This window comes from Drosophila busckii, chromosome 3R, assembly GCF_011750605.1.
Source record: "Drosophila busckii strain San Diego stock center, stock number 13000-0081.31 chromosome 3R, ASM1175060v1, whole genome shotgun sequence".
In the NCBI taxonomy this organism is placed as follows: Eukaryota; Metazoa; Arthropoda; class Insecta; order Diptera; family Drosophilidae; genus Drosophila; species Drosophila busckii.
The window spans coordinates 14970236-15224150 of NC_046607.1; the positions used below are offsets into that span (position 1 = coordinate 14970236).

The 253915-nt window shown below is 41.5% G+C and overlaps 43 protein-coding genes and 1 non-coding gene across 56 annotated transcripts; 23 read left to right on the forward strand and 21 right to left on the reverse strand.

The window, feature by feature from the left end:
- Positions 1 to 9470: 9470 nt before the first annotated feature.
- LOC108601671 (RING finger protein unkempt) lies at positions 9471 to 13731 on the reverse strand. Of its 4 annotated transcripts, none has more exons than XM_017989574.1 (9): positions 13570 to 13731; positions 13291 to 13500; positions 11949 to 12368; positions 11681 to 11883; positions 11258 to 11403; positions 10964 to 11060; positions 10649 to 10771; positions 10017 to 10591; positions 9471 to 9959 (listed from the first exon to the last, which is right to left on the reverse strand). In XM_017989574.1, exons 1-9 carry the CDS (start codon positions 13629 to 13631, stop codon positions 9762 to 9764), a joined length of 2034 nt encoding a protein of 677 aa, XP_017845063.1. In that variant the 5' UTR covers positions 13632 to 13731; the 3' UTR covers positions 9471 to 9761. The 4 variants fall into 4 exon arrangements, with proteins under 4 accessions (XP_017845063.1, XP_017845062.1, XP_017845065.1 ...); XM_017989573.1 differs by having other exon boundaries at positions 10649 to 10774; XM_017989576.1 differs by lacking the exons at positions 10964 to 11060; positions 11258 to 11403 and having other exon boundaries at positions 13570 to 13730.
- Positions 13732 to 14187: 456 nt separating this feature from the next.
- On the forward strand, positions 14188 to 17768 carry LOC108604631. The gene is made up of 3 exons (XM_017994179.1): positions 14188 to 14316; positions 14395 to 16446; positions 16500 to 17768. The coding sequence occupies exons 1-3, from the start codon at positions 14245 to 14247 to the stop codon at positions 17745 to 17747; spliced, it is 3372 nt and encodes a 1123-aa protein (XP_017849668.1). The 5' UTR covers positions 14188 to 14244; the 3' UTR covers positions 17748 to 17768.
- Positions 17769 to 17841: 73 nt separating this feature from the next.
- LOC108604632 (max-like protein X) lies at positions 17842 to 18917 on the reverse strand. The gene is made up of 3 exons (XM_017994180.1): positions 18725 to 18917; positions 18208 to 18617; positions 17842 to 18147 (listed from the first exon to the last, which is right to left on the reverse strand). The coding sequence occupies exons 1-3, from the start codon at positions 18849 to 18851 to the stop codon at positions 17923 to 17925; spliced, it is 762 nt and encodes a 253-aa protein (XP_017849669.1). The 5' UTR covers positions 18852 to 18917; the 3' UTR covers positions 17842 to 17922.
- Positions 18918 to 19347: 430 nt separating this feature from the next.
- On the reverse strand, positions 19348 to 23768 carry LOC108604584 (ubiquitin thioesterase trabid). Of its 2 annotated transcripts, none has more exons than XM_017994116.1 (8): positions 23729 to 23768; positions 22756 to 22993; positions 22135 to 22693; positions 21835 to 22078; positions 20980 to 21706; positions 20675 to 20919; positions 20259 to 20619; positions 19348 to 20193 (listed from the first exon to the last, which is right to left on the reverse strand). In XM_017994116.1, the coding sequence occupies exons 2-8, from the start codon at positions 22881 to 22883 to the stop codon at positions 20115 to 20117; spliced, it is 2343 nt and encodes a 780-aa protein (XP_017849605.1). In that variant the 5' UTR covers positions 22884 to 22993; positions 23729 to 23768; the 3' UTR covers positions 19348 to 20114. The 2 variants fall into 2 exon arrangements, with proteins under 2 accessions (XP_017849605.1, XP_017849604.1); XM_017994115.1 differs by lacking the exon at positions 23729 to 23768 and adding an exon at positions 23236 to 23500.
- Positions 23769 to 24440: 672 nt separating this feature from the next.
- On the forward strand, positions 24441 to 27415 carry LOC108601808 (protein dalmatian). Its single transcript, XM_017989744.1, has 3 exons — positions 24441 to 24595; positions 24657 to 26887; positions 27145 to 27415. Exons 1-3 carry the CDS (start codon positions 24571 to 24573, stop codon positions 27388 to 27390), a joined length of 2502 nt encoding a protein of 833 aa, XP_017845233.1. The 5' UTR covers positions 24441 to 24570; the 3' UTR covers positions 27391 to 27415.
- On the forward strand, positions 26914 to 27071 carry LOC117134888. Its single transcript, XR_004458902.1, has one exon.
- A 236-nt stretch (positions 27416 to 27651) lies between the features above and the next one.
- On the forward strand, positions 27652 to 30327 carry LOC108604633 (protein VAC14 homolog). The gene is made up of 9 exons (XM_017994182.1): positions 27652 to 27807; positions 27887 to 28037; positions 28102 to 28332; positions 28393 to 28858; positions 28917 to 29243; positions 29298 to 29403; positions 29461 to 29757; positions 29817 to 30059; positions 30118 to 30327. The coding sequence occupies exons 1-9, from the start codon at positions 27710 to 27712 to the stop codon at positions 30266 to 30268; spliced, it is 2070 nt and encodes a 689-aa protein (XP_017849671.1). The 5' UTR covers positions 27652 to 27709; the 3' UTR covers positions 30269 to 30327.
- A 106-nt stretch (positions 30328 to 30433) lies between these two features.
- Positions 30434 to 31852, reverse strand: LOC108604634 (pre-mRNA-splicing factor RBM22). Its single transcript, XM_017994183.1, has one exon. The coding sequence runs from the start codon at positions 31775 to 31777 to the stop codon at positions 30506 to 30508; it is 1272 nt and encodes a 423-aa protein (XP_017849672.1). The 5' UTR covers positions 31778 to 31852; the 3' UTR covers positions 30434 to 30505.
- Positions 31853 to 31960: 108 nt separating this feature from the next.
- LOC108604015 (ATP-dependent RNA helicase abstrakt) lies at positions 31961 to 33969 on the forward strand. The gene has a single exon (XM_017993259.1). The coding sequence runs from the start codon at positions 32009 to 32011 to the stop codon at positions 33866 to 33868; it is 1860 nt and encodes a 619-aa protein (XP_017848748.1). The 5' UTR covers positions 31961 to 32008; the 3' UTR covers positions 33869 to 33969.
- Positions 33970 to 34161: 192 nt separating this feature from the next.
- On the forward strand, positions 34162 to 40388 carry LOC108604014 (gelsolin). 2 transcript variants are annotated; one of them, XM_017993256.1, is made up of 8 exons: positions 34162 to 34246; positions 35815 to 36068; positions 36456 to 36636; positions 37733 to 37807; positions 37874 to 38069; positions 38135 to 39846; positions 39906 to 40031; positions 40246 to 40388. In XM_017993256.1, the coding sequence occupies exons 2-8, from the start codon at positions 36028 to 36030 to the stop codon at positions 40303 to 40305; spliced, it is 2391 nt and encodes a 796-aa protein (XP_017848745.1). In that variant the 5' UTR covers positions 34162 to 34246; positions 35815 to 36027; the 3' UTR covers positions 40306 to 40388. The 2 variants fall into 2 exon arrangements, with proteins under 2 accessions (XP_017848745.1, XP_017848746.1); XM_017993257.1 differs by lacking the exons at positions 34162 to 34246; positions 35815 to 36068 and adding an exon at positions 36086 to 36193.
- Positions 40389 to 40663: 275 nt separating this feature from the next.
- Positions 40664 to 42425, reverse strand: LOC108602526 (serine protease snake). The gene is made up of 5 exons (XM_017990659.2): positions 42040 to 42425; positions 41869 to 41984; positions 41686 to 41795; positions 41261 to 41425; positions 40664 to 41200 (listed from the first exon to the last, which is right to left on the reverse strand). Exons 1-5 carry the CDS (start codon positions 42383 to 42385, stop codon positions 40765 to 40767), a joined length of 1173 nt encoding a protein of 390 aa, XP_017846148.1. The 5' UTR covers positions 42386 to 42425; the 3' UTR covers positions 40664 to 40764.
- Positions 42426 to 42561: 136 nt separating this feature from the next.
- On the reverse strand, positions 42562 to 42792 carry LOC108601327 (the record flags this gene model as incomplete). The annotated part of the gene is made up of 1 exon (XM_033293933.1): positions 42562 to 42792. A coding segment is annotated over one exon (231 nt), but the record flags the coding sequence as incomplete, so codon positions are not given.
- Positions 42793 to 44095: 1303 nt separating this feature from the next.
- Positions 44096 to 44805, forward strand: LOC108601328. The gene is made up of 2 exons (XM_017989227.1): positions 44096 to 44110; positions 44167 to 44805. Exons 1-2 carry the CDS (start codon positions 44096 to 44098, stop codon positions 44803 to 44805), a joined length of 654 nt encoding a protein of 217 aa, XP_017844716.1.
- A 1183-nt stretch (positions 44806 to 45988) lies between these two features.
- On the forward strand, positions 45989 to 47122 carry LOC108601329 (nuclear transcription factor Y subunit beta). The gene is made up of 2 exons (XM_033293934.1): positions 45989 to 46012; positions 46073 to 47122. Exons 1-2 carry the CDS (start codon positions 45989 to 45991, stop codon positions 47120 to 47122), a joined length of 1074 nt encoding a protein of 357 aa, XP_033149825.1.
- A 1045-nt stretch (positions 47123 to 48167) lies between these two features.
- LOC108602223 (probable global transcription activator SNF2L2) lies at positions 48168 to 49380 on the reverse strand. The gene is made up of 3 exons (XM_017990270.1): positions 49337 to 49380; positions 48606 to 49278; positions 48168 to 48459 (listed from the first exon to the last, which is right to left on the reverse strand). The coding sequence occupies exons 1-3, from the start codon at positions 49349 to 49351 to the stop codon at positions 48269 to 48271; spliced, it is 879 nt and encodes a 292-aa protein (XP_017845759.1). The 5' UTR covers positions 49352 to 49380; the 3' UTR covers positions 48168 to 48268.
- A 3143-nt stretch (positions 49381 to 52523) lies between these two features.
- On the forward strand, positions 52524 to 53528 carry LOC108602224. The gene is made up of 3 exons (XM_017990271.1): positions 52524 to 52593; positions 52658 to 52813; positions 52859 to 53528. The coding sequence occupies exons 1-3, from the start codon at positions 52579 to 52581 to the stop codon at positions 53492 to 53494; spliced, it is 807 nt and encodes a 268-aa protein (XP_017845760.1). The 5' UTR covers positions 52524 to 52578; the 3' UTR covers positions 53495 to 53528.
- Positions 53529 to 54181: 653 nt separating this feature from the next.
- LOC108602693 (odorant receptor 82a) lies at positions 54182 to 55633 on the forward strand. The gene is made up of 6 exons (XM_017990832.1): positions 54182 to 54476; positions 54537 to 54726; positions 54776 to 55103; positions 55174 to 55278; positions 55337 to 55489; positions 55544 to 55633. Exons 1-6 carry the CDS (start codon positions 54182 to 54184, stop codon positions 55625 to 55627), a joined length of 1155 nt encoding a protein of 384 aa, XP_017846321.1. The 3' UTR covers positions 55628 to 55633.
- A 78-nt stretch (positions 55634 to 55711) lies between these two features.
- Positions 55712 to 56858, forward strand: LOC108602454 (CG2662). Its single transcript, XM_017990577.1, has 3 exons — positions 55712 to 55912; positions 55975 to 56170; positions 56233 to 56858. The coding sequence occupies exons 1-3, from the start codon at positions 55787 to 55789 to the stop codon at positions 56787 to 56789; spliced, it is 879 nt and encodes a 292-aa protein (XP_017846066.1). The 5' UTR covers positions 55712 to 55786; the 3' UTR covers positions 56790 to 56858.
- A 3036-nt stretch (positions 56859 to 59894) lies between these two features.
- On the forward strand, positions 59895 to 68407 carry LOC108604163. 2 transcript variants are annotated; one of them, XM_017993494.1, is made up of 5 exons: positions 59895 to 60007; positions 60237 to 60309; positions 65349 to 65481; positions 65553 to 65651; positions 68189 to 68407. In XM_017993494.1, exons 2-5 carry the CDS (start codon positions 60301 to 60303, stop codon positions 68326 to 68328), a joined length of 381 nt encoding a protein of 126 aa, XP_017848983.1. In that variant the 5' UTR covers positions 59895 to 60007; positions 60237 to 60300; the 3' UTR covers positions 68329 to 68407. The 2 variants fall into 2 exon arrangements, with proteins under 2 accessions (XP_017848983.1, XP_017848985.1); XM_017993496.1 differs by lacking the exon at positions 68189 to 68407 and adding an exon at positions 65851 to 65880 and having other exon boundaries at positions 59897 to 60007.
- Positions 68408 to 69692: 1285 nt separating this feature from the next.
- LOC108601822 (cysteine and histidine-rich domain-containing protein) lies at positions 69693 to 71184 on the forward strand. The gene is made up of 5 exons (XM_017989759.1): positions 69693 to 69821; positions 69878 to 70229; positions 70297 to 70513; positions 70576 to 70770; positions 70827 to 71184. The coding sequence occupies exons 1-5, from the start codon at positions 69761 to 69763 to the stop codon at positions 71091 to 71093; spliced, it is 1092 nt and encodes a 363-aa protein (XP_017845248.1). The 5' UTR covers positions 69693 to 69760; the 3' UTR covers positions 71094 to 71184.
- LOC108601823 (RWD domain-containing protein 1) lies at positions 71090 to 72110 on the reverse strand. Its single transcript, XM_017989760.1, has 2 exons — positions 71989 to 72110; positions 71090 to 71860 (listed from the first exon to the last, which is right to left on the reverse strand). The coding sequence occupies exons 1-2, from the start codon at positions 72062 to 72064 to the stop codon at positions 71190 to 71192; spliced, it is 747 nt and encodes a 248-aa protein (XP_017845249.1). The 5' UTR covers positions 72065 to 72110; the 3' UTR covers positions 71090 to 71189.
- A 119-nt stretch (positions 72111 to 72229) lies between these two features.
- Positions 72230 to 76339, reverse strand: LOC108601721 (structural maintenance of chromosomes protein 6). Its single transcript, XM_017989638.1, has 12 exons — positions 76140 to 76339; positions 75862 to 76075; positions 75526 to 75799; positions 75344 to 75470; positions 75034 to 75284; positions 74577 to 74974; positions 74124 to 74520; positions 73602 to 74064; positions 72935 to 73546; positions 72657 to 72875; positions 72467 to 72597; positions 72230 to 72398 (listed from the first exon to the last, which is right to left on the reverse strand). Exons 1-12 carry the CDS (start codon positions 76311 to 76313, stop codon positions 72377 to 72379), a joined length of 3282 nt encoding a protein of 1093 aa, XP_017845127.1. The 5' UTR covers positions 76314 to 76339; the 3' UTR covers positions 72230 to 72376.
- A 459-nt stretch (positions 76340 to 76798) lies between these two features.
- LOC108601867 (NFX1-type zinc finger-containing protein 1) lies at positions 76799 to 79795 on the forward strand. Its single transcript, XM_017989825.1, has 5 exons — positions 76799 to 76929; positions 76985 to 77997; positions 78057 to 78224; positions 78280 to 79290; positions 79348 to 79795. Exons 1-5 carry the CDS (start codon positions 76806 to 76808, stop codon positions 79792 to 79794), a joined length of 2763 nt encoding a protein of 920 aa, XP_017845314.1. The 5' UTR covers positions 76799 to 76805; the 3' UTR covers position 79795.
- A 1314-nt stretch (positions 79796 to 81109) lies between these two features.
- On the reverse strand, positions 81110 to 93596 carry LOC108603665 (CCR4-NOT transcription complex subunit 6-like). 2 transcript variants are annotated; one of them, XM_017992658.1, is made up of 6 exons: positions 93581 to 93596; positions 93093 to 93221; positions 92664 to 93026; positions 82706 to 82774; positions 82334 to 82646; positions 81110 to 82273 (listed from the first exon to the last, which is right to left on the reverse strand). In XM_017992658.1, exons 1-6 carry the CDS (start codon positions 93585 to 93587, stop codon positions 81496 to 81498), a joined length of 1659 nt encoding a protein of 552 aa, XP_017848147.1. In that variant the 5' UTR covers positions 93588 to 93596; the 3' UTR covers positions 81110 to 81495. The 2 variants fall into 2 exon arrangements, with proteins under 2 accessions (XP_017848147.1, XP_017848146.1); XM_017992657.2 differs by lacking the exons at positions 92664 to 93026; positions 93093 to 93221; positions 93581 to 93596 and adding an exon at positions 83111 to 83959.
- On the reverse strand, positions 89590 to 92064 carry LOC108603664 (basic-leucine zipper transcription factor A). Its single transcript, XM_017992656.1, has one exon. The coding sequence runs from the start codon at positions 91670 to 91672 to the stop codon at positions 89852 to 89854; it is 1821 nt and encodes a 606-aa protein (XP_017848145.1). The 5' UTR covers positions 91673 to 92064; the 3' UTR covers positions 89590 to 89851.
- A 1471-nt stretch (positions 93597 to 95067) lies between the features above and the next one.
- Positions 95068 to 97301, forward strand: LOC108604666 (eukaryotic translation initiation factor 3 subunit D-1). Its single transcript, XM_017994218.2, has 4 exons — positions 95068 to 95399; positions 95538 to 96170; positions 96232 to 96524; positions 96587 to 97301. Exons 1-4 carry the CDS (start codon positions 95201 to 95203, stop codon positions 97145 to 97147), a joined length of 1686 nt encoding a protein of 561 aa, XP_017849707.1. The 5' UTR covers positions 95068 to 95200; the 3' UTR covers positions 97148 to 97301.
- A 99-nt stretch (positions 97302 to 97400) lies between these two features.
- Positions 97401 to 98118, reverse strand: LOC108604667. The gene is made up of 2 exons (XM_017994219.1): positions 97660 to 98118; positions 97401 to 97589 (listed from the first exon to the last, which is right to left on the reverse strand). The coding sequence occupies exons 1-2, from the start codon at positions 97937 to 97939 to the stop codon at positions 97507 to 97509; spliced, it is 363 nt and encodes a 120-aa protein (XP_017849708.1). The 5' UTR covers positions 97940 to 98118; the 3' UTR covers positions 97401 to 97506.
- Positions 98119 to 98380: 262 nt separating this feature from the next.
- Positions 98381 to 99806, forward strand: LOC117134637 (spaetzle-processing enzyme-like). Its single transcript, XM_033294049.1, has 3 exons — positions 98381 to 98461; positions 98536 to 98922; positions 98976 to 99806. The coding sequence occupies exons 1-3, from the start codon at positions 98410 to 98412 to the stop codon at positions 99710 to 99712; spliced, it is 1176 nt and encodes a 391-aa protein (XP_033149940.1). The 5' UTR covers positions 98381 to 98409; the 3' UTR covers positions 99713 to 99806.
- Positions 99807 to 99959: 153 nt separating this feature from the next.
- On the forward strand, positions 99960 to 101373 carry LOC108601330 (spaetzle-processing enzyme). Its single transcript, XM_033293911.1, has 3 exons — positions 99960 to 100057; positions 100127 to 100558; positions 100613 to 101373. The coding sequence occupies exons 1-3, from the start codon at positions 100012 to 100014 to the stop codon at positions 101347 to 101349; spliced, it is 1215 nt and encodes a 404-aa protein (XP_033149802.1). The 5' UTR covers positions 99960 to 100011; the 3' UTR covers positions 101350 to 101373.
- A 575-nt stretch (positions 101374 to 101948) lies between these two features.
- Positions 101949 to 107539, reverse strand: LOC108603458 ((E3-independent) E2 ubiquitin-conjugating enzyme UBE2O). Of its 2 annotated transcripts, XM_017992290.1 has the most exons (9): positions 107422 to 107539; positions 106368 to 106820; positions 105897 to 106159; positions 105640 to 105844; positions 105331 to 105583; positions 104522 to 105278; positions 103455 to 104460; positions 102228 to 103389; positions 101949 to 102164 (listed from the first exon to the last, which is right to left on the reverse strand). In XM_017992290.1, exons 2-9 carry the CDS (start codon positions 106803 to 106805, stop codon positions 101974 to 101976), a joined length of 4275 nt encoding a protein of 1424 aa, XP_017847779.1. In that variant the 5' UTR covers positions 106806 to 106820; positions 107422 to 107539; the 3' UTR covers positions 101949 to 101973. The 2 variants fall into 2 exon arrangements, with proteins under 2 accessions (XP_017847779.1, XP_017847778.1); XM_017992289.1 differs by lacking the exon at positions 107422 to 107539 and having other exon boundaries at positions 106368 to 106878.
- A 289-nt stretch (positions 107540 to 107828) lies between these two features.
- Positions 107829 to 108774, reverse strand: LOC108602452 (outer dense fiber protein 3). Its single transcript, XM_017990575.1, has 3 exons — positions 108671 to 108774; positions 108201 to 108606; positions 107829 to 108135 (listed from the first exon to the last, which is right to left on the reverse strand). Exons 1-3 carry the CDS (start codon positions 108690 to 108692, stop codon positions 107871 to 107873), a joined length of 693 nt encoding a protein of 230 aa, XP_017846064.1. The 5' UTR covers positions 108693 to 108774; the 3' UTR covers positions 107829 to 107870.
- Positions 108775 to 109024: 250 nt separating this feature from the next.
- LOC108602087 (outer dense fiber protein 3B) lies at positions 109025 to 110063 on the reverse strand. The gene is made up of 4 exons (XM_017990110.1): positions 109955 to 110063; positions 109680 to 109898; positions 109432 to 109618; positions 109025 to 109371 (listed from the first exon to the last, which is right to left on the reverse strand). Exons 1-4 carry the CDS (start codon positions 109971 to 109973, stop codon positions 109107 to 109109), a joined length of 690 nt encoding a protein of 229 aa, XP_017845599.1. The 5' UTR covers positions 109974 to 110063; the 3' UTR covers positions 109025 to 109106.
- A 42-nt stretch (positions 110064 to 110105) lies between these two features.
- On the reverse strand, positions 110106 to 112050 carry LOC108601331 (synaptic vesicular amine transporter). The gene is made up of 5 exons (XM_017989230.1): positions 111894 to 112050; positions 111382 to 111831; positions 110495 to 111319; positions 110313 to 110437; positions 110106 to 110261 (listed from the first exon to the last, which is right to left on the reverse strand). The coding sequence occupies exons 1-5, from the start codon at positions 112048 to 112050 to the stop codon at positions 110169 to 110171; spliced, it is 1650 nt and encodes a 549-aa protein (XP_017844719.1). The 3' UTR covers positions 110106 to 110168.
- Positions 112051 to 113577: 1527 nt separating this feature from the next.
- Positions 113578 to 115514, forward strand: LOC108602191 (lysosomal acid glucosylceramidase). The gene is made up of 4 exons (XM_017990239.1): positions 113578 to 113677; positions 113732 to 114741; positions 114804 to 115146; positions 115207 to 115514. The coding sequence occupies exons 1-4, from the start codon at positions 113617 to 113619 to the stop codon at positions 115470 to 115472; spliced, it is 1680 nt and encodes a 559-aa protein (XP_017845728.1). The 5' UTR covers positions 113578 to 113616; the 3' UTR covers positions 115473 to 115514.
- Positions 115515 to 115802: 288 nt separating this feature from the next.
- Positions 115803 to 118679, forward strand: LOC108601871 (lysosomal acid glucosylceramidase). Its single transcript, XM_017989831.1, has 9 exons — positions 115803 to 115904; positions 115952 to 116100; positions 116158 to 116317; positions 116377 to 116524; positions 116582 to 116902; positions 116961 to 117090; positions 117149 to 117262; positions 117347 to 117867; positions 118023 to 118679. Exons 1-9 carry the CDS (start codon positions 115859 to 115861, stop codon positions 118120 to 118122), a joined length of 1689 nt encoding a protein of 562 aa, XP_017845320.1. The 5' UTR covers positions 115803 to 115858; the 3' UTR covers positions 118123 to 118679.
- Positions 118680 to 120178: 1499 nt separating this feature from the next.
- Positions 120179 to 121301, forward strand: LOC108602748 (alpha-tocopherol transfer protein-like). The gene is made up of 3 exons (XM_017990906.1): positions 120179 to 120471; positions 120620 to 120992; positions 121047 to 121301. The coding sequence occupies exons 1-3, from the start codon at positions 120179 to 120181 to the stop codon at positions 121299 to 121301; spliced, it is 921 nt and encodes a 306-aa protein (XP_017846395.1).
- A 208-nt stretch (positions 121302 to 121509) lies between these two features.
- Positions 121510 to 122722, forward strand: LOC108601792 (alpha-tocopherol transfer protein-like). Its single transcript, XM_017989728.2, has 3 exons — positions 121510 to 121840; positions 121893 to 122265; positions 122321 to 122722. Exons 1-3 carry the CDS (start codon positions 121542 to 121544, stop codon positions 122579 to 122581), a joined length of 933 nt encoding a protein of 310 aa, XP_017845217.1. The 5' UTR covers positions 121510 to 121541; the 3' UTR covers positions 122582 to 122722.
- Positions 122723 to 122766: 44 nt separating this feature from the next.
- On the reverse strand, positions 122767 to 127628 carry LOC108601791 (myogenic-determination protein). Its single transcript, XM_017989727.1, has 5 exons — positions 127070 to 127628; positions 125786 to 125908; positions 125649 to 125723; positions 123091 to 123172; positions 122767 to 123000 (listed from the first exon to the last, which is right to left on the reverse strand). The coding sequence occupies exons 1-5, from the start codon at positions 127529 to 127531 to the stop codon at positions 122789 to 122791; spliced, it is 954 nt and encodes a 317-aa protein (XP_017845216.1). The 5' UTR covers positions 127532 to 127628; the 3' UTR covers positions 122767 to 122788.
- Positions 127629 to 142488: 14860 nt separating this feature from the next.
- On the forward strand, positions 142489 to 151257 carry LOC108604593 (octopamine receptor beta-1R). The gene is made up of 7 exons (XM_017994127.1): positions 142489 to 143021; positions 144856 to 145053; positions 145115 to 145286; positions 146830 to 146966; positions 147055 to 147237; positions 147311 to 147464; positions 148813 to 151257. Exons 1-7 carry the CDS (start codon positions 142618 to 142620, stop codon positions 149059 to 149061), a joined length of 1497 nt encoding a protein of 498 aa, XP_017849616.1. The 5' UTR covers positions 142489 to 142617; the 3' UTR covers positions 149062 to 151257.
- A 55-nt stretch (positions 151258 to 151312) lies between these two features.
- On the reverse strand, positions 151313 to 157748 carry LOC108604783 (1-aminocyclopropane-1-carboxylate oxidase). 2 transcript variants are annotated; one of them, XM_017994381.1, is made up of 6 exons: positions 157733 to 157748; positions 155940 to 156289; positions 152642 to 152757; positions 151816 to 152586; positions 151569 to 151753; positions 151313 to 151510 (listed from the first exon to the last, which is right to left on the reverse strand). In XM_017994381.1, the coding sequence occupies exons 2-6, from the start codon at positions 156022 to 156024 to the stop codon at positions 151438 to 151440; spliced, it is 1230 nt and encodes a 409-aa protein (XP_017849870.1). In that variant the 5' UTR covers positions 156025 to 156289; positions 157733 to 157748; the 3' UTR covers positions 151313 to 151437. The 2 variants fall into 2 exon arrangements, with proteins under 2 accessions (XP_017849870.1, XP_017849869.1); XM_017994380.2 differs by lacking the exon at positions 157733 to 157748 and having other exon boundaries at positions 155940 to 156449.
- Positions 157749 to 160968: 3220 nt separating this feature from the next.
- Positions 160969 to 162199, forward strand: LOC108601332 (odorant receptor 59b). The gene is made up of 3 exons (XM_033293935.1): positions 160969 to 161654; positions 161709 to 162066; positions 162131 to 162199. The coding sequence occupies exons 1-3, from the start codon at positions 160969 to 160971 to the stop codon at positions 162197 to 162199; spliced, it is 1113 nt and encodes a 370-aa protein (XP_033149826.1).
- A 12180-nt stretch (positions 162200 to 174379) lies between these two features.
- LOC108602178 lies at positions 174380 to 202058 on the reverse strand. 3 transcript variants are annotated; one of them, XM_017990216.1, is made up of 8 exons: positions 201953 to 202058; positions 197737 to 198313; positions 180488 to 180641; positions 178581 to 178789; positions 175052 to 175182; positions 174714 to 174990; positions 174467 to 174646; positions 174380 to 174405 (listed from the first exon to the last, which is right to left on the reverse strand). In XM_017990216.1, exons 2-7 carry the CDS (start codon positions 197840 to 197842, stop codon positions 174582 to 174584), a joined length of 942 nt encoding a protein of 313 aa, XP_017845705.1. In that variant the 5' UTR covers positions 197843 to 198313; positions 201953 to 202058; the 3' UTR covers positions 174380 to 174405; positions 174467 to 174581. The 3 variants fall into 3 exon arrangements, with proteins under 3 accessions (XP_017845705.1, XP_017845706.1, XP_017845707.1); XM_017990217.1 differs by lacking the exon at positions 201953 to 202058 and having other exon boundaries at positions 197737 to 198370; XM_017990218.1 differs by lacking the exons at positions 174380 to 174405; positions 174467 to 174646 and having other exon boundaries at positions 174949 to 175182.
- A 21737-nt stretch (positions 202059 to 223795) lies between these two features.
- On the reverse strand, positions 223796 to 228399 carry LOC108602272 (calcyphosin-like protein). The gene is made up of 5 exons (XM_017990328.1): positions 228061 to 228399; positions 225619 to 225773; positions 224438 to 224557; positions 224323 to 224380; positions 223796 to 224260 (listed from the first exon to the last, which is right to left on the reverse strand). The coding sequence occupies exons 2-5, from the start codon at positions 225771 to 225773 to the stop codon at positions 223946 to 223948; spliced, it is 648 nt and encodes a 215-aa protein (XP_017845817.1). The 5' UTR covers positions 228061 to 228399; the 3' UTR covers positions 223796 to 223945.
- Positions 228400 to 245018: 16619 nt separating this feature from the next.
- Positions 245019 to 250756, reverse strand: LOC108602118. Of its 2 annotated transcripts, none has more exons than XM_033293991.1 (7): positions 250505 to 250756; positions 249609 to 249811; positions 247566 to 247719; positions 247296 to 247504; positions 247056 to 247189; positions 246712 to 246964; positions 245019 to 246648 (listed from the first exon to the last, which is right to left on the reverse strand). In XM_033293991.1, the coding sequence occupies exons 2-7, from the start codon at positions 249652 to 249654 to the stop codon at positions 246542 to 246544; spliced, it is 903 nt and encodes a 300-aa protein (XP_033149882.1). In that variant the 5' UTR covers positions 249655 to 249811; positions 250505 to 250756; the 3' UTR covers positions 245019 to 246541. The 2 variants fall into 2 exon arrangements, with proteins under 2 accessions (XP_033149882.1, XP_017845632.2); XM_017990143.2 differs by having other exon boundaries at positions 249609 to 249816.
- Positions 250757 to 253915: the final 3159 nt, after the last annotated feature.

The following is a 253915-nucleotide window of genomic DNA, read 5'->3' on the forward strand; positions in this document are numbered from 1 at the left end:
GAGAGCCCAGCGGCTGTAGAGCTGTGGCAGCAGAGCCAGCGACTGCGGCCAGTGGAGCGAGCACTCTCTCGCTCTCTCCCTCGCTCTCTCAGCTTATAAGTAGTACATACAACAATATGTATGTGTGTGTGTGGCTGCCACATAAATTTGCGGCTTGTCTGTATGCGGCGTCTCATTATGTGCGCTGGTGTGTATCCGTGTGCGCGTTTGTGTGTGTGTGTGGGGCGGAGCTGCTTTAGGCGCTCATTTGTGAATGAACACAGCGTGAACGTATAGCCCAGGCCAACGCCAATGATCGCTTGAATCTTTTGGGATGCCAAAAACTTAATGAGCATGAATAAATGGCTAAAAAAAACTCAAGATCGGGCGCTGCAGATGAAGTTGAACGCAAAATGCCAGCGCAGTTAATAACGTTGAATCTCGCAGTTGTAGCAATATATACATATATATAATTTTTTTTGCTCGTTTTTTAATGCTGCTGTAGATTGCGAGTTTAAGACAAGCTTGTAATTAGATTTAGGCTTTGCGCATAGATTTATGTTTATATTAATGCACAAGCTTTTAATGTAAGCCATAAACTTTAAATTGTATTTTAATGATGTCTCTCGCTCTCGCCCCAACGCCTGGGCGGCAAACATCCAAGCGAGCCCACCAAATTCCAATAGAAAACCGGAAATGCTTAGGCCATACATCGTAGTGCATTGTTGCGATTGGAAAAAAAAAAACAGAAATAAAGGTTGAGCGCCAGACCAAGCGGCAAAAGACGCCAGCAACACCAAAAGCCATGAAACGCCATTTTCTGTTGGCGTTCGATGCTGGCTGCGCATCCAACGGCGTCGTCTGCTTTTAATTTCTTTTAATGGAAGTTGTTAACATGGCTGCTGCTCTGCTGCTGCTTGCCGGCTCTCTCTCTCTCTCTCTCTCGCTCTCTGCTTTGCTGTGCACTGTTTCCCATGCCCACCAACGCCAATGGTATTAGCTTACTCACCGTCTATGCAGACTGTGCCGCTGACTACTTTTTTGTGATTTGCTCTTTTTTCTTCTCATTCTTTTACTTTTTGGCCTTTCGATCATAAAACTTCGATATGAAACTTGTATTTTTTGTTCTCTTGCTCATTCAAGTGCCGGGCACAATGATTATGAGCCCAAGCTTGCCAGTTCAACCAAAAACAAAACAAAAAACAATATTGTGAAATTCATGTAGTCAGCGAAACTAAATGTTAACTTAATTCAATAATCATATATTAGTCACTTGCATTTAAAATTTATGTTTATTATTTTGCAGAGCATTTCAACTGCAACTTGCGCTTCATTTTTTTTTACTAGTCTAGTCTAGCGCTTCAGTTGGAGTTCATTGAATGTTTGGGTTTTATTTTTTTGTTGCCATTTTGTATTTATTATTGCTGCTAAATATTATGACTGCATAAATTGTTATATGATGTTAACGCTTGTCTGCCAAACAATAATTAACCATAACGCTTACCGGTTTTCAAATTCGCTGTGAAGGTCGCGACTAAAGCTATACTAAATAATATTTATAGTGCCAGCGATCATTTGATCACACGTGCGTTTAAGCAGTCGCACACCAAAAATAAAGAAAAAATAATTTTTAATTTGGCTCACAGGTTCATCAAAGCAACAGCAACAAAATGTTCGTGTATTGATTTTGTACCAGTTCTGAGAAGCGTCCACTCAATCACGCTGCGATTGTTGTTGTGACTGCTGCTGCTGCTGCTGTCGCTCTCACTGCTGCTGTTGTCTGCGGCTGGTGCGGCGTCATAGCGTGCGACAAATGCCACTAACGGTTTAGGGTCTCTAATGGATGTTGACATTTAAGGCTACCAGTTAGTGAGGAAGAGCGAGAGAGCGGAGTTGGAGTGGGCAGAGCTAGCGAACGGCGGGGAGTTTGTTGTAGGCTGTTTAATTCACATAAATCTGAGTAAACTGCCATTGGGGAATTGCCTTTTGGTATAGAAATTAGGCAAATGGCTGTGACCGCAGCATTCCAAGGAATTCGCTACCATAAGGCTGCTACACACACAATGTGAATGGGCCCAATGGCCTAAAGACGACGGCCTAAAGGGGCTGAGAATCAGCCGGCAGGGGCCATGTAACAGACGCGTACATAAACATTTACAAAAAGGGTCGCAGTCAGTCCGTTTCCTCACTTCATCTGTATGTGTGTGTGTGAGTATTTGTGTCTGTGTATGTGTGTTTACAAACATTTGTCAACTGTGCGCCTTTTGATCCTGGCCGGCACGTGAGAGTCAAAAAGTCGTAAGCGGCATAGTTATCATTGTACTCTAAGCCCATTGTGCTATCAGCTGGCAGCGATCGATGCGGTTAAACAGCAGCCCAGGGCAGACCAGGCCAGACCAGATCAGAGCAGCAGCCAATCATGGTGAGTAAGCAATGCGAGAGCCAAAACAGCAATGCGGCCTCATGTGGCGCATATTTGGCCAACAGTTGGGCTTGACAAACCACAAAAATGTAGCGACAGTTGTTCCCTGGCTTAAAACGCCCACACAGCGCCACCTAGTGTGCAGCAGAAGCAGAGCAAAATGCAAATTATGCAAATCACAACCAGGCACAATGACAAGGCAGACAAAACAGACAATTTTTACTTATAAAAGATAATAAACGTTCAGATGAAGCTTGACGAAAATTTAACTTCATTACTTTGTCAATATATTTTTTTTAACTAAATGCATATTTATATTTTATTAACTAATAGCTAATCGTATTTTATTTATCAGCACTGCATATGTAGCTACTTCTTAATTTCAGCCATACATAAAATTATATTTATTCTCAATTCAGTTTCACGTATATCAAAAGCTAAGCTAATTATTTCTAGCTGAGCTCATAGGCTCTAGTTTGATGAGCTATTTGCTGTGGGGTTTTGCACAATTTTATAGATTAGCACACGAGTTCTAAACGTAATTTTCCCATGCTGAACGTCAAAACTATCTAAACTTTATTGTTGCTAATTATATTTACAATCCCACTTGTGCCTAATGAATAGCGTTAATAAATCGAAGTTTATATAATTTTTGGAAATTTTCAACAACATTGCATAATGTAGCTACTATTAATTTTATTATTTAGCTGTCTGCTTTTTAGTTGTGAGTCAAGATCATAAATCGATTTTACTTGAACATTGTCAAGCTTGCCGCAAGCAACTTGAATATGCAGGGAAGGAGAGCGAAAAAGCAGGCAGCACTTACTTAAAATATTAAACAACATTGAGCCGCTGTTGGCTTCTCAAGCGGCACTCAAGCGGCTGCAACAGCAGCTACTCCACCTTGGGCCAGTTGCTGGATGCGCTCTCAAGTGGTGACGGCAATGGGCAAACAAGCGAGTATTTAAATGTGTATCGGCCAAGTGAAGCGCATGCGTTGATGGACTTGAATTATATGCGACTTAAGCTCAGCTCTGGGCATCGGGCATCGGGCATTGGGCATTGGGCATGGGCATTGGGCATCCTCGGCAGCCAGTGCCATAAAAATTAAAAGTCATTATGGCCTGGAACAGCATTTAAGCTGGTGTGGAGTTTGTATTCCCACAGTCGCAGCCAAAGGCAGGCAGGCAGGCAAGTCAACTCAACTCGACTTGAAGAGACTCGAGTGTCGCTGTGCTGTCAGAAAGTGCCATGAGACGGCAGCCACATGCGTCCACTTGGAGTGGGTTAATATTTGTTTGCATTATCATTTTGAATTGACAGCAAAGTGGCGCTTGTTGCTGTTGTTCTTATTGTTGTTGTTGTTGCTGTTGTTGATGCTGCTGCTGTTGTTGTTGTTATTGTTGCTGGCTGCCCAGCGGGAACTCTCAAGTTGTTTGTTGTCGGCGCGCCGATTATGGAAAGTTGATGACCGGCAAACGTCACAGCCGCTGCTCCAACACTTCCATCGCATTCCTGCATTGCTACGCCCTAGACTAAACAAAGAAAAGTTTTGCCATTTGTGTTGTAAAGTTTTCAATTTCAATATATTATTGCCGGCTGTCCTATAACCGTGTGTTTTGCTTACTCCTTCGCTCTGTTTTTTATGTGTATTTTGCCGCTCGTGTCAGACGGAGCCGCAAAAACCGCAAACGGAATGCTGCCGCTAGCTGTGGCAAGCATCGAAGGCGTTGCCGGGGGCAGCAACACTTCGTTAAGTTGCAGCCGCAGTCAAAGTCAAAGTCAACGGCTGTTAAATAGATTTTGTTGTTGTTGTTGTTGCTTAGTTTTATTTTTGTTTTTAGTTCGCAGCAACGTGAAGCAAATTGCAAATTGATTTTATTTTTACCTAGAGTCAAGTCAAGGCAAAGTTCGTTGCCTAAGTCTTTCGTTAGCGATGACTCAAAATGCGCGCGCGCATGAAATTCCCACATAAATTGCGCACATTGTCAAATTAAAAATGCCTAATGAGCTGCTTGCCGCTCCTACGTGGAGGAGCAGCACTCAATGCAAAAGAGCACAAAAATGCATTAGAACCATTGTACGCATCCTATAAAACACACATACAAAAATGAATATATATGTATATATATCAGAGCAGGCAGGCGAGTTGAAGTCAACGGCGGCGGCAAAATGTATCGTGTTACAAATCACGGCGGGCTGTGCGGGCGGACGTCCAACATATACAAAAAACAAGTTTCGAGTGGAAATGCGTGTAGCGTGCAGCGTGCGAAACACAGCAGAACATGAACATGAAATGAAAGCCTGATCCTTCTGATGTGGCGGCAGCAACTGCTGATGATGCTGCTGCTGCGACTACGTGGAGTGGCTAAAAATAGTTGGTAAGCCGTATACACTCGTAAAAATTATTTATTAGCTAAGGAGTGCATTAAATAAATTGTAGCAAAATGTTGGCTGGCCTACTCGATGCCTCAAAGCCAAGTAAGCAAACCAAGTCTCAGTTATAAATTCTATTTATGTTTCTTCTAGTGTAGTTGGAGTAGCCGGACATGAAAAATGGCAACACTTTTGCGCTCATAAAAACTATTTATACTAACTGTGGCCCAAATGTAGCTGGCCAACCAATATGCCCGATTGCAAGGGCAGCAGCAGCAGCAGCTTTGGCTAAGACTGAGGCGCATGCGCGTGAGATCTCCACAAAAGATGACCAAAAGGCATAAAGGAGACCAAACAGCTACTCTCAAGTCTCACAGCCCTCACAGTCTCGAGCGCTGTGCTCAGGTCCAGTTTGAAGCCAGGGACCACACAAATACAGGCACGCGTTCGCTGACAGAATAAAAATTGTTGCGCTTGTGTTTAACGCGCGAACGCGGCGATATCGCAGCAGCAGCCACCACAACAACAACAACAACAGCAACAGCAGCCGTCGCAGCCTACCTTGTTTCCAAACTGGCTCCCTGCTTCGCGTCTGAGAGACTGTGGACTGTGGCACCGTTGCAGGCAGGCAGGCAGTCAGTTAGGTTTGGGGGCTGCATGGTGTGTTGGTGTAGCAGCAAGGGGTAGGGTGGGGGACAACAGCAGCAGCAGCATTGTCGGCTTGCTTAGCTATCACTGAACGATTATCGTGCATTTTAAAATTCTTACGAGTTTCTGGCCTCTTGTTGTTCAGTCTTTTGCCTTTTATATTGCCCTTTTAACTTGACTGTTGTGCATGTGTGTGTGTGAGTGTGTGTGCATTTGTTGTTGTTGCTATTGGTGTTGCTGTTGTTGAGAAGATTGGAATCACGCATGGGAACCACAAGCGCCTGGGCTTTTGTCTGCTCGTCGTCGAGCTTGTTTCAACTCTGCAAAACTTGCAACACTCACACATACACACACACATACAAAGAAATAAAACACACTCATAGCCTTTAAACACATTTTTATTAATAGTTTCATATATCTATAGATGAGTTTATCAATTTATTAATTTGTTAATTGCATAGTAGACTACATACATAAATAGTACTGATGTCAGTTTCGCTTTGTTTTCAATTTCATGTCCTATCAACAAATTCAATTTTCAATATGTATATATATAAATTTTATTTGCATTCCGCGCATAGTTAACTAAATTGCTACACAAATATCTGCTGATAATACAATGTCAATTGAGTTTTGTTTACACTTTTTGCCTTTTGCAACCAAATGCATTGAGTCGAGTCTGTTTTGTTATTGCTGCTCTTACAATTACAATTATTTATGCGCTCTATCGTACATACATATAGTTAATAACTTTTGGCTAACAACAATTTACGCCAGAGGAACACGTCTATATATGCTTTTGGGCTTAGGGGCAGCAACTACATACGGCAATTTAGTAAGCGTTGATTCGTTTTGCTTGGACTTTGCTTATACACAAACTAAGTGTTTCTGCGGAAATATGCATTTATTGTTAGATAACGTTTGTTTGTTTGTGGCGAGCAAACGCTTAAATTGTAAAATTTATAACACAATTCATCGCGACGCAATTCATGACGTTTTGTTCAAGTGTTTTTGGTAATTGCAAATTGCAATCCAATGTTTTATGGCTGCCAAAGTCAATTCTAGTCGAGACACAAACCTACCTCAAAAGAAATAGCAGGCCATATAGTATATATGATAGTTCTTTGTTTTTTTTTTTCAGTGTATTGAGATATTCTATAGAATTGCTTATATAAATTGATAGTCTATGGTAAACGTTTCAATAGTTTCTCAGCGTTTTGTGTAAAAATTGCTAGTAAATGTTACAATTGTATTTATTTTGTTATTCATTATTCATAGTTTATTCTTTAGATATTAGTTGACACTTTATAAAAATCATTTAATTGCTTCCACTGGTTGTATTTGTCTTTCCTCTTCTTGTATTTTGTTTATAGTGTGTAGTTGTATGCATTTGCTGCGATTACAATCAAATTCCTTTTCGGTGTTCAACGTTTTGGTTTGGTGCATGGTTCTAGTTCTTTAACTTCAACCCATTTAGTTACAGTTTCAATATGCAAATAGGTAATATAATTTGTAAATGTATTAACTACGAAACAACTAATTGCAAACATTTCAATATATATATATGTATATATAATATCTAAGTATATTTGTATTTCTGTAGCTTGACATTTATTATTTTGTTGTTGTTGTTCAAACTCTAAAGCTAACTACGAATTTATTTGATATTTTAGACACTTAGTTTTTGTAATTTTTAATTTAAATATATGTATATTTTCGTAGCATACATTAATCGTTTTTAGTGTACTTCATTCAGTAGACTAACATCAATTTGTTCTTGTTTCTAAATGGAGCTGGAGCTTTACACATGGTCAATTTATTGTTGTACATTCAGTTTGTTTAAAATGTAAATTTTTGTTTTGTTTCTCATGTTTTGTATTCAACGTGATTCATTGTTTTGTTTTTTTTTATTATCATGCTTGCTTTTATTTATATTTGTTTTGTTTTGTTATATACTTCTGGATCACATATTCAAGTAGTTTCAAAATCACATAAAGATCACTCTTACAGTAGCGTATACAAAATACATACATACATTATCCTCCTCTCTATTACAGTGTGTACATATTTTATTGTTATTTTCTTCAGTTTTCAGTTAACGATTATTTAGTTTAGATTGAGTGTGTGCCTTAAAATGGTTGCTCTCGTAGTTGAGATGATTTTTTTTTTTCGCAAATTGCTTTCACTTTGATAAGAATAAGAAATTTGTGCTTGGGTGAAAAGATTGTGTGTGTTTATTTCTATATGTCTTGCATTGTGCCCATACAGTGTGAGTTCTTTTTTTTTTAAGAGTATCTATGAAGAGAATTAGAGAGCTATTCGTATTCATAAGCAATAGAATTCATATCACTCAACAGCTCCATTTTAAAACCATTTTTGTTTAACTTTTACATTTTGTTTTGTGTTCACAATATTTAATAAATCGTTAATTGCTTTTAAGATGACCTTATTTGATTTTCAGATTGCAATTCCATTTGGTTAACGCAATTATTTGTAACACACTTTAACATGCACATTGTTAAATTGATTAATTTATTTTTGGCTACTACATACACATAAAAGCCTTTGCGCTGCTTAGCTAGTTAGCTATAAAATATATTTTTTATGCATTAATATTATTATCTATATAATATTTTGTTTGTTTGTATATAAGTATAACTTTGTTTTTTTTTTTTATCATTTGTTTTTCTTTTCTTGTAATTTAGTTTCAATAAATGCCTAGATTTCTGCAGCTGAAATTCAATATTCAATTGTTTAGTTTGTTTGCCCTAAGTGATCAACTGGTATATATAACTACTATTAATTCGTTAGAGTTTATTACAGTATTTAAAACTCAACGTTGTCATAAGCTACAAGGTTCAATATCTTTTCTGCATTTTGTATTTGCTTGAAGACGGTTTTACATTAGCATTGGTTAACATTCAACATAGTAGACTGTTCAATTTTTATTCGCTGTCTTGTGTTACATTTATTGTTTAAACTTTTACATCACACGCTTCAATTTTTGTAAATATATATTATATGTTGTATATGTAATTACTACTCTTGTACAATAATTAATTGGCCATAAATATATGCATATATGTATGTATATATTCTTTGACTTTGACTTTAAATTAATTCCTTTGTGGAAGCTTTTGTTTTTTTTTTTTGAATAGCCAGAAAATGGATTCGTATGTGTGTGTGTAGCGAAAAAAGTACTTAAAGCACTAACAAAATCACATAATAAACTATTAAATGTCGAGTATAAACGCGGTATACAGTAAATTTAAACACTTTAAATTGTCATACAAAGAGTAGTTTATATTATAATGCTTATATCGTAATAATAATAATAATAGTAGAAACTGTATTCGAAATGAGTTTGCATATAGAGAAAAGAAAAACGAAACACAAAAAGTTTAGCGCTCCAAATCAAATATGACAAATACTATTCACGTGTCTGTGTTTGTGCGAAAGATTTAATAAAATAATAATAATATTAGATCTTTTGTCAAAGTCACTAAAATTCGTACTTTGCTTGGAGATCCCCTCAGTGGCGAGATGCTGTATCAGTTTGTTACAAATTTGTAAAGTTATAGTTCTTCATCATTCAATTTAAACGTACCTATGAAAAATACATACGAAATACGTATGCGTATGTAGTTTGAAAATCGACTTATAAAAATCACTGGTGGTTTTTGCTTTTGCTTGTTAGTCAGTTTGGTTGTTTTAAAAAAATGTCTCATAGTCATTCATCTTCATATACTAAAAGTGGCTAAAAAATGCTTCATTCATATGCAGCTATATATTAAATATATATATACCTTCTTTTGCTTAATTAATACTAGTAAATAGTGACTGTAAGTTTAGCAATTTAAAAAAAAATAAATAAACGAAAAAATCATAAAAATTTGTTATTGCAAATTCGCTTTGCACAAACTAAAATGTCATGGACATGAAAACGTTATACAAAGAAATTTATTATATAAAACAAAAGTCAAGACAAAATAAAAAATATTAGATTTGCAATATAAAAAAAAAATTCCAATAATGCTAACTGTTTCTGTAGAGTTGATTAGAAAAAATATTGTAAGTTTCAAATGCATAGCAATTTGTTAAATCAATTACATATTTTGTGCCTAGTAATTGCTAATATCCATGATAATTTGCTTATGTAGATTAATGTAACTTATGGTTGCTCCAAAATACACAAATTTAAAGTACTAACTGGCTTAAGTGCCAAACGTTACACATTTTGCTTATAATTAAATATAGTTCCTAACACACATTGTCAATATTTCGGGTGTTTTCAGCTCCAAAGTCTGAGCCATGCATGCTGGGCATTAAACAAATTCTATGTATGCGTTGTTATTACCGGCACCTGGCAGTAGGGGCACTCGGTAACGGAGCCGGCACAGGTATTGCAGATGGACAGATGATTGCATGGCTCGAGTGTTACAGTGCGATTGTTTTCCTCGCATTTCATGCACTTCTTGGCATTCTCCAAGTATAATACTTTATCAACCTCCTCCAAATCAGAGCGCAGCTTGGACTAGAACCAGTTTAAGCAATTAACATGAGTCATAACTACTTTAGGCCATCGGCTTACCTGCAATTGCTTTAGCTTCTGTATAGATAGATCACGCAACTCTCCTGGCAAATTGAGCTGTATCTGAACTAGATCATGGCGCTCTTTCCAATCCAACGCATCCTGCTTAGCCTTGTCGCGATGATGTTCGGTCATCTTTAGTTTGCACATAAGATCTTCCAGACGCACGGATAGCTTTTGTAACTGCGCATTCTTAGTATGCAATTCGTTAGTGATACGGCCTAGATCGCTATTATTTTGGGATTGCAGCGATTGTAAGCTAAAAGCATTCTTGGCCGTATTCAGCGTATTCTCATACAAATTGTTGCCCAACGAGCTGCTATTAATATCATCACGTATTGTGTTTAATTCCGATATACGCACTGATGGACTAATGGACAAGCCTTCACCAAATCCCGGTGACCTGATGTGCGATGGAAAGAAGATGCTGCTGCTGTCATTTTGTGTGGCAGCAGAGAGTGAATTGCTTAGTTTGTTGGAATTGCCATAGACATTGAAGATATTGGCATGATTTGTTGGACTATAGGTGAGCGAGCTGCTGGGAATGTTGACGGCGAAGCCACCAGAGTTAAAGTCTAAAACAAAGTTGATAATTGCAATTAGCAGTTCAAGTTGGAGCGCACTTTACTCACCGTTAATAGAGTTACTTAGTGTTGTATTAGGAATGTTAATTGGCGCCGAGGAACGTGTTAATAAACTCGTGTTTACCAGACTCGCTGAAAGCGAATTTTCGCGCGGATCCTCCAAAGGGCAAGCTACTAAACAAATCAATGTATAATATATGTAAATAAATGGTCTGAAATATTTATTATTTTTATATATGTATAAGCTTTTGAGCGCTGTCAATTTGTCCACAACCAACAATAATATGAGGCACACACGACTACACACACATATGTACATATACGTAGTTTATACATACATAAATATGTAAGGCAAGTACTCACAATGGTTGTCCAGTGGTAGTGAGATGTTTAAGAGCTTGCTGGAATTTGATGTGTTTTCCAAAGCATCTACCAACATTTTGTTTGTACCATTAAACGACTATGAGAAAAAGAGATCGAAACGTAGAAACACAATGAGAGTTGGCAAATGGTTGCGAATGTCTTGTTGTTGTTGATTTCATTGTTGTTAGCTCTGTGTATTAGCTTGGGTGAACTTGTTTTCAACGTGGTTAGGAGTTGTTAGCAATATTTTGGACATAGACACAAACATATAGAACACTTGGGCGTAATACGTACATTTACGCTGCTCAGCTGCAGCAGTCCAGGATGCAGATGGCCATTTGTGACCTCTTCTTGAGCCTTCAACTCATTCAAGCCATTGGTAATGAGTTCGTTAAATGACAACTTTTGTTCACGCATCTTTAGCTCGTTGACTGGATAAGCTTTTGGGGATGGAAGATTGGACATGCAGCAAAAGTGCATTTTTGATTGTTGCAATAGCTTTCATGGTAAACTTAATACATATAGACTGATTGTTCTTTGTTTTTAATGGACAGTAATGGCACCGAGTGAGTGGAGTTTTCCTACTTTAGTCTAAGCTAATGTTAAATATTTACATTTAAACCTTTGCTATGGTTGTGGAAAACAGCGCTTGAAGCTCAAAGAAATAAACAGAAAAAATAAGAAGCCAAATTCTAATTGGAAGCCAAGTCAACTTACGCTCCACATGTGCAAAGGCACAGAAGACGCTGCGTGGACAGTAGCCCGCTTGTTGTACATCATTGCATTTAGTGGATTTATAGATTTCCGGGTGAAACTGCTGCTCAGTGCGTGTGTGACAATACTGGCAGTTGTCACCAGCCTCACAATTGCCGGGCTCGCCCCACTCCTCACCATGCTTAACATTCGGACATGGAGTTGATCTAATTGGGCAAGCAAGCAAACAATTAATAATAATTGGAGTAAAGAAATTGAAATTCAAACTTGCCTGTATTTGTACTTCCTGGGTGAGCGACGCTTATCCTTGCTGTTGTGATACTGTGGACAGGCATAGCCTTGGCGACATAGGCGCGGTGGACGCTTGCATGGCTCAGTTTTATAGTTGGCAAGCACATAGTTGGTATCCTGCCATTTGGGATCCTCATTCATTAGATTGCGTTCCTTGTCAAGTGCGTTCTGTGCATTGCTAGTATCCAAAGTTATCTCAGCATTTTGTAGCGTCTCCAGCTCCTTGATGTCATAAACAGGCGGACGTTGATCCTGCATGCCATGTGCAAAGGCACAGTGCAGTCCATTCTTTACACAATAGCCGCGACTGTCTGTATCATGTACGCACATGCATGTCTTATAGTAGCGCAAGTGATAGCGACGCTCGGTGTCTCCGGCTGTGCGGTGCAGAAAGGCGCATCTATATAACAGTAAAAGAGAGTGTGAGTGAGCTGCTGTAAGCGCAGAGGGTGAGTGGGAAGTTTAAATGACGCAGCACAGTAGTCGCGTGCTATAAATAGCCCAGCCTCAAGCAACAGTCAAGAGACAAGGGCAAAGGGGACCCACTTCCATACATACACAGACACACACACACACACACATACAGACGCGCAAGCACACGCACATGTTTAACAGCTCAACTCTGGGTCAGAAAAATAGCTGTAGCTGCTCTTGTTGTTGTTTGTGTGAAAATAAGTAATTGCGTTTTACTTTGTTGTCGCCCTCTGTTGCGCCCATTCGTTTTGTTTATTTGCGCAGAGCTTTGGGTGGAAAGCTTTGCCCAATAACTGTACATTTTGAAGCTGCTCTTACTGCCCTGACAAATGCCGGGGGAAAAACCAAAATAAACTCAAGGAAAATGCGCAAAAGCGAAACGCAATAAAAACAATGACGCACACACTTGTAGCAATTTTTACTCTGACGCACTTGTATGCGTGCACGTCTGTGTATATATGTGTAACAACAACCACGCACACACGCAAACGAACGCACACGAACGCGCATTGGCATAAGGCGTACGCCGAAGCTGATTAGAATGCCAAAGCCAGTGCGCTGATTTGCAAAAATCACTTTCACTTTTCACATATTGTGGGGTAGGGTATGTCTAGCCTTGCACACCCACACACTTTTTCATACACATATGTATGTACACACTTACACACATTTACTATGTAAATGAATTTCACTTTTAACTAGACGCCCCCCGAACCAAAGTTTTTGTTTGTAAACACGAAGCCAAGAGATACACACACATTGCAAAGAAAACGAGGCACAAAGAGGAAATGAAAAATACTACGTCGTTGACGTTTGGTGCTTGGCCCTGGCCCTGGAGCTCAACTTACTCATCTCCTTCGGGACAAATGCCAGTTGTCTCATCATATTTGGTGCAATAATTGTCAGCGCTATAGTTGAAGGTACCGTCGCGCTTTCTTACGGGCCGCCGACGACGCTGATTTTGAAAATGCCAATTGAAGCAGACGAAGGGGCGATGCTGATTGCATTTGTGCTGCAAAAACGACTGACACTGCTCCACGCGGAACTCCTTTAGGTATCTGCACAAGACATAAGAATTTGTTTAGCCAATTGGAAACACCTTATCCACTTTAACTGTGTTTATTTACGTATAATGACTGGTTTTCTCCTGCTGCGACGACAACTGCAGCTTACTCGCATCGTTCGCCATCTTGAACTGTAGCAATAATAAACGCTTTTCTTTGTTGCCTGCGTAGCAAATTCACTTTTTTAATATATTCAACTTAACAAAGCAGTCACAATTTAGTTAGATATTGCATATAATTAATTTTTAAAGCTTGTGCATTTCAGTTTTTAAATTATTAAAAAAAACAACATCCAATTCACTTTTTCACATTTTTATGTTAAGCCAAAACAGCTCTGTTAAAATTTTATACAGTGTTACCATTCAGCTTTCTTTCTGACGAATCTGGCTTTTTTTCAGAATCAGCTAGAAAATTTGAAAAGCAGCGGGCAGAAGGCAGCGGACTTTTTAAAAATATTTTTTACCTTAAAAACACAATGATTTAAATTTTACATAGATTAGAATATTAAGTATTCATAGAATGAATTAAAAGAGTTTAGAATTTTTTTAACTTTGCTTTGATGCGAAATAATAAACAGATATTTAGCTTGCGTTACAGATACTGTGAATGTTAACAATAATCGAGTAGTGTGGCGGTAAGGCGATCAAAAACTGAGTGCTCATGTAGCTGTATTGGGTAAACGTCCAAGTCTTGTAATTAATATTTTATATTAAAATACCTACAAATTAACGGACTTACATGATGGCTGCAGCTACAAGTGCTGCGCAAATAACGACGCAAAAGCACAGCGACTGCTTATCCTATCTGCAGGTAATTTTTTAAACATGCATTTCATGTACTCTTTTACATTAAGTATACAACATGTGATTTTGTTTTGCCGGTACTTAGTCCCTAGGCGATGCCACGCCCACTGAAGTAATAACAAAGCTAGCCGGCCAAATAAACGAGGAGGCTTGTAAGGCGGAGATTGATCAAGCTGCTTTGAACGTTAACTTTCGCGTTTATTATCATATTGTGCAAAAATATGAAGTTATCGATGCACACTTTGCAGAACTATCAAAGCAACTATCCTGGCAGAAGCCAGAGGGCTATCAAATGCTTCAGTCTGTGCTACTAACTAACCATTGGAAGCAATTGAATGCTGAATTAATTGAAAGAAACTGCATAGCTGGTATAATTGCAGCGTTGGAGCATAATAGCTTAAGTTTGCTGCATCAATTGAAGGCGCTCAATTTGTTGGTGAAAAAGTTTCCCAAACTACAGCTGCTTGAGCTGCAACTGGAGCATTTCTATCATTGCCTACAGCGTCAAAGTCAGGTGGGCACGCGTGAGGAAACGCTGACACTCTTCAATCACACCTGCAAGCAGCGGGAACGTGCCTTGCGCTACTCTTGCCACATTGTGAAATTTTGGCCATGGACTAATCGCAATAAGTACTATCTATTAAGCGGCATACTCAACTCCCATTCACTGGCGGATCTGCTAGAGGCTAGCTCATATAGCGAACAGGAGTTTATGTCGGGTCTGCGTTTAAGCCTAAGCTATAAGGGATTGCGTGCAGCCAGCCAGTATCCCATCAAGAGTCTAAGCAATCAGCAGTCTACATCACTATTGGAGCTGGCGGTGGAGCTATTGCTCAATGGCACCATTGCAGAGATACAAAACTTCTACTCGCAGTGGTTTCTGCGCATACAACAACGCGATAAGTTGTTTCAGCTTTTGCAAACCAAGCCGGAGATTATGGAGTTTCTAGCGAGTACAGAGAGTACATTATCAACCAGCGCGCAGTTGCGGCTTATACTTATATTCAGCATGTTTGCTAAAGAAATTTATGTGGTTTCCAAATTGCATTTCTTTAAAATCAGCACTGAGCTGCTTACCAATTGCAGCAGCTTTGCAACGGACTCTCAGCTGCTTGTCTTCAAATTTCTAGTGGACAATTTGTCATACTTTGCTGTTGAGGACTGCCTGGATTTTTTCTACAATTTTATTGAGCGTCATCGTGGAGTTGAGAGCTCAGAATTTCGGAATACAATGCTGGGCAAGCTGCCGAATATTATAAACCACACTGCGAAGCATTTTGACAAAGCGTTAAAAGCGAATAGCTCTGCCCTAGGTGCAGATATAAAACGCTTTTTTGGCCAGCTGCAGCAGCTCATCGAACAGGACCTACAAAGCGTGGTCTATCAGCCAAGAATCTTTGCACTAAAGCTGCTCGATATCCTGCACAATTCCTTGTATAGTGCGCGCATTTCCAAGAATGCTAAAATGTGCAGTATGCAACAAAATCAACAACTCGGTGGCTTTTTGCTACAGCAAGGTGTCTATCAGCAGCAGGAGTTGGCGCAGAAACTTTTCAACTCTCTTAATGAGCCTCAAGGCTTTGATGATGCACTGGAGCTTACGGTAGTGCTGCTGCTCCAATTAAACCAAGTGGATAACAAGCAATGCATAGAACGCTGTCAAGCGCTTTGCGCCAGCTCGGATGTTGATGAGTGTGCTCTGGTTACGCTATATGCGCAGTTAACAGTAAGCAGTTTCGCCAAACCGGAAACAGCTCAGGAGGTCTATGAAGTGAGCCTGGCACACTTAAATACCAAAGTGTCTTCTTTTGAGCAGGATGCACTGAGAACAGTCAAAGGCGGTCAACTCTTTGGACACTTGTGCATGATCGATGCGCTCATCAGCAGCAACCAACGCGAGTTTAAGTTTTGCCATAAGCAGCTGCTTATGTTGCTCGAGCGCATTCTCAAAATTATACTACATTTACTTAATTTGGCTAATGTAAGACGCAATATGCCCACGGCAGCTGCAAGTTTCCAAGATATGGACGAGAGTCTGCACTTGCTTATAGCAGAGAGTGCATATGAGGCTACCGAGGCGGAAAGCCCAGAGACGCTACGTAAATACTTGCTCATGAGTTTTTGGCTCAGCTTAAAGGTAGGATTAATGCTCTTTATTTAAATACACCCATAAAACTTTCATTATTTCAGGCCTGTTGCGACTTGGCCACCAGCGTTGGCTGCGCTTTGCTTGCGCAACAAGACGACTATGATGCACTGCAGCGTTGTTTGGACATTCAAGTGGCCGTGCTAACACGCTGTCGTCACAAAGGCGCCATTGAAGCAGCTGGGCTGAGCATAGGCAAACTGACACGCGCTATTAGCAGCCAGGACAGCTTTAAGTGTGGTTTTGAATTGCTATACAATTGCTTGGAGCGCGAGCTGCTCAGCGACAAGTGTCAAGTGAGCACAACGCGACGTGGCGCAGGATTCTCCATTATGTTTTTGCATGTGCTGAAGAATGATAACCCGCGTCAGAGATTATTGTTGCACAAATGCGTGAAAAATATATTGGAACGCCTGCAACAAAGTTACAACAACGTGGAAAGCACAGACAGCAGCAATGTAGATCGCTGGGAAGCCTTGGCGCTGCACTATCTTTGCGTGCTGGTGCGCGATACGGAACTGCGGCCTGCCATGTGTGTCTATTACAATGATATCATGTTGAGGGCTATGGAGCATATTGAGCACAAGGAGTGGACTATAGCTAATGCAGCCTTGCAACTATTTGGTGCCTGTCTAGGCAAGCTTGTAGGTCAGCGCCAAGCCACCGAGTTTGATACTAAGCTCGCTTGGGAACCCAGTGAGCTTGACTATGAGCAGCTAACGGCTCTACTGCCCAAAACCTGCGAACATATGCTAAACTGCTGTGAGACTCAGCAACAAAACTCCTCACTAATACTCTTCCTGGCTTTTCTCTCAAAGGTGGAGTACTTATGTACCACCCGCCAGGCGCAACGCTCTACGCCACTACTGCATCGCTTTCGTCGGCTTAGTTGGCATCTGCTGCGGCACAATGGTGAGCAAGTGCGTCTACTCGCTGCCAGCTGTTTCGTGCGCGCGCATGAATTTCGATGTGAACTGCCAGCGGTGCTGATATCCAGCGCCAAACTAAGCACGCAACTTGAAGAGGATAACTTTTATGAGGGACTACTATACACTTTGCATGCGGGCGTGCTCAAGTTACAGCATGAGGCGCGTCATGTGTGGACAGTCGCGCAACTGAAGCACTATCAACAAAGGCTGCTGGCGGCCTTACAAATAACCAAACAATTGACAAGGTTTCATAGCTACACATTAAATGTACTGCTGCAATTGCTTGAGCTCTTGGATGGGGATGAGCAGGCGCAGTTGGTGCGCCAGATACTAGACAAACGTAGACAACAAGCAATTAGCTAAGCACATAAGATATCTTATCTAGCGTAGATATCTATATAGCCTAAGCCAAAAAGTCAGCTAATGCTTATTATACATAGATTATTGTAACAATTGCTTTAACAACAACTAAACGACGCATTTACTATTTGTACTTAATGAAAAAATGAAGGCATTTTACAACAATTATTGCAGTGTATCAACTGAAACTCTCTCCTGGCTCCTGCTCCATAGCCTGCTGCAGCTGCTGCTTCTCCTGTGCCTCTTGTGCCATTTGCTGAAGTGTGCGGCTCAGTATATTACGCAGAATATGTGGCTTGCAGTGCTCTTCTAGCCACGGTATAATGCCACTGGTCAGCTGCTTGAAATTGTCCATTGGTATATGCTGAAAGGTCTCAAACATTTCCTCCATTATAGCCTGAAACTGTAATTTAAACATGAAATTAATACCATAACCAGTTCTATCACGTTTTCATTTGCTGACCACTTGAAATTTGGCCTCGTCTGTGAGGCGTGCTTCCTTGGGTCCCGGGTTGGCTTGCTGGTGCTGCAACATTGTCTCATACCCACTTTGTATTATTCGCAACGCAGTTACCTCTTTCTGCAGCGCCGCGCCCTCATCCTCCTGTTTCAGTTTTTGCTGATTCAAATAGCCAATGTATTCGATGGATTTTTGCAATATCAGCGCTTTGCTGAGCTTGTAACCGGATGAGTCGTTTGGCTGGCAACGTGGCACTAATTCTTGTAGACTATCATAGCCCTTCTTAATCGCATCCCGTCTCTTCTGTTCTGCTTGTGTGTGTGCTGAACGCCTGCGCTCCTTGTAGCTCAAGTTGAGTGTGGAATTTGAGTTGGCAGCCGAGTGTCGCGCATCGCCGCTATCGTCGTCATCATCTAGACAATAGACAAACAGGTCGAGGCATGTAATTAAAGCCTGCTGCTCACTGATAATACTATCAGCTGCTTAGCCACGCAGCCTACATAAAAAAACAAACACTTACCAGAGTTATGAGCTGAAGAGTTTGGTGTGTGGGTGCTGCCTGCGCTACTGCAGCGTGAATAGTTTTTGCCGCCAACCTCTTGATCTTGCTCCATGCTGTAACCTTCCTCTTTTAAGTTTTCACCCATTTTACTGCGTCGTTATAAAGTCCACAAAATGCAACTGCGTTCGCTTTTGTTTTTATAAATAAATAACAGTGTGCCCATACCAAACTAGCGACACTCATATTTTGTTCACTTGGCAGCATTGTTGACAATCACGCGTTCTTCTATGTATGTTCACAATGAGTTCGATTGAACTACTTCACAAAGTGAGCGAACGAAAAGAACGACTTCGTTCACTGATTAATAAAGTAAGGCGAAAGTTTGCAAGCAGTGCATTTAAATTAGTGCATGCGATATTTTGATGCTCGTGCACTGCTTTAAAAGAGCGTTACATTTGAAAATATGTTAAGTTCTTTAAACGGCTTGACAGGCGATTTCTCTTACCTTTTTTCAAATTTTATTTTATTTTCAATGCGCTTTGCGTGTACATTTGCACAATAAGCATTCTTAAATATTATAATAATAATAATCATAAAATTACAATAATGATATAACATTACTAACAAAAATAATACAATTAGAATAAAATTCATAATTCATATTCACCCGCAGTGGTGCAAATTTCACAAGTTAAAATTTAATAGTACATCGAGATTTTGCATAGTTAAAAGTACATACATACTTAGGTATTTTGTAAGGATTCATATACATACAATATGCTATATTATAGTATAGATATATTTATCAATTACTGGTTTTACTCTGTTCTATTTTCAATTTCCATTCACGTTTCGGCAAGGCATTGACATAAAAAGTTTGTGGGTATGTAATTCCAGCTACTACGGTTTATATATACTATATTATGAATTTCTAAGAAGTGACAATGCCTTGGTTAATCGAACAACGACGAATAAATTTGACTAAAATCAACTAACGTTGATGCAAAAATGGATATGAAATATTATGATTGTATGTATTTCAAGTTTTTACTTTGCTGCTTAAATTTTAGTTTGCCTGCAACTATAACTTAACTGCTTCCGATGCTTCAAATACACAAACATATATATACATATATATATAAAGTTTAAATATATGTATATAGTGCATGCATATGCTGTATATAAATATAGTTTATGGATACCATTAGCTAACTGCATGTGCATAGGAGCTGCTGCTATCTCATTCAAAACAACTGTTTTTAACTGTTGCCTGCTACCAACTTAAAATTATGTGAATTTATGTACGAATGGGCTACATATCCTCCGAACCAATCCAATTCCAATTTATTAGCCGAGCGAAATCGAATTACGAAGACCATTTAACTGCTAAGAGTGACGCTCAGTTATTCTACTCCTCATCCGAGTCGCCGTCGCTTGAGTAGTGACTAATCTGTGGTCGACGCACAAATGGCGCTGTTATAACTTGTCTGCAAATTACAAAATCGATTATTCATCGTTTGATAAAAAAAAATAAATAAATTACAACACTCACGCAATGCGTCTATAATGATTTAACCACTCCTCTAGCATTTGGGCTACCAGCAGGGGACGCTTTGACAGCTTTTGTTGCGCCACCAATAAACCGCCGTCTGTGACGCAAACATCGAGCCATTGACGCATAATGGTCTCCTCATTGCCCATCTCGGACTGCGACAGAAAATGAATGGGCAAGAGCTTTAGCTCGCAGTCCATAAGCGGCAGATAGGTGACATCTTCGACGTCATCACGACGACCATCGATGCGAGAGAATGGTTCCATGGGCACTAGGGCGCTAAAGTGCCCCCTAGTATAGCCCAAAGCGATGGGCGACTTTGTACAAAAGTTTTGTTCCCAGAATAACGGTAGATAGACTCCTAAAAATTAAAATAAATTAGTAAACATACTCTGTTACAGGCTACACACACTCACCTTCAAATCTAGCATAGCCTATGTCCTCGCCACGAAAGCTTTTTACATACTTGACGCCATAGACAATGATGGGACGTCGCAGAATGTGCGCCAGAGCAAAAATATGTAGCTGTTCTAGCGATGAGCCCGGTTGGCTAGCTAGCGATAAGAGTGTACTCCAATCTTCCTCCCACTGCGAGTCCTCGAGCGTAAAGTGCAGCATGGAGGCCTGCAGCATTTCATACTCCTTCCAGCGCTTAAAAAAGCTAAAGAAATAAATGTTATAATCTTGCACACACATAAGCTTACTAGTAAATCAAACTTACACATGCCCGCACTGGTGCAGAGTGTCCGCCAAAGCGCGCCTCAGCACATTGTCGCGATCAAAGACACCCCAAGTGGCCTGCATGGCCGAGTCAAGAAGGCAGTCACCAGCGCTACGATTCCACAGCACAAGCAAACGCGAACTGAGACGTGCAGTGATTTCTAGTGACCAGTTTAGCGCCGGAGGTGGCATTTCCAACTGTTTTTGTGCATCACGATCCAAGAGCTCATCGTATAGCTGTTCCTGTATTGGTATGGGTAGCTCCTCAATTTCCGTCGGTAGCGCAAATGTGGCATGCTTTTGCACGTAGTGGCAGGGCAGGCCAGATTTGCGAATACGCAGCGTGTTGGAAAAATGACGACGTATGTCTGCCGCCAAGTCGGGTGCCACATATGAAGGTACACGTTTTATGCCCGGCCCGGAGCCAGAGATCTGTGCTAAAAGCATTGGCAGCATTTCCTCGCGATGAAAACGTATGGCCAAATGGATGAGTGTATGTCCCACATCAAAGGCCGAGTTACGATTAAGCGCTGCTATCTCGTTGCTGGTCAATGAGCGAGCCGGGTTGCCGCCGCACGACAAATAAGCTTCAACAGCACTGTAGTTATTCTCGACTACACCCAGGCAAGCGTTTAACCACTGCCAGTCCACTTGCCGTCTGATTTGACGCTGGCGACGCTCCTGCCGTTCTTGCAGCGTATCACAGTTGTTAATGGTTTCCGAAGAACCTGCGAGACAAAAGCAAAAGTGAGTAACTATATTCATATACTTTGACACACAACGTCCAATCAACTATGTTCTATATGGCTTCGGATTTTTGCGCATTATAAAATAAATATAGAACTCTTTGTCTTACCTAATTGGTAAATGTGCTTCTTGTTGAACGAATTGTTAACACTGACAGTGTCATTGTTTTGTTGTTGTTGTGGCTGCGGCTGTTGTTGCTGCTCATCCTGCTGTAGATTCAACTGTTTGTTGCTTCCCGATATGCTAGCACACGCATGCAGATCATTCTGCGAGCCCGAGCCACTGCAGATTTCTCGCGTTTTGCCGCACATGGAACACTTGAGACTCTTGGGCCAGTTTTCATAAGTGCAAGACTGTTGGAAGATAGTTGAATAAGTATAAGCTATATAAGGATTAACGGTGAACTCACATTGCAGGCCCATTTGGCCACATAGCTGTGCTTTTGCTGTAGCGCTGCGGAGGAGGAATTTGTATTTTGCTGCTGCTGCAGCTGCAACTGCTGGCTTTGTGATGTGTTGGCAAGATTATTGAGTTGCGTTGGGTCCAAGCTTGGACTGAGATTTCGCCGTTGCGCTGCAGTGGCACCAATTAGTTGTCTACTGCTGCTGCTACCAACCGTTGCTTCAATGTTGAGCTCCGTGTCGGAGCCACTTATGCGCAACGCCTGGAGCGCTTCGCCTGCACGATCTACACAGTCAGGCGACTCCTTGCTTGCAGCAGCTGTATATTCCATGGCAGCGCCACCACGTTTTGTGCAACATTGTACGCAGCGAAGACTGCGTGGCCAATTGAGATAGGTGCACACTTTGCAAGCCCACTTTTCGCTCTCGGTCACATTGCTCTGACGTGGCTGTTGCTGCTGTTGTCGTGCGAAGCAAGTGGAAGTGGGCTCAACGGGCAGCACAACCGCCGCCGCCTCCTCCGCGCTGTAACTGTCATGTGTGGGCGTATTCTGTGCTGGACTTAGACTGCAAACAAATAGTTTGTTAACAAGGTGCAGAGTTTGATGCTTGTTGTTTGCTTTACTTACCGGAATATATCCTCGTTTAGCAGTGGCTTAGATGCCTGGCACATAGTGCATTTCATCGAGCATGGATAGTTTTCATAGGTGCAAATTTCACATTTCCATTTCTGCGCCTTGTCACTGGTATCGCACATCTTTTGCGCGATAACAAAGTAGCTCCTCTAGTCCTCGTTACGTACTTTGACTTGCTCACTTTGTCTCCGTGCTTAAACCCCACACGAAAATGCTCGACTTGGACGGCCAACTGTTTTTGACAAAATAAAATGAATAAATGTATGTATATGAATATCACAGCTGAGAATTATCTAAAACATATAAAGCGCCCTTGACCCTGGCCAATTTCTGCACAATATCTATCTGCAGCTGCATGTGCAGCATACACATGTATACATACATGTATATAAATATGTATATATGTATGTATGTATACGTCGCATGTGCATTAACAATTCGCGCAATGGCAATAGTAGCTTGATTTGCCTTTACCCAGTGTCGTCACAGGCAGCCTTCAGTTCGATTGTTTCTTTCTTACTGTTGGATGGGTGGTGCTGTTGGGGGGTCTTCGTTGGTTTCGTTGTAAATAGTTTTCTTATTGGTGTTTGTGTTGGTACCTGGCGCAGTGCAATATGCAAGGCCAATTCACAAACGACAAAACGACTCGATATTTTTATATATGTACAAATAACCAGGCACAATAAAAAGTGAGCGAAAATTGTTGTTAGCCACGAACAGTACTCGCTTCGCAACTGTAAATTGCCAAAAACAATTACAAAACAAAGGCGAGAAAAACTTTCACTCGTTGTTTGTTGAGTACTTAGTTTTTGTTTATTGCAAAATAATACACTTGCCACTGACGCAACAGCTGGTTTAGCAAGCCACCACAATCCGCACAATTTCAAGAATTTTGAATTTTAATTGAACGTCGTAATAACTTATTATGTTACATATTAATTAATTGTGGAATTTTTTTATTTTTCACCTATCAGTATCAGCTGCTGCTTGCGAAACATACCAATAGTTATCGATAAATATGAGAACTGTGTCACTTCGTTCAGTTCAGTTCATAGTTCAAAAATACTACTGAAAATATTTTTTTATGCGTAAAAGCTGTGTATTTAGTTCGCCATGTTGTTTTTCGCTACCATAAAGCTGTCTATTAACTCTATGCTATTAATTATTGTTTGCACGACTGTTTGACTCTTAGCTCAAATGAACGTTACAGCTGACTATATTATTGTTAAGCATATCGATAATTAATCGTCATTAGACCAGTGTACTGTACTCTTGTAAGCAAAATGTCGGAAGGCGGGAAATTAAGTGAATATTTACATTTTCATATCAAATGATTAAATTAAGTGCAACATGGTTAAAGTTAACGCGCATCGACTACGCACAAAATCTAAATTAGGTTTACCTAAAAGATTTGACATCAGTTCAACTCAAAATGCCAATGATACGTTGGCAACAAACAAACAGAAAACGACGCCTGTTTCCATTATAAAGGGAAAATCTCGAAACGCGGTGCGTAATTGCGTAGTTCGAATAAAACGCGTCAAAGTGCAATTGAATAATCAAAGTAAATCACGAAATCAAAGTAATACAACATTGTACAGTTTACGCAACTGTGCGGTGCGACTCCATGATATAAGTAAAACGTTCAAAAATGTTAAGTCGTCTACAAGCGAGACTTCCGCGAACCAGGATGTAAATAAAACATTGACATTAGCCTCTAAGTTAATCACAGATGCAACGCAGGCTCCCACAGACAATAATCATATTGCCTATGATGAGAGCTCATTTCATCCTGTGCGTAATTCTACAATGTGTGAGTCAAGGCAGCTCGCAGGTAAATTTATATCCTAATTATTTTGATATCAAATAACATATACATATATTGCCTTTCTTAGCTGCACCATTATCGCCATTTCGGGTGCCAGAAAAGCTTCAGGAACACATAGCGGCGGAAGCGAATGTTGCAATAACATCGCCATTACGGGTTCGGCTTAAGCGAATAAGAACACATCGGCTTAAAGAGGAAGCTATTCCGGAAAAGCCGTCCACATTAGAAGAACATTTCTTAGCTGCACCATTATCGCCATTACGGGTGTCAGCAAAGCTTCAGGAAAACATAGCGGCGGAAGCGAATGTTGGAATACCATCGCCATTACGGGTTCGGCTGAAGCGAATGAGAACATATCCGCTTAAAGAGGTAGCAGTGCAGGAAAAGCCGTCCACATCAGAAGAACCATATCGCTTCTTTCATCGAGATCAACCCCCAACACGAACACGTTCGTCAGTCACGCGGGATGTCTATAATTTTCTTACACAGTTTGGTGAGGAAAATAGTATTTCGGACCACCAGCCAGATGTAGCTGCTGACATAATAAAAAAAATGGTTGACGATGGCCGGGCAAATTTGGTCTCTCTCAAAAATGGCAAATGGAGAACGCACGCGGTGAAGAAAAAAAAACGACGACCGATTGGCAAGAGAAAACAATGTTCACTGCAGAGCATCGCTGAAAAGGAAAAATCAATGCCAGAGGTAGCTGCAAAAAAGCGAATGCCTACTGACCAGCGTCCATTATCACCCATTTATGAACCGGAAGTGGGTACCGACGATGATCATGCTGCTGAACAGCAATTTGTAGCTCCAGCAACACCACAACCTCTCACACGTGACAGTGTCTCAAATAATGCCCACAGAACGCTACCAGAAGGCGCATATAGTCCTTTCGCGCGATCCTTGCTTATTAATCGTGCACACGATTCTTTAGAAAAACGACGACACTTGGTAACCATGGCTCAACAAATCATAAGCACGCCATTACCTCGCAAAAGTGTTAATCTAACAGCTAATAATAAAACAGCAATTTCACCCATTATTAGTGCAGATAGTAACGATATTAGAAAGAAGAGTAACCGTATTTCGCCATGGCGTGTGTCTGACGAGACAAAACTACCTAATACATTTGTATTTGGCTTAAATACATCACACTCTCCCTCATATTCCAGTGACCACATACCCAAACGTCATGTATATCTGCCGGAGGAGTCTGCACCAGCTCCAGCCGCAGCAGAGCTGACGCTAATTGCCAACAATTCAGTGCAGAGGGATCAAGAACATAGCCTTCCATCTAATGATTCAAATGGTGAAAAGCTGCCACCGCTGCCAGAAATTTCATCTTTCAATAATGAGAATGATCCAGCTCCAGCCGCAGCAGAGCTGACGCTAATTGCCAACAATTGTGTGCAGAGGAATCAAGAACATAGCCTTCCGTCTAATGATTCAAATAGCGAAAACTTGCCACCGCTGCCAGAAATTGTATCTTTCAATAATGAGAATGAACCACCTCTAGCCGCAGCCGAGCTGACGCTAATTGGCCAGAATGATTCAAATGGCGAAAACTTGCCACCTCTGCCAGAAATTTCATCTTTCAATAATGAGAATGAAAACTCTGAGAATCTTTTGCAAAAGCCAAATGTAAGACGAACACTACAGCCCCGAGTGCCCTTTAAGGATATAACAATATTAGAAGTACAGGAATTGTCGCCATGGAAGAACAAAGCGGCGGAAAAATCCCATTCAAGATTTGATGAAACCACTAATGACAATGGAGCTGCTCACAGTCCAACTAAGCCACATTTGAATCCAAGCCGACTATCACGAAATCTATTTGGATTTGAAGAGTTTCTTAGCTTGCAAGAGAATAAGTCCCACATGGACGAAGCCACTAATGGCAATGGAGCTGCTTACAGTCCAACTAATCTACATCAAAACAGTGCTATTCATTTGAATCAAAAGAAGCAATCCCGAAATCTATTTGGATTTGAAGAGTTTCTTAGCTCGCAAGAGGATGAGTCTTACATGGCGCCACATGACGCCAGCCAGAATGTCACGCTACACGAGAAACTGCATCGGCTAAAAGAGTTACGGCCCACAGAGCAGGAACTGCCACAAGTGTCAAAGGCAGCTATGCCAAATGCTTTTAATGATGCATTGAATACCAGGCAGCGCAATATTAAAGATATGCTCTGCTCCACTATGTTGCCAGTGAGACCTAACATAGCTCCGGCAGCAAACGAGTCCGCTGGCTTGTTTACGGATTTTGAGAATTCAAATGCCACATTTGATAGAACGGTAAGTTTTCTTAATTCCAATAAGCTTGAGCGCAAGTCAACAGCAAGGACTTTTCTTATTGAAGTCTTCGCTTTGATTAGGCGCTAGATTAAATTTAAATCGAATTGTTAGATCATTTGATTGAGCCAACAGGGCCGTAAAGATTCAAGTTTATCTTTGTACGGTAGTAAGCAGCTCGCACAAAACAAACCAGCCAGAAATACACTATTTGAATGTATTGTTTAATTTAAATTATTTTTTTTATATTAATTTTCTAGCTGGTCAGACGCACCTACGTTCGGGAGCAGCCGAAGAGGAAACGCAAGCAGCGGGTTAAGTTGCTTTTTATTGACACGGATTCTTCGGATAACGAGCAGGACTCGAATGAGGACTCTCCGGTAAAGCGCGCACCGCCACACAAGCGACTTAAGGATATCCAGCACGAGCAGGAGCTGCAACAGTTTATTACCAGTTTTAATCAGGAGTGTGCAGAAGTGGAAAAATTTCCAGTGATCATCGAATAAAAGTTTAATTTGGTAGCTTTTTTTTTTTTTTGTTAATTTAATACGATATTAAACTTAAACTTGAAGTTGAGTTTCACTGTTGTACAGCAATAGATAAATATAAATTGTGTATATATTATTATGTCAATATCACCAAAAATATAAAAATTTGCCGATTAGCGCTCAATATTATCGAAGCCCATTAGTTCAAATATATTTGTAATAACTAAGTGGCAGCACTGACCAAGCAGCTGTGAAAAAATTTGGAGGGCTGGCAACGCAGCGGCACAAGCAAAGACAAACAAACGAAGGAATTAATTTAGCTTAAATTATTATTAATATGGAGCCTCCGTATGCGCCTTTAAGTGAGTCTTGTGCCAAGGCGCTAGGCGACAAAATGTACGATAAGCGGAAAGTCGCCTCCCAGGAGATAGAGAAGTGAGTATCCAAATGGGTAAACTCCCCCTTCATATGTAGGTGTGTTCATACTTATAAATCTTTCTGTTTTAACATTTAGAATGGTCATTGAGTTCAACAATAAGAACAACTCAGTACAAATTCGAAAACTTATAGAAGTTTTATCAAATGATTATGCCACATCAAGAGATGCGAATCGTCGTAAGGGAGCTCTCATAGGTCTAGCTGCAACGGGCTTAGGGCTGGGAAAAGTAAGCAAAAACTGGTATTAGTCATAGACAATATGTGTTCACGGTATGCTTTTGATTTGCGCAGGACTCGGATAAGTATGTTAATGAGCTAGTGACACCCATTATGAACTGTCTCTCTGATCAGGATACTCGTGTTCGTTATTTTGCCTGTGAATCGCTTTATAATGTGGTCAAGGTAGCGCGCTCCGCTATTATACCATTCTTTCCAGAGCTATTTGCAGCGCTGTCGCGTTTGGTTACAGACTCTGATCAAATGGTAAAGGATGGCAGCGAGTTGCTAGATCGTCTCTTAAAAGTATGTAAAATACAAAATTTGTTCAACTGCTTCAAATTAAGTTAACTTGTACATTTTTAGGACATTGTCACAGAATCTTATGAAACGTTTAATTTAGAGACATTTATACCTTTAATACGAGAGCGCATGTATGTAAAGAATGCCTTTGTGCGTCAGTATGTCATTTCCTGGATCTCAATTCTAAATGCTGTGCCGGATATAAATATGGTATCGTATTTAACGGAAATTCTTGACGGTCTCTTTGTCATGCTAGAGGACAATACGCCAGAAATACAACGCATGTGCGAGACCACAATCAGTCAGTTTTTGCGCTCCATACGTAATGATTCGTCCTCGGTGCGTATGGAGGATACCATTAATACGCTTATTACACACGCCCAATCGCTGAATGAATTAATCAAGTCCATTGCCATTAGCTGGATAAGAGAGTTTGTGCAAATCTTTGGTCCAAATGTGCTGCCCTATGCCAGTGGCATTTTCACAGCTATATTGCCCTGCCTGGAGAATAATGTGGAGTCCAAACGCAGTGAGTCACCAAATGTTTAACAATATAATACAATATTTTTATCTAAAATTTTTTTTAGGCATTAAGGATTGCGCTGTGTCCGTTAATAATTCCATGATGCAGCTTGTCTCTTCACAAGAGCACAAAACACAAAACTTGGAAAAAATAGATTTGCGTTCGATTATGGATGTACTCTCGCAATATCTTACACATAATTCGATGCATACAAAGATAGCAGTTCTTAAATGGATTCATCATTTGTTCATCCATTTCCCCAACGAAATGGCCACGCATGCTACCAATCTCAACACCAACTTGTTGTCCACACTAAGTGATTCATCAGATGAGGTGGTGCTGCAAAGCTTGTGCGTCCTAGCGCAGATTATTAATGCGCAGGATGCCAACAGTAAGTTTATCTGATCATAAAATATATGCAAATTTAATTATGCCTTCCTTGCAGACTTGGATTTCAACAAGACGCACTATCGCAAGTTTTTGCTAAGCCTACTAAACCTATTTAGCGAAGAGAAATTAATGTTGGACAATAGAGCTAGCCTTATTATCAGGTATACCCAAAACATCTTGTTCTAAATCCATGCTTATTAACCGAAAAACTCCTTTAGACAGCTTTGTGTGCTGCTAAATGCAGAGTACATCTATCGCACATTTGCCGAAATCATAGCCGAGGAGGTGTCCAAGCTAAAGCTAGCATCGACCATTGTACGTCTGCTCAACATGATTTTACTGACCTCCACAGAACTGTTTGAGCTGCGTACCAGTCTACGCGATATTTCCAATGAAAAGTCCGCAGATCTATTTCAATGCCTTTACAAGAGTTGGGTGCACTGCCCAGTGTCTACCTTATCACTTTGCTTACTAGCGCAATCCTATCAGCATGTTTCTGAATTGGTTGTACTATTGTAAGTCTTAAATCTAGTCTGTCTTGAGTCTGTTTATTAATATTTGCTTTAACTTACAGCGCTGATGTTGAAATAACTCTAGAACTGCTTGCAGAGCTGGACAAGTTGGTGCAGCTAATAGAATCACCAGTGTTTGCTGCATTGCGTCTTACTTTAGTATCGAAATCAAATAATTGCGCTGATGCCCAGTACCTAGCACATGCTCTGTTTGGGATTTTAATGCTGCTACCGCAAACTGAAGCCTTTGATACTCTACGCAATCGTCTACAATGTGTACCGAACTATTGGGGACAGCCAGACATGTAAGTTTGCTTTGTATTGTGCATGTGTTACACATATAAAATTATATTTAATTCACAGTGATGAGCGCGAATCCTTGGAGTACAAAAGTGGCATTGATTTTGTAGCACTGCGTACGCATTTTATTGAGCGACAAAAGGCACTGCGGGAGCAGCGTTTGTTACAACGCAAGCGTAGTGTTATAATGCCAGATAGTAATCAAACTTTATGAGTAATTAAATATTAATATTATTTCTGAAGCTAATTATAATTATCAGCTTCAGGTTTATGTCTATTGTAAAATGTCAAATATTGTATATTATATCTGTGATTAAGTAAACTAGACATAAAGTGTAATTCAAAGTTTACATCGCTTGCATTGGCAGTTTTTATTAATTCTTCCTGATTCATTTTAATTGATTGGTTTTAATTATACTTGATTTATTTTTAATTTTATTTTACTCTTATGCTATTTCTTCAGTGCACCCATGCGGCTGGCATCCTGACTTGGATAAGCCATTTGACCAGGTGGTGGTGGAATGACATCGATATTTCCACCTGAGGTACTTGTCGATGCTGCGCCTTCACCATCTGCAGCACCATCCAGTCCGCTGTAGGGCGCTGCATAGCTTGGCTGAGAGTACATTTGGTACGCCGAAGCTGGCACCAAGTTAGCGGGCAGCTGATGCAGCTTCATTCCTGCTGGCATTACATTGATTTGCTCCTGACGCAGATTAAAGTAATCATTTGGCTTAGCGCTAGGTGGCGGTATACCAGCCACATCAAAGCGACGATCCGTTTTGACGGCTGCACCTTGTTTGGCCTGCGAATGCGCCCATTTAATGCTGCTCTTGCGTCCGTGCAGTACCAGCTTGTTGAAGGTGCGCTCGGCGGCAAGTTCAGCAGCACTGCGTTTTGTGTATTGCACAAAGGCACACGTTTGGCGCGGCACAAGTGCAATGGAACGTATTTCGCCATATTGATAGAATTGATCACGCAGCTCTGGTTCGGTAATCTCCTCGGGTAAATTACCCACGTAGAGCGTAGTAATGTTGCGATCCTCGGGCGGCTCCAGTACAGGTAATGAGGCAGCACGCTTCATTATTTTCTCAGCCACTGGATCATTTCGGCCATAGTAACGATCCTTAATGTTTTGCTCGCACAGTGGATCATCGGGCTCGTTGGGCTTGTCATGCCGATAGGGACACTCCTCGCCACGTTTGCACTCACCCTTCACCCAGAACGAACAGATGTGCGGTCTGTTGCGCTTGTAGTACGGAGCTGTACGCGCCAGTTTAGTCAGCATATCGTTGGCCGCCAGTGAGCGTCCAACAGCACCAGCAGCTTCAGTGCCATCGCCATCCTGCAGCTGTGCATCTATATTTTGTATGTAGTACTCCTTGTTCACGTCACTCTGCGGCAGATTGTCAGCCACTTTCAGCGCTGCGTCACGTACTTGTATAGGAAGTCCGTACTCCAGATCCAGCAGGCATGTTTGACACACGTTTTTGATACGCGCACACGTCTGACAAACCTCAGTCTTTTTGAAGCGCATTCTTGCGCCGGGACACCAACGAAATATAGTGAATGGACGCGTGCAGATTTTGCATTCCTTGCCAAAGCGCTCCTTTATCATACGCACGTATGGATTGTCACCCAGGCAGGTCTGGCAGAGAATGGGGAACTCGGCATCTTCCCAATTTTGTCTGTTGTACGTATTGGTCGTCTTTGACATAGACATGGCGAAGCCAAAGTTTTGTTAACTATTAACAATTACTATAAAAACACGCACGCACTAGTTTTTCCTATAAAAAAATACGATTCTGCTTCCTCTTACTCATTGTCTGGATGACAGTGGCCGAATTGCAGCTATCGATATTAAGTTATATTTATCGACATTTTGGACAAGGTGGCATCACGCGAATCCAGTGTAAACGTTTGTTTTGTTTATGTTGATAAAAGATAGTTAATAATGTCGCCAACGCCTGTTAAACGTTATAGGCGCAGTTCCAAGTCCTCCGATGACGAGAAGGAAGACAACTATGTGCCCTATGTGCCGGTGAAGGAGCGCAAGAAGCAACAAATGATAAAAATGGGCCGTATTGTACAGCTTACCACAGAATCAGCACAACCCAAATCCTCCAGTGAGAATGAGAACGACGATGACGCTACAGGTGCTCAGGATGCGGAGACATGGGGACGCAAATACAACATAAGCTTGCTAGATCAACATACAGAGCTGAAAAAAATAGCCGAGGCGAAAAAGTTAAGCGCGGTGGAAAAGCAGCTGCGCGAAGAAGAGAAAATCATGGAGAGTATTGCACAGCAAAAGGCTTTGATGGGTGTGTCTGAATTGGCAAAAGGCATACAGTATGAAGAGCCCATAAAAACGTCCTGGCGTCCACCACGTTACATACTAGCCATGCCTGAGGAGGAACGCCAGGCCATACGCAAAGAGCTAAGAATTCTGGTCGAGGGCGAAAATACAAGTCCGCCTATACAGACTTTTCGAGAAATGAAGTTTCACAAAGGCATACTCAACGGCTTGGCTGCCAAAGGTATTAAGACACCAACGCCCATACAGATACAGGGTCTGCCTACAGTGCTGTCAGGACGCGATCTCATTGGCATTGCCTTTACGGGCTCCGGCAAAACATTGGTATTTGTGCTGCCCATTGTTATGTTCGCGCTGGAGCAAGAGTACAAGCTACCATTTGAGCGCAACGAGGGTCCTTACGGCTTGATCATATGCCCTTCACGTGAGCTGGCCAAGCAAACACATGAAATTGTACAGCATTATAGTAAACACTTGCAGCAATGTGGCATGCCCGAGGTGCGTTCCTGTCTAGCAATGGGCGGACTGCCCGTGAGCGAGGCTCTCGATGTAATTTCTAAAGGCGTTCACATAGTGGTGGCCACACCTGGACGCCTCATGGATATGCTCGACAAAAAAATACTAACTTTAGACATGTGCCGTTATCTGTGTATGGATGAGGCGGATCGTATGATAGACATGGGCTTCGAGGAAGATGTGCGCACCATATTCTCCTTCTTCAAAGGCCAACGACAAACACTGCTCTTCTCTGCCACTATGCCCAAGAAAATACAGAACTTTGCACACTCAGCGCTGGTCAAGCCAGTGACTATTAATGTGGGACGTGCTGGAGCAGCATCCATGAATGTCACTCAAGAGGTGGAATATGTAAAGCAGGAGGCCAAAGTTGTATATCTGCTAGATGTTCTACAAAAGACTGCGCCGCCTGTGCTTATATTTGCGGAAAAGAAACAGGATGTGGACTGTATTCATGAGTATCTGCTGCTCAAGGGCGTCGAAGCGGTGGCCATACACGGTGGCAAGGATCAGGAGGAGCGTTCTCGAGCAGTGGATGCGTATCGCATGGGTAAAAAGGATGTGCTAGTAGCAACAGATGTGGCGTCCAAGGGTCTGGATTTCCCCAATGTGCAGCATGTGATCAACTATGATATGCCTGATGATATAGAGAACTATGTGCATCGCATCGGTCGTACGGGCCGCTCAAATACCAAGGGATTGGCTACTACACTTATAAACAAAATCACAGAGCAATCAGTGCTGCTGGACTTGAAGCATTTGCTCATTGAGGCCAAGCAGCAGGTGCCCGATTTTCTGGACGAACTGGCGCCTGAGGCGGATCACACACACTTGGATCTGGGTGACTCGCATGGTTGCAGCTACTGCGGCGGTTTGGGCCATCGCATCACCGAGTGTCCCAAGCTGGAGGCGGTGCAGAGCAAGCAGGCATCGAATATTGGCAGACGCGATTATCTGTCCAATACGGCGGCGGACTACTAATTTTTTTTACTGTATGCGCGGCTAACCCTTGCCGTTTAAGCCGAAATAAAATGCGGGAATTGAAAGCGCTATGCAAATGCCTGACTCTTAACCCAAAGTTCTCAGAACATACAATGTTTTGTTTTGAATTGAAAATGTTGTTTACAGCTTTTGTGCAAAGGTACTTTTGTTCACTCCAATTGCTTATCGGTTGAGTCTTTCGTGTTATCAGTCATCTTCGATGACAGCAGCTCAAGAGCGACAGAGTAAGAGAGAGGGAGAGCGAAAGTTTTGAGCGCGTCTTATAAAGGCGTCAACAAGCTTGCAGTTCAGTTCAGTGTCTAAAGCTGTCTCGACTCGATCACAACTGATTTAAATATTCTCGGTGTTTATTCAAGTGTACGTACCATAAGTGTTTATGTATTTACATATTTAGTAGTTTGTTTTGTGTTTTGTTTGTGCTTTAAGCTTCCTAATTAGCGGCTAGAGCAAGTGTGTTTAGTTTGATCAGTTTGCCCTTATACTAATTAGAACTGCTATCAATTAAAACGTTGTTAAAGTTTGATAGTGTATTTACACATACTTAAGTACTTTGCAATTGTGTAAGTCGAAACAGTTTGATTGCCTCACAGCGTTTGGTTTGGGTGTGTGTGTGTGTCTAACTGTAAGTTGAGTTAGGCTACGGCGAGTAAATTTAATTGAAAGACTGCTGATTAGGCTTATCAGCGTGCATATTACTTTGAGCTTAGCTTATCTTGGGTTAAAACCTTCAGTTTTGCAATGATACATACACACATATGTCTAATATTCAATTCTATACAACACTTGGGTAATTCCTAAGGGCATATTTAATAATACAAAATATTTTGAAATCTTGTAAATTTGTTTTACACATAATTATAAAGCTCAGCTTATATTTGAGCTGATTCTTAGAATGCTTGCCCTTTTAATTTTAAAGGAAGTGAATACCAGTTATCTACCTAAGCATAATTATTTGGCAATTAACATTTCTAAAATGCGTAGCTCATTAAAAAGAACTTATAAGCATAGCTATTTATTTATATATTAACAAGTTTTAGGAACAACTGACATGTTTGAATTATACTCAGCTTAGTGCCCAACTGTAGGCATTGTCTTTTAACTAAGCTATGATAATTTATCTTATAGTACATCTGAGTACTTCAACGTAAGCCTCTACCGTATAATATATGTATGTATGACTCTGAATATTTAAAATTGTAATCACGTCGTACGTCAGGCTTCAAGCAAATCAACAAGTCGAACTTGAAAATGGCACAAAAAAAGTGAAACACAAACAAAAACAGAAAAAACATGAAAAATATGGCAAATTGAGCGCTGTTTGCTGATTTTGATATGCATAAATGTAGTTTGTGGTTTTTATGTATAATGTCTCTGACCTAGTTGCAAGGAAAGGGCTTGCCCAAGTGTCAGTACAACTATCTCTGCAGTTAATAATGATATCACATAGCTATATACAATGTCGTCATTTGGCAAAATTAATTACTTAAAATATATATACGTGGTGTCGACAAGATGCGTGCTGTCTATTTTATACACTTGCTAAAAGGTTATGGCGCTTGGTCACGAAACTCAAATGATGTAAAAAGATGACATTAATATTGCAGATTATAAGAAATACATAGACAAAATTAATAATTACAGCATAGAGCATAATAAAGTCGTTGTGCTCTTGTGTACAACTTGGCTACTTAATTAGCACAACAATTCAAGCTATTAGTATGACCTGTTGAAGCTGTTTATACTAGTGGGCCACTCACTGTTTGCTTTAAAAACGCACTCACCTAATATATATGTATGTTTGCTTGTTTTTATGATTTTTGAGGCATACACAAAGCAAATTAATACTACGTACTCTACGCTTTGTCTACTCACAATTCACACGCCACTTGTTCAATTCTCTATTTTTTCCGATTTTTCCTTTGCAGCTGACGCGCTCTGAGCGAGCATCAACAAGTCTTCTCTGTTTGGAGCGATAAAAACAAAAGCAAATACAACAGCAGCGATACAGACGATAATAGCTGTTATATATAGATATCACAACAATAAACAAAAAGACGCGCGCCGCTCTGATCCAGCACACTTTCTCCCCGCCCCACAACAACCCCCAGCGCTCGCACCAGAGCAAAACGAGAGGCGAAATGGCAAATCGCCGCTACGCCAGCATGGCAGTCATCTGCAGGTAATGCAAGTGAACAGTTCGTAAAAGCGTTCAAGCTACAAAAAAGTTCATAACAAAGTTAGAAATATAGTTAAAATTTATTACGCATACGCCGCGCTGTCATAAGTACAAACTAATTAGTCAGCGTAAGTTCAATTGTTTCTAAATGTTATATATACATTATAAATGTTGTTAGCTCGTCTCATGTGACACAAATGTCAGTCAGTCTATTGTATTTATTTTCTTTACGACCTTTTATGGACATGACTCACACGCGAAGGCTGCGTAACCTATACATGGCGTTGAAAAATTATTTTTGTTGTTGTTAGCAATCACAACATTCGAACATGCGAACCAATGTTTGCTTTGAATTGTAGTTGGTTTTCATGTATTTTGTTTACTTTGCAGCTTGATTGCTCTTATCGCAGTCTGCTCAGCCGGCACACTCAACGCTCGACCCGCGTTTCCTGCCCAAGCCGGCCAAACTCAGCCCTCTCTTGGCAATACCAAGCAGCCCGCTCGCCGCATCATGCATCCAGCCTTTGCCAATGCTGGCCGTACACCTGGCCTAGAGATCTGGCGCATTGAGGTAAGTGCACTGATCCACATACATACATATACATGTATGTATATGTAGCTATATTTATTTATTTATTTTCTTGGTAAAGTACTCATGTTTGAAGATTTCACTTATAAAATTTGTGGCACATGTGTTTATAAATAGTTGCCGCTTGTTCACACTGCCACTTGGGGGAAAGTTCGCGCAAAACGCCCACGCACGAATGCGTTGCTCATGCAGCAACCGTACCCGAACCCCACTTGCCTCTTCTCTACTCCCGTTCGCAGCTCCTTTGCATGCAAAATCGTATTCCAGCCAGCAATCACAGTTGCTTGTTGCCGTCAAATTTTTCTTTCTATTCGCTGAACTCACGCAATTCGAGCCCCATCTGTTAGTCCATCGAGACCATAGTACAGACAGCAACAAATATACTATGTACTTGTGTCTGTGTTTATATGTACTGGATGCCACGTTCCCATCTGTTAATTGGCTAGGAAACATTAATAGAATTTATTAGCTCCTGCTGCTGCCCATGCGGCGTTTTTTCTTTTCTTTGTTTACATCAAATGCTTTCAATGTTTTGACTGGCCATTTGGCTAAAATTAGAGATGTTAGCGTGCCGCCTAAAATATTAAAAAACTAATTTTTGATTTATAGTAGTTGATTTTCAGTAAAATTGGGCTTAGGGGAATAATGAATTTTGTGATTGTGATCGCAAAAAATTCTCTTTTATATTTCAACTTTGATATTTGCTCATTAAATAATAATATTTTTATTGGCTATACAGTAATTAAAAGCAGTCTTATGATAACTGCTATGATATATATATTTTTATATATATTTTATATTATTAGAGCTTACAGCATATTTGACTTTTAGTCATCAGTTCACAATCTTTGCTTTTAGGCATATGAATAATTTAAGTAAACATAAATATGTTATATGTATATAATTACTTTTTCTTGGAACAAAGAACGGGCTTTCTTTGCTGGTCAATGTCAAAAATAGATTAAAAATTAAGCATACGCATGGGTATTTTTTCTTGTATTTATACATATATAGTTACTGTTTGTTTATACATATAAAAAGCAATTAATTTAACTATGACTCGAATTACCTCCCACAGAACTTCGAGCCTGTGCCATATCCTAAGAATACCTATGGCAAATTCTATACTGGCGACTCGTTCATCATACTTAATGTGAGTAATGCAATGCAAATAGTTGAAATAGTTTAAAGTACTTATATTTATAATTATTATTTACAGACCATGCAGAATCCCAAGGACAAGACACTCTCCTGGGATGTGCACTTCTGGCTGGGCTCAGAGACCTCCACGGACGAGGCAGGTGCAGCGGCCATTTTGACTGTGCAACTGGATGATATTCTCAATGGCGCGCCAGTGCAGCATCGCGAGGTGCAGGATCACGAATCCCAGCTTTTCCTGGGCTACTTTAAGAATGGTAAGCTGGCAGCTGACTAACTGTAGTTGAACTTATTTTAATGTTATTGCTTTGCTTTTATCTAGGCGTGCGCTATGAGCAGGGCGGCGTTGGCACTGGATTCAAGCATGTGGAGGTCAATGCTCCAGGTCAGAAGCGTCTGTTCCAGGTCAAGGGCAAGCGCAATGTGCGTGTACGCCAGGTGAATCTCTCCGTTTCCTCCATGAACAAGGGCGATTGCTTTATTCTGGACGCTGGCAATGATATCTATGTGTATGTTGGCGCCAAGTCCAAGCGCGTGGAGAAACTCAAAGCCATTAGCGCCGCTAATCAGATTAGAGATCAGGATCACAATGGACGCGCACGTGTGCAGATCATCGATGAGTTCGGCACCGATATGGATAAGGAACACTTCTTCGAAGTGCTTGGCTCTGGCGCAGCTGACCAAGTGCCCGAGGAATCTACCTCTGAGGACGACGAGGCATTCGAGCGTGCCGATGCTGCCTCTGTTACACTCTACAAGGTTTCCGATGCCAGCGGCAAGCTGCAGGTGGACACAGTGGCGCAGAAGCCATTGCGCCAAGCCATGTTGGATACACGCGACTGCTTTATACTCGACACTGGCTCCGGTATCTATGTGTGGGTGGGACGGGGCGCCACGCCCAAGGAGAAGTCCGACGCTATGGCCAAGGCACAGGAGTTCTTGCGCACCAAGAAATATCCCGCTTGGACGCAAGTGCATCGCATTGTCGAGGGCGCTGAGTCGGCTCCGTTCAAGCAGTACTTCGATACCTGGCGCGACACTGGCATGGCCCACACTCGTCTCATTCGCTCCGCTCTGAGCATTAACTCCGATGACTCGTTTGATATGGATGAGATCGATGCACAGGTGGAGAAACTGAAGAAGAGCGGCGGTCGTGCAATTGGCTTTATGCCTGATCATGGCCAGAATGCCATTGCCGAGATCACACAGTATGTCAGCAAACCAGGCAGCAATGAAGTCCTGCGCAACACTGTGGCCTTCGAGGAGCAGCTGCCACTGCTGGGCTTTGGCTCCTATGTGCTTACCTACAACTATGAGGCCAACAATGGTGACAAGGGTGCCATTGTCTATGTCTGGCAAGGCGCTAAGGCCAATGCAGCGGTTAAGGAGCGCGCTTTCGAGGATGCCATGGCCTTGGCTGTGGAGCTGAATGCCATGCTGGTGCGCACGTCGCAGGGTCATGAGCCCAGACACTTCTATAAGATTTTCAAGGGCAAACTGCTGGCCTCCTATACGGCGCTGCCCATTTCGGCGCAACTGTTCCGCATACGCGGCACTGTGGAGAGTGATATTCATGCCAGCGAAGTGCCCGCCGATAGCTCCTCTTTGGCCTCTGGCGATGCTTTTGCTCTCGCCTGCACCAACACACACAAGGTGTACGTTTGGAATGGTCTGGGCGCCTCAGAGTTCGAGAAGCAAGCTGCTAAGGAGCGCTTCGCTCACTACTGGCCCGATGCACAGATGGAGATAGTCGAGGAGGGCGCTGAGCCACAGGAATTCTGGGATGAAATCAATGGTGAAGGCCAGTACGATCGCAGTCTGGAGGAGGGCCATGCACCACTTTTGGAAGCACGTCTGTTCCATTGCCGCTTGACCAGCATTGGCCGCGCCAAGGTTGAGGAGGTGGCGCAATTCGAACAGGAAGATCTGGATACTGACGACGTTATGCTGCTCGATGCCGGCGATGAGATCTACATGTGGGTCGGCTCAGGCGCCACAGCCGAGGAGAACGGCAAAATACTGGACATGGCTAAGGTATGCCAAAGCTCTAACACGCAGTCAAATCTTTTTTAACTCTCTGTTTTCTTGCTTAGCGCTATATCCACTCGGAGCCCACCTCACGCACCATGGACACCGTTAGCATTGTGCGTGTTACCCAAGGCCAGGAGCCGCGTGTCTTCAAGCGCATGTTCCCCAACTGGCAGGACGATTACTGGCAGGTTAGTAGCTATTAACAATCGCCTTTCGTTTGCCTCATCTCTCTGCTTGTTTTTGTAATCCATTGCCATTTGTCATTTGTTGCTAATCTTGACTGTCTACTAAACAAACTACTTACATTTATAATTTGTGTTAACCCTATGTGAGTACTCAAGCTTTATGTGTTTGCCAACAAATTTTTTGAAACATTTGCTAATCATTTATTTTCACTTTTAGTCGCTGCCTTCCTATGAGGACATCAAACGCCAGGTGCTGGATGCCAACAATGAGGTCTAAGCCCTGCACCTAACCGTAGAATACTCAGCAAAATTGACCAAAAATTTTAATTGCTCTTTTGCCTTTATAAAACAAGCAAACAAATAATGTAAAAAAAAAAACTTTTTTAATAAATGCAAAATTTTGTAAACATATTTATTGAGCGTTTTGAGCTATAAAAACTTAATTTGTAAAAGATTCGCTTATCAACAATCTGAAATTAAATATGCAAGTTGTGATTTGATATTTATAGAGATTGGTTTTGGTTTGCAATGCAAATTCTATGAAAAAGTCGGATTTAAATTTAAATTTAAACGGAAGAAACTATAATTTGAAAGTTTGAACTCACTTTCGACTTAAATTTTTATTTTTGGTTTGTTTTATATATATTTAGTAATATTTAATGTTGTGCCCAGTATATAAGACAATTGTTAACTAAAATCTATTTAATGTTTTAATGTTTAGTTACTAAATTCATATTCATGCACGTCCCCAGGTCTCCTGCTCAATCCAGTCCAAATAGTTATAAACACGCGTGTAGACACTTGGATAGCTGCTGCGGCAGAAGACGCCGTAGGAGGTAATGCCAATCAGATGATAATGCATAACTTGACGACGTCGACGTCCAGGTAAATTCATCTGCAGCGGACCGCCTGAATCACCCTGGCAGGTGTCGCGACTGAGCACAAAATCCTGCGCACAGATTTGGCTGTCCACAATCCCATTGGGTGTTTCGTCGAACGCGGGCAGCTCAGCATTGCAGTCAGCATTGGGCACTAAGGAAACATTTAAGTGCGTTAAACGATTAGTCATGCCTCTGCCAAAGCTAGTGGCGCCATATCCCATGGCAAAGGCAATGGATGTGGGCAAGTCTGCATGTGACCACAGACGTATAGGACGCACAAATTCTGTAAAGCTGTGCAGAGATTAAATTAACATAACATAACATAGGATGCTTTAACTTTTGTATGCTTACGCTACATTGCGCACTAATCTTATAAGCGCTATATCATGATAGTACAGCTCTTCGATATAGTCTGGATGATTTATAATGCTCATAACTTCCATATCCTGTGGCTGCACAGTAGACTCTTCAACCTTGAGATTCAGCCCACCAATGCGTACCCATCTTGGAGATAAGCTGCGACAATTTAAAGATAGGGAAGTGTGAGGCTAATTTTGATATATATATGCTCTGGTAGAAATTTAGTTTAAGTCTAAGATATTTAACATTAAAATAATGTGTGTGAATTATTTTAATTTGCAAGACTAAACACTCGATTTGATTTGTATTAAAGTTAACTCAGATCAGATCAATATATCATTTGGCATTTTGAAATGTTAATTATATATGTAAACATCTGCTAATCTGGTTATTCCCGAAAAATTTGAGTTACTCACCCTTCGTCTAATGTGCAATGCGCAGCAGTCAAAACAAAACTCTCACTTATCAAACTGCCGCCGCACTTGTATTCGATTTGCCCAGAGCTGAGCTCAAAGCCCAAGGCAGCCTATAAAATTGAATATTTGGCTTTAGTTATCAGCGCATGATTTTGTTTGTTTTATGTTTACGACTGCGCCTACCATATGAGGGTATTCACCGGGTCGCGCCAGCACGCGTCCGTCGAAATCTTCATCGTTGGCGTCAGCTGTTACGGCCGTATCGTTTGAAAATATGCGCTCCACATACTCGGAGTACTCTAAGCGGGAAACGTAATGTGTGCAAATAGCAAAATTCATAGAATTTAAACTTACTGCGCTCACATAGGCGCCTTTGCTGCTTGTTGCGATTGTTGTGGCGATGACGAACTTCACCACCAGGTGGTGGCGGAAATGGTTGCCCCGCCCAATGCTGACGGCGTTTGCTTAGATCTGGCACTGGTTTTGGTTGTGGCAGCGACTGTTGCGTGTTGTATTCAAAGTCATGTATTCTATAATGTGCATTGCCTTTTCTTTGGCTTGGAAAATATATATCCTGCTCCAAGGGAAAATTAAATGTAGCACGGCTTGGCGGCGTGGGCGCCACAGCTGGTCTTTTTAATCTCTGTGCTTTGCCTAAGCAAAACAAAACCAGCGATAGCAATACCCAAAACTCGCGCATTACGAAATTTTATTTTAGAACTTGCTAATGCGTACGCGTTGAATATTGAAACAAGACTGAGACTGAGACGCGACAATAGCTCTTATCATTAGTTATAAAGCTTTCACACAAAAAGTAAACAAAAAAACCAAAAAGTTCACAACAATTTGTATTTTAATCAGATTTCCGCCAAATTTTTAAAAATTAACAGCCAGTGTATAGGGATTGATGACGTTAGCACGTTGGGGCGCATGCACTTGAGTTGTGCCCCCAAGTTGACCCTCGTATTGCGCAATTATCGCACGCTGTATAGACTCCAGATCCTGATCGTTGCGGTATCTCAATATGGACACTGTGGGATCATTGCCAGCTGGTGCAGCCAAAGCGTTGACCAGCAGCGCAATCAGTACAACAATCAGCTGCAGTATATAAATCAATCAGATATCAATTAAACAAGCTTTAATCACTTGCACTTACGCACAGGAACTTCATTCTTTTGCTTTAGCCAAAACCAAACTAAAAGCGTTACACGCTGTCTTCATTGCTTTTATAGACGAGAAAAAAAATCTATATTTTATGGATAGCATAACTTATCATTGATATTATAATTAAATTATAATTTGCAACTTGAACTTGAACAACCTGAAATGAAACTAGTTTTCGAGTTCGAAATCGTTTTGTTTAGCCAAAACTTATTCGCTAATCTAATCTGCTGATTTTTCCGATACTCAGCAATGTCTTTAGTTCAAAAGAAATATAAACAAAGTAGTCTAAGCAGGCTATTACAATGCAGACCATCTGAGTATGTGTGAAAGCGAAACTGAAGCGACTTCAAGTATGTAAATTGGCATAGAATGTGGGCTAAATGAATATAAACATAAGGCTGCGTATACAATTGTTTACATATAAAAATTTAAAACTTCCGAATCTGAATGAAGGCAATTTCGCTTATTAAAGATGCACAGAAAGTTGTTTTGTTTGTTTACTTTTGTTCATAACTTTTATATATTGAGATGCATTTAAAATATACGCGAACATAACGTGAAACGGCCAAATCCAATTTGATTTTGCTGAGTTACATCTTTCAAAACTTAAAATTCTTAACTTAATGCTCGGCTGAATCGTATTTAAACATACATATGTATGTGTTAGCTCTTATAGTTCATTTATACAGGTATGTCCATATAATTTTCTCAACACAATTTGATTTGCCGTTTCCAGTTTTCGTTTACATTTCCCAAATATATGTGCATAATTTCAATTCGTTTCAAATAAATCAAAAAGTGTGTTTGCAATCGTTTTGGACCACAAATTGGTTTAGGCTAACACAAATGCAAATCATATGGTTTGTTGCCAAGCACATGGCAGGTGTTTTCCAAGGAAAATACCATGATGACCCAATCGTGTAAAAAGCCCACGCTTGGTGTAAGCCGAGAAACCTTTTAGGCTTGACTCAAATCGACAACAAATCAATTTAGATACCCCCAGCAAAAGCGTAATTTGAATATATTTACACATCTTTTACGCAAGTGTAAGATATTTGATCCAATTAAAAAGCGATTGGCATTTTAATTGGAACAACGAAGATGCAGTTGAAAATGCAGCTCCACAGCTAGTGTATATATAAGCGAGAGCGTTGCAATTGCCAGACAAAGTTAGCTCAACAGCTGCACAGCACACAAGCTTACAAAGTAATCCTTTCGACTTTCGGTGTGGACACTCAAGTATAATATGCGCGCTTTTCTGGTAAGTTAACACAAAAGAAACGAGATGAACTCAAGCTAATCTGTTTGCCCATCCAGTTGGTTTGCCTGCTCGCCGTTGCACGCGGTCAGTACGATTATACGCCAATTTCGAATGCAGGCGATGGACATGGTGGTCTCGTAGGTGGTTCCAGCTATGATGCACAGAGCGGCGCGGCTCAGCTCTCGGAGCCCATACTGCTGTCCAATGAGTTCAACAAGGAGTTCTATACGTATACAGCACCCGAGCAAGAGTTCGACAATGGCCATGTAAATGATCAGCTAGCGAACAGTCTGAAGCGTAATCTGCGTGTGGTCTTCATCAAGGGTCCTGAGCATAATGGACTGGAGCAAGCTGCACTGCATTTGGCACACTCTGCCTCCGATGATCGCACTGCTATCTATGTGCTCAACAAGCAGGCCGATGTGGGCGAGCTGACACAGAAGCTCAATCAGCTCAAGCTGCAGGCCAACCACAAGCCCGAGGTGCACTTTGTCAAATATCGCACACAGAGCGATGCTGAGAATGCACAGCGTGCCATTCAGGCTCAGTATGATTCATTGCCTGGCCGCTCGGTTAATCACAATGCTGGCTCCTCGTCGCCCGTCATTGACTTTGCCTCAAAGGTTGGCAAAGTTGATGTTCTGGCACCAGCACAAAGCGCGTATTTGCCGCCCAGCCGAAAGTATAAGCTATAAGTGCAATTTAAATGTAAGTTGTTAATAATAAAATCTCATAAAATATGTTAGTTGACTTGTTTGGATTGAAAGTATGCAACAGTTGCATAAATAAAAGTGTAAGTGTGACAACTTTTGCGAACGCGACTGTAAACAGCTGCTGGCGCTAAAGCACACAAGCTAACTGTAAAGGCTGGAAAGTAAAATGGGCGTGGCTACCTAATATATTATAATGTGTAATATATCAAATGAATCTTAAGTATCACCCTGGGCGTATGCGTAATAAATAATTAAGTAGCAGAACAATGACTGTCAACAATGCACAAATGCTAAATAGTAAACACACTCGTTATGTATACTTTTATTTATTGCGAAAGTTAAAAATAAAATACAAAACTTTGAAAATTGTGTAAAATCTTGCGTTAAGATGTTGTTGTTGTTGTTATTGTTGCTGCTGTTGCTGCTACTAAGCGCCCATAAACTGCTTTCTTTGGCAACAAACATTTGTTTATACATATGTTGATTTTTATATGATACGATTGTGCTGTCCCCACAGCTCCCGCAGCGCTGATGATTTCCATTTGATTTGTAGATAAATGGACGTAAAGTATTTAATTTATGCGCATCTGGGGGCGCATTGGCTCATCATACGCTCAAGCCGGACGCATAGACGGACTTGAGGGTCTAAGCTGCTCTTCAAATCTCAGCGGCGGCTACTAATTTGGGCGATCAAACTGACTTTGTTGTCGAGGCTGCATAAGAAATGACTTTCTTTTAAACTGGGCCTGCTTATTTATTTTATTATTGCTTTTGGTTTCGGGTTTTTTTTTTTAACAAGTTAACAAATAATATACTATATATTTTTTTTTGCATTAATTCGGTTGAAAAATTATGCGATTATACAAAATCTTATAGTTCGCCATGTAGTAGGTGAGATATGTTATATAACGTTTCGCGCATATGGAATGCATTTTGTATGTGTTGTTGTCGTAAATGGCTTGATGATTTGTTAAGACTAGACCACGGCGTAGACACAGCCCTCGACACTGTTACATGGCTGTAGCTTCAGTGCAGAGTGACAAAGGTTTCCAGTTTTTGGCATTTCTAATGCCCGTGGCACATATAAAACCTTGACGAGCGCTTAGTCCGACCATCAGTCGAGTTCCAGCCGTGTTGAAGCAAACGCGTATCCAAGCTAATCAAGATGAAGCAATTTGTTGTTCTATTGGTAAGTGATCTGCTCAAGCAATGGAGCCCGCCACTTTACTAAACTTGTCTCTTCATCTAGTGTCTTTCGAGCGCATTGCTAGTCGCTGCTGCGCCACAGGGCTACAAGTATCAGGCGCCAGCTCTGAGCGTGGGCAACTTGCGTCCACAGACGCCCATCTCCAACAATGGAATATACAATTTGGGCCATGTTGAACAGTCTGCGCCCATTTCAACTATAGTCAGCAACGTTGGCACTGCGCCTATTTCCACCTTAGTCAACACTGTGGTGACACCTCAAGTGCAGCAGGTGCAGCATGTGCAACAAGTGCAACAATTGCAGCCACAACCAATTGTCTACCAGCAGCAACATCAACACCAGCAGCAATTCGTGCAAACTGTTCAGCAGCCACAGCAGCAATTCGTGCCACAGCAGCCACAACAGCAGCTGATCCAGACTCAGTATGTGCAGCGTCCTTCCATTGTCACCAAGGATATTTACATTCACTCTGCTCCCGATGACACTGAGGAGCTGGTGCAGACTGCTCCACAGCTGGACAATGTGCCCATTCGCAAGAACTATCGCATTGTGTTCATCAAGGCGCCCACACAGAATCTGAAGCACACCGCCGCCGCCCTGAAGCGCGCTCAGGCCACCAATGAGGAGAAGACTGTCATTTATGTGCTGTCCAAGAAGCCTGACATTGCCGAGATCCAGCAGCATCTGCAGGTTACACAGACCGAGAACAAGGTGCACAAGCCTGAAGTCTACTTCATCAAGTACAAGACCACCGAGGAGGCTCAGCGTGCCCAGCAGGAGATTCAGGCTCAGTACGATGCCTTGGGCGGTGCCACTCACATTTCCGACGAAGGTGTCGCTCCCATTACCAGCTTTACTTCAGGCGGCTCGCTCAACCTGAACAACATTCTGCCACAGAACATTCAGACCCAAACTGTTCACCAGAACCAAGGCCACAACATTGTGCAGACCGCTCAGCGTGGAGAGGCCCTCCTCAGTCAGCCCATTCAGCAGCAAAACAGCTTCACCCAGCACAGCTCCACCATCAGCTCGAGCAGCAACTTTGGCGTTAACCAGCCATCAAGGAAATATATTCCAGCCAAGGCATTCTAGAGAGCCTAAGGGCCATGTTGCCACTTGCCACAAGGCAATTATGCCACGCGTAGTTTATGCTAATTTATTGTAAAATGCAAACAATTTGTTCAACTTAAATAAAAAACGGTTTTAATTTTAAAATGTATACCACACTTTGTTTTTTACTATGTCAGACAATGTTAATGTTATAGCTTTTTAACAGATGTGAAGATAATAATAATCATCTTAAATCGATTCTTATTAAGATTGAAACCAGATTATTAGATCGTAGATCACGCTTATCGTTTAACCCGCTGCAGACACTCTTAATAAATTTAATTAAATCATACGCTATGATAAATAAAAGCTGAGTGACATTAAAGTTGAAAGCATTAACTAATTAAAGATTCTAGTTATGCATATACATATTCAGAATAATATTTATTGCTATTAAAGAATCGTTTAAGTCAAATTAGACACCATAATGTGTGAACAATCCAAATCAGGTTAATGTCAAAGTCTTTATTGCCATGTCTGTCTGTTAGTATAATTAATAAACACCATCTAGCGGCGTTAAAGCGTAACTAAGTGTTTATGCTTATGTGGGTGAATATATTTTTTTACTTATATTGTGAACAAAACAAAGCTAATGTATGTATTATTTGAATTTCTATTGTTAAATGCACCCACATTTTTAATTGGTCTGCTTCAACAATCTAATCGAAAATAAATTACATTTATTTCCAAATGAACTATTTGCATACACTATTGTTGCATTAATTGATTATACACGTAGCGATCGGAAAAGGGCGCTTGAGTTTAAAAAATTTGAGCACGCAGCCTTAAGTGTTTGCATTCATAATTAAGATTTCAAACTCATGTGATGTAAGACAAATCAAATGCTAATCGCTCTGACCGGTTTTGCCAGTTGTAACCTGCAGCATGATAAATCGATGTGGCAATATCAATCTGTTGGACATAATACTTATATGACCCACAGCCTATAAACCAACAACTTTTGTTGAAAAACAAATCGTCTGTCATAAATCGCAACAAGGAGAGTGAAAGCTGCTTGATTGGAAAAAACAACAACAAGAGATTTATTTAAATATGCACTACAATTTGTTACTTAGATCTTAGCTGAGCATCTGCACTGCTCTCACATTCAGTCAGTTCGATTATAAATTATGCACGCAGATTAGCAGGCAAATATTTGCTTTGTATGGCATTGTTAAGGCCAAGCTGAGTGCCAGTGCCAGATTGTGCCGCACTTTGATGATGATGCTGCTGCTGGTCCAGTGAACCAATCACCGAGGTGACTGGCGCTACACCCTCATCCGAAACTTGCGTAGTGCCGCCGAGCTGATCGTATTGAGCTGCAAGCAATAAAACATATTAATCAAAGGTTAACAACTTAAGTGCAAAAACTAACAAAAGAAACCAGTTGACAAATGCTTAGAAGTCAAGCCAAGGTCTTGGCCACAACCAAAACTACAACCAAATACTATCAATGCAATCTCACCTTGTATGGTGCGCTGCGCATGCGCAGCTTCCTCCTGGGTCTTGTACTTGATGAAGAAGACCTCTGGCTTACTGATTTGCTTAGGTGCCTCTTGAATGGCTGTCTGCAGTTCCAGCGGATCCGGCTTCTTGGTCAGCACATAGATGATAGTCTTCTCCTCCACGGGCGCCTGTTGCACACGCAGTGCGGTCTTGCTTACGCTGGGCGTGGGCGCCTTGATGAACACAATGCGATAATGTTTGCGTGGTGGCGCCACAGGCAATGGCGCTGGCTGATAATGCTGCGCTTCCTCCTCTGCGGGTGGCACATGCACATAGATATCCTTGGAGACTGTGGCGTGTGGCTGATAAGCGCCAGCTTGTTGCTGATAAGAACCAGCTTGTTGCTGATAAGCAGCAAATTGTGGCTGCTGTTGTGCCAACTGCAATGGCTGCTGCAGTTGCTGTTGCTGCAGATTGTGGTTAAAGTTGGGGAAGAAACTTGGCAGCTGTTGTGCCTGTGGTTGAGCTTGTTGCTGATAGGCCACATTGCTGTTAAGCAGCTGCTGCACTTGCGGCGCCTGCAATGCCATCTGCAACGTCTGCTGCTCCTCAATGCTGACTCCTGGCAGCTTAGCCGTCTGATAGTTGTAGCCTTGTGGCGCCGCCAGCGTCAGGCCCAGCAAGCACGTAAGCTAAACAGAAAACACACATTAAAAACTTAATACGCCAACTTTGTAAACTGAGACTCACAATAAACGCGCGCATTTTTCCTAATGACGTTGAGCTACAAATTTGTTAAAAAGATGGCCAAAACTAAAGCGAACCGTACGCTTGACAAACGAAATTCAACTAAATGCTAATCATCGATCGTGCAGTCTTATATGTGTAAGCCAAGAGTCCAGCAGACATGCACAGCTGAAAACTTTAAGCTGAAGCTGAAACTGAGACCACGAAACGCGTCTGAAAAGCCCAAATGAAATTAAGAGTGAAGCATCGCAGCATCGAAACTTGTCTATCATTTTTTTACTTTATTGTTGTATTTTCTATTCAACCAAAAACCTTGGTCTGCTCTTATATGTGTGTCTTTGTGTATAAGCCAAAATCTCACACGCACTCAGACACTCTCCACACTCACACTCTCGCAATTGACTGCGTCATCTGAAGTATTTGGTAGCTGGCGCCGGCTTTAACCCGCCGGAAGTCAAATGTGAATTTTAATATATTCATTGTTTAGGGCAGGCAATCAATATGCGGTCTTACGAAATGTAAGACCAACTGCATAGCAAGCGTAGCCAATGCTCTATAAGAATTAGAAATTAACCAAATTAATATAGATTAAGCAATTTATATGAGCAACTGATATACAAGCAACATTCTATTGTAGCAATACCTTTATTTTTCAATTTTATTCTCCATGCTTAATCGTATATAGATTTCGTACAGTACTATAAACAAATACTGGTTTTTCTTTAGCATCTATAGCGCATCTCAAGTTCGTCTTGTGCTCTGCAATAATTAAACCAAATGTGCGATAATAACATTAGCTACGCGCCGCAGCAAATTGCAACGTTTTTTTGCCTGGTTTTTTTCTAAAGGGAGTTTCATCTGTTTTTTGCGCCCAATTTGAAAAATCGTCTCGACCCAGTTGCGCTCTCGTATATTTGCAGCTCGGGCAATTTTAATTGGACTATAGTCGATGTTGCTGGTTATATAATGATCAGCACAAGAGACCACCAGGGGCTATTGTGATATGGGCATCGTTCATTTCATTGGCAAATCAAACAATTAACGTAATTTTTGGCAAATCAGTCAATACGGCTAATCCTTCGAAGCCACTGACTGACAGACGCCAATCAGTGTGTCCGTCAATGACTTTGAAAATTTGGGTCATCCTCAGCAACAGCAACAGACATAAGTATATTAATCATAATGCCAAACAGCGCTGTCTGCATCTACACAAATTTGATTTTCGAAAACCAAAACTTAGGCTTACATAAAGTTTGAGTTGACGCCCAGTTCTTTGTTTTACTTGTCAAGTAATTGTTTTATTTATACTTTTGTTTTTTATTATTACGCAATTTATATATTTAATAGCATATTAGCGATTTAAGGTTGCATAAGTTTAGTCAAAACAAAACGAAAAAAAGTGTGATTACATTTATCAAATTTATTTTCACATTTCAAACTTCATCAATTTCACTTTTGAGTTCGACGGCGTGTTTTAAAAATTAACAAAGCCAAGGTTGTTGGACGCTAATATTAAACAATTACCAAAGCCATCAAGAAAAATGTGCATATATAAAAGACAAATTAAACAATTAAAAAGTATATATAAAAACTAAATATATTTTTTTTGTGCTCAAACTATTGCAAATCTTTAAGTGATTAAATGTGTTTAAAACAGAAAACAATTTACAATATATAATCAAATGATTAATCAATCTGCTGCACAGTTATGAATATTGTTTACGCTTAGTGCGAATTGAACTTAGACTCATTTCATGACAACTTTGGGTTTCGATATTGAATAACGGCCATCATGTGAGCTTTAAAAGCTTGGCTAACTAAAGCGATTAGCTTAAAATGCTTTTATTTTATAACGCTCGTTGAATGCACTCAAATTGGCCATGTCAACCATGTCATCTTGCACAAGAGCTCCTTCAACTTGTGACCGCAGCTTAGAAATAATATCCATGCAGCCCCCCATACAATATTAATGAACCGCATGCTTAAGACGAGTGCTCATGAGCAGCTCATTACCGAGACCACAGCATTATTGAATGGGCGTCAGGTTTAAGCCAAAGCCAGCTAGACAAAGGTCTTTTTTGTTGAAGATAATCAAAAGTAAATTTATCCAAGGGAGCTTACTTAAATAGCTCTGCACGTTTAGGCGTACAAATGGTTGCATACACTGAGAGAAAACATACGAGCCATGAGCAACGATTAAGTGCGCTTGCAGCAGATAAGCAAGAGTGAAAGGAAACGGAAACTTGTTCAAATTGCTCAGCCCAAATTATAAAATATATAAATTGTACACATCAAATTATAGATTTAAATTAAATAATTTCTTATAGAGTTATCTTTATTTACGATCGTATAAAGTGGCTCAACATTTGTAATCATTTTAAATGGATTGCTTGGTCATAAATGCGTTACCTACTATAACTATATTTTATTTAAGTATGTTCAATAACAAATATTTATTATAAAAATACTTTTATTTGAAGGAGAAATTTATTATAATTTACAATTGACTTACATATTCCTTGGGCAGTGTACTTATGATAAATGGACAGCATTGTAGCTCATAAAGAAGCGATCAGCGCACAGCATACTATACATGCAAATTTTGTGGCTTGTTGGATCATTAATAAAGGCTGACACTTGCTCACTTGGCCTGCTGCCGTTATGTTAAGTACGATCGGATATGAGTGAATGGGTTTGGGTTTGCGTTTGGTCGATTGACTTGTTGTTTAGTGGTTTCTAACTTGTATTAAAATTGATTAAGTGTTTATGCAATTCTTGTTTTAATAGCATGTAAGCGACGCATGGGCAAAGCGTTTGCAAAGGGCCTGAGGAGCAGAGCGCGAGTCTTGTAGCATAATGGCAGCTGCTGCACAATTAAGTGGCAACGTTGCGGGGTGGCCGGCATCACGCTAATTGGGTTTTGGCTTGGCTTGGGCTATGTTGGCGGAGATGGGGGAATTACACGCCAGACGCGGCATTTAATGAGAGATTTTTGAAAAGTGGCGAAGGCAAACTGATGATGGACAACTGCCAAAGAAGATGAGACGAAAGCGAACTGAAACAAAAACAATGAACATGCAACAAATGTTGTGTGTAGTTGGTGCCTGAACTTCACTTATTAAGCTGTCGACTGCTGCAAACTTGAGCTGTATAAAAGCCACGCACTCATCACCAAAGTCATACAGTTCACAGCGAACCAGCAAGTAAACCAAACCTAGTCCCAACAGTCTCAACCAAGCTCAGAAATGCGTGGATTCATTGTAAGGCACACCTGTGGTATACTTAATCCTGCTCCAGTCTAAACTACGCAATTTACTTTCACAGGTTTTGTGTCTGGCCGCCGTTGCCGTGGCTGCGCCTCAGGGCTACAACTACAATCCTGGTCCGTCTGCCTTTGGCGGTCTGAGCACCGCCAGCGGCAGTGGCGCCACCTACTACCAGCAGCACAGCCAGCAGCAGCAGCACTCAGCAGCAGTTGCTGTTCAGCCCCAGCAACAGCTGCAGCAGCACTACCAGCAGCCACAGCCACAGCAGCAGCAACAGGCTTACTACCAACAGCAGTCTGTGCAGACTGTGCAGCATCAGCAGCATGGACATGTGGAACAGCAGCATCATCAGCAACAGCAGCCCATTGTGTCCAAGCGTTTCTTCATTCACTCTGCGCCCGAGGATGTAGATGAGGACTACAAGGAGCGTCACATCACTGTCGGTGTGCCCAAGCGCAACTACAATGTGGTGTTCATCAAGTCGCCACAGCGCTCCAACAAGAAGACCTCCATCAAGATCAGTCCCGCTGTCAACGAGGACAAGACCGTCATCTATGTGCTCAGCAAGAAGACCGATAGCTCCGATGTGCACGCCGAAGTTGTTGAGCAGCAATCATCCACCAGCAAGCCCGAGGTCTTCTTCATCAAGTACAAGACCAACGAGGAGGCCAGCCATGCCCAGCAGCAGATCCAGGCTCAATACGATGCGCTCGGCGGCACCAGCCAGCTTACCGATGAGGGCGTCGCACCTGTTACCTCCGTTATTGGCGCCTTGGGCAGCGGTGCTGATGCTGGCGCTACCTCCATTGGCAGCACTGGTGCTGGCCAAGCTATTGCTGTTTCCGCTGGACAATCTCATGCCACCAGCAATGCCTACCTGCCACCCAGTTTCTAAGCAGTTGAGCTGTACTATTCCATGCATTTTACCATATTGTTGTTAATAAATTCAAATCGTTGTTAAAAAAAATCAAACACCCTGCAGCTTATTTGGGAGATGGGCATATTGCAACCAATAATTATAATTAATAGCAATTTTTTTATACAAAATAAATACCATGCCATTGCCTAAACATCCACTTCAGCCAATCTTTCGAGTCATTATAGTTTGTTTGGGGTCAGGGATAGAGCCAAACACAATTGCAAAGTTTTTGCTGAGCTTACATTGATTAAATTTTTGTTTGCTTTCGATTGCGACATCATAACATAGGCATGAGATGAAAGCGATGGGCGACCTAGCCCAGCATGAGTTATTATAAAGTTATTTAAAAACATTACAGATATTTAAAAAAGATATTATTGTAATTACAGCAGACGTGAGATTTCACTTAAGGTTTTAACATTTTAAATAACTTTGTTAAAAATTTTGTTTTATAGCAAGGCCAGCGCAGTAATTGCCACAACTGCTCAATTAGTGTGTCGTTGATAATTTGTTGTGTCAACATTATATCAACGTCCTGTCAAATACCGTTATTAGCTGCTGGCCAATGCCAAGGCTACAATTAATTAAACAAACCGACAATTAGCATGCGTGCTGATATATAAGGGCAGTACCTTTTAATCCTTTGTCTGTTTGCGTCAAATCATGGTTCGGTTATTTCAATTGCAGGAGCAATGTCTACGCGTCATGGGTCACAATATGGTTGTGGAGCCTCTAACTTTAAGCCTAAAGCACATTGCCTCTTTGGCATTTGTGCTATCAGCGCAATATCCGTTGGTATCATATGCATTGCATAATCGTGATGATCTGGAGCTAATTACCGCTGGCTTGAGTGTGGTCTTTACCAACATGTTGACTGTCATTAAAATATCTACGTTTCTGGCATACAAACAAGATTATTGGCGCATGATTCAGGGCTTCAGGCAAATGTATCTGCAGTGTAAATGAATTTATTAATTATGTTTTGTAGCTAATAATATTTTTGACAAACCTTTGACAGCTCGACGTTTGCAGCACTGTGGCTACGACTATGTAACGCCCGCCAATAAATTGGCCACAAAGCTGGGCAAAGCTTACTTCTTTTCCTGTGGCTTTACAGGCTTATACTTTATGCTGACCCCTATTGTAATGATTATTTCAAGTAACTGGCGTGGCGTGTCTGTTGCGAGAGAGCTGCCCATGCCCATGAAGTAAGTGTCGATCTCTTGGCTGTGACTTAAGCTCATATGCGCTTTATAGATTTCCTTTTAATGACACTGTGAGTCCTGGCTACGAGTGTGGCTATGTTTACACTATGATCGTTACCATTGTAGTGGTGTTGTATGCTTCGGCTGTGGATGGTCTTTTCATTTCATTTGCCATCAATCTGCGTGCGCATTTCCAAACGCTGCAGGATACCATTGTCCAGGCGGCCACTGATTCTGTACAACTCATTGACGCCATTAACTATCACGTGCTGCTCTTGGACATGTCCCAGCGGCTGCGTCTCATTTTTATGCCCATTGTCTTTGGCCAGTTCTTCATCACGTCGCTGCAGGTTGGCGTTATTATCTATCAGATTGTAACTGTGCGTGTGTCAAATTTATGTCTATTATAATTAACAATATATAATAAGTATTTTGCTTTTATAATTATAGCATATGGACTCTGTGATGTCGCTACTGGTATATTTCTCATTTTTCGGATCCATTATGCTGCAATTATTTCTCTATTGCTATGGTGGCGAGATCATCAAGGTTGAGGTAACTTTAAAATGGTCTTCAACACGTGGCATTCTTACTCACTTTGCTTTTTCTGCAGAGCCTGCAAGTGGGTGTGGCCGTCCAACTGTCCGATTGGCATTTGGCAACGCCAAAACAAAGACGATCCTTGGCCTTTATTATGCAACGTGCGCAACGGGAAATGATCATCAAGGCGGGTTTCTATGAAGCTTCGCTGGCTAACTTTGTAGCGGTAAGAATGAGCGCACCACAACACTTACATTATATTTTTACAATTATTTCGCAGATTTGTCGCGCAGCCTTATCGCTTATAACGCTTATACAATCGATTGAGGGTACTGAAGTAGAAAAAACTGAAAATAAGCATTAAGAAGAAAAATTTCAAAACTAGCGTAGAAAGTTTAATTGCAATGTATCGATTGCATAGAACAGTATCGATGCCTGCACTATTGCACATTTTTGCACATCCTTAGAATTTTATGTAGAAGCATTGCAACTTGCAACAAGTTTTTATTAAGCGTAGTTTAACATGGATTTAAGCAAGTGGAACGATCTTAACGCTAGTGATGTAGCTGATGACCAAAGCAATGAAAGCAACGAAATAACTTGGCAGGAGAATTTTAGTGGTGCGGTGCGTACAACAGGACGCGTTAAGGTATGAGCAGGCATGAGCACATGCTTCCGTTTGCTAGCTTTTTAACTTTTTATTTTCTTTAGAAACCCAAAATAATGTTTGATCCATCCGAGGAATACGATTCTCGCAGCTCGTCATCGCCTGCTGTGCGTAAGCAGGCTGCAATTGTTAACATGAAACCAAGGGTGGACACTTGCCTAAAATGCGGTAAGAGTGAGCCGAAGGTTGGCAGCGGACACAAGAGCAATTTTATTACCTGCAAGACATGCTTGCAGAAAAGTAAGTACATAGCTGTGTACTTAGTTAAACTTTAGTTTGCTTTAATATGTGGCTTATTGCAGTACATTATGCTTGTCTGTCAATTAAATTTGAAACGCTTAGCCTGGTGCGTCGGAACTTTAGATGTGACAACTGCCGCCGTTGCGAACTGTGTGGCTCTGCCAAAAATAGTAACGATTTGATTATGTGCGTCGGCTGTGCTGATGTCTACCATTTGAAATGTCACATGCCCGCATTGAACCAGATGAATGTAACCGCCAGTGGATGGAAGTGTCAGAGCTGTGATGCACAGCTATATGTACCTAAACGTGAACGTAAGAAGCGTAATAGATCAGCTGATAGCCAAGCTACTGCTGATAAAGAGAATGTGAACCTGAACGTGAAGATAGTTCAGAGCTGGACGATTGAGCAGGTGGCTAGTTTCATAGCCAAAACATATCCGGTCGAAGCAAACGCCTTGAAGGAAATGGAAATAGATGGCGCTTCATTAGTGCTACTCACACGCCAAGATGTACTTACCTGTTTCGGTCTGAAGCTGGGACCAGCTCTACGGCTCTATGAACTCATCTTAGGCTTGCAATCTGGACGCGATGATGTTACTCTTGCTTGGCATAATTAAACTATAATACATATATTCATATTATTTTTAAGCAGTCGTTGCATGAAGAAAGTCTGCATAATATTTTGTTTGGAAATCTAAATAAACTAAACTAGCCGTTGCATGAAAATGATTTCAAAAAACAAATTAGTGCGCAAGAAAGTTTAAGATATCGATATATATTAGTGTGACCAGTGCATAAAAACTAAAAATTCTCTCTTAGCTTACGATAAATATAAAACTGCTCGATACGATAACTTTGTGCAGTTTGTAACACTGAAACAGTTTGCCGCGCAAATCAACTGATGGCTGAGAAAGCGTACTGATTTTAATTTTCTGTGACAGAATATAATTACCGTAAACAAGTCAACGGCGATGCATGCGTAAATTGCAGCATTTGACAAGTAAATACATAAAATATGAAAGCTCTTCCCTATCGAAAATGCCAAATTGCAGCATCATGCTCTGCGCAGACGACGTCAACCAGTTTTCATTAATCCCATGACTCCAAACACCAATTACTTACATACAGCCCCATACGCGCTTGTCAAACTAACGGTTGTCGTTAACGTAGTTGTTGTTGCTGTTGTTGTAATTATTGTGTACGCATATTCGCGCCTTCAATTTAACGCCTAATGGAAAAACGCAAAACCAGTTCTAGTTGCAAGAGTTTTCTTCCTCGCCAAGCCGCAAGCTCGTAGGCCGCCACCTGAGCAGCAATATGCGTTAGTCACAAAACGTCGGGCATTGTCAAGGTCTATGCCGTGAGAATAAATGCTAAATGCTTCATAAATATGTATGTATGTATAGTATGTATGTTTATATAATGCAAATCGATTACGTACTGAATTGGTCCGGAACTTTGGAATGCTAAACATTTGAACTTGCGCTCGCTATTCATAATCGCACAGCTATGTTATGCACATTTGGGCACAATTAGCTAATTGGCAAACTACGACGAATAGCTGTAAATGCATATTGTCAAGTGTCTGAGCCGCAGCCTTAGCAATCACAGCGGTCAGCGCTTCCTCAACACGTTTCGCTAATTGGCATATAACATGGCTAATTATATCAAAATCAGAATGCACTTAGTTATTAACCCCGGCAAGGTCATTGAAACGCATCGACGTATTCAACAAAAAAGAAAGTCGAAATAAAGGCAATGCATTAATTTAATTTATCGAAGTGAGCAGATATGTAAGTAAGTATAACAAATGCTTTTAGCTTTATGGGCAAAGTTTGAACTGTTGATGTTTGCTTTGACTTTCAAACAAAAGTTGTAATCAAAAGCAAATGTTGTTTCATTTGCATAAATTATTCATAAGAGCAGCACGGAATGTTCTTAATTAATTATTCGCGCGTGTAAGCCCGATGCTGATTGATGGATCTGTTGTAACGTTGTAATTCTCTATCCCATACCAGGATGTTCGCAAGTTCACACAAAAATAGTTTAACTATCAAATCAGCAACTATTTTTGGCATACGCGTTTAAAAGCTCATTAATTTAGTGGCAGCAATCAGCAATTTGACATGTGCAGACAAGTTGTGGCCCACAACATGGTTTATTCAACAGCAATTCCTCAAAATGGCAATAACCTCAGGCCTGGCCAAGTGAGGCCAAAATCTAAGCCAAATGATTGATAATCGTTGTCAGACGCGTTCGCTTAACTATTTCAATTAGAAGCAAACAAATGTGCGAGCGTAGCACAAACAAACAATCGATACAAAAGAAAGCCAAGCTAAAGCCAAAGCACTCACAAGGCAATTTGTTAATTGTTTAGACATAAATCAATGGCAAACGCGCTAATTATTGCATAAATTACAACAATTGCGCGCGCTGGCCAACTGAACTTGAACCCCAACAGCGATTGCCAATTGCAGACAATTTTTAATTGAAATTGAATGTACTTGCAAATACAAAACCTTTGCGGTTGACTGTCAGCTGCTCTAAGTTGCATCCACAAGGCGTTTTAGTGGCTGCTGCATATACACAGCTGCTGCTCTGGCCTTGAACTTGGTATTTGTCTGTGTCAGCGTTGATCTTAGCCCCTTGCTCCTGTCCCTACAGGTTTCATAGCACTGCCCGACTTGTAATTAAAAAAAATAAAACAGTTTAAACGCATTGCTTGCATAGCTCTGACAAGTGTGCAATTTGTATTTAATTAAAGTCATTAGCAGCGAGGGTAGTTCAATGACAAGATTAGAACGCAGCAGCTTTTGAATTATATTTATTGAAATTGGGCGCTGCTCATCAAATTGGAAAAACCAGTTTTATAAATTATTTTTATTCTTAGCAATTTAGTAGCTGAACAGAATAAACTGGAACTTTGTGGGCTACCCTCGTAGGCTTGCGCACAAGGGTCGTAAATGTCAATCATGTTTATGCTATGCATTAAAGCATTAACAGCCGACGTAATATCAAATACAACATAATATTTAGCACAGAGACTCAGTGGCCCGCAACGCTTCCGGCAATGAGGCTCAGGTATTGTGCGTTATGATTATGATTATGCATAAAATGTCTGATATTTAATCATACAAGCGAGACATAACTTAAATTGTCATTTAAATCAGCCCAAGAGCGACCCCTCAAACAATCGCAACAAAACAATTTTCACGGTCAAAAGCGGCCAGAGGCGGAAGAAATTGCGCTAGCAACAGCTGTTGTTATTATTTGTTGTTGTTGTTTTGTTGCTGCTGCTGCTAGTCCCACTTGCAATCAAGTCAAGGTGTTGTCAGCTTTCCAAATGCATTTGCATTCAATTTGCATAAGTCTCGTCATCCTAAGGCTGATTGACCCAGCTGGAAGTGCAGGCGCAAACAAAAACAAATACTTATAACTGGTTATGCCATAGCTGCCCAGTTGGCTAGAAAGTTGCCTTAGTTTTTTTTCGCAAGTGTCCGCCCAAGAACAGCCACCATCACGTGGTGCACGTAGGCCAGCAAACCTCGAAGCCTTAACTCAAAGCTAAAAAGCGCTCAACAACAACAACCACAACAACAGAAAATAACAAACAAAAAAAAAAAAGCTCACTCCAAATCGCAACAAACAACCGCAGCGACGTCGACTGCGACGCGACGCAATGCTTGCCATGCTTTATATAAAATCAACTGAACATTTCTGTTGGAATTCATTAAACGTTTTACCGCACAGTCCGACGTACTGCACACACTACGCCAACGACGACGACGACGACGACAACAACAACAACGGCGAGCCGAGAGCAACACAGAGTCGTGTAAGCTAACAATAGCAACAAACAGCTGACTGGCTTCCAGCTTTAAGTTGGCAGCTTCCAGCAAACAGTCAACAACTTGGCTTGATCTCGTTTAAATCGCGTGAACGCGCTACAAACCTAATACATTTTTGACTATATAACATAAAGTGCAGTGCAGTGCAGAGAAAAAAAAAGAATACATAAAAATAAATTATAATTTACAATTGTTGTATTTGTTAACTAATTGCAGCTAAAGCCACGATACAGTGTTATTAACTTATAAACAAGCTGCAAAACCAAACAACTTTAACAATATGAAATTCGTAAGTACCCAGCAACTAAAGACACAACCTTGCGTATGCGCAATATTTTTGCAAGCCAGGCCAGGCAAGTTCGTTGCCTAAGTCTTTTGTTTAGCACTGTGACAATTTTCACAGCGGTTTTTTCTTTTCGTTTTTTGTTTTACTGCTTATGTTAATGCTATTGTGCTGCCAACGCAAAGCAACGCACGCCACCAAATTGAGTCTGGTTTCATTTTCATTTAGAACTCTGTATTATTTTGTTTTTATTGCTGCATATGAATTTATGGCCGCAGCTCCAGTCGCCTGCTGCCAATTGCCAATTGTTATCGTGTGTCAATAGCGCAGCATTTTGTCGGCAAAAGCAAACACAAGCACACACATATGACAAATATATAAACGTATATCTATGCAAATGGCTATAAAATATAGAAATATAAGCAACGCGATTTTTATTAAGCCGTCTGGCCGACAGACAATGGCTTTTAAAAAAAGAGGGCGTGCAGCCAATAAATTGTCAACATGAAAGCTTAAACAGCATGCATATGTATTAATGCAGATTAACACGCACCGCCAACAACTCAATCCCCAATGCATGAGTGTGCGTGCGTGTGGCCTACAATTTCACGCTTAACGCGCGCAGCTCTACGCAGCTACAGCTACAGACATGGCAAAAAAAAAAAGAAGTTCAAGTTCATGTTGAAGGCTATGGCCGCAGCAGATCAGATCAGACACTTGTTTACAACGCAATTGCGCGAGAGATAAATAACAAGCAACATGCTTTGGGCCATGCGTTTTGTAACTTAATTGAAATAGTACGCGACACACGCGCCAAAAGTTGTGCAGAGCCAAAGTCAGAGCCAAAGCCAAGCCAAAAGCGGCCAAACTGGCCAAAACTGACCAACTTCTTGCTGGCGCTGCGTGCCACACACTCAAATGCGTGCATGTTGCGTCTGTGTGTGTGCGTGTTCATAAATTAAAACGCTGTTAAATTAGCGGCAACTGCAACGAATCTTATGCAATGGCCAACTGCATCTGTTGGCGCTTGGAGCTTGGAGCCTGGGAACTGCAATCAATGTCTGGCAAATCGCTTTCGATTAACTTTGAAAAGATTTATTAATTGCTCGACAATCGCTGTGGCTCATGTTTGTGGCCTTTTAACACACGCTTTGCGTGTACAAATTCAAATTAATTGCCATAAATTTTGGCTTTGCTTTGCGCTTGGCTAAGTACAAGCGCTGTTTGGCCCAATGAAGATGGCGCTTGCACAACATTGGCAATTGTCATGTGTCATGAAAGAGAAACACACACTCATGTGTGTGTGTGTGTGTGTGTATCTGTGTGTAAGCTCATTAGTTTGTTGCTTCTAATACCGCAGCTAAGCCGAGCATTGTGTCTTGTGTGTTTTTGTGTCTGTTAGGCTTACAAGTCTGCCACATGTTATTTGATATCGTCTGTCGCATCGCTGACCACTGGTACATAATTTTCTTAGTCGATTTGGCTGCTTGAACACGTTTGTGCAGATCTAGTTTGCTTTTCTTATTTTTATTTATTTATTTCTTGGCAATTCGCTTAGCGATTAGCGTGCAGCTGTCGCAATCCAAGTCATTCAGTCAGTCAGTCAATGCACATGGCAAGTGCCTGGGCAAACACATGTCCAGTCCGCAACTCTCAATGCGCTGCCCACATGCGATTGCGTTCGACTTCTATTTGGGGCTTTTGCAAAATAGTTACGCTGTAGTTTATCGCTGGCCATTAGCATATTTATAAGCCCGGGCTTAAAGACACATTTTGTTCGAATTTAAATGCTACAAATTTGATTTGCGTTTGAACTTGAAAAATCGCTAAATTGCACTTGTGGCCGGAAAAAGGAAAAGTGTTTCAATTCTCACGCTGGCAGAGCGCAATTAGCACTTCCCAGGCACAACAAAATCAAAATGAAAATTGAGCAAACACAACAGGCTATAACAATCAGCCGCCGTCAAAAGCGATTTACAACAACTTGGCCTGCTAGCCTGCCTGCATTTCCAGCTATTAAACACAATTCAAAGTAATTTAAAGCAACAAGCACGTTGCAACATTTAAGCTTCACCTACAACCACAGCCACAGCCACAGCCACAACAGCAACCAGCACAACAACAACTGGAGCTGGAGCTGGACTGCACATTTGAATGCGCCAAGAGGCAAGCAGTCACAGTGGCAGCAGCTTCCGTGTTGAAAGTCAATGCAGCGTTGCTCAATCGAGCGTTAAACTTTCGGCATATTAAGACTTTCGCAGGCGTTGGCCATCATTAACAACAAAAGATAACAACAATAATAATAATCATTTTATGGCACATTAAGCTTGCGCGCATAAAATTTCCAATTGTCAAACATTCACTTTTGGCCAAATCAAAAAAATGACAAACCATTTTAAATAAGATTAATTAAACAATTCGCAGCAGCAATTGCAGTTGCAGTTTCAGTTTTCCCAATTTGCATGACTCATTTACGTTGTTGGCTCTGGCTGGGCTATTTTTAAAAGCTACAGTAAAGGTTCGCTAATAATAGCTAGCCAGTCAATAATAAATTAAAAAATGAATGCAGCAATCTATAATCAAATAAATTAACTTCGATATATTTGAATTTTTAATTTAAAAGTTTGCGCTTGTTATACTACCTGAAATGAATCTATTATGTTTCTATTTAAACAAGTTGTTAAGTTATTTGACAACATTTGCACAACAAGCGTTAAATTTTTAACTTAAATTTAAATTAAAATTCTTGGCTAATTGCCCACAAACCGCTTTTCATTTTCTGGCCTCTAGCCTAATAAATAAATAATTAATTTTTTTTCTGTCCAGGCGCATATTTGTAGCAATCAATAGCTAAAACGCCAAAAAATACCAAAGTCTATAAAGCTTAAGCTAGACTAATAAATACGCTACAAATATATATAAAAAAAATTGTAGCTTAAGCGCTTGCTAACAAGGCAACAGTTGTTGTTGTTGTTGTTGTTTTCATTGTGCATTGCTTTGATTTTTTCGTATATGGGTTTTATTTTTTATTATGTCGCAGACACGCTCACATGTTGCTCTGTCTTGCAGTTAATCATTGTTGTGGGTGGGTGGGTTTGCGCATGAGCCGCCGTTGGCCAACTTGCTGCTGCTGCTGCTGCTGCTGCTGTTGGCGCCGCCCAATTTCGAAATCATATCTAAGGTCATTTGTTGCACTAATTTGTGCCATAGCAAGTGGCATGACAGCTATTTCAATATTGGCAGCTATGTACAACAATTTGCAGCAAATTAAGTTACATTAACATGGATTCCTTGCGGCTAACCACAGAGAGTCGAAGCGGAGTTGCATTAATTAATTTAATTAGTTTAAACGATAACTTTCAAAAGTGTCTGTCGCCAGTGCGAGCTATGTGAAGAATGTGAACAACTGCCTGACGTTTTACATATGTTGCATGCCACAGCGGCGTCAACACAACATAACACACTGTGGGAAACGGCAGCAGCAACAAGCAGCGCAGAAACAGAAACATTTAGTGCTCATTGAGTGCGCTTCAACAAGGCATAAACAAATAACTCAGCTGGGGCTAATTTTAATCGCTGCTCCTACGCGTCTAAACGGCGAACAATTAATCTCAAACGATATAAGTATATATATCACAATTATCATATGCATGTCGAGAATAATGCTGCTGGCAATTGTCTTCAAGCCTCTTTGATGTGGCAACACAGACGCCGAGTCTGACAAAGACAACAGCAACCACAGCAGCAGCAGCAACAACAACTACAACACGAATTAATTAAAGGCATTTTCACAAGTCTAGCCAAGAGTTGCTGTCTTGTTGGCAACTGGTCGCCTTGTTTGCATATTTTTTGATTATTTAGTTTAAAAGTCGACTATTTTGTTTTTGCCTTGCGACTGTCTGCAGAGTAGATTTTTTTTTCTAAGAGCAATTAGCATTGTTGTCTGCTTGTTGTTACAGCTGCTTGTTTTGCATATATAATATATATACTATGGCTTAGAATATGAGTTGGTCATTTGTTGTGTAGGATGCACAGGCAGGCGGCGCGCAGGCTATTGCAATATGAGCGTTGCGCATACGCCCTGTAGTGCAATTGAAATTTGGCAGGCGCGGCCCATTAAGTAATTAATGAAGCGCAACAGCAACAATCGAAACTGCGCTTTATATTTTCATTAAAAAATCACACAAAAAAAAATCAAATAAAGTTTTACGTCCAGCAGATTGCAGCAATGTAATCTAAATAAACGTATGTGTATGTGTGTGTGGGCACAGGTGCTGGCAAACTGGTTCTATTAGGCTGCCCTATGATTAGCGCTCATTGATCGCAACACCCGCGAACAACCGACAAGTTGCCAAAGAGCTCTCCAAGTGAGCAAACAATAAATTCAAGCGCCTGCTCAGACACATATATCTCTCTTTATAGTAGTATATAGAGATTTATAAGCAGTGCGCCAATTTGCACAGCATGCTGCATTTGATGCACGCCGCCAGCTTGTGGCAAGCTGCAAGCATTAAGTTGACCACAGACCAAAGCTCGAAGCGTTGTTGGCTGCTGCTGCTGCTGCTTAACGAGCTTGAGCTCAGCTTATCGCTGCAATTGATTTTGATTTTGTTTTGCGCGTGCTGTGAATTGGGTCAGCAGAAATGTGCCATAAAAGAGTTTAAATATTATAACTAAGAGAGTGTTGCAATTGTCATAAATTTTAGCTGCTGTTAATGCTGCTGCTGTTGTTGTTGTTGTTGTTGTGGCTTTTGTGGTATGCCAAGCTAATTATGCATAATGCTCTGCAATGCGTTATGCATATGACGCCAAGAACTGGCTACGTGGCTCGTGGCAGCACGAGTCCAAGTACACACACACACACACATGCATATATAAGTATATGTAAGCGGCATTCTATGGTTTTGACGTTTAATTGTTTCTTTAATGCCCCGCTCAGCTGGCATTGGCACACATTTCAATTGTTTAATCGTTTTGACCGTATTTAACAGTAACTACACACATACATGCAAGCATTTGGCTAACATATTTATTGTCTTTTGCAGTTAGTCACCTTTGTCGCGCTGTGCCTGTGCCTGACCTTTGCTGTTGGCCAACAGTATTTCCTCTCACGCGGCCGCTTTGGCTTTGATCCTTTGTCATCCGCAGCGCAGGTGCGCGATCCACGACAGAACCGAGGTAAGCTACTTGAACTTCACACTTTATTTAGCTATAATCATTCGCTTTGCTTTGATCTTTTACTTGCCCAGGACCTGTCGTATTCCCACCCTCGCCACCAGATGCAATTGAGGAGTCCAGCGGCGTGGTTGTTGGCGCCTCAGGCTTTGGCTTTGTGCCACCCAGACAAAGTAATACCTTCAAGCGTTCCGTTTAAACACACAAACACACACAAGCACACACTTAACGTACAGAAAGCTTTATTAGTGCAATTTGCAATAGTTTCTTTTATTATTCTTTAATTTAAATATTCTTTTATGCAGTCATATAGCTTATGCTATTGTTAAAAACTTGTAGTAATTGTCTTTTTAATGTATAACCCATTCACAGGAAAACACTATGGTTAATTGCACACACATACAAACACACGCACACACACACACGCAGCGGAAACGGAAATGCGCCGCACAATTAATTGCAATTTGTACAATTAAACCCAAGCAAGCAACCAACCAACCACCCACTCCCCACTCCACATCCCACTTCCACCCCCACCCCCAACACTAACACACACACACACCAACGCACCTTGCACTAGCTAACATGCACAATGTAGACAATTAACAATTGTTTAGTTAGTTATTGTTATTATTTAGCGTAATTTATCAACATTAAAACACACAGCCAACAACTTAATTTAATCTACTATTATTATTTTGGTATTTAAGCTTTGTTTATGATTTTATTTTGCCATTTTACTTCTTTTTTGTATATTTATGTTCTCAATTGGCATTATTACATTTTGATTTCAAACTCATTTGTAATCTTAAATTAAAAACAAAATTAATAAAAAGAAAACAACAAAAACACTTTAAAATTTTTATGTTTATATTTTTTATTTGAAAGCGCTTTTAGCCCACAGCTGAACTTGAATTATTCATTTTTATTTTTATTTTGTTGCACATAATAAACTATGCACATTTTGGCATTTAGTTTCTTGAACTAAAACGAATGTATCTTTGTTAAAATTTACTTGTTGGTTGCAATTATTATAAGTGCACATAAAAATCCGCGCATCTAATTAACAGCGCAACACTTTGAAGTGCAACAACGGCTGCAATACAAATCTACAACGCAAGCAGGGGCTTGCGTAAGGGGGGTATAAGGTAAGGAATGTAAAGTACTGGGCGCCACACAGCTGGAACGGTGCGCACTTTACTACAGTCTGCACTATTAGTAGCTTCAAATGCAAAACATTTCACTATTACCGAGGAAATGCGCAAAAAGAAAGAGCGTTCAATTTAATTTAACTTAAATTGCTTGAAGGTTTTATTCAAACGAGTAAAAGCTAATGTTCGGCCTCAACATCCATTCTACTCAATTATCTAACAGTGAATTTTAATTACTCGTTTTGTTGGCTTAGACTACTGTTGAACTTTTTAAATTTCAAGTTCAGAGTTTCTACACCTCAGACTAAAGTATTTGTTATAATTTTCGAGAATTTCAAGTTGCCACTGGAATTTGTTGCTAATTATAATATTTCCTATAGCCAATTATTTGTAATTTGCGAGCGTTCACTGTACATAGCTACTACTACTTTTTAATGACAGTCAAAATATGTGTATTAACTGCAAGTCTACGCCTGCTAAGAGCAGCAACAGGTGCTGCAGCAGCAGCAGCAGCAATCATGAGCCGTAGTCGAAGCTACAAGCAGGCTGCTTGTCTATAAAATTACACACACATACACACGCAAGCTTAGACTAAAAGACTGTCAATGATATGCGCAAATAATGCTTTGGCAGAAATATATGCTTGCAATTTAAATTTAAGCTATTTCTGCACTTTTTTTTGTATTTGCTTTGCATATCGCTTCGAAGGCAGACAAAAAAAAAAATAAAACGAAAATGGGGCAACTATTGCTGCTGTTGTTAGTGCATTTTTTTTATCTGCGCCTGGCCAACAGCAGCAGCAGCAGTTAGAGGACTTGGACTTAGTACTATACAAATGCATTTCACAATGAAACCAATGTAAAAATAAAACGCAAACGAAGTTAAGATAATTTTTACAATTTGACAATTTATGCACGACTGGTAGTCAAATTTACAAAAGCAACAATAGCAACAGCAATGGCCAACTGTCCATTGTGTAATTAATACAACAAGCGCTGAAAGTGTTCTCCACGCTCTCCCAGGCGGCGTTACGCAGCGCTTGTGCTTCCTGATGAGGACTGCCTGCGGTTTGGCTAGACAGCGCGCAACAAATTGCCAAACGCAATGCCTAAAGATTAATGGCCAATTGCCAGAGCATAAAGCGGCCAGCGCAACAATAACAATAACTACAATGCGCAATGCCAGCTTATGTGCCATGAGGTGGGGGGAAGTAGGAGTATAAATATGTGTGTTGTGTGAGTGTGAGTGGGGTGTTCAAGCAGTTGAAAATTTGAGCAAACACTTGACAAGAATGCAGAGGTCTGAGCTTAACCTTCGCCGTTTTGTACGTGAGAGTGACGCTGGTCAGTTGACGCCCACGCTTGGAATTCCAACACTTGGCAACCTAATCTCAAGTGCACCTAACATTATTAATTGTAATTGTAGCTCTAGCTCTTGTATATATTTACATACATACATGCATGTAATTGTGCACACAGTGACCGCCAAATGACAAATTGTCATTGATTTCTGATTTTCATACTGATTTTATTTATTTGCTTGCTTATTTTTCCATTTAGCTGTAGCAGCAGTGGCAGCCGCAGCGGGCTACGTTGAGCCAGCTTACTTCAGCACTACGTTTCAAACGCCGGACACTTCATACGCCACGTACAATTTCTATAGCAATCCATATACAAGTTCGCGATTTACTTACTTTTGAGCTGAGTGCCTTAAGTCATGTGTAAGTAGTCAAGTAGTTAACCAGTCTAACTCTGTTGTAAATAAACGTGTCAAACATAGCTCAACTTGTGTTTAACTTTTGCGTTGCAGCCACATTGTGGCAAACAGTAGCGGGAAGCATATTTTAGCATGTGAAGTCGCGTCAGCGCGTCATCTGGAGTGCTTATTTGCAATGCCACGCCGATTGCAAATGAGAAATCTGTGCAAGCATTTGCCTTTGCATTTTACAGCAGCATGACAAGCTGCATAGCACAATCGCATGTTGCCGTTGCCATTGTATGTTAAATCACGTATACGCCTTGTGTTTGGCCAAGCCATGCCATGCTATGCCAGGCAGGCCGGTGCCCGCGGTGTTAATTTCCATTGACACTGGGACACAGCAGCAGCAACTGCAATAGCAACACCAACATTTATATTATATACTTTGTACTTTATATATTCTATTTGTTTGTTGCAGTTGTCAGTAGTTGTCGAAATATGAATAAAACAAAAAACAGACAATGAACAAACCAAAACCAAGTCAAAAGCATGCCGCTGCGGATCATTAGTGCCGACTTTGGCATGATTCACAACCGCAACATCGACACTTAAATGGTCAAAAGTGTCATAATTTTATATTAAGAGCAAACTGTGCACACAAAAGCCAATCAAAATGCAATGAACGGCTGCTGCCAAAAGGCAATCGACCAAACCGTGTTGATAACCTTGTTGACCACAGGAATTTTTGAATCAAATGACAATTTGCTAAATTTTATTTATGCCGTGACGCCGCAGGTAATAAATACAATCAAACCATAACACTTACACATGAGCATTTATGTTTACATTTACATTTTACACATTGAACTGTATCAGAAAATAACCACAGAGCATGGACCTTTTTTTGAAGCTCATGTGAGCTAAAAATACGAAACTGTTGCATTGTCTGACGCTTAATTAGCTGACACACAATTTGTCAGTTCACACACCTTATTGGCCGATTATCAAATCCTGTGCACAAATTACTTTGTCAAAAGCTGATTTGACCTTCACTACATTTGCCTTAATTTCGATTCCGGGTAGTGATTGAAGCACATACCAAAAAAGTTTAAAGACCTCCAACTCAAGCTATAATTAGCATAATTTGCCATTTACTATTACTATTACTTTTAATTGTTCTGCAACTTTGGGTTGCCTTTCTAAACAATTGGTGCTTTAGCACGCTGTATACAGGTTTAATTATTCTGTGCTATTGCTAAATTATTTGACTTGAAAAGCCGTTAATTAATGGCACTTCTCAGCACTGCTATTAGTATCGACTACCGCCACATGTGATTCACCGTCAAACTAACATTCTGGCAACGCTGCTGAAAGAAATGTGCGAATATTCTAGAGAAATATAAATAAAAGGTACAAATACAAAATTAACAAATATGGAGCAATGTTATAACAGAGGCTGTGGCCAGCTCTTCGATCCCGCCACCAACAATGATGGTAAATATAATAAACAAGCGTTGGCAATGTAAATTTATGTGAACATCGCTTTCCAGATTCTTGCCGGCATCACCCTGGAGCGCCTTTCTTTCACGATGCCTACAAAGGCTGGTCGTGCTGCAGCAAAAAGTCTGTTGACTTTACGGAGTTTTTGAATATCAAAGGCTGTACTTTGGCAAAGCACTCGAATGTTAAGCCGCCTGAACCGGAAAAGCCGGCTAAAGATGACAGTGAAGTAGTTGAAGAAGTTAAGGTGCGAGCACCAATCAGAGAAGCACTACCGAGACCATCTATTGAGACGCCATTAACGGTGCTTAAAGCAACCGTAGCGCCTGCCTTAAAAGAAACCATTGATGCGCTTAAAATTAACACTGAAGCAGTTCCTGCTGCTGTTGAACAAAACGATGAGTAATTATTTAGTCACTATCAATGACTAATTATTCCTATATAGTACATGTAATATTTTTATTTTTAGTACCATTGCCGTTGGAACTAGCTGTAAAAACAACGGTTGTAACTACTCGTATACAAACACAAGCAACGATCTTGACGAGTGTACTTATCATCCTGGAGTTCCTATATTTCACGAGGGTATGAAGTTCTGGTCGTGCTGCCAAAAGCGCACTTCAGATTTTGCACAGTTTATGGCACAAAAAGGCTGCGTATATGGCCAACATAAATGGATTAAAGATGTAAGAATTTGGAGTGTGAATTGTATTCAGATTTGTTACTAATTTTCAATTGTCATTTCCAGAACGAAGATAAAAAGGTGGTACAATGTAGATATGACTGGCATCAGACGACGACCAATGTAGTTGTTGCAATCTACGCCAAGAAATACCATTATGCCAAAAGTGTTGTTGAGGTGAATCCAATTCGACTGCATGTTATGCTGTTGTTTCCGGAACAAGAAAATGGCAAGTTCGACTTGGATTTGGAATTGCGTGGTGTAAGTCAAATACCTGTCACATTACGACCAGCTTTATTGTATAAATTTTCCCGTAGATTATCAACGTAGAACAAACCACTGTACACATGTACGGTACTAAAGTTGAAATTACTATGCCTAAGATGGAGCCAGGATCATGGCCTAAGCTGCACACACCTCGAAATGAACTGCCACCTGCAAAGAAAAGCGATACTCAGGAGAAACCCAAAGCTGATGATAGCGAGGATGAGTTTTTCGATCTAGATGACATCGAATCCGTTACCAGCCATGGACTTAAATTGTCCGAGCTTGCCAGCTTGCAAAATCCGAACGCTTTAGATTGATAACAAAAGCATTTAATTTGTTAATTTAACCATGATTGTACTGAGTCAACTGGCTCCGAATACATGAGTATGCCTTACAACAAATATACTTTATTTTTAATCATCCGCTCCGGGCACCCAATCCTCATCATCTTCATCGTCGTCGTCGTCGTCCAGTTCAAGCTCTCCAATATCTTGGAATAGTGTTTCATCTATTTTAACATTCTCAATATTCTCTCCAGCCTCCAACAGATATTTAATATCAGATTCATTTAGCGTATTGTCACGCATAAATAGCTCACGACCTGTTAACTTCTTGCAGTCGTTATTTTTCTCTCGCTTGGCAGCGATTCCTGTGCTGTCTTCGAACTCTAGTTTCCATTTCATAAATGTTTCGACTGTAACAACGGTACCCTCAAACTTCTTTCGCTCAGCTTCCTCTACCTCCAACACTTTGCGCGCTCGTTCGTCGTCTTGGTTCTTCTTGTGCTCGTCCCAACGCACATTCAGCCATTCCTGCGCGGTGCTCACCAGCGAGAATATCATCTCCATACCAATGTTTTCCTCAATAGTGAGTCGCAAATGCTCGAGCAATTGCTCTTCATATGAATCCTCAAAGTTTTCAGCTTCATCAATTTCCACAAGCGGCGCTTCATCTGGATATGTGGCTGTATATTCAAAGACCAGTTTGCAAGACAGCCCCTTATTATTTTCGTCTTCCGCATCTGCATTATACTCCTCTGTAGCAATGGGAATTTGAAATTTATGAAAAGGCTCGCTTTGTAGGACTGCAATAGAAAAATCACTATTATTTACACATTTTCATAGCAGAGTGCTGAAGACTCCAAGCCGGCGACAAGGGCAATAGCAACCAGCATTATATTGAAGTCAAGTGTGGATCATATGAACGCATTACCTTCCATTTCACCACAGTATATGGAATCGAGAGCTTCCACTTCGTTGCTTTGATCTTCTTTATAATTTCGGCTCATTTTATACAATTTTAATAAATACTTGACACGCTTCTACAGGAGTGGCAACTACAATTATATGTGGCATCACCATTTAATTTATCGAATGCATTTATAATCGAATGCATATACATCGGTTCAATGCAATAGAGCAACAAAATAATTTAAATAATTCAAATACCCCGAAAAAATACATTTTTAGTTTATTTAAAAAGGAAATTAAATTGGAAAATCCACTAAAGGTACGTGAGACTACGCCATTGGCAACAGCAAAGCATAACAAACTTTTTCTTTTATTACATTAGTTTGGTATCGTATTTCTTTTGTTTTTGATTAATGTTCAGGTCTCTCCAATCTGAAAAAAAATTACATTATATAGATGATGGTTTATCTCCAGAATCCAGAATAATTAATAATACATACTTATGTACTCTAATAAATTTGTTAGCTTTAACTTCCGTATCCTGCGGAGTCAGAAAACAATACTGTCTGCTCTTAAAGTCCATACCTTCTTGAATGAGCAGTTTGGTAATAAAAGTTCTATTAACTTCGTCCTAAAATTTCAATGTAATTAGTAAGTTAAAAATAAATATTAAATATCAAAGCTACTTACAGTAAAAACATCGTATTCATCTAGAAAGTAAAAAGGATGATCAGAAGTACTCCAAAGACCTTTCAGCAAGGACACGGTAGTAAATGACCTCTCGCCGCCAGATAAGCTTCGCGTATTTGAGGTTTTATTACCACTCGGTGGATAGACACTAATCTCTAAGGTTTGCTCCTTGTGATTGGGCTTCAAATTACCTTCAAATTGTCGGCAAGCGAGCGCTTGCTATTAAAAAAAAATCAATTTAGCGCATATGAACGTATACAAATTTAGTGTAAAGTTACCTGAAATTGAAACTGTATCATCGTGAACAAATGAGTACGTGAGCGTTGAAAACGTTGTGCACGCTTGTGATATGAAATTCGGAGATTATCAACGACGGAATAAATGCTATTGTATAACTCGGTTGTCTTCTCAAGATCGTTTTGATATTTGGCCATTTGTTGTTCGACTTCATTAACGTTTATATTTAACGATTCAAACTGTTTTATTTTAATTTTAAAGCGATTGATTCTGTCACGTATTTTCTCTTCTGATCTATTGGCCTCGATGAAGTCTCCTTCTTCCTGTGCTTTTTGTCTTGCCTTTTCCAATTCTTTTTCCAAATCTTTTTTGTTAACCAACGTGCATTTTAAGAGTTCATTAGTTTGCTTGAGGCGACGTAAGTTTTCATCATTATGACGATCCAAATCTCGTATTTTATTTTCCAATTCCTGAGACTCGCTTTCTATTTCCGCTGCTTTTTTGTTTATGCTATCAAGAGTATTTTGCTCCTTGGAAGCTTCCAATTGAGCTTGAGTTTTATTAGCATCAATTTGGCTTAGTTGCTTAACATAAACTTCAAGCTCCTGCTTGCATTTTTCCATTTGCTTAACGCTGTTGTTCATGTGAGTTTCCTTAAATAAAATGATATGTAATATTGATATTTGAAGAAAATGTGGAAGCACTTACCAGTAACTCCAGGACAGGTAACTCTTGATATTCAAAATTCTCAATATCCATAATTTTCTGTACAGCATTCGCATTCGCCGTATTATGATCATTAATGATTCTATTTTTCGTCTGTATCTCACGATTGTAGTAAGTTAACCTTTCTTGGGCTTCGCCACACTTGGGTTGTAAACGCTCAATACGTTCCTTAATATCCAATTGCTCCGCTTGCAATTGCCGCAATCGATCATCGACATCGACTTGTATCAAACGCGCTGGACCAATACGCAACGAGTACATAGCATAGTTGGGAGATGGACTGTATTCAAGACCCAAATTGGGCACTAGCACTCTGGTTAAGTTTGGTGGCACATTTTCAGTGTGTGAAGTAAGTGATTCGGCCGTGTCTTTGGAATCGGTTACCAAGACCGTCTCGATGCGCAACACGTCGATAAGATAATTCATGACAACTGGATCATCACATCTATTGAATACAAGCAACAAATTATTCAAACTCTTATAGGAATAACAATTAAACACTACCTGATTTCATCCATTATCACTGTAGTATTTGGTGTCCTTGTGCGAACTTTATTCTTGGATACATTGTACACCTGACTTGTGAAAGGACTCTTTACTATAGTGGGGATTCTGCCATTCGGATAAGATTTTTGCAACAAATCTCTCAGGATTAATCGGTCTTTATCAGAGTTAACAATATACGAGCGTAAGCAAAAACCTAATTGATTCTCAATCAGATCACGATACTTGGGATTAGGCACGCTTATATACATGCCGATTGGCCCACGAGGCATCATATTTTCGTTGCGTAAATATTGAGCACGTAGTACACTGGCCACTTTCATGGCTTGCTCGCCATAAACAGACATGCTGTTTGATTTATTTCGCGACAGAGATTCCATTTCATATTTTAGACTCTCTGTGAAAATCATTTGTTAACATACTTTCAGTTTATAAACCTAAAACATTACTTACGTGTAGAATTCCGCAGCCTTCCCATTTCTGACATAATGGACTCAACTTGCTCCTTTGCGGCAGGTATTTGGTTTTTTAGAACATGCTGTTCTTCTCGTAGTTTTTCAATTTGGTCCTTACACTCGGCAACTGTAGCTTTCAGTGCTTGCAGCGTTGCAGCATTCTCTTCTTTACGCTTTTTCACCTCGGCATAGTTAGAATGATAATTTTTCATGCGACTTTGGCACCCCTCATATGTGGTTTCTTCTTCCTTAAGGCGTCGCTCAGCATTCTTGATGTTAGCTCTAATAGAGCTCGCTTTTAACTGCAAATCCAGTATCGTTTTTTTGGCAGCTCGCAGTTTTTCCTCTTGCGTTTGATACCTTTCTAGAATTTGCTGCTTGGGTGTGTCGTAACTCCTTTAAATAGATTAGTTCACGATAATTAGAAATACTACTTTCGTTGACTTCGTACTTACTTTAATTGCTCGGTTAGCATCTGCTGTGTGCTCTCTTTTTGTGTTGTTTTTTGTGAAAGTTCAAAGTTTTTCTTCTCAATTATCTTAAGTGTGTGCTCTAATTTGTTAAGATCTTCCTGCACTCGGCTTGCTTCTAACCAAGCCAGCATAGTGTTAGCTTCTTGCAGCTGTGTCTTAATAGTCTCTTTGTTTTTTACAACTATTAACTTTTCCTCTTCTGTTCTATACAACTTAGCCAAAGTGTCATTTTTCTGAAAAGGAGGTATTAATTTAAAAATTTCTATGCAAAATAACCTTTTGAAATGACTACCTTTTTCATCAAACTTAAATCAAAATTTAAATGCTCGTTTTCCTCATGACATTGTGTTAGGCTTGAAGCGCATAAATCCAATTGAGTTCCTTTCATAAGTAGCCTGTAATTTGCCGCTGGCTCTAAACTATAGGAATAAAACAAAATGAGTTAAGGATTTAAATATTAAAATTTGGACTTACTCCTTGAGAAATTCTCTGGAAGCCTCTTGATTAAGCACAAAAATGGGATTCTCAACATTGATGCCAAAGTAAAGTACCATGCGTCGTATGTCGTCTAATTTCTTGGAGACGGTCACTTTATTGACATTCTTCAACTCGTACGTTGAGGCAGATTGGCGTATATGCCGAACGACAGTAATGGCGGGACCATATACATCAAACTTGAAAGGCCGCAGTCCGTAGTTGGATATTGTTAACTCAATGCAGGCGTTCGTTTCACCGTTTTTTATTAGTTCTAAAATATAATAGTAATACGAAATTAACATTGGTAAATTGTAAGTATACTTCAATATTTACTTTGTATGCTGCTTGCGCGACTTGTGGCCCGCGCACTGCTTGTCAATCCCAAGGCAAGCGCAGTAATTACGGCACTCTTGCCGCTACCATTATTACCAACGAGAAAATTGATATTTGGTCCAAATTCAATAAACAAGTTGGAATGGCACATAAAGTTCTTAAGCCGTAAGGATATGATTTTACCGCAGCGTCCAAAATCAGAGCTTAGTCCAGCCTGATATTAAGAAATTACCATTACCAATTAAGTTAATTCTTAAGGTTGCACCAATATAGCTTACCGTAGGATTTTCTACTCTCGTCCGATTGCGCGCTGCTTGCGAGGTGGATGCCAAAACAGTATTATCGGAATCAGCCTCAACGCATCGCTTGGATTTCTTATTTTTATGTGGAGAGTCACTCTCATCGCTCACTGTATCTGGCGAAGGCTCTCGCCGGTGCTTATTACGTACCATCTTTTGTTTAAGTAAGCATTTTTTAAATGACGCCAATTCTCAAATGAAAAATGCGCGGGTATTTTTCTTCGCAGTTGTTTCACGATATTTCAAAAAGCTTTGCACCGAATATTTATATGTAAACGCTTTAATTTTCTCTGTCGTCGCTACAACTATGATTATTTATGCATTTAGATTAATGCTAAATTTAAGTTTCATCAAACAAACAAAAACACCACAGCTTAATAGAAAACATTAAATGAACAGGCGGATGACAGTTAGTTTAGCACCCTTACAATAATCACCCTTGGATAATACTCGCTAATTTATGTTGTTTACATCAAGTGCCAGTGCTGCCAGCCTTTATCGGCATAACAGGCTCCTGCTAAATTGGGTAGTTTCCAGTTGTCGACTGTTAAAAAGTGGAGTAACTTTGACGCGAAAAAAGCTAAGTTGACAACACTGTTAACAACAAGCTGCTTGCTATAACTTATAGGTAAAAAATATTTTGTGATGTCTGATAACGACGACGACGATTGGTTTAATAAGGATGAAGACGAGATTGTACAAAGCTTGCAGCAGCAAGTGAAACTAAAAGTGGACAAGCCAGATGAAGAGCGCATAGAATGTGGCTTAGGTGGGTAAACAACGTACAATTTTATTATTCCCTAAAGATTGTTTCTTATCAACAGGTGAATTCCTGAATGAAATGGAGCTTGATGGAAGCTATGCGGGCATAGCAGCTACTAAATCTAAGGCTCGCTTCTCTACAGGCGATCTTGTTAAGGCATTGGAAATGTCGCCACTTGAAATGTTTCTCTATTTCATGGCGGATCAGCGTGATATCTTTAAGAACCAAATAGCGGCCAATGATTCGTTTCTACGTTTGCAGAAATATGTGAAAATATTGACGACATTGTGCCAATTGCGATTGGGAGGCTATGATGAGCAATTTTTAGGTGATGGGTTTGCTAAGCAAACGCTGCTACTGGAGCTTATTAAGCGATATGCGCTCAAGTTCTTTGCGCCGTCTGCTAAAAAAGACGCGTTGGATGCAGACTTGGAGTTAATGCTGCGTGAAACCAAAATGTTACTTCTACGCTCGCATAAGTTGGGTGTGCTGACTGAAAGTGGTTACATGCTGGTGGAATATATGAAAAAACTGATTGGTCGTTGTCAGCAACAGCATGCGCTATGCCTTGAGTTCACAAATGAATTGGAGCAAGTGCAGCCAGGTGCAACAAATAAAATTAACGATATATATCCTACACTGGACGACTTGCTAGGAGTTGTGAATTCTAATGAACCTACGGCGGCGGCTGCTGCTGCTAAAGCTAACGATGTGACTAGCTACATAGACCAGCAACGCCAGCTACTATGTGAAGGCTTTGCTAGACCATTGCGGGAATTTGTGCAGAGTCTACGCTTAAATCCCAAGGACAAGCAACCATTGCTTTGGCGGCATACACAAATCGTGTTAAATCCAGCTTTTGCAGATGCAGAGCGTCACAGTTTAATTTTTATGGACATAAGACCGAAAGCTTCGGGCAGAACAGTCAAGACAAACCATTCTGAGGCGGAGAGTGCATTTTTGATGAGCGTTAAAACAGGCACGCTGCTGTGCTTCACCAGCAGTCTGGAGTTTGAGAATCTTATTTTAGCTACAGCAGGCTATACAGCAGCGGAAATGCTACAAAAAGGATATGTAGGTTACACTTACTGACCATATGTTATATGCATCTAAAACTTTTTATTTATTTATAGTTAAGCATAGAGATTGCTAGGCAGTACAACATCGGCAATATCTATGGCAAGCCTCTGCTTATGTTCGAAGCTCCAGAGTTCTTTGAGCCCTATTTGCGTGTGCACAAGAATCTCAGCAGCTGCAACGTTGAAAACTTTCCCATGGCACGTTACATCATCGAAGGTGTAGTAAGTACATAAGACAACAAGTTTTAAATTATTAACTATAGAAAATTGCTTTTAGCTTGATGTGGCACCACCCGCGTATATGAAATCGGTTGACAAATTGCTTTATAAAGGATCGCCATTTAGCATAGAGCAAGCGCCTAAGCAGGCAGCTTTGAATGAAGGACAAGGCGCCGCATTTAGCGCTGCACTGCGCAACGAATTTTGCCTGATACAAGGTCCGCCTGGTACGGGCAAGACGCATCTCTCCGTAGAGCTAGTGAATACTTTGCTGCAAAATGCGGAGACGCTAAAGACGGGACCGCTTGTACTGCTCGCCTATACGAATGACTCGCTGGACAAGTTTCTGCTGCAGATTTCACAGCACACCGATAGCATTGCACGCTTTGGCTGCCAGTCGCGAGAGTTGCGCAAATACGATGTGCGCAAGCTCAGCACGGCGCGTCCTATGCCAGCTACGCGGAAGCGTGTCTGGTGGTTGACCAAAGGCGAGTACAAGCAGCAATTTGAGCGCTTGCAAGCGCTGCATGCAAACTTTGATGGCAGCGAGGAGGCCTATCAGCAAATATTGGAGGCACAACAACAGCTGCAGCTGGCGGCAGAAAAGCTAAATACGCTACGCACCATCTTTCATTATTATGTGGCACGCGAGCAGCGTCTGCTGGCCATGACCACCACCTGTGCGGCACGTTACAATTTTCTGTTCCGTCTGCTACAAAGCAAGACATTGCTGTTCGAGGAGGCAGCCGAAATCGCCGAGGCGCATGTATTGGCTTGTCTGACGCCCTATGCCGAGCATGTGATATTTATAGGCGATCACAAGCAACTGAAGCCCTACACTGGCCACCACGTGCAGCAAGTGTCGCTATTTGAACGTCTTATTACAAACGGATTTCCTGTCACGGTGCTTAATCTGCAATATCGCATGCGCAGCTGCATTGCCGAACTGCTGGTGCCCACTTTCTATGCGGATCTCAAGTGCCATGAGTCTGTTGAGGCTTACCCCAATATACGCAAGCTAGACGTTAATTTATACTTTGTAGCACACAAGCAAGCAGAGCACTTAATGGTAAGTCCATTACTAAACCTATTTATAACAATTTAATTAACACTTATGTTTTTGTAGACCAATATGTCTATTGTCAACAAGCACGAAGCCGGAGAAGTGCTCAAACTGGCTGTTTGGCTAGTGCAGGTCGCAGGCTATGCTTGCAGCGATATTGTTGTGCTCTCACCATACAACGCACAAGTTGAGCATATTAAACAAAAGTTTAAGCAGCAGCCGACGATAGCAGACATTCTGGTCGCCAGCGTGGACAGCTACCAAGGATTGCAGGCCAACATTGTGCTCTTGTCGCTGGTGCGCAGCAATCCCAATGGGCATATCGGCTTTCTACGTCAACCCAATCGCGTTTGTGTGGCTTTGTCGCGTGCTCGCTGGGCGCTTTATATGATTGGCAACATGGACACGCTGCTGCAGGGCAACCACAAGCTTTGGTCTGTCATTCATGATAAGTTGCTGGCGACTAAAGCAATTGGCAACATATTGCCGATATGCAGAAAACCCAATTAAAAGCGTTTTTGTTTTTACATTACTTGCAATTATTTAATTTTTGTTTTTTATAATACTTGCAATTATTTAATTTATGTTTAATTTGCAAAGCTTTTGGTTGAGATTTGCTTAACGCAAGTTAAAGTAGTTTACGATTGATTTAGATTTGATTTGATTTGTTTTTGCTTTTGATGGGGAAAATTGTACACTATTTGTTGCTGCTGTCAAACCTTCAATTTAAATGTTATTAATATTTATGTATATATATGTATGTCTATGGGTATTTAAAAAATGTACGTATTGCTGATATTATATGTGAAATTTGGTTTCATGTCCGATGATTGATGATATAACATGCATTGACAACATTTAGAAATTTGATACGCTGCCCGCTCATATACATACATACACATATATGAATATATATAAATATTTATGCTTAATTTTGTGTTCTGCCAAATCTTTATATTGTATTTACTCTTAAATTAACTGCGGTTTTGTTTTTGAAAATTGCAGACGGCTTATGTTATTAAACATACTCGTACTTGTACGCATGTATGTGTTTATTTCTACATATGTATTTAGGTTTATGTATTTATAAATTTACATATTGTTTAGAGTGCTTAGCTCAATATCTCTTCAACAAGTTGTTTTCTGAATGTGTCCCCAGTTATTGTGTTAGCAAAGGCAAGTTCCAAAAATGATCATAAGATTGTATTTTTGTTTATGTTATGTTTTCTTTTGTGAAATAGATTTCTTTTGCTTAATTTTTACAAAATATTTTCGCATTTTATACTTAAAAGTAGCTTACTTTGTGTGTCTGTAGTATTTTGTTGAATGTTTTTTTTTTTGTTTTTATATATTTTGAGTCAGCTTATGAGTTACGCTAAATGGTTATTAATGTGTGTTGCGGCTGTGTGTTTTGGTTTTACAAGAACATAAGTTTAACAATTGCTATGTATTATTTATATAGTTTATTCGATGCTAAAATTGAAAGTAAAAATGATAAAATAAAGCGAGAAACGCGGCGTGAAGGAGCAGCAAAGCTAATTTTGTAGAAGCGCAAACTCGCCACTGTACGCAAATTGATTCTCGTTCGACTCAAGCTCAAGCACTTGCGATCCAGCGCACAAATATCAAGCGGATTGCTCTACAACTTCGTCATCTTATAACTCATATATGTATATATATATATATAGTAATGCATACGTTATGTTATGGGGGGTTTGAAGAAATCAAGCTAGAATCAAAACTAAACTACTAACTCAAGTATTGGGGAGCGTGGCTAGCTCGATGTCGTTGGTACACAATTGTTTTTTGTTTTTCTTTTCTTTTCTTTTTTGTTTGCAATGGGCAGCGAGGTCTTCTCTACGGTTCCGGTGGCTGATTGTTATCTTTGATTACTCTGTGCATTACGCAATGGGACGAACAAGACTGGCCGGAGGTTGACGGCATTGTGGACAGCATTGCTGTTTCTGCTGTTGCTTCTTCTGCGGGTGTTGGTATCATTGGTTTGATGCGTCTAAAGCCATATCTTCTGCTACCTCTGGCACTGCCTCCTGCTGCGCCTGGAATTGTCCTAGCGTTCGTTGTGGTTGTTGTCATTGTTGCTGTCATTGTTGTTGTTGTTATTGTTGTTGTTATCGCTGTTGGTATCGCTATTGGTATCGCCGTCGTCACCTTAGATGTTGCTGGTCTACGGCTGCGGCTTCGCGCCTATTGCTACCGACGATTAATCAGTCCATTGGGGGGAGTCTGTTGACTAGCCGTATGCATCAACTCCAGCTCCACCAACAGCGGAAAGTGATCCGAGGGTATATGCGGATGCGGACAGCCCACAACTTTGTTCTCGCGCAGCCAATCCGTCGACACGGGCCCCAGCAGACCCAACGGCACCATGCCCGTCTTTGTGTAGAATATATAGTCAATGATGCCCTTAAAGTCGAACGTATAATTGGTGTGCGGCATTATGTCCTCGCTATAGGCAGACGCCAGCTTAAAAGAATGCGTAAACTCGTTGGTATCGTTCGACAGCAGCCGCTGCAGGCACAGCTTATAGCCCATATCCTTGAAATCCAAATGGTCCATTGCCACACGGCCCTTGCCCAGAAACTCGACCACACCCGAATCGGGCAGCGAGTTGAAATCGCCACAAAGCAGCAGCTGCACACTGTTCGAATCGTTCTTGTGTCCCGGACGAAAACTGTGACTGGCCTCGTCAATAATTGTCTTCAGCTCATTGCTAAGCATCATCGTTTGTATGAGCTTCACATCACAGAACTCCGGGTCCCAATGTATGTGCGCAGTGCAGACGAGCAGCGGCTGCGAGATCTGTGTCACCTCGGACATGGGCTCCCAGGCGGTCTCCTTCACCTTCAGCAAAGCGGCCAGACCGATGTTATCCTTGGGCATCACACGATTCAGCATGTTGTCCGAGCCTTCGGCATTTGCCATTGCCAGCTGATTGAACTCGATCAGATGCTCCTTGATCAGCGTGAATCTAAAGAGCAGCGAGACATGAGAGTAACAATGAGCATTTAATATAATGAATTGCACTTACTTGGAGGTGCGGAAGAATATTGCACAGCCATCTACATATTTGCGCTCCAGCTCGGACATGGTCTTAGCACGGGACTTGGGTGAAAAGATGCCCTCGTAGCCATCGTTCTTAAGCTCGGGCAGAAAGAAGTGATAGAACTGTTCCGTTTCAATTTCCTGCAAGCTAATTATATCCGCTGCATAGTGTCGTATCTCATCTATGATCGACTTCTTTCTATACTCCCAGCAAAGCGCCCACGACGGACAATAGCCGTACATTTGTCTGGTTGCGTACTTATCGCAGAGCACATTATAGCACATGACCGTGAAAATGCCTGGGAAGCGAATGAAAATGATTAATCAAAGAGTTTCGAGTTAAACTGCATGCACTTACAGGCTGGTCGCGATTTGTTGGGCTTGGCAAGTGGCAACCATGGCCGCTGCGGTGGTGGATTGACGGTAACTGCAAATAGCAAAAAAAATAAACATTAAGACTACAGCAATAATATAGCAAACAAAGTAAAGCAAACGATTATGAAATTAGCTGCACACACACACACACACACACACACACCACTGACACAGTGGTCGGCTGTGCTCTCGCATTGTAATTATTGCTGTTGAGCCCAGCGGTGAAAGTGACATGCAAAAGCAATTCGTATTACTTCCGCCTTGGCCTGGGTGCCAAGCCAGTCAGCCAGCCAGCTGAGCAGCTGATGCGAATTTGCTGGATGCGACTTTGTTGTCTTTTGTTTTGATTTGCAGCTTTCTGCATGGTGAACTCAAGCGCAAGCTCTACCTGGGTTTCTCCAACTGTTGACGACCTGTGACTGTGCATGCAATTGTTGATGCTGCTGGCGCTGCTGCTGCTGCTGCTGATGTGGGTGGTGTTGATGTTGATGGTGTTGGTGGTGGTGCGGGTGTGGTTGAGCAACGACTAAGCGTGTCGCTAGCCCGCCACCGCCACCAGCAATCCTGTTGTTAGCCGTTGTTGTTGTTATTGTTGCCAGCTCTTCTTCTTCTTCTTGAATGCTTGCCACTTGCCTTACCACATTTTCGAGTAGGATGCTATTGCCGCCACTGAACACTCTCGCTGCTGATTCTATTTGTATGCGTCTGTATATATGTGTGTGTATGTGTTGTTTTGTTGTCTGTGTTTATGCGTTGTTTTCCCTTGTGTACTCAGTTTTAGTTTTTTTTTTGTTTTATTTTGTTTGCTGCCGACTTGCTGCTGCTGTTGTTGTTGTTTTTCGAAGCCAACAGTTGATTGTTTTTGTTACTTTTGTATTTCGTTTTTCTCTTAATTTTGTGCAAACGTCGCTTCGTACATACAACGCTGGAAAACTTTCACTTTTTTTTGTTTTTCGTTTCGTGTTTTTGTTATCTTCTTTTTTTTGGATTGTTGTTGTTTTTTCTTTGCTTAATAAATTTTGTGATTTTTCATAATTTTGTTGTTGCTGTTGTGTTAGGTTGGGTGACTAAGATTTGCTTTTAAGCTTTAGCCCTATGGCTTTTGCTTTTGTTGTTGTCGCCGTTGCCTTTTAATGACTTCATTAACTAAAAGTTTTATTGCACTTTAATTGTGCAATTTGCCTCAAGTGTATGTATACATTTAAAAAAACAAAAAGGAAAAACAAAATATGTGTGAGTTGCAACGAATTATTTAACAACGAAACTAAAATGAAATGTTTTTTTGTGTGTTTTGTGTAAATGGCAAAAAACTCAACGAACAAAATGACAGAAAAATCAAAAGACTTAGGCAACAAACTCAATGCCAACTAAGTGTTTGACATTTAAAGCAATGACAAGTGGGGGCCTTACAATATGCGTAATTATTTTCTAAAGTGGCCAAAAAGCAACAGTCACAGTCACAAAATGTGCAAACAAATTAGTAGGCACAGCCAAGCGTGGAAGCCTCCTAACTGGCCCAACTATTGTTGAAGCAGCAGCTGGCAACAAGTGTAAATTTGAAACATATACAAAAGCTAAGAAAAACCAATTTTTAGAAATTTTAGTAATAATTATTAATAACTTATGTATATTGTTTTTTGGCCACAGCCCCTTTCTACAGAAATGAATTTTCATGGTCGCTGCCTGTGGCTGCAGTTCACACATAAAAGAAAATAAATAAACAAAGGCAAAGCGCAAGAGCGAGAGCAGCAAAAGTTCGAAAGGCGAAAAAAAAACCAAGTGAGCGTATCGAAAAAGAAAGTGAAATTCAAATTGAAATTTGGTGCGATTAACAAGCAACAACAACAACAGCTCGCCACCAACTACTTTACAATATTTGCAGCTCGAGCTTAGACAGACGACATTTCGTATGCGAAACATGTGTTGTTGTTGTTGTTGCTGTTGAGAGAGCAGGCTAACTTGCTCTGCATAGAAAACAAAAGTCAACATGCCACTTGCCACACTTTGTGCTGCAATTAGATAACCCGTTTCATTTGCACCAGTTTTTTCTTGTTGCTGTTGCTTTTGTTGCTGCTGCTGCTGCTGCTGCAACAAATGACTGCCAATGTTCAATGGCGTTGCTTGCCGGTCGTTGTCTTTGTTGTTGTTGCTGTTGCTGATGTCGATGCTACAACTAAAAACAATCTTGCATTGAAAATCATAATAATGAAACTGAATTTTAGTTGCACTCCACTATAGAAACCAGTTCAACGGCATTTTTTATGCACATATATACATATATATATATATATCGATAAAGTAGTGTATGGTGCTTGTGGCGTATAAAATATAATCAACTGCATCGAGGCTGACGCGTCGAGTGTTAAATGGCCATAGCTGCCACTTCAGCAACAGAGCAGAGCAGCGAGGGCAGCATTTAGACTTTAGAAAACTGAAATTAAATTCAATTAACAATTGCTTTAGCTACTTAAATATTGAGGCTACGTTCGTTTTCTAACTGGCACGAACGCATCTCGAACGAGCGTGAGCGCCATAGTCAAAGTTTATTTAAAATCTAAATAAATTGTAAATTGTGCTGCGTCACATGAAAAATCAATTGAAATGTGCACATGATTATGCACACACGAACTTGCCACAAGACGTTGCTGCTGCAACAACACACACAAGTGGCAGCTTGAGAGTTTTGGGATGACTGCGGCAACGAACGTTGCCAACCGGACGACGCATTCGCGTGGGTCTCAATATATTTTTTTGCTTTTTCAATTCAGCAGCAGCAGCAGCAGCGCCGCTTGCCTCAAGCTGCAGTCTGCAGTTCGACTGTCTACCCTTGCACCCGCCCACTCTCTGCTGCTGCTGCTGCTGTTGTTGCAACTGCGTCAGTGGCTGCTTGGGATGGGATTCACGCGATGCTGACACGCGGTTTGGTTACGTTTATTTTCTGTTTTTCATTCGCTGATCCACTTTTTAACTCTTTCGCGCGTACTTTCTCCCCCAGTTGGAAAGCCAGCACCAAAAACCCAACGCAATTCAAAGCTGCGCCTGCGCCTGAGCATAAAATCTGGACTGTGCCCCTTTGTGAGCTGCTGCCACGATTAGTAATTAAATTAAATTGTATATACAACTTAAGCAGGCGCTCGACTGTTATTTAATGACGTTAGGCGTTAACTTTCTAAACATTTGCACTTCCTTTTTACGCAACACCAACCTTGATAAGAGCCCAAAACTGAAGCCAACAACAAAAGCAGCAAAGCAAAATGAAAATGAAAACGCAGCGCGGCGCGCTACTTCCGCACTAAACATATAAACAAATCATAATAATAATAATTATAACAAAAGCGCTATAAATATATGAACGTATGTGGGCCAATTATGCGAAACGGAAATGCGCCGAAATATGAAAAAAAGCAGCAGCTAAAAGAAATTCCGGCAATGAATCAGCAACAATTGAACAATGTCATTTCGTAATAATAAAAAAAGCTGCGCTTGAAGAACGGAAACGTTACCAATTTAATGGGCACAGTTAACAGCTGTACAATTGTTATTAACATTTGGCACTGCTGTTATTATTAATACCGGTTTGTACAATTGATGACGCTGCGTAGCGGCTTCAAATGCATTACAAGGCATAAATTGTCATCAAAATTAAATTAAATAAAAGCACTAAAAAGCCAACTTAAGCCAATTAAACGATTAGGTAACAGTTACAGCAAAACAATAACAACTAAACAGTTAACAAGCCAGACTATAAACCTACATAAAGTGACAGATACAAAAAACATTTGTAGACAGTGCGCGCGGCAAACGAAAAACTGAAAAAGAAATAATTCATGTTGTGCTCATTTCGTGAGCAACAGCAGCAGCAGCAACAATTGCAAATGAAGCGCAAAGATGTTTGTGGCTTAAACTCAGTGAGTGGCTGAAGAACTTCATTGACTTGGCTTTATAAAATTAATAGGGCTAAAAGTTGCAATAGACTAGCAAGCATTGAAGGGTTAATAACAGCACTGACTTAAGAAATTCAACAATTAGATATGCAAAACAAATTTCTTTTTATTACAGCCCCATTAGTATTTTTTGATATATTATACTTTTTATTCTTTTATTTTCTATGCTACACTAATTTCCAATTTGAACCCTTTACACAATTATGTGCTCCATATAGAAACGACCTATATAGCTATGACAATAATAAAAGCAGTTCATATGATCTAAGCGACAAATAAATAGCAAGCAAGAGTTACTAACCGACAAACTATTCGTGAACTGCTCAAGCGTTTACTATGAGCAGTGAGTGCTTTATGGGCAGCGCGCCGACGATGGTGCAAGCTACTTCACTACTCTGTGAATAGGCCACAAGACACTGAAAGGTAAGAAGATGGAGCAACAGTACACGAACTGGCGCGTCGAGCAGACGACATTAAAAACGTAGAGTGAGCTAGAGGGGTAGGGTGCGGGTAAATGTAATAATGACATTTGTGGCCGTTAGATTCTTAACTGTTTGACATTTTGCGTAACCTTTTTCATAGACATTTGGCCTTTTGGTGAGCTAAAATAGAAAATGGAGCAAGCGCAATTTGAGCAACTTTCAATTTCAGCAACAATTTATGAGTTCGATTAATCTTAATCGCGTTTAACGCTAGAATTTCTAATAGAATATTAAGCCTGTAGAAACTTCAAGCTAAGCCAACAACAGAACATGACGCTAACTTGGCCATAAGCGACAACAACGCACTTATTGACAAAGTCAAAGACATTAGCAGCGACTGCGACTGCGTTGGCTGCTCCGGCTCCGGCTGGTCGCTTGGTAATGGCGTAAACAGTGTTGCAAATGACCCAATTATCCACTGACCCACTCAACACTAAATGCACGAGTGAAAGAGATGGCAGCTCGTTGGGTTTAGCATGTGTGAAAAAAAACAAGAGACAAGTTAGCATATTAAGCGGGCTCGAGCGTTGGTCAGAAGTCAACGCTGGGCGCTGAGAACTGCGTTTGGAGCTATGCTGGATGACAAGACCCTAAAATCCAAGACATTAATTAGCCAAATGACGGGCAATTTGTGCCACAAGCAAAAATTAAAGAGCTTCAAGCTTAGGAAATTAATTTGCCAGTTACGGTTATTACGGCGGTTTTAACTTTAGTTTCGACTGCGGAAAACTCTCAGTTCCAGTGTGGCTGTCGCTGGGTGAAAGGTAGCGGCACATCATCCAATAACCAAAAAGCAAATGTTGCGCTCAAGCTAATGCTTTGGAAAGTTCATACTCAAGTGCTCAGTGCCAAGATCACGCGTCCGTCCACACTGAGAATAAGTCGCAGTCTACTCTACTCTACTCTAAGTATGAGTGTGTTTATTTATTTGTTAGCTCGTTCGGTTCGTTTGTTTATTTATATTTTGAACAACAGAGAGACACAACTCGAACGTGCTCCATTAGAAATCTTAGAGCCCGGCGATGTTAAACAAAGTCTTTATTTTGTTTTTCTTATGCTTCAATTTATTTTATTTTATTCCATTTGATTTTTCGAGGCTATCAAAACAGCAATTAGTTGTTTTTTGTTCGTGCGTTGTGTATTAGTGAGATAGAGACCATTGTGTTGTACCAGCAATTCTTTTGCCTTTGTTTATTATTTATAATTGAGCTCTCATTCACGCTTAATCAGAATAAATAATAATATTTCAAGCATTGTCTGCATACTCTACTAAATACTAAAGATTTATAAACTAAATGAAATGAAGTTAATTACAAATTGTTGTTGCCATCGTCGTGTTTGTTTGTTATTTGTGCAAAAACGTTGCTGCTTAACAAGAAATACATATAGATAGATAGTTATAGATACAAATATGAGCATAATTGTTTGCTGCTTACAATTAAAATTACAATTAGAGCTAGTGAAAATCTTAATTAAATAAATTAGTTTGCGAGCAATAATTTCAATGTGGGTAATGGTAACAAACAAAACCCGCCGGCGCCATAACTTGGCCGGAACTCGACGTGATCGTGGAAAACTGTGCGACATTTTTCCAACAGCCAAGAGCAGCAGCAACAGCAACAGCCACAGCAACAACAACAACTTGAGACAGCGTCGATGCAATTTTTAGTGCTTGCGTCTCTCGTGAGTTTCTTTTAATTAAAAAAAAGGCGAAAACTTTTACTCGCAACGCCAACAACTGCTAAATAAGCAGGTAACTAGGGCTTTGTTGTTGTTGTTGCGCTGTTGCTGTTGTCTTAGATTTTATGCTCAGTGATCAGATCAGCTTGGCATAATTTACTTACAAATTAGAAACGCCGCTCAATTGATAAGCTCGCATATCAGTCGAGTTTGAAATAAATATTTTAAACTGTATCCAATGCTAAATAGCTTAACAACTAGTTGATTTCACTGCGTAGCGCTCTACTAACTAAACAATAACTAATAGTTGCACCCAAACCATAAAACCCGTAAAAAATAACAACAAAAAAACAGCAAACCAAGAAATAAATCGCATGAGGCCAAAAATGTAGAACCCAAACTAATATTTAAAATATACCAGCGCCTATAAATTGCTATAAAATTTATAACTTGAAATTATTTTTGTCAAGTTAAGTTCGTTTGCCTACAAAACGTTTATGCACAAATAACAAAATGTAATAATAAAATAAAAATTAAAAGTTAGTTAGGCGTCGCGCGTAGTTGAAATTGTAACTTAAGCTATGCTGTCTCTTTCGCATTGTTTTTAACGCGATTTCTATTGCCAACAACAGCAAATCTGCATAAGTGTTAAAGTCTTTTGCTTTTTGCTGTTGGGAGTCGTGGTAAAAACAAAAAGACAGTCGCTGCTGCTGCTGCTGCCACCGACGCCTCAGTGAAAGTGAAAGTTGTTATAATGTACATATACATATGTGTGTGTTTGTGTGTGTGTGTGAGGGCAATACACACACATATCGAGCAATCTACAATTTCTCTGCGCTTAGGCTACGTTTTTCGAATTTAAAGTTTTCGTGATTATGTAACCCAGACAGACGCCCACACGTCGTTCGTCCCACATTCATTTTGTTGATGTCTTTTCTTTTTGAATTTTGTTTAGCAATTAGCTGTGAACCTTTTTTTTTGTGGTGTGGTGTTGTTGTTGTTTTTGGGTTGATTAGTTGCTCGTCACGAGATGGTGGAAAATGCTGGCTTCAATTTTCCAACCGAGCCCAGTAATAGACTCGTGGGCGTGGCACTGTTGTCAACGCCTTTGGCAGCTGTCACTTGGTTGTCGTTGTTGTTACTGCTGCGCCACACCAAGTCGAAGCAATTGTTATAAAATTGCTGCTGCTTGTTGTTGCTGCTGCTGCTGCTGCCTATGTTGTTGTTGTTGTAATCCAATGCCGTGGGCGTCACTAAATTTGTATCCATCAAATTCAAATGCTCAAAGCTAAAGACAAGCGACTCGCTGTTGTAGCTGCCAGCACTATCCAAGCCGCTATCACTCGAAGCGGATGCCGAGCAACTGTCGCCATTGCAGTCTCCATAAATGTTGGCGGCAGCAGCAGCAGCAGGAGGATGAGGAGGAGCTGCTGCTGCTGCTGCTGCTGTTGCTGGTTCGTTGACGGCGCATGTTTCGATGAGCTTGCGCGAGATCTCGTTGATGCTTTCATTCAGCAGCGTCTCGGCGTTGGCGTTGCTGCCATTTGCAGTTGCTGTTGTCTGGCCAAAGCAGCTGGCAAACAAATCGTTGGCAATATTCATGCCGCTCAAGATATCCCCATAGCCTGAATCATTCGAGTCGCTTAGGCAAGCCGTTGCTGATGTTGCAGCTGCAATTGTTGTTGTTGCTGTTGCGCTGCTGCGTTGTGAGCCAATGACGCCTACAATATCGGCGCGACTGCTGTCGCCTGTGATGGGCGCAAAATGTTCCGTTTCATCAAAAACATGCAGCACGCTCTGCGAGCAAATGGAGCTGGCGCAAGAGTTGTCCGCAGAGTTAGTAGAGGTGGTGCTGCTGGAACTGGAGCCCTGTCCACTGGATGAGGCATTCGAGTGCGAGCGACGCAGCGTGAAATCCCAGGGCGACAACAAAGGATCGCAGTCACGGCAAAAGCAAACGCCATGGCTGTGATCATGTTGCAATGGCAACAGTTGGTGCTGCTGCTGTTGTTGTTGTTGCTGCTGTTGCAATTTGGGCTGCAGTTCAGCGTCCATTTTGAGTAGCACACCATTGGCAGGCTTGCGATCCTTCTTGCGTCGCTTGCGTGGCTTTATGATGCGTGGCAAGCAACTTTCTGTTGCTGCTGCAGTTGTTGTCTCCTCTTTCAACGATTGTTGTTGTTGCTGCTGCTGTTCAGGCGGACAAAGCGCTGCTGGCGCTGAGTTTTGATAACGCAGCACACGTGATTTATCCGTTAGCTGCATTAGATTATGTCGCACTGGCTGATAAGCTGGCCAAGCGTGCAAAGGTAAATGTTGCTGCTGCGGCTGCTGCTGTTGCTTTTGCGCCTGCAGCAGCGGCAATCCTTGCGCATGCACTGCCAGTCGGCTTATAGAAGGAGCAACTGCAGCAGCAGCTGCAGCTGCTGGCGGCCAAGGTTTGGCAGCTTTACGCAGCAGTCGCTGACGCTGTGCAGGTGTCAAATGGCTGCAGGCATTGGAGATGAGCGGTATGCCAGCGCACTGGTTAACTAGCAACTGTTGCTGCTGCTGCTGGTGATGATGATGTTGCTGCTGCTGCTGTTGTTGTTGCTGGTGTTGCATGGCAGCTGCTGCTGTTGCATGATATAAGTTAGCACGCAGATTGTAGCAGGCTGCTGCTGGTTGCTGGGCTGTGCTCCAAAGCGCATGTTGCTGCTGCTGCTGCTGTTGTTGTTGTTGCAGTTGTTGTTGTTGCTGCTGCTGTGTTGGTGGCACATTCAATGCATATCTAGCATAATGACAGCCATTGGCAGCGGCAGCGGCGTTGTCGGGCGCTCGATAAACCGCCACATGCGATCTCATAATCCCAATAATCCAGTCGCTGGCGTCTGCTGCTGCTGTGTCCAAACTTTGTTACAGTTTGCATACGCGTTGCGCACATCACTTGGCCGCGTTTGCAATTTCAACACTCAATGCATGCATTTGGCCATATTTCAACAAATACCAAACAACAACAACAATATAGTAACTACACGATTTCGTACGAAATGAAAAGCGTCTAAAGAAACTGGCACAACTCTCCTCTAACAGCAACAACACAATTGCAATTGCTTTGGCTTTGCTTTTTGCTTTGCTCTGCTCTGTCGAAGTTACGAAACACTTGGCGCAGTCGCGGCGCTCTACGAAACAACGAAGCGAGAGAGATGGGAAAAACTTGTTTACGAGCTGCAGCGTTGGAAACGTCTGCACGCGAGCCAAGCTTCTGGCAGACTGATGGGCAGTTAACAAAATTCAATTTCATTCGCGCAGCGCTGCTCAGCTCAGCTCAGTTGTGAGCTTTACCGGCCGCCTAACAGTAAACGCCGTTATGCCGATCGCTGTCGCGCGCGCGCTCTTACTTAGTTGCTCTCTTAATTTTGAAGCGCTATAAGCTGAGCTCTCTCTTTCATTGCAGTCGGGCCAACGTCCAGCGGCTTTGCATGTCGAGGTCGTGCAGTGTTGATTTTTTTGTTGTTGTTGTTATTGCCATAATTATGCTGCATATAATTTAAGCACTTGCATTCAATTAAATTATAATTGATGTTGGCATTAATATTTTTGGGTTGATAAAACGCAACACCAAGAGTTTTGAACTTTAATTGGACAATAATTGAAGCGCGTTTGTAAATAAACCGGTTACGGTCCTGTCTGTTGAGCACAGGTTCAGTTCAGTTGCGAATAAAACACATTTATGGCCGAGAGAACTTTCTCTTTCCTAAGCTTTCCTTTTTCGCACTCACACACTCTCGTCTTACGTCTCACACACACACATAAACAGGAGCTTACAGACTACTAGTACATGACTACTACTCACATGACAAGTTGTCCAGCATGTAGGTGAGCAGTTTTGGCGTGCCATTCGGCTCGTTAAAGATGTTCATGAACTCCTTTTGTAGCGGATTGCCCATCAGTCCCAGTATCACCAGATGGAAGAGCTTGCCAATTTCATATGGCAGCACGCGCAGAAAGTTATTATTTAGCAGCAGCTCTCTCAGCTGTATGAGTTCACCGATTTCAGCGGGCAGACTACGCAGCTTATTGCTGGACAAGTCTAAGGTGCGTAGATTAGTCAATAGGCCCACATCAGCCGGCAGACGCAACAGCTGATTATCGTTAAGATAAAGCGCGGTCAAGTGCTCAAATTCCCACAAAGAGGGACTGATGTTACGCACACAACCTGCCAAAGCATAAACAAACTCATTAATAAATATAACAAACGTTTTTCAGCTGACAAACTGCTTACCAGTGATCTCGAGACCGCTCCAATTGGTCTTTTTGCCAGCGGCTATGTCCTCGGCAGACAGAAATATCTGCTGCCTTCTGTTTGCGCTGTCATATTTGTCTTTGTTACGAGACATTTTATAGTAGTTGCCTGTGGAATGGTTTAAATAATTTAAATTAGTGAATTACAGTGTGTAGACTGTGTAATAATCGTAAGGATGGGAATGTGGCTTATATTCTTGTTGTTGTTGTTGTTTACATTTAGCAAGTTAGGGCTCATGGTTAGGAGACAAAACCAAGCTCTTGGGCTTTTCCGCACGCAGAGTATAAGAGTGTAGTGTGTTTGACTCCCTCTCTGTGTGCCGCAGAGCCCTTTGGCAACAAAAACAACATGCTTACATACACACATACATACAAGTGTTTGTGTGCATGCATGCATGTTTGTGCTTGTGTGTATAGGAAGGTGGGGAATAAGGGCAAGCATGCTTAATAGTTGAAACAAATCATAACCTTTCATAATAACCGCCTGATGATTTTAAGCGTCTCTGCAAAATATTAACAAAGTGATTGGATTATTAATTGGTATTAGCTTTTATATAATTTGGAAAAGAGCACACATTTGCATAATTTATAAACATATGTTAAAGGATTTATGCAAAGCGCGCGCATTTTGCATGCAATTTTTATATGTATACATATGTGTGAGTGTATGTGTTTGCTGTGTGTGTACACCTAATGGAGTCTCGATGTGGGCAGCGATTGAGAAATGCGTTTAGCATACACTTTTGTATTTTTGTAATGATAAAATGGGGTAGGAGCAGCGGCAACAGAATGCGTTAAAGCGTTAAGCGTTCGAGTGTTTGCTGTTGTTGTTGTTGTTTTTACCACACGTTAGGGATAGACACAGCACCGCTGGTGGCACCTGGCGTAGGTGGAAGTGGTGTGAAGCCTGTAATACTGTGTGCCCGGCAATCTTTACCTATATTAGATATTGTTCTGTTAGTTCTTGATTTCTTGAGCTTTAATTGCCGTTGTCTTCACTTGCGCGTTCTCATTCAATTACCAAACAATTTTGAAAGCTAAACGTTGACTTGTTTGTGTGTGGTTTTTATATTTTTTATATATTTGTATTTTTCCTTTTTGTTTACTTAATATTTACACAATTGTTGTTCTTGAGTGAAAAGCGCGTAACTAGAAATTTTGTACGAAGGCGACGAAATTGCTTATTCTCTTTCTCGTTTTGGGTCGCTTTTTCTTTTTCGCGTTTGCCTTCCATTTATTTATTGCGCGATTCGTTTTCATTGTCGTTTCTTGTTTTTGTATACATGTTGGCTTGGAGTTGCCACTTAATGTCCAGAGAATCGAGTGGAAGTGGACTAAAAAATTGGATACTTTATGGTTTATACTTTACATTTAATAATTTTAAAATGTACAATTGATTACAATCTCCAATTGTTTTGTTTGTCTTTTAGTAGATTTTTCCAAAATAACAGGGCACCAGAGCGATTTAACTTTAGCTTTCTAACAAGCACGTACCGTATACACAAGCACAGGTTTTCACAAAATGTATCGAAATGTTATCGCTAGCGATATCGAAATTGAGTCGGCTCATAATAAACAGTTACTTTTCAGTAACTGTGACCAACTAGTAAAATTTAGTAAACATTTAATTAAATTATAATATTTAAACCTATGGATGGCAGGCGGTGCTATATTTTTAGGGATATAAATACAAGTTTCACTTAACTAAAATTTAACATTTGCAAGTTGCGAGTGCAACGGTAATATTTTTAAAAATTATTTAATTTCACGATTATTATGTCAAAAATTTTCGTATTACACAGCTCAATTAAATATGCCAGAAAATACATTAATTGTTAATATAAAAAAGTTACAATTGCTTAAGGGGAATCATCATCAAAAATTAGCTGATCTCAATATATCGTCGGGCCACCAACAAAAACAAAATCATCAGTGTGGCAACCATGACAAAATTACTCTCTCCTTCGCACCAAATTCGCGAGCCCGTCACTGCTATTTCTTCCACACTGGCATTATAATTAATATTATTGGCATTTTTAAAGCAATTGTTAATTAAAAAGAGAGCAGTGTTAGTGTTAACAGCGTGAGATGAGTGAAACAATCAACACCGCAGAGCAGTTTCCGACCTTTGAAAAGCCGACTGTGCAATTCAACGAAAAGGGCTGGGGACCATGCGAGCTGCCGGACACGTTTAAGGATGTGCCATATCAGCCGTTCAGTAAGAATGATCGTTTGGGCAAGATCTGTGATTGGACAAGCACGTCCAATAATGACAAGAAGTATCAAAGTAAGTGCTGTAACAAGTTCGTCGTCATATTGCAGCACGACCAATTTGAGGTTATGTTGTTTGTGACGGCTGTGTTTGTGTGTGTACATTTGTCGTGGCATCCAAAATAGTGCATTTAATAAATAAATTTGATTACAGACAAGTATGCCTCGACATTCGGCACTGGCAACCAATATGCCTACTACCATGAGGAGGACGAGACCACGTTCCATTTAGTGGATACGGCACGCGTGCAGAAGCCACCTCATCAACGCGGACGTTTCCGCAATATGCGCAATTCACGTTCGGGACGTGGACGTAATGCTCGTGGCGGTCTTAATACGCACGGTGGCATGACTACACTGAATAGCAAGAATGTTAAGCAACGCGATACACGTCGCGGTGTTGGCAAACGCTTTGGTAATCGTGGTCCTCCACCAAAGATGCGTGAATCTTCCGTAGCCGTTCGCGCCGACTGGGCGTCTATTGAAGAAATGGACTTCCCACGTTTGATGAAGCTGTCGCTGCCTAACATCAAGGAGGGTGAGGACATTGCAACCTGTGGCACATTGGAGTACTACGATAAGACGTACGATCGCATCAATGTAAAGAACGAGAAGTCACTGCAGAAAATAGATCGCATTGTGCACACTGTGACCACCACTGATGATCCGGTTATACGTCGTCTGTCCAAGACCGTAGGCAATGTGTTTGCCACGGACGCTATACTGGCTACCATTATGTGTTCTACGCGCTCGAATTACTCTTGGGATATTGTGATCGAGAAAGTTGGTAAGTTTTCGCTTAAATTTTCGAAATATAAATATAAAAAATCTGTTGATTTGTTTGCCAGGCGAAAAGATCTTCATGGATAAGCGCGATCATACGGAATTCGATTTGCTGACGGTGAATGAGACCAGCGTGGAGCCGCCCACGGATGATGATAGCTCCTGCAATTCGCCTCGCAATTTGGCTATTGAGGCTACTTTCATAAATCACAATTTCAGCCAACAGGTGCTGAAGACCGGCGATCAGGAACCCAAATACAAGTTTGACGAGTCCAATCCGTTCATCAGCGAGGACGAGGACATTCAGGTGGCCAGTGTGGGCTATCGCTACAAGAAGTGGGAGTTGGGCAGCGATATTGTAAGTTGCCTGTGTGTAATTTAAGCAATTTGGTGTCATTAACCCCTGTGTGTATTTTTTAGGTGCTGGTTGCGCGCTGCGAACATGATGGTGTGCTGCAAACGCCCAGTGGCGAGCAGTTCCTATCTATTAAGGCGCTCAACGAATGGGACTCCAAGCTGGCCAACGGTGTTGAGTGGCGCCAAAAGCTGGATACGCAACGCGGCGCTGTGCTGGCCAATGAGCTGCGTAATAATGCTTGCAAACTGGCTAAGTGGACGGTTCAGGCGGTGCTTGCTGGCTCTGATCAACTGAAGCTTGGTTATGTGTCGCGTATTAATCCACGCGATCACTCGCGTCATGTTATATTGGGCACACAGCAGTTCAAACCGCACGAGTTTGCCACACAGATCAATTTGAGCATGGACAACGCTTGGGGTATCTTGCGCTGCATCATTGATTTGGTTATGAAGCAGAAAGATGGCAAATATCTGATTATGAAAGATCCCAATAAGCCAATTATACGCTTGTACGATATTCCCGATAATACATTCGATTCGGATGACTCGGATGCCGATGAGGGCGATGATGGCGAAGGTTTCCAGCAGGTCTACAACTATGCCAACAACAGCAACAAGATTTAGGCACGCAACACAACTTGGCCGTATATAAACTGAAAACAACAACAACAATAACTCTAAGCAATGCTTTATTGCAAATATTTTATAATTCCATCAGTCGTTGACGTTGTGTCTTTGCAACTGCAACATATTTTGATTAAAGCACAGTGGAAACCGATCTAATCTTTAATAATCAATGCGAATAGTTAGAAAAGTAAAATATTTAAATGCAGTCGCTATGGGTGACAAGTAAATAATACGTTCCATGTTAGTCAAGGCTAATTATGATCGATTCAAGTTCATTTTAATTCGATTCGCAATACATTAAAGCATCAAAATTAAAATATATAGTCATGTTGCAGAATGTTGATTGCATTTCGGTATCACTCGAAATTGTAAGTTTGAAAGTTGGAACGAAACTTGCCTTTTATTTTACAATCCCACTCATGAATTAAGTTGAGCGGCGCTGCAAAAAAAGTTAGGCAAAATTGGTTTCAAATGCCTTTGGTGGCATATTGTATTCCATATTTACTTACTGTTCTCGCCCCGTGAAGACCGCAAACAGTTGGTCAGTTCCACCTCACAAAAAGTTTGGAATACCACACAATAGCCATCATCGACCGCATGGTATAAATAGCTGCGGTACCACCATCCGTAATCGTGCCACAAATCGGGGCCTAACTGAACCAAATGCGGCCACCATTTGTCATAATCTTCTCTTATTTGAACAATTGGACAAACACGAGGGCAGTGTGTCCAAGACCAAGCACCAATTGCTAGACTTACAACAAGCACAAGGGAAGACCACGAATGCATTATGCAAAGCTACTATTTCCAAATAACAACAGATGCAATATTCTATCTAACTATATAGCACAAATATTTGTATTTTTGATTCGAAACACATTTAAGCACTATATTCTGATTAGATATGCAGAATTAGCAATATATGGAAATTAAATAATAGGAGAATGCTCCTTATGTAGGGATTTTGATAATTAAAAATATTCCAATTCATCTGATTTGTAATACGTCTTTTATTTCTATTGAAGAGACTGCTCCTGCGCTAAATTAATAAATTAATCTTTACCCGCCTGCAATCACATTACTTGAAAGCCAATACTATTGTAGCCACTCTCGCAGAATTATTTTTATCTCGCATCAATTTAACACCTTTGACATCAGATTTATTAGCTGCGATTAGAGCGATGCTAGCGTTGAAGAGCGCACTTGAGTCATAAATTAAAACGTATCGTAACCGTTTAGACGCTCTCAACAAACTCGGAATGATGCTGCTGCTATGGCTCACCATTCTAGGCTGTGCTATTAACAATGCTGGTAAGAAAATGCAGATGAGCAATTCTCAGTTGCGTTATGTAAGCAACGCTTAGTGACTGATTCTCATTTATCAGCTGCTCAAAGCGGCAACGTCAGGTGTGAGGCAAAGTCCAGCAAGGAGAGTGGTCTTTGCATACCCATACGAGAGTGCCCATATTTCTTCGATATACTCAATGGCGGCCAGCCTACGCCAGCGCAGCGTCAGCAGCTCGCCGACAGTCAATGTGGCGTGGTCAATGAGCGTCAGGCACTGGTGGAGCGCATACTTATCTGCTGTCCGGATAGCAAGCGCAGTATCCAAGGCACGCCAGCTCGTAGTGCCGAGGCGCAGACAGAGGCGGGCAACGTGCTGCCCAGCAGCAACGGCAGCTGCGGTTGGGTCTTTGCCGATCGCATTTATGGCGGCACAGCGACAAAGCTAGATGAATTTCCATGGATGGCGCTGCTGCAGTACAAGAAGCGTAAGTAGCTGTGCTACCACTCAAATTAATTTCAAGCATTAACTACTTAACAGCTAATAATAAGTTTGGCTTTCATTGCGGCGGCGCTTTGATCAATTCGCGCTATGTGCTGACTGCTGGCCACTGCTTGGCCAACAGCCAAGTGAGCCAACTGGGCTGGCAGCTGAACAGCGTGCGCTTGGGCGAGTGGAACACTAGCACAGCGCCGGACTGTGTCACCGAGCTGGGCAGCGGCAAACGCACCTGTGCTCCTGCGCACCTGGACATTGAAGTGGAGCAGCGTATTATACACGAGCTCTATGTGGCCGACTCCAGAGATCGTTTGCACGACATTGCGCTGTTGCGTTTAAAGCGCACGGTCAGCTATACGGATTATGTGCATCCCATTTGCTTGCCCTTGGCGAATGATATGCGCAATAGGGACTATGAAGGCTATGCTATGGATATAGCTGGCTGGGGGGTAACCGAAAATGGCACACCCAGCAGCGTCAAGCTTACAACAACAGTTGATGTTTGGGAGTTGGAGCGCTGCCAGCAAAAGTATCGCGCATATCCGATTAATCTCAACAGCTCCCAGATGTGCGCTGGCGGCAATGGCAAGATGGACACCTGTCAGGGCGACTCTGGCGGACCGCTAATGCTGCGTACACATGAGGGCATGCAGGAGATTTACTTTGCTGTTGGCGTTACCTCGTTTGGGCCAAATCCCTGTGGCCAGCAGGACTGGCCAGGTGTCTATACACGCGTTGGATATTTTATAAATTGGATACAGCAAAAACTGCAGCCATAAGCACTAATAAATAATTAAACTGTACGCAACTGACTGTCATATACACTTTGTAAGCTTCTAGCCTACAGTAAATTAAAAAGTTTAATGGCAAATCGCATAATCAGTTTGTATGTAATTACTTTTGTAACGCCCCTCGCTAGTGTACGGTGTAATCTCGCCCATATTGATCACCTTAGACATATGAGTATTAATAGATGCGATAATGGCATGAATTGGAAAACAAAGCTCGTTTCAGTCTCAACACAATTCGCTTGGTGAACGTAACGCGCAGTCGGCGAACTCGGAACTTGTCTCTCGTTATGAAGTTGATACACAGCCTTCTAGGCTTTGTCATTGGCATTGCTGGTAACCAGTTGTTCCAGTCCCACAGTCTTATGTAAGCAACGATCAACTCATTGCTATTTCATTTATCAGTTGCTGCCGCTGCCGCTACGACAGCTCAATTCAGCTACGGCAGCTGCGAGGCGAAGCCCAGTAAGGAGTCTGGACTTTGCATACACATACGGGACTGTCCTTATCTGTACGATATACTCAATGCCAGTCAAGCGACGCCCGAGCAGAACAAGCTGCTGGCCGATAGTCAATGTGGCTTGGATAATACGCGCCAGGGCGTGCTGGTGCATCGCATCTTAGTCTGTTGCCCGGAGAGCAAGCGCATTAGTCAAGGCACGGGCGCTCAGGGCGCAGGCGGAGCAGTTGCCACTCGTGCAGCAAATGCGCCCGAGGCGGCCAATGTGCTGCCCAGCATTGGAACTTGCGGCGTGTTGTTTGCCGATCGCATTATTGGCGGCGTGGAGACCAAGCTCTATGAATTTCCCTGGATGGCTCTGCTGAAATATAAGAAACGTAAGTTGCATTTACACCTTAGGGCTTATTAGACTTATTGCTCTTGCTTGTTAGCCAATGATGAGTATGGATTCCATTGTGGCGGAACTTTGATCAACTCACGTTATGTGCTCACCGCTGGACACTGCTTGGCCAGCAGCAAGCTGGATAAATACGGCTGGCAGCTACACAGTGTGCGCTTGGGCGAGTGGGACACTACCACGGCGCCGGACTGTGTCACCGAGCTGGGCAGCGGCAAGCGCACCTGTGCTCCTCTGCATCTGGACATTGAGGTGGAGAAGCGCACTATACACGAGCTATATGTGCCCAACTCCATTGACCAAATGCACGATATTGCGCTGTTGCGTTTAAAGACTGCGGTTAGCTATACGGATTATGTGCGTCCCATTTGCTTGCCGGTGGGAAATAGTTTGCGTAAGAACGATTTCGAGGACTATGCCATGGATGTTGCCGGCTGGGGTGTAACCGAAGATGGCAAGCCCAGCGCTGTCAAGCTGAAAATCACTGTAGATGTTTGGAATTTGGAGCGCTGCCAGCAAAAATATCGCGCCTATCAGATGCATTTGAACAGCTCACAGATGTGCGCTGGCGGCAAAGCAAATGTGGACACCTGTCAAGGTGACTCAGGCGGGCCGCTTATGGTGCCGACGCATGAGGGCAACCAGGAGATATTCTTTGTAGTCGGCGTTACCTCGTATGGTCCCGAGCCTTGTGGACTGCTGGGCTGGCCAGGAGTTTATACGCGTGTGACACACTTTGTGGATTGGATACAGCAAAAGCTAGAACCATAAAAAAAGTCCATACAACGTTTAAGTGTGGAATAAAATTCAAACATTTATTATTAATATTCACTAAATATTCATTGTTCTAGCTTAGTTGAAGATAATTAGGCTAGCAAGCAGCCTGTGCCTTACTGTACTTGCAAATAAATTAAACTTATATGAAACAAGCGTAGAGTTCATGCCAGCCACAGAGACGCGGTCTTTGGACATGATTATATACAAATAAAAAGAAAACATTAAGTTCTTTTTTTTATACAGCTTATGAGCAACATTTTCTTACATGCATCAAAACTAATTTACATAAAACGAGAATCGACTAACTAAATAAATAAAATACAAATCGTTACAAATAAGTAGCCACAAATTTTGGAGGAAAATAATCTTTGCATCCCCTCTCTCTAGATCTTCGAGGCTCGATTAAACTTTTGTGTGTTTCGCGTTTGTGTGTGGAAATTGCTGCTAAATAACTATACATAAAGTAACTACTATGTATATATTTTTAGACCATGAGCAGTTCGACGATAGTCTTGCGATTTGTGTTTTTGTTTTCTTTTACGTAGTAGCTGTTGTAGTAGTAGTATTAGTAATTCGAAAGCAAAGCTGTAGAATTTAATGCGAAGCGTTGAGCAGCAATTAAACTTCCTCGGGTGCAGCACGAGGCGCTGTAGCAACTGCCTCTGGCTCACTTTGCTTGCTCGCCAGAGCAGCCAGTTCGCTCTTAAGCGTCTCCAGCACACCCTTGACGGCAATGCAAAAGCCACGACTACATGGCAACAGTGGAAACTCAGGCATCTCGCAAGGCGCCAGATGGTGCTCGGGCATATCTGAGAAATTAACATAATAAATAATTTAAAATTATCATCGGTTATCACCATCTTCATACTAACCCTTGATGCTGGTTATTTTGAGTCGTTGCGCTTCAGAGGAGTACTCGGACCAGGCCAGCATGCGATTATGCAGTTCATTGCCAAATTCGGTAAAGTGCTCTATTAGTTCCTTGCGAAAGATGAGCGGAGGCTTCTGCAATTGCTTGACAGTTGAGTGTGCTATCTTAATGATGGCCATCTCATTGTAAACACGCGAGTTCTCGTTGCCCAGTTGCGTGCCGCGCTGCTTTTCGTAGCCCGCCTCGTTATAGTAGGGCTCATCGACCAGTATGAGTCCCTGTATAGAGACGAGCACCTGCAGCATGGTGCTGTGCGGTGACCATACTTCGCTATCTTTGCCTGACCAGGTGCCCAATAGTGAGACACATACTTTGCCTTCTTCGTAGAGATTCGGATTGAGGCGCTCTGTGCAGTAGCTTATGTAATGACAGGTGGGCGGACTCTTTGGATAATCGGCGCCCATTTGAAAGTCAAAGAAGAAGAGCGCATTCTCATAGGGCGTACGCTTGGGTCCTACCATCATGACGGACATGAGATCCATGCGATCTTCATATGTGCGCACTGATACGCCTGGCGGTAGCGATGCCTGCAGCATGGCGTATTCCCGATGCACGGCACGCTGATATAGTGACTTGCTGTTTGGATGTATGACATTGTCTATGAAAGAATGCGCAGCCGGTGCATTGGGCAGCACGGTGAAGCAGGGTTTGCTTGGTATCGCTGGCAATTCCACTGTCGGCGATGGGGATGAGCACGCTGTTGGAGTTTCGAGCGCTGGCAGCGATTCGGAGAGTGCATTCATATTCAACGGTTGCTCCTCCATGGCCTCATCTCGCTCTGGGTTGCTGCCAGGTGCTGGCTCAGAAGCTTCAGTGCACTCCTCCGCATCGCTGGCTGGCTGCTCATCCGAGTCCTTTTCTCGAAGCTTGTTTTTGCTAAAAGTCTCGAGAATGGCCTCCTTGCACTTGGCCATTTGCTCTTGGAGCAGAAAGCAAAACACCTCACAAATATCCGAATCAGTATTGGCAAATTCAATGTTGACATCAGCTTGCACATTCTCTAGGAATTTCTCTTTCTCTTCGCCTGTGTCTTTGGCATCGTTGGACATCGTGAAGTCGCTAGAGCTATTCTCCGTACGCGAGTGAACGCCAGAATCGTTTTGCTGTAATTAAACGTGCACACAGTTAGCTAATTTCATGTCATATTTAAATAAATAGAGCGATTTACCTTATCTACCTTGCGCTTCTCAAACGCTTTGGCAATACTAGCACGCGCATTCTTTATCATATCGGTATATTCCTTACGGAATTTATTAAGCAACTCGCTGTAGCCCAACTGTGTCTCGCTTTCCGAGAGAGCTATATTGCTTAGCAGTTCAACCTGTTGAGTGGTATCAATGTTGATGCGCTCGCTGCTCTTCTTGCATTGCACCTCGTCCACATGGGTAGATGACTTGCGCTTGTTTGGCGTCGATGTAGTCTGTCCAGGCGTTGGTAACTCAATTTTTATCCCAGTACTCATCAGGGGTCTACCATCTATGGGACCAACTAGCTCCGAAACACTGACAGCCACCTGATGTGCGGCCGCAGCTATTGCAGTCTGAGCTGTATCCATTTGTGCGAGCCTTTCATCTGACGGTGTAGCCTGCGCAGCAGTTGCACTATTATTAGCCTGGTCTAGCTCCTTTTCACACAATATGCCCTGGAAGTAGTCGACGTGAAAGAATTCTGTTTTGAGGAAACGATCGAGCATTCGACAATTTTTATAAACCGCCAGCAAATCGTGGAGCACTTCAGCTTTGCGCTCTTGCGGTAGCGCCATTAATATTTTCTCAAGACGATGTATAGCCTCGTTGGCGCGATCAATGCCTGAAATAATATGCTCCTCCACATCAAGGGAACCCATGCTGGCGCTCACTTCTAGGCTGCGACTATTATCTGATTGGGTCTCCCAAGAATTATCTGTCTCTTCTGTTTCATAGCCATCGTGTTCCTGATCGCTTTGGTGTATCTCAAACAGATCTTGTGGATAGCACATTGTAATATGCCCTTTAGCCCACCAAACACGCACGCGTCCATCGGGATAATTGTCGATAACTTGTCCAGCCGTCGAATTGAGATCCTCCCCCGTGAAATTTGACACGCGTATAACCATAGTACCAGGACGGTATTGATAATCTGCATGGTCTCTTAAATCGTAAACGCTAAGCTCTTCCGTCTCCCTGCACGAAGGACTAACAAGGGCAAACAATAATTATTTATAATTAATAAGCTGATTATTTTTTTTTTACTTACACTGGATTACTCATATTGCCGTAAATGTTGAACCATTTGACTTTGGCAATGCGCTCATCGTGATCCACAGACTGAATGACTCCGTAGTCCATCGGGGAGGGACTATAATTATTGGCCTTGCTGACAAAATCACCGGGAAAGAATTCATGATTATCCAAATGATGTATAGGATATAGCTCTGTTGAAGGTATGCTATTCTCTACGGTACCATCCTGCCAAACAACCGTCAGGGTGCTATACACGACCAGTGTCTCAACTACCATTTCATCGCCATCCTTGGGATCATTATCATTTTTGGGAAACAACGACTTCTTGCTAGGACGCGATTTCTTTTTGTTGGGGCGTCGCTTAAAATTTCGAAACACAATGCGCGCCGCCTGTGAGGCATAGGAGTTCACAGCGCTGCTCGGTTGCTCCGTGTTGGTCGGCGCTGTACCAATAGACTCGGTAGTCGACTCAGTAGACTCGGCTACATCATGAACCTCCGGTGTCGAGTCATCTTCGATATCCTCATCAATTGAGTCCACAGGATCATCGTAACTCGTGCGCTGCTTTTTAGCGGAGTCATTATCGCTTTGCGAACGATTCAAGCGCTGCAAGCTGCTTTTAACATTCATGCGTCGCAGCTTAGCAAGATGAGATGTGCGCGAGCTAGAGGGAACCGCAGGCGAAGATGCCAGTGCTGAAGAGTTTACTAACTGTTCAATATTCTCGCCATCACTCTTCTGCCGTAGGAATATACCTTGGTAAAGCTTGGCTGAAGATAAACAAATTAATATTTATTGGCTACAATGATATTTAACACGTACCCTGTTCATTCTCCCAGCCGGTTTGCTTCACAAGCCTATCGCATTTGGAATACTTGAGGTAGAAGCGATCGTGAATCTGCAGCATATACGATTCATAGATGTTCAAACGCTTCACATTGGCCAACTCTTCGCCCTTAATGCAGCTCTTTGGTTGCTTTAGCGGATCCGTCTCGTGGCCACAATCAAATTGTGGTGTTGTCTTGAAAGTCCAGGCCACAGTTACTGACGTAGTTTTGACAGACTCCACAGTGTACTAAAAAGTATATGATCAGCTTAATTCGATTTTAAGATCTTGGTAAATAATCTAACCATTGAGCGACGTTTGCGATTGGTTGGCAAGTGTAAATCTGGTGTTAAATTTGTTACACGGTCCAATGGAGGCAAACGTCCAATAACCACATTATTGGGATAGTAAACGCTAGGACTGAACACTTCGCGGTCACTGGGTCCAAAGGCATCCTTAAACTTGTGAAAATCAACCGATGAGATTTCAACTAAAGCACCATAGTTGGATCTATAATTCAAAAAATGTTAAATGCTTTCCGCTTTAATGGCTGCTTACTCACCTTAATACAGCAGTTTCATCCACGTTGACAGTGTAGCCAATCCAATTACCTAGGCAAACTGGAATATCACGAACCCATTCCGAAATGGGGCGCAATCGTTCCGAGGGCACATTTCTTATAACATATTTAGTGCCCAGCACTTTGACATCAGCGCGTACGCTTACATCACGCACATAGCCTGCCTGGCCACTCATTTGTTTTTGGCCTGGCAACCGTCGACGCACCACATCTCCAGGCATAAGAGTTCGATCCGCCAAACCAATCTAAACGTGGCGACATTTTTAGTAAATTTATTGTTGTTGGAAATACACAAAAGCAAAGCAAATAACACGTGTGCCATGCTAAGAAACAGTTGTCAAAACTAACTGTTGTTTACTGTTGGAAGACAATAAACTCAACTCAACCTCCGCAGACGTTTGGTGAGGCTGCGTCTGTATGTGTGTGTTTTTACATAACCTCAAAGGTACGTACCGATTTTTCAGCTCGCACTGTTTCCTTGCCATCTGGATAGAAGGCCACACGCACGTCCCCTTTGCCAAGTGCTTCGTTAGCATCCTCTTCTTCATCATCAGAGGAATATGTTTCCGCTGTGCCAGTAATAACGCCAAATCGGACACGCCCTTTGCGATCAATGCGAAATACTTCATCCTCGAAAAAGAACTGAAACTCCCGATTGCCGGCCGAGTTCCTTGACATCACTGAGCCGCCACCTGACTTGCGGCTGTTTGTTGGGCGCAATGTATTTTCCCCCTCCTCTTGTTTTTTTTCTGCAGCTTTTGTCGTGCTGTTTGCCGTTGGTTGCGCAGCAGCACCAGCTTCTGAAGCGATTGGTAGCGGTGTGGTGACCGCTCCAGGCTCCAGTTGGGTGCCGCCATTACTGGGTGCGGCACCCGAAACTTGACTCAGCATATTACCAATTGTGAACTGCATTTAAGTGTAACGTTTTATTTCATATTGTGGTTTTACGATTCGAATTTTATTTTAATGTTGGAATTTCGAGATTGTGCTAACAACAAATGAACCACATGTCCGTGTGATAAATCTTCTGATTAAATTTAGAACTTTGAAAAAATTCAACTACTTACAATGACTACCAAATTGGATTAACTTCCACATCTACTTCAAAAACGTGACACACACTTACGCATATACAGTTATATATACATATACAGCTTGTTTTTAAACAATTTTTTAAGCTCCCACATTGGCTTTTCGAGAATTTGCAACTTTTGTAAACCAATTAAAAAAAAAAAAACTACAGCTGTTTTTGGCAGTTTTATCGAGCCTCGATAGTCTCATCGAGCTCATATCGAGTTCAAGCCATCCAGTCGAAATGCGACTGTCTGGCAGCACTTGTTTTTTTTTTTAAATTTTACCGCCTATTTATATATTACGGCGATTGCAATTAGAATACCTAACGCAATAATCATTAAAGCAGTAACCGTAATTATTGCCATTTTGCATAGTGTAATCATATTGAAATAAACACGTGTGTGTACTGATTTAAATTTATGTGAGAACTCACCTGTTAAAAATGAAAATTGGTGCACTTGTGCAAAATAAAATATGTATTTGTTTTAAATTTTCCTTGGTTTTAGTGCTTTCACAAGAATTTTTTACAATAGTGTCGACATAAAAGAACAATAAATTGTTTATGATTATGCCAGAGTTTAAGTTCGAGGACTGCTACGTTTTTTAAATACAAAATTTAGGTGCCGTCTGTTTGAATGGCGATTGTTAATAACAATACCAAAGTTGTGTATTAAATATATTGATATTTAGTTACTGGAAATATTAAATTGTAGTTGTTTTTAGATAAATATTTGGTTTGGTACTGAAATATACTGGCTTTCGGTTTTTACTTATGTGAACAGAAAGCCTACTACTACCAATATCAAATAAAAATCAATAATTAAAATATGAGTAACAGAATTATACGTAAAAAATTGACTTTATTTTTCTAATATTGCAAAATTACATATTGTCACATCTAACAATCATGGGTGGGGCATAAGGCGAATGATGCACACCGAACGAATATGCAGGTCTTGTTTTGCCTGGACGATAATACATTAGATTATAATGAATTGGGCCAGGACCAACATTTTCTCCTTTAATATAACACGGGGGTCGCATCGAATACTGGGGCGCACGATTCAATTTGACATTAATATCGGTGGCACCATAAGCAGCTGGACCAGGCGAATCGCCTTTGCGATTAAGTTTTGTTTGAATACCCCTATATGGGATTAAGATGGATTAAGATTAGTGTAAGTATAGTTCAACTAATTATTAACTACACACATGCTGTAAATGGGTGCTTGCGGTCGGATTGGTTGTATTTCAAATTTGTAAGCACTCGGGCCGGGCCCGTATTTCTTGAAGCTAAAGTCATTCCGTGCTGCTATTGAATACGCTGGCGCATTGACACCCTTGTGGAAAGGCTTTATATGCACGTCATGTGCGCCAGGACCAGGAGCAACTCGTTTATCTATTATTCTAGTCTGAGGAGCCATTGTATACTGTAGGCCTCCTCCTTTGCCATAACGAGTCCACTTATCCACCTGATAAGCACCCGGTCCTGGGCCAGGATCAGCCCCAAGCATGTTTGTGCGCGCTCCAAAGGAGTATTGCGGATTGCGCAGCTTACGGTTATCATGCTTTTCATAGCCCACAAGTGTAGGCAGCTGATAGGCTCCTGGACCAGGACCTGTTAGTTTGAAAAGAATATTGGATTAAAATATTTATGAACATTTTTTTATGTATGTATATACCCAACGGTTTTCTTGCAGTCATTTTATTGATCTATTGCAATATTAGAAAAATATGAAATTTGGAATTTTGAAACTCTTTCGAGTTGTAGGCCTAACCAGAGGGAGAAGTGGAATGACTATTTTTTAAAAATATCAAACACAACTTCGCTCGTTTGGCGAAAAAAAAGTCATGGCATATTGAGTTTTGAAAATTTTAATTAATAATGTAGAACATGTTTACATGGTGTGAAAGATTTAAATATTTTTTGCACAGAAAGGCTAAGCAAAATTTTTTTTATTCAGCCTGTATTTTTAACCCTTGTAAGGAATCTCTTTTTGAGCAAGCACTCCACTCAAAGAAAACCAAATCACAAATTCAAAATATTCATTTTAATGAGTGTTAATCCAAGTTATCGATAAAAACCCTATTTTATAATATAATTCTAATATTGCAAAACTACATATTGTCACATCTAACGATTAATGGTGGAGCGTACGGCGAGTGGCGTACTCCGAACGAATAAGCTGGCCGCGTCTTGCCAGGACGATAGTACATAAGATTATAGTGAATTGGGCCAGGACCAAAATTACTTTTGGTTATATTATAGCGGGGCCTCATCGAGTATTCTGGCGCTCGAGTTAGTTTGTAATTCAAGTCTGAAGCGCCATATGCCGCCGGACCTGGAGAGTCACCTTTACGACTCGTTTTCGTTTGAATACCCCTAAATATAAAATGAAGATTATTGGAATGTAAAGTCAAGTTTGCATTAAAATATAATCACATGCTGTAAGCGGGTGCGGCTGGCTTAATCGACGAGATATCAAACAAGTAGGCACTTGGACCCGGACCATACTTTTTGAAATTAAAATCATTCCGCGGTGCCATGCTGTAAGCTGGCGCCTCAGTGCCCTTAAAGAAGGGCTTAAGATGCACATCGTGAGCACCAGGTCCAGGTCCACTACGTTTTTCTGCATTTGAAGATAATATAAATATATGCAAAGTGCTTGCTTTTGAACTTGTTGAGCTTACCATTGACTTTTGTTAGTGGAGCCATTGAATATTGCAGGCCACCACCTTTTCCATAGCGAGTCCATTTGTCGACTTGATATGCACCAGGCCCTGGTCCGTAGCCACCGCCAAGCATCTTGGTGCGAGTGCCGAAGGAATATTGCGGCAAGCGTTCCTTGCGTGCATCGTGCTTTTCATAGCCCACCGTTGAGGGTAAGAGGTAAGCTCCCGGACCAGGGCCTGCAGCACACATTTTTATTAACCACCTACACCCTGAAGATAAACAATACACTTACCTAGCGGTCGCCTCGCCATGTTTTTTTTTTGTAGTTTGCAATATTAGAAAAAATATTTAGGTTAAATTTTGAAACTCTTGCGAGTTGTTTGTCGAATGGATACTTATTTAGAATGAGAAATTTTGTTGATTAGTTAGCTACATGTTTGCTTTACATTCATGAAACTAAAGTCAAGGGAAATATATTGCTTAAGTATAAAATGCGCGCTTGACGCTTATTCCATATCCATAGTATTATAAAGTTGCTTATAGCGCGAGCCACGCCCACTGCTTTGCATAAGCAAATCATTTTGGTTCTCCCCCAGACGCTAAATAAAGAAACGATTTGTATTTTAATTAATAAAGAGTGCAGCACATACCTTAGGATCATAACGTTTGTATAGATAGGTCAAGATGGGACCGTAAATTAAATTACAAATGCCAATTACACGCATAAGCCAGGCAAAGCCAAAGCTCTGTGCCAATTCGCCTCCAATTAAAGGTGCTAATTAAAGTATAAGAAAGTTAGGTGAACATATTTTCATAGCATAAACAGACTTACCCAGGCAATAGGCCAAACTAACTGAGGTTTGCTGCACAGTGTAAACAGTGCCATAGCTGGAGCTGGAACCGCTAGCCTCACCATTCTCCTCCTGCGCCAAAGTTACATCCACAAAACTGGCTAACAGCGGCACACAAGCAGCATCAATAATTCCAATACCCAAGCCCAAAACAAAGTGAGGCAACAAGAGCTGCGCTATAGTCGTAGCACTGGGTATTAACATGGCCGCAATGCCCACCAAGAGCAAACTAATGCAGGTGATCTTCAGCTGTCCATAGCGATAGGCAATGCCGCCAAAAAAGTTGGTGCCCACAAAATAGCCCACAGAATCTGGTATGAAGACAGTGCCCAGCTGCCATTTGTTGGGCTGCAGATGCTGCACGATCAGCCAGATGGGCAGACAGGGCTCCAATATGGCCATGGTGGAGGTGGAGAGCCAGATGGCTATAACAATGGCCAAGATCATTTTGGACTCCAACAGCGTACGCCATTTGGTCGGCTCTCCTTGTATCTCGAGACACGCTGGCTGCACGTTTAAGTCCATGGTGAACAGTTGCAGACCCAGCGACATAAAGATCACTACGGAGAGTATTATAAAGGGCGCTGATTTACCCCAAAGATCGTAAAGTATGCTGCCAAAGGGATAGCCCAGCAACACGCCCAGCGCTATGCTGCCAAGAATAATGCCCATGACCTTAGAGCGTCGTGCTTCCTCGTAATGTTGCGCCACCAAGCTCATGCCACATACTCCGATGCAGGCAGAGCCAATGCCCTGCACAGAACGCGCCAGCAGCAAAGACCAGTAGGACTCGCCCACAGCAAAGGCTGTTGCAGCAAACAAAGCGACCATTAAATGCGCACAGAGATAATTAAATTTATATACTCACACAGCGAAGAGAACAACAGAAAACAGGTGCCTATGACAATGGGAAGGCGATAGCCACATTTGCTGGAAAGATTGCCCACAATGGGATTGAAAATCAATTGGACCAACGCTTTCATGGCCAACAATAGTCCAATCGAGCTGTTCTCGCGTGTCAACAATAAGCTATCATCCAGCTTTAAGGATGTGTTGCTCGCATTAGTGCCACCTGGCTGCCTATGTTGCACCACGCTGGCCATTGTTGTTGCTGTTGCTGTTGTTGTGGTTGTCTGTTCGGTGGCTGCAGTTGCTAGCTGCAGCAGCGTAAAGTTCACCATTGACTTGCCTGGTATGGGATGCTTGGTCATATAATATTGTGCTTGAGACTGCTCTTCGCTGCGGTAAGTCAGTTGTTGGTTTAACACCTCCTCTGCGGGTCGATCCAGGCTGGCCAAGTAGTCGGGTAGTATGGGCACTGAAAAAGCAGCGCACACGTAAGACTCACACACAACACTTGATTAACATTTTGTCATTTACCTATCATGGTCAGCAACACATTGTCCAGCAGCAAAGCCACATACACAATCAATGCGATGAGGAAACGACTCTCACTGCTCACATTGCTTGTGCTCGAGCGTCTGGTGGAGATGTTCAGCTCCACAGCTGCGGCTGCATTTGTTGACTTTTGCGACATGTTGCAGAGTTTTAAAACTTTATATTTGAAGCGCTTAAGTTCTTAAAATTTTAACAAGAGTTTGTCAAAGAGTTGTTGTTGCTGCAAAATTGTTCTTTTACTTTTTGTTATGTTCCATTGCAACGAAAGTAATTCAATTTATAAATTTCATTTACTTTTTCTTTCAGCTTTTAGGCTTTGTTTGTGCATGCCATATTTTATTAATCAATTTATGCTTCCAATTCCGTTTCACTATAAAATATTCACAATTCTTAAAGCTATAACATTTTTTCAATTAGAACTTTATGGCAAGCGCTGCTAATTATTTTATACGCTGCCATATGGACGAATTACTGCACTATCGACTCGCACACATACGCGCACGTTGGGAAAAGCTTTTGATACAACAGGTGGAGTAGCTGTTGCTGCCACGCGAAAGTGTCTGGCGTTATTGAAAGGCTGCCACAGTTTGCCAGATGATTTTACTGACAGGCGTGTGAACCGAACAAGCCGCTCGGCCACAATCCCGAACAACGAGCAACGAGCAGTTAAACGCCCCTTTATCCACCCACATGCAATGATTTGTTTGCTGCAGCATCCCGAGGATTTAAAACTACACAAAAGTATGCATTGGCTACGAACCTAATTAATTTCTATAGATTTGTCATATGGTCTTGCTTAGTGTGGTAACAGCTTATAGAGCAGACATTGTCCGCTACACTTAGACTTTAAGCTAGAGGCCTGTGCTCATGCATGTTCTCACTGATAAGCGTAGAATAGTCGCTATTGGCTACATATACAATCATTTTCCACTTCATTGAACATTTTCCTGTTTAAATTTAGTCCTGCAGCAGAGAAAACCTTTGAACGTTTACGACTTAAACATGAAAGTGTGAGGATTCGACGAGAAAGTGTCGTGACCCAAATTCCCTGTAGACTTATTAGCTAATAGTGATTATATATTAACTCATTATCTTATTAATAGACAAGTTGTTTAGGGAAATGGAGGCAAGCAAATTAATTCATAAGTATTTCGTTGAAGAACATTAAATAAAACGCTAAAAAGTATGCTATAAAATTTGATGTGCCCAGTCAATTTAATATACGAAATTATACAAACAAATGAATGCTTTTTGTAACTTATTTTTGTGTTTTTATTTATAGAAGCGCCAAAAAAAAATCACTCACAGTTAAGGCATAAACTGTTTATATAAACATAATTGTAGATAAGGCATATAATGGGCGTTAATACTGATAAGCTAGATAATATGTCAATTCTATAAAAAAATGCCATTGATTACAGTAGATTTCTATTTTTATCACCTGCAGACATACAGGTGATGAAAATAAATCAATTCAATCGATAATATATTAGCAGACAAAAACGAGTGGCATTTAAATTTGCTAGAAATTTAATTGAAAACATTGAAATAACATAATCGAGTTCTTATGAACTGTATTAGTTGATAATTCGCAAAGCACTTGAGATACTACTACAGGTGTTAAGATTAGCAATGTTTACTTGTTGAAAGTCTGTGGTATTCCCGCTTTAGTTAGTTAAAAATTGCCTTGCCAAACGGTTGAACTATGTGCAGCCGCCGAGGATTAACTTTGCTGGGCGTGCTGCTAGCGTTGATAGCTGTAATCGGTAAGTGGCTGAAACACCTGTTTAATGATCAAATATAAATGTAATTATATACAGCTGGCCAAACCAAGACAGTGCCCTGTAAGCTGAAAGATGCAAAATATGGCAAAGTATGCGTTTGCACTGCGGACTACTGCGACTATTTGGAAAATCCAACGGTGTCGAAGGATAATGAATTCGCTTTGATTTCCAGCACTAAGCAGGGACTACGCTTTGCCGTAAGCAGCGGGCAATTTGGCAATAAGGACAAGTACACCATCAAGGACTTTGAGGCAGCTGCTAGTCAGACTGAAGCTGCCAACGAGACGATTATAGAACGCTTGCTGCAGCAGGCTTTCCCACAGACTGACAAGGCGCAGAGCATAACGCGCGCTGTAACGCTGAATGTGAATCGCAGCCAGCAGTTCCACAAGATTTTGGGCTTTGGCGCTAGCTTTACTGGCGCCGTCTCCTATCTGCTGGAGAACTACAAGGAACAAGCGCTGCAGGATCATCTGCACAAGTCCTATTATGCTGCAGAGGGACTTGGCTTCAATTTGCTGCGCACCTCCATTGGGGGTTGTGATTTTGATCTGAGCGCTTGGGCCTATAACGAGCTGCCTGAGAACGACACAAAGCTCACTGCTATGGACAAGCTAGACGCACGCGATGTAATACGCGTGGCGCAAATGAAGCATCTAATTGAAGTGTCTGGTGTGAAGCAACTGAAAATCAAGGGCGCCGCTTGGAGCTCACCGAAATGGATGAAAACCAACAATCGCTGGACGGGCTTTGGCCGCCTGAAGCGCGACTACTATCAAACCTGGGCTGACTATCATCTGAAGTGGGTGGACCTAATGGAGCAGAACGGTCTGCCCATTTGGGCTATATCCACTGGCAATGAGCCGATGAATGGCATACTATTTATGTTCTTTGTGCGTTTTATGAGCTTGGGCTGGACGCCCTGGCGCCAGGCTGTTTGGTTAAACGACAATCTAGGACCAACTATACGTAATTCTAAATATAAGGACCTTGTCATATTTGGCAACGATGATCAGCGTTATACAAGTCCATATTGGTTCAAAATAGTAAGCAAACTACATCCACTAATCTAATCGAATTATTAATAATCGAATAATTTATTTTGCAGATGAAGTACGCGCGCCCCAATGTGCTGGATTATCTTGACGGTGTGGCTCTGCACTGGTATTGGGATGAAATATTTGGTAACAGCTTTGTCGATAAGACCAACGATTATATGGCCGATAAGCTGCTTATTATATCTGAGTCATGCATTGGCGACAAGCCCTGGCAGCAGGCAAAGCCCATGATGGGCAGCTGGGAGCGGGCAGAGAAAATGGCACGCTCATTTCTGGCGCACTTTAATCGAGGTTTCCATGGCTGGATCGATTGGAATATGATTTTAGACGAGCTTGGTGGACCCAACTATGTGGACAACACTGTAGATGCGCCAGTCATAGCTAATACAACAAGTAAGCTGTTGACTAACATAAATGTAATATGTTTAGCTATATTTACTTTTATTACAACAGCCTATACGGAGTTCTATAAGCAGCCCATGTTCTATATTATGGGACACTTCTCCAAGCTGGTGCCCGAAGGCTCTGTGCGCATTGAAGCTGTGGCCAGCAACATCAATTTGGATAGCATTGCCTTTGAGCGACCGGATAAACAAATTGTGCTGGTGCTCTTCAATAGCGGACGCGCCGACTTGGATATAAATATCAACGATACAAAGCGTGGAAAAGTGACAGTCAATGTGCCCGCCAAGTCGATTCACACAATGCTCTATAAATGAGCAATGTAGTTTGTTTGTATTTATAATAAAGAAATTGCTGCGCAAAGCAAATGTAAAAAATTAACTGTTGTTTAGTTTGCAGCAAAAGCACAGAGAGCGTAAAGAGCGCAAGCGCTCACAACTTTTACTGTTGTACGCAAATGCGTGAGAGGCATAACAAGCGCTTAAGCTTAAATTGGTTGTTGTTGATCGTTGTCTTGCCTTTTGCACATTATCAAATCGCAGGTCAAGTGGCGACAACAACAACAGTCGCTCTCGCTCTCTTACAATTGATTAGAGAAACGCGTTGGCGCCGGCTTCAGCTTTAGCGCTTCAGTCGTTCGGGCGAAGGCGATCGAGTTGCACGCTTTTTCTTCTGTGACGCGCTGCGCTGCTTGCACTAAAAAATGAAAGCAATTTGGCTCAGCTTACTGTTGTTATTGCAGACTGGCGGTAAGTTGATTGTTTACAAAGATTGCTTACTAATTTGTTTATTGCAGTTGCCCTGACGACAACAACAACAACACCTTGTCTGCTGCGCGAGACAAGCTTTGGCGGCGTCTGTGTTTGCAATAGCAGCTACTGCGATTACCTGGCGCAGCCAGTGCTCAAAGATAATGCACAGATTGTGTTGATAAGTTCCAGCAAGGTAATATTACACAAGCGCCACTTAACTATTTAATCAACTGACTGTTGTGCTGCTTAGAATGGATTACGCTTTAGTCGCACCGATGGCAGCTTTGGGCAGGTGGCTGCTTTGGAAGTGCAGGATAGACAAGAATTTGATGCCAACTTCAAAGCGGATGCCATTGTTGTGGAGCAAAACAAAGCCTGGCTGCAGTTGGCCAACTTACCAAAGCCCTTTGGTAAGTCAAGCTCAACACAACAGCACTACTTGTACTTTAATCTTTGTTACTTGTTTTAGCCTTTAATGTGAACATCAAAACTGTGCAGCTGCTGATTAATAGGCAGCAACTTTATCAAAATATAACCAACTTTGGTGGCGCCTTTACGGGCAGCGTTTCACACATACTCAAACAGCTGCCCCAAGAATTGCAGGATCATGTCTATAAGTAATTTAAATAACACTATTAAGCTTAGTTTATTCAGCTGCTTAACTTGCCTTGCAGATCCTATTTCCATAGCGCTGGCATTGGCTACAATTCCATACGCATGTCCATAGGTGGCTCCGATTTTGATTTGCAGCCCTGGGCGTACAATGAGCTGCCTATAAACGATTTACATCTAAGCAACTATACAGCTTTGGATCCACGCGATTTGCAAAAGATTGAGCAACTGCAGCGCCTTAAGCGCGTGGCTGAGCTTGATGAGCTGAAGATTATGGCTGCTGCCTGGTCAGCACCACTTTGGATGAAGAGCAATGCGCGCTGGACTGGGTTTGGTCAGCTCAAGTCGCAATACTATCAGACCTGGGCCGACTATCATCTCAAGTGAGTGCGCTGCAGTTGCTTTTTGTTTATTATTCAACGCATTTTGGCGTCTTTGCAGATTTCTCGAACTGATGCAGTCTAAAAATATGCCTGTCTGGGCCATATCCACTGGCAATGAGCCGTTAAACGGCGTCATAGGTTTCGTTTTCATTCATTTTATGAGCATGGGTTGGACGCCGTGGCAACAGGTACACACATGCATCCAATTCTAGAGAGCATATGTACTTAGATTTATATATATTGCAGGCTATTTGGCTAAACGATTATCTGGGACCGACAATTAGAAATTCCACGCAACGTCATGTGCTGCTATTTGGTAATGATGATCAGCGTTATACATATCCGTCTTGGTTTCGTAAGGTAATGCAGCAAGTGTATATTGCGGCCCAATTTATTTTAATTTGCAACAAAGTGTATATCATAGTCGATCTCTGCTTTATACAGATGCGCGCTTCTCGCAGCAATGCGCTTGACTATCTGGATGGCCTGGCTGTGCACTGGTATTGGGATGAGATCTTTGGTCCACAGCTAATAGACGAGGCGCTAACGGAAATGCCCAACAAATTATTGCTGAATACCGAATCCTGCATTGGCGATAAGCCCTGGCAGACGCATGGCCCTGAGCTGGGCAGCTGGGGGCGTGGCGAGCACTATATGCGCGCCTATATGCAGGACTTGCAGCACAAGTTTAATGGCTGGCTGGATTGGAATCTGGTGCTGGACGAGCGTGGTGGACCCAACTATGTTAACAACTTTGTAGACGCTGCGGTTATAGTGAACACCACAAGTCGCGCCGAGTTCTATAAGCAGCCGATCTACTATGCCATTGGGCACTTTAGTAAATTTGTGCCGGAGCATTCGCGCATGATTGAGACGCGCACCAATGAAACGGCGTCCATTGCGCAGCTCAGCACGGTGGGATTTCAAAGACCCGACGGCTCAATCGCTTTAATCTTGTACAATGGGTATGTAAGTGGCTGGCACACGCCTGCAACTCAAGTGTCTGAGTGTCTGCACATCCTGGCAGACTGCCTGCTGTTTTTATTTTTAGTGCACAGCTGTCAGCTGCGACACTTAGCGCTTAGTTTATGCATTCCAGCTAATACAGTTACTTTTCCAGGGAGAACCTGCCGCTGCGTGTGCTGCTCCAGGATAGCGAACGCGGCGAGTTGAGCCTGCAGCTTCCTGCGCGCTCCTGGCATACAATCATCTATAAATGAGCGGACATTAAAGGCTTAAGCATAGCATAAAGTGATATAACAACATAGACTAGTTAGCTTAACAAAAAACGGTTTGTTTACTCGGCTGCTCGGCTGCCTAAGCGGATGTTCCTGCTGCACAGGATGCGGCTGTGTACTCTGGAGATTTGAAGTTGTCCACGCGCAACGACCGTACGGCAAACGGAAATTTATGCACGCTGCTCAATTTGCCGTAACGCGTCTGTTTACAATGAAATTTCATTTGCCGTATACGCCGCTGCCGCCTCAAATAACTGACTGACTGCATGGGAATCTCAATCCGAATCTCAGTGGCACGGAATTTGCTTTCGGATCAAGCTGAGTGACAACTGGCAGTCGAGCGGTGACAACGACCAAACATAAAAAATTCTTAAGCGCATGTGTTTGTGTAAATATTAGTTTAAGTTTTCATCTATTTTTTTCCCAGCTCTTATATATGAATTTGCTCTATAAATATGATTGTCAATTGAGCGCACAGCAAATGCATTTGCTTGGTGCTGTGTGTGCATTTTATGTCAATCTATAAATTAAACATGAAACGTGCATCATTATATTTTGTTAAAAATGCAAGCAGCAGCCAAATTTTATAAATGATATAAAATACAATTTTAATTCAGTTTTCATTAAGCAGATTTATAAATATAGTAAAGCTTAAATATTAATTGTCTTGCTTAGCATTAAAATTAATATGAAAATTTCTTGGGAAACGTTGTATTCAAAGCTTGCAACACATGCTGCTGCTGCTGCTGTTGCTGCTTTGTGGCAAGTTGTTTGGGCTCTCAAGTGCTTACAACAAAATACACTTATCAGCGTGTCAATTACATGACACGCCCCTCGCCCACACATGGCTGCCCCTGCTGCATTTTCAGAGTGAGCCTTGTCGGCTAAAGTGTTGAGTGTTTGTAGTGCATAAAGCTAATGAGGCTCATTATGAATATGGCTGCGATATGTTTGTGTCATAAGCAATGAGTCTAAAGTCTGTTGTCGTCTGTCAGCCCCAAGATCAAAGCATTTATTATGAAAACGCAGCCAAACATGCGCGTAATATGTTATGAGTTATTGAAGGAGTCGCTAATACAACGAGCTGATCCGCTTCCTGGCGGCAATGCCACGTCTATGCTCAAGATTGCGACACGCGCTTGTCACCAGCTGACAGCGAAATGTCACTGCAATTTGTATGCTAAGCAGCTAGCGAAGGTGAGGCGCTGCTCACAGTAGGAGCAGCAGCAACTCCTCCACATGTTGCTGTTGTCGCTGACTTGCTGACAGCCACTCAAATTGAATGCTCAACATGCAGTTACTAAGTGCAGCTGTATGTGTGTGTGTGTGTATTTAGCGTCAGATTTATTTCAAGCATTAAACGGCGATCGCATTTCAGCTGGGAGCATGAGCGGGGGCAGCGCACTTAAGTGGTCGCTGGGACTAAAGGCGCCGGATGTGCCTATTTGATACTCACACCCAAAAATCAAATTGCACTCCCTAGACACTGCCTAACTACAAAACAACACACAATATGTAAGAGCATACACTAAACAAATAGAATTTGTTGTTGTTCAAGTTCAGAAGACAACAATAATTTATATAATGTATAATATTGTAATATAATGAGTTTACATTTGCATTATTCGCACTGTATTAAAACTATAAACTGGGTTATAGTCGTTTTGAACTGCCTACAAAATAGTATAAGCATTAGTCTTTAATATGTCAGCGCTCTAACTATGTTTTATTTATAAATAAAAAATTATTATTCTAATACTTACTTTAAGCTGCATTTGACAATGACATTTATACTTATTCTTTATTTTTATTAACAAACACATAAGCTTCAATTTATCAATTCCATTTATTTGGAAGTTCTTTTCAGTGTACTTACAATAGTGAAAGTAGTCACTTTGTATTAATGATGGCTCTTTATTTATCCAACCAATTGATCGCTGATTAGATTAGATTATTGGCGCTATCATAGTTAGACCCTAGGCAAGGGCTAAATGTTAGCGTTTTGGTTCATAATCATAATTAGCATAGCCTGCGAAAGATGCGACGTCCGCTCTCGCCCACACTGGCTAAGCTGGCCAAACTGGAGCTAAATGAAACGCCAGACAGAATACAACAGGACATTATTATATTGCGTGTATGGATACGCCAGCAGCCGCATCTGCGCGCACGCATTGAGGATGATTTTCTAATAGCATTTCTACGCCGCTGTCGCTACAGCTTGGAACAGACCAAGCGGCGACTGGATCGCTATTTCACGTACTACAATCTATTTCCGGAAATTATGAGCAATCGCTGTGTGACACAAAGGCTGCTGGATATCAATCGCTTGGGGTGAGTACAAAAATAAAATATGTTGTAGTTTGTTATGTTATGCATAGTTGAATAACAATTTTCAATCAACTTTATGCTTTTATGCCAATTAATTCTGCTGATTAAGCCTCAACGCAATCTTTTAAATTATTATCTATAAATATTTCAGCGTTTGCCTGTATCCGGACTTGCCAAAGTGCGATAATCGCACGGCGCTGTTCATAGCACGCTTTGGACACTTTGATCCCAATCAGTACAGTCTGCGTGAGGTTTATCACTTTGCCTCTATGGCCATGGAAATTGTTGCACTGGAGAATGATTATGCCTCAGTCGCGGGCATATGTGAGATTATAGATCTGGATGGGATTAGCTGTGATAAAATGCGGCGCTTTGATAAAATGTTCTTTCGCAAATGGTGGAGTTGGCTGTACGACTGCTCGCCACTGCGTGTAAAGGAAGTTTATTTGATCAACATGTCCAAGGATATACAAAGCACTATAATGAGCTTGTATAATGTGCTGAGTGTGCAGGTTAATTATCCGGTAAGTAACGCGCACTAATCAAAAGCTAAGTAGCTAATGCAGTTAATTTAATAGATACGCCTGCTCAAGAACAGCGACGAGTTGCTGGCGCACATAGGCAAGGAATGTTTGCCTGAGGAGTATGGCGGCACTAATGGGCACATGGGCGAGAGCATTGCGTATATGGAAGACTTGTTGAATAGCTATCGCAGCTACTTTGAGCAGGATAGTAGATATGGCACGCTGGAGGATTTGCGTCAGGGCGAAGTGGCAACCTATGAGGCGGAGTTTGGCGTCAATGGTTCGTTTCGCAGACTTAACTGGGAGTGAACTTGAACGTAATGCTAAGTTGACATTATAATAGATCAATTAAAAAACTATGTGTCTGTTGTTAAATGCGCTGCTTATCTGCAAGTTCAACATGCATAAGATATATATATAAAAGCTTGACTAGGTGCGAACGTTATTATACGTTTGATAAGATAGCGCATACGCGCTGTGTGACCAATTTGAGTTTGTTGTGTTTGTCGCGCTCAGTGCACAAGCATTTTACACTTGACCGTGGTTGACATGAGTCGTCTGCGCGCTTTGGAGCCCACACTGGCCGCTCTGGCGCAGTCCGAGTGCAATGAGCAGCAAACATTGCGAGCAGATTACATTAACGAGCTGCAGACTTGGATAGAGAAATCGGCACATCTGCAGGCCAGCACCGATGAGCAGCTGCTCTTGGCTTTTCTGCGTCGTTGTCGCTTCAGTCTGGAGGAGACAAAGCGACGCATAGACAACTATTATGCCTTGCGCAATTCTTTTCCAGACGTGCTTTGCAATCGGCAAGTAGATGAAGCGTTGCTGACGCAGTTTGATCGCGGGTAAGTCTGCCAACTAATTATAACTTTAGGTATTAAAACTATTTTGGCGCAGCATTCATCTAATACCTGCGTTGCCCATAGACGCAAACGGACCACGGCTAATCTTCTCGCAGTTCAGCAAAGTGGATCCAAAGGCTTCAAATCCGCGTGAGGCATTCAAATTGGCTTTCATGCTTTTTGAGCTGTTGGCGCTGCAGTGCGATAATGCAAGCATAGCAGGACTCTATTGGATTGTTGACGCGGGCGATTGTAGCCTGGAACAAATGCTGCAATATGATCCGTTTCTGCTAAAGAAAACCTTTATGCTAGTGGAGCAGTGCCTGCCTCTGCGCTTTGCTGAGATTCATGTTGTCAACATGATATCCGCTGGGCTAAAGGTTTTCAATTTTGTCACCTCGTTTTTGCCAGCCAAGCTGCCTTTCAAGGTGCGTTGCTAAAAATTTACTTAAGGCATTTTAAAACAGCTTTTAATGTTTGCAGTTTATGCTGCACAAGACGCTGGAGGATGTGTATGAGCATTTGCCACGCGAGGCAATGATTGCAGAGCATGGCGGCCGCAATGGCAGCAAGGAGCAAGTGCTCAAAGATTGGCGTCAACAGCTGCTGGCGCATCGTGAATATTTCGAGCGTGATGCAGCTTTGGGTACAAATGAACAGCTACGCAGTGGCCAAGCCAAGGCCTGGGCCAATGCTGAGCTGGCTGGCACCTCTGGCTCTTTTCGCAAATTGGAAGTGGACTGAATTAAGATTACCATTTTTTTTTTATGTGCAATTATTTGTTTTTATTATGTAGCTAAAACTAAAACTAAACAAAGTGTTATTTATTGCTTAATTGTTCACTGGTTTGCTGTATAACGCGTATCCCTTTGGTTCGTTGCTTTTAACTTAATTTAGTTTATAAATAAATTTACAATTAGCTAGGGGGACTGAGAGAGTTTTGGCTTAATGTTAGGTGCTGCATTTTTGTTTGAAATTTGCATGCAAACTTGTTGTTGCTGCTGTGGCTGTTGCTGTTGTGCTTGTGGTTGCTGCTGTGCTGGTTGATGCGCTGGATTTGCTTGGAATTTGCATAGCGTTGGTTGTGCTTTTGTTAATGCTTTGCACTATGAGATTTAGACAATCCAGACTGGAGCCATTTGCGCTGGCGCTGCTATCAAAGTCTAGGAATAAAAATAATTGTTGCTATAATAAATAAATACTACAATAACAATTTGAATGTGGATTGAGCTTGGATTATAAATAATCATTACCTGAAAACTGCGCATATTTCTCCATATGTCTGTTATAGAAGATGAGTTTATCTTCCAAATACGCTGCACCAGCATAAGAGTTCTGCAACAAAAAGAATAAGATACATAAGATACAAAATTAGCAAAACGCTTGACAATGTCAAAATAGTCTGTGGCTGCCTGTCAGCTTGCCTTCCAAATGCCATAAGCCTTGCGCTCTAATGATCAGCCAAAGCCCCAGCAAAATTATGTATATGGGCCAACGGATTCCACACAAAAAAACTTTGCAGCCAATTAAATGCGTGGCATTGTCTCTCGCGCTTATTAGCAATTAAATTAATTTGCTTGCAATTGCACATACGCAGACGACAGGAAGCAGAGCAAAAAAAAGAAGATTGCGGAGATGCGGCGAATTCATTAGAAAAAATTTTCTTAACGCTTTTGAGCCCCAAGCAAATTATAATTGCCACTTCTGGGTGGGTTCAACTCCAACTATTGCCGTCGCAGCGTCTGCAAGGATCGCACTATAAGTGTGGAGTGAGGCAGCAGACGCACATACACACACATGTACGTGCGTCTGTGTGTGTGTGCGTGTATTTTTAGGCGCAGTGACATGAAAGCGACACCCAAACAACAAGCAGTGAACAAAATACTGAACAGTGAAAAACTCGCACTGCACTTTTATAAAACGATTTATCATTTTCCGAGCATTTAGTGACAGCGTGCGCTCAATACACACACACACACACGCATATGCATAGACAACGAAATGTGCATTTGTTATTTTTTTTTTGTTATTTTCTCTCTTAAGCTCTTTATGCGCTAAGTATTATAATATTTTCTTTTTCTTGAATGTAGCACAACAAATTTAGTAGAGTATTTAATATGCAGCAAAGACGTTGCCACTTGCTGCAAGTGAATGAAATGCCACTTATCATCTAGCGCTCTTATTAATTGCTCAAAGATTAAATGCGGCTGCTGTTGAAAATTTCAATGCTCTTTTTACTTGCTGTAAGTTACAAGTTATAGTTTTATCAGTTGTAATCGCGCATAGTTTTTGCCCAAGTCATATGATAATAGATAAAATTAAGTTGCTGTTTATAATTTGTTTTGATAAAAGTTTTGTGATTCATATTGCACCTAAATTTGATGGTTTATTATAAAATTTTACGAGCGCTATAAACATTTGAACCGATTACGCCTCAAGTGCCCAGTTGACTGATATCGTGGGAACACTAGATTAAACACAAGTGCTTGCAGTTAAACTTTTGAACAGGTGTACAGTATTTGCTGAATTTATTAACTGCCGCTCAATGGGTTTAAAAATAAATTAATTTGTTTTTTATTATGCTATTGCTAAGGCGCTGAAGTTATGTGGAAGTTTATATATAAAATGGGCTAAGTCGACCCCCAAGCGAAAGAGCAAAAAATGGCATGGTATGGATGGATTGTCACTGGCACTGGCAGTAGTGCATTTTAATGTCTGCATGTTGGCATTTCGCCAGCTTTTAATCAAACTATAGACGCACATTAATATCTGCCATTGAGGGCGCACTACTACTGTCGCCCAAACGGCGCAGAAATATGCGCAAGTTTTATGGTAAATTAACAAATTTGTACATTAAAATGTGAAAAACTCAAACAAACTGCATGGAAATAATTCAAGCCACAAGGGAGAGAGCTAGAGATCCATAAAGCGATTGCTAAAATCTTTTGCATAATTGTTGACAATTTGTTGTACTGTCAGTGAGCGTGAGCAACGGCAACAAGCTGGGGGCACGCATGTCTTGCAACACCTTTCGAGGAACATGTCGTGTTTTTCCTGTGCAATTTGTCAACTGACACATTTCCCTTTGCCCATGGCTCGAATGCATTGTGTAATAGCAGCTCAGCAGCCACTGCCCGCCCCGCCCTAACAAAATAGACTAAAAGTTTTATCGAATGGCGCGTCTGACTGGAAGATATTTGTTATAATTAATTTGCAGCAAAGATTTTTCGTTTATAGCTCGCAGTGTTGGGTGGCTTTGCCTCAACGCTGAGTTTTCTATTTATTTATGTCTCTTTCACCAAATGCAGGCGGACAGCGGCAACAACAACATAAATTCTTTAGCTATTTGTAAGCTTTGTAGTAGCCCAACATAACTCATAATTTTACCCCTAAATAAGTTGGCTTGGGGCACACAGATCGGCAGCATATGCTTATTAAGTCGCACGTCAGCGAGCGCATAAATATATGTAAATTAAATTCGTTTTGTTGGAATCGGTAAATCGCTGTAGCTATGATATATAGCGTTTGCTGAATGGGGATCTGAAGCTACAAGCAAGAGCCATGTTATTCTATTTTCAATACGCTAAAGGCAAGTTCTTATGCAGTAGTCCCTGAGATTTTGATGAATGTGCACGTCGCCAATGTATAAGCAGAAATAAAAAAATAGAAAGCAGACAAACCAAAAATTGAAAGAAAAATGTACGCAAACGAAAACGTTTTTCATGCATGAGGTTTTTTACGAGAAAATAATTGCGGAACGTTCTATGTTATTAATATTAATTGGTGTTATTTTTTTTGGCGAAAAACTTACCAGATAATCCGATTGGCAGCCTTTGCTGCCAAAGCTAGACGCCATATTGTCGCCATCTCTCGTAGGCGTGGACTCCTGAAAAATCATTTTAAATAAATAAATATGGCATACTTAATAATTATTATAATTGATCGCACCTGTAGCAGATCCTCCAGGCTTTCAATATATTCTATGGCATTGCGTAGTATCTCCACTTTGGGCAAACGCTGATTGGGATTGGATGATGTGCGTCTTTTCAATATCTCAAAGGCCTCATTAACCTACAAAATATACAAAGAAATGCGCCATCAACAATTAAAACTCATAATCGAATCATAGAAAACCATTAGGCGAGCCATAAAAAAAGTTTACCCAGCGGCTTGTTAGCATTTAAGTGGGGATCTTTAATAAAACATATTTTAAATGAAATCGCGCATAAAATTCAAACAATTAAATTGTTGGGCACGCCTGTCAATGGCAAAGTGTCATTCGTCGTCGTCCCCCCTTTTCTGCTTTTCATAATCATCATCGTAAGTTAATGGCTTTGCCGCAGGGGTTTTTCGACAACGATCTATAAATACAAATCTTCGCCTCAACAGTTTTTACGATTTGTCACAGAACGAGCTCGAGCTCGTAAATGTTGTTGCTTAATGTTTTAGCAAAATCCTGCAGTTTTATGCATGTTGGGTGGTTTATTCTCTGCAGCCTCAGCCTCTCGTTTATGTATTCTGTGGCAAAATTATTGAAACTGACATTTACGTTCATGATGTGTTAATTTTGGTTGTGTGTGTGGCGCAACAAAGTTGCCTTCGCTACTTAATTGCTCTTTACCCTAAAACTTTCTTTGACGTATGGCTAAGACGTTGGCTAAGCTAATAAAGCACCGAAGATCCGTCTGACAAGATTGTAACGATTGCAGTTAGAGAGAGTTGTTAATATCTAAAAGCAGAATTCCCAACGACATTTATATTTGTAATTATTTAAGATTTATTCTCTTAAATGTTCAACATATTTATATTGATTTGAAGACATTCTAGATATTTTGAATATTAATCTCGCAGATCACAGTAATTTTTTAAGCTTTTACTTGTGGTTGCTTTCGAATTTCACATAATTTCTTTAAAATTATACGAATAGAATGGATACTTAGTCTGTCAACAGAAATATATATAGCTACATATATCAAGAAGATTTTCTTAAATTATTTATTAAATACTTAACAAGCCCTACATCTTATTTGTATTTAAAATATTGCTTAGGGATATTGTGATTATTTAATTTAAGAGCACAGGGGCGCGGTATACTTGGTAATTGATTGTATTGTAATCCATATTGTATATTTGACTTGTAAATGGTTTTCTATTATGCCAACTGCATTAATGCTTCACAATTTTGCTAGATCATTTTTCATTAACCCATAAGATCAGTTTTCAGTCGCTCACCTTACGCAGTCGGCGACGCTCGCGCATTGTGGCCGCTTTACGTCGATCAACTGTGACGCTCTTCTTCTTGCAGGCTTTGCAGGCCCAGGTGAGGCAAGGACGCGAGCTTTGCGCCGAGGCGCAGACAAGCGGAGCTAACACATGCTCCTCGGAGCTAAGACTGCTGTCGTCATCATCGTAATCCGTAGTGTAGACAGGCGAGGGCGTCAGCGTCATGGAATGCTGTTTGCCCGTATCCGTAGACTGTTGATGGTTTCTGTTGTTGAAATTGCAAACGTTGCTATTGCTGCCATCGCCGACGGCATTGAAGCGACTAAAGAAATGCTGCAGTGTCTGGTGAGGATGCGTGAGGGTATTGCTATTATAGCTGTAGCCTGTTGACTGGGCGTAATTGTTGTACTCCTGTTTGATTGTGTTGCCGGGCATGGCATGCATGTCATTGGCATTGTTGTATTTGGTCATGGTTAGGCACACGAGATACTTTCACAGACACTCACTGCACTTGAAGAAAAGGCGCGTTTTAAGAGCACGACAACGAGACGAACCGTCGCCCGCAAGAAACGCGACACATTTGGCTGACAAAATTGTTCAAAAAAATGTTTTTGAGTGGCGGCGCATCTTTCCCGGATCCGACATACTACAGCGTAAAGCGTACAGCGTGCTCAGTGTGTAGATCGTGCTCTGCTGTGTTTTGAGTGGCTGCTCGCTACTGCTCTTAGGCTATTTATAAAATCGCTACGCCCCTTAAGATACTTACTTTCTAAACAGAAGGACGTGAGCGCTCTATGCTGGCCACGCCTCCGGGGGCCAATCACTAAACAAAACTACTCTCGTTCTCTCTCTTGTTCTCTCGCTCTCTCTTTCTCTCTATCTCAAAGGCTCGACAATAGTTCACATTTACCATTTTCTTCTCAATGAAAATTGTGTTTGTAAAAGGCTTATGTCTTACGCTTTGGTTTATTTATTATGCGCACTCAAATAAATTCAAGCGTTTACCTGCAAAGCGATTAGCGTAGCGCTTATAAATTCGAAACGAAAAACAATTCGTTAATGTGACACTTTTAATGGAGACTACACCGCGCCAACGCCACCAGCTCCTGGCGCCCTACTTGCCAGTGGGCTTTAATTTTCTTTGTTTATTTTTTAGGCGCGCATCAAATTGACAAAAAAGAGAAGAATAAAATAAAAATAGTCAATGCTTCCCACCCCATAACTTGTTTATTTATTGCTGCTCAAACAAAATATATATCTTGGGAAATCACCTCTAAATCTTCTCGAATGATATTGTAAATCTTTTGTCTTAGGCTCGTGGTTTTCACTATTCCGTTTTATTTTCTCATTTTGTTTTGTTTTTCTTTGGTCTCGTGTTTTTGTTGCTGATTTCGAAGAGCGTTGATAAATGTTTTGTTTTGATTTGCTTTGATTTTATTTTAGCCATGGACAGCTTAAGACTAAATAATACGGCATGGTGTAAATTGTAAATATAAAACCAAACGCAATTTAGTAAATTAATTGTCCAATGCCTAAAATTTTATTGATATTTGGCTAATATTGAATTGTTATTAGAATTAGTTAGAATTGTGTTAAATTTAGTCACTATGTTGATTTAAGTTGGTTGTTAGAACAATCTGATTAGTAAATGCCGTTAAGCGTAATACAATTAGAATTTAAATTCAAATCTAAGCACATGCTGCCAGATCTCCATACAAAGCAACTGGCACTGTTGTTCAACACTGTGCTGTTAGCGCTAATGTAATCTCGCTGTTGTCTGGCTGTTAGTGCAATGTAATAATGGCAGTTTGAATTTAAATTTGCTTTATCGTATTGATGTGGTTGAAAACTTTATTTCTGCTGTTTTATTTCACAGAAAAGTCAAAAATACTTTTTGTATTATATTAGACAAAACAAACAAGCGTAAATTCATTAGATAATACTTAATATAAATTTATTTCATTGCAGCTATCTGGCAGCGCCAAGCTTTGTAACTGCTGGCACAACAAGTGTTAATAAAAGCTTTCACGCCTGCTGCCGCTGCCGCTCCCCGCATAGAGCATCTCTTCATGCCAAAGTACAAAACAACAGCGTCTGGCAGCTGAAAGCAAAATTGGCTTTTTGTTTATTATGTGCCAGTGAAATAGATACTGCGACTGGGCAAGAGAAAGAAATGGAAAGAAGGGAGATTGCTACAGTCGACCTTGCAGCCATTGTTTGCGTTGTTGTCTATAATGTGCGGCGATTCCAGGCAATTAAAGCTGAATATAGCTAGCTGGCAGCTGCATTCAAAGCTGAGACAGTGTGTCTCCTGTCTAGGATTTCAGATACTGGCAGTTTACAGCTGATGATTGTGCAGCACGCTGTGCATGCTATGAACGCAGTCTTGTGATTAATGAGACAGCAGCAGTATTATGGGTGAGCATAGATATGAGTGGGTAAAGGGTCGAATTCAATTTTGTGTAAATGTATACATTGTTGTTGACCTTGCTATTAGTTACAGTTACAGTTACAGTTTGCTAATGCTAATGAGTTTGTAGCAGCATATTAAACACACACACACACACAGTCACACACGTACGCACACACACATATAAATAAATGTATTGTAAGCTTGAGCGCAGGCGTCACGCACGCTCACCCATAGGCAAAGTTCGGCTTTAATTGCCCTGCTGCTGCTGCTGTTGCTCCTAGGCATAGGCGTAGGATGAGTTAGTGGGGTTAGTGGTAGCTCACGTTGTTGCGCTGCATGGGGGATTTATGTTTGCTGTACATGCATGTTGGACAAACAATTTAGCTGTAACTCGAGCGCTGATACCTAAGCAGCAAGACCTACGCATACACACACACACACACACACATATATGTATGTGCAGACATATGTATGTGTAACTAAAATGATGTTGCCGCGTGGTTTGCAACCTCGATTTAACACCAAACGTGTCATTTGTGGCCATTTGCTGGTTGGTTAGTATGAGTGTGAGTATGAGTGCTGAGTGTTTGTATATTTGTGCTTTGCTTTATGGGTGCGCCTTGTGCAGCTTTTGTGGTCTATTAAGTGAGGCTCGCAACAGTAAATCAAAATACGTACAGCATAATCTTTATGTGGCTGGCACAACATGGCGTATGGGTTATTTAAGAGCATAACTGCCTCAAATAAGCAACAAGCGGTCGGCACTCAAAACTGGAAGCCGTAAAAACAACAGCATGATGCCGAGCCGAGAATAAACAAAGTAAATGCCAATCTCATATATATAAACTAAAGTTTATTGCAAAAAATAACAAGACAGCGCAAGCAACAGTTTCTGACAAGCCACACAAGTTAAATCTTTCACTTAAAAAAATAATGTTATAAATTTAATATGCATTAACTTTCCAGTTTCAACAACTTTTTTGCTATTTTTGCAGTGTTGCCCGAGATCATAGTACGCACAAACTTTCTCATAGACTTGAACGCGAAGCAACAGGAAGTCAACATTGACACACGCTAACACAGATACAAACACATACACAAACAGCTATTACATACACATGTGCCAGAGTATGCGGTTTGCATGCGTTAGACAGCACATGTAGCTGTCGGACTGAGAGTGAGTGAAATGTAGCAAAGGCAGCTGGCATCATTTTTTTTTCTTGTATTAAATTGCCATAAAAATAATTTTGAGCACAAGCTACTGAGCATAAACAAATTAATAAAAGCCAAATAAAAATCTAAGAAAAACACGAGTCATAAATTAGATAGAAACAGCGAAAATTACTTAACCAAAACAGCAACAAAGCAACAAGAACAACAAATGTCCTCTTTGCTGGCTGGCTTGCTGTGCCTGTCAATTTTGTTGTAGCATACACACAGGCGCTGGCTGCCAAAGATGAGTGGGTGCTAAGGTGAGGAGAATGGGATGGCGCGGGGTATAAAGGGGTGCCAGCACGAATAATCTACTAGCGATTTATTTGTTGCTGTCGGCCTGCCAGCGTCGTTGCTGCTATTTTTGTTACTCAACGTATTTTTTTTATTTTATTTTTGCTTTCGTTTGTTGTTGTATTCATATTACATATTTTTGCTTACTTTTTGAACTAATGCCGACGACGACGACAACACTGGGCCAGTGCCTCTTGCCAATGGGGCCAGACAGTGGCTTAAGAGTGTTCGTGGCACTGGCGCTAGCTTCGTCAGTTGTTCGTGCCACATTTGCCACACAGTCGTGCGTTGTCCTTTGCTACTGTCGGTTGTGTCGCGCAGCAGCAGCAGCAACAGCAGGACTGCTCCGTAAGGCGCGCCGTCAGTACGCCAATTTGTATAGAGCCAACGTTGCTGCCTTGCGGTACAAGCTGCAAATGCACACACCTGTGCACATCACAAGGCAAACAACACAGCAAGATGTATAAAAATAAATTGTAGCAGAAAACGTTGCAAATTTACTCGTAAATTGCTTTAAATTATCAGCATAAAAAGTTGCCACGCGCTCGCTACAAAAACTGCTCGTGCGTATATGTGTGCGTGCGTACGTGTGTGTGTTTGTCTGTGTTTGTCTCAGCGTCGAAACGAAGTAACCGCTAAGTGTTTTACAACTTGCAGGCATTTAGTTGAACATTGAAATCTTGGCCAAACAGCAATAACAAAATTTGGCAAAGTACACAAAGCTTTCATTTAGGTAAGCAAACAAAAAATGTGCAAGTTTTTAATAGTTTAGCTTATTATTTTATACAAATGGCAACACTCTTGTGTAGCGTTGAGGGACTCGTATATTTTTAGCACAACTCCTGCGAGACATCCCTTGTGCCACCTTCAACGTTTAGTCGCAACGTGTGTGTCTCTGTGTGTGTGCGTAAGTCGCGCCAGCTTGTCTTTACTGTGCCCGTTGTATTCACGCATAAATTTTAATAGTTTTCCTATGCTTAATGTGGCCTTCAGGATATGCTTTAGTCGCCTGTCCCTGTGCCTGTTCCTGTTCCTGCGCCTGCCTGTCAGTCTGTTCAACTGTCTGACTTGAATTGCTCCTCCAGCTATTTGGCTTACACGAAACTCACTTTTCTGTGTGCGTTGGCTAAAAATAACGCTGGCCCCTGCATACTTGAGCGCACCCGGTTGTGAAATGAAAAATTAACGTTAAAAATGTAACTTGCGTAATTAACTGGGTTTGGCTAAACAAACTATAAATAAATATACTTGGAAAGCAATTTAAATTAGACTGTCAAAGCAGTTTTCTTACTCACGAATTGATTTGCTGTGTTGATTGAAAACTTTTTACATAAATCAAACGCACGTTTAAATATTTACATTCGACAACTAATTAAATGCTCATATGCCCAGCTACATATGTTGCCGCTGCCACAACCAAACGCCAAAGTTATTTGCTCCCAAAGTCATTAATTAAGTGATTGTTTGATTGATGAAATATCGCCATTCTATTCTGTCTGGTCATGCTCTTGCGCTTGCTGCTCCAAAAAAAGATGTCTGTGGCAGACTCTGATTTTATTTTGAACGTATTTCGCATTTCACTGATTCTCCCACGCCAGGCGCTCTGTCTCTGTCTCTCGCCTCGGCCCTTCATTTTGCTTGACGTTTAATTGGCCACAACAAGTGCAAGTAAGGGAAAGCACTCGACAAAAGCTATTAGCAGCTTAGCTCAAAGCTGTCGATTCAGGCTACTTACATTGCCAACTGTGAGTGCTAAGCGTTCAATACGCAGCCATCTAATAGACTTAACCTTGGTTAGTTTACACCATAATGGCTTGCAATGGCTTATCAGACTTCAGTGGCAAGTTTTTAATTGAGTTGTATACAGACAGTTGCTAAATGCAAGCTGTAAATAAATAAATATGTTGACTAAGCATATTTATAACTTATAGATTACAACTTTCGCAGGTTCAACAAAATCGTTTTGAACAAAAGTTTTACACTATTAGACGTTGAAATTGCTGTCAATACTTTTGTTTATGAAAAACCATAAAATGTGTTTACAAATTTAAAAGTGCAATTAATTTGTAATACAATGTGGTAATCTCTATTCCTAGCATTGGCTACTTTATTGAGCAGAAATTTCTGTTAATTAATTTATTTTAATTTATATTTGTATTCGCAGCATAATCGATTAATTCCATATTGCCAACGCTAGTTTAGCCCAACATTTTAGCTTCTATTTTTAAACTGATAGCAACAAACAATAGGTGCAGGCATTAGTAAATACTGTGATTGAATTTCAATAGCCAGCATGTCATTGTATACTGTCGTCTACTATATTTGACTAATTGGTTGTGAATACGTTTATTCACGTACGAGATTTAATCATTTGCATCATTACACAGCTCATATGTATGTGTGTATTGAAAGCAGATAAATTGCTACTGCTGGCATGTGCTACGATTTGATTTCACATCACTCATACGCACTGTTGGGCATGGCATATGTACAACAAATATATGCATAACTAACTAGCTGCACTCAAATAGTTGTCACACATGTTTAATATAAATCAACATTGTGACAAACTAAAGGACAACAGCAAAGCTATAAGCGCTGTTTGGCCACCCATTGGCCTGTCAGCTAACATTTGGTTAGACGAAACGTTTGTCGCACGTTTTTCCTTTTACCAGCTAAAAATACAACAGCGGCGCCAGCTCGTATCAACGGCTTCGACAATGGCAGCAACAGCAGCAGCAGCAGCAGCAGCAAAAGCGTTGTCATCATCATTACCATCAGATAGAGTAAGAACAACACAACGCAGGGGCAACCTGGTGAGCTGGTGCTTTGGCAGCAGCGATGTTGCGCTTATCTAATTATAGCTTCATTACGGCCGGCTGCGATGAGCTTAACGAGCAAATGGAACAACGCTGAAGGACTTCGCATGCGCCTGCACCAACCAGTCAGCCCAACCCTTGGCTGCGAGCGAATAACATTTATATTTATTTTTATCATCATAGTCATAGGTATAGTTTTATGACGTATGCCGCTGTTGACCCTATTACACAGCTAAAGTTGCATGCGAACTATGCCAAACATGCCAAATAGCACTCATTAACCATTGAGCCAACAGCGCTAAGTAGTTGCCAGTTAGCGCAAATTGCGTTCGTTACGGCAAGTGTTGCAGCCTTAAATTCACAGCTTACCTGACAATACACACGCTCACACCCACACACAGACACACGTGCTGAGCCTGCGTCTTAATATGTATTTTATTTTATTTCATTTCTTTTGATTTACTTACACATGTGCCCAGAGTCCTTTCCTCTCGCTTTTATTGTTAAGCTGCTGCCTTCCGCTTTGCCGCTGGCTGCTGCTGCTGCTGCTGTTGCTGTTGTTATTTTTGTTTTCATTGTTGCGACGACGCCAAGCTTGACGCTGATTGAATACAAATACAAATAGCAGTAAACAAATGTCGCGCACCTGCACGCCAACCGATTCTCTATGTAGAAAAGCTTTAATACGTCAACAAATGTTAGCATGTCTGGGCATCAGCCTTCGGCTCCCAACAGCATTGGGGCTTACTCCAATGTGAGCAGCGCTGAAAATTCGATTTTCAGCATTTCACACTCTGCTCAACTTGCCTCTCCCTTTTTTTTTTTTTTTTTATCATTATGTGAGTGCAGAGAGAGCAAAGCGCAAACAACAAAAAGTTGTATGTATGTAATAAAACGGAGTACAGCAATTACCAAACTAAAATATACCCTGCACATATGAAATATATATTTGATTGCTCATAAAAGGACTTTTATTATGTTCAGTCTTAAAGCAGGGTATGCTGTCAGTGAGTTGAGCTCAGTTGGCGCCTGACTTGAGAACTCTCCGCGGTGCTTTTGACTTTAATGGCGTTGGTACTGAAGCGGCTATTGACATGTTATGATGCGTGGCCAGAGTTGAGCTGCAGGCGTTCAAACAAGACACACACACACACGCGCATGCAGACACGGCCATTTTACAGGCGCCGACTTGCTGCACTCTCCGCTTCATTGGCTACTCCATGGAGCAGCAATTTGAGCTACCCTAGTTTCCATAGACAGACGCTGTATTTATGCTGCTTTATTTTAATTTATTTATTTATTTGTATGCTCTTCGACATTGCGCATAAATAAGCAACCAACTTTTATTTCAACCTTTTTTCTTTGTTGTGTAGCTTTTGACTTTTAAAGTTATATTACTTGCAATTTGGCTTAAATCTTTTTCCTAAGAATTTTTTTGTTAGCTGGCTTCTTCACTTTTGCAGCTTTGCGTCCTTTCTGCTGTATGCTGGCCACTCATTCAATTTTGGCTTTCCGATACACGTATCTTATTATTTGTATGATTACTTTTACTTTCTGCTTTTTTTTTTTAAGTCAATGCCACAGCTCAATTTCTTGGTTTGCTTTGTTTGGGACGCAGCTCACAAATCGAACCTCAGACAAAAGCCAACAGTTACGTATAGTTCTTGGGTTTGGCATTGTTCAATGTAACTGTCTGTGATACACACACACACACACGCATGTGTATATGTGTGCATGACTGACGTGTATTGTTTCTTGTCAGCTTGAATTTTTGTGATTCTTTTTTCTTATGCACGCTGTCAGCCAAATTACAAATATGTATTTGCTGTCAAGCATTTTACACGAAACACGTCTAAGGCTGCTGGCAAGGACGCGTTTTAAAGCGCCAAGAGATGCGCTACGGCTGGGCCAAAGTATTTTCGAGCATGACCTTTGCCAAGCAATCAAAGACCAAGACCAAATCGTATTACACACACACGCAGACGCACACATATCTGTGTATTATATATAGAGAGCGTCAATAAAAGTTAAATTGTGCGCCATCTAGCAGCGTTCAATATGTGAATTTCATATTTTGTCTGTTTAATATTTTAGCAGGGCCAACGGAGTATCAAAAGGGTAGCGTAACTTTATATGCACACACGTCGAAGCTTCGGGCAGCAATAATGCTGGCGATTTATCGAAAATTGAAATTGCTTGCCGGCATGAGCTATATATGTATCCATTCACACACACACACACATAGAGACGTTTGAATACTATATATAATTGCACTGGGTAAAGCTATTGTATTTTTAGTTGCAACAATTCATGCGCTAATCAACGAGTGTACATATTAATTATTTTTCAATGCTATAAGCAATGCTCATAGAATATTGAATAATTGAAGGTTATGCCAGCTCACATATCAAGCACACCTTTGACCTTAATAAGCATGTTAGGCAACTTGAGTAAGTTCATGGGTTCAGCAAAGAAAGTTATTGACCCTTAAACGACAAAGGAATTTTTTTTTTGTATCTCTTGTCCAATTGAATTAGATGGCTGTGGAATATTAATATTAAAGCTACTGGAAATCTGTACAAAAGGCATGTGTTTCATTTTTAATTAATGTTCTATTAATTATATTTAATGATTTACGTTGTCATTAAGGCAATGTGCGCCGCTTTAGCTATTTTATACCAATAATTATAAAGCCAATTCTAATATTTATTTTGTAGTTTAGTTTAGCTTCTAACTCAGCCTATTTTACATATTGTTTTTAATTTTATGCATAAATGTTTATAATGCTTAAGCGAAGCGTAACATATTAAACTTCAGCTAGTCTTTAAAATGCAAATGTGAAACACAAGCTTGTAAAAATTGTTATTAACAACTGTATTGGGAATTGAACGTGAATTTCTACCAACCAAACAGTCTGTAAAATATAAGTGTTATTATAAGTAAGTACGCTCTGCGTCTAGCATGTGTATATATATCTGGAGTATACGCCAGACTGCGTGGCGTACGAAAAAGAAAGAACTTCGTGCCGAGTGCCTACAAAATGCGCTTCAATTGTATATTAAATATTTATTTAAATGAAACGTGCATAATCAAATGCTATTCTCTCTGCCAATGCGTAATTGTTGCTAATGGAGGCAGGCAGGCAAGCAGGAATGCTAAGAACTCGGGCTAATCGACGGCGGCTAAAAAGATACGAGGGTGCTACACAACAAAAATTCTTGTACAAACACACATACATACACAGCACACAGATGTGCGCGCTGGAGTAAATAAAATAAATACAAAATTGCATCTATATTAAGCATCAAAATGCCATAAAATACTTTAGTCCTTATACACTCGAGTGTGCTTGTGCACGTTACGCAGCGACCATAAAAAAAAAACACATGAAAAAAGGTAGCGCTAATAAAAGTAATGCGACTGCTGTATGCTCTACTAAGCATTGAAATGCAAAGTTAGTTAAATATGCGTTAGCAAGGCAAGGCGCTCTTAAATTTATTTTTGCTGTCAATTGTTTTTGCTTTAAGTGCGCACTTTTTATATATGCGCAAATTATGTGGCATGCAAATAGCAATTGACATGGTATTTGGCCTCTGCTGCTCAGCTGAGCGTATACGCAATGTCAAACACAAAGGTCGCGCGCGCTATGCAAAATGTGCAAAGTCATCGACAATATGCGCTGTACCTTCGCGTGGGGATGTGAGAACGTTTTGGCCTTAAGCCTTTTTGAGTGATTTGAAGGCACGAGCACAGAACTTCAGCACTTCAGCTTTGCCAGTTTGCAGTTGTCTGCAATTTTGCGCTTCGTTTGTCAATGTCGCACGCGGTAACTTTGTTCGGCACTCAGCGTGGTCTGCAGGCCATGTAATCAATTAGCGTTAATGAAGCTGCGCAGCAGCAGCACACAACACACGCTCGAGCTCTGTTTACTTTCAACTAGCTGCACGTGTGTGCGTGTGCGTGTGTGTTAAACTTCTTATTTGCGCTGCATACTTTGAGGCGTGCACAATCAACAGCAGACTGTCTAAGCGGCCAACGCTCAAGGTCATGTTGCTGCACTAAACAAAAGACATAGAGGAGGTGTGCGTTGTGCAGTTCGCAGTCAGCCAGTCAGTCAGTCAGTCAGCAGCACTCGGGCTAAGAGCGGCTTGCACAACCCACAGAAACAATCAGCACAAAAGTAACAACAATTGAGCAAAGTACTTTCCTGTGCTGCAAGGCAGTGCTCATGCTCTGCCATTGCCAGATCTCTCTCTCTCACGCTCTGTCTCTCTGTGTTGAGGCAACTATTCTAGCGTGCAATTGTTTGTGTCCTTGATAAGGATGCTGCTTTTCTATTGTTAGCTTGGCATTTAAAAAACACAACAGCAACAGAAAAAAAAAACACAATACTCATGCATAATGCGCTAGCTCTGGCTTGGGTTTGTTTTGTTTCGTTTTGTTTTGAAGTGTGTCTGCCTATGAGCATGTTACATTACCATTGCCAAGCACGGAAACAATTTAAAATACAAAATCATGCGGAAAGCAGACGCAGTGCGGCAGACACATGAGCGGGCTACCTTTGTGGCCGCTTGTCAGGCACACACACACACACAGCAAGTCATGTCTTTGTGTGTGTGTGTGTGTGCCCACATAATTTGTCATACAGTGTCTGACAAATATTTGCACTCTGAGCTCGCAAAATTTTCAGCAAGTTGTCAATCAATTAACGCATTATAGACACGTTTATCTCATTTCTGTTACACTTTTGTTTACCAAATATGCATGTGTATGTGTAACCACAACACACTTTATTAGTTACACTGCCTGTGCGTGCGAGCAAAATGTAACAACAACATGCAAACATTGCCCGCTTAAACTCGTGCAAATAATAAAGTCAACAACAAACTGCTTGCCTGGCAAGGACAACAGCAAACATTTGCATATGAAACAGCATATGTGTGTAAACAAACACACAGACACACGCACACACATTAAAATGCGTAAATGTGTGTAATAAACAAATGTATGCTTTTGACCAAATGACAGTTTTACAGCCGTACAGTGGAGCTGCTTAAAGATACCAAAAATAGCATAAGAGCGCGCACATAAATTGTCTGCATACATATAAGGAAATGAAATTTGAATTTAATATTCCTATTGCAACAGCGCTTTGATGTTGATACCTAAGAATGCTGACTGTGTGGGTTTTCCAATTGATGTTTTACTTAAACGTTAGTGTAATGTAAGCTATGTACAAAGGCTGCGTAAAAAACCAATTATGCGATACCTTTTAGTTGGCTACAGTTTGTAATTTTATATTTGCCTCATACTTAGTTATGATTTTCATCTTTTACTTCCGCAGCTGTTTCCGCGCGTTGTTTTCCTGCTGTCCATTAGACTTAGCTGACAATCTCTTGCTCTAGTCACGCAGCTATTTGCCCATGTCTAATTGTATTTGCACGCTCTACGTGTGGCTGCGATATTAAGCATACGCAGCAACCGCTGAGTCACTTCCATTTATGATATTTAAAGCGGTGTTTCGGTTTATCTGAAATTTACTGCTCGTAGTATCTTTTATCTATTATTTGGTTTTAGCACTGGCATTTGCGTATTCTATGCGCTTTTCAATTGAAATGTTTCTATTCAGCATACATTTGGGTATGCTGCGGTACTTTGCGCTTCGACAATCAAAGCTGCTGAAATGTGCAATAAAATGTGATATGCAAAATATTACGCATACGCATGGTTTAGTATATGAAATATGCATAAAAGCCAAGCAGCGCTTATAAAACTTTTGGCAACTGTTAAATTTCAGCGACATTCATTAATTAAAAGGTTTAAAAACTTTCGCTGCCAGTTTAAATTTAAATTAATTACACACTTAATAATGCGGGCTAATTGCGTCAGTCAGACTGACAGACAGACAGCAAGAAATTTGGTAAGCTGTCTGCTTGTTTATTGCTTAACCTAAATGTTTTAATACATAGCTGTGCTATTTTTGCTGCATACTAAATTTAGCACAAGTATAGTAAATATACACAGCATGCAATGATCCTTGAAATTAGATGCTGGCATTTATAATTGCAGCATATGCATTTTCAGCTAATTTGCAAGCGCTGTGAGTTTTTGGATATTTTCGTATATTTTTGGCAAACCGCAGCAGCAGTAGCCGCAGCAGCAGCCGCAGGAGTTGTCGCCGTCAGCAGCCTGCCAAAAAGTGCAAAAGCCGTCAAAAAAATGTACAGCCAGTTTAAATTTTACTGTGTGTGTGTGTGTGTGTGTGTGTTATGTAAACCATACTCAAATTGTGTAAAGCTGTAGAAATAAAAATGCTGCTCGAAAATTTGTAGAGCGAGCATTTTGCTGGCGTAATGCAAATACATGTATTTGCAGCAATTTAAAATGTAAATGTCTTAAGGCCAACTCTGGCTGGCCAGTTGTGGAGTGTGGTCAGCAACTGGAAGCATGCGCGTGTGGCATGGAATATGTTGCATGCCGTTTTATCAAGGGTATACAATTTGTGTGTGTGTGGGATGAATAATTGAACCGCCACTTCCGCTATGGCAGCTGATTGGCCTTCCAGCTGGCAAGGTCAAAGGACAGGCAGCAGCATTTGTCAAAGACAGTTCAAAGATTCGCTTTCTATGCGATTGACCAAATGCTTGCCATTAACAAAAATTATTTGCTTTTGTCTTGTGTCCTTTTGTTTTTGCCAGCGCTGAGCCTGACCACAAGTTCTCTTATCTTTGCATATTTTACGGCGCCCAATTAGTTTCGATTCGTTGGCACTCGATTTGTTGGCGTATCAGTTGAGCAGAACATTTTCATTTCACTTGATTTCATTTCTGCTTGGTCCTTTTAGTGCTCCTCTCAATTAAATAAGCAGCTGCCCAAGGACCCGAGACCCTAATACAGCTGTGATTAATGAAGTAGCGCCGTGATCGTCTTAGCTTAAAAATAAAGATTCAATTAATGCGTGCCAAAAAAAAAGAAAAGAAAAGAAAAAGAACCTTTAAAATACAATAAAACGCAGAGCCAAGTATTTCTTTATTGCAATTAAGGCAAAAGCGAAAATGTAATTAAGTGCAAACATAAATGCGGTCAGCCCAACTGTATAAAATGGCGTCAGTTGCGGTTGAATGGGTGTGTGTATGTGTGTGTGTGCGTGTAAATAAAGCTTTGCTATCCCAAGCAAATAGCTGGGCATTGCTTTTGGCCCAAATGCCTCAGATGTAAATAAACACAAGGAAAATTCAAATAAGCAAGAATAAGTGCAAATAAATAACTTATAAGCCAACAGGGCAACGCAAACAAAAGCTTATAAGTATAAAAAAAAAAGTCAAAATCATTCATCATTGCATTTTAACAATGACAACATGTACAGAGACGTTGAGCAGGCCGAGATAAGTTTATAAATAAATTGCCCACTGTACTGCAAGCTGAAGCATATGTGCCCATTGTACAGGCAACGACGCTGCTAGCCTGAATGAATCCCTAAAGCAAACAAGCCGAAGCCAAATCCCAGATACTTTAACAACAAATAAAAGTCGAAAGCAAAGGACGCCAGCGCGTGCTGCGCGCGACTTCAAGACTGAGATTGATGCGGTGTGTGCGGAGAGAGCGGAAAGGGAAGTGTGAGTGGAACTGCTGCTGCTGCTGCGTCCATACCTGAAGCGCTCTTTTGTATTGTATTGTTAAAGGCAATCTTTAGCTGCTGTCGCACACGGCGTATACGTGTTGAGGCTGAAGCAGTTGCCAGCGCCCAGAAACTGCAGCTGTTATTGTTGTTGAAGCATTGTCAATGCGTTTGACAAAAGCACTTGGCAAGCAGCAGCAGCAAAAAAAGGAAAAAAAGGAGAGAAAAGCATAAAGAGCGAAATAACGCAGCTTGTGGTTTAACATTTTGCTTTTCAGAATTGAGCGTGTTATTGATTTAAGTCAAAGTTGCAGCAACTTTTTAATATTTATTTGCTTGTCGTACCCACTTGAAAGTCAAAGCCATAAATGATTGCAGCCCCAGGGCTTATACGCACTTATGCAAACATATTCAAACATAATTTGCCAAGCGCTTGATAACAAACTGTAGCTAGCAGATAATTTGAAAATTTTAACTTGTGCTAATGATAGGCGTGGCACAAATTTTTTGACAGGCGACAGCTGCTGCCGCAAAACAAAAAGGCAAAAGGAAGTTAAAATCTCTTTTTATTTTTTTTTTAATTTTTTCTGCGCTGCCACATGGCAACGTTTTACTCGAGGCAAACACATTGATGCTGTTTAGGCTGAATTAAGCCAATTGAGTTAGAGTGAAATTGCATTAGGCGCACACGCCAGGGCCACGCCTCGGCATACAATTTGTCAAGCCAACAGCCAACGCAAAGGCTCAGAGCGAGCTTTGTTTGCGCTTTATTTTTCAGCTGTAACCAACTGCCTGCGGTCATGGCTGCTGCCGCCGCTGCTGCTGCTGCTATGCATAGTGCCATCAAAGGCGCCCAGCTAGGTGTTTATGGGCTTGTTTGTGGATTTGCATGTTCATAGGCATTCGCTGGAGCTGTAGGGCGTGTGCGCTGTCTATATCTAATGACAAATCGTTGGCACGTTTGCCTGCCGCAAATTGATACAAATCGAATGCTAGCGCTTTGTATACGGCAATCAAATGAAATATGAGCACTAATAAATCGTTTAAATACAATTTTCAATTGCAGACTTTTCGACGGTCACTCAGTCAGCAAGGACAAATGACAACGACAATTGGCAGTAGCCCCAATTGCGCCTTGGGGCAGCAATACACGCACAACAATTGCAAGCGCTTCGTGCTTTAACTGCTCAACAATAGAACAATGACAATGCTATTGCAAAAACTGGGCGTAAAGCAGCCACACGAGTCACCGTCACAGTCACAGTCACAATCACAATCACAGGCTATCTATATGCCACTGCTGCTGGAGGCGAGCGGCACGCAAGCGAGTTATTTAAATTTTGTAGCGGATGGACTGGTTAATATGGATGAAACCATGAGCGGTGGCGGTGGCAGCGGCAGCGGCAGTGGCAGCTCGTTGGCTCTGAGCATTGCAGCAGCTAATGGCAGCACGTCTACGACCGGCGCGACAGCGGGCAGCGACGCTGGCAGCGCACATTTGACATTCGTCATTGTCAAGTGTTTCATTATTGGTTTCATCATACTGGCGGCCATACTGGGCAACATGCTGGTGATTGTATCCGTTATGCGACATCGAAAGTTGCGGTAAGTACAACAACAAAAGCTGCGGTTTATTGAATTGTTACGACTCACACACACACACAGACACATAGACACATTGCTTCATTGTCTGTGGCTGTAGCAGAGCATTTTGTCAAGGACAATAGCTTGAGTCTCTCTGCATGGCTTGGGGCGGCCATTAGTTTGTCATAATTTATCATAAACTCGAGCAGTTTGCGTGCCACACACAAAATTTGTTAACTTCGCACCTAGCCTAGGGTCGGGGCTGGGGCTCGAGCTGGGGCCTGGGTGTGCCAGCTTAATTTCTCTGTGCGTTTGACCCGCATTTCTTATGTCTTTTTGCTATTTAAGTATTGTCAAATGTCCGAAACGTGCGTAATTATATCGAAAATGTTAATACTGAGCGTACGCACACACACACACACACACACACACACACACACATCAAATTATTGCCTCAAAAAGGGCGCATACATAAATTTTCCCACACACACATGCAGCTGCTTAGTGTGTTGGTTGGTTGACGACCCACAGAGCTTTGAGTTGTTCATAATTTTGTACGTGTCTCTGGCATAAATTCCATATATCTTTTACATAGGCGCTGGCATTTAAGTAACATAAAATATACAACAACATTAACCAGCAGCAGCGAAAAGTTCGTGGTTGGCACGCCGACGCGCCCACGTCCACGCCCCACGCCCTTAACGCCTACATAGAACCCTCTGGCGTTCAATGTCACGGTGCAAAACTCTTGGCAGGCAGCGTAGGCAGCCTTGACAACAGGCTCACAGGTAAACATTTAAGCAGCTGACATTTGAGCAGGCTCATTTAGCATTTGCTCAAGTCGCAGCGGGCAATTAGCCAAGCTGTCTGAAACCCGTTGTATTATCATTTTTAAATCCTGCCACTGCCAAATTGAGCTTCATTATGCTCAACATGCATTGCTACTTAACGTGACTATCGCGTGTGTGTGTGTGTGCCAAAACTAATAGCCATGTGATAATTAAGGCTTCATTTAGCATAAAACTCCTTAGTGCTGCTGCTGCTCGCTGGACCTTCGTCGACGTCGTCCAGGCCTATGTAATCTCCGGCGCGCTAATTAAACAAACTTTGATGCCAAGGCATCAGAGCAAGAAGAACATGGCCACACAGCTAAAACTGTTTACACTAGCCAACAAAGTTCCATTCCATTCCATGCAGCAAGTGCAAAAATTGTAATTTTTGTTGAGCTCCCGGGCTTAGGCAAAGTAAAAGTTGATTTGGTAGTCAAGCAGTTGTTGCTATTAGAGCTTTGCTTTAATCGGCTTTAAGGCAACACTTCTTTATTGCTTATTTCTGCATAGTTTGGCTTGTGCACTTTTGCGGTTGTTAAGACTCAGCAGCAATAGCAACAGCAATAGCAACAACAAGTGTCCAGCTACGTTCGTTCGTCCACACAGCCAGCTGCGGTTGCTGTGGGTGGGTGTAGGTTATAATTAGGTTTGTGTGCGTCTCCTGTAACTGCTGCTGCTGCTGGCTTTAAGTTGTGGAAATTAAAGCGACAAACTGCTGGAATATTGCGCATACGCCGTGTGCTCATAATTGATTTAAGCGTTGTGTGGCTGCTGTTGTTGGTTTGTTTGCTCGGTTAGCCGGCCTGCAAATTTAAGCCAATTAACAATTAAGCCATTTAAGCATATAAGCCACTTATGCCGCCCCAACACGCTTGTCGCTTACGCTCATAATCTGTCAGTTACAACAGCATTATATCCCATCATTATATACAACTTACCAAGTTTATGCTCTGTGGCGTATCTAACATAAACTTTGTGTCTTTTCCGGCATCTCTCTCTCTCTATCTCTCTCAAACTATTTGCAGCATCATTACCAACTATTTTGTGGTTTCACTGGCAGTGGCCGACATGCTTGTCGCACTCTGTGCCATGACATTTAATGCATCCGTCGAGATCTCGGGACGCTGGATGTTTGGCTCGCTAATGTGCGATGTGTGGAACAGTTTCGACGTCTACTTCTCCACGGCCAGCATCATGCATCTCTGCTGCATATCTGTGGACAGGTAAGCTTATTAGACTTGCAACTGCAACTGCACTAATTAATTGTTACTGCTTTTGTTGCAGATACTACGCTATAGTACAACCGTTAGACTATCCGCTTATAATGACCCATCGACGTGTGTTCATCATGCTGCTGATGGTTTGGCTATCGCCTGCATTGCTTTCATTCTTGCCCATCTGCTCAGGCTGGTATACGACCAATGATAATTGGAAGTATCTCAAATCGAATCCACATGTAAGTTCAGCAGTAGTTGCTGTCATTGATTCCATATATAGATGCATAAGTTTTGTTTGCAACTGTAGCTAAGTTCTATATGCAGCTTATATTCGAAGTCCGAACTCGTACATTAATAATTGCAAACAGCTTCGGTTGAATTTTAAACCAACACAAATAAATTTATTGGACAACTGACAATATTTACTTTTTGCACAAAAATATTTATAGTTTTGCCAGCTTTCATCAGCGACGATTCGTTTTATTTGTAATTTATCATATTTTTATATTTCTGACTAAGCGAACTTTTTTCTGCCAGTAATTGAGGTCATGGTCGCTATGTAAATATAAGAGAATGCGACAAATATTCAGATCAAACAATGCTTATTGTTTAATGTTAATAAATAATAATTTGCAACTATTAACTACATTATCCATACTCAATGCTCAATAATTTAAAAGCGTTTGAGCAGTTGCAACCTAAGCAGGCCTCAATATTCTACAAACTAATCCCATTTGCCCAAGTAATATATAAAAGCCTTAAAGGTTAAAGGTCTTAGCACAAAATATCAATTTTAATCAATCGAATTATGGCACATTAATCTCTGCTTTGCCAAGATATTTTTGCTACGATGTGACATTTATTTTTACTTTGGCTGCTGTCACAAGTGCGCCACGAAGTAGGCTACATAATAGTTCTGCTCTATATGCCATTAGTGCTTACCTTGAAGCCTTGAAAATTGATTTATCTTCGCATGTGTGTGTGTGTGTGTGTGTGGCAATATTTTTACGCCTTTTGAGCTTTGAGCTGACAGCAGGCATATTTATTGGTGGCGTTTTATTGCTGGAATTTTTTCGACATGAGCACGTGCTCGCCCGGGCTGACTGATTGAACAGTCAAGCAGTTAACTTGGCCTAGTTTTTATGCTGGTTAAACAGCAGCCAAAACCAAGCTGATTATTAACAACTGTTGCCAAGTGCTGCTGCTGCGATGACTGCTGTTGGTTATGATGAGCGCATTAGGAAATGCTGATGTATAAATAAATGTAATTATATTTGCGTTTGCGTATTTGTGGCTCTGGCTGTGCCATGTGCCATGGGCCTGTGTATAATTTGCGCCTTGGTGCAAAGCGTTGCGTCTGCTCATTGAAAGCCCTTTTGCATATATTAGCAGTCAAGTTGGCATTTAATTAGTTTAACTTGTTATGCCTGCTCTTGTTGTTGCTGCTGCTTCTGTTGTTGTTGTTGTTTGTTTTGTTTAATATGCATATGCCAAGTCGCGCATAAATCTGATTAGACTGCCTTGTGCTGACTTACAAGTAGCACTGCTGGCAGCTGTAATTGCGTATTCTTTTATTTTATTGCCAGCACTTGAGTGTAATAATCACATTACGCATACGCCGCATAGTGCCAGAAAATGCAATTGCATTGCCATTTAGCTTTCCAATTTATTACACATTTATACAATAAGCAGTTGCAGGCAACTATTTCAAGCTGATTTATGGTACTTAATTTAAGAGTGCTTGATGATGGGGCCACTAATCACATCAAATTACATTCACAGATATGCGAATTCAAAGTGAACAAGGCCTATGCCATTGTGAGCTCATCGATGAGTTTCTGGATACCCGGAATTGTGATGCTCTCCATGTACTATCGCATCTACCAAGAGGCCGACCGCCAGGAGCGCTTGGTCTACAGGTAAGCACAAATTAATTTTGGGGCAGCAATTGCTGCTGCTGCTGTTGTTGCTATTGCTACTGTAGCAATTAATGCTAATTATTCGCAGATCAAAAGTGGCCGCTCTGCTGCTGGAGAAGCATCTGCAGATTAGTCAAATACCAAAGCCAAGGCCCAGCATACAAGTGGAGCAGTCAACCATAACGACCATGCGGCGCGAACGGAAGGCGGCACGCACTCTGGGCATCATCATGAGCGCCTTTCTGCTCTGCTGGCTGCCGTTCTTTGTCTGGTGCGTCGTCAATGGCTCGCAATTTATTTTGATTATTGCTAAATTGTTTGCAATTACTTCTCTCGCCTTAAAGGTACATCACATTCACGCTGTGCGATAGCTGCAAGACACCCCGTTTGGTCGTCGGCATACTCTTCTGGATTGGCTACTTCAACTCGGCGCTGAATCCCATTATCTATGCCTATTTCAATCGCGACTTTCGTGCTGCATTCAAGAAGACACTCCAGGTAAGTTCGCTGCGCAGCGAGTACTCACTGTAACTGTTTGCTTGGAGGCCGCCTTTCACCCAACAACAACAACCAACAATGTGGCAACAACATTGCTGCTGTTGGCCTTATCTTGTCGCAGACTTAGTTGAATGCAGCTGCTGCAGCAGTGGGAGGCGCAAGCTCAACAGCAACAGCAACAACAGCAGCAACAGAAAATGCGTCAACGGCCACGCCCACAGGCATGCCCATGCCTGAGACTAGCTGGTAGCTATATTGGCAAATAGTGCCGACGTTTAGTGCCTCCGTAGACTTGGCTCAACAGCATAGCATAGATAGATAGATAGTTGCAACGTGCTCATGCCACATGCTACTTGCAACATGCTACTTGCTTGCCAGCATGTCACGATTCTCATTGCTGCTAAACTGTCAATTGCCTGCAGCATATTCTTTCTCTCGCTCGCTCGCTCTTTGCACGCTCTCTGTCTCTGCCTTGTCGCTTGCGTTTTCTCTTACAATATATCTATCTTTATAACTCTAAGCTCTAAATCTAAATCTGTGCGGCTGCTGGCCATACTCATGCTCTGTTCTGACTTTCTCTTATTCATGCTGACTTCAATACTCATACTACTTGCACAGCTGACGTTTGACTTGCTGCTGCGTTGTCTAAGGCTTAAAAATGCCCGCTAAAGTATGCAACAAAAACATAAATAAATAATATTTAAATTGGAAACCTACATAAGTATATTATACATGCACACACACACATACACACACTGACACATAAACTAAGCCTAAAGCTCACACCTGTTACCAGCGAAACAAACAACTGCAAATGTGCACATCTTTTTTTTTGTCTTTCTGTTTGGCTTGTGAGCCACAAAGAACCGCAAAATTTACATTTGCACACAGCACTCTTCAACATAAACAAACACCCACACACACACACGCACACGTATACATATACATATTTTATATATATAGCTAGTCCCTTTTTTGAAATGAATGCAGCCTTTTTTTTATTTTGTTTTGAATTTTTTCGTGTGCTTGTGTTTTATTTTCTGTGATGTCCCACACACTCGCAAGCTCAACGCCCCCGGAGCATTTTTTCAACGCCAGCACATTGTCTCTTTCTCCTGTTGTATTTGTCTCTATGGCGCTGCTTGACTATTAAGCGCATCTTGTGTGCCCTGCCCGATGTCGTTTCATTAACGCGTTTGCCTCAACTTTCAGTGCGTAGACAACATTAATAATCTATATAACATAGCTGTATAATAAATACTTAATTTGCCTGTGTCTGCGTCTGCTACTGTGCTATTATGCCCATGCCCATGTGTCTACCTCTGTCTCATGTGTGTTTCTTCTGCAGAGCTGCTGTCCCTATGCGTTCATCAATTGTCGCGCCAAGTTTCGTGGCAATGGCAACGGCGGCGCAGCTGGAAATCTTCGACGCAACACCGCTGGCAACAGAGACAATTCGGGTGAGTTGCCCGGCTGCTTGAACTCCACGGCCTCGACGGAGATACACATGAGTGTGATGCGTGCGCGTCAGTATGCGGTCTCGCCCACAATGACGGGTCAGGAGCAGCAGCAGCTGCATCCGCTCTACACCAACTAAATAAGTTCTAAGCTCTCTAACTGTAACTGTAACTGCAACTGTTGCGCTTCTCTAGACCATAATTGTTAAAAAAGCTAGCTATTCCTATATATATATATATATATATAGCCCACAGGTAAATGTAAAAGTATAAAAGGGTAATCATACATACAAGAAAACAAACACGACAATCCCACAGAAGTAAATGAAGCCTTCAAAAAATTAAACAAAATAAAAATCTTTAACGAAATTTGATGTGCAAATATATAAGTGCAACTATGTATATGTGCAGAATGTACAATAAATAAAAGTAAAAATAGCAGCATATGATATAAAATATTTACAAATTGAATTTAAATTGAAATTGTTGAGCAACAGAAAATATCAAGAATAAAAAAAACATTCCTCACATATATATTGCCAACAGTTTCAAGCAACAGCATATTGGCATTTAGTGCAGTGTTTATATATAAATATACTTGTATTGTATTCAATGTTTGATATACGTATATGAAATTGAAATTGAATTTGAAACATTTACGTTGCTAATTGATGTCATACTATATACATAAATGTTAAGGCGTGTGTGTGTTGGCGTAGATTTAAACATAAGCGAAGCATGTCTTCTACTAGCGAACATACAAACAAACATATTTATTTATTAGTGGTAGCTACTATTACTCACATATCCATTGGGTCTATTAGCCACACACGAGTAAACATTAAAACGCGACTTCAAGTCTCATCAAAAAAATGCTGTTAGAAACACATTTGTGCACGACTCGCAATCTGAGCGCATTAGTTTAGTTTAGTTAGCGCTCAACTAGAATTTAGTATATATACTTGTACACCGATTAACTAGCTAGCTGCCAAGTAGACTCTACCACATCATTTAGTTGCTAACAACAACACTTATAGACTCTCTTATTGATTTGCAATGCCCAATGACAATCTAAGCCAGACAGTTAACAGTGTAGCCAATTATGCTTTCATTTCTCACAGTGTACTTTATTTATGCGCTGCTATTTCGGCTAAAACAAAGCAATTATTCATACAGATAAGCTTATCAAGCGTGGAAATTTTGGCTTTGTTTGCGCGCTCAAGTAGCAAATTTTAATGAACAAGTGCATACGCAATTTGCAGTAGCTCAGGCTTTGTCTAAGGCAGCAGCTTAAGAGCTCAGCCTCATAGACAACAGAGACCTGAACTCAGTCGATTAGCCTAGTCTAAAGCATATAAATAAATTTGTGCCATAATTGATTAAGTTAACAGCTGCAAGTGTTGAGTTAATAAATGCAGAATGTGATTGCAATTTGCAGCTCACTGACCGCAGTCGAGTATTAAATTTATAAATAGCAATACAAGAAATAAATGTGTAAGCATCACATCCGCATATTTGAGTGTTGAACTTAAAGAAAAGTTCATCGTGTCATATTTTAATTGTGTGTGCACAACTGTTTTTATTAACATTCAGCAATCAACTATCAAGAACAACAACAATAACAATCTAAACATGCGACAGCTCATTTGTTTGTTTGCTTAGTTCGTCGTCTGTCATGTCTGTGAAGCATGTGACTTAAAGTCTCATATATGTGAATTAAGCAAATATGAAAGCAAATACTTGTGGCGCACTAAATCGATCACAGTCGAGCGCAGCAGTATGCGCACTAAACCAATAAACAATTGTTTTGTTTACGACTTATTTGTTTGCACGCTTTTTGGCAGCCACTGTACATACATAAATATTTCTATTTTAATGACTGATTAAATTTGTTGTTTTCCCTTTGTTGAATACGAGCTAAAGCTAATAATTATAAGTCATAGTACGTATGTGTGTGTGCATCTGTGTGTCTGTGTTTACACCTATACGTATACAACAAAGCCAATTACGCTCATAAATGTCCAAAAGATAAAATGCATAATAGATTATTTACACTGTAATTCAATTACAATATGAAACAAAAATGAACTTAACTGTGTATGCGTTAGAAAATAATTGTTAACTGTGTTGTTTGTGTGAAAAGTAGCAAAGAAAAACTAACTATATATATACATATATACAATATGACAACAATTTGTTGCAACGTATCCAAGCTTAGTATCAGGCAATCGGTTCTCGAGTCAACTTTTGACTGTCTGTCTCATTAAGTAAATGTTAATAATGTGTGTTTCTCCATGTGTATTTGTATATAAATATTATACATACTAAAAAGAAAATGAAGCAATTACAATCGTATATAATAAAAATAAAAATACAAATTAAATTAAAAAAGATTGATGCAACAAGTGTGTGTGTGTTTGTGTTTTGTATTTGATTCTTATTTCTTTGACTACGCTATACGATGCAATTCTCTTCAAGCTTGACCAATGACTGATGACTGATGGAGCAGCTCAACGTCATTGAGAGTGATTGTTGCTGCTGTAAGTTTCCTTGAACTTTTTCTGTATGATCTGATACGCATTGTAGACGCTACAAAAATAAATCAGCATAAGTACAAAGTGCAAGTTTAAAAGTTAATTGTACTGACCGCTCTTTCGCTGCTTTGAACGATTTCTTGCGCTGCTTGAGACACGTTGCATTCTGTTCGGCTTCTGTTTGTGGCAAATCGCTGGGAGATATCATCGTTATGTTATCTGGATGGCAGAAGAATGCAATGGAGTGTCGACCACGCGCACGTATGTGTTCCTGCTCTGGTATGACAACGCGATGTTGCTGCAAAAACAAAACAAAAGCATAAGCTAAACGCTGGCGTATACTTAATGTTGCGTGCTCACCAAAGCGGGATAGCGTTCCTTGGTCCAGATAGACAGTATTTCACCGCAGTTGACCAATATGGCACCAGGCAAGTGGCCAACGCGATGCCACTTTTCGCTGCCAGGCAGCTTCACCTCCAGTCCGCCCTCCGAGTCTTGCGACAGCAGCGTAAATGTGCCATAGTCCACATGAGCGCCACAGCGTATGACCTCGCCATTGGGCAGCTTGTGCTCCGAGACAGCTCCATCGCCATTCTGATTGTTGTGCATGCCGTCCAGCTCGTTGAGGTCGTCGCGCGGATTGTGCTCGGGACGAAAGTCTGGCTGATCGGACAGACAACGCTGATAACTGTATTGGCAACGGCCCTTGATCACATCGTTGGTGCTATGTCCAGGCTCATCATCGACAATCGGTGGGTAATAAAGCATACGCAGTGTGGTCATGTTGTCGTGATCGCCGGACAGCATGTGTGAGTGTTTCTCCAGAAAGAATGTGTGCGGAATGTCCAGCGAGACGGCCAGCGCCTGCAGAATGAAGCTCGCCAGCGCCTTGAAGTCATTCGCCAGCGTGCTGATGTGATCCGCAAAGCCTGGCAGCGGCTCCTCTGGCAGATTCTGTGCATTCAATGTGCATATGTTGAACGCATGACGCAGCTCTGGCGTCTTGCCATCAAAGCGCTCAATGCCCGGACTGACATAGCCGTGATTATCGCCATCGCTGCGTATATAATGCTGTTTGACATCCGCCTCCAGATTGACAAAGTCATCCAGATGATCCCAAGCGGTTTTCAGCTGCAAGCAAACAAACCAATTAAATGCTGGTTACTGTAGCGTCGTACCCACTTACTTTCTCATCGGAAATGCCATGATTAACCAGCAGCGCCATGCCCTTCTCGGACAAGGCCTTCTGTAGCTGATGGCCCACTCTGTTGACCACCGACTTGACGGGCACTTCCTCTATGCCTGCAAAGCAAAAGCAACATTAGTTAAGTGTGTGGGCGTGAGAAGCAGTTGCGCTACTATTTACTACTGTTGCTAAACGTTTTATTATCAAAATTTGTTAAAATATTAATTCCACGTATCGAGCAGCACAGCTGTTGCCAATCAACGTTCGAACTGTTAACAACTTTATGGCTAATAATAAAAAAAAATATAATAACACAAGCCGCATGTATACGGCGCTCATAAATAGCTGATACGCTGCTAAAAGCAAACACTTGTTGATTCACAAATCGCCACACGCCGCCGCGTAGCCGAGCACGTGCCATTTACGTAATGTAAGCAAGTATCTAATTTGTAATTTGCACTCATGAGCATTGATGTTGTGCTATGTTATTACTCGAGTCGAGTCGATTCAGCTGCAGGCGTCTAACAAACTCAATCAATGTGCAATTGCAATTGCAGCTAAATGCAATCAATTTCAATGCCAGCACTCAGTTTACCTGTGCGCCGACTGCAGCGGAAAATTAAATGAAAAATATATATTTATGAGATGTACTTAGCGCAGGTAAAAGCCATAAAACGCCGTCATTGTCAATTGAGCGGAAATTGCGGCAGCTTAAAGGGCAACAAATTGCTTCAAGTCTTATCACATCATTGCGACGAGTTGAGCAGTAAGCTTGTCTATATAGTATATAGCTACATGTATGTATTATGCAGTTGTAATTTGCTGATTGCTCATTTGGCATGCCATATGAATGAATATAAACAATTGAGCATATATTTCCATGAAGGTGTATTGACGTTGACACACGGGGCGTATGAGCAGTCTATAAATAAATAATTGGCAATTTCATTTCCACACTCTAGCCACACCACCCCATCCCCACCCCACGCGCACAACCAACAAAACCCTTAGCACTCTTATCAACAACATGACGCACTGTTTTTTTGTCAAAACGACAGATAAGCACTGAAAATTCACGGTTAATGATAATTACGTTGTACGCTGGCCTATCAGTGCGTATTGTGCTTTGCTTTGCTTTAATTTACACTGATAATAGTGAGAGTGAGAGCGAGTCTTGTCGCCAAGCTGTGGCAAATTCCTATGCCCCATTGGCTTTGTCTAAGGTCAGGCAATCAATTGATGCTCAGCTTATGAAAATAACAACGCCTTTCAATTTCAATTTCATTTTATTACACACGCCTGCCATTTGAATAGCACTAAACTGTTTGCATGCAATTCAATTAGACGCTCAACTGCGTTGCGAGCACTTTTCAATTTATCTGTCATTTGCTCACATGCTAGTCGCTAACTTGTGGCTAATTTAGCTATATTGAGGCTAATTAATTGAGTCAGCATAATGACGTTGCTCAGCAAACTGCACAGAGAGACAGAGAGAGAGAGAGAGAGAGAGAGAGAGAGAGAGAGAGAGAGAAGGCTGTTCGCTAGAGATTGAAGATCATCGACGCGCTTTTGGCTTTGAATTTTCTATTTCGAATTATTTGATTGGCAGCGATCGACGCGCTGCCAAAATAGCAAATGCAAAATAAAACAACATTCTTTTATATTATATAGCACAAATTCTTTTGATACATATGTATGCTGTCTGTTATAAAATTTTCATATTTTGCTTTTAATTATTGGAATTTCTATTGACGAAACGCTTTTGGTTAAAAAGTATCTATGGGCCGCAAGTTGCGCATTTGTTCTCAAAAAAAAAAAAGAAAACTAATTCAATATTTATGGCGCAATTTAAACGCCAAAGCATATGCGAATTTAATAGCATTAATTTATTCCGTGGGGGAATTTTTGCATCAATGCCTGACCACAACTAATATTTTATTTATAGACAATTTAATGGCGCGCATATTTCTGTGTTATTTTTCAGCAGTAATTAAATTACAAAATGCATTTAAAGTTTTTATTTCTAGTGAAACTGATTAATGTGGCTTCGTGGAATTCAGCTCGATTTAATTATCTACAATTATGCCATAAATATAAACATTTGCATACAACTGGTTTGGAATCAAAGGGTTACAATAACATATTACAGCATCGAGAGCTGGAACTGCTTTCCAATTAAGCGAGCAGTAGCTAAAGTGGACGACGGCTTCGATGACGCTCGTTGAACTGCGTCACAACATCTGTCAGCAGTTGGCAGCGTGTAAATACAACAGTTATGATGTTGTGAGTGTTCCAACTTAACAAGCTGCGAATGCCGTCAAGCGAGTTGCAGTAACAAATGTGGACCAAAACGCAAACAATAACAAATGAGCGTAGCGCGAACAGATCTTTATTGAAATGCGTGTTGTGTTTGAGTTTCCGCAATTGAATTTGTTTACTGGCTTTGAATTTATTGGAAGCACTATGACATTAAGTAGTTAGTTCAAAAACCTCTACAATTTGTATTGATACGAGCGACTTGAGCGTTGAGTCGGGGTCAATGGCTCTAATGTTTCGAAATGAGCTTGGCCAGCACGAAGGCCACGACGCGTCGAAGTCGAAGGTTGACAGTTCATGCAACAGCTAGAATACTCTAGCTAGCAGATAAGCTGTTAATACAAAATCTAACTAGCATGACTTAATACAATATTTACGAAAGCAATTTGCAGATTTGTAGATTTAGGCATGGCTCATATATTTGCGTTAGCTTAAAGAGTTAGAATGTTTGAATTGCTTGTTGATACTATCTGCGTTGATAAGCAACAAAATTATCTACAATAATTTGGTAATATTTATTTTTATTGGCCCAAACACAGTGCACAGTGCTGTAAAGCTATTCCAGATATTCCACTGCAAGTAAATTAAACTTTTATTTTAAGCGCGTGTGCGTAAGACAACTTTGACATGTCTCAAAGGTAATTAAAGAAACACTCGACTAACTTGTGCACTGAAAGTGCCCAGGTGTCAGTTGTCAGTTGCACAAGTTAATAATTGAGCAAGAGAGCGACTACATTGAACATGTTTTTACTTGTACTTTTTGTAAATTAAGCAACCATAATAAACAAGCACAATCAACAGCAACAACAACGACAACAGCAGCAGCAACAGAAATCACGCGAAGCGAACCACAATTTAAAGCTGCTAATTATTTAAGTATGACTCATGGCTGTAACAATAGCACGCTTAGCAACATATACTATATATAAATTAAATTTTAGCTAGAGCTTTTTTTTGTTGGGAAATAGGTTTTTGCACTTACCACAATGGGCTAAATCGATGATCGGCACCGCTGAACGCGAGAGCAGCGTATCGAGTTTGTCGTCGCTTGATTTTGTTTTTAGCATTTTGTATTTGTTTTGATTTGTTGTTTTTGTTTGTTATTTTGTATTTAATGCTGTTTGTGATTCTTTGGCTTTTGCACTTGCAGTAACAATTTATGCGAAACTGTCCGACGTTGACTTGATTTGTTATTGCAGTTTATCAGCAAGTTTTATAGCTTAGCTATTGTTGAGCTGTTTATTGATTTATTTTTAATGTCCACACTTGCATTTTGTAGCAAAAACTTCCGCCAGCTCCACAGTGCGCCACAGTGGATGAGAGAAAAATAAACTAAAAACAAAACAAACTACTGTCAAACTACCGCTGTCGAACGAGGTTTGGGTAATATTTTATGAAACGCGTATCGCGAACGCTGTGTACATACATACAAACAGATATATATGTATTTATATTTATTTATCTTTTATTTTGTACGCCTCGCAATGTTGCGATCGTGGCGAGTTGCTTTGGCAAACTGATCGACAATAAGCCAAGTTGGCGTTTTCTTGAACGTTCTGCTACGTACGTGTGAGTGCTGTATACGTGTGCCTCTGTGTGTGTGTGTGTGTGTGTGTGCGTGTTTTTGTTGTTGGTATTGTCGCTTATCGCACCTCAAAGTACGGGAAACTTTTGTGCTGCCTGCCTGCGGGTGAGTGCGACCATTTGGTCGCTCTCGCTCTCTTTGGCATGTGTGTGCCGCAATTAGATAAAATTTAATCAAATCAAAACTGTGATAAGTGAATTAGCACTTGTCGTTTTTAGCAATGCGTTTAAGCAAAAACAGACGCAGGCCCCAAGCCGCTTGAGACCATATTTGCTCACACACACATGCACACACACTCTTAACAGTTAATGCCATGCGTTGTCTTGGCCTCTCATCAACAGGTAGCTGGCAATTAACGACTGCTCAGGTACTTGCACACGTTCGTATGATGATTTATACATATAGACATTCAAATGTAGCGTATGTACATACTGCATATGTGTGTGTTTGCATTTGCTTTGTTTTGTATTCGCGTAGTGTTACACATACTTTTTTATTGAGGAGTGTCGCAACGCATACACACAGACACACACACACGCACACTTGTGCAAATGTATCTGACAGATCTCGTTTAACGGCACTCTCGTTTTGGACTCTCAGGTGTGCCCGGCCCTGTGCTGGTTTCACAAATCTGCGCTGCTTCACCCCTTGGACCGACCGCGTCGCTTCAGCCAGCTGAGTTCAGATTGCATTTGCTTTTGCTTTCTGATGCTGCTGCTGTTCCTCCTGTTGTCCGCTGTTGCCAAGCGGCCTTTGTGTGCTCACAGGAAACACCAGATGAGCAAGACAAGACAAAACAATCAAAACAAAAAAACTGCTATGCAAAACAACTTTTAAAGCGGGCTGGGGAGGGGGAAACTCAGCTAGCTAGCGAGGGGCTGCTTATGTCTGCGCATGAGTAAGCGTTTATCATGCTCATGCTCAACGTTCAAACACACACACACACCACCGCACACACATAGACACAGCACTGCTCATACATATTCAAATCTATTTTTAAATAACAAGTAGGTTTGGCTGCATGCTTTTTGCACTTTGGAGTTGCTGACGAAAAGCAGCTTTCTTTTTTCGCTCAGATTTCCCTTTTTAGTTGAGTTCAATGCAGCCAAAAACTCAAAACCAATTTATGCACAACTGTATGCACTTATAAAGTGCCAGCTGTTTAGCTTTTTTGTTATTACTTTACACACTTTCTCACAACAGCAGCAATTTTCCGCCAGCTTCGAAGGTTTTCAATTTACGCTAGAGCTGGAAATAACAAAAGATTTAGCAAAGTGCGATATATCGATATTTTTTAAAAGTGCTCAGTTTCTAACATTACGTGCTCACCTTTGCGTGCTGTTAATGAGAGCGCTTTAACATTTAGCGGAGACACGGATCTACTTAAGTAGGTACAAGCACCGTTAGCTAAGAGATGCAGGGCTGCTAAAAGCGGTTGGAAGCTTGGAATTAGTTCTGCAAAACGCCAACTTATCAATAAACAAAAACAGTTTTATTTATATATAAACTTATAATAAAGTAGATAGTATTATAATAAAAAAAACATAATGAAATGTAAAGGTTAAAAATTATGCACTTTACACTGGAGTATATAAAAAATAACTATTTCAGCCAGTTAATTGATAAAATATTTATGTACACACATTACCAAGACATATTTATAAATAATTGTAAATTCCAATCAATAGATCAATCCATGATAGCTTAAATACTTATTCGTTGCGTCGAAAGTGCAGAGTGCATTAATATAAAAATATATGGTGAATCCTTTTAATATACTCATACGTTCACATATTATACACTCGTATAATGGATTATTATTACTATGCCTTTGATGGATTCGCTGCGTGGCAGCTGCTTGCCAACAATTTGCAGCATTCGTTGGCCGTTCTTCGCTTCGCCCATCGCCAGCGCCTTCATTTTGCTCGCTGGCTGCCAACAATGAATTTAATAAAAGCTACGCTGGCTGTTGCATCAAGCAAGGAAGCAAGCAAGCAACAAAAGCAATTGAGGGCCCACTTTTATCATCAAATGATTTTCCTTAGCAGCTAAGCTGGGCGCAATTTTTACGGCGACGTCAGCGCTGCACTCGCTGCCAAACAAAGACCAAACGAGTCACGTCAACTGCATATGTGTTGGTGTGTGTGTGTGAGTATCTGTATCTGTATGGAGTGTGTGCAACGGTAATCTATCATAATTTTTATATCCTAAAATCCCATTTTCGTATTAGAGCAAAAATGTCTGCGAGCAAATATAATAAAATGGCTAACACATCGACATGAACATGGACAGCAGCCAGGACCAGGAGAGCAGCCAAGTGTGCCATGCAGAGGCCAGAGTCCACACTTATGCTGCTTGTCAAAGGATAACCCAACACACGCACACACACATATACAGAGGAAAAGATATGGAGCGGACATGCCATGCCAACAGTATGAAATTCCAGCCAAGCGCTTGATTTTGTTCCTATTTTCGTATGATTTCTTTTTATTTTCGTATTTTTTTTTGTAAACCGTTCTAAACATGAGCGACATGTGTGTGTGTGTGCGCTGGTGTTGGTGTGTTTGACTTAGCTTCACTTGCCGCGTTTCATTTTTCAATGGCTTGGCTTTAGATAGCGCAAAAAAGAAAATCCCCTCAAATACTCGTAGCCAACCATTTTATGAGTTCAGTCCGGCACTCACGATCCGCTTGCACTTACACCAGGCCAGTGTCACGCCGGAAATGGCACAAAGGATAGACACAGCACATCAGATGCTTGCTTGGTTTTTGCATAAAATAGCAAATGAGTGCTCTAGTAAAGGCAAACCCAATTATTATCTTTTATTAATTAAACAAAATGTGCAATTGTTTAATGCCAGTTAAGTAAAAACCACAGCTAGTTGAAGCAGGAAAAAAAACAGGCGCCGCCTGCATCAACAGCTGCCAACTACATATTTTATATTTAAATTAAAAACTGACAAGCCTACAATATATAGCCAACGATAAAATACTCTGCAAAGTGTGAGCATTACAACTTACTTATGAGTTGAGAAAAGCGGTAATCATAATACTTTAACTATCAAAATCTATGAAAACATACAAACGTCTTAAATAATTTATGTAAAATTAAAAATGGTATACAATTGTTATTCGACATACCCGTCAGCTAAAAGCTGCAAGCTTATGCACGGCGTTTAATTAATTTTTAAATAATAATTTTAATAAAAGCAAAAGCAAAGCATGTAACTGGCTACAGATTTTATGCCATAAAAGATTTCAGTGCAATCAATAAAGGCTGAACGGCTTTAAAAAAGTCATAAACTGGACAGATGCTTTTATAGTCAGATTTATATTGGAGGCAATGCAAATTAGTCTAGAATGCAGGGAGAACAAAAAAAAGGGCTGCCAGTTTAGCAATTAAATTGCTATTTGTGGTAACTTTAAGCTTTAGGAACTTTTTAAAAGATAAGCAGCTGAATCTACTCAGCTATTGATGTCTCTGTCTTACTTGCTTTCCAAAGTCGGCTGCGCTGCTTCAATATTTTAATTCGCTCAGACCGTTTCGTCTGCTGAGAGCGTAAGATGGCGGCGCTGCCTTAAATTACATTGGCGGCCTCTTGAATTTTGTATATGCGCATGTGTAAAAGCAGATAAGCAGCTGAGCTCATGGAGTTCTTGCTGTCTTTGTTTTGCTTGCCAAAGTCGGCTGCGCTACTTCCATGGAAATTTTAATTTGCTCAGAGCGCTTTGACTGCTGAGAGAGTAAAACCAAGATGGCGGCGTAGCCATCAATTACATTCGCGGCCTCTTTCACTTTTGTATGTGCGCATGTGTAAAAGCAGATAAGCAGCTGAGCTCATTCAACTGTTGCTGTCTTTGTTTTGCTTGCCAGAGTCGGCTGCGCTGCTTCCATGCATATTCGAATTCGCTCAAAGCGCTTCGATAGCTGAGAGAGTAAAACCAAAATGGCGGCGCTGCCTTAAATAACATTGGCGGCCTCTTTAACTTTTGTTTGCCCGCATATGTAAAAGCAGATAAGCAGCTGATCACACACAGCTCTTGTGCTGTCATTTTCTTGCTTGCTTCGCTATTGATATTGAAATATACGCACCAATTAAATTCAGCCAGCTATATATATTAACTCAGTTTGATAAACGCTGACAATTCACGGCAGGCAATTGGGGTAGGTCAAGCATAATATATTCAATAAAATAGCATGTAGCTTAATTATAGACAAGATTGATTGACGTGCTTCACACTTGACCCTACTTAGGAATTCTTTTCAATTGCTTTGGCGAGTTGACAGCATATAAAAGCTTAAGCCCCTTGGCTGCTTGGCCACAGTTGCATTCATACAATGCCAAGAGTATTTGAATCGATATATCCTGCTGCGCTTACGTTGCGCGTACAGTCCCGAGACTGTTGCCACTACTTGTATCGAGTAATGCAGCTAATCGGCTGGCTAGCACCTCAAAGCGGAAGTGAGCATTATCTATACGTATATGGCTGGCGCTTGTTCGTTGCATTGATTGTGATTTACCTGCCATGCGGATTTGTGCTCAGCCTGGTGCTGAACTCTAAGCTGCTGTCAGTAAGCGAGTTCTTTGTGATGCTGCAGACTTTCATAAGCATCTTTGGCGCCATAGCCAAGTCGCTCAATGTGTGCACACTGCTTGGGCGCCTGAGAGCCACAGAGTGTCTGCTGGATAAACTGGACATGCTGCTGCTGAGCCAAGCTGATCGCCTGAGAGTGCGCAAATCTGTGGCACTTTGCAATCGCATTGTGCTCGTCTACAGCAGCGTCTATGTGGGCTATGTGGCAACGATGTTTATGGCTGCCATTTGGGCTGGCAAGCCGCCATTGATGATGTACTTTGTGCTTTTTGATTGGCGCAACGGCGCTGCCAGCTTTTATATACACTTGCTGTTTGAATTTGTGATGCTCATTTATGCAGTGCTAATGGGCGTGGCAGACGATACATATAATCTGCTGTTTTTAATAATATTTCGCACGCATATGGCAGTGCTCAAGCAGCAGCTGCAACTGCTGCGGGCTGATCCCAACAAAACGGAGGCTCAAAACTATTCGCAGCTTGTGCATTGCATTGTTTATCACCAGAGCATACTACGGTAAGCTATTTGTTTATAATTAATGCACTACTACATATAATAATACTCTACTAGCTGCTGCGAGAGCATTCGTCCTGTTATATCACGCACTATATTTGTGCAATTTGTCATCATCGGCTCAGTGCTGGGCCTCACACTAATGACTCTGCTCTTCGTGGATAATTTCTGGCAGTGCTTACCTATGATTGTATCCTTTATGGCCATTCTGCTGCAGACGTTTCCATTCTGCTATCTATGCGATTTGTTCGTTGACGACTTCAAGCAGTTGTCTAATGCAGTGTGGGCCACGCCCTGGATCGATGCAGAGCCAAGATATAAGAGTACTTTAAGAATATTCATACAACATGTGCAGCGGCCAATTGTGTTTATTGCAGGTGGCATATTTCCTATTTCCATGAAGAGCAACATTCATGCAAGTCTTAGACACATTTTAACTTACACTGCAAAGTCTTATAAATCAATATTTAATATTACAGGTAGCAAAGTTTGCATTCAGCGTTATTACCATACTACAACAACAGAATCTAGCTGAACGCTTCGAGTAGCAAAAGTTTATTGCTATATTTGTTAAAATTTATATATTTACTTATAGCTCTGAGACCTGTCTTTACAAATTGCAAACTAAGTTAACTATAACACCTGCAAACGTGCGAACTCAACATGTTTTCTTGAAATGTAAAAACAAATAAAATTTATTGTTGGCAGAAACTATTTTTCGTTGGAAATATTTTTTAAATAATTAAATGACATCAACTGAACGCTTAACAATTGACTCACATTTACTTCCAGCAGTCTCGGCAGCAACAGCAACAGCAACAACAACAACAAAAACAATAAGTGTGCATAAAGGGCTTTTTAAAGCAACAACAATAAATTTAATTAAAACTTTTAACAAGCTTCGGTTCATTTCACTTTTGTCAGACAGCTGCGCGCGTTGTGTGCGCTCGTTTTTGAATTCGTCGCAAATTCGGGATGCGCTTGATTTTCGTTTATGGCAACGTTTCATATTTGATATTAATTAAAAAGTTTATACTGTCGCTTGGGCGATTTAAACAAATTGTCGCTGCCTGCGTTGGTGTCAGCGCAGTGACGAACAGCAGCAAGCAAATGTGCAAAAAAAAAAACGAAAATCCAAAATGAAAAATCAAATACAATGACACTGTCATGTTGTCCAAGTGTGTGTGCCTGCGTGTGTGTGAGCAAGGACGAGCCTGATGTGCGTATGAGTGTTTTATTTGATTTTTTTTTTGTTCATGTTAAACTCGCGTGAAACCAGCGCCAATGGCAACGACAGCTGCTAATGTCACGCCTGCCCCTGACAGCGAGTCTTCAAATAATAATAAAAAAGAGGCAGAGTGTGCAGCTAGTCGAAGTCGCTACACACTTGACATAGCTTTAAATATATAGTTAACTAAATGGCTTATGAGTTTTCTTGGTAAAATATAAAACAAGCTAACAGTCTATGCCAATTATTTAAGCACAAGTTGAAGACAGACAGGCAGAGAATGAAATTTTCATCAGACTGGACTTCAGCTCATTGACCTTCAGTTTAAAGTGCAATAAACTTCGCAACGTAACTGCAGCAGTTGCTCAATTTGGAGCACAAGTGCTACACATGCCTTTTCTTATTATTTGGATTTTGCAGCACATCTTGGCCCTAATACAATTTATATAATATTATTTGTTGTCTGTGTGTCGCAGGTAACATAAAAATAAAATGCGTGTCGCATAACTCTTTTAAGTCTCTGTAGCGTCTGCCTGCGGCGCATCCTTCGCTGCGTTGTTACGTGTCTATGACATTTTCAAATCAACACGGCTCACAGCCGTGCGTTGGGTGTGGGGGGGCTGAGTACCTGTGCCAGCAGACAAACTCATAATATCTGAAGTCTGAGCTGAACTCAACATTTGCACAATAAACCGAACACACTTGACTGGAAATGTAAGCGATAATCCCTGGGGGGCCGTGACATGTGCGAAGCTGGAAAACGCGAGAGCGCGAGCTCATAATTGAAGTCTGGGTGGCAGCCAGGATACGCGGATATGTGATGGGGTTGCATATTTATGTCAAAGTTGCGCCACTTACAGCTAAGACTGCTGCAGCAGCAGCAGCAGCACGAAGGAGGGAAGAGCAAAACGCTCGCATCCTGTGTTTAATAAACTCTCTCGCCGTGCTGGCGGCGCGTCGCGACTTTGGCCAAAAACTTTGTCGATATTTATCGAATTTCATAGCCGGCGGTTAAATGTTTGTCGGTCTTGCATGCGCGCTGCTGTTCGTGTCTGTATTTGCATGTCTATGTGTGAGTGTGTGTGTGTGGCTTCTTACCAAATGTGGCTTTGTACTTTTGCTACCCGGAACTCGTGGCTCAAAGCAGGCAGGCAACCCTCCGCTAGGAGTAAAGCACTTCCTGCATTGAGTTTATGGCATGTATTGAGGCATGTTTTAAGTGGTTTTACAGGACGCGCCTCATTGCGTCTTGCAATCAATTTACTCTTTGCTCGTTACGTATACGCAGTGTGCGCGCTACATAGATAGATACAACCGCACAGGTGGGTAATTCGCTTGCTCGCTAGCGCGAGCGCATAAAAATTTATTCATATTTTAACTAATATTTATCAATACAAAGAACAGTTGGCGGCAATAACGAGTTAGCAAATTGAGGGGCAGGTCCGCATATTAAGTGGCATATTATAGCTCGGATATGATTGTTCCTTACTTTTATTTACATATATAAAGCAAGCAGGCGCATAAATTGTGTTGCCTAAATGGCACGCAAATTTGTATTTAGCTCAACTTTGATGTAGCTGAACAAAATACATGCAATGTGGCCTTAGAGTCAGTTGCATTATGTATTAAATATTTTATAATCAGATCAGGTCGCTGCTGGAGACGTTTAAAGTACAAGATATAAAGCTTAAAGGCTTAGTACTCAGTTGTTAAATAAAATTCAAACGCGAACATCAAACTTAGCTTTGCACTTGAACTCATATATATTTATCTGATGGCCAACATTTTATATTTATTATTTGTTTACTGAACAAACAAACACTTGATAAATTAAATTTCGTAGTAACTTACTCTTGGCAGCTAATATTTGTTATTCAAATCTTTATTTTTTAGTCTAACTTTAAACATAAATAAATGGCAAACAAATAAATATTTTAAGTAAGTCAGATAAACACAACATACACATTGCTAATAGTATTGTAAGTGTAAACATATACAACATGCATGAAAACCAATAAAAACTCTAAGCAAACGAGTCAACGTTCAAGTGGTTTCAAATTCAACAAAAATATATAAAAGTCAAAACCATAAATGGTTCTAAATAAAATAAATACCAAGCTGATAAATTCAGCTGTATCTTTAATTAAGCAACTTGGCAACTTATGCTGATGCGGCGTATGTGTAATATTTACAAAACGATAGACAGCTGCCTGCCTGTTTAGCCATCTTAACGCTTTTGGGCAGTATGCTATATAAGCTACTTGCTTTTATATTGATTGCGATCTACCTTGGACTTAAAGCATTTTAATAACTTTCCAAAATGTTCAATAACTTTGCCATTAAGTTATGCAACATTGTCTGCTGCCTGGTTAGCACATATGCGTATTATAATTTGCCTCACACACACACACACACACACACACTATATATATAAAGCTGTGAGACAGTTTTACAAAAGGTGTCAGCGCCCTTTTGTATGCATGTCTTCCGCCTGTCAATGACAACAGCCAAAGCGTAGCAGAAATTACTTTGTTAACATCTCAAAACGCTTTAAGCGTCGTAAGCCGAGCGGGCCAAGCATTTTGTGTGGAAAAATTCAAATCGTTATTGGCGCTGACAGCTCTTTGGCGCTAGCTAGACATAATTTAAGTGCCGTCAAATCTTTAGCAACAGCAATGCGCTCTCAACTTGGCTGACCAATCAAAAAGAACTTGACTTGACTTTTGGTTGCGCAACTTAACGCTGATAATATAATATTAAATTAAATGTATATAAATGTTGAATGCCTAATAACATAAAAGTATTTTTACATTTGCTGTTCACATTTGCTTTTCTTGTTATGCGCTGCTTTACTTAAAACAAATTTGTTGAAACATTAAAAACAGACTTAGCAAGCAATTCATATAAAATTTGCTGCATTTTTACTGCCAATTCACAAGCATAAAGGGAATACGCATTGAGCTCATGTTTCTATGTATGTGTGTGTGTTGCCGTTGCACTTATCCTTTCACTTGATGCGCATAATGAAGAGCACTCTGTGCTTATAAAAGCATAGCGGCAACAAATAAAAATGTTTTAAATACACACACACACACACATACACGTATGCTAATGGCTGTAGGTGAGCACATGTTGCATGGGCTAAGAACTAACGCTTGCCTTTCAATTGACGGCCACGCCTTACGTCGCTGAACTAAGTTTTAATTTCACTTTCATACTCAGTTGCATTTGCTCATTTAATACTTACACATAAACACACACAGACACACACACACACATAGTATAAGCATGCATGCGTTTGCCACAAGGACACTCTGGCATTTGCTGGCAGCCTCTCGCTTTTATACATTTTTTTTATACTGATGTGTTTATGTATTTATACCCAACGCAAACGCAGATTCACACACACATAAATCATACAGTAAGCGTGTGTGTGTGTGTGTGTGTGTGTGAGCATAAGTGGCTTTAGCCAAGCATGATGGCATTGCCACTCCCCCTTTCATGCGTTGGCTGGTCCAAGTGAAACAGTAAACAGCTGCGAGATAAATTGCTCATCTGCTCGACCTCGACGCTTCAGGCATGCTGCCCACTCCGCACTACCCCCTCCACACTCCACATATATGCGCCTGGCTGCCTTTTTTTTTCTACTGTGACTCTGTGTCATCAGCGCCGCGCTCCGAGCTGAAGTGTTAAGTACATAAAACCCACATACATTGCGTTTATCCATAATGATGACCTTACTTATGAGTTGAATGCGTTTGCTGCTGCTGCTGCCATTTCAGCAATGTTGCGTATACGCAACGTACATTTATAAAAAAGTATCAGCTTTTTGGCATCACAGCACACAAACGACAGGACAGCAAAAATATGTTGCCATGTCATAGTTCAGAGTTCAGTTTAAAATTGAGTTAACTAAATATGTATAGCAGCGCACAGATTGAATAATTTATTAATGGAAAATGCTTGAATGCAATTTGTCCTTATCTAAACTCATCTTGTTAAGCGATTGTGGCTGTTGGTCTTCCATCAGCATGCAACAGAGCCACAGCCATAGCAACAGTAGCAGCAGCAACAGCAGCAGTAGCAATTCATTTAAGTTATTTTTGAAAATGTTTTTGGTGTGAGTGCAGCTGCAATTTCTCATGCCCTATTGCTGCTTGGCTGCTGTTCAATCATGATCTGACACACGGGCAGACACCCAGGGAGCACTTTGCCACTCAAGTGCCAAACAATTTCAAAAATCAACAGCAAAAGTACCAGGGGCGACAGTTGCCGTAACACAGACAGACAGACACACACACGCACACAGAGAGAAGGAGCAATCAGAAAGAGAAGCAACATTGGCAGTGACATAAGCTACCTGACTAGCTAGCTAGCTGGCTGGCTGGCTAACTGGTTTGGTTCAATTAATTAACTTGGCCAAAAGGTAAGGTCGAGTATCTCTAATGAATACCAAATGAGCAGCAGAGCTCAACTTGCCATACAAAGAACTGCATTGGTGTGTGTGTGGGAGTTCGCGATTTATTTTGAGTAATAAATTCGCACAAAAGTGTCACAAATTTATGGAGCGCCGACAGCTAGCACAGATGACAGATGACGCGGGCGAATGCGTATGGGCGTATGTGGAGACTCAAGTGGCAAGCCACACACACACACACACACACACTTGGCTTTGGCCTAAACCGCTGCGCAACTTAGTACGCATCCATATGTCGTTGTCACTGACTCTGCCACCACCAGGTATGGCCCACCACGCGCCTCTAGTTGCTTTTGGTTTCTATCTCGTTTAGTCACTCGTGCTAATGTACATTTTTTATGCTCAGCACTGATAAGTAAGCACCGCCCAGGTGATGGTTTGTTTTGGTTTCAATTTACATACAACGTAGCTGCTGCTCCTGCTGCTGTTTGTCCTTTTTCCATTTCACCAGCCACCTCAGCTGCCCCCACTGCTCAAAAGTATGCTATATAAATGATGTGTCAGTTTGCGTTGCTTGCTGCGTTTTTATTTCCGACTCGCTTTCACTCATTTTATGCTTCAGCGCCGCTGCTCACTTGATGCCTCAGACGCTTTAACGGCGTTTGCCTCTGCGGTTTTAAGACGCACTACCCCCAGTCTCATCCTTAGCCCTCTGCCTCAGGTAGATACGCAGGTGGGGCGTAAGCATGAGCGTGCGCGCGAGCGCAAAAACAGATTACAGTTCAAGAACATGTTTTGATAAGCAGCAATTTAAAACGTGATGCTATTTTTGGTTTACACGCCCCAATCCCCCCTCAAAATACTCGCTAAAAGCAACTACAACAACAACAACAGCAGCAGCAGCAGTAGCAGCAACAAAATGCTGAGCTGTTATGCGCAGGCAAAGGAGCTGTTGAAAGCTTGTAGCTGTAGCTTAACAAAAGGTTGCCGCTGCTGCTGCTGCTGCTGGTAATTTCATTTGCTTGCATATTTAGTGGGCGAATATTTTGGCGGGATTGTCGTAACGCCTGATGGGTTGCTTGTGTACACGTTGTAAGCTTTAATGCAATTTGCCAATAAAGATGATGAGCAATTTAAGATTGTTTTTTTCTATAGAATGTCAATGGCAATGGCAATGAAGCTCAACTAAGTTAAGCAGCATCTTAAGGTCAAAGTGCAGGCTGTAAGCAAAGTAAAGCTTTCATTGCTAGCAATAATTAAAAAATAATTGAATACATGTGACTTCTGATACGCTCAAACCCAAAAATTTCATAACATGCTGCCAATTTATTTTTGTATACATATTCAGCAATTGTGAGTGTCAGTAATTAAATTGAATATGAATAGGCATTGAAAGCTTATATCTAAGTAGCCAGGACTTTTTAATACCAATACAAAACGATAATAAATATCAATAAAAATAAATGAATGAGAGCAAGCAATACAAGAAAAATAAAATAAAGAAAACAAAATTCTATGCTGCTTGCTATGTGAACTCAGACAACGATAAAAATGAAATGAATGCCAATTTTTGTAAAATTAATTTACTGTACAGACGCCAATGTCGATATTCAATGAGAATTGCAACAGAGCCAACGAATCGGCAGTGCGCAAGCAAAATAAAAATTAAATAAAACCAACAAAAAGAATCTAAACAAGGAATAAAATACTGAGGCAAGCATAGAGACAGATGGAAGGCAAGCATAAGTCAATGTCGTTGCTCAATACTAATGTGCTTTTGGTTGTTGCTGTTGCTGCTGCTGCTGCTGCTGTTGGCAGAGCGGCAACAATCAATTCTCAAGGCATCAATACGAATGGCAGCTAAAAAGTCCCAACAATAACTTTTCATTTGAAGGATAAGCGCAAAGTGGCAGCAGCCAAGCTCCAGACGCTGCTGCTGCTCCTGTGCCAGCTCTAGCTGCTCATTTTGCAGACAACAAGCATTTGTAATAACTGTCATAAGCGAAATTGGTGTTATCCTGGCGCAAGGACATTGCGACAGTGCCCCTTGCGGCATGTGGCAAAATGAACGAAATTAAATGACATTTTTTTTTGCGCTGCTCTCTTTTTTTTCCTTTGCGCTTGTGTGCTGTGTAGTGTAGTGTTCTTGTAGCGGCATGAGGAAGGCGTGAGCGCATTGAATTTAGCACCCAATATAAAAATCAACAATGTGTGTGTGTGTGTGTGTGTGTGTGTTAAAGTACGCGATAAGGATAAGCTTCAAGCATGAGCATGTGGCAAAAATTTCTTAACGCTGAGATTTCATCTTGCAACAAGCCGCGAACAGACACAACGCAATGAAGAAGTGGGCGTGGTAATGGCTGGCAGCGGGAGTAAGTGGCAAAGATACTGATGCACACACACAAACACACACACGCCTCATTCCACATATGGCAGCGCAAAATGGCGGGCAACGCAAAAATGAAAAGCGAAATGTCAAGTAACGCCCCATTATGACTGTCATAGAAATGAAAAGTAATTTTGATTTATTAAACGTTAACAAACGCGTCTAAGACAGCGCCAACAGACAACAATTTGGACAGACAGACAGACAGGCAGTCCCCTCGTACGCAGGCACGCTTCACTCCTTTGCTCAAGTTATCAGCCAAACAATATTCGCATAAATGTTGTGTTTGCGTTTTGTTACAAAAGCTTTGTTGTTGCTGCTTTTTAATATACACTTATGCAGAGTACTATGATTTTGTTATGAAGCTCATACTATAACAATCTTTAAGTTAGTATAGCTTTAGTCTTAGTACAACTCCAATGCGAGTTCAATGCGTATTCAACTTATCGGCACGTTTCAAATGCTTTTTTCATTTCGTTTTTGTTACGCACACCTCCCACTACTTTGCTTTGTTGTTATAAGAAACTCATTCGCATTGTCAACTTCGTTTTCATCAGCGACAACACAACCGCTAGACAGCAGCGAGGACAACAGCGCGTTTTGGCAAACTGACAGTCGCTTTAAGATAACAATTTTTTTTTTTTTTTATAACTACACGGCGACGGCGTCAGCCCCTAAGGCAAAGGCCTAAAATTTTGCACGCTCGTTGCTTGGGCCATTTATAACCTACTTCATTTCTGGTGCCATTTGAGGGTTGAGGACTTGTCGTGGCCTGTCATAAAAAGCAAAAAGGAAGCAAGTTAAGCATCTTGGCGGTACTCTGACATATTGCTTAAATGGTGCCCATGTGGGTGCTTCCTATGCCTTTATTTTTCCAATACCAAATTGCCATGTGTGTGCCACAACTTCAAGTATATGTAGCTGCTACCTGTCTCAAGATCGCCTGCACTTAATCAACGCACATATGCGTTTAATTGTGCAAATCATTTAATTAACGCAGCAACAGCTAATGCCTTTGACTTAACGGACGCGCATTTATCGCTCAAACGCAATGTGACAACAACAAGCGAAATGGCTACGCCTACGCCCCCAATTGGCCTCGGCGGCGCCTACTAGTTAGCAACAATATGTCCGCCAATGATTTACGACAAGTACTGCGTTTGAATGTGTCAATGTCATGCTCACTGCTTGGAGCTTAGCAGTGGCATAGCCAGCCAAAGCAAAGCCAGTGTCAATTGAAGCTAAAAATTTTGCAGTTGGATTAGCCCCCAGATTATACGGCACGCGTTGTCTCTTTGACGACAGTGTTTTTAATTACAGGGAATGTGCCTAAAGCCAGCTGAAAATGAAACGGCATATTAAATACTCTTGCTTTGAAGTTGCAGTTAAATAACTTTAATAATATTTTTAAATTTCGTATTGCCTGCAAGATCTTTATCGATAATTGCTTGCTATCGAACGTTCAACGTTAAACTAGTGTTGATCAATGGTCACACTGGCATATCACATTTAAAAGAAGGCGCAATAATTTGAAAGCTGTAAGTGCAAAATTAACTTCATGCACTTGTTGTAACCTGCATGAAACTCTTGGTAAATGTATGAAGTGGCACTCTGGCGCCTAAAATGCAGCTCCTCCCTCCATTAGGAGGAGCATGACCATGCCTTTCTGACACAGCAGGCAGCGGCATGCGGCAGGCGGCAGGCAACATCAAACATGAGAAGCGACAGGCGTGTGCCAAATGTGCCAGCAATTGGCATTGGCTTGAAGAGTGCTCGCGAAAACCGGATACGGAAATGTTGCGCTTGTTTAAATTGCCATCATCGCGTTAAACGCATGTCATGCTCAGCCGCATCAGTGTGTGTGTGTGTGTGTGTGTGTTTTGTGTTTGTGTGTATCGCGACATTTTGACTGACAGCCGCGTAACAAAATGGAAAATCAATGCCAACTGGCCATTGCACACTTGTCTGCCTTTGGCTTATTTACCCAAAGCTCCACGCAACTATTTTGATTGATTGGAATAACAGCATGGGAACAAAAGCTAATTGTTATTACAACTACATGTTTTGTATGCTATGCACATCCGCATAACATAAACAGAGCTCAGTTTACTATTTACTTTTTGTTAAGCATCTTTTTTTGGCATGCACTTTATTTATAGAATTATTTTTGAAGTGTTGCCTGTCTAACTAACCGTGCAATTTTAAGTGGATTTTGGTTGTTCGGCAACAATGTGTTGCAACATGTACTTTATGTTTTATTTGAGTCTCATGTTGACAGCATGACAGCATGACGCTGGCCGCTGGATCAAATGTTTAATTTAAATCAGTGTCACTGGCCATTAGGCAATTTATGTTGACCAGTTGCTGTTGCTGGGTAAAAAATGTTGCCAGCATATGTGATTTTCAGTCAGTTGTTAAAACTGTCAGCTAGCATGACTATTACACACACACACCGACACAACATGTGGGCAGTTAAAAGAATAAATTAAATTAAGGCATTGTCAGCTTAAAAAAAGAAGCAGCTTGAAGCCTCGTGCCTGCGGCAATGCGTGCAAGCAACTGTTAAGTGGCAGGCATGTGGCTCTTATAATCTTTATAGCACCTGACTGCGATACATATATATATGCACATATATATATATAGCATACATAAGTATGATGAAGCTTTTGCTTTTGTTTAATTTGGGCAAAAACTACATGGCAAGTACCTTTGCATGTTTTCATTTAATTTGAAACATTTTCTTAGCACAAATTACAAAACCCATATGCTTATAGCTATGTATATATGTTATGTACATATATATAAGCGTTACATATGGCGTCATTCGCTTGGCTTATCTTTCATCACAGTAAACGGCTCTACGCTTTGCCATCGGCTCAAATTGAGTGCAAAACCATTCTGAGGCTAGAGACAATGTTTGGGTTGCCAAAAAAGAAAAAAAAAACGTTAATAAATAACAGAGCTATATATAGTATATATGGTAGTAAATTATGTTTATACTCTTGCCTTTAAGCCAAAACAAAAATTTCGATTAAAATGATTTTTTTTTTTTTGAAATTCCGGGTAGCCCTTTTTGCAATAGTTCGGAGCAATGTTGTCACGCGCTTTGCGTTTGTCAGCGTCCGGATTGGGGCAATTTACAGTAACACGGCCACGTGACTTGCTAAATGAACTTGCGGCGCAGCTCATCTTGTGGCAGCAACAAAAACAAGATTCAAATACGCTTGGCCAATGCTAAAGCTGATGCCAAGCCAGATGCCTGGCGCGACATCTTCCAGGCGACAGCGACGTCGGAAATGTCAGTTTGACAAATCGCGTGCAAAAATCTGTGAAATCTTGCCGGAGCTTTTCCGTATTTTCCTTTCTTTTTTTTTTCATTCATTCTGTTGGATTTTGTTTTGTAGCGCTCGGTTTTGAAACCGCCGTGCTTGATACATAAGTAAGCGGGGCTAGCAAAGCTGCCGCAAGCCGCAGTCAACGAGCTAGCTAGCATTTGTGGGTGGCAGCTTGGGGGTGGGTGTGGGGGTCAGTTGATAGGTATAGCGCATGTGTTGTGCTATGTTTTTGTTGGAATTTTTATTGTGTTGGCGCCGCTGCCGCAAATGCCGCAAAACGCCGTCGGCGCCTCTTTGGGTAATTTGTTGTGTGTTTGTCTTGCGTTTGCCTCTTTTTTTCTCACTCTCTACCCCTGTCGCACTCGCTCTCCAGCCCTGTAGTAAGTATTTCTTGTTAAGTTGCGCTGTACTGTTGGCAGTGCGGTTGCCACAATTTTTTGATTAATCAAAGGACATTTTTTGCTGCTGTTGATGCGTTAAAGAAGCCAGAATTAATGCAAAAATGATGAGTGGAAATTTGTCAAGCTTATTTACTTCCGTCAGCTAATGGGCTCGCGGCACATTGACAGCCTCTGGACCTGGAACCTGGACAAACACACCCACACAGACACACACAGCTACACACAAAGAAGAACAGTCAACGGAATTTATCTTTGTTTGCTTTTGCCAGGCATTTTTGCCTTTTTTTATTTCCATTTTATGCATAATTTTTTGTTGTTTTTATATATTCTCTTTTTTTTTGGGATAGAGCGCTTGGCTTTTACCGTTGGCCGGTTTTACCTGCGGCCATTGGGACCTGGCTTGCATATTTTAGCCGGATTTGTCATAATGCGCTAAATATTTTTTATACACATAGCTTGGCAGCAAACTGAGCAAACTGTTTGGTTTTATATTTCGAACGCTCGCAAATCGAATTCCGCTTTTGTTGCCCAGCCACTTAAAGTTATCCAGGCTAAACGAATTAGCCAAAAAGTGAACAGGAAATGCGCCCCAGCTGGTAAATATGTTAACAATTTTGTTGGGTATTTATTAGATTCGTTTTTATTCGATTTGTTCGCATACATTAGTTAATACAAATACATTAACATTTTCGTTTTTTTTTCACATACATTAATTCAAGTTTACTTTTAGTTACCATTGATTGTGTGATTGTGACTTGTGTGCAATACAAATACAAATACAAATACAAAACAAATACATACATACAAATATACGCGCATGCACTTGGAATTAACATTCGTTGTGTGTATGTAAAATTTACTTAGCCGGCAACTGCTTTAAATTTTATTTTATATTTTATTATGCCGTTTGCAATTATTTTTATTGTGCTTACACACACAGTTTGACATCAAGAGGAATTCTTGTTAAGTGTTTAGCGACTACGAATGCTGCTGACATATATATATATAACTTACTATATAGATTTATATTTACAAATTCAACTGTTACCTTGGCTTGTTAACTTGTCACTTTTAATTTGTGTTTCGGTTCTTTTTCACTTGCAACCAAACGAAACCAGCGCTTAAAACTAGGCCAAAAGGCAGGCGGCCAACAGCGACAGCTACTAACTCAAAGTGCAGCGCCAGCGCAGCAAAGTGGCGATGCACAAAAACCAGGCGGCAATTGTAGCTGCGAAAATTTGTGGCAGAGTCTAAGCGAGCGTCTTTAATTAGCAGGCAGCGGCTGAAGTACTCACCTGCTCGGGCGCTGGCACAGGCGCCATTCTCGGTCAGACGCTGATTGTGGCCGCTGCCCTTGGATGCCAGAATGGTGGTGCGTGCTTGACTGCTGCGCCGCAGACTGGCCACGCCCATAATATCAGCGCTGCAGCGCAGCTCGAGCATTTCGCTCTTGTTAATGTAGCGCTTGTCGTCGATGTAGATGCGCAACTGCAGATGACTTTTATAGACGGAGATGCCGTCATCGTTGCGCTTGACATCATAAACCACGGGCAACATGCTGCTCTGTGACGCCTGTGGCAAGTACATGCAGTTAGTGCTAACAACAGTGCGTATGATTAACGCATATGCTTACCGTTTTGTTGTTAATATACCAGGTGAGCTTTGCCGCTGGACTGGACTCGAAGCTGCAGTTAGCCAGCAATGTATTGCGATATTGATAGGTGCGCTCCACGCCACTGATTTCGGGATCAGACTTGGGCAGCACTGCAGCGAAAGGAAAACTCAAATCAAATATTTAAATGCTAAATTTAGCGCGCAGCAGGGCTTGCCTGCTGGTCAATAAACACGCCGAGGGTGTGAGAGCGAAATAGAAAGTTGTAAACGCCGCAACAGGCGCTCAAGTAATTATCTGCCTGACAACAGTCTAAATATTTATTCAAAGTGTTAATTAATCTTTACAAATAATTGCCCAGCACAAACTTTTTTGATGAAAGCAAGAATAATTTGGTTTAGCACACAGAGAAAACAAGGTTTTCGTCACCAGTGCGCCCCAGCACAGTGACCACAATACAACAAGAAGAACTCAGCTGAGTTTTGGACTCAGTCTAATGAATGCCGACTGCCACAATGGTTGCCCCCCCCCATCCTCCAGTTTGCTGCTGCTGCTGCTCTAGCTGTTACTGTTGTTGTGTTGAAAATTTGTGAAATATGCTAAAGCACCCGAAGGCATGAGCGAGCGTGCAGTGGGCGGTTCGGGGTGGGTTGGGGGCATCAAAAGTCAGGCAGTCAGCAGTACTATAAACTTTTTAATTGACTTAATACAAACCACTTTGGTGGAAAGTTTCTGACCTGTTTCAAGTGAAACTTGCTCAGGCGATGCCAGCGCATGGAGTTCGAGCTAAAGTTGAGTTGAGTTGATGATTGCGGCCATGTTGTGCCGCTTGATGATACTACGTACCGCTTTACCGTTTGTACCTCTGTGTGTTCTGCGGTTAACACTGACTGTGACTTGAAATGCCAACCGCACCGACAAAAAAAACACAACAAAACAAAAAATTGGCAACAAAGCAATCAACTCGAATAAATAAACCAAAAACAGAAAAAAGTGTAACGGCAAACAAAAACAAATACAAAAAGTTACGCAAAGAAAAATGTAAAAATCAACAAACAAAACGACACTATAGGCTGCTGCTAAGGGCTGCCCCAACTGTAACAACAAGCAGCAGCAGCAGCAGGTGTAACTCTTGTTGCAACACTCAACACTGTGTGTGTGCCTCAAATGATGACCCATTTTAGAAAAGTCAAAAGCGTGCAGAGCCTGAAACTGAACCTAAACCTGAGCCGCTCGCTCTCTCTCTCTCTCTTAACCTGTGTGTTGTCTAAATCTCTAAAGTAATTAGGTGCGACGGCGGCAGCGGCGTCGGCGTTTCCCTTTGTGGCAAAGTGGACACAAGTTGTTGCTACACACAACTCGGAAGCTAAGCTAACTTTTCAAAGTTAATCAGTGCTGGCGACACATGGCACGCAACTAAGCGCAAAAATATCCTGGCACTGTAAAAACTTAACCAAAGCGTTTACTTCATGTTCGCAATTTTTGTTTTTTCTTTATTTTGTGGCATCATCAAAGTGAGCGCTAGGTGATTGCTGTTTGGAAAATCGAGATACAAGCAGCAGCAGCTGCTTGTTGTTGTTGAAAGTTTTTGGTTTTTTTTTGGAAAAGGTGGATACAATGGCGATGGCACTTTAGTGACGAAAATTCCCAAGTTGATTGTTGGTCTGTCAACAGTTTTGCAGCCATTGTAACAAAAAACTGCGCAACACTATGCTACAAGGCACGAAATGTCAAGGCATTAAGTTGTAGCTACGTGCTGCAGCAACGACAACGACACATGCCACACACACACACACACACACACACACAAATTGTTTTATGCAACAGCAATGGGTAGAGAGAGCAGCTGGCAGTGTCCCTTAACTTGTCGCCAGCGCTTCGCTTGTTGATGAAGCTTGATGCCTGCTCTGGCTTTGCTACACGTAATGTTAGCTGCTCATTTTATATATGACACAGATCGTGTTTTTTATGGCTTATGCCTAACACACACACATGCACAGGACACACACACACATGGCTTGCTTATAAAATTAAAACAGCAAAAGGACAAAAGGCGAATGCAGACATTTGGTTATATGACACGAAAGTTTATGAGTACGTCCTTTATTATTGAGAAATTTGTAATACGTTAGCTGACGTAAAAGTCAATTCTGGTTTATATAATTTGATAAGCTTGAGTTATGAAAATAAAATTTAGTTTCAATTAAAACCATTTGCTTTGTCAGTTTGCAAATTTTGTTATTAAAGCTTAAATTACTGCCAGCGAAATAAAAACATTTTGCTGTCAGGTATGGAAGATAAACTCATTCTAGTGCGTGGGGCTCTAATCTAGTCTTTGCTATTTGCATGTTGAACAACTTAAGCATAGCTTATTTGCCTATTCAGCGACGTAAGTAAGTGCGGCATACAATAGATAAAAGTCGAATTGACATGCAAATAGCATAGACACAACAAGCGGAGAGTAAGTAGGGTAGGTTAGGCTATGCTTTGGGGGGGTGTAACTGGGCGTACAAGTAACCAACAAAACATCCAATTAAAGGCGAAATTCAAATAAGAAAATGCGAATTCAAATTTGATTGTTACGCGTAAACAAATGCTTAAGTGCGCATTATGCAAATCAATACTCTTAAAGCAACGTCAATAAATAAATCTCACTCTTCAGAGCAGCGAGACAAGGCCAACCAACCAACCAACCAACAAACCAACCAACAAATCGCTGAGCGGGAAAATTGCGACAAATAAATCATTTTGAGCCGCGCGCCTTGTGCCTTGTGAAACAAAAGACATAAGCAGGCAATATTCATTTGTGTCAAATGACATTGCGCCCCAAATCAATTGATTTGAATTTCAAAGTGGAGCGTCGAACGCGTAACCAGCTCTAGTCGCAGCTTCTAGCTTCATGTACACCAAGAGCTGCCAATCAAGCCAACTGCGAGTTCAAAATGGCGACCATAGCCCGCGGTGCTGACGTTAACAAACCCCAACAAACAAGCTGACACACTAGGCCGTTGCACGTGACAACAATGTTCGGGGCTCTTGGCCGTGTTCTGCAGCAGCAGATTATAAATTGATTCGTACAAAACTCACAATTGAGTTGAATTTGTACGCTCGAGTATCGTTGGGTGGGCTGGCTGGCAGGTGGGCTTTGTCGTTGGCGGGCAGGATTTATTAACAATCATTACTCATACAAATGGCTGACGCGTGTCACAATTTTCCCAGCGTTTATGCAGCGGCCTTTGAACTCCACATAGTAGGCGCCTGCAAATCCAAACGCTTGGCAATGATAAATGGAAAGGAGTTGTGGATGTGCTCGCTGCGCTGCTCTGCTGCGCGCGCTGCCCGCGGGCGGCAAACACCATTTATAATTTTATTAAGTGTTCACAAAATTGCGCATAATTTGTTGTCTTTGTGCGAGGGGCACGGCACGCCCATAAATCATGGCATAACCAAAACCAAAGGTTATCACCAACACATACAGCAGCCGCAGCATCAGCAGCAATAGCTTGGGCTGGCGGACTGGGTGGGAGCTGTGAAGGTTTTGTTTACCTACCGCCAACGGTCAGATTGGCCGCTTTATCGATCAGCTTGAATTCGGGCGCATCGCCGGACACCTCACAGCGATATTGTCCCGACGAGTTTACGTTCAGCTTTTCCAGCTCCACGTTGCACATGAATTGATTGCAAAGCGACGAGCCATCGGCAATGGTGACACCTTTGACGGGAAACCAATTTGTTGTCGGCGGCGTTAGCGGCGAGTATCTGCAAAATAAAACAGTTGCAAAAAAATGAATACGTCAAACAAAAGGCGTAGCATAGATAGAAAGAGAAAGAGCGAAAGAGAGAGCAGTAGAGAGTAGACAAGCAATTGCATTTTGAGTCGAGTGCTGCGCAAAAACCAAATCCATGAAATATTTATGAGCGCATGCAAAAAGGTTTTGCAGATTCTGCATTTGTGCCCCCAAAGCGCTGCACAAATGCCGTGCAAATAAAATTCCATCGATTTGTAGCTGCATTTTAGCGCCCGCTGCTGATTTTTTATTATCACCATCAATGCGCTCTCGAGTTTCAGTTGCAGTTTAAGCGCTATGCAGTGGATAACTGAGGGGTGGGGTCTGTTTATGCCTTAGGCTGAACGCAACTCTTTTAAAATTCAAAGCACAATTGATATATAGCTAACCCAAACTATTGATTGCGCTTTAAATTCAGTTGAGTTTATTATTTATTCAATGTTAAGCAAGCAGCGACATATGATTAGGCCATAAAGTTATAGTTGAGATTTGATATTGTTGTTATGGAACTTTCATTTATGCAACAATTCCAAGAACTCATTTGAAATATCCCAAATACCAAAAGCAAATTTAATTGCTTTGGTTTTTAGTGAGAAACTCTTTTAATGAACAGTGAATATTTGATATTTGCGCTCAAGCGATATTTAATTTGAAGCGTCGCTTCGCTCTAACTGTATTTTGATTATACAGATAGTGAACTGAAAAAGCCATTTAGTCAATATTGTACGCTAATGTAGCCATGTGGGTTTTTTGGTCTATTACAGCAGCAGACCGCAATGTCAAATGCAAATATTTCATTTGACAATTTGCAGAATAAACTGCTGACCGCACAAACAAATTGTTTCTATCAACATTAATTGATAAAAAGGCAACTTACAATGCGATGCCCGCCCCCTCCCCCTTTCGTATTGAATACAGTAATGACATGTGGTTGCCACTGTAGTAAGCTTTCTTCATCAGAGAGTTTGCGATTTAATGGCGTATGCTGATTAAATGTTTTATTGTGTAAATCTGGGCTGCATTTTGTGTAAGGATTTAAAATCAATAAATGAGCTTAAAAAAGAATTAATAACATAAATGTTGCGCTCGATTAAGCGGCTCGTCGCACTCAACAACAATTTGCAGCAATTAAGTACGTTAAATAAAAAAAATAAAGTGCGCTTCACACATGTTTGTGCCACAATTGGTGGCAAGCCCTCGGATGAGGCGGGGCGGGTGTCAGCCGAATGTTGCGTATAAATGGTAACAAGTCCTAGAACTGCCAACGTCACCTGTACGCAATTTGGTGCGCCCATAAAAATCCATTTCAATTAAGCATTTAAATTAGTCGCGACACTTTCAAAACGATCGAGTGCCCAGCCCCACCCACAGCCAGCAGCATGCCCGCCCACTGACTGCAACAGCAGCAGCAGCACGACAATGTTGCGGACACTGTTGCAAATTCATGACATTTTCAATTTGCACCATAAAATCTGCATGAATGCCCCGGCACATTCACTGGCCATTTTATTATTTTGAACCAGAGCCGAAAAATATTTTTATGGCTTTTACTTTGCTTTTTGTTCATGTGTATGTGTGTGTGAGTGTAGTTCTGGCTCGGTTAGTACTATATATATTTTATTTGTTTTTACAGGCGCAGAGCAATTGACGTGACGGCATGCAAACTCACCTGAAAAATTCCTGGCCATCCTTATACCATTTAACCGAGTTCAGTGTACGATTACCCATCTCATAGCTGCAGGAGAGTTTGGCCTTTTGTGCGACATCGATGATGCGCGGGACGGAGAGGTTCGAGAGTGTGAGTGCCTCAACACTTTGGATGGCTGCAATGGCAAAAAGTATTTATTACGGTTATTAATCAAAGAGCATAACAGGTTTCGTTGTTTTTATCTTAAAGTAGCTTGCGATAATTATCTTGCAGATTTATAGTTATTAAAATACTTGAAAGATCTGCATCTGCAGCTGTATCTGTTGCGCCCCATAATGTATGCTATAATTTTTGACATTCATTTGCTTTTAGCTGCAGCTGAGTTGGGGCTTAATGCATTTGACATTGCTTAAGGCCGGCCGCCAACATATTTATTGCATATTTTTTGCACTACGTTTTGCATTTATGCAATGCAAAGCCATGAATCAAAAAGTCAGGCCAACGCAGCAGCAGCAGCAACGGCGAGAGCAGCGTACATTAATTAAGTTTATTTTACTTGGGTTGATAATAAAAATTACAGCAATGGGCGCGACCAAGGCCAGACTGGCTAGCAGCGGTTGTGGCTATGTTGTAATTGTAATTGTAATCACTGTTGCTGTTGCTCTTGCTGTTGCTGCTGCTGCATGCTTTACATATAGCTGTGTGAACTCTGAACTTTCTGCTGACCGACAAAATAATTAGCGTGAACTTCTCGTATCTCACAGTTGCTCATAACACGATTTTATTTGCTGGCCAACGGAAGCAACAGTTATTATAATTTTTTGCTCTTGCTGCTGCTGGCTCATTTGTTTTTGTTTATGTGTGTGCTGCTGGCCAACGGCTTGGCTTGGCTTGGCCGACGACTAATTGCAACAAACAACGTAAGAGGCAAACAGAAATTAGCTTATGTGCTACATAAATTAACTCAATGCGAGCTCTCACTGTATTTTTAAAGCCAAATTTAGCGCAAGTTCAGATAAACATTTGGGTTGAGCAAATTTAAAATGATATTTGCATTTTATAAAAATGCTTGTGTGTGTTCAATATTTTTTGTCGGCATTTATTTATATACATTTTAATATGTTTATTGTTTGCATTTAAAATTAAGTGCTGATGACATGTGCGATTAACTTTAGTTTGTTGTAAACATGACCAGGCGCTTTAATATTTATGCGACTAGCTTACAGCAATTAGGCTGTTACATAAAATTACTCGACAAATTGCTTTATGCCCGGGCCGGGCAGCAGGCAGCAGGCACATTACTCATAATGACGAGCAAAAAATTCGATTAGCTTCGAAAGCAATTAACATGCTAAGCACATACTCTCCGGCCCAGCCAAGAAAGTGGCATATATCAGGCATATAATGACAAGAACACATTCATGTCTAGCCGCAGCTAAAATAATAACAACACGAGCCGGGAGCGGGACCGGGACTCTTCTGAAGCATCAAGTATATGTTACAACGAAATCTGGCTTAAGTCTCTGCTGAAGTCGTGCGCTTCTTCGCTTTGGCTTTGCTTGGCGCCGCCTGTTGACTGATTGTCGGCCAGTTAATATCACTCAAGCATAAGTGCTTGGCCCTGGCGACCATGAGACTGTGCGTGTGTGTGTCTGTGCTGGTGATGAGTTGGCCAAAAATATTTAGACACAGGATAATGAATGCGTTGACGTTCAAGCATTTAATGTGCCGAAACAATGATGAATTAGTGACGAGACAGAAATTGCTCAAGCGCAATATAATGAGACATTTACTTGTCGGGTCGACCCCCACTATCAGTCTACGTAGTCTACAGTTATAGTTACAGCTATTACCAGAGCGCATATATAGTATGCGAGCAATTTGCTTTGAATTAAGTTGATTGCCGGACGGAATTTGGCGCCATTTACGCGCGCCTTCTATGCATGTGTGTGTGTATCAAACGGTGCGTTAAATTCGCTTAGCAACCAACTTGGAATTTCCGATTTAAGTTATTTTCTTCATTTTCTATTTAAGTTTAAACAGCCAAAGCACTTGCCGCACATATACATATATGCTTATGCATAATAGCTAAAGCATGTGTGTGGGTGTGTGCGTGTGTGTGTGCGCCCTAGGTATAAGTGTAGACCAGACCTACACACATGCCAGCTAAATTTGTCTTTGTCATCGCCTTTGACATTGACATGTAGCTGAGTTTTTGTATCTTGTGCTCAGACTTGTGTGTGCTACTTGAAGTATCTTGTAAGTAGCTCGAGAGGGTCATGCTGGCTACTTTAACAATATTTAGCTACAAGAGAGTTTCAATTCATTGGCATTGCTAATTTAATCAGCGCCACAACAACACTTAGCTCATGCTTATTCATTGTTATTTGTATTCCTTTTTAGCAAGTAAAATTGCATCAACATTTTATTATGCTTGACTACACTACACTGCGCATATTTCTAGTCTAGAATATTATTTGCGGCTTTTGCGGCAGAAATTCATCAAGTGTCTCTCGAAGTTTCAACTAAAAGTTAAAGCTTTAAGGCCAGTAGGCCAGCCACACAATTGTGTGTGACTGTGAGTTTGACTGAGCGTGGGTGTCAACTAAGTTTTTGACAGCTGCAGGCAAAGTGCTGGGCATGGGATCTATGTGCTAATGGATTGGGCCTGGCAAGGTGAGCTTAAGTTAAAGCGCTTGAAGTATTTCGCACTGTAGCTGTAGCTGTAGCTGTCTGTCTGCTGCTGCAAAATTATGTATAAATTGTAGATAAATATGTTATCAGATTGTTGTTGCTGCAGCTGCTGCTCAACGAAATATTAAACCTTAACAGATTTGCAAGGAAAAAGTTGTAACGAGTCGACAGTTGATTGCATAAGGAGTCTGCATCCGCAACTATATAGCTATATAATACAGCTAAGCAGACTCAGTGCGCTTATGCTTGGGTTGCTCAGCCAGCGACCGTTCTGAGCCGGCAAGTGGGTAATAGTTTCAGGTAAAAGCCTGTAAACGAGCAAACTGGCACAAACGAGCAGCAAGTTGAATGCTGATGATGCTGCTGGCCTTAGCCGCAGTGAAAGCGCTGCAGCCAGCCAGCCAGCCAGCCAGCCAGCGGGGCGGATGCTCGATATCCAAGGCATCTGTGGCAAATGTAGCTCAAGTCGTAGATATAAAGTCATTGAGTTGGAAACTGTTTGCCAGTGCCAAACCCGTAAAGGACTCAAGTAGTTGCAGCACCAGCAACCGAAGCAACATTTTGCAGCATTTCTTCTTTCGCCATTGTCGTTGTTTTTTATTTATTATATGGCGTATACGCAATATTTGCACATGCCTCAGACATGGCGTAAAAATTTCTATGCAGCAATGCATTGTTTATGCTTTTGTTGCTCTCTAACACGTTTTTTTGTGCGTTTTGTGCTGCTGCTGCTGCTGCTGCTGTTATTCCCTTTTTTACCTACGTTCTTCTTTTATTTTTTTTTGGCAATTTTGTAATTGTTTCTATTGTTGCAGGGGCTCGCAACTTTTTTAATCATTTTTATAAATTTTCGCAATGCAAGCTGCAAAAAGTCGTGGCGCAAAATTTGTGAATAGGCCACGCCCCGTTGTTGCAGCAGCTTCTTTTGCTTTTGCTTTTAATTAAAAACGAACTCTCAATACAATCAGCCCAGGCCTGCTGGGCAACTCCAAAAGGTAGTTTTATTTAGCTGGGCCCCGCGTTGTTTGTCCTTTTGTTTGTTGTTAATTTTTGCCAGCTTTCGCTTATTTGTTCTTTCTATTTTGTGTTTGGCATTGGCCTGTCTTTTGTTAGGTTAACCACGTCGCGCTGGGAGACGCTTTGCATTTGTTTATAAAACAGTTGGCAACTGAGAAATTAGCAAAGCACAAAATGTGTGCCAATTGTAAAAGTTATTAGCTTTTGGTTTGAGTTGAGTGCGTCGCTTTAAGTTTATGGCGACAAGCTGCAGCTCTTTAAATTGCTTACAAGCAGCTCCAGCTCGAGCTTGCGGCTGCCAAAAGTAAGACCAAAGGTTAGCCAGCGTATAAAAATAAAAAAGGAGTGCAACAAGCACTTGAGAAACTTTTCTCATTTAATGTGGAGGCAAAACTAAAAAGCTACTCAAAATCTATTTGACTTGGCTCGAGCTCGAGGTGGCAGCAGCAGCAGTTGCGAGGAGCGTAAAACGCATTGGACACCTAGCTCTGCAACTCGTAACAAAATATTTAGTTTTAAACGCACTTAAAAATAAAACTTGTGCCTCTGCTGCAATTGACGGCCATTAAAGCTGCTCATTTGAAGCGTGCTTGCTGCCAAGGCAAAGAGCAATTTAAATTCCCGATTGAAACTAAAATCAATTGCGATTGCATTGAGCTACGAATTAAAAGAGCGCAAGCGAGACAGCATGATTGTGTGTGAGAGAGAGAGAGAGGGAGCGCAGACGGAAATGGTTGTGTTTAGTGTAAAGTTTGCAGCAATTTGCTGCTGTAAAATCAATAAAGTTCACTTTGGCAAACTGTTGCCATATTTACTTATTTTTTTCTTCAAGTCTCACACAGACACAGAGCATAAGCATCTAATAGATTTAGGGGTCGGCTGACTGGGTGGCTGGCTGGCTGGGTGGGCTTGCTGCATGCCTCTGCAGTCAGCTTCGTTGCAAGCTTGCACTTGTCTGTGTATGCGCTTGGCTTTTGCCTTATTTTTTAAACCAAATGTCACGCATAATGCTACACCATGAACATATACTCATATATATAGCAAATATATGCATGTGTATGCGTATGTGTGTGTGTGTGTACTTTATTCAATCCAATGCTGCTGCGTTGTTTTCCCACATCGTCACCTTATTTTGCAAAAGTCAAATATTAGCTGAAAAGTTGAGAAAGTTTTCTCAAGCAATTTTTCGCTTACATTTTACCATCAGCATCAGGAACAGCAACAGCAGCACCGCTGCCATGCTCAATAGTCTGAGAACCGCCTGCTTCTACAGCTTCGACTTCGAATGCCCCTCGTCCCTGCTGCTGTTCTATCTGTCAGCAGTCGGAATGCTGTTGGCATTTCTTTTATGCTTACCAGCGTCTCGGCTCGACTCCTGCCCGCTGCGATCTATAGCAGCAAGTTGGTTTGGCATCGCCTCGTCCGTTGTGGGTTTTTCTTTTTTCCGCTTTCTCTTCTTCTGTGTTTTTTTCACTGTTTCCCCCAAAGTGCATTAAAAAATATTGTTGCTGCATGGTCGGATACGAACTGCGCGTATCATTTTTGATAAAATTCATGGTAATTGTTTCAACTGTGAATTTATCGAAGTTTTCATGTTACGCACAAACTTTGCCCTGCTGAACAGACTCATCCCCAGCTCAGCTCCGCACAGTTGAGTTGAACTCGGCTTTTTGTGTGGCCAAGCGTCTGGCAAGAGCTCGTCGGAGCATTGCTGACTGACTGCTTGCAATATGTTTAAAGAAATTAGTTCTTTAAGATTCATTAAATTAGGCATAAATGATTTTAACGAGCATAAATTTCAGCTGCTGCTGCTCGATTCGATTTACAGTTTGCTATTGCATTAGCTTAAATACACCAGAGACTAAAGAGCAACGCAGTAGTCGTTACTTAACTGCATACATTTATCAGAGCTGGAGCTTTTTATCAGAGCAAAAGTTGAACTGAGGCCACAGCGCCGAAAACTTGCAACTTTTAATTTAAAAGCCACCCGGGAAAACTGTCTCAGTCGCAGTCGCAGTCGAAGTCTCAGTCTCAGTCTCAGTTCTGCCAGCCACAACATTTACATTAACTTTTAACCTTATCAAAACAAAAGCCAATCGAATCAAATTGGGCCAACAACAAAAGGCAGTCCAAGCCCGCATTGCTGTGGCACATTGTCTTGTTATACTCAAAGCCAGCAAGTGATACTAGGGGTAGAGCTTGGTCCTTGTACGAAAGAGAGTTTATTTTTACATATATCTACTGTAAGTAGAGTGATTGATATTCAAGCATATTTAAGATATATTGAGTAACTGTTTAATTTTGGGTAATAATTTTAAATAAGCAAAGCGCTGAAGCGATGCATATGCCAAGAACAAGAGAGTCGCAGTAACTCTGTCTTGTTTTTAAAAGAAACTCGCTTTGCATGCAGCAAATAAAATTCAATATAAATAGAAACTTAAAGCGAGTATTTAGTTACTAAAAGAAATATCAAAATCAAGTATATATAGGGATAATAAATGAATGTAAAGTCTGCTTTGGATTTGTAATAAATGTGTCAACTGACTAAAGTATTTTAAATGTTTAAGAGCAGTTTGCTGGTCAGGTGTCTGCCTCGGGCCTATGGCAACTACTTCTCAAACTTACAGTGGTGTTTTTTGGGCATAATTCAAGCAAAATTATTGCGCCACTACGTGTGACACTAAGCATACAATAACAGCAGCAGTTGCATGACTGTGTGGCAAATTTAAACATATTTTTTGAGGGGGGGTGGGCTTGGCTTATGAGATGGCAAGTTATGGGCTGCCTGGAAGACGAAGTCGCACAATCTTGAATTTATGCTTGGAGACGACTTGCAGCTGTGGAGGGGGCGTGGTGCGTGTGGGCGTTACGTGCCATAGCGAACTAACACAAGATTATGATTAATTGTTGTGTCTCTCGCTTGCAGTGCTAGAACTTCTCTGTGTGTGTGTGTGTGAGTGGGCGTGGCACGTGTGACAAAGCGCAACGGTCAACGACACCAGCATGTGGCATGTGCAGCAAGTTTGCTGCCACGCTTGCCACACATAAATATGGCAGAGCATAGTTCTGCAGCCAGCGCTCGTTTTGACATTGTGAAAGCATTAAAAATTAATTTACTTTCTGCAATGACTAACTGCCCAGCCCTGCAACATTCAGCTGCCAAGTTTTGCCGGCTACGCGGAGCTTTGTGCGCTGCTGGCTTATGCCACAAAATATGCCGCTACTTGCGATAATATTTCACGCTCGTTTCTGCGTAATTTAAAGAACATCAAATATCCAATTAAACTTGCCACAAGCATTCATCCCCAATTTATAATAATTACAAACTAATTAACTGTGATACCGCTGCCAAGGCAACGCTAAGCGAAACAACCACAAGCACTTCCCACAAAAAACCGAAACACAAAATACAAAAAAAAGATGAAAATGTAAAAATAATTATTAGCTGAAATTAAACGAAATTTCGTGAGATGCGGTTGTGCCCACACACAAACACAGCGAGAGTATTTACCATAGCAATCGTTAGCATTAGCATAAAAAAAAATGCTACACAAAAATTGTAAAAATTCATTCCATTAACAATTTGAAACGAGCAGTGGACACAATCGCCCACAAGCGTGCTGCTCATGCATGAAACTGGCCCCGAGGATGACGTCCAATGTGAAATCTGTGCAAAACTACAGTTCATTAAAGTTAAACTCGGCTCTGACGCTAAACACAGCCAGCAGACTAATGCGTGGGATAAAGAGAGAGAGAGTCTGAACCACATGCATATTTAATTTAAAGCACAAAATATGAGCACAGTAGGCGGTCGACTGGCTGGCTGGTCGGCCCAGCATCAGTCAATTTAAGAAAAGTCACGCAAAATGCCACAGTCCGCCGTAGAGAGTGCTCAGTGCTGCTGAGCTGGCTGGCTGGCTGGCTGACTGGCTAACGCATGTGGCAACAACTGAGGCAGAAACTTTTAGCCAACAAAAAGCGAAAAATGAACGCATATACAGCCAGAATTTCGCATGTGCGTTACGTTAATGGAATTAGAAAAGTTTTCAAGCAAAAGCCAAGCAACACACACACACACACACATAGAAACGTAAATGCATGCGCATGTGTGTGTTGCTGCTAACAAAAAAAATGTTTATGTATAAATTGTGTTGGCGTTGCGTAATGAAAAAGTTTGACATCTTTCTGTACACTAGACAACCATTAGTTAGCAGAAAATTTAACTAAATATAAGTGCAAGTCTATTTAAAGCTGATGACAATTTTAGTCAGCACACGACGGGTCAAAAAGCCACAAGCGACAAGTTGCTAGTCGAGACTAAAAGCATTTGGTGTTACTCGCATGTCTAACAAGGATTTACGTAGTTATATAAACAATTAATTTGCATAAGTTTTGCTGCTATTTTATGCTTGTTTAATAGTTAATGCTTTATTGCTTTTAGTTCTGCTGCAGCTTAAATCAAAATTAGTTGAGTTGCCATAAAAGAAATCAAATTTAAATTTATGACAGCATCCGGGCTAGGGCAATGAAACTTTAGCGATTTGTCGATTGGCATTATAATTTCAAATGCTGCCTTGGCGGCTAATAAGCAGCGACTGTTATGCTGGCCATGTGGTTGCTGTCAGTTTGGCGTTTGGCGTTGTCTGGCGTGTAAAATTATGCAAGTTGGTCTGGTCGCTGCCCGGCGGCTATTAAGGCGATATTCGATTTCGCTCAGACGGCAACTAAATCATGCTGGCAACACTTACAACTTTCGACAGTTTTAGCAGCAGCAGCAACACACACAAACAGCAGGGCAGAGAGTCTGGTAGATAGACAGGCAAACGACTGCTCTGGGTCATATAAATCATAATTCAAATGGCTGAAATCGATACGCAAGCAGCAAATAATTTTAGATAAATATAACTTGAGTCAATATGTAGCCACATGACGATGAATTTCATAAATTGCAAAGCAGAGAAATTTAATAAATAACCAAAGCGTAAGCAAGAGAGCAAGTTGACTGCTATTTTTGCTTTTGTTTACACTGGACCCAAAGTCAATTTTGATGTTTAACTAATTGTTTATGAATCAATTGGCGGCTGCTTGGCTCATTAAGCTGTCGGTTAAGCATTTAACGACTCATTGGCTATTAACATTTGCCTGCAGTTTATGACCACACAGAGAGACAGACAGACAGACGGACGGACAGACGGACAGACACGCAACAGTGCGCTTTAAACCCGAAAAATAATAATTCAAGTATGAGAGCGTATTATGATTATGTTTTTATCGTTGGCTATTTTGTGCATAGTTTTTATGAAAATGTCGCTATTAACAGCTGGTTTTTATGAAGCGACCGCAACAACAACAACTACGTTGCTAGTATTGTCGGCATAATGTTATTGATATTATTATCATTACGTTTCGATTATTGTGTGCTTTTATGGCCAAAGTTTTGCTGGGGGCGGCTCAAGTGCCAAGGCAACGAGTTCTTGAGGCTTGGGGCTCTACATATAATTATACTGGCCTGGAAATGTTTGTGCCTCGTGTGTGTTTCTCATAACAGCGCTAGTCTAAGTGTGTGGGAGTGTGTGTATGTGTGTGTGTGTGTTTGTTTGTGTTTGTGTCGTGGCGTATATAGCAGCTGTGCATAAATACATATTAATGTGTGTTAATTTTTGCCATGTAACAAGTTAAGCCTAAACAAATTGATGCATAATACAAACAATAATGAGCATTTAACGCTACGCACAAACAACAGGGCGTATGCGTAACAGGTGTGTTTGTATATGCGAGTTTGAATTACTTGTAAGTGGCTCTCAGGCTACAAAGTCAGCGTCAGAATGCTGCAGGCCAGTCAAGCACCTACACATAGCAATGCAGCAGCAACAGCAGCAACAGCAGCAACACCAACAGGCAAACGAATAAGCCATTGTTGACATTTATGCCGGCAAACGTCACTTGCCAAGCAGGCAGGCAGGCAGGCAGCCCAGGCTATGTTGTTGCCTCAAGGCAACAGCTCGTGTTCTGCTCTCGCCTTTCACTCTTTCACCCCGCCCCCTGCTGTCTTCTGACTGCATAAGCACTGCTGGCACAAAGCTTAACATAACTCAAAGGCCTACAGCTGTGAGGTCCACTTCCGCACAAGCAAAAAGTGTGTGGCAGCAGCAGCAGCACAACAAGCAGCACTTGCGTCGCTTGATATGCAAAAAGGACATGCAGCTCTCTCGCATTCAGCATGCATTAACATATATACATATGCATATATATCTGATATGCGCTGACGCACTTGCGATCGAAGCCTGAGCATAAAATAAGTAAAGCCTCGCGTATGCTCAAAAGAAATGTCAGTCGGCGCTGAGAGCTGCGTCTTAATTTCCATGGACAATGCTTTTAATCATTTTATTTGTAGCCAATCAGAGATGAATTTAATTGAGCTGTGCACTCTACAATTTTGTTTGATAAATGCATAAATTTTAAACAATGCAAATGCTTTATTAATGCTTATTTACTACTGTGCACTGTGGTACAAAAGCAGCAAATTGCAGGCACGAAGTTAAGAAAAATTGAATTTACTGCTTATAAAACTCGCAGCAATTTTATTAATTTGCATGTAAAGTTATTTTTATCTAAGATTTTTTTTTATTAACGCAAATTTCAGTTTTGAGATCGTGCATAATTTTGTTTTATGCCATAAAATGTATTTTTTTTTTTGTTATACCATAGTGCTTGACTATCGCATTATTGTGCACAAAATTTTTTAATTAATTTATTAATTTAAGTAATGGCTTTTAAATTGTGTTGGCCGTTGCCGTTGCCAGGCAGCGCTCGTGCACTTATAAAGAGATTTATTTTCTTGCTGCTCTCTGTGGTGTACACACACACACACACATATATAGCTATAATATATTTTATATTGCCGTCGCCGTTGCGTATACGCCATGTGCGCAACTTATTTTTGTGGAATTTGTTGTGTGCACTACAAAAACAACATAAAAACATATTTTAATTATGTCTGGCCACATGTGGCATGCAATTAAAGTTAAAAGTTAACCGAAACACTCTTGGCATGGCATCTGCATATACCGAAAATAAAAAATCATGCATTGTTAATTTAACTCAAGCGCAAAATTCTGAATAATTTTCGTGTGTCCAGCAGCAGTTGACCGCATGTCACAACAGATCAAATGCCGCTCTCTCGACCTTAACCACAAGCCAATCGAATGTTAACTGTTAAAAACACAAAGTAATTGGCCGAAAGACTGTGGCTACATTGTTAACAACACACACACACACACACAGTGAGCGTGTGTGTGTTTGTTTGTGCGCTAGAGTGTTTAATGTTAGGGCAAACCAGCAGGAGTCAGTTGGCAATTTGTTGGGTCATTATTCATGGTACATATTGGCGGCAACGGCAACGGCAACGGCAACGGCAACGGCGGCGCCCAGCGCTGCTGCCAAATGACCAGCAAAAGTGGCAAATCTTTGTTCGCACCTCAGACGAGGCCAACAATTGACTGTGACTGTGCCACACATGTGCTCATTTCTACTATTTCTCTTTCGTTCATTCATTGCCCAGCTATTTTTATGGCAACGGGCAACGCTTTGCTGCGCATGTGTGTGCATGTGTGTGTGCGTCCTTTTAGTGTTGAAGCGACCAAGTGTTTTTCCTGTACATAAATTTACCATAAAAAGCATTTAAACGGAAACGTTGAAACATTCAAAAGGCACAAGCCCCAATGTCGCTCATTGCCAAAACTAGTCAGCAGTCCCAAGCACACATGCATACCCTTGTCACACACACACACACAAACAGATAGGACACACACATACATACGCACATAAGCTGCTCTAGTTGTCTTTTGACTTGTGGTGCGCTTCGCTGGCCAAATCTAAACTGCTCCAATAAAGCAAATTATCGTTAAAATGCTGCTGCACATAAGAAGATTTACGATTGCTCAGCTCGTTGCTTGGACTCTTGGCTGGGAATTTGGCAGTGGCAGTGGCACACACTACACAAGAACCCACTGGTCAATGATTCGCTTTTGGATTTTTATACTCTCTGCATTTGCGGTGGTGCCCTTTGCTGTTAATACTTCCATCCCAGCCAGTTCCCAATCTTTGTTTGATTCGTTTGTTTGCTTGCTTATTTTTAGCGAGTTTAGGGCTTTGCTTGATTTCTCGTGCTCTTTTCCAGTGCCCAGAGTCCAGTCACAGGATACGCTAGCTAAACCTTTTGCCTTTTGCCTTTTTTTTCGTTTTTGTTGCCCCACATTCGATTTGCTTGGCAAAAAAGCCAAATGAGCGTATGACCAAAACAAATAACCCACAAAGTGAGTTGTTCTGACTCGGACCCATACACCCATACACATATGCATTTAGTGTATATGTGTGTGTGTGCGTTGGCGTCGCATTTGCCTGCTGGTATGGCATGTGGTATGTAAGCTCTGTGTGCATGTGTGTGTGTGTCTGTGTGTGTGTGCAATGCCATGAATGGTTCAACGCTTTAGCTACGGCCACAGCTGGTGCGCAAATCTCACACAGTTGGTTATTTGACAATTGATGATAGCATCAAGCTTGGGTCGCCAAAGTGGTTCACACACACACACACACACACAGACAGACGAACATGTATAGCAACCATTTGACCCCTAGCATTGCATACGTGCTAGCTATACATTCTCAAAAGGTCACGCGCGTTGGACTCACATCAGCTGCAATTAGCTTCATAAGCATTTTTCCTATGCTTCAAAACTATTACTAAAAATGTATTTGGATTGCTTTTATTTATTTATTTAATGTATTTAATTAGTTTATATTACAAGCATTCGCACTCTTAATGTGCCTTTCACTACAATTGCCATTAAACTTAATCTATTTAACTAGCAACCGCTTACTCTGTCTCTCTAGTCAGCAGCTATCATTAAATTCTAATACTCAAAACTTAATGCCAGTTATGCTTCAAGCTCTAAATAAACTTATTGATTCTGCTCTTAGCCTATCGATGTTTGTTATCCTGGCTTAATATTTGTATTAAATAGCTCTCTCAATTAATCTTTGCTTTGACTTTATTGTTTACATTACTTAAAAGCTTTTAAGCCTGCGCCTAATTTGTTGTCTCAGCTGATTTGCACTTTAACTTTTGCCTGCTGCCATTTGTACTTTGCAATTATTAATGAGCTCAGTCGCGTAGCAATTCATGTGACATGCAAATCCGCACCCACTACACACATTACTTTCTCTCTCTCTCTCTCTCTCTCACTTTAACTCTCTCTATTTACGCTCTCGACTTCATATCTTGTGTGGTCATTTGGTACAACGCCCATGCCTATTTCCATTTCCGTTTCCGATTGACGCTAATGAACTTTTTGTTAGCCTAGGCCTGAGTGTCTTATCAGTGTTAATGCATGCACTGTCTTCTTTCTCTTTTATCTGGCACTTCCTGTCATTACTACTGCTGCTACTACCCAACCCCACTACTGTCAGCTACATGCCATTCCCTTGGTGAGCGCTCTCATTGCTTAATTTCGATGGCAATTATTTATTTAAACTGCTGCTGAGCATGGCATGGAACATGGCAACGCTTAACGGCTTGACTTGGCCCCAATGCCCACTCGCACTCTCGCTGCTCTATGCTCGCTGCTGTTCGCTTTTGTGTGCGCCAGTTTGACAGCCCGTTGACCGTAAATTTTGCAAGTTTTTCATTAGGCCGCCAACAGTGGGACTGGGACTGGGACTAGCAATGCCCCAAACGGCCACGGCCACGTCGACGCTTTCTAATCAACTTGGCCGCAGTTTGTCGCGCTAGCAACGTTGGCTAAAACTTTTGTCCACGCCTGGGCGTGTCTAATGAAAGCGTTTTCACTGCGATTTCATTTCATTTAGCCATCCATTTCAGCAGTCGCAGTCGACAGTCGGCCAGCTTCATTCATTATGCTCAAGCTCAGATTTGTAATTTACACCTGAGGCAACAATCAGCTGAATAAGGCAGCCAAATTAAGCATTAACACGGCTTGTTGAATCATTACAACTGCTGCTGCTGCTTCTAAGCTCAATTATACGTGTCTTTAAATTTAGTTGTAGTGCATTTTAGCAATGTCATAATGACGGCTAAAGCAGCAGCAGCAGCTTGTGTTGGCTCCCAGCTTGTGTTAGACTCTTAGCTCGTTTCGACTGCGGGGTAAAATGGCTGCCTGCAATTATGGCAGTCGCACAGTTTCCTGCTGCAGCAAAGCTGTTAAATGTTTATGAAGCTTTTATATTTTGCCTGCTGCTGCTGGGTGAAGGGGAAGCGGTGCTGGGGACAATATGAATTATATGAAAGGCAGTGGGCAACAAAAGTAAGTGCTAAATGGCTTATTATTATGAATACTTTTGTTCTGTAGATTTGTTTACGTTTGCTCTGCTCTGTTGCCAATTTGGCTGTTTACATGCGCTCGCTGGCTTGTAAACTTTCGTTAGCTATTATTCTATTATTATTACTTTATTCATTATACGCCACGTGTGCAACGAACTTAAGCGCATAATAAAATTCTGGCAACTGCCCTTTTTTTTTTTGCCAGTTTAGCCGCTTGAGCATAATCTTTAATTTAAACAAATGCCCAAAGCCAAAAATAAAACCAAAGTTGACGCAAAAGCTACGAAACGAGAGAGCTAAACCAAAAACCGAAACGTGCCAAGTGAGCAAACAAGCGCAACAAAAAAAAAATATATAAAAACAACAACAAAAGCAAAAGCGTGTTGTATGCTTTATATATATTTTTTATAAAATTTATGTAAAGCGCAAAGTATCTAGCTTTATAATCAACTGGCTTCAGTTTAGCGCTGTAAATTTAATTTGTCAAATATTGTTTTAAATTCTGGCTATTGCTTAACCGTTATGAACTTTTGTGCAAATTCCCTCAAAGGCGCTGAGGTTTGGCTGAAGTGGCAGTGGCAAGTTGCCCAAAGCCAACATTTTTGTTGTGGTAAGCTTGCTGTTGTGACACTTAAGCGCCACATAGCACAAATAAGTGAGACAAAGATATTTGTGTGGCACGCGTTGAATTTGGCTCCAAAGTGGACAACAATGTGTGCTTGTCTTGCCGCCGCATATAAACTTAAAGTTGCGACAGCTTTAATGCCACGCAACTGAATAAATGAGTTTGCCAAATTGATGGCCAAGTGTGTGAGATATTGACCTAGGCCAGTCTAACTCTCGTGGCTCGCAGTTTATTTTCTTATTGTCAAATTTACTTTTAGACTTTCGAGCCTAAGATGCTGCGTACTTTGTTCTCTGCGCGCTTTTTGTATTTTTTTTTAGCAAATTTATTTATCAACGCTTTCTGCGCTTCCGCTGCGGGTTTTGCTGCGCGGCTCGTTTGTTTTTGTTAAATTTCATACACTTCCTCATTTTTAATTTATGACAATGACGCAGCTATTGTTTGTCGGCGCCCTCCTTGCGCCCTGACCACGCCCACTTGACGCGCACACTGTTATTGTAACTGATGCTTTTATAAATGTTCGTCGCCCCAGTCAGACAACATTTCGTTTGTCGCTTTTATCGCGCGTCGCTGCGGTGCGACAGCTAAAACGCTAAAATACCGAGCCGAGCAGCCAACTGAGCCAACGATGGCAATATTATGCGCTCACTGAGGTCACTGTGCCCCAATGTTCTACTGGTATTGGTGTGATGATGGTGCTAAGGACGGAACACGTACACTTTGTATATCCGCTGGCCGCCGCCCCATTGTCCTTGACTGTTTCATTATGACAGCTGTGCTGGCTGCTGTCCTGGCTGGCGGGCAGGCGTGTCTGTGGCCCTATCCCTGCTCTTCTTATCCTGCGCTGTTCCCTTTCCGCTTTTCAATATACAGTTTCGTTGATTTTGGTTTTGTTTAGTGCCGCATTTATGCTATTAAAGTGTCCTGTTGTTGTTGTTATTGCTGCGGTTAGCGAAACAAAAGCCAAGTGTTGGCGTTATTATTATCAACGCGCTTCCTTTTCCGCAGCTGCGAGAGCACAAACAAAAAGCAAACGCATAGATAAAACGCTGCCATTCATATTCTTGAGTGATTTTAAGTTGTATTCATTTGCACACACACACACATAGGATTGCATGAGCTTGGGTATGAGAAAGCAGCAGCTGTCAATCAATAGACGCCCACCCACTGTTAATAATTCTAATACAATAAGCATAGTTCAATTGCTCTATTTGCCAAATAGTTGCCAGCTAAGTAATAAGCACTTGACTTGCATGTCTATTGAATGCTTGAGATGAATCCAAATATGCCTTTGACTGTTTATAAACTAAATTAATAAAGCTGCAATAATTAGCTTCAAATAGTATAAATAGCAAATAACTTAATCCATTGTCGAAACTTTGTGCTGACAAAAGTTTCGACATTATTTAATGAAACTTATGAGCATGCAAAATGATAAATGCAAGTTGCTTATTGATTGGCCAAATAAATGCGCAATTATTTTGCAGCTGTGTGCAGCTCGTTCTTGCTGCCACTTGCAACTTGTTGTAGAAATTTATGAGATGCGCGACTCTGGGGCGTTGACAGCAAGTTGACTTTTACAACAAAGAAGATGCCACAAGCCACAGTGGGGGGCAAAGTAACGTTTTATATGACATATTTATTTCTCGATAAATCTATTTATTTATTTATTTATGTGCATGCGCTTTGTTTGCATTTGACATATTTTTATGCTTGCAATGCAAACTAAATGCAGCCAACAGATAAGCACATGCCATAGAGTAAATATTAAAAAATAATTTTATAGACAAACATGTCGTGCTGAGCAGCAATTAAGCTATTGTAACTATTATTATAAAGTAATGATGCTGCTAGTTGAGAATTTGTTGACTTGGCTTCGAACAATATCAAATATAGCAAAGCGAAATGAATAAATCAAAAACACAGTATTATTATTTTCAACATGACTTAGTGCCAGTGCAAAAGTCAAATATTTATTCAGAAAATTCTCATATAGCAATGCACTTTTGGCATGAATTAAGTATACGCCATGTGCATGCGATATAGTTGTGGCATGCATTATGCAGACATATTTACCAATGCATGCACTTTGTCTTTAATGCGTTACAAATTAAAATGCATTGTCAGATTTGAATAAAGCTTGCGCACATATAAAACATAGAGTAAACTTTTATTATGCTTATTTGCTAAAGAGTGGTTGCCATGCCTTTTGTGGCAACGATAAGCTTTTTGCACAACCATATCGTATTTTATTTACGCCGGGGTTAGCATCAAGGCAGCAAGAAAATATTTGTTCATTTAAGATAAATTTATGACTGTTGTCGATGCAAATTGCAGCATTTATTGAATTGTTGCTGTTGCTTCTGCCGCTGCTGCTGCTGCTGCTGCTGACAGTGCTCGTAAATATTTGTGTAAATAAATTGCAAACGAAAATAAATCGCGGCTCATATGATAGGTGAACATTTATGACATTTATGAAGGCTCAACAACAACAACAATAACGAATGTATTACTCTTAATCACCAATATAAATATTAAAATATATGGAATTTGCTTTTTGGTTTGCTTGTTTGTTTGTTTGTTTGTTCCACTTACCATTTTGTATGCCCAGTAGCAGAAGTAATGTGCCCCACAGAGGCAGAGGCAGCGGCATGGCCATCGATTTGTGCATCGTGGACTGAGATTGCAGCGGCGTGCTCATTTTCGAAATCCTTTCCAATTTTCTGTTAAGCCGTTGCAGCTATTACTGCTAGTTATATATCGACTTAAGCTGCTGCTGGTGCTGGCTCTGGTGCTGCTGCTGATGTTGATGCTGCGTTTGTAATCGACAATGTCGGGTTGAAGCATTAAGCGGAAACGCTTTTACATTGCTGCGATAAGAAACGGATATGCGCGCCTGCCACAAACGAGGCGCAACTGAGGCACGAGGCAGGCAGGCAGGATGTGCAGCAGTCGCTTGCCAGTTTGCCTGCTGCTAAATTCGCCGGCTTCCCTGCTGTTAGCTTTCTTTTCTATTTTCGTATTTTGTATCTTCTATTGTAATTTCTTTTTTGTTGCTCGTCGTCGTTGTCGTCGTTCTCGTTGTCTTGACAACTCGGCACTGTTGACAATATTTATGCCCAAGCAGTTCTTAAAGCTGATTGCTGTACTCACATTGCAATTGCTGCTCAATCTGAAACGAGCTTGATTGCATTAGCTGCAAAGCAAATTAAATTTTCTGGCCTGCGCTTGTCGCGCCAGCAGAGCATCATTGCAAAAAGGTATAACAATGTTTGGGCTTATGCCATGAAATCCCTACTAAAGATTTATTGTTGTCTGGCTGGGCTGGCGCATGCTGTTCGCTTGCTCAGAGAGTTTGCAACTGTCTCGTCGGCTTTCAGACACTGGCAAATACCCGCTTTAGCATTGGCTTAAAGGCGGAACAGACACGCTTAGGCAAAGCCAGCCAAAGGTTCTGATATTTGCACATGCGACCCAGCCGACTGGGCGTATACTTTATGCGTATTGTTTGTGCCTGATTTAAGTGCAGCGCAATTGCAAAATTTCAAGTTAAATGCATTACGGCATGGAACAAAAGCAACTCTAGTTGGCAATTGGTTTTTATAGTCGATTCGTTGTTGGTCCCTGGGCGCGCCGCCTGGAACTCGTCTGACAAATCGACAGCATGTCCTTGGCATGGCAAATCAAATGCTGCGCCAAACGTTGACTCGCATCAAAGGCCATCCATCAAGGACGACAGCTTTAGGCGCGCGCGCAACTTTGCATGAAATTGGCTGTAAGCACAGCAAACGGGTCAGAGGCAGAGTCAGCGACAGAGTCAGAGCAGCAGCAACTGCCACTTGAGACTTAATAAACTGCGCCCGCTGGGCAACGCAAGTTGAACAACATGGCAGCAGCAGCGCCAGCAGTAGCCACAAAAAAGAAAAATAACTGACAGCAGGATAAACAGCGGCAGCAGTGGCAACAAAAATGTATGTAAATAAATAAACGCTTAACTCTTTCAAAGCCAAGTTCGTCAAGCCATAAAAACAAGTCTGCTGGCGGGTTGGTTGGCTGGCAGTGCTGCAAGGGGCTGTGCCCAAAATCCCTTGCGGCATTATCATCAATTCATCATCACAGTGTGGCGCAGCTCCATCTCTCTCTCTCTCACACACACTCGCTTAGTTTTTCTCGCTGCCTGCAGTTTGTTTAATTTTGGTAACAAAAAGTGCGGCCCGCAAGCCAAAAAATGTTACCCCAGTTGCTGCTGCTGCTGCTGCCTGTTGATGTATGAGCTACGTATGTGTGTTTGTGTGTGTGTGTGTGCGTTAACCAGCTGAGCCTAAGCCAGACTTTGTGTGAAAGTCACAATTGGAGTTTGAGTCGGAGCCAGCCGGACGCGTCACCAGCACAGCCACAGCCACAACCAAATGTACATGTTGTTGCTCTTTCTTTCGCATGTGTATGAGACTCTCTCTGTATATGTTTGCTTTATATGCTGCCATTTTTGTATGTTTGTGTGTGTTATTTTTTTGTTGCTGCTGCTGTTGTTTACTGCAGGCACATTGTTGTTGCTGTTGCTTTCTAAACAACCCAACACAAAAACGCCATGAGTCAAATAAATTACCCCAGCATTGTTGTTGGCAAATTTTTGATGGTTTAATTTTGTGGAAAATAAGTTGAGCCGCTGCGCGGATGCTGCTGTGGCCATAGAACATAAAAAGTACACACACACACACGCACACGCGCGGGCAAAACATTCATGTGTGTGTATGCACTCCTCGCTCAAACATGAGAAAGCAAACGCGGCGCATAGAGTGAAAGAAAGAATTTTGTTGCCTACTTTGGCGGGCTTGCGTATACGCAATAAAATAAACGCGCCGCAGTCAATGCCGCTGTCGCACAGCATTTGTCCCCACAGCTGCCCCGCTGCCCCCCTGCCCTGCCCTGCCCCCCAGCGCTCAACACATGCTTTGCCGCATTGCCATTTTTATTTATTTATTTTTATTTGGTATCGCCCGTGCCTGTGACTGTGCCCTTTATGCATTCATTCATTTATAAATTATTGTTGCGAAACATTCTCATGCCTGCTAAGCATGTATTTACGCTGCTTATACTTTATTGTTGCTTGCTGCTCGTATTTGTATAATGCCCGCTGTGCTCTCTCGTTTGTCACTTGATGTACTTCGCGCATTTTCAATTTGCTGCCTACTTGCTCACATTGCCCCCCACCTCCACTCATGCCCCCATAAACAATTGCATATTTATTTTAAAAATTTATGATTAAATGAGGTTTACACTCACAGCTGGCAAATAAATAAGTATGTTACACATAAATCTGCATGCAAGCGCCATGAATTTATTGAAAGTCAAGCCTAAGTTGGCTGCCTAAGTTCAAGCACCAGCGCATACATTTATAATATAAAACATTTATGTGCTTCGAGTACTTGAGTTGTCGTTAACCTCCATTGAAGGCTGCTTCAAACTCACACACACACATACACAGAAGGATGTGTATAGATGCTATTTTGGTACTGGTAATTTTTTTCAATAATGTTATGCCTTTAAAAATATTTACAGCACACTTGCTTACATTTGATGGCTGCTTTGAATTCAGCCACATCATCATCGTCATCATCATCATTCAGAGCAGAGCAGAGCACAAGCCACCCGTTGACATTGTCAAAAGGGTTTAAGTGCCTGCTCTTGAATTTCTACCAGCAGCAGCAGCAGCTGTCAGTCAGCCTGCCCCTCACTCCACCTGCGCTTATTAATGCTAGACAAATGTGAAAGCATTAGGGTGGCTGCTGCTCTTCAAAGACAAACTTTAAGATTGCACTGAATAATGATTTGCTAAGCTTTAAAGCCAGTTTAGTAATTGCAAATACATTTTTAACTCAAGCTTAACCACTTAAGTGTTTTCAATCAAGCAGACATACACATACACGTTCGACGTTTGCCCAAAATGTGTTAACAATAAACAATTAATTACGGCGGAGTTTTCATTGCCCGGCTGGTTGGCTGGCTGGCTGGCTGGTTGGCTGGCACGGCTGCTGTTGAGTGGCAAGGGTTCTGACACACAACGGCGCTAATTAAAAACTTGTAAAAGCCTTAAGACTGCCAAACACAAAAGGTTCGAACAAAAAAAAAACACAAAATATTATGTGCATGGGGCATGGCAAAAACATTTGGAGCTTTATTAAAGCTGTCGTGCCTTGACTTGATTTGGAGTCTATCGCAACGCGTTGGGCCCCAACGTGACACCCAATATTTAAGCGTTGCTTAAAACACGCAATTCACCTTCATCATTGTCATGTTAATTAATTCGAAAACACTCGAAAAGTCAAGTGAACACGCCGTTAACTGTTGGCCTGGCCGCCTCGCTATGCGTCTGCTGCTGCTACAGCTGAACTTTGACCCCTTCTGGCTTGGCATTGAACGCTGCGAGAGTGTGAGTGCGAAATGCGGTCGAACGCAAACTGTCAAAAACATGCGAGGCAACAATACCGAAAAGAGTTTGCAGCCAGTCGGCCTTTCGCACTTGTTAAGACTTTTCAATGGCCATCAATTTTTAATAGTCCGCTTGCCAAGATAACAGCAGCAACAACAACAAATTTAACGAGAGCAACAGCAGGCAGAGCAAAGAGTTGCAGCCACAGTGAACCTGTTCGGTGCCATGTCCATGTCCAGTCATGGTGCGCTACAGTTCAATGCCTTTGCACGGTTCGTTGGGCCGGCAAATGCCCACCTGGCGCACTTGCCGCTTGCCACTTGCCACACACAAACTGAAATTCAGTTTCAGACTGACTCTGAGACTGCGACGCCGACTCACTCATTCACGTGTCGCTCGATTTACGTATTTTTGTTAGCTTAGCTGGCAACGCACGTTGCGTATACGCCGTGTATGTGGCACGCGTTAACCTCTGCACGCACAGAAGGCTTTTCGCGACTGATGCTGCTCGCAATTGCTCAGCGCGCGCACAGCGTGTGGTCGCAGCAGCGACGCCAGCAGAGCCAAAGCGTTCGTTGGCGTCAGCAGCATCAAGCTCGTTGTCGTTGACTCTTTGTCGTAGCCAGAGCAGCAGTCAGCACAATTGTTGTTGTCTGAGCAAGCGTCAAGCGGCAATCAAGCCAAGTCAAGACATTGGCAATAGCAGCAGCCAGGCAGCCAGCCAGCCGCTGCTTCATGTAACATATTGTCGTATCAAAGACGAAGTCAAGCACTTCGTCACCTGTTTCAATAATTTAACACTCGTTCTACTTTAACTTGAGCGCAGCTTCACTGTCGCGCGCTCTTTTGTCGCTTTGTCGCCAGCCAAATCGTGCGCTCTTACTCTTTGTGCTGTTGCGCGTTACTGGGTCACTCCTTTGGCCACAGCCTAAACAATAGTTAACTGCTGTTAAATAACAAACTAAAGCGCGCTGCAATAGTTTTCAATAAATTGCAATACACTTAGCATTGCCTAGCATCAGTTCACAGCTTAACAGTGCTGTTAAAAGTCTACAAAAATGTTGCTGCTCTGTTAGCCGTTTAACAGCGAATTATTTCTAGACGTTGCTGCTGCATTGGCAACGACAATGGAAATTCTGCTCTCAACATTTTTTGATGGCCAGCAATAAAAATAGCAAAAGCACAGCAAACTATTGCCTGAGTAGGAGCAGCATGGGATGTGCCAAGTCAAGTCGCGTCATGAACCGTGCTGTACACACTTATTTAATGGCATTTGCGCTCGTAAAATTTCTGGTTGTCTGCGAGAATAATACATAGCTAGGCTGAGGACAAAGTAGAAGAGCCAGCAATTATCTTGGACTTGGCTTTGCTGTTGACTTTAAGCTGGTCAGCGTGGCTATGACATCAGCAGTTGCAGAGCTGAGCTAAGCTTTGAGTAAAATAAAAATGTATATTTTTTAAAGTCAAAGCAATATGCAGCTTGAGCTGGCTTCGCGTTTGTATTTGATGTGGCGAGGCACGTTAATTTCCTGGAATAAACTCATCAACTCCTTGACAACTTGCTGTCTCGCTCTTGCAACTTGTTGTGGCTGCTTTAAGCTTAAAATTTATTACACAACCTTAAAGCTTAAACTTGCACTCAGGGCGCGTGAAATTGGTCGCATGCCTTGAACATATTTTATGACTGCAGTCCAGTGCTCCAAATTGATCAGTTGGGCAAAAATAAAGTAAAATTGCACAAGCTGGTGAACCAGCAAAAAGACAAAGACACAATTTCAATAGCTTATTTCATATATAAACATTCCAGGCACTGCAGCAGCTCGTTGGCCTGCTGCTGGGCCAAAGGCCAAAGATAAAGCATTTATTTTGTATGCTGGCAGCTTGTTGCAATTTTTGAAAACAATATTATTGGTTTTTAAGCGCAGAGTCTATAAATGTTAGAGCCGTGTATCCTTTAAAGTAGTTGTGCGTGCGTGTGTTTGCTTAACAAATGATCAACACTCGATGCTGTTGCGTTTAATCTTGGACTTGAGCCAATGGCCAGGGGCTATTAATCATTTTGGTCATCAAGCATGAAAGCGATTACTCATACATAGATTACTGCCGCCTCTCGTTTCTCGTCCGCTCGTTGCTGCTGTGCCAAGCTAGAGGCTGTCATTGCTTGTCGAGGATTCGCTTTAACAAGCAGCGTCTAATAGGTTGGCAGGCTGGCAAGGCTAAATGGCTAAACAAAGGCGCCGCTGTGTGGGCTTATTTGCTTAAGTGTTATTTCTGTCAGCTTAGTTGCCCGAAATTATGCTACAATATTTCGTTATATTTATCGCATTTGATTGCGCGTATTAACCGAGTGTTTAGTGAACCATATAAAAGGCGTGTGTGTGTATGTGTTTGTTTGACTGTGTCTGTGTGAATTATGTCGAGGAATTAATAAGATAACTTTATATGTATTTATGCATGTGTGTGTGTGTGTGTGTGGAGGGTGGATATGGCTTATAGCTGTCAGCGAATCCGCAAAAAGTTGTTTACTTAACAGTTTTGGCTTAATTTGTTTTTATGGCTGCTCTGACCGCAGCTAGGCTTATTTCTGTGTAAATCAGCACATTTATATATTTTGGCTTACTGCCGGCTAATTTGATTTTGAGCACAAACAAACACACACACACACACACGCGCGCATACACATACACAAGCAGACAAACATACATGAATAACGAATGTTGGCGGCCGCATTTAAATTGAGTCAAAGTTGGAAACATGTTCTGCGAGTTAATTACACTTAGCTAAGCAACAAGAGCAGCCTGGCTGACGGACAGACGGACAGACTGACGAATTGACTGACTGAAGGGCAGTGGCAAGAGAAGAAGGCATGACGAACTCTGTAAATGCAAAACAAATTGGTTTCAAGGCCTCGGCACAAATTCAATTGCTTTAGTCAAAATGCTATTTGCAATTGTTTATTTTAAGTGGAACGAGTGGAACGCACGTGCGCCATCTGTGTCCATATAAATGCTTTTGTTAATGCAACCATGCGTGTGTATGTGTGTGTGTGTGTGGGAGTTGATTGTGGCTAATTAAAAACAAACAATGGCCACATAAGTAGGTTGCATGCAACCACTGCAACTGCAGCAGCAACAACAAGAGGCGAGGGCAATCAAGTCAAAGCCTCATTACACGTTACGCTATTTGAAATCTCGCTCTCTCTCACTCTCTCCCTCTCTCTCTGTCTTTCTCTGCATGTTGGCTTTCTTTCCTTAGACGCTTGCCTTGGACGTGGGCCATGGCTTTTGTTTATGCGGCGCCATAATGAAACAATTAAGTGCAACAAATTAGGTTAGAGCCGCAGTTGCAGCACAATGCGCCATGCAAATGTTGCAAGTGCGACTGAAGACACAAAAGCAGCTGCAAATACAACTACAACTACAACAATAACAACGCCATTGCGATAACAGAACAAAACAGCTCTGAAGAAAGCTGCTGACAGTAAAGCCAGCGCCATTGTTAGTCACAACGATTACGTCTGCATGCTAAAAGCAAGGAGGGGTCAGCGGCTGCTGCTACTGTTGCTGTTGCTGCTGCTGCATAATGCGCAGCCATAGACTAGCAAAACCTTTGTCCATTTAATGCGCCAGACGATGTGTTATCAGTGTCAAGTGCTGCGCCCCTAAAGTAGCACACAGTAGCAAATGCCAGCCCGCTTCCCATCTTGCTGCTGTTGCTGCTGCTGCTGCTGATTTTGTTGTTGTTAACTGGGCTAAGCCTCTGAAATGCTGTGTGCCACATATTGCTGCCAATGGGTGAAATAGAGCGGTAGAGCGCAAGGCACTGCGCTTCAAGTAACTAAACCTGCTTGGTACGCTCAAATTGTTTCTCTGCTCTGCTCTGCTCGTTGCCGAGAGTTTAGTTGCTAGGCAATGTTATGCAAACTTATGCATTGATTACCTCTGCTCTAGTTAGAGAGATGTTAAACAAAGACGCTTTGCTCACACACACACACACACACACAATATGAATTGTGTAATACTATTTGCTGTTGCATTCAACAGATTGACAATTTAGTTGCTCTTTGTATGGAAAATACATTTTTCGCAAAACATTTATTAATTTAATCTGCCAAAATATATGCACACTACCAATTAGCAAATATTCACATACGAATTTATTTATTTAACTGAGTGTGTGTGTGTGTGTGTGTGTGCGTGCGTGCGTGTTCGCATTTCATATGTATGCAAATGTTTAGCTGCCTCTCGCTTGTTTTGACGACTCTTGTGATAACAAAATAAATTTCATACTATATTTTTTGCTTATTTATCTATCTATTTGGCTTTTCTGTTGCATTGCACACACACACACAACACACACACACACATAGTGCTGTTGATTTTGCTCTTATTATGTTTTGCTTTGTATTGCTTTGTTGCCCGAGCTTGGCCACACTCGGTTAGTTGCGTGCAACAGAGCGCATGTTTTCACTAGTACTTTTGTCAACAGCAGCTGTCCCGACTGCGCCGACTGATGAGTGTTGCTGCTGCTGCTGCTGCTGCTGCTGCTGCTGCTGGGTCAGCTGGCATATTGATAGCACGCTATTTAGTTGGGCTTATTCGGCGGCGTTGGCGGTGGCGGTGGCAACTGTTTTGCTCCGACCCCAAACACCTTTGGGTTGTTGTCGCCTGTCGCTGTCGACTGACGTTGTTGTTGATTTTAGAGCTTGTATTGTTGGCTTTACATTTGATGCGCTCATGTGTCATCAGCCGTGAGAGCTAAAGCAAATCATAAAAAGAAAGCCATAACATACACACACACGTCTATGGCGTTATAAAATTACGGCTAAAAGCCATGCACGGCCGGACATGCAGCACTTGAAAAGCCATGCGGCAGCAGCTTAACAAATTTCAATTAAAAGAAAAGCTTTTTTCCTTTTTACTTTTTTTTGTGTGTGTGTGTGTGTGTTTTTTTTTTTGGGCCATGGTCAGCGCTGTTCTGGCCCAAAAGGGTGAGCATGAAAGGCAACATGTGAAAGGCACTGGTCGCATATTTTATTATATTTTGTTTCATTTAATTAAGTAAATGTATTCAATGTTAATACAGCAACTTAACTGATTTATTTGCATTGCCCTCTGCTGTGCTGCTGCTGCTGCTGCTTGTTGTCCCGGCCATTTGCAATTTGGACCAAATTAATTTGGTAAGAAATCACGTAGATAAGCAATTAACATTGTGTTGGCGCCCCTGCCACAATCCTGTTGCGCTGTTGTTTCATTTCACTTACAGGCCACGTACATATGTACATTGGGCATTGGTGCGTCCCTCTATTGTTAAACAGCACGCAGCATCGCTGACAGCTTTCAATTGCAAACAGCAGCAGCAGCAACAGCAAGCGATATCAACATAGATAAACAGTGTGGCAGACAGATACACACTTACTAATCAGTTCATGGACGAAGGTATTTAAGGCATTTAAGCACAAGTTCTGCAAAATTATTACAGCATAAGCAATTAAATAGCATCATCTTATTTTACTTCAATGATTACAATATCTTATTGTTAAACAATACATAAAGAGCAAGTTAGTATTAATAAGCCTCTGCTGCTGAATAATTTGTATTTTAGCTTTGACAAGCTCTGACGAAATCAAATATTATAAACACTAATTGTTAGTATCTGCCTTTTTTAAGTCTGTGTTTAGTTTTACCCAATTCAAATTGAGCGTTACCATTGAAAATGAATTCAGTTCTTGTTAAGTAGAAGACTATTGCGTGTGCTTTGCTTTTATGTTATTTATATCAAAATAATTGCTAATGCAGTTTACAGATTTGATTGCAGACATTTTGCAAAACTTCAAACTTTCATAGTCTGTAATTCAGTGAAATACAAAACTCATCTATACTGATTTCTCTGGGAATGATGAATAGTATTTATATGAGTACCGACATATATGCCTTAAGCAATTATTAAGCGAAGATGTGAACAAAAAACTAAGCAAACAAGACAACTTACTGTGAAATATCAATTTTTGAAAAGCTGCAATTCAGCCAAATGGCGTCCGATTTCAGATTTATGCCTTGTTAGACTTGCATGCATCCAAATTGAACTGCATTTAAATGTTGAATGTTGAGCACAGATCCGCATGGCATGCATATCACAATCATTGCAACGAACTAGCGCCAGCCATATACGAATAGATAATGCTCACTTCCGCATTGAGGTGCTATCCAACCGATTAGCTGCATTATTCGATACAAATAGTGGCAACAGTCTCGGGACTGTACGCGCAACGTAAGCGCTGCAGGATATATCGATTTAAATACTCTTGCCATTGTATGAATGCAACTGTGGCCAAGCAGCCAAGGGGCTTACGCTTTTATATGCTGGCAACTCGCCAAAGCAATTGAAAAGAATTCCTAAGTAGGGTCAAGTGTGAAGCACGTCAATCAATCTTGTCTATAATTAAGCTACATGCTATTTTATTGAATAGATTTTCTTGACCTACTTCAATGCCTGCCGTGAATAGCTGGCTGAATTTAATTGGTGCGTATATTTCAATATCGATAGCGAAACAAGCTAGAAAAAGATAGCAAGGTCTGTGTGTGATCAGCTGCTTATCTGCTTTTACACATGCGCACATACACTCTCTCAGCAGTCAAAGCGCTCTGAGCGAAGCACCGCAGCCGACTTTAGCAAGCAAAACAAAGACAGCAAGAGCAGTGTGAGATCAGATGCTTCTCTGCTTTTACACATGCGCATATACAACAGTCAAATAGGCCGCCAATGTGATTAAATCCTAAATTTAAAATTGCATCTTTTTTTAAGCATAAAACGAGCATAACGCAGTAACTCATTTAATAAACTAATGATTTTAAAGAAAGTTATGGCAAAAATAAATAGGGTTACATCTTTGCAGGCTGTCAGTCAGCGAATTAATTTGAATTTGAATTAATAATCTTGTGTAGATTACATTATTTGCTTGCTAATTTATTTAAAAGTGCCATAAAATACATTAATTTCAAAAAGCATATTTTAAATGTTATCGCTTTAAAATTATAACAATGGCAGCTTTGTCGTATCAACAATTTATTATTTCGTTGCAAGCGTATTTATTGCAAGCTCAATATAATTTTTAACTATTTATGTGTGCATTATTAAAGCTCTATGAATATGCCATGCCATGTGGTTAGCAATTTTTAACGCTTTAACACATTCTAATGTGCTCTGGCTTATTGCCAATTCAATTTTCAGCTATTTTTTGGACTACGCTGATTTGTAATGCGCTTTAGCCTGCCTGGGTATTATTTAATCTATTTGTAAGCTCAAAATTAAATTACATTTAATTTACAAGAGATTTGCTAGTTGTGTGAAAATATTTATAATGCCATGGCAATAAAGGATTGCTGCTAATTACAGATGCATAAACCAAAAATTGCGCACCCTTCTTTTAATGCAGACAATGGCTATGATCGACAGCACTGCGTGCAATTCATTAACAATTTGTAATTGAATTTAAATGCGAGCAAATTCTTTGCTTTTGTTCAAGAGCTCTTAACAATTTGCCGCCAGCGACTGCAGGATATATTCAATTGACTTTAGACACAGCGAGCGCAGAACCTACAAATGATTTGCCCAGTCACGTTTCATTTTACATTTTAGCATATTTTGTAAAATGTTTTAAAATTTAACGAGCTCGCTTGCGCCTAACGCACACATTGAACGAAATTCTGGCAAACTCGTTCTTTAGCGTTTCGTTCGTTCTTTACGAGGTATGATAGCTATGGGACTTTCAGCGGTTGACAATGCCAAACAAACATACAAAAGTATTAAACGTTCGGTTGCAGCACACACACACATTCACACACACACACATATATACAAATACATATTATATTTGGTTATAGACCGATATGGGCTTTGTGCCTTTAAGCGCCATATATATGTATTTTTTTTTTCGTTGGTCCCCCTGTCTCCGGCTTGTTGAATATTTAAGCGCTTTTAAAACATTTGTTACGTTATTTTTTGCTGTATTTGTTGCTGCTGTACTTTGTTGGCGCTAGTCTGTGGTAAAGTCTGCGGCCCAAACTTTTATTGTTTTGGTTATCAACGCTCAGCGCTTTTAAAAAATTCAATTGCGGTCGGAAGTCGTCGCTCTCGCATAAACTGCGACCCCACCACGGGTGTCGGTCGTCCCCCCTTTGGCAGCAATTTACATTTAAATGGCGATAAAAAAGTGATACAAATTTGAAATTCTAGACTAGCGAAACTGCCCCAAAATAAAATAAAGAAACCGGGACCGGACCGCTTTGCCCTAATGACGCTGCTGCTGTTGCTGCTGCTGCTGCCGACGTGTGGCACCGCAGATGCCCAAAGACCCACTGGACCCGCTCTAGCAGGATGAATGCATCTCGCTCTAACAATTTGCGCAAAATGCAAATTTAAATTCTTTTCAATTGTTATTGTTGTTATTGCTATTGTAGCTGCTGCTGCTGCTGCTGCTGTTGTTGTTCTATTTGCACTTTGGCACAAACGCTCGACGCCTTGGCCACACACCAAACAACAGAGAGAAACATACGTTGGCTCTCATTCCTTTTGGGAATACGTATACTCGTTGTCATTGTCATTGTCCTTGCCTTTAGTTTTTTGTTTGTGCTCTGCGTTGTGGTTTCATTTTTATTGCTACAAGATTTTTAAATATTTAATGCTAGCCATTTATTTTGCTCTCTCGCTCTTGCTCTCTCTATCTTTCTCTTTCGGTGTGTGACAGCCTACAAACTTTTTACAAGCCAAAAATAAAATTTTAAGTGAAAAATCAACAAATAATTGCAGCTGCTGCTTTATTTCTTGCAAACTGCTAATATTTTTTTTTTTAACACAAATATTTATTTATAGCAAAGCCAAACTTTGGCTTTCAATGTTGGCCGCGCGTAAATTGTGTGACTTTTTAGATGACATTTTGCCAATTTCCGAAGTGACAAAATCAGATAATTTACAACGCCGTCTATCTTTATCACTGCCATTGCAGCTGGCTGGCTGGCGGGCTGGCTGGCGGGCTGACTGACTGACTGGCCAAACAGCAACAAAGTGGGCGTGCCAGCTGACCCTGGTGAGCGCCATATTTTCGCCAGGCCGATAACCAAGTGCAAATCACTTGGCAACGCTTAGGCTAAAAAAAATACAGACAGACGGAATCTTGCGCCGAAACGGAAAATAATTTTTATATTTGATTTTCTGCTGCATTTACTTTGTCGACTACGCTTTTCTTTCTTTTTTGCCTGCGCATTTTATTTGTCGATTAACAAGTCTTGGCCGAAATTCGTTGACCATTCTTGAAACGCTGCCAAGCCCAGCAATGGACTCACCACTTGGCAACTGTGTAATCTGCTTGCAGTTTGACTGCAAATGAACTTTGGACTGCAGCAAATGCTTTGGTTTGTCTGCATAATTGAAAGCGACTGCTGCTGCTGCGCGCAGAGCCTGCAGTGATTTATGTACTTACAAAATTATTACGTATACGTAATATTAGCTGCCATATTTATTCAGCTAATTGACTTGCGCCACAATGTTGCTTTAACAATTGAATGGAATGCAAGTGACACTTGTTGACCACAAAATATGCCTCAAGTCCAGCTCTCAATTGTCAGCTGCAATTATGTGGCATTATTGTGGGTGCTATTATGTTATTTAGAAGCAAACCGCAGCAGCTCATAGGACGACACACCTTCAACTTACAAGCACTCAAATTTAAAACCATAATGCAAAGCAGACTGCTTGTCACTCTCAGGCTCTGGCTCTGACTCTGACTGCTGCCTCTGCTGACTTCTGACTGCTGCTGCTGCTTGCGGCTCAGTAACCATTGCAGACAACTAGACAATGGCTGCTGCTGCTGGCCGCACATGCAACTGAACCTGCCAGTTGCCGCGCTCTCACTCACTCCTGCTCCTAATACCAGCAGGCGCCAAATTTGACTTTCAACTCTGTGCATCTTGCTGCTGTTCCAGCTACTGCAGCCTTTGTTGACACGACTCTTGCGGCGTTGTCGCAGCTGATGTCGCAGCATATACACCTAGTGTGTGTGTCTGTGTGTGTGTGGGTGTATGTGTAATCCCCCAATATGTGCGACAGCGTGTAAAGTGTGTGCCAACGTGTTAAACTGACGGCATCTGTCATTTAGCATTTCTTTGGCTGCTTTTTATGCGCAATACTTTTTGGCATTTTGGCGTCTGGCTTACACTTTTAGCTTGTCGCCTAATTATGAGCGAATCGAGTAGAGCGAAAAGTAGTTGACACTTTGACATGAGCCTGGCAAGCCGACAGGGCAAAGTTGAATGAAATTGCTGCTGCTATAAAATAGATTGCAAGTCAAAGCTGCTGAATTGTGAATTGACTTTAAGTCGCCCGCCGTAAATAAAACATCAATTATATTCGCTACGCTTGCTAACTGCAAGTTTTGACAATTGTTTTTGTTTTTTGCTTTTGGCACAACTTTCATCAGCAGAGCGCGCCGCTTCCATTTGGCTTTGCAGTTGTTAATTTCTTTTCGCCTATAATCCCAACCAGTGCCGCTGACAATAGCAATGTAACCAGAGCGGAGCGCGCGGACTCGCTGCCAAAGTGTAATGGCATAAAAAATTAATAACCAGTGGAAGTTTTGCAAAGTGACTATCATCAGCCAGCAAGCAGCAGCAGCGGCTGACTGGACTCAAGCTTATGCTGCTGCTGCTGCTGCTGCTGATGTGGGCGGGGGCGTGCTCATCAGCATCAGCATCACAGCATCTATAATTCCTAACTCTCGAACAAACTTGCCCACGCTCTCAGCATGAACTGACAGTTAGCAGAGGCTGCTGCTGCTGCTGCTTCTACAATTCCTTTTGCCTCCGACTGCGTTTTACAATTTGTTAATTACTGCGCAATGAACTTTTGCAGTTGCTTGGGAGTCGATGTGCCGATGGTTGGTGGGTGTGGGTGTGGTGGTGGTGGTGCTTGTGCTTAAGCAAACAGCAGCTGTTATTTCCTGTACAATGTGCAACTGAAGCGGACAAGCATATTCCATGCCCTTCGCTTTTGCTCTCTTCACTTGGTGACAGAGTTTTCATCGCTGCAGCTGGCTGCGCGTTTCTGTTCGTCATCGCGTCGGCCTGTCATCATTGTTGGCTGACGTGATGTTCCAGCGCTGGACAGTTGCCACGCCCCACGTCCATGTGCCCACTCTCAATTGCATGGCCACGCTCTTGTCACTAATGCGGTTTGTTTTCGCAGTTTTTGTTGTACGCTTCGTTATTTTCGGTTTGCCTTTGCTTAGTTTCTCTTTTTTGTTTTAAATTCCATCGCATTTTCTACAATCGCCAATCTGTCCTCAGCAGCGTTGCCATGGCGCAGCAGCAGCGCAAACAATGTGACAACGCGGCCGGGTTGCCAAACCCAAACAAGCTTCAGACCACAGCCCAGCTACGTTCACGTTGCAATTTTTCATTCTCACTCAGACGAGTCCTGGGTCCCGGAGTCCCGTGTCCTGAGTACGGGAGACAAGCCAGCCAGCCAGCCAGCCAGGCGTTGGGCCAGCTCATTCATTACTCTGTGCTTTGGTTCGGTTACGGTGCGGGCCGGCCCGGCTCGAGAGTGCCACATGCCGCATGCCACATGCCTCACGCCTTATTCGCATCGCCTGCAATCGCCGCTTGTATATCATCCATGCGCACGCTTTGCGTCCGTCCGCCTGCCCGTCCGTGTGTCCGCTTGTCGGCGCGCTTCCTTCCGTTTCATTGCCAGGCGCAGCCACAGCCCAGTATCCTTCCGCATGATGACACTGTTTTTGGCGGACGCCAACATAGTCGCCGACGACTGACGCTTGCCCAACGTTGGCCTCATTTAACTTGTAATTACGCTTGAGCAAAAATCAAAGTGGCTCAAGTTGCCCACCAGCCTTCCAGCCTGCCTGCCTGCTATCCTGCCATGCTGTCCGTCTGTCTGTCTGTCTGTCTGCTTGCAGCTTGGTCACTACTGTTGTCGTGTGGCATTCGTAGCTTTTGGCTGGGGCGCGTGTGGGAGTATTGCTGTTCCCCATTGGCAGCCATGACAACCGCAGCAACCATTGCCCTATGTCCTTGCCCACCGCCCCTAACGCTTGTCGTATCTTTCGCGTTTTCTTTTTGGCCGCCAATTTGAGCAGCATAAAATATTTAAAGTCTCGCTTGTCGCTGATTATTACCGCGTACCCTTTTTTCCACCAGCTTCGCTCTCCCTCTCTCTCTCTCTCTCTCTTTCTGTCTCATTCCACTCAGAGTGATTGCGGCGTTCCCAGAGCTTCGCTGCGTTTGCTTCATGGGGACTCGAGTCCCTCGCTTGATGCGTAACTTTAGCTTTCGGTTAAATTTTCGCCAAATTTGCGGCAAGCGGCAACAAAAAACTTCGCGCCTAACCCTTTGCCTTTGTTGTTGTTCTTCTTCTTCTTCTCTTGTTTTACTCTTATTTAATGTACAATTTTTTTTCTTTACTGATTTCCTGTGCGACTTCTACGCGCTTCCGCTTTGGGTCCTTGGCTTTATTTAACGCTGTCCGAAACGATGTTGTGAATTGCTTGGCCCTCGCTTAGTACATAATTTATGACAATACCTGGGCATAAACAGCTTAAATTATGTGGCGAGCCGTGAGGTCTACTCGGCGTTCTAATGTTAAACGCAAACTCGAGTTAAAATACATGTTTTTGTTATTTTAGACAAAACATGTTTGTAATTGCTTAATAAGCAACGAAATGCGCTCGTTTTTGTTAACATAAATTTTGTTATTTTTAATAAAAGGAATTAATAAATAATGTATACTGCAAAAAATATATAAGAAGCTTTTATACTTTAAATAAGCTGAATACGAAATAAAAACAAACGATATGTAGCAAATATTTGTTTTAAATTAATATATAATATATACATAACATATATCAGATATAGACTGATGGTTAGCTAAATATCAAACCAAGTTACGTATGGTCAACTGTTCAGTTGATCTACTTCTCTTATTTCATATGAGAAATGTATCTCAAAGATATTTGATATGCTGGCATTTCGGTTATAATTGATTGATTAATGATTTGTCAGAAGAAAATGTTGGCTTTTGAAAGATACATTAAATAATTTACTTAATCATTATAACTATTGTACTGTTGAACATATCACATTTTGAAAGAAAGCATAAATTTGTTTAATCAGCAAATGTGCTCGATTAGCAAAATGCTTTGTGGTTTAATGCACATTGAAACAAATTCTATGCATAACCAAAATTGTCATCAACTAAAAAGTTTTGTCAACTGTCAACTAGTCTACGCATTTTTGAATTGTCAACGCGTTGCGAGCTTTGATGGCACATTTCATAAAGTTAACAAATAACAAAAAATATTCGTTTGCTTATTGCAGTTAAAAGTTTAAGCTGACGCAGAAGTTGTATTATACTTTCTATTTAAAAGTATTAAATATTAATCAATTCAAATTATATATTTTTAACTTTACAAGTTATTTTTAGCTATTTTAAAGTATTAAATACTTGCTGCACGTTGCTTAATCCCAGCGAATTTATGAAGGCATTCAACTCTTCTGGCTTTTAGTAAACACAACTTAATCCGCAAATAATTACGAGTGCCACAATATACTCGTACGTACGTACATGGAATGCGAAAACCATTGAGATCTACTCATTTAGCCAAAAGTACCATGTGAGCAGCAGCGGAAGGAATGCGGAGGGTGTGGAGAGATGAGACATTGGGCGACCACTTTAGCCGCAATATCAACACATTTGGGTTTTAGCCATAATGAAGTTGCTAACTTCACAAATGCGGAGGCAATGGCAACGGAAGCTTAGACCAAAACATAATCAAAACCGAATTATGTGCTTTAAATGCGTCCACGTTGCCGCTGCCGTTGCCGTTGCCCCGGACTATAGTCGTGCTCATATGCGTTCGTCCTTATTGTCGTCGTCGTCGTCGTCAGTCCCTTTTGTTGGCGACGTTGTCTGAAGAGCATTCAAACTATCATTTTCCTACTTAGCCAAATGTGTGTCGCCAGTCGCCAGCAGTCTGCCACACATACACACAAATACACTCGCACACACACACACACACGCACATGCATGAAGTAATTAGAAAAGAAAATGAGTTGGTTGCAAAGAAAAGCAATTAGTGTCTCTCTCAATTTCTTGAGAAATCTAGAGTCTAGCTAGCAGACAGACAGACAGACGGACGGAGGGACAAACAAACAAGCAATGCATATGAAGGCGCTGTCGCTGCCTCTTTGTCGCTGTATTAGAGCCAGAGAGCTGAGCTTACTCGGCATCCCTGTTGCCGTAGCCCCTTAAAGTGATTAAGAGCATTTGCGCGTCGCAGCAGTCCCAAGTCTAAACTGCGCTGCTCTGGAGCTTAGAGTCTGCCTGTCTGCCAACGGAAGTTCATCTTCAGTTTATTGGTGGCGCCAAACGAGCAACTATCTGTGTGTGTATCTCTGTGTGTGTGTGTGTGTGCGTGCTGTGAGTGTCCATTAATGCTCTCTCGATATATGTTTTGTGATGCAAACGAAAACAATTAACACCAAATGATAAAATGAGCTATGACCACGGCTGCCCGAGTTCGCCAATAGATAAATAAATGGGGGGGCTGCGAGAACAAGCACAAGCTGTTGGGATAGACAAACTATACGAAAAGTTGAGAAGTGTTGAAGGCAGGCAAAGTTTTTTCATCAACGAAAACATTTTTGGTGGCAACGGCGAGTAGTTTGCTGGTCAAGCGCTGGTTCGGCCACAACTTTGATAGACGTTGCCCGGAAATGTGTAGAGAAACTTTCTGGCCGAGTGGGTGGAGAGCACAATGCAAACATTTTCGGGGCCCCACTTACTTATACAGATACCCAAGCATTGTGTGTGGAATTTACTGTGCGAGGGGAAGGGCACATATACTATATAGGTAAATAACAAAGTAAATATCAAGTTAGCGCCTGTGGCATGCGCTTGCTTCTCGAGAGTGGCTCGAGAGCGGACATGAAAACTAAAAGCGGAAACGGAAGTTTGCGAGCGCTGAGCGCTCAGCATGATGCGTGCGTTGCGTATGTTAGTGTTTGTATTTGCGTTTGATTGCTGCTATCAATCCAAGGTCCGAGTCCGAGAGCGAGTCCAAGATAGGGCACGGCATCGGGTTTACTGTTTCGCATTCAAAACAAACACAGCGCCTGCACTGAGGCTTCATATAAATTGCTTTATTGCCAGCAGGCAGCAGCTTTAGTGCTCCAGTTGCAGTTGCTGCTGCTGCTTCAACTATCATGTTGCTAAGCTGCTCTGACTTCGTTGTCGCTCAGCTGATTTTTCATATATCTAAAGCTCTCGAGCGAGCGCTTTTTGTTGCAAGCATTTTTCTAATTGAAAACAGAAACTATGCTAAAAGTTTCTTTGACATTTATTGCCATAGGCTAAACAGTTTAGCCAGTTTTCTGTTTTTTCTATATTGCCGAGACTTCGCTTTTGGCTTCTCAACGAAATTAAAGAAGTTTTGTGCGCTTTCAATTTGCCTGCGGATCAACTGCACACAGCTGCACTTTGTAGGCATCACAGCTCAGCTACTCACAAGTCAAGTTATAACAGCAATTGCCAAGTGAACTGTAATGTGTACTACAATGGCATACACGTTGTTACTTTAGTTGAATATTTCCCCAGTTGCAGCCAAAGCGTCGAGAGCTTAATAGATTGCCAAGCTAAAAGATGGCCGCCATTTGAATTAAACTTTTTACTTATAATTTTTTGTTAAGCTCTAAATGCGGTTGGTACACGCCCCCAAAACGTGGAGCTTACATTTGCGCAGACAGGCGAATGGACGGACGGACGGACAGGCCACTAGAGCGCGCTGTGGCTTCGTGTCGCCATCGTTGCGCCTCTAAGTATGCAACAATAACAATATTTAAAGGTATCTGCCAATTTATTTTAATGGCCGCAATTAAAGTTAATTACTCGCGTAGACAAAACGTGCAAAGCGGCTCGACGAAGACTCTGGCGACAGCTACGAGTCGAGGCAGCTGGGTGCTGGTGCTGGTGCTGGTGCTGCTGCTATTGCTGTTGCTGTTACCCATTGCTGGCAGTGCCCAATTAGGCATAATACGCTTGACTTGGCTGTGCGACGTTGGCTCTACACCGACACCAACTGAAAGCCATGCAGCCAGCAAGGCAGGCAGGCAGACTAAAACTTTGCGCGTCCGTTGCCATTGCCGTTGCCGTTGCTCGTGTTTAATTTTCCCTAATGATATTATTGCAATTGACCCTATTAGAATTTGACTGTTGCAAATGAGTCAAAATGAATATTTAGTTGGGATACGAGGCTGCCGCTGCTGCTGTAATTGGCTGAAATGCGATTGTGATATGCTTAAGCTGAGCCGGCAAGTCGATCAATTAATTCAAATACTCTCGCACTAAGCCCTAAAGTCAGCCTCTGTGCCAACTTAGATTCGTTAGCCGCAGTTAATTGCCAAAGGCAGCGCTTGCAACAAATCAGTGCATGGACCGGAATGGGGGGGGGGGGGCGCAGTCATTTGCTTTGACGCTGTCAGTGCGCAAAACCAAACCACATTTCAAAAACTGTTTACTTGAAGCAGCAAAAGTCTGAAAATGAAAATTGTTTTTTGCTGCTGCTGCTGCTGCTCTGTCTGCAATATAATTTCGTCGACGACAAGCACTTGAGAACAATTGCTTGAAGAGCTAAGCCAGCGTTCTGACTGCAACCACAACAATAATGACTTTATGAAAAAAATGCTCTTAGCTAGGACAAACTAGAGTTGAGCTAAATTGTTGCCTTATTGTCAGGTAATCTGGCCTAAGCTGCTGCGACATTCCTACAACTTTAGTTTATGCAAGATAACAGCGCATAGTACAACTAAATTATATTTTTATTATGCATTTAATTTGAAATATGCGCGATCTTGTCATCACTAAGCTGCAAATAAGCAGAAAATCTCTTGCCAAAAAATATGTGTGTGTGTGAGTCGGAAAATGGAAATGACCAGGCAGCAAAGCCAAGCAAAGGGAGGCACGTGCCCCAAACTCTGAGCTCTGTCTGCTGTTTACATAAGTTGACAAAAGAGAGACAGACTCGAATTCACCGTTGTGAACACAACTACAAGTCTGTGAGTCTATATGTATGTATGTATATGTAAGCAGTAATGGCTCTGGAAAATAGTTTTCTTAGCTTAGTTTGTCGGCCACGCTGCTGCCACCGATATCTTGAGGTTGTCATCGGCAAAGACAATGACTTGCCGACTTGTCGAGCATTCAGTTTTGGTTTTCAGCCAAATGACGAGACGAGAAACTCTTGGGGCGGCTTTTCGGAGCTGATTGAGTATTTAGTTTAGCAGCAGGCAGAACTGAATTGGAATTGAAATGAATGGAAATTAGATTTGCGCTTGTCGGTTTTAAGTTTTGCTTCGCTTGCGCAAAATTTTCTTGGTCATAAATAAACGCCAAATAGACTCAATATTCGATTTCGAGCGCAATTTACTTACTTCGGTTCCTTCGACTTCAAGTTGGGCCATAAGCCAAATTTAATGCAGTTGCTTAATTAAGAGCTATGACAAGTTGTGAACGAAAACGAAAACTAAAAGCATTCTAATCGCTCCGAGAAGCAAATACATAACGATATGGCAGGGAAATGTATAAAATGTGGCATGTGGTAAGCATACAATGCAGGCAATGCATTTGTGCCATGACCTCAGCAGCCAAAGTCATTTTGCAGTGCGGCAAGTGGCAAATAATATAAAATAAACTGAAATTGCAAAGCAAAGAGTTTTTAGTTAGCAGAAAATCATGAGAGCAACAACAAGAACAAACAGAGCAGCAGCAGCAGCAGCATTTGCTAAAAATGTCGAAAATATATATAATTCCAAAATAGGATATGCCATGTTGGCCAACGGGCAGCAGGCAGGAGACCGAACTGGCGCTGGGCGTCGTAAACGAAGCGATGACTTACATAAACATAAACATTGGGACAAGGACACTGGCAAACAGCAGCGCAGAGTAAACAGAAATGACACAACCCATAAAAATCTAAACACACGAAGTTCTTGCAAGAGCCACAGCGCCATGATAGAGGGAGGAGGCCTTTGGATTGCCAGACAGAGAGTGGGGGAGAGCGAGAGCGTTGCGAATTGCAGCTGAGGTATTTGTTGGGCGGTGGGCGGTGGGCGGGGTGCGGTGCGGGCAACATGGAACAACTTAAACGAGCATCCGAAAGGATTTTGTGTACAATTTCCGTTTTATGACTCTCCAGAGTGGTAATAAATCTCACACAAAACTATTTCCGTTGCATTCGAGCTGCTTAGCTCTTGCATCGCAGCTCACATGCAACGATCCGCAGCAGCTGGACTCGAAGCCAAAGCCAAAGCCAAAAACTCTAGCACATTATCTTGTGCGCAAATCCAAATCCAAATCCATTCAGTATAAATGATGCCGCCAAACCTCAAACTCAGCGCAGTTCCTTCTTCATTCAGTGCCTAAGTGCTGGCTGGTCCGCTTGCCGCTTTAGCCGCAGACCGAGCGACGTCTGGCTGCGGTTTGATTTTTATTTCGGCAGTGGCCGCCGCGTCGCGTCGCGCACTTGTCCTTGTCCATTGCTGCTTATGATTCGTTTGTGCCGCCGCCATTTTGTTGGCTCAGCGCACGTACATGAAGCACTCGGCAACGGCAACAGCAACGGCCACGGCCTTTGTGTTGCTCTTTGCGACTATTTCCGCTCGTTGTCTTTGATCAGAGTGCGCTTTTAGCACAACTTCCGCTTACACATGAACTTCAATACACATTGACTCACATACACACACACACACACACACAGAATGGCACACACATACACATGTACACCTAGCTAATAAGGCAACATATTATGATATAAGCGCCATAACTTTTATGACAAGCCACAGCCACAGAGACAATATAAATGACAAAAATGATTTGCAAGTCAATTTGTCAGCGGCGCACATAAAAACACAACTAAAATGTTTTATTTTATGTACTTGTAGTAAATCCACAATCCACGAACAGTGCCCCACACAGCGATCGGTAGGCGGACTGACAATCATTAGCACAGAAGTCACGATTCGACTTTATAGAAAGCACTTGAATTTAATGTGCGTGGATTTTGCCTCTACTCATATAATTTTTATGCAATGCTGCCTGTTTTTTTTTTTTATATTTTTTTGCATTATTTAGCATAATCCTTTTGTACGAGCAGAGGGCCTCTTGGGCAGGCGCCAGAGCTACAGAGCAAGAGCATTGCAGGCAGCATGCAAAGTATACGTAACTTGTAATTTCATTGCATTTGCATGTTTTATGCGCTGCCTTGGCTCGCTCGCTCTCTCTCTCTCTCGCACTTGCTGCAATTGTTTGCAACTGCTTTGTCTCTGTCTCTGTCTCTGTTGCTGTCGCTGTTGCTGTCTCTGTCTATAATCTATGTTGTTTTCATAGTGCAAGCTCAAGCAAAGTTTTATTGACAGTAAACGTGGTCGGTTTGAAACTAAAAGTTTTGCAACGCTTTTGGGGGATTTGGTATTGGATCTGCGTACACATGTAACGGACTTTTGCTCTGATTCATAAAACAAAAGCGTATACGTTTTTAAAATCGAAACAAGTGTTTAAAACTGCACTAGATACACGTGTCCAGCATTCAATTCACTACAGTTCGGAAAGTATCAGAGCAACTACAATAAGTGTTGCAGCTATTTGTGTTTAGTTTGCTGTAACTTGCGCAAGGATTTAGCATGAGACAAGACAAGTGTGGCAAAGTTTTACGTTTTGCTTGCCACAATTAGGTAAAGTTTAAATATGAACTCTCAAATTTAAACGACAAACAGATATGAGCACAGCCGCTAACGAGCCGAGCCGAGCCTAGCCGCACCTTCTACTGCAGTCAGCTGCTGTCAAACTGGCGAACATCTAATTAACTCGAGCCACTGCTTAGTCTCGCGAAAAAAAGAAAACATAGAGCTATGCATGTGTGTGTGGCTGTTGCTTTTGGCGCAGGGCGGGGCTGGGCTGGGCAGGACAGTGCAGTGGCGAGCCGCAGCGTGAGTTCATTAGGCGCAGCTGCGTCAGTTCAAAAATACGCTTTTTAGTTAACGTTCAGTGTGTTACGTTGCGTATGCGTAATTTATGCCGCACACACACACACACACACAGACACTGTGAGCAGCTACGGATATGCCTGGCAGGCAAGCGCTCACATTCCACTGGGACATGCTCCCCTTTTGATGCCGGCTCGCCTAGATGCCGACCAAGGTGTTTGTACAACTGCTAAACGAAATACTAATGCGGTAAACTGAATGCAAAAACCATTTTAATTAGCACGAAAATCATTGTAACTCGTTAGGTACCGCCAACCGCTGTTGCTAGCGCCTCGCCCGCCGCCAGGCTTACAAGCCACACACACAGCTATACATACATATGTACGTGAGTGTGTTTGTGTGTATACGAACATGAGCGCTGCGCTAGCAGCGAACGTGTTCAAGGAAAAAACAACTACGAGTACTGCTGCGCCATACAAAAAGAAAAGCAAATGTGGGCAAATGTGTTCGAGTGGCGGCGCTCCAATGGAAAGAGACAGCATAGCCGCCGCCAGGTGAATTGGCTAGCTGTCTTTTTGTACTTGTCTCGTTTTTGGTTCTTTTTTTTGTGTGTGCTTTTGTTTGCATGTCCGGCAAGGGCTGATGAAGAGATAATATTGTGATCACGTTCGGAAACCTGCTGAAATGCAAATGTGACATGGCGCTCTGGCCGAGTTCAGCAAGTCAAATCGTAATGTGAGTTTTCGCTAATGAAACGTTCATTAATCATATGCTGCTTGCTTACCACGATGGCAAATGCTGATAGCAACAACAAATTGCTCATACGCGCCGTTGCACGCCGAGGTATACAGCAGAAGACAGAAGACGTCGCTATCAACAATGTGACCAAGTGGCAGCAGTAGCAACTCCAAATTGCGGCAATGCTGACAATGGCAAGTGCCAAATGCCAACTGGCAACTGCCAGCTGCCAACACTGCAGTCTCCTGTGCCTGAATATCTACTACACATACATATATACATAGGTATTCAAGTACGTATGTATGTATGCATGTCTGTGTGTTAGTTAATTAATATTCCCGTTGCCGCACGCTTCATGTTTGCATTAATTTGGCAGGTAACTTGTCAACGTTCTTGTTGTTGCTGCTTTCGTTTTGTTGTTGCTGCTGCCGTTGCCGTTGCCATTGCTCTTGTGCTGATGAGGATGTTGCGTTACCAACTAATATCTAACGAGCAGCTTGTACACATTTGTATGCTCTTTAGCCTTCACATCGTTAGCTGAGCATAAGATATTCGTATGTAGTATGTGCTCAGCGCTTGTAATTAGCAAAGATCGAAGTGATTTAATTACTTAAGCAAACTTTTAACATTGTCTACATGGCATACTAAAACTTTGCTGCATAATCATTGCCACAAGTGCGAGACACACACAGACAAACTGTGCGACAGAGATAGAGCTAGAGGCAGGCCTTTCCTGTCAGCATCTTAGCATGAGCATCAGCCACCGCAGCCGCATTGTTATCATTGATGCGAAATGAATGTAATTAGACTTTAGCAATTGCCATTTGCTCTAATAAGCTCCTAATTAGCGGCGTATCAGCTCAATACTCAGAAGAGCTCGCGGCGAAAAGCGACGATGATATCATATCAACATCCACGCCCAAAAAAAACAAATAAAAAACAAAAGCAAAAAAATAGCAGCTAATCAGGCTCATTTGTTTACGCACACACACACACGCATATGCTAAAGCTAGAGTGCGCATGTATTGCTGCCGCACTGTTTATTTGTATGTGTGTGTGTGTGTGACTTTTTGGCAAACAGGAATTTTATTTAAGGCGACAACATTTAATGCCACAACAAGCAACGATTGCGCATACGCCACAAATGTTTACCCATCATGTTGTCTCATTTACTCGCCCCCACCCCCCGCAGTCCACTCCCACACTCTGTTGGGTTGACAACGATATGCTGCGCTTTGCGGTTTCGCACATGTACAAGTAATCTAATTAGTTTTATGCTAATTAGTAAGCGGCATTAATTTAATAAATTATTATTGCGCATTATTTGGAACAAAACTACATGAAACAATGGCATAAACTTCTCTGCGACGCATTGTCCAATGCCATCCACAATGGCTGTTCGTAGCCCAAAACTCAATTAAATAACAGAACTTTGCTTTGGCTGGTGCACATTTAAAAGTATTTAATTAGCTTGAGTTGAAAAGGCAATGGCAAAGGTGTATTCAAAAGAAGTTAATTGATTTACGGGCCATAAACCTGGCTGGAGTAAGAGCCACTCTAACAATACAAAAACAAGTTTAGGCAATTGACACTAGAGCTTATAGGCGCGGCGCATCATCAAATCGAAGAAGGCATCGTTATCAATTGAAGCGCTAACTGTGGCATAATAGTTGACGAACTCCTCTTTGGTGACAATGCCATCCTGATTGTCGGAGCCGTTCTCAAAGTTGTTTAGGAACAATTTCAGTATCTCTGACTCAGTCAGCTCGCCACTCAAGTACTTCGGATGATCGCGCACTGAATAAATGTGTTTCAAGTCGTCGGCGTTTATTTCGCCATCTCCATTTGTATCCAATTTGGCAAAAGCTTGATCAATTAGATCCAAACGATGATTGTTCATGGGCGGCTGTTAACAAAATTAAAACGTGCTTAATATGCAGCTATAAATTTAGTACTTAACTTGCTTACACGCAGCTTGATAAGAAACTCAGTCATGTTTATGCTGCCATCGTTGTCCGCATCAAAGCTAAATTTAAATATATTATCGTTAAATTTTAATTGAATATTAATTGAAAGTACTTACGTTTTAAACAGATCATCAATATCGGCGTCACTGATGTCCAGACCCCAATCATTGATACCCTTTTTGAACTCTTCCATATTGAGCGACTTGCTGCCATCATCGTCCATAATGCGAAATGCTCTGCAAAATGAATTAAATCTCAACTATTAAAGCTTATATAGCGTACGCTAAACAAATATATATTGCTATTATTGCTCTTAAAAAGCAAAACCCCAATTAAGAATTGTTTGAGTGATGGGGTTGAATAGAGAGAGGATAGAGCCGCAAAAGAAAGTCAGTTGGCAATGCATTGAATGTATTGAATTTTCTAGCTGGCAAACAAACAAATTGCATAAATACAAATAAAAATACGCACACAGCTGGTTGGCATACACCCCCACACACACCCAATATGTGTGTGTGTAGATATATATGTTGAAGTTGCGATTTGGTTTGAAAATGTCTATATATTCAAAACGGGAAAATTGTTAACAGGCAGGCGAACAGTGAGCTGAAATTGAAATAAAAACTAACATAAGGCTGTTTGGCTGGGTTGGGGTTGGTGAGTGGGCTGGGTTAGGCGGTTTTGTTGTTGTACTTGATTTGGTTTTTTTGGGTTGCATACGGCAGAGAAAACCAGAGAAATCCAATTATGTTTGTTTGCATTCAGTCAGCGATTTTTGCTCCGCTTTCCCCCGATTTGCAAGCAATCGCTGCAGCGTCAACGGAAACTTCACACACACACTCGCACACAGTTATAAGCACATGTACAGTTTTTGCGCTCTTCATACACTTGAAGAAGCTTTGAAAATGTTAGTTCAACATGCACTCGACATATTTGCCAGAGCCTAGTCTAGGCTCGCACACAAAACATCCAGATGAGTCGACATTGGCATTTGCCTCCGTCCAGTGCCAACATAATACAAAAACTAAAACAAGCAGCCTCATTTTTAAACTTACTACACCTACTACTGCCAATCAAAAATCTCATCATTTTAATACATGCGCTGCGTGCCAAGCCGACGCAGCTGCTCCCCCTTGCCCTTTTGTTAATAAATGCAGACAACATAGTTACATATGTACAGTAGAAATAAAAAGTAGGATAGAAACACCTTTGCCAAGCAACCAGCCAGCCAGCCGGCGTTGTGGCTCACATTATGCAAACAAGGCACTCATCAAAGAGCTCGGAGTACGCCACTCACCTGGCCAGACCCAGAATGCCGGTGGCGCCACGGCTGAAGCACTGCAGGCGCAATTTGTAGATTGGATCCTTGTCGAGTCCATTGGCCAGCTCTCGTTTTGCCGTGTTCTTTAGCTCGGCTTCCTTCGTATAGTAACAATCATTGCGATGCATCATCTTAAATGCAGAAAAATACGCAGTGGTTTGTAAACATGTTGAATGAAAAAATAACAAGTAGCATCAGCTGATTAGCATGACAGGATGACACCCTGTGATAAAAAGTTCTCGATTACACAAATTGCAACTAGGTGGCAGCGCAAAAAAAGCTAAAAGCACAGCTCAGATTTGCATCTCTCTACATCAAATTTAATCTTTTATTATTATTTTTATATTTAACTAAAAGTAATGCACAATATTTGCAAATACAGCAACAATTATAGGCTATAAAAACTATAAACAATTAAGCTCCAAGGCTGCAGCTTTAATTTGTTTGTATATGATGCGTTGCTTTATTATTGTCTATTATATGCAAAGAAAGTAGTGCAGAGTATTGCCGATGGCAATTCGAGCTTTTAGTCTTTGTTAACATATATTTCTTTGTAATTATGTGTAAGATATATTATTACAGTCATAGCCGCAGGTTATTATAGTTAAAAATTGATTTATGGTTTCGGTTAGATAAAATGCGTTAACCTACTGGCGGTTTACTTACTTACACTTGTGTAAATAAGCACGCAGATATATCTATACACACATACATATGTATATAATGTTTCAAATTACTTTATTGGCGGCGTATGAAATTAAATTTCATTATAGGCAGCGAGATATTTGCTGAGGCTTCGCTTATTAACTGTCAGCTGCTGCTTGAATTACTCCCACCCACACACACATACGTACACACACCTATATCCATGGCTGCTAATCGAGCTCACATTCGTACATATATGGACAGCCACTATGCCCAATGAGCTGGAACAGCTTGAACTTTAACTAGTTGATTAAAGGTAAGGGGGCGCAAGTATGCGTGTTCACCTCAATATTTCATGCTTGACATCACAACAATAATAGTAGCGCGCGCACACCCACACACACACACACACACACGCATACACAGACACGTGAGTAACGCGCTTGAATAGCGCCAGGAAGTGGAAAGCTCCATGTAAGCTGCCGCAGTCATTGCGCTTTGGCAACGCAAATTTGTGGTCTGAGATACTTTTAGTTTGGTTTATAAGATATAAATCGAATATAAATCTGTATATGTTACACACAATTTATGCCGCACTCAAGCTAAAACTTTAATCAATGCGATCTGCATATTTAAAAATGAAATGCCAGAGCCATGACAGTAATTTGTATAATCTTTTGTTTATGTGCTTTTATTGATTGAGCGCCAGACACGCAATCATAGTTAAGTGCACAATAATTTGTGACTGACAGTCAAATCCTAAATAAATTTCATGTTAGTAGGTGAACTAGTTGCTGGCTTTAGTGCTGAGCTAACTCAATTAGAGATAGTCCCACCAGGCAGGTGCAGTGTGCCAATTAAGCTGCCCAGTTGGCCAAATGATGACTCACAATTAAGTTGGGGCGAGTGTAGAGCTTTTGATACTATAAAATGTTGAGCAATCTTGTTGGCAACACAAACTGCAGTCGCAGCATCCGAAAGCTCTTTTTAAAAGTCAAGGTCAGGCGCATATCGATTGTGTCTAAGGGATGCATGCCCAGATACATGTACTATATGCTATATATGCGATGTGTGCAAGAAACAAATGCCAGCTAACGAGCAGCATAAGAGCAAAAGCAAAAAATATGAAGGAAAAGAAGAAGACGAGGCAGTTGGCTCGCATAACGAACGACGAGCATGAAAAATAAATTATTGCTTTATTGAGGGTAAACAAAAAGACAATTTAACACGTCAGCAGGACGCTGAGTGTGTGAGAAACATTCACATATAAAACTCAATGTGGGGGGAGTGACAAAGGACACAACGCGACGACGAAATAAAGCAAATAGGTCACGTTCAAAGACAACATCGATTAACCATAAATTGCGAGTTAAGCAAAAAGCAACGAGCATCACAGTGCACAGGATACAGGACACACACACACACAGAAGAAACGAGCAACAAGGCATAAGAAACAGAGCGGCAGAGCCAAAAAGCTTGGCCAAGTTTACGAGTAAGCATGATTTGTGCGTGCCTTTATGACAGCCAACACATTCACCATTCGCGCGAATAACTTTATGCGTATGTGTGTGTGTGGGGACACACAGGACAAAGGACTCGACGACAGTTAGGGCTGCCGACTGACGGCATCTCTAGTCTAACAAGCAATACGAAGATGCTCGCAGCATCAGCAGCAGCATCATCAGCAGCTGAAGCTGTGACAATTTGTGCGTCAGTGAGAACTTTCACAATAATTAACAGACCTGTCGATTACTTCTTGGCACACAATTTTACCTTTTCAGCTTTTATGTTTATCTGTTGTTTTTTTTTTTGGTTTCTCGTTTTGTTTGCTGCCACTGTCACACACTCGCACAAGTTTTGTTGTTCTGTTGCGTTTGGCAGCTGCTCCAGCTCCAGTGCGTGTGTTTTATTTTATTGTTGGCTGAAAATGTTTCAACTTTTGTCGCTGCTGACAATTCAACTTTAGCACGCAACTTGCACGTGTCGCGTGTACGCCGAGCACTGGCAACCGAATGTGGCAAGCAGGCAAGCAAACGTTGCTAGTTAGTCACTCACTCAGGCGTTGCAGCGACAACTACGCCACCAATTGCTTGCCTCATGTAGCTTTTGTTGCTGCTGCCCCACCCAATGCCCATAAGCGGCGTCCTTATACTAAAACTAATGCGACTCTGGCGACAACGACAGCGGAAACGACTACAACAAACAGCTGCTCTTCGCTCTTGGCGCTTGCCGCTTGCCTCTTGGCTTGGGGGGCATAAAAAAGCTTAGCGTATCGCTTGGCCTGGCAATTGTCAAAATGCATAGCTACATTCTCTCGCTGGCGCAAAGCTTTTGAGCCTTGTGTTTAGCAACATTTGTAGCGCACCTTCTTTTTTTTATACTGTATCATGACTGGCTGTAGGATTTGGTTTTTATGACGCGACACGGCATTATCATTACCGTTTTGTGGTGTCGAAGTGCATAAAATTTATGCGCATGTATCATGACCCTATTATGCCAAATTGATGGGCGCTTTATGAGTTGTGCTTGAATTCGAAGGGAAAAAAACTGCTGCCAAAAATTGAATCAATTAAATGCTTATGGCCATAAATATTTAACGCTAGTCAGCATGTACTTTATTTTAAGCGTGTAGTTATTTAATTAAGTTAATTAAGCTGCCATTTTTTATGGCAAGCTTTATATATTTGTTTGAAATGTGTGAAATCTGACCGTAAGTAAGAGAAATCGCTTCATTATGCAACATTTTTCTAGCTCTAAACATTTACTTCATTCACGCCTCGTCTGCAGTATCATATTATCGCCAGGATGTGTGTGTGTGTGTTTGTATGTGTGCTCTTTACTTCAATGTCCTTTACTGTCAACTACATTTTGTCAAATTACTTATGCAAATCTTTCAACTTTTACAAGCGCCACACACAGACACACAAAAATGTCGTTCGCTGCTGCTGCCTCTGCTCGTTGCAAGGACAAAAAATTACACTCAAAGCCTGACATGAAGTGGCAGCCATGGCACTGATATCACACTCCGCATTGCTAAGCACGGACCTCAGCTTGGTCGCCGCTCATTCATAACGCAACTTTTCGCAGCTCTGACGCTCCACTAAAAACCTATTTGAATAGCGCGCCAAGATATAAACTGAGGGTGGGGGTGGGCCTGGGACTGGCTGCTTGTGGTATCAGCGCATTAGACAACAAAGTTGCCTGACGTCAAATTGGCTACTTGTCGCCTTGGCTTGATCGCTACACCTCTTTTTGCCAGCAACCAACGCCAACGCCAACGCCAAAGTGCTTTGAGCGCTTATAAAATAAATAAAATTTATGCAGAGACGCATTATTGTGACTGTTCTTTGTTGCTCTCCAGTCCAACTATGCAGTCTGTAGTTGTCATTGTGTTTGCTGTTGTTGTATTTAAAAGATGACAAATCGTCCTAGCAGGTAGCCCAGGACCCACACTCATTTGCTGGCACTGATAAATTTGTCGACTGTAAAAATTCTTTAGATATTCTCTGCGCTACTTTCAGTTAAGCTCAGCAGCAACAGCAACAGCAACAACATCAACAAAATGTTTCGAAGCTCAGCAGCAGCATGTGCGGTAGAGCATTTGCAAGTGATAAGTATGCTGCTTGTTGTTGTTGTTGTCCTGTACCTGCGCTGTGGTTGTGAAACTCCACAGTCAGTTCATTATTTATGAGTGTGTTGACATGGAATTATTCTTAGTCTTTATTATGGACAACTTGGCGTGGAATGGCGGAGTGGTGGCTGTGCGAATTTTGAGATAACTTGCGACGATGGCCAGTGGAGCACCTAGCAAATATTTGCTTAATTAGTGAAATGGCGGACCCTCGCAGTCTCATCAGCAAACAGCGCCTGGGCCAAGGACATTGTGGCTGAGTGGGTGGTGTTGGCGGTGTTGGGCTTTAAAAGCTTTGTGGTGCGGGCTTTGTTTATTGTTTGCGCCTGACGCTTATATTAATTGAGTTTACTATGCTTTTCGACCTTGTGCTCCGCCTTGGCTTTGTTACGAATTCTATAAGCATCGGCAACAATCAGCTCGCTGAACTGAGGCAACCATTAATCATGCTAGTCAGCATGCTACAAGCTGGTCATACATCATAGCAGTTGGTCATGCTATATGCATGAAGTAATCGGCTACAGCAAATTGCAACACTGTCAATAAATGGTATCCAATCCCAATACATGCAGCATTCAATAATTTGTAATACGAAATCTGCATGATGGCAATCAAGCGAGCTACAGCGCTGGCAAAACAATTTACTAGCAATATTTCATAGAAACATCAAACTGTCTTTGACAATTACGCCAGCCCGATGTGAGTTTATTTAATGAATGCAGCACTGAAATATCTACACATGTATTGGTGACTCTGTGTGTGTGGGTGCTGACAACGCCTTCAAATAGCTGGAGAGCTATAAATTTCCTACATGTAGCTGACGCCGCCAACAATAGAGCGACGCTGCTTGCAACACACACATTTTAAATACCTGATTCTGTAGCCGAAATGGTTCTTTGTGCAGCATGAGGCAGTGGCAGGGGCAGAGACAAGCTGTCCAGCGGCTATGCAAGCACTCTTGTAATTTGCAAATATTTCAATGGACATCATACTAGGCCAACTAGCGAAACATATGCTGCTGCTGCTGCTGCTGCTACGACAGCATAGAACCATAAATTATGATGCCACCATGTAGAATTGAATGCCACTTACGCCCAGCACCCCAAACACGCCATACAGTGCGACAAAATGAAGCTGCAACAGCTTAGACTTAGTCTCTGCCTGGTCAAAGTGAGTGTTTGATGTTTTTATTAATCATAGACAGGACGAGCTGCCAAGCATTCCATACATTGCTTTGAGTCAAGCTCTGTATGGCATCGACTGTATTAATATGCAACTCTCAGCGGGTTGCAGCCACAAGAGCAACACTGAACGAAAATATGTAATCAATTGAGCATTTGTATGAATCAATGTTCTGAATTCTGTTGTTCTGTTCAGCTTACAAACAAAGTTTACTCAGCGATTTCAGCTTTAACTTAATTAAATGCTCAAATTCTTTCACTTGCATACTGCAATTGTCACATCATTCAATAATAATATTACTCTTATTATTTGGTATTTATTGAGTGATGCACTGCAGGACATTGAACATGAAAATTAATATTTTCTTGCTGCATATTTTTTGGCCATGTTGTAATCACATGCTGTGTCTGGATTGAGTTGAGCGTCCATTCTACACCTGGCACATATGCCAGCTGAGAGCTTTATTAAAGCAAACTCATTGGTAAGAATGCCTCTGCATGTATTAGTGTTTAACATGTCGTATGTCATAGACTCGACTGAGCAGCATGTTTCCCATACAGCAGCAGCAGCAGGAGCAGCAGCAGCATTGTCAGTGGCTTTGGCCGGAAATTTGACATGTAAGCATACACACATACATACGTATATATGTATATTGTTGCTAAAAACTGTATGGAATGTGCATAGCTTTGCCATTGCACTACTGTCCGGCCCAGCCACACACATAGTTTGGCTTTTGTAGGCATTTTCAAATGCAGATGACAAAAAGTGAGCAAAAATTGCAAACGTAACAGTTTTTTGTGTTATAGAACATGTCAAAATGCTAGCTAAAATCAAATTTCCTCCAAACATTGAACATAATGCTTGGCAGCAGCAGCAGCAGCAAAAGTGCAAAATCAAATTATTGTTGCCTTTATCTTGGACAAATATTGTTTAGTCCACAGCACTTTCAGTTGAAACAATGTACAACATTGATTCCTTTTAATTTGCCTCGGATACTTCTAATTTGCACAAAGGCTGCTCGCATAGCTGCCACAATTGCCACTGTTTGTCACTGCTGCTGCTGTTTGGTTCTCACTATCGGGCGTATGCGTAATTTGGCTGCGACCGGCCTGTATCAGTAATAGTATCTCATTTGAGCACGAGCAGCAGGCAAATTGAAAGCAATTTGCATAAATTGCCACTGACAAACTGCAACACACGCCTTCATTGCAGACAGCCAGGCTAGCAACGAGAGCAAACTAAGTGGCAGCATTGCAGAAGCATTTTGGCCTGCTTGGCTGCTAAATATAAATGTTTGCTAACAATTGTCAAAGCTTTCAACGCATGCGGCTCCCAGGTGACCGCAGCTTTTATCGCGCCTGCTTCAGCTGTGGCATTGCCCCCTTTGCTCGTCAGCAACTGGCCACAATTGCTTATATGATTATGCATAATTGATAATGTTTGGCATTCAATGAATTAATTAACGATTCTAAACTGTATTAGCTCTGCACAGCCCACTCTTGTGCCCACACATCCACATTGTATGCACATAATGCGTCTTATTGTTAGCGCTGCCTTTAAATTTGCACATTGTCAATTAATTGAAAATCGTATTTGCATTAGCGCATAAGCCTGACATTTTGCCATGACAACAGCTGTAAATTCTACACAATCAGTCGATTATATTGCAACAATGATAATTAATTAGTTTTATTGCACATGCATAATGTAAATTCTATATGCGTACTTAAACGACATTAAGCAATTCATTAAAGCTAAAATTTATTTGATTGTTCAAAGAGTTAAATTTAAAAATGTTTTAGCATTTTTCTAACAGCAAGCAGGGTAAACATTTTTAAGCTGCCATCAATTTAACTTTGCTCCATACTTATGCTGCTAGCTGTCTGCCTGTGTATGTATGTGTGTGTGTGTAGCATAATTGCTGCAGTATTTCATCAAATAAGTTGGCCATTATACTTGCATGTTGCTGCTGCTGCTGCTGCTGCTCGCACTTGTCTCTCTTTTGATGCTGGCTTGCTGTTAAGCCAACGGCAACGAAATTGAAACATTTGCAGATTACATTACGTCGTATAATGCGGCGTATGCTTTCAATGCAACAACACACGGGACAAGCGAGAGCCAAAGGCGAGACTCTGCTTCAGCACTGGGCACAGGCACAGTGAAGACACGCTAAAGTGAGCGCAACTTCTACGTTTGGCGAATTGATTAGATAATTTGATAACGCAGAACTCTGCACAAAATTTCAAAGTAATAGCCAGCCAGCCAATCCATACAGTTAAAGCTGGCCCTGGCCAAAAGTTGCTGCTGCCCAAAGCTGCGTTGATCCATCAAGCCAGAACTTATGCTGGCATAACTTTCAAAACTTCAGAGCCAGAGCGCTGAGCTGGGTAAGTAATGATGCTCACATACGCTTACCACTTTGGCTAGTGATAACTTTGCTTCAATGCTTGCTTTTTTTTATCTATTGGTGTGCGCTTACCTGGAGTTGCTAAAGCTCTTTCAATATTCTTCATTATCCAGAACGGGCAAATGCGCAAAAAGAAAATCATTGAAAGTGCCCTCAACGCTTTTGTACGTAATGCGTTTGATTTCTCGAACGAAAGTCTGCTGGTTCCAAAATGCCGAGAGCCGCAAAAAACAAGTCGGTGTGTAGCTGTGTGTAAGTGTGTGTGTGTGTACCTGAAAATAGATAAAAAGTTGCATAAAGAAGTTATCGTAGAGTGGTGCAGTCGTCTTACTGCGCCGCCTGCTGTAGCTCGAGGCCACATATCCACATCAATGGAATTGCTTTTAATGTTGCTGGTTTTGCAGCCTCCCAGCACAAGTTGCCGTTGTCTGTGCGCTGTCTCGTTGCAGTCAAGGCCTGGCAATAAGTATTCGGCAACATTGCTGTACACAGCAGCAGCAGCAGCAGTGAAGAGTAAGAGCAGCTGGTTGAGGACTTATTGGCGTAAGCATGTTTGACGTATTAGACACACGTGCATGAAGCTCTTACACACACTCTCTCCATCTCCCTCTCCCTCGCTCAGCTGCTGTCTCTGTTTGCTGGCTGCATTTGAAGCCAATGAAGCGTGTCAATCAATTTGCGTTGCAACAACTTGCAGACGTTTGCTGCCGCACTGAGCTGAGCAGAGCAGAGGCCAATCAGTTTCTCACAGCGTAAGTGAATTGGCTAGTGCTAGTGCAATAACTACATATAGTATATGCATTTAAATGCAGCAAAAGCAGCCTAATGAGCCTGCGTTAATGCACTAACCAAATGTTCACTGTGGCTTTTGCCCCCAACGACTTTATCAACTCATTAGCCACCACCAACAGCAGCAGCAGCAGCAACAGCAATGCTTTTTAGTTAGCATTTGCAGGCAGCCATTGCGTCATGGTTTTCATTTGCAGGCAGCAGTCGCAACGCGCCTGAGTGCTGCTGGCCGCTACTCTTCCGGCGCGGCAGCAATTTTCACACACACACACACACACAGTCGTACACAAGTAGCTGGTAGCTGCTGATGGCGTAATGATGCCTACGTGATGTGACGCCTTAGGTCTAACGAATTTATGCGCTTCTGGCGTCCACTGGCCGAGGGTGAAAGTTTGCCGGGCAGCCAGCGAAAGTAACCAAAGGCGCACATGCTCTGCATACTGCCCCGTACTACAAAAAAAAAGACAAGAAACGAAAAAAAAGTAACTCGAATGACATCTTTATCAGGCGGCCACGTCATTGGCTTCATTGTCTGCAGCCGCAGCAGCAGCAGCAGCAGCTCATTATTATGCATGAAGTCATTGACAGTCTAGCGTCAGCCTGTCAACAGTGCCCGACAAGCTCACACACACACACAGACACAGACGCACACATACCTACATGGATACACATGAGAATACATGCAATCTGTACCGCATAACTTTGCATACTTTGCGGCATAGTTTTGACAGCTAAACTTTCTCGGCACTTCAGCTGGCCGGACGCGTGTAGTGGAGTGAAGTGAAGTGCAAGGCGTTGCTTCAAATAGTCGCACCTTACTTACCACCCACCCACCCACTCTCACTCCGCAGCCAGAAAGTTGTCACGGTCGCCGTCTCAGTCTCGGTCTCAGTCGCAGTCGCAGTCCCAGTCCCAGTCACGTCGTGGCCTGCGTTTAAGCTTGATGATGTTTGCTCAGTGCCGTGTCCCTCACTGATTATGGCCATAACTTGTGCTTTGTTAGCTCCAATTCTAGCTTGTGCATATTTTGCTTAATTAAACACTCAGCCATAAGTGCTAAAGTTTTTTGCATCTTTTTTGCTTCTTTGATTTGACAAATGCCAAGTGCAGGAGCTGGAGCGAGATAAAGCCGAGAGCCGCATAAAATTAATTTAAATGTGGGCCGCAGTTTATTTATTTGCATGTGTGTGCGTGTTGGGGTATTAAACTCGACTTTGCCAAGTAGCTGCATTATTTATTAAAACACTCGAGCAGCAATAAATATGCCAGGGCCTGGGCCTGTGCCTGAGCCGGAGACGGAGACTGAGCCTGCTGGCCATAAAGGGCAAGTTGAGTTGCTTGTTGGGGGCAGCATCAACATCAACATCAAATGTATTTACGCAGTTTTACGTTTTGTCATGAAATTTGTGTTGATTGTTTGTGTGTTGCTTGGGTTTCTTGGACTCACACACACACACCCACACATACACCTATGAATACACATGATTTTCATTTGTGTGAGTTAGAGAAACAGACATGTATGGGAACATAACAAACTCGTCGTTAACTTTTTATTTGTTGCTCTTTTTGTTGCTATTCGCATTATTGCGTACATACCCCAAAACTGCCCCGAGGCCACGCCCACTGCAGAGTGCCATGGGAGGCGGGGAGGGGAAGGGCGTACGCGCCCATGACGCGATACAAATAAGCGTATTATGGAGCTGCTGCTGCTGCTGCTGTCCTATGCCATGGACAAAAGCAAATCCTTGACACGCTGTGATAAGGATTTCTTCATTTTTTATCTGCCCCCAGGGAAATAAAGTGAAAAGGTTATAAAACAAGCAAGCAAACCAAAGCCCAGACACAACCGACCAACCAACATAGCATCGACATTCAGCCAGAGCAAGAGCAACCAGAACTAAGCGCAAAAGAAATCAACTTTAGCTACTCCTGCTGCTGCTGCTCTGCCTGTGCCTGATGTGCTTAACTAACACACTACGTAGCTGAGTGTGTGTGTGTGTGTGTGTGTGTGTGTGTGTGTGCGATAGAGTGAATGTCCAAGGCATACCCCAACCAAATCAGCAGCTGCCCAGCCCACGCACTTTGTTGCTTGTACTTTGTTGTTACTGCTGCTGGTTTTTATTTGTAAAGTCGTTATTACTTTTAGACACACGTCCCTTTGTTTTCGGCGCAGCATTGCAGGGCTACCAAAATAACGTACAACTTTAAATCAAAATTAATATCATTTTAATTAATATAATTTAGTAGATTTAAAGATTTTAATATGCAAACTTAAACTGCTAGCCAATTATTAATATTTACATGCTTAACTTTTGCTTTTACTTCTTATGCTGTCAGGTGCTTTAGCTTCTTGGAAAATATGCAGAAAAATCACAGTGCATAAAGCACTAGGAATTCTAGTCAAGCTAGAACAGACGTGGGACTGACAGCTCTTTGGGTCATGTTAAACCCTTTCCAGTTAAGCTACTGCCTGGCATATTGTTAACTGTACCACACACACACACTCACACAGCTATACTTCGTGTCCAGCCCTTGCACTCGTAGCGTTCTAATAAGAATAAAATGTCTGTATGTCTGCATGTATGTGTGTGTGTGTGTGTGCGGTAGCGTTGACGCTTGTTGTGGTCCCATAAGTCCAATTCAAATGTCCTTTTTTATACATTTTTATTTCAACAGTGATTCTGTTTTGTGTTCTGGCTTTCGCTTCAGCTACTGCTCCCGACTCCAACTCCTGCCCTGACAGCTGGTCTGCGTGTGTTTTATTTGCGAATATAAACCGAAGGCGAGTGCATGCAGCGAGTTAATGGCTAATGTCATGTTCCGGACTTAACAACAGCATTTGAAACGAGCTGGGGCTGCGACCGTCGACCAAACAACAACTGAAACAACAATAACCGAAGCAGCAGCAGCAGCAGCAGCCAGAGTCACAGAGTTACAGCAGCAATGGCAACAGAGACATCAATTGTCCATAAGAAAAAGGTTGCGTATACGCAGCATTGTGCGCCAGCAAGGGAGTTAGGAAGATCGGCTCATAATGTACACACACACACACACAGTGACTCTCGGCTAGCCACAGTGCTGTCCTCATTGTGCTGTCCTACTGTTGCCTTTATGTTTCTGTTGTGATTTGCAGTCATAAAGTGAAATTACACTTATTGTTGTAGCAGAGCGTAGCCAGAGAGAGAAGGAAAGAGAGAGCACGAAATGACATTGCGTAACTTTGAGCAACATAAAGGTTAATAAATATAAAAAACTGAGCTTGCCACTGACCATGCGGACGTACTGCGCCCATTAAGGCGCGTCCAGTGCTTGTCCTTTGCCTCTAACTCTGACACTAACTCTGACTCCGACTCTAATGCCAATTTTATTTTTGAGTTAATTAAACTGCACGTTGCTGTCGTTAGCTTGTCTACCTGGCTGACTGGCTGGGCTGCGTTTTACAGCTTAATGGTCATAAATACTTTGTCGTTGCAATAGCAGCAGCAGCTGAAGCAGCAGCATCTCTCATCTTAGAGCGAAAAGCAAGCAAGTTAAGCTGCACGACTCGTTTTAATGTTCATTGCAATTATTACTTAATTTGCCTCAAATTTTAAACTCAATTACTAAAGTTGATTTCAAACCACACACCCACGCACACACACACGCAGATTCACACACATAAATGGACTCGCAAATGTGCGCTGCAGGTGACAGACCACAAAAGGTTGTGACGTTAACCTTAAGCATTGCTTACTTAACGGCCACGCAACGCACCGCAGATGTTAACTAATTTTGCGGTTGTGCTCTCAGCCAAAAGCAGTTGTCCTGCTGTCCTCTCCTGCGTGTGTGTGTGGGTGTGTGTGTCACCTTGATATAATAACGTGTTGTTTGCGGCGGCATTCGAGGCGTCATGACCACAGCTCAGTTGCATGTCTGTTGGCGACTGACAATTGCGACATGTTCTTGGCTTTTGGTCGCAGACAAAGTTTGTTAATCAATGCCATTTAAATTTGTGATATTATTAACTCTTGCAGCTGCTGGAAGCTTCGAAACTTCAATGGCAACATTGTGTGACGCTCTGAGCTCCAACTCGATTGTCTTCTCAGTTGAACAAAGTTCAATGTTAATTTTGTACATTTACCTGTGCTAATATTGCCTTCATACACAAATCCTCAAACGTCAACACACATACATGCGTACGTACACATACATATAGATATGCTTTTAGTGCTGCTGAACATTGTGAGGCTGTTTAACATGAACATTGCTGGCTGGCTGGCTGCTCGCCCGGCGGTCAGAGCGTGTCTGTGTCTGGACCCGCAGTCAACGCTTGTTATTCTACAGTTACCACATTTGTTGGTTTTCTAGCACAGACTGCAACTAGGCGGCGCTGCAGTGGCAGTGGCAGCGGTCGTAGTTGGGGTAGGGACGGGAGCTGGGCTGGGGCTGGTCAGCAGCATTTCAACTCAACTCTGTGCGCAATTGCATGCAATGTTGTTCTTTCTGATGTCGTTTATTTTTGTTCGAAATTGCGCCATCAGGAATATGCACAGGTGCATTTTAGCACAATAAAAACGTAATTGCTGCCAATTTAAAGCAGCAAGGGCGCCGGCACCGACACATTGTAGCAGCTAGTTAGGATAGTTAGAACTGCTCTCGCCATCGCCATCGCTCTCGCTCTCTCGCCTCTACCTGTCTGCAATTTGCCCGAACAGCTCATTTATGAACCTTCATACTGTATGCATGCGCTATGAACAGGCAGACAAATGATTGCCGCTGCTACTTAATACAACAGTGCGTATGAGTTATTTGCTGGCTCTTAATACAAAGTACATTGTAGTCCAATAATAATTTGCTAGCCTCTTTTTTTGGCAGCAGCAGCTCGAAATTAGCTTAACATTTGATTAATGGCCGCCTTATGCGCTTCTTTATTTTATTTTAGTGCAAAAGCGTCGAAAGTCGACGGGCAAACCCTTTTCAAAACGACGACGACGCCCAAATGCGAGTAATTTGCCCGCTCTTGGCAACATTTCAAATCGAAGTCGACCGCTCGTTTGTCTTGCACCAAACCGAAACTCACGCTTTGGCTCTTTGCGCCTAATTAAATTTGGCATAAAGTCCCTTTTTTATTGCGCCAGCTCAAACAGCATAAAGAAAACGCTTCAACCCAACAGCACACAAAAAAAAAAAAAGAAAAACAACAGCAAAGAAAATTACAAGTTGCCAGCTTCGTGTAAAAACTTTTGCGCACGGACAAATGAAACAGATACTTCAAAATACATTTAGGCCTTTTTGCCGTATCTATGTATGTGTGCGTGGAAATAATTTCAAAATTGAAGGGCAATTAATCACAGACGCTCGATTGCAAATGAGATACAAATTTTTCATGAGCACCGCCCACGGTGCCGAAATGACTTTCAGCCAAAGCAAACTCAACAAAAGCCGCAAAAAGTAAAACGCAAAAATACAAAGCAAAAGTTAAATACAACGCATCGAACTAAGCACTGAAAAGACGGCGCTACACACAAATGTTCGTTTATTTATTTAAATAACTTTTCATTAGTCATTGAGCCGTAAAGCGTAAGCGGTGGTTGCCTTTTAAAGCAAGTGGCGAGTGCAAGTGCGCAAAATTAAATTTGATATTTTGAGTGACCATAAAATGAAAAACAATTAGGGACGACGCTCAACAAAACTGAGCTGAGCTCAGCTCAGCTCTCTCCCCGGCGAACTTAACACCAATAAAAAGTAGTTGAGAAGGCAAAAAAGTTGGGCTGCAACGTTCTCTCTGTGCAACGCAAGGCGAGTGGCAAACCGGCGCCGGTAAAGTTTAGCCTGCCTCGTACTTTTTAGCAATGTAAATCCAATCCGGCGTGCAGCCATCATGCGGTTAACACTTCGTATGACATAAATTACGAAAGTTTGTGCATACTTTTTCACACACACACACACGCACACGCAGACGCTTCATCCACAATGTTTTCAATGCTCTATGGCCATATTCTTTAACAAAGACAGTGGCTGGCCACGCTCGCCGAGGGATCGCAGCTTCAGAGCTGCTGAAACAAAAAGGCAGCTGAAGTTCGTCGGCGTTTCTTACACTTTTGCCCAGGCCTGAGCCGATTTGAGAAACTAGCAAAGTTTGCACAAGATACATATCTATATTATGTACGTGTGTGTGTGTGTGTGTGACATGCACTTAACACTTTGGCACTCACATAAATGTCGCAAAAAGTTAACTGGCCTTGCAAAAATTACAAATTTTATACGATTCCAATATAAAATACTTTGCTCTTAATTTACAACATGTAATTTAGTCACTCAGTTGCACTACTCTATGAATGAATGACTGACTGACAGCCATAAATGCTTGTTAATTTGCTGTAGCTTTAAGAAAACTTATTAAATTCTATGTTGCTGCTAGGGTCCTTTGTCCATTAGCATGGTAATTGAATATCTCGGGCTATATCCATTTATGTAAATACGTGTATATTGTTTAGTTGAATTATTTTCCGCCTCTTTGCACATTTTTATTTCCCCGATATTATTGCCATGGCGCATGCTGCTCTCGTTAGGTCTCCCATCGCTGCTGCTGCTGCTGCTGCTGCTGCTCCTGGCCGCCCCAGCGATTTTATAGTTTATCATTATTTGCGTAGGGCTTACCTCCAGGGAGAATTAGTAAAAGGGAAGAGTGGCATGCAAAAAAAAAGAAACAAAACATAGACAGAACATGGCAGCAACGAGTACAAAGAGCAAAAGTCAACTTACAGTGGCAACAGCAGCAGCAGCAACAACAACAACAACATCGATTGCTCTGACGCTTGTCGCACAGGTGCGTGCGTCGTTTTGCCTGCGACTGCTACAATCTGAAACGCAGGTCGCAGGTCCAGGACTCGAGTTGAGTTTGCTGTCGTTGGCTCTGGCTTTGCTATAAAATGGAAATTTGCTAACATTCTGTATTTTTTTTTTTTGCCTGTGCTTTTTTTTCTATTTTTTTTACTTGGTTCCGTGCAAACGAAGCATGAACTGGGAGCGTAATTCAAGCGGAAAATTGTCGCGTAACGTCATCTTCCCATTGACGCAGCGGTGCTATAGCGCCTCTGATCCCACACAGCCAAGCAGAGCAGAGCTGAGGGCCACAAGGGCACAGGACACACGACTGTGTGTGTGTGCTGTGTGGGGGGCCACGTAAACTGCAGACGGTTTAGTTCACATTGTTTCTCTTGTAGTTGGGCTGGCATTGTTAATATTCTTTGCTTGCGCGCCGCTTGAAATTGACGCACATTAGCCCGGGTCCAGGCACGGGCGCGAGCAAGTTGCTGGAATTGTTTCTATTTGAGCGTCTCGTTGGCAAACCAATTGGAATGTTTGATCAAGCATTCGCATTGCATTTGCTCCACAAGAGCGAGGCGAGTGCGAGACTGAGCTGCTGCTGCTTTCAGCTCGTGGTTCGGTTCGTTTCGAGCCGGCCACAAATCGTGTTAGCCACGCCATTAGCAAAATCTGCCCAAGAGCCCTGACAAACAACAAAACGCACATGCTATGGCTATGGCTCTATATATAGCAGCTGGAGCTATGGCTCTCGAGCATCAGCTCCATTTCGATTTTCAGCTGCACGCTTCAATGGCCGTAAACCAATTCAAAAGCATATTTGCATGCGCTGATGGACCGTGCGGCGCATTGCGGCTAAGGCAACGGCAACGGCAACGTTGTAGCTGGTAGGCCAGGCCAACGAGCCGCCAGCCATGTATCGAGTTGTCAGACTTGAAATATAATATTGAACCAGAAATGTGAGTCAGTTAGCGTGGCCATAACCACGGAACGCTGTCGCTTTGGCCTTAGGGCGAAATCACTTGAAATTGGGCGTGCTCGCTCACTCGCTCGCTATGCGCTTACATTTGTAATCGCCAAACCTTCTAGATATGTTGCCGATGTAAATGCGTATGCGCCTGAGTCTGCAAATGCTGATGATGTTGCTGCTGTTGCTGATGCTGCTGCTGTTGAGCCTGCTGCTTACAGCATGTGCGCCTCATAACAATGTGGAAAATTGTTTCCTGTATCAATTTCACACATTAAGGAAGCAATTTGATTTTATCGCTTCCTCATGACTTCACGTTCAATTATTGAAGAGTTTACGTTTGCTGACACCCACGCCGCCCCCAGCGCCCCATGCCATCTCATCTGCCTCGATTTTAGCCAGTTCAGCTGCCAAGCTCAAGTGCCGAAAGCCTGTTAGGCTGTTGGCCTCAGCACATTTTCCACATGTGCCTGCAAAAGTCGCTCATTTTGAGTTTGCTGTCTGCGTACTCAAAGTTGTTGTTGCTGTTGTTTTTATTTTTGTTTGTGTTGTTGTAGGTAATTCCTTTCAATTGTTGTTTTACAAACTGCTTTACATGCCATTTTGGCTTGTGCTTTGTTCGTTCTCTCGCTCGCCCACTCGCCATTTGCGCTGCTGCTGCGAAATTTGCAATAAAATATTTATATTAATGTGCATTATTTTTAATTTACATGCCAAGAGTGTATTTTATAATTGAAAAGAACACACACACAGACAGACAGACACACACTTAAACAAGCGTTGAAAGCAGCTCTCATGTAAAAATAGAGCTTACCGCATTGAATTCGCATAATGTTTGTAATTTAAGTCGCTTATGAGTTCTGTTGGCCAAAATTGAAATCTCTGCTCCCGCCGGGTCATTTAGTTGGCAACTCTCTAGTCTGCTGCTGTTTGCATACCAATCTGCTTGCCTGTTTATTATGCGCATCATGCTTGGCATTGAGGTTGCCCCATATGCCGCACACAACATACAAATGAGAAATTGTGGCACACACGTTGCCATCTATCTATATCTATATATATATATACATATTTTGGCTGCTATTGATAGTTCAATGGATCAATAGGCTAGTCGATTGTGCGATTGGCTTAGTGTACACTCCATTATGTTTGTTTAAAACACAAAACAGTAATTTTGCGAATTAGCAAAGAAATTAAAAAGTAATTTCTCAGCAGGCAAAGCCATGCGGTCAATGCTAAGAAGCTGCTTGCGTAATTGTCATTTAAAAATGTAGCGGATGCAAATGAAGTCCAAGTCCAAGTCCAAGTCGTAGTCGCAGTCAAAGCAGAGCAACCTCAATGCGAAGGCCGAGCTGCGCAGCTCGATCTAAGGCGAAGAAAGTCGTAAAAAGCAGTTGATGAAAGCGTGCGATGCTGCTGACTGACTTGGCTTGGCTTGGCATTCACAAGAGTGAGAGAGAAAAAAGTAGAAACTTTTAATTTGATTTGCAGCATTTTAATGGATTTTAATGAAACGCAAACAGGCGACGATGGCAGAGACAACGACTGCGCTGCAACATCGGCTACGGCTACGGCAACGGCAACGGCAACGGCTACAGAACTTTGGCGTAAGGACACTTGAGCGTTTGCCTCCGAAAACTTTGACAAATGCCAAAGCGCGCGAAAATTCACTTCACTTCACTTTATTTTGCTTGATTTTGCTCTCATTTTTTTATATTTATTTTCGGCAGCTTGTAGGCGACTTCACTGCTGCTGCGCCCGAAGCATACTCAAGCTACAGCTGCTGATGTGCATTCTAAATTGAAAATGTTTTAAATTCCAAATGCCAAATGGCAAGCAAAAAAAAAAATGTGTAAAATTAATTTCAATTACTTGCAGAATATGAATATGACAGCTATGCGTCATAAGTCACAGTCAGAGTCAGAGTCAGAGGCTGGGCATCTGCTGCTAATTAAAATCACATAAATTAGGCATACGCCATATGACACGTCAGAGACATGAGGCGCTGGCAAAAGTTGTAAGCAAAGTGATACGCATATTTGATCAAAAGTCCTTGGCGAGGCTAATTTGATTAGCTGCCGCAGCGCTGGCTCATTAAGTGCCCATCAACATGACTCTTTGTCCGCTGCCGCTTTTTTGTTAATTTGCAATTTTTTGTATTCTTTTTTTTTGGGCTTCTCTCTGTGTTGGCTGGCCCTCTCATTTGTATAAGCGCTGATGCTTGCGTTCGCGTTCGCGTCTTCTTGTAAGCTTGTGTTGGACAAAACTCATGAAAAATTTAGTGGAAACTAATTGCAATAGCATTGAAATTAATTATTTAACCCTTTTTATTGTTTAAGCTGTTGCCCATTGCCTTTTTGGCCTCCACAGCCGTATGCTCCGACTCATGCTCGCTCGCCAGCGTTATTAGCATAATTAATTGTGCAAATTTACCAACTTAAACAAGTTATTATTTCAATTTAGGCAAGTACATTTCATCATTGCCATCATAATAGAATTTCGTGCTCAGAAAAGCTTAACGTGCCGTCGCGTGCCTAATTGCCGGCGTTTTATGCTAAAGAGCTGTTAAACCTACATAAAAGTATAATTGCAATTAAATAAAGTAAATAGTTTCAATTGCATCATGGAATATAAAAAATGTTGCCTACCTTTATGCGCGGGCAGACGTCAAATGCAAAAAATGTAATCAGAGGCGTGTGTAACAACAGTTAACTGGCTGCATGTTAACAGATTAACTAAAAATAAATGCGGCTGCGACTCGTTAGTATTTAAAACAATAAATTCAATTATTTATAGCGTGGAAAAAATAGAAAATTGTTAGACCTTGTCCATTGACTGCGTGTCGCAGTTTTTGCCGCGCTTTCAATAAATATTAAAACAAATGCAAGCGTATATTGTTTCTTTTCGTTTATTATTATTATTATTTAAAAAATAAAACAGGTTCACAACCAAAAGATGTGCGAATGAATAGGCGAATCAATTTATACATTTGCAGAGATATTTATTTTAAATATTTTGTTGTTATTTCTTTCTTTTGTTTTTATTAATTATTTCATGCGGTTTTGCGCGCAATTTGTATGCGCTCAGTTTTATATTAATTGCTTATTGAACAACAAAAAGTGATTAACGAGTGCTCGACTGTAGTATGTTGTTTACCTTTTCAATCAAATATGTATATATCAAATTACAGTGTTTGTTTTAGCAAGCGTTTATGTTGTTTCCTTTTTAACTAACCTTTATGTTGTTGCTGTTGCTTTTTTATTTTTAATGTGTAGTGTATGCTACCAGCTTTAATTGGTTTTTATTTTAATTTTTTTAATAAGAGTTGCACTTGTACCTGAATACACACACATACACACAAATATGTAAGTGTATGCATGTTTTTAATTTTCTATTTTAGAGCAGCTCATTAATTCAAACTTTTTTTCTGCAGCTGCATATTTAGTTAGTCACTTACTTTGAGTTACTCGATACAGCAGCGTTTGGTTTTTTTGTTTAATATTTTTTGCTTGTTTGCAACGGACAGTCGATTGTTGTTGTTGATAGCATGATTTATAGTTGTGTGTCTGCATGTCTGTTAATAATATTTAAAATTGTATTTACAGCATTTTAATGTTAACTAACCTAAACATAATGTGCATGCATTATTATTTTTACAGCATTTGCATATCCCACTGATAACATTATATGTTGTTTTTACGCTTATTCATATAAGTGTATATATAAGTTTTTAAATTTTCATTTAAATGCATGTCCCATTCGACATTCGACTAGCCGAAAATGTTGTATTTGTATTTGCTATAATGCAGAGAAATTGATGTGCACAAAGGTGTGTGTGTGTGTGTTTGTCTGTGTGTTATGCAATTTAGCAACAGTTTAAATATACATTTAAAAATTCGTGTTTGAACAAATGTGACTTTTAATTGTATGACTAGTATCAAGCATTGTTAAGCACTTCAGCTTGTGCAATTTGAATATGTTAACCTTAGGCCTATTAAATTGTGTGTGTTTGGCTTCCCTGAGAAGCTGCAATTGAAATCAAATCAAACTAGTGCAAATTCAACAACTTTGCTTAAACAAATAGCAACGATAAATATTATTTACAAACAAAGTGATTAACACAAAAGTTAAGAGTCTCTAAATATGACACGTTAGAATTGGCATTGGCATTCAGCAATTTCTATTGCTTAATCAGACAGCTAAATTCATGTACAAATGCCGCCGCATGTGCTGCTCGAGTTGAGTTTATTCAGCAAACACTTTGGCGCACGAGCGAAATTAAATTAAAACTTTTGCCACACAATGTTGCATACTCCCCCTCCCCCCGGACTCTCGCTGTATATACAAGTGACAAACGCCTCCACAAGGACTCGGCACGAGGCTTGCGTCTGTTATTCTAACTAACTAACTAATGTGTTGATATAGCTGCCACAGCTGCTGCTGCTGCGTCCTTGCGCGATTTGCCAGCTGCTCATGAGCGGCAGCGTCGCCGGCATGTCGTCAGCAGTAGTAAGACAATGAGACTGCACATCAGCATAGTCCTTGCCAAGCCGCAGCAATTCCTTGCCGCACTTGAAACTGCGCAGCATGAAAAACAATTCGTCTGAAAAGCGCAAAAGTTATGAATAGCAGTTAACTTACTTGTGTCCGCATGCACGAGCATTTGATTGTTCAGATTATCGAATTGATCGAGCGATGCGCTGAGCACAATTTCGCGTCGCAGCTCCGGGTAATTATCAATTTCCGCCACGCATTTGAGTGTGAGTATCCTGCTGCTGCGATAGAAGCGCTGTCCTTGCAAATAGAAGTGCACTTGCAATCGCTGGCGACGCAGTATATAATCGTGGGCTGGTATGCTGGTGTCTATGCTCGGCTGTAGCTCACCCAGCAGCGGCTGCAACGACAGACAGGACATACAAATTGATTTAGGCTTATGTGTGTGTGTATGTGTGTGTGTGTGTGCGCTTTGCGGTCTGCGGTCTAACCTGTTCGCCATTGATATACCAGGTAAGCTTTGTGGGCAAACTGGAGTAGTCTGAGGTGCAGGTGGCGCCAACAAACTCCTCCAAGCGATACACAGTGTTGAAGCCATCGATTAGGGGGTCGCTCTGCGGCAAGGCTGCACCAGATAGATGGGGAGAAAATGAGTTTCAAGTTGCAAATGCCACAAATAAGCACATAATGCAATAAGCACATTACACTCTACCCACACCCACTGTACCCACCTGCCACAGTCATGTTGTCCTCCTTGGCTGCCAGCTTGAAGTGCGGCGCATCGCCGCTCACCTCGCACTTGAATACGCCCGTCGACTTGGCACCCAGCAGGCTCAGATCAACGCGGCAGGTGGACTCGTTGCAAAAGTATTTGCCATCCAGCACCTGCACGCCCGGCACAGGAAAGCTCAGATAGACCGGACGCATTAGTGGTGAGTACCTTTGAGTTTAGCTCAATTAGTGCAAATGCTGAGATGCGCTGTTTGGGTTCGGGGAATTACCTGAAGAACTCGGCGCGATCCTTATACCATTTGACTGAGTTCAGCGTGTGACCGCTCATGTCGTAGCTGCAGGATATGGTCACATTATCGCGAAAGTCCACAATTTCGGGCACACTGATCTCGGTTACAAACAACGCCGCTATGCTCTGCATATCTAAGAGCAAACGCATACATTAGTTTGAATATATTTAACTAAGCCCGACAGCAGATTTGTTGCTATAGAAGCTATATCACTATATTAAATTCATACAGGTGACTGCATGTGGAGTCCGCTGTGGTTGGGTTTCAAAGTCGTTGCGTCGTTGGCAATGCACAGGGGACATTGAATAAATTTGAAAATTTCATGAAATGAATATGCAAAATAGTTGGCCAGACCAGATACCATACAACTAGAGCCGTATCTAGCTGCAAGCGAGAGAGAGCTAAGCGCTACAAAAGTGCAACACATACATGCATGTGTCTATGTGTGTGTGGCATATGTGTGAGTTGATTGTGGCAGCTGTGCTGCTGCTGTGGGTGAGCAGCAGCAGGCAGAGCATTGAGAGATAAGCGCATTTGCAACATGTTCAAAGTAGAACATGCTACCTGCTCTGCCAGGCCATATAGCCAAAATATTGATAAGCCCAGCTATGTCAGGCTGCTCGACTCGGCCATTGTGTGTCTGTGTGTGTGTGTGGCTAAATAAATTTTACAGTAGATGAGCAATGGCAACGTAAAAAGCTGAATTATAAATGCAACACATTTGTGTACGTTCAGCACAAAAATGCATTTAACCAGAGATTAACAAATGGCCAAAAGCTCTATTTTGAGCTAGGCATTTTTTATTAGTTAATGCATGCGGTTGTGCAGTTGACACATGATAAAATTAAGCTTATTGTCAGTTTATCATTTCGGCAATGTAAGGTCGAGCTTACAGGCTTAAACCACAGAGCAAAAGTGATTGCCTGCCATAGAAAATATTTCATTTCTTTGGCCAAACAACGAGAGCATGGCGAATGTTTAAGTGATAGCTTTCATTAAGTAAGCAGCCGCAACCGACTACCATGCCATATATGTCTATATAGTATATGGTATGTTTTGCTTGGCAAATTTACATATGAATTTGCGACAATGTCCATTGATAAATTCACTTAGAGCTGGGCAGACGTTTATGCAAATATGTTTGCTATTCATAGATGCGATCTGCTATGCAAGGCAAGAGCATAAAGAATTTGCATAGACAGATTTAAATTGTAATCAGGGCTATCATCATTATTATGCAAGGCAGTCAGCTGCATTTAAAAACTAATTTCATATTTTATGTGTGCAACTTATAACTTTTTATTCTGCAGCAAGACAACTGCCCGTAAATTGAAAATGTTCAACAAGCGCATACACAATGAACAACATTTAATTCCATTAGGCAGCTTACATGGCCAAACAAAAAAACTACAAAAGTTTGTCTAACAAGTGTGTGTGTGTGTGTGTGTGTGTGTGTGTGTGCGTGTTGGAAATAAATTCTCAGGCATTGTTACGCTTTTGTTCGAGCGTTGCGCAATACAAACAAATGAAATTAGGCTTAAGCTAAAATAATAAAAGAATGTTTAATTACAAGCCAAGTGTATAGAGTGGATGTCAGCTCAATTTTAATGCGCCGCAAATTAATTGGCAATTGGCAATTTATGTGCCTGAGGCTACCCCAAGGATGCCTTTGGCAGGCTGCCTAATTGCGAACATTTCTGAAATGCAATTTAACTTTGAACTACACTCAAGAAGCAGCAAAAGTTGCGGCAGCACAAATTACCAAGTGCCAAAAGGCAGCGTCAGCAAACGCAACGAGTGCAACTGCAACGCCAACGCAGTTCAAATTATGGCTAAAGTCATTAAGAGCACAGCACCAAAAACAAAAAACTTTGTCAGTATTGATTTGCGCTTAAAAATTAATAATAAAAGCCCTATTATAGTGGCAGCATACGAACTGTCAATAAAGCTGCTTACAAATTAATAAATACTATAAATTAATGCAACAATTATAAAATCAATTGCAAAAAGTTGTTTACTTACCCACAGTAAAGCAGCTGAGCAAAAACAGCAGCCTGCAGTAATCCATATTTGTTGTTATTGTTGTCCTTGTCGCTGCTGCTGTTGTTGTTGTTGTTGTTGTTGATTTCAAGTGAATTTATTTATGCTGTTCGGGCTGCACTTTGTGCAATTGTTAAGCTGATTTGTGTTGTGTGCGCCTTAGGACGACAGTTGCACTTATTTGCCTGCACTTAAATAACAAATTAAAGGTTTTAATTGTGCTTTTAGTCCAGTCGACATTAATCGTCGTCAGAGATATGAAAGTAAAATGGAATAGCAAAGCAATTGACAGGGACCCAAAATAAATGAACGATAATGGAGCGCAGACAGCTGAATGGAATCGAATTTAATTGAATGCAGCGTCAAAGGCACTGGCGAATGGTTGGCGTATTAAAAAGAAACAAGCAAGAAAGATACAAAAATACATCACACACACACACACATACACAACTAACATAACATAAATACAGCTGCAAACTCATGCAGAAAAGTTCAAAGGATACGCCTTGCGCTTTGGCTCTGTCGTTATAAATAAATAACAAACATTTGAGCGAAAAAAAAAGAACGAATAACGAAATACACAACTACAAGAACGTAGTGAGCGGGGGGGAGGGGGGTAGAGCGAAGAAAAAAATTGAAAACAGAATCAAGCCAAGTGGCGTCTGTGTGAAATGGAAAGGGAAAGCAAAACAGGCGACATCAAAACAGGAAACAAGGGCACAAGCCGATCCTGAGTATAACACCATGTACGGCTGCTGTGCTCCGCTGTCTGCTCGTGTGTGAGTGCACGCGTTTGTCAACTTAAATAATTTAAATGCCAAATACAGGCGAATTTGCTGTTGGCTGCTGTTTAATATTTTAAATATATGCGCTCGTACCGTATATTGGTTTGGATAACTTGGCTTTTGAATCAGCCAGTCAGTCAGCTTGCCTTGGATTTGATTGCACTTGAGTCACTCAATTTGTCTGCTGAACTGAGCACGCGGCGTATGCTTAATATTGCACATGACAAAAAAACCAACCAACTTGTAGGTTATGCACTTTAATTGTTTGCCATTTAAATTAAATAGTTTATTGTTTCTTCTTTTTTTTTGTTTGTGTAACGAACGTGTAGGCGCGGCTATCACAAACTTGAAGCGTTCCACTCAAAGCATCTCCGCACGGCTTCAACTTTACGAACTGACTGAGCAGCAGACCAAGCGAGATGCTGATGCTGCGTTCACAAGTCGGTTCATCAACTCGTGCTCGTCCTTAGCTTCGTCTGCTGAGCAGCAGCAGCGGCGCTGCCTTCGTGTAATTGTAACGCGGCTGCTGCTCTCAGCTTACAGCAAACTTCGGCTGCGTCGAAAGAGCAAGCAGCGGCCTAAGAGCGCGTCGAAAGAGACAACAGAAGCAGCATTTGTAGCTTTGTCGCTGCACTTAACAGCTGTTCATCGACTGTTATGTGACTGTTATTGAGCTAACAGCATGTGCGTTGCTGTTAGGCATACAATTAAATGAGTTTAGCTATTAGTTTAATTAGCATATTTATTGTTTGAGCAACACACTTGCTGCATTTTTGCTTGTTAACTATTTTTGTAGCCTGGACAACTTTTGCACTAGCAGCTTAACAGGCTCAGGACGCAGCTGCATGTGTAAATATTACGTGCAGTGCTGGCCCCAAGAAGAAGAAGCAGCAGCAGCGTTGACGGGCACCGATGCCAGCACAAAGTCATCTTATCATTTCATGAATAATGCAGGGATTTGTTAGGGACACATGACTGGAATTTTACGCAAAAGTTGTGATGATGCTGATGCTGCTGCTACTCCACTAGCAGTAGTTGCTGCTGCTTCTACGCCAGTTACCAACCGCCAACACGCAGACCAACACTTTGCTGTTGTTGTTGTTGTTGTTTGTAACACTATAACTGCACGTTGGTTAGCACATTCTTGCCCGCCCACGCCAACGACCCAATGCCGCCGCCCACTTGTCTGTCGCTTCTGCTGGATGCGGCAATCAACAGAAAATTGCAGATTTTAAATTCAAAGCATTTTCGTCGTAGCAGTCGCTGTTAAGCTCACTTCATGCGCGCTCCACCCCCCACCCGCTAGACTCATGAACATGTTCTCCTCTAGTTTGTCCCTTTTTCCTTTTTTTTTTGTTATACTCTGCTAGCTTTTTCCTGTGCGTGCATAAAGCAACTTAATTTCAACGAATAATTTTTGATGCTAAAATATGAATATTAAAACAAAAGCAGCGACATCCTGTAAGCGTCTCGTGCATATGCTCAAGCTACTTTTTCCTCTCCATTTTTCGTTAGCGGAAGCAAGTGCTTGTAAATGCCATTTCCGGCGCTTTTTGCCAAACGCATGCCACATGCATGTATGTGTGTGTGTGTGTATGTGTATGTGTGCATGTGTTGATGTACGTGTCTTCATAAAGACGCTCGGCTTTTCTTGCTGCTAGTACCTGCCTTGGCTATTTACTTTTTTTTGCTCTGCTGTTTTTTTTTTTCGACTGTTATATAAATATTTCCCATATTTCACGGCAACGTGACAACGCAAACTTTTTAGTATGAAAAAAACTTGCCAGCAAGTTACATAACAACAAGTGCAACTTCTTCTTCTGCTGCTGCTGCTTCTTCTTCTTCGTTGGCTTGTGCTTGCTTCCATCATGTTTGAGACGAGTGTGAATGTATGACTGAAAGTTTCGCTACAAATAAATCACATATTTTATGAATTCATAACTTTAAGTTTGCCTTCTGACTTTTGTTTAGTTACACTGCAGTGTAGTGTAGTGTAGTGTAGTGTATATGCTTTGGGTGTAAATAACGCAACGTCTGGCAGCAATGCAACCAAAAGTTTCGTGCGGTTTCTATGCTTAATGCATGAGGGAGCACAAAACAAAGCTCAATACAGCTGCTAATTATAAATTTATAAAATACCACAACTGGTTATTTTTTGAACAGCCAAAGTGAAACTCAAATTGAAACTCACGCTCGTGTGCCACAATTTACGTAAAGGACCTCAATCAACTGCAGCCTGAACACGGCAAATCCTGCTAGCTGCTTGAAATTTGACGCGCTCGCTCGCGCTGGCGCCAGCTTAATCAAAAAACTAAATTGTCAATCAGCCATGAATTGAATGAAATGAAGTGTAAAATTACAATTTCATCCAATTTGCAATTAACTCAATGAGAAGATGCAATTTTTTTATTTTCATCATTTTCATTTTCAAATTATTCCAATGGAACGCACATGCCACAAGCGCGCCAGCCAGCCAGCAGTGTAGGTGTCTGACTGTTGTAACTGTATAAGTGTAGCACTTTCGCTGTAATAGTATGTGTGCCAGCAACAACAACAGCAACAATAATTTGTGGTATTGACTGCAGCTCGTTGGGGCGCTCAAGTTTCGCGTGTTGCTTGCTAGAGCTCAGCTCTCTACCTTGTCCATGACACAGAGCGAGCAAGCGAGAGAGCAAGTGCAAGTTTAATTGCATTGAGTGTAACTAGTTAATGACTGAAATTGCAAATTGAAATGGTGACAAAGCAATTGAGGTCAAAGACTCCCCGAATAGTTGCAGGCAAGCGCTAATTACAAAACGGACATCATGGCCAATTGGGTCACTTGGCAGTTGGCAAGCAATACAAAATAAAAATACCAACATAACAGCAGCGCAGCAGCAGCAACAATAGCAACAGCAACAGCTACAGCAACATTTGTGTACATAGTGTGAAATGTCAGAAATGTCAGAGCTTCAAAAACATTTACAAATTGATTTTTTGTTGCTGCGGTTCAGTAAAAATATATATTTTTGCATATGAATAACATACAAAACCGCAACGGGACTTGATTGCCAATTGCACGCTCGTACCTACACACACACACACAGAGTCACGCACACACTGTCAGTTGTCATGTAGCTACAAACACATGCACACAACTAATGCATTTAATGGCACATTTTGGCACAATAATATAATGTCCATAATAAAATGGCCATTTGCATGTTCATTTTTGGTCGAGACATAAACGCAAATAAATGCAACAACTAAACAACGACTACGCTCGAGTCCTTGTTGTCGTCGTCGTCACCGCTGCTGGCTGTGGGCAAATTAACATTTAACATTCGCTGTTTAGCCGCTCGCAATACGCCAACGCCAACGCCAACGCAGACGCCAAATGCGTTTTAATGCATCGACAATTTTATTTGTTGCTGCGCAGCACCACACGCTGCGTATACGCAACGTGGCAGTATTAATGGCGTATCAATTATGGGTCAACTCCCTGTGGCCAACAATTTTGTTATG

Bases quoted from the DNA above. Each gene is read 5' to 3' on its own strand.
- LOC108601867 (XM_017989825.1), top strand. From the start codon at position 76,806: ATGTCTGATAACGACGACGACGATTGGTTTAATAAGGATGAAGACGAG. The intron at 76,930-76,984 runs GTGGGTAAACAA...TCTTATCAACAG, and splicing joins GCGCATAGAATGTGGCTTAG to GTGAATTCCTGAATGAAATG. The intron at 78,225-78,279 runs GTAAGTACATAA...AATTGCTTTTAG, and splicing joins GTTACATCATCGAAGGTGTA to CTTGATGTGGCACCACCCGC.
- LOC108604014 (XM_017993256.1), top strand. From the start codon at position 36,028: ATGGCAAATCGCCGCTACGCCAGCATGGCAGTCATCTGCAG. The intron at 38,070-38,134 runs GTAAGCTGGCAG...GCTTTTATCTAG, and splicing joins CCTGGGCTACTTTAAGAATG to GCGTGCGCTATGAGCAGGGC. The intron at 40,032-40,245 runs GTTAGTAGCTAT...TTTCACTTTTAG, and splicing joins GGCAGGACGATTACTGGCAG to TCGCTGCCTTCCTATGAGGA.
- LOC108601822 (XM_017989759.1), top strand. From the start codon at position 69,761: ATGGAGCAATGTTATAACAGAGGCTGTGGCCAGCTCTTCGATCCCGCC. The intron at 69,822-69,877 runs GTAAATATAATA...ATCGCTTTCCAG, and splicing joins TCCCGCCACCAACAATGATG to ATTCTTGCCGGCATCACCCT. The intron at 70,230-70,296 runs GTAATTATTTAG...TTTTATTTTTAG, and splicing joins GCTGTTGAACAAAACGATGA to TACCATTGCCGTTGGAACTA.
- LOC108604633 (XM_017994182.1), top strand. From the start codon at position 27,710: ATGGAGCCTCCGTATGCGCCTTTAAGTGAGTCTTGTGCCAAGGCGCTA. The intron at 28,333-28,392 runs GTATGTAAAATA...GTACATTTTTAG, and splicing joins TGCTAGATCGTCTCTTAAAA to GACATTGTCACAGAATCTTA. The intron at 29,758-29,816 runs GTAAGTCTTAAA...TTTAACTTACAG, and splicing joins TCTGAATTGGTTGTACTATT to CGCTGATGTTGAAATAACTC.
- LOC108602452 (XM_017990575.1), bottom strand. From the start codon at position 108,692: ATGACTGCAAGAAAACCGTTGG. The intron at 108,607-108,670 runs GTATATACATAC...TCAAACTAACAG, and splicing joins GACTGCAAGAAAACCGTTGG to GTCCTGGTCCAGGAGCCTAT. The intron at 108,136-108,200 runs GTGTGTAGTTAA...AATCCCATATAG, and splicing joins CAAGCACCCATTTACAGCAT to GGGTATTCAAACAAAACTTA.
- LOC108602118 (XM_033293991.1), bottom strand. From the start codon at position 249,654: ATGGATTACTGCAGGCTGCTGTTTTTGCTCAGCTGCTTTACTGTGG. The intron at 247,505-247,565 runs GTAATTCCCCGA...CTAAACTCAAAG, and splicing joins GATCGCGCCGAGTTCTTCAG to GTACTCACCACTAATGCGTC. The intron at 246,965-247,055 runs GTTAGACCGCAG...CTGTCGTTGCAG, and splicing joins GGTATATCAATGGCGAACAG to CCGCTGCTGGGTGAGCTACA.
- LOC108603458 (XM_017992289.1), bottom strand. From the start codon at position 106,826: ATGCAGTTCACAATTGGTAATATGCTGAGTCAAGTTTCGGGTGCCGCA. The intron at 106,160-106,367 runs GTACGTACCTTT...CGCCACGTTTAG, and splicing joins CAGTGCGAGCTGAAAAATCG to ATTGGTTTGGCGGATCGAAC. The intron at 105,845-105,896 runs GTGAGTAAGCAG...TTTGAATTATAG, and splicing joins GATGAAACTGCTGTATTAAG to ATCCAACTATGGTGCTTTAG.
- LOC108604163 (XM_017993494.1), top strand. The intron at 65,482-65,552 runs GTAAGCTACTTG...TTACTTGCCCAG, and splicing joins CGATCCACGACAGAACCGAG to GACCTGTCGTATTCCCACCC. The intron at 65,652-68,188 runs GTAATACCTTCA...TTTTCCATTTAG, and splicing joins CTTTGTGCCACCCAGACAAA to CTGTAGCAGCAGTGGCAGCC.
- LOC108601330 (XM_033293911.1), top strand. From the start codon at position 100,012: ATGAAGTTGATACACAGCCTTCTAGGCTTTGTCATTGGCATTGCTG. The intron at 100,058-100,126 runs GTAACCAGTTGT...TTCATTTATCAG, and splicing joins CTTTGTCATTGGCATTGCTG to TTGCTGCCGCTGCCGCTACG. The intron at 100,559-100,612 runs GTAAGTTGCATT...CTTGCTTGTTAG, and splicing joins TCTGCTGAAATATAAGAAAC to CCAATGATGAGTATGGATTC.
- LOC108604631 (XM_017994179.1), top strand. From the start codon at position 14,245: ATGATGGCTGCAGCTACAAGTGCTGCGCAAATAACGACGCAAAAGCAC. The intron at 14,317-14,394 runs GTAATTTTTTAA...GCCGGTACTTAG, and splicing joins ACTGCTTATCCTATCTGCAG to TCCCTAGGCGATGCCACGCC. The intron at 16,447-16,499 runs GTAGGATTAATG...TCATTATTTCAG, and splicing joins GTTTTTGGCTCAGCTTAAAG to GCCTGTTGCGACTTGGCCAC.
- LOC108601329 (XM_033293934.1), top strand. From the start codon at position 45,989: ATGAAGCAATTTGTTGTTCTATTG. The intron at 46,013-46,072 runs GTAAGTGATCTG...CTCTTCATCTAG, and splicing joins AGCAATTTGTTGTTCTATTG to TGTCTTTCGAGCGCATTGCT.
- LOC108601823 (XM_017989760.1), bottom strand. From the start codon at position 72,064: ATGAGCCGAAATTATAAAGAAGATCAAAGCAACGAAGTGGAAGCTCTC. The intron at 71,861-71,988 runs GTAATGCGTTCA...TTTCTATTGCAG, and splicing joins ATACTGTGGTGAAATGGAAG to TCCTACAAAGCGAGCCTTTT.
- LOC108601871 (XM_017989831.1), top strand. From the start codon at position 115,859: ATGAAAGCAATTTGGCTCAGCTTACTGTTGTTATTGCAGACTGGCG. The intron at 116,525-116,581 runs GTAATTTAAATA...CTTGCCTTGCAG, and splicing joins TTGCAGGATCATGTCTATAA to ATCCTATTTCCATAGCGCTG. The intron at 116,903-116,960 runs GTGAGTGCGCTG...GCGTCTTTGCAG, and splicing joins TGGGCCGACTATCATCTCAA to ATTTCTCGAACTGATGCAGT.
- LOC108601331 (XM_017989230.1), bottom strand. From the start codon at position 112,050: ATGTCGCAAAAGTCAACAAATGCAGCCGCAGCTGTGGAGCTGAACATC. The intron at 111,832-111,893 runs GTAAATGACAAA...CTGCTTTTTCAG, and splicing joins TGTGTTGCTGACCATGATAG to TGCCCATACTACCCGACTAC. The intron at 111,320-111,381 runs GTGAGTATATAA...TTGCTGCAACAG, and splicing joins TCTGTTGTTCTCTTCGCTGT to CCTTTGCTGTGGGCGAGTCC.
- LOC108604634 (XM_017994183.1), bottom strand. From the start codon at position 31,777: ATGTCTATGTCAAAGACGACCAATACGTACAACAGACAAAATTGGGAA.
- LOC117134637 (XM_033294049.1), top strand. From the start codon at position 98,410: ATGATGCTGCTGCTATGGCTCACCATTCTAGGCTGTGCTATTAACAAT. The intron at 98,462-98,535 runs GTAAGAAAATGC...CTCATTTATCAG, and splicing joins CTGTGCTATTAACAATGCTG to CTGCTCAAAGCGGCAACGTC. The intron at 98,923-98,975 runs GTAAGTAGCTGT...ACTACTTAACAG, and splicing joins GCTGCTGCAGTACAAGAAGC to CTAATAATAAGTTTGGCTTT.
- LOC108604667 (XM_017994219.1), bottom strand. From the start codon at position 97,939: ATGCATTCGTGGTCTTCCCTTGTGCTTGTTGTAAGTCTAGCAATTGGT. The intron at 97,590-97,659 runs GTAAGTAAATAT...CTTTTTTTGCAG, and splicing joins GTCTTCACGGGGCGAGAACA to CGCCGCTCAACTTAATTCAT.
- LOC108604632 (XM_017994180.1), bottom strand. From the start codon at position 18,851: ATGGGTGAAAACTTAAAAGAGGAAGGTTACAGCATGGAGCAAGATCAA. The intron at 18,618-18,724 runs GTAAGTGTTTGT...TCTATTGTCTAG, and splicing joins CTCTTCAGCTCATAACTCTG to ATGATGACGACGATAGCGGC. The intron at 18,148-18,207 runs GTCAGCAAATGA...TTTAAATTACAG, and splicing joins ACGAGGCCAAATTTCAAGTG to TTTCAGGCTATAATGGAGGA.
- LOC108602191 (XM_017990239.1), top strand. From the start codon at position 113,617: ATGTGCAGCCGCCGAGGATTAACTTTGCTGGGCGTGCTGCTAGCGTTG. The intron at 113,678-113,731 runs GTAAGTGGCTGA...AATTATATACAG, and splicing joins AGCGTTGATAGCTGTAATCG to CTGGCCAAACCAAGACAGTG. The intron at 114,742-114,803 runs GTAAGCAAACTA...TTTATTTTGCAG, and splicing joins GTCCATATTGGTTCAAAATA to ATGAAGTACGCGCGCCCCAA.
- LOC108603664 (XM_017992656.1), bottom strand. From the start codon at position 91,672: ATGAGATCGCATGTGGCGGTTTATCGAGCGCCCGACAACGCCGCTGCC.
- LOC108604666 (XM_017994218.2), top strand. From the start codon at position 95,201: ATGAGTGAAACAATCAACACCGCAGAGCAGTTTCCGACCTTTGAAAAG. The intron at 95,400-95,537 runs GTAAGTGCTGTA...ATTTGATTACAG, and splicing joins TAATGACAAGAAGTATCAAA to ACAAGTATGCCTCGACATTC. The intron at 96,525-96,586 runs GTAAGTTGCCTG...TGTATTTTTTAG, and splicing joins GGGAGTTGGGCAGCGATATT to GTGCTGGTTGCGCGCTGCGA.
- LOC108602223 (XM_017990270.1), bottom strand. The intron at 48,460-48,605 runs GTGAGATTGCAT...TATTGCTTGCAG, and splicing joins TGCGCAGCGCACCATACAAG to CTCAATACGATCAGCTCGGC.
- LOC108601791 (XM_017989727.1), bottom strand. From the start codon at position 127,531: ATGACCAAATACAACAATGCCAATGACATGCATGCCATGCCCGGCAAC. The intron at 125,909-127,069 runs GTGAGCGACTGA...TATATTTTGTAG, and splicing joins AGCGTCGCCGACTGCGTAAG to GTTAATGAGGCCTTTGAGAT. The intron at 123,001-123,090 runs GTAATGATTATT...TTTTATTCCTAG, and splicing joins GAAATATGCGCAGTTTTCAG to ACTTTGATAGCAGCGCCAGC.
- LOC108604593 (XM_017994127.1), top strand. From the start codon at position 142,618: ATGACAATGCTATTGCAAAAACTGGGCGTAAAGCAGCCACACGAGTCA. The intron at 143,022-144,855 runs GTAAGTACAACA...AACTATTTGCAG, and splicing joins ATGCGACATCGAAAGTTGCG to CATCATTACCAACTATTTTG. The intron at 147,465-148,812 runs GTAAGTTCGCTG...TTTCTTCTGCAG, and splicing joins CATTCAAGAAGACACTCCAG to AGCTGCTGTCCCTATGCGTT.
- LOC108602693 (XM_017990832.1), top strand. From the start codon at position 54,182: ATGGTTCGGTTATTTCAATTGCAGGAGCAATGTCTACGCGTCATGGGT. The intron at 55,104-55,173 runs GTGCGTGTGTCA...TTATAATTATAG, and splicing joins TTATCTATCAGATTGTAACT to CATATGGACTCTGTGATGTC. The intron at 55,490-55,543 runs GTAAGAATGAGC...ATTATTTCGCAG, and splicing joins CGCTGGCTAACTTTGTAGCG to ATTTGTCGCGCAGCCTTATC.
- LOC108602454 (XM_017990577.1), top strand. From the start codon at position 55,787: ATGGATTTAAGCAAGTGGAACGATCTTAACGCTAGTGATGTAGCTGAT. The intron at 55,913-55,974 runs GTATGAGCAGGC...TATTTTCTTTAG, and splicing joins GTACAACAGGACGCGTTAAG to AAACCCAAAATAATGTTTGA. The intron at 56,171-56,232 runs GTAAGTACATAG...GGCTTATTGCAG, and splicing joins CAAGACATGCTTGCAGAAAA to TACATTATGCTTGTCTGTCA.
- LOC108602272 (XM_017990328.1), bottom strand. From the start codon at position 225,773: ATGATGCATCGCAATGATTGTTACTATACGAAGGAAGCCGAGCTAAAG. The intron at 224,558-225,618 runs GTGAGTGGCGTA...TTCATTTTGCAG, and splicing joins GGCATTCTGGGTCTGGCCAG to AGCATTTCGCATTATGGACG. The intron at 224,261-224,322 runs GTAAGCAAGTTA...TTTTGTTAACAG, and splicing joins AGTTTCTTATCAAGCTGCGT to CCGCCCATGAACAATCATCG.
- LOC108602526 (XM_017990659.2), bottom strand. From the start codon at position 42,385: ATGCGCGAGTTTTGGGTATTGCTATCGCTGGTTTTGTTTTGCTTAGGC. The intron at 41,985-42,039 runs GTAAGTTTAAAT...TTTCCCGCTTAG, and splicing joins AAGGCGCCTATGTGAGCGCA to AGTACTCCGAGTATGTGGAG. The intron at 41,796-41,868 runs GTAGGCGCAGTC...TCAATTTTATAG, and splicing joins CCGGTGAATACCCTCATATG to GCTGCCTTGGGCTTTGAGCT.
- LOC108603665 (XM_017992658.1), bottom strand. The intron at 82,775-92,663 runs GTGAGTAGTAGT...TGCTATTTGCAG, and splicing joins CATGCTGGACAACTTGTCAT to TTACCGTCAATCCACCACCG. The intron at 82,647-82,705 runs GTAAGTGCATGC...TTCGCTTCCCAG, and splicing joins CAACAAATCGCGACCAGCCT to GCATTTTCACGGTCATGTGC.
- LOC108601671 (XM_017989573.1), bottom strand. From the start codon at position 13,631: ATGGCGAACGATGCGAGTAAGCTGCAGTTGTCGTCGCAGCAGGAGAAA. The intron at 11,061-11,257 runs GTACGTATTACG...TTTTTCTCATAG, and splicing joins TGCAGCTGAGCAGCGTAAAT to TCGTTTAATGGTACAAACAA. The intron at 9,960-10,016 runs GTAAGCCGATGG...AACTGGTTCTAG, and splicing joins AGAAGCTAAAGCAATTGCAG to TCCAAGCTGCGCTCTGATTT.
- LOC108604783 (XM_017994381.1), bottom strand. From the start codon at position 156,024: ATGCTAAAAACAAAATCAAGCGACGACAAACTCGATACGCTGCTCTCG. The intron at 152,587-152,641 runs GTAAGTGGGTAC...GTTTGCTTGCAG, and splicing joins ATGGCATTTCCGATGAGAAA to CTGAAAACCGCTTGGGATCA. The intron at 151,511-151,568 runs GTCAGTACAATT...TTATTTTTGTAG, and splicing joins TTCAAAGCAGCGAAAGAGCG to CGTCTACAATGCGTATCAGA.
- LOC108604584 (XM_017994116.1), bottom strand. From the start codon at position 22,883: ATGTGCGATACCAGTGACAAGGCGCAGAAATGGAAATGTGAAATTTGC. The intron at 21,707-21,834 runs GTAAGACAAAGA...TTTGTCTCGCAG, and splicing joins GAAGCACATTTACCAATTAG to GTTCTTCGGAAACCATTAAC. The intron at 20,920-20,979 runs GTAAGTTTGATT...TTATTTCTTTAG, and splicing joins CTGCACCAGTGCGGGCATGT to CTTTTTTAAGCGCTGGAAGG.
- LOC108602087 (XM_017990110.1), bottom strand. The intron at 109,619-109,679 runs GTAAGCTCAACA...CTTCAAATGCAG, and splicing joins TCCACTAACAAAAGTCAATG to AAAAACGTAGTGGACCTGGA. The intron at 109,372-109,431 runs GTGATTATATTT...TTTTATATTTAG, and splicing joins GCCGCACCCGCTTACAGCAT to GGGTATTCAAACGAAAACGA.
- LOC108602178 (XM_017990216.1), bottom strand. From the start codon at position 197,842: ATGAGCACGCCGCTGCAATCTCAGTCCACGATGCACAAATCGATGGCC. The intron at 175,183-178,580 runs GTAGGTAAACAA...CTTTCGCTGCAG, and splicing joins GGCCAATCTGACCGTTGGCG to TGCTGCCCAAGTCTGATCCC. The intron at 174,647-174,713 runs GTGAGTACTTCA...AAATTTTCGCAG, and splicing joins CTGTGCCAGCGCCCGAGCAG to CTACAATTGCCGCCTGGTTT.
- LOC108601332 (XM_033293935.1), top strand. From the start codon at position 160,969: ATGCAGCTAATCGGCTGGCTAGCACCTCAAAGCGGAAGTGAGCATTAT. The intron at 161,655-161,708 runs GTAAGCTATTTG...ATACTCTACTAG, and splicing joins TATCACCAGAGCATACTACG to CTGCTGCGAGAGCATTCGTC. The intron at 162,067-162,130 runs GCAAGTCTTAGA...TTAATATTACAG, and splicing joins CCATGAAGAGCAACATTCAT to GTAGCAAAGTTTGCATTCAG.
- LOC108602748 (XM_017990906.1), top strand. From the start codon at position 120,179: ATGCGACGTCCGCTCTCGCCCACACTGGCTAAGCTGGCCAAACTGGAG. The intron at 120,472-120,619 runs GTGAGTACAAAA...TAAATATTTCAG, and splicing joins CTGGATATCAATCGCTTGGG to CGTTTGCCTGTATCCGGACT. The intron at 120,993-121,046 runs GTAAGTAACGCG...TTAATTTAATAG, and splicing joins GTGTGCAGGTTAATTATCCG to ATACGCCTGCTCAAGAACAG.
- LOC108601808 (XM_017989744.1), top strand. From the start codon at position 24,571: ATGTGTGAGTCAAGGCAGCTCGCAG. The intron at 24,596-24,656 runs GTAAATTTATAT...TGCCTTTCTTAG, and splicing joins TGAGTCAAGGCAGCTCGCAG to CTGCACCATTATCGCCATTT. The intron at 26,888-27,144 runs GTAAGTTTTCTT...TTAATTTTCTAG, and splicing joins ATGCCACATTTGATAGAACG to CTGGTCAGACGCACCTACGT.
- LOC108601792 (XM_017989728.2), top strand. From the start codon at position 121,542: ATGAGTCGTCTGCGCGCTTTGGAGCCCACACTGGCCGCTCTGGCGCAG. The intron at 121,841-121,892 runs GTAAGTCTGCCA...ATTTTGGCGCAG, and splicing joins CTGACGCAGTTTGATCGCGG to CATTCATCTAATACCTGCGT. The intron at 122,266-122,320 runs GTGCGTTGCTAA...TAATGTTTGCAG, and splicing joins CAGCCAAGCTGCCTTTCAAG to TTTATGCTGCACAAGACGCT.
- LOC108604015 (XM_017993259.1), top strand. From the start codon at position 32,009: ATGTCGCCAACGCCTGTTAAACGTTATAGGCGCAGTTCCAAGTCCTCC.
- LOC108601721 (XM_017989638.1), bottom strand. From the start codon at position 76,313: ATGGTACGTAATAAGCACCGGCGAGAGCCTTCGCCAGATACAGTGAGC. The intron at 75,800-75,861 runs GTAAATATTGAA...ATTATATTTTAG, and splicing joins TCGCGCAAGCAGCATACAAA to AACTAATAAAAAACGGTGAA. The intron at 74,975-75,033 runs GTAAGTACGAAG...ATCTATTTAAAG, and splicing joins ATGCTAACCGAGCAATTAAA to GAGTTACGACACACCCAAGC.
- LOC108602224 (XM_017990271.1), top strand. The intron at 52,814-52,858 runs GTTCAGCCCCAG...CAGCAGCCACAG, and splicing joins AGCACTCAGCAGCAGTTGCT to CCACAGCAGCAGCAACAGGC.